General features: G+C 53.2%; 8 protein-coding genes, 2 long non-coding RNA genes and 2 other non-coding genes across 30 annotated transcripts; 7 read left to right on the top strand and 5 right to left on the bottom strand.

The window, feature by feature from the left end:
* The first annotated feature begins 21,205 nt into the window (after positions 1–21,205).
* PADI2 (peptidyl arginine deiminase 2) lies at positions 21,206–64,729 on the top strand. Its single transcript, XM_027060294.2, has 16 exons — positions 21,206–21,413; positions 34,283–34,466; positions 35,400–35,472; positions 40,983–41,044; positions 43,167–43,284; positions 43,743–43,868; positions 49,403–49,581; positions 51,326–51,429; positions 52,145–52,256; positions 52,773–52,880; positions 55,618–55,769; positions 57,567–57,711; positions 58,402–58,495; positions 60,170–60,255; positions 60,933–61,061; positions 61,700–64,729. Exons 1-16 carry the CDS (start codon positions 21,322–21,324, stop codon positions 61,931–61,933), a joined length of 1,998 nt encoding a protein of 665 aa, XP_026916095.1. The 5' UTR covers positions 21,206–21,321; the 3' UTR covers positions 61,934–64,729.
* LOC113599669 (small nucleolar RNA SNORA72) lies at positions 29,213–29,345 on the top strand. The gene has a single exon (XR_003420583.1). It is a non-coding gene; the product is annotated as a small nucleolar RNA SNORA72 (small nucleolar RNA).
* Positions 64,730–75,304: 10,575 nt separating the features above from the next.
* Positions 75,305–106,484, top strand: SDHB (succinate dehydrogenase complex iron sulfur subunit B). Of its 2 annotated transcripts, none has more exons than XM_053207820.1 (8): positions 75,305–75,457; positions 85,348–85,475; positions 95,905–95,990; positions 98,478–98,614; positions 99,243–99,359; positions 100,475–100,576; positions 101,794–101,916; positions 105,956–106,484. In XM_053207820.1, the coding sequence occupies exons 1-8, from the start codon at positions 75,383–75,385 to the stop codon at positions 105,983–105,985; spliced, it is 798 nt and encodes a 265-aa protein (XP_053063795.1). In that variant the 5' UTR covers positions 75,305–75,382; the 3' UTR covers positions 105,986–106,484. The 2 variants fall into 2 exon arrangements, with proteins under 2 accessions (XP_053063795.1, XP_026916096.1); XM_027060295.2 differs by lacking the exon at positions 105,956–106,484 and adding an exon at positions 105,404–105,625.
* A 5,011-nt stretch (positions 106,485–111,495) lies between these two features.
* Positions 111,496–130,753, top strand: ATP13A2 (ATPase cation transporting 13A2). Of its 5 annotated transcripts, none has more exons than XM_027060289.2 (29): positions 111,496–111,717; positions 118,218–118,312; positions 118,414–118,596; positions 118,948–119,006; positions 119,175–119,289; positions 119,551–119,630; positions 120,825–120,902; positions 121,083–121,152; positions 121,946–122,053; positions 122,143–122,209; positions 122,284–122,415; positions 123,237–123,392; positions 123,868–123,978; positions 124,065–124,111; positions 124,196–124,384; positions 125,276–125,482; positions 125,915–126,010; positions 126,097–126,256; positions 126,366–126,486; positions 126,631–126,755; positions 127,465–127,625; positions 127,750–127,866; positions 127,992–128,071; positions 128,384–128,536; positions 128,625–128,721; positions 129,537–129,760; positions 129,843–129,994; positions 130,082–130,251; positions 130,345–130,753. In XM_027060289.2, exons 1-29 carry the CDS (start codon positions 111,708–111,710, stop codon positions 130,477–130,479), a joined length of 3,498 nt encoding a protein of 1,165 aa, XP_026916090.1. In that variant the 5' UTR covers positions 111,496–111,707; the 3' UTR covers positions 130,480–130,753. The 5 variants fall into 5 exon arrangements, with proteins under 5 accessions (XP_026916090.1, XP_026916089.1, XP_053063767.1 ...); XM_027060288.2 differs by having other exon boundaries at positions 121,919–122,053; positions 128,384–128,515; XM_027060287.2 differs by having other exon boundaries at positions 111,497–111,717; positions 121,919–122,053.
* LOC128312716 (uncharacterized) lies at positions 117,148–118,522 on the bottom strand. Its single transcript, XR_008292391.1, has 2 exons — positions 118,385–118,522; positions 117,148–118,114 (listed from the first exon to the last, which is right to left on the bottom strand). It is a non-coding gene; the product is annotated as an uncharacterized LOC128312716 (long non-coding RNA).
* Positions 117,995–118,128, bottom strand: LOC113599679 (small nucleolar RNA SNORA16B/SNORA16A family). The gene has a single exon (XR_003420593.1). It is a non-coding gene; the product is annotated as a small nucleolar RNA SNORA16B/SNORA16A family (small nucleolar RNA).
* A 2,734-nt stretch (positions 130,754–133,487) lies between the features above and the next one.
* On the top strand, positions 133,488–140,383 carry MFAP2 (microfibril associated protein 2). Of its 7 annotated transcripts, none has more exons than XM_053207761.1 (9): positions 133,488–133,621; positions 136,755–136,830; positions 137,786–137,905; positions 138,119–138,145; positions 138,244–138,324; positions 138,438–138,482; positions 139,278–139,365; positions 139,555–139,628; positions 139,867–140,383. In XM_053207761.1, exons 2-9 carry the CDS (start codon positions 136,794–136,796, stop codon positions 139,968–139,970), a joined length of 576 nt encoding a protein of 191 aa, XP_053063736.1. In that variant the 5' UTR covers positions 133,488–133,621; positions 136,755–136,793; the 3' UTR covers positions 139,971–140,383. The 7 variants fall into 7 exon arrangements, with proteins under 7 accessions (XP_053063736.1, XP_053063745.1, XP_053063749.1 ...); XM_053207770.1 differs by having other exon boundaries at positions 133,494–133,621; positions 137,816–137,905; XM_053207774.1 differs by lacking the exon at positions 133,488–133,621 and adding an exon at positions 133,642–133,665 and having other exon boundaries at positions 137,816–137,905.
* A 1,170-nt stretch (positions 140,384–141,553) lies between these two features.
* On the bottom strand, positions 141,554–191,474 carry CROCC (ciliary rootlet coiled-coil, rootletin). 5 transcript variants are annotated; one of them, XM_027060283.2, is made up of 37 exons: positions 186,382–189,194; positions 185,644–185,785; positions 184,288–184,442; positions 179,648–179,833; positions 179,468–179,551; positions 179,315–179,376; positions 179,064–179,229; positions 178,345–178,451; positions 173,893–174,129; positions 173,091–173,187; positions 172,340–172,423; positions 171,672–171,905; positions 170,729–170,928; positions 168,831–169,013; positions 167,358–167,502; positions 166,569–166,715; positions 165,884–166,114; positions 164,510–164,703; positions 164,100–164,227; positions 162,792–162,961; positions 160,826–161,005; positions 159,952–160,086; positions 159,489–159,632; positions 158,830–159,068; positions 157,946–158,105; positions 156,271–156,438; positions 154,472–154,844; positions 148,503–148,672; positions 148,265–148,385; positions 147,798–147,961; positions 145,947–146,162; positions 145,064–145,288; positions 144,535–144,684; positions 144,021–144,221; positions 143,715–143,846; positions 142,783–142,962; positions 141,554–142,070 (listed from the first exon to the last, which is right to left on the bottom strand). In XM_027060283.2, the coding sequence occupies exons 1-37, from the start codon at positions 186,439–186,441 to the stop codon at positions 141,984–141,986; spliced, it is 6,057 nt and encodes a 2,018-aa protein (XP_026916084.2). In that variant the 5' UTR covers positions 186,442–189,194; the 3' UTR covers positions 141,554–141,983. The 5 variants fall into 5 exon arrangements, with proteins under 5 accessions (XP_026916084.2, XP_026916085.2, XP_053063701.1 ...); XM_027060284.2 differs by having other exon boundaries at positions 142,891–142,962; XM_053207726.1 differs by lacking the exon at positions 186,382–189,194 and adding an exon at positions 191,405–191,474 and having other exon boundaries at positions 141,554–142,962.
* A 4,891-nt stretch (positions 191,475–196,365) lies between these two features.
* NECAP2 (NECAP endocytosis associated 2) lies at positions 196,366–209,540 on the bottom strand. Of its 2 annotated transcripts, none has more exons than XM_027060304.2 (8): positions 209,381–209,540; positions 206,691–206,791; positions 204,397–204,501; positions 204,229–204,310; positions 203,221–203,329; positions 201,055–201,232; positions 198,328–198,415; positions 196,366–197,577 (listed from the first exon to the last, which is right to left on the bottom strand). In XM_027060304.2, the coding sequence occupies exons 1-8, from the start codon at positions 209,470–209,472 to the stop codon at positions 197,529–197,531; spliced, it is 804 nt and encodes a 267-aa protein (XP_026916105.1). In that variant the 5' UTR covers positions 209,473–209,540; the 3' UTR covers positions 196,366–197,528. The 2 variants fall into 2 exon arrangements, with proteins under 2 accessions (XP_026916105.1, XP_026916106.1); XM_027060305.2 differs by having other exon boundaries at positions 198,328–198,412.
* A 136-nt stretch (positions 209,541–209,676) lies between these two features.
* LOC128312711 (uncharacterized) lies at positions 209,677–213,725 on the top strand. Its single transcript, XR_008292380.1, has 3 exons — positions 209,677–210,143; positions 212,003–212,096; positions 213,250–213,725. It is a non-coding gene; the product is annotated as an uncharacterized LOC128312711 (long non-coding RNA).
* Positions 213,726–216,337: 2,612 nt separating this feature from the next.
* On the top strand, positions 216,338–245,903 carry SPATA21 (spermatogenesis associated 21). Of its 2 annotated transcripts, XM_027060303.2 has the most exons (15): positions 216,339–216,815; positions 216,914–217,093; positions 218,754–219,004; positions 220,624–220,775; positions 222,784–223,003; positions 224,946–225,241; positions 225,623–225,671; positions 226,294–226,745; positions 227,164–227,252; positions 229,101–229,238; positions 231,356–231,427; positions 231,543–231,660; positions 244,007–244,182; positions 245,000–245,177; positions 245,723–245,903. In XM_027060303.2, exons 3-15 carry the CDS (start codon positions 218,876–218,878, stop codon positions 245,778–245,780), a joined length of 2,127 nt encoding a protein of 708 aa, XP_026916104.2. In that variant the 5' UTR covers positions 216,339–216,815; positions 216,914–217,093; positions 218,754–218,875; the 3' UTR covers positions 245,781–245,903. The 2 variants fall into 2 exon arrangements, with proteins under 2 accessions (XP_026916098.2, XP_026916104.2); XM_027060297.2 differs by having other exon boundaries at positions 216,338–216,815; positions 245,000–245,903.
* A 598-nt stretch (positions 245,904–246,501) lies between these two features.
* SZRD1 (SUZ RNA binding domain containing 1) lies at positions 246,502–272,986 on the bottom strand. 2 transcript variants are annotated; one of them, XM_027060306.2, is made up of 4 exons: positions 272,879–272,986; positions 253,439–253,488; positions 251,401–251,655; positions 246,502–249,702 (listed from the first exon to the last, which is right to left on the bottom strand). In XM_027060306.2, exons 1-4 carry the CDS (start codon positions 272,927–272,929, stop codon positions 249,600–249,602), a joined length of 459 nt encoding a protein of 152 aa, XP_026916107.1. In that variant the 5' UTR covers positions 272,930–272,986; the 3' UTR covers positions 246,502–249,599. The 2 variants fall into 2 exon arrangements, with proteins under 2 accessions (XP_026916107.1, XP_026916108.1); XM_027060307.2 differs by having other exon boundaries at positions 251,401–251,652; positions 272,879–272,984.
* Positions 272,987–279,174: the final 6,188 nt, after the last annotated feature.

The raw sequence follows: 279,174 nt of genomic DNA, 5'->3' as shown, positions 1-279,174 counted from the left end.
CTTCACAGGGTCCACGCTATGGCCAGCACAGTCCCCAGCACATAGTAGGTGCACCTCCAGGGTCAGGACAGTGCCCAACAGATAGTAGGTACTCCGTAAGTATCATCCATGGAAGGAGCAAGTGTGTTTTGGTTAAGGATGATTAGCACATCCTGAAAGGGATGGGGAGTGAAAGTCACCCTGGAAAGCAGGCTTGAAATTCTCCTATTTCCAGAGCAAGGTGAAGTCCCCTTGTGGAAGAAGCTTCTCCCCCCTCTCATTCCCAGGGAGATCTGTATCCACCCATGTCCCTCTTGGGAGACAGTTTCCCAGGGGTCCTAAGAGCCTCTGCACCTTCCTCCTGGTTCTGCCAGTAAGGCAACGTTCTGACTGCTCCTTCTCAAGGCCAAGTCTCAGGCTCGTGTCTGCAGCAAGCAGCTGAGGATGAGGGGCTATCAGCCCCTGGGACGAAGCAGGCTTCTGCAGATTCTTCAAACTCAGTGTGCCTCTACTGATGCCTGTGCTACCCCCCTCCCCGCTTCCTTTGGGCTCTTTCTCCAGCCCTCCTTCCCGGTGACTCCCCCCCACACCCCAACCTGCTCTTTCTACCACCCGTCTCCTCCTCCCTTCGTCCAACCAGCAACTAACGGGAAAGGAACCAACAAAATCATTCACCCTTAGGTATCCAGTTCCGATAACGTTCTCAGAGTAACCTCGTCCTGGAGTAATTAACACATTAAAGGCAGGCCAGGGGGTCACGCCACTGTCTCCCAATGTGTCAAAAGTGCCACAAGTGGTCCCCCAGGTGCTTTTTGGGGGGCGCAGGGAAATGAACACAGCATCAAGTAGCACCGAAGTTACTCCTTCCAGAATTCTCTTCGTGTCTTCTGGTCCGCTCAAGGACAGAGTATCAAAGTCGGTGCTAGTCTTCTCTCTAACACTGGCCAATCTCCCTCTCAGGCAAGAAGAGATCAGGTCTCAGGCTCTCTGAACCCATGCCAAGCTCATGTCTCCGGCCTGACCTTAATAAAAATGATTTCACTTTCCTTATATGTATTTTATAGGAATCTGCTGAGGGCAGGTCCTACTGGTTTTCCACTAACGGCAGTGACACAATCGCCCTTCTTAAATAACTTTGTGTTGAAAAAGTGAGTGAAAGACCAAAAGGTAAGCAAATAACAATTCAAGTAAACAATAATTCAAGTAGTAACCGTGTCATAAGTCACGGACGTGGCAGAAACTGCCAGGTTAGGAAACATGCCACAATTTGGGGGATGGTGTCCCTGGGATTGGAGGGCACGCTCCGGGCCTCCCCGCTCTGTCCCACCCTAGCCCTCAGCCACATTCAGACCCACCTGGTACCTCCTGGTCGCCGAGCGCACATCTTGGCCTGCACAGAAGAGGCTCTGTGCTTGAACAATGAAGATAGAACCACCCACAGTGGATATTCCCTCTTAACCCATTTCACAGAGGGGGTAACTGGGATTGGAACCAAGAGACCCAAAGCTACCTCACTCGTGGAGGGCACCGATGAGCCTCTGCCCCCAACATCCAAGAGTGTAATGGCTCCTCTTTGGGACATAGTCTTTTTTTTTTTAATGTTTACTTACTTTTGAGAGAGAGAAACAGAGCACAAGTGGGGGAGGCATAGAGAGAGAGGGACACACAGAATCCCAAGCAGGCTCCAGGCTCTGAGCTGTCAGCACAGAGCCCGAAATGGGGTTCAGACCCACAAACTGAGATCATGACCTGAGTTGAAGTCAGACGCTTAACTGATTGAGCCACCCGGGCGCCCCTGGGACACGGTCATGAAACCCTATCCTGCCCCTGATCCCCTGAGTTTCTCCCCCAGGGAGCTGACCTGGACCACAGTGTCCCAGCCTGGTGTTTAGAGCACCAGGAGTCTCTCTTCCCCGAGAGAGAGCTATCAGGCAAAGCGGCACCCAAGCAGCCTGAATTCCTCCCTCCCCATGGAGGCAGAACAGAACTCCCTCAGAGCAAACAGGCCAAAAGTCAATCCACCATATGATCAATTCTCCAAGGAACCCATTGGCCAAATTATCAAGAAATCTGATGTCTTAGAGCAGAGGCTGACCAACAACAACTCACAAATCAAATCCGACCCATGGCCGATTTTCCTACAGCCCACGAGCTAAGAATGGTTTTAACATTTTTTTAATGTTTGTTTATTTACTTGGGGTGGGGGTGGGGGTGGGGCAGGGGCAGAGAGAGAAGGAGAGAGAGAATCCCAAGCAGGCCATCAGTGGCAGAGCCCCCCGTGGGGCTCGATCCCGCGAACCACGAGATAATGACCCGAGCAGAAATCAAGAGTCAGATGCTTAACCGACTGAGCCACCCAGGCACCCCCATTTTAACGTCTTTTCATATTGACTGGGGAGGGGGGTGGGAATCAAAAGGAGAATGTTTCATGACAACACACACAAATTAAATGCAATTCTATTGCCACGTCCGTAAAGAAAGTTTCAACGGGACAAAACCACGCCTCTTCGCTACACGCTGTCCAGGATGCTTTTCGCCAAAGAGAGTAGCTTCCTTAGTGCCCCTTCCCCATTTAGCCCATCCCCCCTCCTACAAGCCCTCCAGTAACCCTGTTTGTTCCCCATATTTATGAGTCTCTTCTGTTTTGTCCCCCTCCCTGTTTTTATATTATTTTTGCTTCCCTTCCCTTATGTTCATCTGTTCTGTGTCGTAAAGTCCTCATATGAGTGAATCATATGATATTTGGCTTTCTCTGACTAATTTCACTTAGCATAATGCCCTCCAGTTCCATCCACGTAATTGCAAATGGCAAGATTTCATTCTTTTTGATGGCCGAGTAATACTCCATTGTGTATCTATACCACATCTTCTTTATCCATTCATCCATCGATGGACATTTGGGCTCCTTCCACACTTTGGCTATTGTCGATAGTGCTGCTATAAACATTGAGGTACGTGTGTCCCTTCAAAACAGCACACCTGGATCCCTTGGACAAATGCCCAAGAGTGCGATCTGCTGGGTCGTAGGGTATTAACCATTTTCAAAGTGTAGGGTTCAGTGGCACTATTCACACTGTTGTGCAACCGGCACCTCCACCCATCTCCAGAACTTTCCATCCTGCAAAACTGAAACTCTGCACCCATTAAACGCTAACCCCCGCACCCCGTTGCCTCCTCCCCTCCCCCAGCCCCCGGCCGTCACCACTCTACTTCTGACTCTATGGATCGGACTACTCAAGGGACCTTGTACAACTGGAATCATACGGTATTTGTCCTTCTGTGACTGGCTTATGTCACCTAGACGAATGTCCTCCAGGTCCATCCATGCTGTAGCAGATGTCGGAATTTCCTTCCTTTTTAAAAGGCTGAATAATGTTCCGTCATATGCATTTACTACAGTATGTTCTGATGGTCAAATATCACACTTTTAAGGCACAGGGGAGTGTGTATCATTTTGTTATCGAATTCGATGGCAAAGCGTTATACTTAGTACACGACGACACTATACCCGTGCTAAAAGAAAACAATACATATCTTGGTCTGAAAAGCCTAAAATATTTACTAGCTGGCGGTCTATGGAAAAGGTTGGCCCACCCCCATTTTGGGTTTATCCTGGTTTCACAGCAGCCATGGGGCTGGACTGCAAATCTGACTTCACTGCACGCCGATGTCGGTATGGTTCCCATCTCAAATACAAGCTCAAATGCTCAACCTTCCTCTGTAACTTTGTGTGGACTTCCCCCACCCTTTCCCCCTAATTGTGCCAACGCACACCATCCCTAACCCCTGCACCTGGCCCAGAACCACCCCAGCTCTTGTCCTTTCTCGCCCAAACATTCAGTCATTCTGTAAACATTTCCTGATTCCGCTTCTGTACCCAGCCCTTAGGGGGTCGGTGTGTATATAACAGACTTGTGCCTGCCTCCCCCGCCCACATGCTCGGCGTCTTCCTGGGGTTAATCGTAGAATCTGCAAATCATGGGATCTAAGATGCAAAGGGATCCCCAGCAGGTGCGAATTATAGAATCTCTGAGTTACTAAGTTCTTGCTTTAGTAGAAGCTTGGATGGAAGAAACGCGTGACCTTAGACCATTAAAACGTCAGGATCAGGGACTCGTAGGACGCTACTTGTTCAAAATAACAAACACGAAAATGTTAAAATGGTGGACTCATTTAACCTAGGTGCATGAGAGCCACAGAGTTTTGGGACAGTGGAAGAATAGCACAGTGTTCTAGGTGGAAGGGACCTTCCAGATGGTCCTAGATGGTTCTAGATGGTCAGGACCCACTTCTTCCCTGGGACATGACTCCCTTCCTGACCCCAGCAGCCTTCCTCCCTCTGCCTGATCTCAGTCCCAGGGTCTCACTGGTCATGCTGTGAGCCCCCGCAACCCACCCTGCTTACCACCCACCCCTCCACGCCCTCTCCAAAGACACCCACAGAGGTTCGTGTCTTCAAGCCTGGCTCGCACGGTGTCCTCTGCCCGGCTCATCCTCCCCCCTCTCCTCACCTCCCTATCCCTACCTGTTGACAGGCCAGCCACTTGTCAAGGGCCCCCCCAAATGTCCCTTCCACCAGGATACGCCCCTTCGTTCCCCTGCGCACAGGTCACAGCCTCTCCAACCTCAAGTTTACCTCAAGCCTGAAAGTCACTGTCATTCTGAGAGCCTCAGTCTCAACAACTGCAAAATGGAAAGAATAAAAGTACCCGCTCCCGGCAGGGTTGCAGTGGGAACAAAATTGGAGAAAGCAGAAACGTTAGCATAACATTAGCTGGGACACTCTGGCTCCAGAGCCCCCGCTGAGCCCTGCAGCCTCTCAGCCCACAGCCTCCCGAGGCAAATGCAGAACCAGTTGAACGCGGTGTTGAACCTGAGCCCAGGAAGAAGGGGAGTGTGCACCTGGCAGGGAGGTGCCCATCCAGGAAGACTCCCTGAAAGGAGATGGATTGCCCTTGCCAGAAAGCATTTAGGGGATGATTGATGAGGGTCAAGCATGGGTGAGGCCAGCACATGATTTCACCCAGCACTGGAGTGAATGACAGGTCAGAGGGAGGGGCTGGAGTAGGCATGGGGGGGCCAATCGCCTAGCCTGATGAGGGGTGAAGATTTTAGCTGAGAAGTCACCCCAGGAACAAGGAAAGAAAGAGTGCATTTATTGAGCACTTACTGTGTGCCCGGTGTCATGCTAAGTACTTGACCTGGGCTGGTTTGGTCCTCACCAAGGCGCCCAGCATTGACATTTAATAGAAGAACCAGACGGACCTGCATTTAAATCCCAGCTACTCCGCGGTGATGTGATCTTGGGCGGGTCCTGTCCTCTCTCTGAGCCTTGGTTTCCTCATCTGCAACACAGGGATGATAATATTAGACTATCCTAAGTAACTTTGTCAACACTTGACTCTTTCTGATCTGTAAAATTGCCAATTTCAGATGGTTTGACCTAACATCTAATCTGGAAGGTTACCGAGAGGATCAAATAAATTAACCCGTCTAATTTTCCTCGGCCCGGTGACTGGCACACAGTAAACGCTAGCCCATTAACTGTCCTCCTTGTCCTTGCTTGTGTAACAGATGAACATATTGAAGCTCAGAGAGGTTAAGTAACTTGTCCAAGGTCATCCAGCTGGCAGGCAGCAGACGGAAGATTCACACCCAGAGGGAAACACAGAGCCCTGGGCTCTTCCCCTCTGGAGCACAGGGCCCTCTCTGGCAGGTGAGACAGGGAGCAAGGCCTGAATGTGTGCAGGTCAGGCCTTCTTTCCACAGCTGCAGGCCAGATCCCGAGTGCTGGGGCCCGAGTTACCCCAGTACCCTTAACCATCTACTGGATCCTCCACCCCCTGCCCGCTCCCTCCCTGCGGGAGGGTGGGGGGTGGGGAGTGGAGAATAATGTGCCATCAGCTTGGCGGGTGCCCTGGGACAGCAGGGGAGTAGGGGCTGGGATCAAGAGATCCCAGCAGGCAGCGCAGGGATGTAGGGTGAGTTAGGGTCACAGCCAAAGCCTGTTACAAGCTTTTACACAGACTCACCTTCCTTTCCTCGCACAAAGAACGTGACTGCTGGGCCGAGGGGAGACGCCGAGAGGGAGGGCGGGGGCGTGTGCAGGTGGCGAGGCGGGGTTACACCTGTGTGAGGACCAGCGCATGCGCGAGCCTCTGTGCCTGGGAAAGGTGGTGGAGGGGCGTGTTTCACGTGTGGATCTACGGGTAGTCGCAGAGGTATGGAGGGCGCAGAGGCCACAACAGGCCTATTAGTAGAGTGTCTGGAGCCCGGCTTCCGCAGAAGAAAGCTCGAGTCTGAACCCTGCCCCTGCCCCTTGCTAGCCACATGACCTTGGGCAAGTTACTGCCAATAAAACCAACAAACGCAGACTTAGCGGGAAGCGGCTCTGTTCATACAGATCATTTCTGGGGAGGAAGGGACGATTTCAGTGGGGGTGGGGAGGCTCTGGCAGTAGGGAGAGCTCTGACCCTACATTGTGTAAGCATGTCAAGAGGCAGGCAAAGGAGGCGTTTCTTTCATAGAGAGAAGTAACAGAGGCGAGATGAACCAGGTATGGGGAAGTGGGAGGAAAGGTGGGTGATGGGAAGGTAGACCAGTTGCGCCCCGAGGCTAGACTGTTTCCAGGGGCAGGGGCTGTAGCTCCCCCGTGCTGACCGTGGGCCGGAGTGTAGGGAGAAGGAAAGTAGATGGGTTAACAAGCACCTTGTTCTGATCTATCAGCGCAGACAAACAGTCCCGCTCATCATTTGTCCCGTAAAGAATGGGAGTTTGGCTCAACACCCAAAAACCAAATAACCCAGTTAAGAAATGGGCAGAAAACATGAACAGACACTTTTCCGAAGAAGACATCCAGAGGGCCAACCAGCACATGAAAAGATGCTCAACATCGCTCACCATCAGGGAAATACAAATCAAAACCACGATGAGATACCACCTCCCACCTGCCAGAATGGCTAAAACTAACAACCCAGGAAACAACAGGTGTTGGTGAGGCTGTGGAGAAAGGAGAACGCTTTTTCCCTGTTGGTGGGAACGCGAACTGGTGCAGCCGCTTTGGAGAACGGTATGGAAGTTCATCAAAAAACTAAAAACAGAACTGCCCTATGGCCCAGAAATTGCACTATTAGGCAGTTACCCAGAGGATACAAAAACACAGATGTGAAGCAGCACATGCACCCCAATGTTTAATAGGGGCGCTTTCAACAATAGCCAAATTACGGGAAGAGCCCAAATGTCCATCAACTGACACATGGATAAAGAAGATGTGGCGTATACACCACGGAATACTACCTGGCGATCAAAAAGAACGAAATCTTGCCATGTGCCACGACGTGGATGGAGCCAGAGTGTATTCTGCTAAGCGAAGTAAGTCAGAGAAAGACAAATAGCCATATGATTTCACTCGTGTGTGGAATCGAAGAAACAAAACAGATGAACATATGGAGGGGGGAAGAGGAGAGAGGGAAACAAACCACAAGAGACCCTTAAGGGTAGAGAACAAAGGGTAGAGGGTTGATGGAGGGAGGTTGGGGGGGAGGGGCTAGATGGGCGATGGGTACTAAGGAGGGCACCTGTTGTGGTGGGCACCGGGTGTCGTATGTAAGTGACGAATCACTGAATTCTCCTAGAACCAATGTTGCGCTGTATGTTAACTAACTAAAATCTAAATTAAAAAAAAAAAAAATGAGAGTTTGGAAGATGTGTTCTGGCCTTACCCTAGGGAAGCCAGGGGACATCCGTGAGTCTTAGCTGAGTCATGTGGGTAAGGGGAGTTCTCTGTAGTAAGCCATTTTCTGGAGCACAAGGGCGGCGGGTTTCTTAACGTTTCACTGCTGTCAGGCCCACAGGGCTCAGATGGATTCACCAGTGTATCGCTGAGTCCTTGTGCCTCAGTTGCCTTTTCAGTAGAGCGAGATGATAGGGGCACCCACGTGGTAAGCTCGTGGAGAGCACTCAGTGGGTTCATACCTATAAAGAGCTTAGAGAGGGGCTCGGTGCTTAATTCTGTTGGTCTGTGCGGACAAGGTCTCCGCCCTCCCCTTTCAGGAAATGGTTACTAAGCCTTCTACTCCCCATGCCAGGCGCCGGGCACAGAGACGAAGGAGAGGGCCCTGAAGGCCAGGAGCTCACTGCCAGGGACGGGGGCAGACTTCCCAGCCCCTCGCAGCCATGCCCTCCGACAGGGGGCTGGAGCCCAGGGAGGCTTCTGGGAAGCTGACACTTACAGGGCCCATGGGATTGAAGCAGGATAAGCTTATGCGTGCATTTGAGCGCCTATGTGCGGGTCTGGGCCGGCATGTGAGGTCAGCACATCTGTGCACACGGAACCTGGCTCATGGGGGCAGAGGTGAAGCTTCGACCCCTCCCTGGCCAGAGTGAGGGTGGCACCATGCAGCCCAGCCCCGCGTGGGGGCCCCAGGGCCCCTCCTTGGAGCCCTCAAGGACTCGTGAGGGCAGGAAGGTCACCACCAGGCCCAGGAGGGCACATTCCTGCAGGACACATGTGGGACTCCTGTTTTCTTCTCAGGCACACGTAGTGGGCAGTGGGAAGGTAACAAGTGGGACTGGGGAGTGGCTCACCCCTCCGCGGGGCTCAGGATGCACTCGGCTTTGCTGTGGGTGGCCATCTCCTGCCCTCAGGTCAATGGAGCAGGTGCGACGCCAGGGTTCAGAGGCGCCTCCGAGGCTCATGGCCCAGGCTCCCCCACTGGTCCTAACCATGAGGAACAGCAGGAAACACTGACAGACCGAGCTTCAAATTCCATCACAAGACGCAGAACCAACACACCCAAAAAATTTGTCTAGAATGAACCCAGCCAGGCCCAGGTGGCCCCAAGAAGAAAACCTGGTGTTGAACTCAGCCTGGGGGCTCATTCTGATTTCTCAAGAAATCTCCAAGGGTGACCTCCCAGAAAAGGGATCCCAGGAACACAGCAGGAAGGAAACAGAGAGACTGGACCCTCATGGGCGTACAGGGTAGGTGAGGAGAGGCTGTAGAACAGACAATTATCAACGCAAACCAGTGAGGTGGGCTTGCCAGATGACTACGGGGTGCCCAGTTAAATTTCAATTTTAGATAAACAACGGATAATTTTCTTTGTGCTGTGCAATATTTGGAACCTGGGATCATTTTTCATTGTTCATCTGAAATTCAAATTTCACTGGGTGTCTTGTGTTTTTATTTGCTTGCATAAGATATTTTTCAGCTGGTGACAAATAATCTGAGGAAAATAAGCGAGAGTGATTGGTGTCATAGACCGTGGGGGGGGGGGGTGGTGAGGGGCGCCTTCTTTAGCCAGAAGGTTCAGAGAAGCTAAGACAGGAATGAAGAGAAAGCCCCATCTCAGGCTCCGCCCCCACACAGGTTCCTCCCCCCACAACCCCCCAGGCCCATTTCTCCAACTGCATTCAGGTTTCTTTCTTTCTTTCTCTTTTTTAATGTGTATTAAAAGAGAAAGAGAGAGAGAGAGAGTGGGAGGAGGGGAAGAGAGAGAGGGAGTCAGAGGATCCGAAGCGAGCTCCACGCTAAGAGCTAAGAGCCCGATGCAGGGCTCAAACTCACGAACCTAACCGTGATATCATGCCCGGAGCCGAAGTTGGATGCTTAACCTGATGGAGCCACCCAGGCGCCCTGCATCCTGGTGTTGTTTTAAGCTTCAATTCACTGTCACCGTGAACACCTTAGAATTACCCCCAGGAGCCAGACAAAGGCAGAAAGATTCAGTTGGGTGTTATTTAAATATCTGTAACAGGGTGGCCCCAACAGGAAGTGCTTGAACAGGATTCAGAATAGAATCAAGCGGTTAATCCAGTTGAACCAAAACCCAAACCCAAACACTTAACCTCAAATTTGACTTGAGAAATAGGGAATATACAGGTTGAACCCACAGGAACCAGGCTATGGAACCACTCCCTTTTCAGGTGATGGGAAATCCTGTTTAAGCGACAATGCATAGGACTCCTGTCCCATCAAGGTCATGGGCAAAAAGCTACATCTACCCCTGAGGTTTCTATGGAGAGGAAGAAATCTTAGACGAGATAACCCCAAAACGGTTTGGGAAGTTAACCCCAGAATTTGCTTGGAGTAGCGAAATCATAGCTTTCGTGAGCCCACTTTTCTTAAGCTTGGTAAGAATCGAGTGAAAAAAATATTTAAGAGAACCAAACATATGAGCAGGTACATAGTGGTGTTAAGAAAGAATGGGTGCATGTTTAGAATTTTAAGTATTTATAATATTTAAGAGAACATGCTTGATGGGTATAACAGATCAGCCTTAAGTTTCTAATTGAAAATGCACAAACGAATCATTGATTGATTTAGACTTCGGATTTTTAAATTGAAATCTAATCAAGTTTGTCAACAGTATTAGAGTAGTTCTGAGAATCTCAATTCACCATATTTATTAACATAAATTAGCAGATTTCTAAGAACCGTGTAAGTGCCTGCGAACGTTTTGTTTGTCATTAAGGCAAGTGAATGAAGTATTTTAAACAGAAATTGAATACGTTCGATTTACATCTTCCATTTAAAATGTTTAAGCGTGTTTAATTTAACCAAGACTGCAAACAAACATTCATCATTTTTAAGTGATCATTTCAAAACATTATTTTGAAAGTTGCTCGACTCATGAAAGATTTTTATTCTGAACTCAAACGCTGAGGTGGGATTGTTGAATTTATAACTATAATCAATCGCATGTTAATTTTGGAAAACCAAAGGAGGCTGAATAATCTTCTCCAGGTGGAAAAGCCACCGAAGGGCACCAAAAACTCGTCTTGACATTCAGGTAGCAATAGCTTTGGAAATGAACATCAGGTCACCCGCTCCCGCTTTCCCAGGGACCTGAGGGTCCCCCCACCGCCCAGATGGACTGGCATCCTCGGGCAAGGTCCCAGTCTCTGGACTGCTCCTATCACCTGGCTTCAGCCCTCACGGCTAGTGGCTGTTTCCAGAACTTTCTCACCAGTAACAACAGCGGCTACCATTTTCTGAGCACCTACTATGCGCCAGGGGCTTTAATGTGCTTTATCTCATTTCATCCTTGTAACAATCACGTGCAGAGGATACACCTACACTATCGAAAGGTAAAGGACACACAGAGAGATAAAGGTGACTCTCAGATTTAAATCCAGGCCCGCCCAACTCCAGGCTGCTGGCTGTGTCTTGCTAGGTCTCGAGTCCTCCCCTAAGAATGGAATCCAGCTAATTCACTCACTCAGAGCCCGGAGGAGGGGGCCCGTCTATCTTCCCTCCAGGAGCGCTAAGAAGCAGAGGGTTTCTGTGCCAGTGGCGCCCCCTGCTGGACGGTGGGCATATGGCAGAGCTGAGCTTGGCTACACGGAGAGGAGCTCACCTAAGATTTCTGCCCTGCCCCACCCCCACTCCACCCCAGAGGGACAGAAAGGACTCCAGGCTCCAAGATTTCTAGGACCTGCCCCCAGAAGGTTCTTCAACCTCCACGTTGCCTCTAAGTTCAGTCCCACTGTCCCATCAGAGACCTCATCGCCTGCCACCTCTAGCAAGCCTCCGACCTGCTCTCAGGAGTCCCTCCTGCCCACCCTCAGGGGCAGCCAGAGAGATCCTACCTCCCATGGCTCCCCACTGCCCAAAGAATCCATCCCGAAGGTTCTCTGGCTTGGCATTCCAAGGCCCCAGACTGTATTCTTGGCCCTGCCCCTCAAACATCTCCTCACCATTTACCCCCGCTCCCAGAGCTTCCACATTCGCTTTTTTTTTTTTTTTTAAGTTTTTATTTGAGAGAGAGAGAGCATCAGCATGGGAAGGGCAGAGAGAGAGGGAGAGAGAGAGAGAATCCCAAGCAGGCTCCACGCTCAGTGCAGAGCCCGATCTGGGGCAAACTCCCACGAACCGTGAGATCATGACCTGAGCCGAAACCAAGAGTTGGGGGGCTAACCGACTGAGCCGGCCAGGCGTCCCCACATTCGCCGTTCTTGGCTGTGCTCTGCCTCCTGCCAGGAATGCCCTCCCACAGCCCTGCTCGTCAAACTCTTACCCGTCCTTCAAAGGTGAATTCAAAAGCCACCTCTTCCATAAAGCCTTCCCTTCTTTCCTCAGCTAGAATTAACTTTTCCCTGCGCTGTGAAGCAGGGGCTGTGCATACCAGCCAGACTTCCAACAGCGCCTGTATCTCTTTGCCTGGCAGAAGGCTTTCTCTGCCGCAGGCCCCAGACCAGGAGTACTGAGGAATTACCCCCACCACCACCACCACCTAGGCACAGCCCTTCACGCGTGATTCAGCTGGAGGCTGAACACCCCAGCTCCCTCACCCCTCTCTAGGATAACTCTTTTTTTTTTTTTAAGTTTATTTATTTATTCTGAGAGAGAGAGAGAGACTGAGAGTGAGCAGGGGAGGGGCAGAGAGAGAGAATCCCAAGCAGGCTCTGCACTGTCAGCACAGAGCCCGATGCGGGGCTCAAACTCACAAACCGTGGGGACACGACCTGAGCTGAAATCAAGAGTCAGACACTTAACCGACTGAGCCACCCAGATGCCCCCCCTGGGATAACTCTTGAGTTCATGTTCCACACCGCCTCCAAGAGACCCCAGTGGAATCAAGCCGCGGTTGCCTACAGTGGTAAATTCGGCAATGCTCTCTTTCTTGACTCCCTAACCTTTACTGCCTCAATTCCTCCCTCTCCTCCTGCCTCTCAAATAAACAACTTGCACTGAATTTCCGTGGCAGGATCTGCTTCGAGCGAACCCCCCGCCCCCAGGCCCCTGCATTCCCCCCATGGGATTTAGCTGATGCCTTTGCTATAGCACTGGTCAGCAGAGGCCTTGAGCGATGACCGCGAAAACACAGGCAAGACGACTCGAGCAAACGCCTGGCCCTTGCTGTGTATTATCTCATTTAAACCTCATGAAAACCTGGGAAGTAGGTGCCATCGTTACCCTCATTTCCCAGATGAGAAAACCAAGACTCATGTAAAAACGATTTGTCCAAGTTCTCATACGCCAGCAGGTGGCAGGGCTGGGATTTAAATCCAGGTGGACTGATGGTGCCTGTAACCACGTGTGGGATATAGCAGGAGTCACGACAACGCCTGCCTCCAGGTGGTTGTGAGTGCCCAAGGCGAGTTCTTTTTTTTTTTTTAATTTTTTTTAAGTGTTTGTTTATTTTTTGAGACAGAGAGAGACAGAGCATGAACGGGGGAGGGTCAGAGAGAGGGAGACACAGAATCCGAAGTACGTTCCAGGGTCTGAGTCGTCAGCACGGAGCCCGACGCGGGGCTTGAACTCATGGACTGTGAGATCATGACCTGAGCCGAAGTCAGACGCTCAACCGACCGAGCCACCCAGGTGCCCCGTGAGTTCTTATAAAAGGGGTTGTGTGTGTGTGCATGCGTGTGCCACCCCTGCTAGGTTGCTCCTAAAGATGGACTGTGTCTTACGGACCTACGCCCCTCCTCCTGACCAGCCCAGTGATGATGCATGCTCGGTGATTACTTATTAAGTGCTTATTAGAATGAATCAACACCCAGGCTCACGGGACCAAGGCATTAAGACAACAGGACAGGCGTAAAGGATGAGGCTCAGAGGACCTGGCTCCTGCTACCAGTACCAACAGGCTGTGTCCCTCTCTGGGCCTCATTTCCTCCTTCTCCAGGCTCCTCTGTCCAAGGAGAGGGTCCCACTCCAAAGGACCCACCACTGACCTCACACAAATGGAGTGCCTACTGACTCCAACCACCCAATAGGGAGAGGGTCCCAAAAGCTAAGGGAAGGCGCTAAGACAGAGAGAGGCGGCTTCCTGGATCTGGCAGTGACACCAGCGGGTACCCACCGTCCCTCCGGGGAGAAAACCTCCCTCCCCCCGGCTTCTACGATGGGGATTTGGCGCCACCTCGTGGTCATCGCTTCTTCCTCGTCCGAACGGTTTCCTTTCCGTGTATCTTCTTGCCCCGACGCCCTCTGGGAACTCCCGGGACATCCCACCCCGTTCACCAAATATTCAGTATGTGCCGGCACGAAGGCTCAACCCAGAAGAGACAATCATGCGCAAGAGGGCCACGGCCCCTGCGTGACAGAAGAATCTAGGCCAGCACCTCCAGGAGAAACACCCAAGCCACAAATGCACATCCCTTGTGTTCATTTAAAACTTTCCAGTCGTGGGGCGCCTGGGTGGCTCAGTCGGTTAAGCGTCCGACTTCAGCTCAGGTTACCATCTCACGGTCTGTGAGTTCGAGCCCCGTGTCGGGCTCTGGGCTGATGGCTCGGAGCCTGGACCCTGCTTCGGATTCTGTGTCTCCCTCTCTCTCTGCCCCTCCCCCGTTCATGCTCTGTCTCTCTCTGTCTCAAAAATAAATAAACGTTTAAAAAAATAATAAAATAAAAAATAAAACTTTCCAGTCGCTACGTTTCTAAAATCAAAATAAATAGGTGAAGATAATTTTAATCATACGTTTTATTTCATCCAATAGGTACAAAATATCATCGCTTCCACGTGGAGTCGATGTTTCAGATTACCTTTTGCTGCACACTAAGTCTCCGAACATCTGTGTCTTTTCTTTGACCCTTACCGCACATCTCAATTCAGAGGAGCCACATTTCAAACGCTCAGTAGCTCTGTGGGCCAGTGGCCGCCTGCCACATTGAACAGCTCGGCAAAGAGACCGGGGCGGCTTACTCTGGCGCCTTGGCAGCTTTTCAGAGATTTGGCCCATTACACACATCTTCTGGAGGATTTACCTTCGCACCTCTGTTTTAGAGGTGTCGAGGGGTTTATCCAAGTTTCATCCTCCCATTGAGCTGGGCTTGAATCTTAACGATTAGGGACAGGATGCTGTGCAAGTCATTTTACCCTTTGCAAGGTAAAACGAAGGCAATAAAGAAACTGACCTCTGAGGTTGTAGCGGGGATCGCTGGCAGGCAGTCGATGCTCCAGAGATGGTGACCTCATGAATCGAAGGCTTAGCCCCTTTGTGGCGCCGTGATGGTTAATTTTATGGGTCAGGGTGGCTGGGCTGTGGCACCCAGTTGTTTAGGCAAACACCAGAATAGATGTCGCTGTCAAGGTATATTTTTTTAGATGTGATTAACATTTAAATCAGTAGACTGAGGGGGGCTCAGTCGGTTGAGTGTCCGACCCTTGATTTTGGCTCAGGTCATGATCTTGCAGTTCATGGGCTCTGTGCATAGAGCCTACTTGGGATTCTCTCTCTCTCTCTCTCTCTCTCTCTCTCTCTGCCCCTCCCCTGCTCACATGCACTTTCTCTCTCTCAAAATAAATAAACTTAAGAATAATAACAACAATAATAATAAACCAGTAGACTTTGAGAAAAGCAGAGCACCTCCACACTGTGGGTGGGCCTCATTCAATCAGTTGAACACCTTCAGAACAAAGACTGAGGTTTCTCCAGGCAGCAAATCTGCTTGAAGACTGCAACATAGAAACTCTGCCTGGGTTTCCATCCTGCCGATTTCCCACTCAAGACAGCAATAGAAATTCTTCCTGAATTTTCAGCCAGCCTGTGGTCCTGCTCTACAAATTTCAGAATAGCCAGCCCCAGCAATAGCACAATAGCACGAAGCATTCCTTAAAATAAATCTCTCTCTCTGTACACACACACACACACACACACACACACACACACACACACTTCCATAGGTGACAGTAGCCCTGGAAAGCGTTCAAGTGTGAGTCTCGCTCTGAATACCTATGATATTAAAGGTAGAATGACTACATTGTTATTGTTCAAGCCACTGTATAAATGTAACAACGTATAAATGTAACATCTCAGCCCTTCCCTTCCTCTGAGTGAAATGGCTTACAGGACCCAAGGCTGAGGCAGAAGTGGAATTCATGTGCCGTCCCAGAGCCCCTCCTTCACTGGCTGGCCAGAGACCCCCTTCCAAGAAAGTGGGATCGCAGAGTGGGCTTTGCTGGGGGAAAAGGGATATGAGGAAGCAAGGAAAGACCCAGAGTGTGGGGAGCTGCTCTTGGGGCAGAGGTGGGGTGAAGGGCAATCCCTGGGCATAAAAGCTGCTTTGAGGATGGATGGCCCATCACCTCCCCGCTCTGGCCTCCTATCAAAATTCCTGCCAAATTTGGCTCCGCAGTGATTTTCCTAAAGCTTCCGTCATATCATCTATCAGTCCTTGTGAGGCTTTCCTGTGACCTTAAGGTAAAGCCAAAAGTCCTTCCTGTGATTTACAGGGCACTGTGTGACCAAGTCCTGGCCAGGCCAGCCCCTGCCCTACCCAAACCTTGGCCAGATGGAACTCACTAGACCCTCACACGTGCACTTGCCTCTGTCTGAAACACTTTTCTCATCTCCAGACCATCCTCCAACTTTCACTTCATTCTACAAGGCGGTCCTGTTCCCCTCCTCTGGGTCCCCAAGGCCCTGGCTCAGTGGCCTCTCCAGAATTTCTGTATAGAGGCGCCTGGGTGGCTCAGTTGGTTAAGCATCTGACTCTTTTTTTTTTTTTTTTTAACGTTTATTTATTTTTGGGACAGAGAGAGACAGAGCATGTTGAACAGGGGAAGGGCAGAGAGAGGGAGACACAGAATCTGAAACAGGCACCAGGCTCTGAGCCATCAGCCCAGAGCCCGACGCGGGGCTCGAACTCACGGACCGTGAGATCGTGACCTGGCTGAAGTCGGACGCTTAACCGACTGCGCCACCCAGGCGCCCCAAGCATCTGACTCTTGATTCGGCTCAGGTCATGATCTCATGGTTCGTGAGATCAAGCCCTGCATCGGGGTCCGTGCTGACGGCTCAGAGCCTGCTCGGGATTCTCTCTCTCTCTCCCTCTCGCTTTCTCTCAAAATTAATAAACTTTGAAAGAAGAAGAAGAAGAAAATGTATTTTAAAGAAAAGAACTTCTGTGTAGAAGAGCTTTAGATTCAGACATCTGCTCGCGAGGCTTTAGGGGGCCACCCCAAAATATGCCTCTTTGGCATATTGGTTACCTTAAACTGGTTACTTTTTAAGAAACCACAGGCACAAAAGAGGCTCCGAAAACCAGTAGAAGTTACCATTTCATAAGAGACATTTAATATGTATACGGGAAATCTTTATGCGTAAGGGTGTCTCCCTCACTGGGCCAGGAGGACTCTAAATCTCTAGACACTCTATCCACGCAGAAGGCACGACTTAAATCTGCATAACAACCTGCCCCTTATTGACTGTGCTTTTCCCGGTCACCTCCCACAACTGACTCCCATTTTCTTTCTTTAATTTTTTTTAAGTCTTCTCTACCCTCAATGCTGGGCTTGAACGCATGATCCCAGGATCGAGTTGCATGCCCCACTGACTGAGCCAGCCAGGCGTCCCTCTTCTTTTGTCTTTAGCCTTAGATGGTATTTAAGGTGACGGCTTCAGCCATTTCAGGAGTTACTCCGTTTTCCTGAGTCTCCCCCATGTAAACAGAAGGTATACGTACTATTAGACTTTGTTTGATTCTCTCTCGTTAATCTGTCTCATGCAGTTTGATTCGTAGACCAGCTACAAGAACCTTGAAAGGTAGAGAAAAGTCTCTCCTCCCCAGCAGTGATCAAGAACACTCCCCTGCTCCTGCCCTCTCCTTCCTAAGAATGGCCACAGCTGTCTGTTTTTACAACTCCGACCACCTGGTGCCTGGTACAGCCAGGCACACAGTGACGCTAAATATCATCCGCTCCCCACCCCACGTTCTTCCATTTGCTGGCTGGCTGGGCGACCTCGCTCCAATCCCTTCCCCTCTCCAAGCCTCCTTGGGGAATCAGAACCTTGCTTTAATCTGCAAACTCTGAAGTTCTGGACAATAGGAAGGGGGAGCGATGATCGCACCCTAGGAACGCATGCTCTTGACAAACCGCAGAGATTTTTCAAGTGTGTTACAGAACAGCATGTACACTCAGAAGCCTGTTTTCACAAAAACTTAAAATCTATTCATATATTTTAAATGACGAGCCCTGAGCCAGGAGCAGGAGCCCCGAGTGTGTGGGTCCACTGGATCCAGGTTGGAGTTAATATATAACTCCATCTATCGGACTTAGTCTGGGCTCTGATATGCTAAACATTTTCCCGTGTGTATCACCTCACTATTCCTTACAACCTTGTGGGCAGGGGACCCCCAGTTTCCCCTATAAGGAACAAGAAGCTACGGTTCAGAGAGGTCTCCTAGCTAGCGAGGGGCAGAACTGGACTTGACCCCAGGTTTGCCAAGTCCGAAGGCCATGCGTGCTTTTCACCGCCAGACCAGTTGGTGCCTCTGTGCAAATTGGGAATAATAATAGCTCCCGCCTCACAGGGTTGTTGGAGGATTAAATGAGCTAAGAGGTGCAAAGCCCTCAGAGCGGCTCCTGGCAGAGCCTGAGGGCTCAGCCAGTGCGGTCACCCACAACAGCACCGGACCGCCTCTGGGCGGGCCCTGCAAGACCTTCCTCAAAAAAAGTTCACGGTGATGTCTCCGGGCCTGAGGTCATGGGTAATCATACTTGTTTTCTTTTTCTATGCTCATCAGGTATTGCTTATATATTTCTTTCTTTTTAAACTCTAGCGTGAATGATGCCCTCAGTGAGCTCAAAGCAGGCCCATGAGATGTCTGCGTCACCTCCCCAAGGCCTGGCACAGGGGGGCACAGAGACCCCCAGGAAAGGATCATAGCACAGAGCAGCGCAGAGGAGCCCTTCCAGCCCAGACTCTCCAGCCAAATGCTTGGCAGGAGCCGGAGTCAGGGGTGTGGGGTGCGGGTCAGTGCCAGGAACTGGCCCACGCTAAGCCTGTCCTTTGTTGGCATTCCCCAAGAGGCACAATGAGATGCCTTGAGGCTCTTCCGGCCCCCAGGGGAGCAGTGGGAGCAGCAGGGATGGGTGAGACCTCCGGCCCTGAATCCACCAACAGCTGTGACCACTTCAGCTATTTTAAACCCTTGGGCACCGGGAGCCCCCCCCCCATCTTAACACCAACCAGGCCCTGAGCCAAGGACAGGAACCCTGAGTGTGGGTCCACCGGGTCCCGGTTGGAATTTTTCAAGGAGAGGGAGTCTCATCTCTTGCTTTGCCTCGCGCCAGGGACCTCGTGCTAGTGTTTTCCACACATTGTCTCATGTGATGCCACCCTCCCCTCGATGCGGAGAGAGCAGCCGTTCCCAGATGACAAAACCGAGGGCTCCAAATGGCAGGGCGCATTGCCCCAGGCTCCACAAGGGGACTAGAACTTGGGTTTCCTCATCTACCAATTAAGAGCCACGTTCCTTCTCTGCTCCCGCCTGCTCTTCCCCTGTCCCCCACCCCACCCCACCCCCACCCCCCGGGGCCACACAAGTCCTCCCCTGGCTCCGCCACTCTTGGGAGCTAGGGGACTGAGGGCAAATTCTTTAACCTTTGTGCCGCTGGCTTTCTTCATCTGTAAAGTGGCAGGGTTAATTGGGACGGTACGATGATCTAATTCTAATACATGAAAAGTGCCGCTGGAGCTGAGCCTGGCACACTCCAGAAAGAACGCATTAAGGGCCCGCTGTTATTTTCTGACTGCTGGCAATCACCACCTCTTGCCTGACGTTATCACTACGCGGCTGCTCTCACGACCTGCCGGGGCCTAGGTGGGGGTGCAATGTCCCTCCACCCCCCCCCCCACACACACACTCTGCGCCCTAGTTCCCTGGTGGGTGAGATAAGGGCCCCATGCTCTACGATCCCCAGGAAGGCGGGGTCCCCAGCATATGCCCCGTATCTGCCACAGGGTAGGGGCTGCAAAAGTGACTCCAGTAGAGGGATGCCCAGACAAGGTCCCACCTGGGGGGACCCTCAAAGGCAGCGCCAAGGTGCACAAGGTAGCTCCCCTCGAGCTGTCTCCTGACTGGGTGGTGCACTCCCTCAGCATTGCCAGGAGCCTATTAAAAGTTACCAGCGTCTCCCTGGGTCTGTGAGCCCTTTGGGGCACATGCCCCCCTAGCCCAACTCAGGCCTTCCCCTTTCGCCGCCCACATTCCTCCCAGATCCTGCTCTACCCACGAGCAGCTGGGCTCTACTATCTCCTAGTTTGGGCCACCTCGAGAAAGTTGATGGGGCCAGGGGCTGGGTGTGCCTCAGCTCTGGACACTTCTAAGCCTCAACCCTCTCACTCAAGTGCACCCCCTCCCAGGGCTCCCCTGCCCCAGCAGTCCTGCCCCCTCCTCAAACACACACCCCCTCCAGCCTGCCCCCTCTTTCTTGTAACCTCTATTCACTCCCCCCCGCCCCCCTCCCCCCCCCAGCTCCTGTCCACTCTACCAAGGAACACTTACTCATAGCTGGCTGAATTATCTGAATAGGCATAGGCCCTGGCTCAGATTCGGAGCGGGGAGGGTCTGAGACAGGGGTGGGGACCGGTTTGGGCTCCCACTGGATGTTGTCCCACACCTCAGCCTCCACAAGACACGAACTGACCCCTGCGGTGCCACCCTCCTTGGCCCCGCAGCCCAGACCAGCACGGGACCCCTCACTGCCCTTCCCCCCAGAACATCAATACCCCACAACCGCTGCTCACATCAATCCCCTCCTCTCCGGCCCCGCTCACACAGCCCCAGCTGGGGTCTTCATCACCACCACCCCCCCACCCCCGTTGGTTGCCCCAGGGCACCTCCATCTTCCACAGCCAGAATGGCCCTTTTCACTTCCACACCCCACCACTCCTCGCTGAAGACGCCACGCCAAGGCTCCCACCGCCCACCCACTCACCCATGCCTTGACTTGGCATCCTGACCCTGTAGGCTGCCGGGTTCCCCTGCCACCCCCTCCCCATTTTCCCTGATTGTTCGGTGGGCGGAGGGATGTCAGCTTGTATCTGGCTTCCTGGCGACTCCCCCGACTCCCTTCCCCCGAGTTTGCAAATGCCTCATTTAAGAAGGCTCGGTCCGGCCCCCAGGCTGGGTTTGGGCGCCCACTCCCTCTGGGCTCCCGCCGCTTCCTGTCCTCTCCCCTCTGACCTCTGACAGCTGCACAGTTGCACTATCTGCCCTGAAAAACTGGGGGCGCCCGGAGGGCAGACTGGCCCCGGCGTCCTGGCGCCGGTAGCTGGGAGCCCACTGCAAGTGTATCGAGCCAGCAAAGCAAGCGTGGAAAGGAGGAAATTGGCAACCGCTGACCTCACCCGGATTACAGGCTCCGGGGGCGAGGGGGCGGGGCCGCGCGCGCGGGAAGGGTGGGGCGTGGCCACGCTTGACGGACGGGCCCGCGGCCCACTGCGAGAGGAGGCCGGCCGGCCGCCCCGCCCACCGGCCGTAGATAAAGCCGCCCGGGGGCGCAGCGGCTCAGGCGGTTCGAGGGGACTCACCTGCTGCAGGTGCTCGGGGCGGACCTGACCTGGACGAGCGAGGACGGGCGCAGGGCCGGCCACTGGGGGACGATGCAGCAGGAGCGGACCGTGCGGCTGCAGTACGGGAGCCGCGTGGAGGCGGTGTACGTGCTGGGCACGCACCTCTGGACCGATGTCTACAGGTGAGCAGGGCCAACGCGACGGCCCGAGACCCCCCGCCTCTCGCGCCCCCAAATCCCGAGACCCTCACACAGACCCAGCAACCTCACCACCCCTTTCCCAGGGCCCCTCCCCTGTACTCCAATCTTCCCGAGGTCTGACCCCCTCCAGCCCCTTTCAGGACAACCCCAGAGACACCCTAGTCCTCCCGCCATCCTCTCCCCTCAGCACCTCCCTTCTCCCCCCAGGCCCTCCCCTTCCTCTCAGACCCTCCCGACTCCCCACTCACCTTGAATCAGCTGAGCTTTCTCCAGGATTTGCTGGGGGAGGGGAAGGGGGGGGCTGGGGTCAGGCCAGAGGGGAGCTGCCCTGGGGCGGAATCTGGCCCTGGGGGGTTGCTCAGGCTCCAATTTCGCCCTGTGGGGGCTGCCCGTGGTTGCCTGTCCCCAGGCACTGGCTGTGAGCTCCTGTCCCCAAATGCCTTCCCCTGACTTCACCCTGGGGTTGAGAAGGACTTTATTCTGCCAGGCTGGAGGGTGCAGAGGTGGGGGTCTTTGTCCGAAGAGCGTCCCTGATTCTAGACCCTGTCCCCTCCCCGTCTTCACTTGCCCACAAATGTTGGCAGGGTGCAGGATTTCTGAGACAGCAGGACATCGGGTGGGGGGATTGAGGCCATGCCCCCCAAAGCCCCCAGCCCCCAGGAAGCAGTCAAGGCCAGTGGTCCATCTCCTGTAATTCTGTGGGGCATCCTTGCGAAGGTGTGGCTGGTGTGAGTGAAAAGGTGGACGGGGTCCAGGTAGGATCATTCTATGACCATTCTGCCATAGCAGCCCTCTATTCCAAGCATGTGAAATGTTCCTCGTTGCTAGAGTTTGGAGGGGTCAGTGCCAACAGGAGAGAGCATGCCGGACTCTAAGGCGGGACCCCATGCTGATAAACTTAGGCATGTCCCCTAACCTCCCTGTGCCTTGAGCTGAGCTGGAGGTGCCAGTGTGACGTGTTGCTCCCAAATTGCCCTGTCATCTGGACCACCCGCCTCCCCAGACCCTTACGAATCCCATCCCTGTGTCTTCCCACACACCCTCCCCAGCCCATCCTCTGTCGTCTCCGGTGGCCCCAGCAGCCCTGCCCACCCAGTCGCCTGCCACCTCTTGGGCAGGCACTGGCCACCCTGATACCGTTAAGCCCCAGCCTCCTTCCATGAAGGCGAAGGTCCTGGTCACCACGCAGATGAGGGACCCTCCCCAGGCATCTGCCCCTGGCCTCGGTTGTCCACATGGAAACTCCAGGGGTGGTCTCTGAGGGTCATAATCCAGCAGTGAAGTGTGGTCCAGGCCTCAGTGCTTGGGAGAGCTCCCCTCTCTTCCCCACCCCCAGTCCTAAACTGAGCACTGCCAGGGGGTGGGCAGGTAGCCAGGGCACTTAGGTCTCTAAGCCTCAGCTGTCCCCATACCCGCCTGTTTGTGCACTGGGGCCCTTTTGCCGCAGCCTGAAAGACTGGCATGGTGCCCCCGGAGGGGGGATGGGGAGAAAAGAGAGGGGCCATGCTCAGGCCTCCTGCCCTACCTTGTCCTGGCCGAGAGAGGCCCAGCCCCGGGGCAGGGTGGGGGTGGGGCGGGCATTGAGTCGGGGAGGTGTGGACTCACCCTCCCTCTGCCAGGGGGCAGAGCTGTGATGATCCGCTTTGTCCTTTCTCAAGAAAGCGGCCACTGCCACCACAACCCACACCCTGCAACTGCACTTCCCTTAAGACTCCCCCACCCCCAAGAGAAGAGGTGCAGTCTAGACCAGCACCGTCCAGCAGAGACAGAATGCCAGCTACAAACTGAGCCACAAGTGTAAATTTTTAATTTTCTTGTGGCCCCATTTTTTAGGATTAAAAGAAAGAGATGTGGGGCACCTGGGTGGCTCCGCGGGTTAAGCATCCGACTTCAGCTCAGGTCACGATCTTGTGGTTCCTGAGTTCAAGCCCCGCGTCGGGCCCTGTGCTGACAGCTCAGAGCCTGGAGCCGGCTTCAGATTCTGTGTCTCCCTCTCTCTCTGCCCCTCCCCCGCTCATTCCCTCTCCCTCTCTTTCTCTCTCTCAAAAATAAATAAGACACTAAATAAAGAGGTGAAACTAATTTTCATAAAATATATTTTTAAATGTTTATTTTGAGAGAGAGAGAGTGTGCGCATGCACGAGTTGGGGAGGGGCAAAGAGAGAGGGAGAGAGAGAATCCCAAGCAGGGCCGTCAGCACAGAGCCCTGCCGGGTTTGATCAGCAAACCCTGGGGCAGCAAATGACAGATTACTCCAGGCTCCTGAATCAGAGAAAGGAGAGAGCGAGGGGGCCAAGAACTCGAGTGGTGATGGCCCGGAGCAAAGCTCTTGCCTAGTTTTTATTGAGAATCTTATCAGTGCATCTCAAAGGCTGCAGGGGAAAGAAATATGTAGTTTCAAAAGCAGGATCAAAGCTTAGTCCTAAGTTTTTGGCTGATGAGTACAATCAGGGTAGTGACGTGCAGGCAGGCGAGCGGAACGTGATGGGGGCAGTGTATACATCACAGGAAGGGGGTTGTTTTTCTACCTTAGATTAAGCATTTACACAGTGGGAATGTTGATCCACGGGCAAGGTCTGGCTGTTTCCAGGCTTGACATTTCAAAGGACACCTGGTTACCCTGGTCTGCTTTGCCGCTTTTCAACCAGCTGTTTCCCAGGCTGCAAACATTTCTTCCTTAAATCTTAGCCAGCTAGGCTCTATGAGTCTCTACAGAGCCCAACTCGGGGCTCTATTTCACAAATCTGTGAGATCGTGAACTGAGCTGAGACCAAGAGTTGGACACTCGACCAACTGAGCCACCCAGGCATCCCCATTTTCATAATATATTTTATTTAACCCAATATATCCTAAATACTAGCATTCCAGTATGTAATCAGTATGAAACTTGTTAGTGAGATAGTTTACATTGTCTTTTTCATACTAAGTCTTTGAAATCCAGTGTGTAAATTTTATACTTACGGCACATCTCAGTTCAGTTTTCACCGAGCATCGGGTGCCCAGAGCCCCAGGTAGGCGGTTGTCATTGTGCTGAACAGCACAAGCCTGGAGCAGAGGTCCTGAACCCCAACGCCGTTGCACTTGGGGCCAGATAACTCTTTGCTGGGTGGGGAGGGGGCTGTTCTGTGCCTCGTAGAATGTTTAGCTGCATCCCTGGCTTCTAACCCCAGTAGCAATGCCCCTGCAAAAGTGACAAGCAAAAATGTCTTCAGGTGACGCCAGGAGTCCCCTGGTGGGAGGACAGAGTCACCCCCAGGTTTGAGAACCACCGGTCTAGTGGAAGGAAGCCCTTTCTAGAACAAAGGAGCTGGAGCTATTACTGCCGTTGTCACGCCTAATATCGGTAGCGTTACGAGCTACTGTCAGTATTAATAATGGCAGAGATATTAGGGAGCACTGAGAAACCAAATGCATTATCTTGTATCTTCCTCATTGCAGACCTTGGGGGTCATGCTGAGATCATCCCATTTTGTAGATGAAGAAAGTGAGGCCCAGAGAGGTGTCACATAGGACTCCAGGCCAGGTCTGTCTGACTTAACTCCCACTCTCTCCTGTGTGACCTTCAAACTAGCAGGTTGAACTGGGCGACCCTCTCAGCCTGTGTCCCTTCTACCCTCCGCTGCCCCCAGACACTTCACTCGCCCTCTTTCAACCCTGCACTGCCCCATGAGTCCTTCTGGATCCAGACACAGGTACTGACGCCAGACCCCACATGAGCCCCCCTCCCCCACGCCCCCGCCAGGGTCTCTGTGGAGGCATCAAGGGACAAGGCCTGGTGGACCCTGGGCCCAGTTAGTAAGGGAGTATTTTTGACTTCTCGCTCCTGAGTGACAAAAGAGAATGAACAAGTCTCCACACCCACACCCCCTTTCCTAAGACGCACACGCGGCTCCCCTCCCGGACACACGGTGGGGGCCTACCTGCCCCGTTACTCAGCAGACCCTATGGTTGACCCCCCCCCCCCAGCCACACTGACCCTTTGGGGGTGGACGCCCTGACCCAGGCACATTCTGGGTGCTGGTTCTAGCGAGCTGTGACTAAACACACAGAAAAGTGGAAGTGGGGATTTTTATCTAGAGATTTGCTTTGCCATAGTTATTGAAGGCACTTTCTGTTTCCTTCTCTCACGCCCAAGCATCTTATCTTAGGTCTGGCACAGGTACGCCTTGCCCGCACCATCTCCCCCGATGTTCCCGTTAGCTGGCAGCTGCTTCCTCACTGGGGCTGCCGGGGCCCCCGCCTGATCCTGGCTTGAAGCTAGTGAGGGCACAGAGCAGTGACATTCCCATGTTGGTTTCACCCTCCTCCCCACTCACCTTTGGTTTCCCAGCGGGGACACCCCCAGAGCTGGGAGGTGTTGGAGAAAGAGCAGCCGCGGGGTCAAGTAATGGGGTGCTCACACTCTGCCTGACTCTCCCGCTGACCCACAGACCAAGTTGTGAAGGCAGATTCTCCTACGCCTCCCTTTGTTTACACAGTCCTGGGGGGTGAGAGGTGGCCCCCTCACTCTGTTGGAGAAAGTTCAGGATCCGTATCCTGAAGTCCACAGGAACTTCAGGGCACAGGTGATGTGAACAATTGTCTCTTGCCTCTGCAGGGTGGCCTCCTAAATTACACTTGACCTCAGGATGAGAAGGGAGGTGGGAATGATCCCCGCACCCTCCCCTGGCATACCCCAGGGCAGAGGCTGACCAGCCATGTTTCTTGGCAGGATCTTGACCATCACTTTCGGGCAGAAGATAGGAAGGAGGGTACCAGAGCGGGAGAAGCAGGCACAGTAAAATGTTGGGAAAATAGGGAGGGGTACAGATTTGTACCCCACTTTGGGGAAGAGCCCAGAGCCTCAAAATTCACCACCTCACTCCCTCGACTCTTCTCAGACTCCCTCCCTCCCTGTTCCTCGGTTGGTATGAGTGTTTTAGAAAGTATCTTTAGGACAAAGGCCAGGGAGGGTCTGCGATCCAGTTAGAAGCAATGGAGACTTGGTGTGCCATGATCTCCCCTTCCCTTAGAGTGCCAAGCCCTGCCTCACCGATCCCATCTCTGGCCAACGACCCTGCACACACTCCACTCTGGCCGCACTGGTCTTGTGGATCCTACTAGCTCTCGACCACACCAAGCTCATTCATACCACAGGGCCTTTGCACATGCTGTTCCCTCTGCCTGGAGGACTATCCCCCAGACCTCTGCAAGCCTGACATTTCACCCACCAAGGCTTAGCTCAGATATCACCTCCTCTGAGCAGCATTCTCCACACCGGCTGCCTTCCTCACTCCCGTACACCTCCAGCCCTCGAGTCAATGAAGGGCTCCTTCATTGAGTAAATGAATGGATGGATGTGGCCAGTGATGCATGTAGACTGGCCTGTCACTGGGTTGAGCTCCCCACCCCCAGCCTCAAGGGATGAGCACCGTTGGACTGGCCAGTGGAAGGTCAAGGGCACGTAGCCGAGCTTGGCCAGAGCAGCGCTTGCTCCTAAGAGAATGATGGTAGGAGGAATCAGGCCAAGTCAGGAGGCCTCATAAATTAGAACAGCACCCAGCGCTCTCAACCCTAAAGAGGAGGCCTTGCCAGGAGCGGTTCGGGGGCTCTGGTTTCAGGCTAGCTCCTGGGAGGGGTTGGGGGGAGGGGGGCCGCGTTCTAAGGAGGACCTTGTACCCTGTGTGTCCGGCCCAGCTTGCATAGCTGGGGTCCCCGAGAGCCTTCCCTCCTTGCCCTCAGGGCCCTGCATCAGGTGGGGAGCATGGTGACAGGGGCTCACCACCATTGTCCTCTCCTTTCCCCCCTCCCCCGGCTGGACAGACACCTGTTAGATGGGGCGGGGGGGGGGGGCAGTTTTCAGAGGCAGCTCTGCCTGTCCAGCCATGCCAGACTCCATGGCCAGGGGCTTTGACTATCTAGGCCACTCACCCAAGCCTTCGGTGTCCCTTCTCTGGGCCTCTGACCCCACCTACAAAATCAGCAGGGAGCTCTAGGGGTCCCTAAGGGCCTCTCATTTGCTCTTGTCCTGAGCCAGGCCTGACATTCTCCCCTCGCCTTCCACCAGAGGACCTTTAGGGAAGACTGTAACCTGTGGATCCTCCCCCAGGAAGGGAGCCGCCAGACCCAGAGCTCAGAGAGCTTGAATTTACCCCCACGCTCTGCCAACACCGTCCCTGAGACTCGGAGCAAGTGTTCACCCTCTTCCGGTCTCAACATGCCCCCCTGTAAAATGGGACGATATTGAGACAGACCTCATGGGGTGTCGGAAGGATGGACCGAGATCCCGTGAGTCAAGGGCTTCCCACAGTGCCTGGCACATAGTGAATACTCACTAAGTCATTATCGTGAGGCACCGTTGGGCTTATTGTAATATTAGTAAAACGATAACGAGCTATGGCCTCAAAACATCCATGAGACTCATGGGAAAGAAATGTTGAGCATTTGTTTTAAGTGCCGTTTGAGGCACCAACAAAGTGGGGGGAGGGAGGAATCCTGGCGGATGGCATCAGGGAAGACTTGCTGGAGGAGGAGGCAGCCAAGCTGAAGGATGGACAGGGTGCACAGTGTGACCAGGACATGCCATGCAGGAGCAAAGGTACCTGGCAAGACAGTAGGGACCCACAGGGGCAGAAAGGGCATCGACTCCGTAGCCTAGAGCGTAAGGCTAGAGAGTCAGTGAGCTCAAGCCAGGGCTTTGACTGCCAGGCTCAGACGTTAGACTTTGTGACGTAGGCAGTGGGGAGCCACTGAAGGTGTCTGGGGAGGGAGTGACCACAGAGGAGACTGTTTCTGCCCTAAGGAGAGGGGCGGCTGGAAGCACCAGTGCCTACTGAGAGAGGCTGCTGAGGTCACCAGGCAGAGAAGGGGGTGGCTGAAGAGAGACCCATCCCCGTCCCCAGCCCCCGTCACGCCAGCTAGAGGCTTTGCCTTCCTCCCGTCTGGAGGGTGCTCGCCGTGGCGTTGCCTGCCAAGCTGGCACCCACAAACCCCCTCACATCCTGCAGAGACCCGAGGGCAGGATGTTGCACTCAGACCGCCAGGAGCTGGGCTCCCTGTGGGGGTGATCCCCGCCTGGTGTTAACGAGGCCCGGGACAGGTCGATAAGCCGAGAGTTCCAGATGCCAGCTAGGAGCGGGCACGCCGTGCCCTCACGCCTGGGGCCGAGTGGGCACCCCAGCCCCACGAGGCCAAGCTGGTGACCCTTTCCTCTGACTGAGCGAAGATCGGAGAAACCGACTGGTTCCTCGGAGGCCCTAAAACCTTCGCGGGGCCGGGCACGTTAGGTCTCCACAGTCCATTCCCTTGGGCCGGGCTCAGCCAACCTCCCTCTTGCACATCTGACACCGCATTCCAGTCTTGCTCAAAGCTCCTTTGTGTGACACCAGCCATGACTCTCCATTCCCACGGCCATCACCTTGTCCCACACCGCCATCCTGACTCACCCGGACAGCGGCAGTCACTTCACTGAACCCCCCCCCCACCTTGCGCTGTTGCTCTCCTGAAACGCATTCCCCACCCCGCACCCTGGGCCATCTGTCTGCAGCGCAAAAACGATCATGTCACCGAAGCCTAGAAGCCATCAGTGCCCTCGGGGGGGACGCAGGGGGAAGGCCAGCTCCTCGCCATGACCTAGGTCCTCTCCTCCCGCCACCCCCCTCCCCTTTGCTCACAAACCGCGGCCACGCTGCCCACCCTCGTTTCTCCAACGCGCTCGGCTAACGTCCGCTTCAACCGCCACCCAGGCCGCCCGTGCTGCCGGGAATCCTCTGCTCGTCTTCCTCCTCTCCGTGTCCAATTCGTTGCTTCTCAAACTGTGGGAGCTTGTTAGAAAGGCAGTCTCCAGGCTACACGTTCGCCGTATTAAGACCACGCGTGTGTCCCCAGACCCCTGTCCCTTCCCTAGTCCTGGTTTTGCAAATGCTGGTGACATACCCCAGGGATGCCTCTTAGGCGGGAAGGGTCTGTGATCCTAGGTCTCCCATTCACCTCGAGAAATGATAGCACCTTTGCTGTAATAACTTTTGAAGATAACCGTTGTTAGTTTGCCACTAAATGAATAACGAAACGAAGAAAAGACATGGGGCACCCGAGCGGCTCAGTAGGTTGAGCGTTGGACTTCGGCTCAGGTCATGGTCTCACAGTCTATGAGTTCAAGCCCCACATCCAGCTCTCTGCTGGCAGCTTAGAGCCTGGAGCCTGTTTCAGATTCTGTGTCTCTCTCTCTCTGCCCCTCCCCTTCTCACGTTCTCCCTCTCTCTCAAAAATGAATAAACATTAAACAAATTTTTTTAAAAAGAGAAGAAAGACATGCAGTTTCATTCCACAACGTGTATGTGTAGCACATCATCATGTTGGACACTTTAAATATGCACAATTATATTTGTCAGTTGTTCCTCCATAAATTTGCGGGGGGAGGGGGGGGAAGAAATGCAGTGTTTTTTAAATTTTATTTATTTATTTTGAGAGCGTGAGAGAGAGCACAAGCAGGGCAGAGGGTGGGCAGAGAGAGAGAGAAGATTCCAAGCAGGTTGCATGCTGTCAGTGCAGAGCCCAACGTGGGGCTCGAGCTCATGAACCGTGAGATCGTGACCTGATCGTGGCCGCCACCAATTTCCCCACTCGGTCCCTCGATACTATCCTGGGCCCCTCCCTGCCTTCTCCAGGGACAATCAAGGTGCCCACAGCCCCTGGTTCTCAGGTTTCTGGGGGATGAGCTCTGAGAGGTTGGTTCTTTCTGGGGAGGGAGGCAGCCAACAGGATCTCCAGGGGACCATGGGTGCCTTTGTTGCTTCTGCCAGAGCCGCTCCAAGAATAGCTGTTTGCTCAGCTCAGAGCAGGGCTGGTGCTGGGGTAGGAGGGAATGGGGACCTGGAGCTCCAATGCCAGCCAGGGCCAGGCGTTAACCCCCTGAGCCTCTGGGGCCTCCTCCAGTTTCTCACTGGCCCCGAGGAACGAAGGTGACAGGAAGCATCACTTAGAGCAGCAGTTGTCAAAGTCGGGTCCTAAAACTCATCCTGCCCTGTGAGTTTGTAAAGCATTTTTTTCTAAACTGTATGCAGAAACCCAACGTATAAAACCAGATGAAATCATAGTGGCTGTGCGTAAAGGGAAGTGGGGACCCAGCCGAGAGATCCCCAGCTTTTCAGTGCCTCCCTCCTCACCCCTGGGTGCAGGGCCTGCGCTCCCCCGGTGCCAGCCGCCTCCCGCTGGTGTCATGCTCCCATTTTCCATTTGGTGAAACAGAGGAAAAGTGTGTTGCCCAAAGCCATCCGGCAAGTTGATGGTCAAAGCTGGGACTTGGGCTAGAGGAATATTTTCCTGACCTGAGACCACAATTGCCCAGGCTTGTGATTTTTCCCCCACACTGTATTCTACCTGTAGTACTGTTCACATTTTTCTTTACATCAACTCACATTTTATAACTTTATCTTATTTTAATTTTTTTAAGTTTATTTCTTTATTTTGAGAGAGAGAGAGCTTGAGCAGGGAAGGGGCAGAGAGAGAGAGGCGATGAACCTGATGCGGGGCTCGAACTCACAAATTATGAGATCATGACCTGAGCTGAGATCAAAAGTCAGATGTTCAACTGACTGAGCCACCCAGGCGCCCCTAACTTTAAGTGGCGATCTGGCAGGGCATCTGGCTGGCTCAGTGGGTAGGGCATGTGACTCTCCATCACGAGGTCTTGGAGCCTATTTTAAAAAATAAGTAAATAGGGGCTCCTGGGTGGCTCAGTCAGTTACGTGTCTGACTCTTGGTTTTGGCTCAGGTCATGATCTCACGGGAGTCCGAACCCCAATTTGAGCTCTGTGCTGACAGCTCAGGGTCTGCTTGAGATTCTCTCTCTCCCTCTCTCTCTCCCTGCCCCTCCCCCACTTGCGCTGTCTCTCTCTCTCTCTCTCTCTCAAAATAAATAAACTTAAAAAATTTTAATAAAAATAAATAAATGGAGGACTTCTGTTATTACCATAAATGGCAATCCTTTATCAATTGCCATGAAAACGTAACGCTTTTTTTAAATTTTTTTTCTTAACATTTATTTATTATTGAGAGACAGAGAGAGACAGAGCATGAGCAAGGGAGGGGCAGAGAGGGGAGGAGACACAGAATCGGAAGCAGGCTCCAGGCTCTGAGCCGTCAGCACAGAGCCCGACGCGGGGCTCGAACTCACGGACCGCGAGATCGTGCCCTGAGCCGAAGTCGGCCGCTCAACGGACGGAGCCACCCGGGCGCCCCGAAAAGATAACACTTTTAATAAATACATAAATCTTTTCAATTGTGCATCCACGTGCCACCTCACAGCGTCTTACGCGCATGCCCTTTGGGCGATGCCGCCTGGCACTTCTAGAAGGCTCACCTCTGTCCTGCTCAGCTCCACCCTCTTTGCTGGGGCGTGTGTGATGTGCCCAGCCCCACGCTGGTCTCTGCAGGAGGCGGGGCGGGGAGCCCCTGAAGCCCTCGGGGGCTTGCCATCCAGAGAACAGGTACCCCGTGGCAACACCCTGAGACAAAACTCAGTCCCTGCCCTGTGACGGATGACGGACAAAGCCCGTGGGACAGGAGGGGTGGGTGGGTGTCTTCTGGGTGGGCAGATGGACATGCAGAAGGTGCAAGGAACACGCCCAAGCCTGCCTCGGCAACTCAGTGGCAAAATTGGGCTCAAGCCCACGTGTTAAGCAAGTGGACCCCCAATCCGGGTTTTTGCTGCGACTCTGCTTCTCCCAACCATGAGTGTGGACAGAGGACAGCAGCCCACCGCCAACAAGCGTCCAGCCTCAGATCAGCTCAGTGACCCCGAGATGGGCTCAGGAGTTCAGAAGGGGGCAGTTGGACAAGAAACAGGGTGGCCCTGGAGCTTTTTCAGGCTCCTTTCCCAGCCCCGGGCATGGACGGCCAGACCCTGACCCACACTCTCCTGCAGTGCCCCGGACCAGTGGTCTTGGCCGGCAGCCCCTGCAGTCCGTGGCCTGGCTCAGAGACACCCTGCCTGGTGGCCTCTACAGACTCACTCACAACCTTGGTCACCCCAGGGCTCTAACCACCAGACTGCACTGCCGGGCGTCTAAACCAGTGGTTCCCTAGACCCGTGTAGCTCTGGAGCAGCATCACCAACAGGTCCCCGAAACAGTAGACACACAGGTGGCTCAGTCGTGAAGCATCTGACTTGGGCTCAGGTCGTGATCTCACGGTTCGTGAGTTCGAGCCCCACTTCGGGTAAGCCCTGCTTCTCTCTCTCTCCCTCTCTCTCTGCACCTTCTGGGATTCTCTCTCTGCCCCTTGCTCACTTGTGCCCTCCCTCTCTCAGAAAGAAAGAAAAGGAAGGAAATGGTAGAAATGCAAAGTCTCAGGCTCCACTCCAGAGCGTCTGAATCTGAAACTCTCAGGAGGGCCCGGCGATCGTCATTTAGACAAGTGTTCCGGGTGATGCTGCTGAGCTTTGAGAACCTCTGCCCTAAACCTCTCACCCAGCCTCTGGCCGCTGCTCACCTCTGCAGCTGCCCCGGCCGGACCTCCGCTCTGCCAGCCAGATGCTCCGGGGAGAGGATCCGCAAATCTCCAGCCTTAAAAAGAAAAACCCTGAGGATTTAGACCGCACCCTCTGGTGATTCTGATGCCCGACTGTAGTGGAGAACAGCTCAGGAACCGGGAGTGCCGGGCCCTCGGGACGGCAGATGTGCCTTCAAAGCTGACTCTTACCTCCATGTCTTAGTCCCAAAGCCCAGGGGAATCCCACCTAAATCCCTCTGAGCCCTCTTCGGACTGGGCGCTGGCGTTAGCAAAACTGTCCTCCCCGGACACCTTCCTCCCCCAGTCTCCCTGTCCTTCCTGTGGCCTCCCCTTAAACCAGTGTCTCAGGCAGTAACAAAATACCGCGGGTTGGCGGGCTTGAAAGGAGCCAATTCTCTCTCCCAGCCCTGGAGGCCGGAAGTCTGAGATCAGGGGCCAGCGTGGTCGGGTTGGGGTGGCAAGGCTTCCTGGCGGGCGGGTAGCCGCTCTCTGGCTGTGGCCTTCCTCGGTGCGTGGGAGAAAGATCTCTCTTCCCCTTCTCGTAAGGCGGCCAGCCCTATCAGACAGGACCTCGTGCGCATGACCTCATGGCACTTTAATTATCTTCTAAAAGCCCTGTCTTCAGATGCAGTCATGTTGGGGAGCAGGGCTCCAACATGTGTATCTGTGGGGGGACACAAATGTGCCTAGATCAAACCAGATCAAACCAGTTCGCTTCCTGCCCTGAAATCTTAATGGCTTTTCAAGAATTCTATATGTACCACCGTTTCATAGAAGGCCGCCGCAGAACCCCTAGGAATGACTGTGAGAGGGGAAGTTCCAAGGTGGGAAAGAAAGTCACGGCGGGAGGGGCCTTTGTGACAGAGCCAACCCACCCCTGCCCTTTGAGGACCCAAGTTCCAGGCTCCTTCCCTGGGCAGACCCCGCACTTGGGTGCCTGCCGCTTTGAGGCCTTTCACCCAAGTTCCGCCTGCAGCTCAGACACGGGAAGGGGGGCGGGCCCTGCCTTTGGAGCAAGTTCATTCCTTGGTCCAGGCCTCTGGGCCTGGACCCATAAGGTACCACACGGGTGCCCGTCGGAAGCCATGAGGAAGCCATTAAGAATTCAGAGCCGCAGGCCCCACCCTCGAACGTTCTGACTCAGTGGGTACGAGACGGGCCCAAGGAATCTGTATTTTAACCGAGGGCCCTCCTCACAACCAGGTGATTGTAGTGCAAGCGGGGTCCTTTGCGGGGGCCCCCAGACCCGATCCCCCAGAAGGGCCCTTGCCACCTGGCCCCCCAGGAGTTTTTTCTTGGAGCCCCTTGTCCCACCTGTCCGGGGATCGCCTCCTCCGACCCGCTCTCCTCTCTCCCTCCAGTGCGGCCCCCGCCGAGGCCCAGACCTTCAGCCTGAAGCACTCAGAGCGCGTGCGGGTAGAGGTGGTGCGTGACGGGCAGGCCGAGGAGGTGGCCGCCAACGGCAAACAGCGCTGGCTTCTGTCGCCCAGCACCACGCTGCGGGTCACTATGAGCCAGGCCAGCACCGAGGCCAGCAGCGACAAGGTACCGCGGCCGGGGAGGTGCTCCGAGGGCGGCAGGAACCAGGGGCCCAGCTAGACCGCGCCGTCCCAGCGCACAGCGAGTGGGAACCACACCCCCCCGTTTTGCCCGTTGTCTAGTTGCCACAGTGAAAGGGCGAAAAGAAAGAGGTGGGCCTAATTTTTGCAGTGCGTGGCCCTTAACACCATAGAGGACAGTCTTAGGAGTTTGACGTGATACCAGCATAAAAGAAAGACTGAGGAGCTGGCTCACGTTCTTTGTCGTACCAAGTCCGTATCGCACGGCGCGTGTCAGATCAGATTTGCCACGTTTATGTGCTCGGTACCCACGTGTGGCTGGTGGCTACTGTTTTGGAAGCTCCGTGCCAGACGGCCGAGTGATGATTTCGTGGAAGGTTAAGGCTGTCGGCTGCCGAGTGATCTATTAGAATCGCCGGAAGGTACACCCCGCAACGTCCTCGGTCTCAGCGGGGTCTAAATGGGGCGCTGAGTGCCCCTGGGTGATTTGCCCGGAGCTGAGACCAGATGTCTCGTCGCTGGGTCCTTTGATTACGAGCTTTGCCATGTGCCCCACGGCAGTGATGGCTCTGGGCGTTACTCAAAGCAAACCACCTCAGTCCCGTGCCCTGGTTGCTTAGCAGAAGCTAGTCATACATCACGGTAGACCCGGCAGAATGCACCGGGGCACACAGGTAAGCAGTCAGCACCCCAGATGCCCTCTGAGAGGAGGGGAGGCCCCTGTCCGGTTGGATAATTGGACAGAAGCAGCCCCGCCACCCAGGAATGCTTCCTGGAGGAGACGGTTGGCATGTTTGGGGAGAACTGGCCTGACAGGCCGTGAGGTATGAGTCAGGGAAGGGGGTCCCTGCAGACCTTGCTGCCTGTGATCTGTGATCTCTGCTCTTCTCTCCCTCCCGGTGCGCCCCTCCCTGCCAAGGTCACCGTCAACTACTACGAGGAGGAGGGGAGCATGCCCATTGACCAGGCTGGGCTCTTCCTCACGGCCATCGGTAAGTTGGTGGGGCTGTGGCCCGCGTGCCTTTGCTCCCCAGGGGCACCTGGCCTGTTTTCAGTGCCGCGGACCTGGCACTCGGAGCTTCCTCTGAATAATGCGGGCCCGAGAAGGGATGCACAGGTACCCAGTCCCTTCCGTACTGGGTTGGGGGGTGTCCTGCAGGAGGAGGCAGGCCCTGGCCCGCCAGCAACTCACCCTGGACCCAGCCGTGGAAACAGAGGTGCCTGGGCCCTTAACTCGCCTAGTCCAAGCCCTTCATTTGGCATTTGGCACAGCAAGGCCCAGAGAGGTTAGGGTACTTGTTCAAAGTCACACAGCAACTCCACAGCAGGTTGAGTCCGGAGCTCAGGATTATTCCTCTCCCAGGGCCTTCCCATCTGCACAGCACTCCCCTGCCCGGGTGCCAGGGCACATGGGGTAGGGTCTTCTCCAGTCCTTCAGGTCGGCTTCTTCTGCAGTCGAGGTGTTCCATGTACATGTGTATATGCTTTTTCCGGGAGGATATTTCAGGGGGTCATTCTGTCTGTCCAGCCTTAATGTAGCATTGCTAGAGTTGCCACATGGCAGGGGGAGAGAACCACCAGTTACTGAGAGTCAACTCTGTGCTGAGCACTTTAAAAACAGTAATAATGTCTTCCATTTCTTCAACACCCACTCTGTGTCCCGGCCTGTGCTGGGTGCTTTGAGGAGGAGAAGGAGAAACTCCTGAGCTTTATTGAGCACCTACAGTGTGCCAGGCTCCAATCCTAGACGTTGTACTGTCACGATTGCCATCTACTCTCGTAGCTGTCCCAAGGATCGACGGGGGGGGGTCTCAGAACTGCCCCCAGAAAACAATTCATTCCCACGTCAGGGCCGCCTCCTCCAGCCGTGTGCCGTTAGCCATCAAAATGGGCTCAACAGCAACGCTCCCCTGCTTCTCACCTTTTCCCCAGTGGGTTCTTTTGCTGGTTACCCTGACCCTCTTTCTGCACCTCATGAGGGAGAGCCCAGCCTTGGGGTGGGGTCCTCAGGACGCCCTCCGCGGGGCCTTGGGAGACAGGCGCCAATGCCTCCCCCGTTGCAGGAGGGAGCCAGCAGGCGTATGCACGTGAGGATGTCTCAGATGACCGGCCCTGAGGAAACCTAATCCCACAAAGACAGGGACACTGGTGACAAAGCAGGAAGGGCAGCGGCCAGAGGCCTGTCCAACGGGGGTGGTCCCAGAGGGCTGACCATGCCATTAGCGAGACTTCTGCCAAAGCGAGGCACACAGAACAGATGGCAATGCCCCATGAGGAGGCAGGACTGGACCCCCCTCTCCACTAAAAGACCCTGAAGCTTGTTTGCAGAGGGAGCAGCAGGGCCGAGACCCCAGAACATACTAACTACGCTTCCAGATAGTTTAGATTCCACGGGCCAGTAAAATTGTGGTTTACTCCAGTAATAAGCCTGACCATTAAAATTGTTGTTTAATGTTTCTTTATTTGAGAGAGAGTGACAGAGCATGAGCCGGGAAGGGTCAGAGACAGAGGGAGACACAGAATCCGAAGCGGGCTCCAGGCTCTGAGCTGTCAGCACAGGGCCCGAGGCGGGGCTCGAACTCATGAACCATGAGATCATGACCTGAGTCAAAGTCAGATGCTTAGCCGACCGAGCCACCCGGGCGCCCCCATCGAACCCTAGTTCTGTCCTGAGCCCACGCTGAGCAGAGAGAGCCCTGGCTGCGGAGTAGACAGAGATAAGTCTAAGTTCTGGCCCTGCCCCGTCACCCCTCTGAGCCTCAGGGCCCTCCTCTTCACGGCGCATGCTTGCGCTGTGCTCATGGGGACCCGATGGCATGCTGTGTGCAAAGAAGATGCTTAGTCAGGACTTTTTCTTTTCTCCATTCTGCTTGGGGGTAGCCACATTTCCCCTCTGCCTGAGCAAAGTTGGAAGATCCTTATTGCCCCTCAGTCTTCCTCCTGGGATTTGGAAGTAAACCCATGGTGCCCTCGGCCAAACCGGGTCTCGGTTCCCCGTCCCGCCAAGGACTCGCCGTGTGACCTTACCAAGGAGCCCACCCCTCTAGACCTCACTTTTTCCCAGCTGTGAAATGAAGCCTTTGGGCCCCGCGGTCCCCGAGGGCCTTCGAGACTCCAGGTACAGCTGATTTGCAAAGCCTCCCCCACCCCCCCAACCCCGTTGAGGGGAATGGGGGTGGGGGATGGGCTCCTCTTTGTTGCTATCCTGGCAACAGGAGCACGACGCGAGCCCTGAGAATTTTTAGCATCAACCTAAGGATCTCATTCCTTGTACCCCTTCCCCAGAGTCTAGGATGATTGCCCTAGTTGGCTGTGGGGGAGAAAGTCCTTCTTCCCCACCACACCCCAAGCTGCCCAGTTACGTAAGAAGGCCAGGCACCCTGCCACTGTCCATGGGGGCCGGCGGCCTCTGCCAAGATGCTCAGGCCTCTGTGTCAAGCCTCCGTGTCTTGATTCTCGGGGCAGACTACCTTGAACCCAATCCCAGTGACATTTCCCATAAATCTGCCCCACACCCCAGAGGCCACCTGACACCTTAGGGCTATTCTGGGGAGCTGAGGTAGAATTCAGAGCCTCTGGGAAATGTCGTCTGGAGCCTAGATGCCCCGAAACAGATGTCCTCTCCTCTCCTCCCCTCCCCCCCCTCCCCCCCCCGGGGAAGACAGAGCTATCCCAAGAGGGCAGAGCTCTGGGAGGGCCATGAGAGCCCTATTCTCTGTCCCTACAAGGATCATCCCGTCAGCATCTAGTTAAATTGAACTTTGGAGGAAGCTTTGACGGGGGAGAAGTCCTCGGTTGGGCCGCGGGTGATAAGAGGGCCCAATTAGGTAATGCCTGAATATCCTAACAGGAAGTCAATGAAACGTGTCTGAGGTTAACAAATTAAGGAAAAGCAACAGAGATTGCCTCGGGCAGGTGAGGGGATGGGATGGACAGGAAACTTATTTTTCTTTAGAAGCTGTTTGGTGCTATTTGATTTTTTTTTTTTTTTTTGCATTATGTGCAAATATTATATCGATAAAATGTTTTAACTTAAGGAACTCATCATGAGGTAGAACACAATTAAGTGCTTCGTAATTTCTGTCCTGTGATCTCGTGGACCCGCCACTGCCATGGCGGGGCCCCACCTTGACCCAGAGACAAAAGCCACAGGGGTGCGCCAGGGTGGGGATGTGGCCAGCCCCTCTGGGAATGGCCTTAAGGGGAGCAAATCTCCCCTTGAAGGCGGACTTGGGTTTCAGAAACAGCCCAAGGTGGAGATCAGCCTGAGACAGTGCAGGAAACAGGCCAAGGCCAGGGGTCTGGAGTCAGAGGCCCACCTGGGATGCCTGGCTGTGCACTCTCTGGGGACATCATGATCACTTCCCTGCTGGGTGCCTCGGTTTCCTCGTCTGTGTGGTGAGGGTGGCAGGGCGAGTGATAACTCCTCCCTGCATGGCAAGTTCTCTGCCTCTGGCAAGGGGAACTGCGCACACAGGAGAGATTGTTACCTTGAAAAGCAAAGAAAGGGATTCCTTAAGGAGCCCTGGTCTGTGGCTGGTTCTCGGGGGCGGAGCTTCGGGAAGCCAACCTCGCTGAGAGGCCGCATTGACTGGGGAATGTCCAGCTGGAACGTTCATGAAGGTCTGGGAGCCAAAATCAATACTGCTTTTCCATCTGAGACTTCGGTCGCTTAACAGCAGCTGGGGGCACCCCCCTTCACCACTTTGTCCCCAGCATCCTTACCCTGCACCAGCCTCCAGGTTATCAGCCCCGTCTGCTAACAGGTGACATCTCTGAGGTTGGGTGTGCTCACCTGTACAACGGCAACAATAATATTTATCCCATAGGACCGGGGATTCCAGGGCAGGCACTATGCCCTGAATGCCCACTGCTGGGTCCCCATGCCTGGTATAGTGCCTGGAAATAGTAGATGACCAACAGTGATTGGCTGAGCAGATGGTCGATGGGAGAAGCTTACCTAATTATGCCCTGTGGCACCTGGCATCCCTAGGGAGGCAGAGGTTAGGACCCTGGGGTGCTGCCTCTCCCAACGAAAGAGTACCCTAAAAGCTTCCCCTGCCCTGCCTCCTCCTAGACCCAGAAAAGCCACATTCAGGGAATCGGGCTATGGGCAAAGGGAAGACTTGAGTGTAATCCCCAGGGTGAGCCATCTCCGGAATGGTGACATCAGTGCCCTTCCTGTGCCAGGACCCTCCTTCCCACCCGAGCCAGGGAGAGAGCCTGCCTGCCAAGGGGACAGACCAGGAATGCATTCATTCCCACCCAACTCCTGCCCTCTGTCCAAGTCATGCTCAGCGTGAGGCCAAGCCCACGGGGCAGTTCTGGGACCTGGACTAGCTTGTTCCATTGTGTGACATCCCCATCACCTTGGGACAAGCTCCCCTGCCCCTCCCTGTTAGTCTCTAACTCAGGGGCCATTTGGCAATATCTGGGGACACTTTCATTGCTGAAATTGGGGGGTGTTACTGGCATCCAGCAGGTAGAGGCCAGAGATGCTGCTAAACATCCTCCAGTGCACAGGACAGTCCCCACAACAAAGCATCCAGCTCGAAATGTCAGCAGTGCCTACTGTTCCAATTAGTACACCTCCTCCGACTAGGAAGGGCCCCATTTTGCAGGTAAAGAACCTAAGGCTCAGAGAGGCTGTCTAAACTGCCCAAAGTCACACAGCTTGTAAGCAGAAAAGCAGGGTTCAAACCTAGTACTCTCTTGACACTAAATCTTGAGCTCATTTCACTGCCCCACACAGTTTCTGTGACACCTGTCCCCGGGACAGGCCTAAGGTCACCAAACGCCCCTTCCCCAAAAGAAAGAATAAACAGGGACCTCACCCTGGATCTTCTATCTGAGCCTGGCTTCTCGGGCACCCTGAGATCCAGAGGGGTTGGAGACCTAGTTTCCCACCCACAGTAAAACCCTGGTGGGAGGTGGGCGTTCTAGAAGAGATCACATACAAATGCACCACCTGTGTGTGCACCATCAGGACAGAAGACTGGGAAAGGCAGTCAGGAACCCCTATGAAAGTTTTTCAACTTTTTTTTAATGTTTATTTATTTTTGAGACAGAGAGAGACAGAGCATGGGCAGGGGAGGGGCAGAGAGAGAGAGAGGGAGACACAGAATCCGAAGCAGGCTCCAGGCTCTGAGCTGTCAGCACAGAGCCCGATGCGGGGCTCGAACTCACAGACGTGAGATCATGACCTGAGCCAAAGTCCGACACTCAACCGACTGAGCCACTCAGGCGCCCTGCCTGTGAAAGTTTTTAAAATGTGAGCTTCAGATCTGACCAAACACAGTGTGTGTCCCAGTTCTGCTAATGCTACCTATTCACACAGGGCACACAATTTGGCCCCTCTGAGCCAAGGCTCCTAGACCTGTAGAGCGAGGTTCATCCCGCCTACCCCCAGAACTGCCTGCGGAACAGTGAAGTATTGGGAGATCCCTGGCCTACCTCACCCTGTCCGGCAGGCTCAACAACTCACCCATGTGTCTGTCCCCAGAGATCTCCCTGGATGTGGACGCAGACCGGGATGGCGTGGTGGAGAAGAACAACCCAAGGAAGGTACCTAGTTACCAGGGCAGACGGGGCTGGCATGGGGGGGGTGGGGGGGAGTGCCTGGGGGCAGAGCCCCAGGATGGATCCCATAGTTCTCCCAGCAGACACAGACAGCTCCCCTTTTACAGAGGAGGAGACTGAGGCCCAGCGCAGGCTCCCACACATGGCACACCCGTGGCAGAGCTCACAGGGGAGCCGGGCTCCTTAAAGCAATAGCTACAGGGCCCTTTCCTGAGTCTCAGTTTCCCGCCCCCCCCCCCCCACAGGATGGGACACTAGTTTGTGGAAATAATGACCGTCCTGCCAGAGAGAAAGTGCTGCCAAAGCATTTGCTCTCATTATTTTCCCTTTTTTTTTTTTTTTTAATTTTAAAACTGAACGAGGGGGACTGTCAGGAGGAAAGATTGCATTAATCGTTCTCAGTTCAAGTCATATATTTTTTCTCACTTTAGAGGAGAGAGCAAGTGGCGGGAGGGAGGCAGAGGGAAAGAGAGAGAGAGAGAGAGAGAGAGAGAGAGAGAATCCCAAGCAGGCTCCACTCTTAGCCCAGAGCCCAACGCAAGGGCTTGATCCCAAGACCCTGGGATCATGACCTAAGCTGAAATCAAGAGTGGGATGCTCGACCAACTGAGCCATCCAGGCGCCCGTGCATGTTATTTTCCATGGTGCACACACAACGCCTCTCTTGTTCTACTCATTCATTCATTCATTCATTCATTTATTCTCTTTTATCCTGCATTCCACACTCCCATTCTGCTTCCCCACAAAGAGCCATTTTAACGGGCTCAAGGTGTTTCTTTCTGTTCTCATGATTCTTTTTTTCCTTTTTAAATTGTCTTTATTTATTTTGAGAGAGACAGAGACAGCACGAGTGGGGGAGGCGCAGACCGAGGGAGAGAGAGGCTCCACACTGTCAGTGCAGAGCCAGATGTGGGGCCTCGAACCCACAAACCACGAGATCATGACCCGAGCTGAGACCAAGAGTTAGACGCTTAACCGACGGAGCCACCCAGGCGCCCGTGTGTTCTCATGATTCTCGTAGAACGCACAGTGTGGTTCGTGCGCGTGTGTATTTTAACTCGTGTCGAGAGCCTTGTGCTGTCCATTTCATGCTGCTTTCTCCTTTGCCCTCAAGCCAGTTGTTCAGCTCCACGGGTCTCGCCCTGCGTATATCCAGGCGGTTTGCTTCTACCTATTTTCCATTTCCTGGCCTTCTACGTCACCGATATTTTTGCCAGGGGCATATGTTACTTTCATATGCCAGTTCATCCCCAGAGAGGACGTGTCTGATGCCCTCAGTGTAGACCCAGGGCGGATGCTCAGGGCTGGAGAATCAGAAGGGCCTCCAGGAAGAACGGATGGCCGTGCCACAACCAGAAGGAGGAGTGGGGTTGGCCAGGTTAGGGGGACACAGGACCACGCAGTGAGCACAGCGACGTGTAAGGGCACAGGCCTGAGAGCTGGGGGAGCAGAGCGAGCGAGGGGGAAGGTGGGGGGGGGCTGAAGGAGAGCCGGCAGGTCTCGCCGGGCCTTGCAGCCTGCAGTGAGGGATCAGGACTTTATCCTAAGTCAACAGGGAGCCCCCGGCAGGGCTTAAAGCAGGAAAGCAACATGATCTGGTTGGAGCTCGTTCCAGTTCGGCCCTGGCTGCAGCGTAGAGAATGGATCGCCTTGCAGGTCCCATTTGGACCACTCAGCATGTCTGCAAACAGCTGGGTGTCTGTCCGTCCAGGCATCTCCCCGTGATCCCCTGTGGACTTCAGAGCCTGTCATAGAATGTCGGCGGGCTCATTTCTCTGGCCTCCCTCCGTCTCCCTGCCTCCACCTCCTCCAGGCACAGGCACACCAGACACAAGGCTCATAAAAGCCCCGGTCAGTTTTCCTGTCTCTGGGTCTCCCTCTGCCACCGTCCCCCTCCTGAGCTTACCTCCAGTGCTTACACTGCCCCTCTCCGGGCATCAGATGGGGGATTCAGGTTTGCCAAGTGCCCCCTGCCCCTGATGAGCGGTGACTGCTCTTTCTGTCATCCTGGGGCTGTCTCTTTGGTGTCCCGTGGGATCTGCAGTGGCGCCGGGAATCAGCCAGAGGCTAGACAAGAAGGCACTGACCTGTCTCCCTGCTGACGCAGGCATCCTGGACGTGGGGCCCTGAGGGCCAGGGGGCCATCCTGCTGGTGAACTGTGATCGAGACACACCCTGGTTGCCCAAGGAGGATTTGAACGACGAGAAGGTCTACAGCAAGGAAGGTACCAGCGGGACCCACGCTCGGGGTTAGGGGCAGGGAGAAGCAATGGAAACACTCCTGCTCAGTCCCAGGCCAAGGCAGAGGCAGGAGCGACCTTCAGTCCCCTGGGGATGGTCGACTGAAGTATCCACTCTTGCTAAAAAAAAAAAAAAAAAAAAGACAAATCTACGAATGTGGTTCAATTGGAACCACATTTTTTAGGAGTTACACGTACCCGTACACCTAGGGAACGGACTGGAAGGAAATTCTCAAGAGGTCACAGGAGATCATGGTATTGGAGATGATAACCGGGTTTTATGCTTTTCTGCAGTTTCCACGATACACATGTGGGGGGGGGGGTGCGGGTTCTGTCTTGATGGGAAAAGTGAGGGTTATTTGCGAGCCAACAGTCCAGCCGCATGTCTCTTAATTCTAACCTCCTCGTGCATCCCCCTGCCCCGCCCCCCGCACTCGCCACAGACCTCAAGGACATGTCCCAGATGATCCTGCGGACCAAAGGCCCAGACCGCCTCCCCGTGGGATATGAGATCATTCTCTACATTTCCATGACAGACTCGGACAAAGTGGGCGTGTTCTACGTGGAGAGTGAGTGACCCCTGCCCTTCTGAACGTTTCTGTCCCTTCAGCGCTCACTGAGCTAACCTCCCCGGGGCCCAGCTCTGCCCTCCACCTTCCCCAAAGTTATCCCCAGCTCTGCCCCAGGCCTTCCCCAGACACCTCTGTGGAGGCTCCTGTCCTCCCACCCCTTAGCAGTTATGGCCCCTGCAGGTGCAGGTGACTGGAGAGGGCCAGGATTGGCCTCTTAGAAATAGCCACTGGGAGCACTCTTGTCCTGTGAAGTCACGAGGCCCCAGGGATGGGCCTCTCCCGCCTCAAAGGAGTTGGTAGTGATGCAGGTTTATGTACAACCTAGAGTCCCCCCTTCTCCATGAACCAAAGGAGGAAGGGCTTTTGAGGTCCATTTTTTCTAGAGCCACATCACCTTCCTAATATGCACCCATCACTTCCCTGGGTGTTTTCTGCCCATCTCGGACTTTCTGGAGCCGAGAACGACCTCTCTTTTTTTTTTTTAATGTTTATTTATTTTCAAGAGAGAGACCATGCGCATACACAAGCAGGGCAGGGGCAGAGAGAGAGAGAGAGAGCGGGGACAGAGGATCCGAAGCGGGCTCTGTGCTGACAGCACAGAGCCCCCCATGGGGCTCAAACTCACAAACCGTGAGGTCGCGACCTGAGCCAAAGTGAGACGCTCAACCGACTGAGCCACCTGGGTGCCCCGACTGCCTTCTAACTTTTAAAGTGTCTCCGATGAGGTTCTGGGCACCTTTGCAGAGCTGATCCCTTGCTCCTCTTGATGGTGACAGGGCACCCTGGGTCCCCGCTGTGCAGGGAGCTTGCTTCCACCACAGAACTAGCCCTCACAGCTGCCCATTCTGTCTCATTCTTTCTAGAAATACACGTTGAGCCCCCTCAGTGCCAAGTGCCATTCTCAGTGCCGGGGTCCTGGCAGTGAACTCTGCAGTCCCGGCCTGCCATGGGGGAGGCGATGGCCTAGTGAGGGAGACCTGATAAGGAGCACAACTGGAGGGAACGATACCCACCAAGTAATAGGGAACATCAGAGACAGAGGGGAGGCCTCGCTAGCCTGGGAAGGTCTGGGAAGGCTTCTCTGAGCAGGTGACATTTGAGCTGAGACCCAAATCAACAATGGGGAGGAAATAGCCATTCATGAGCTGAGGGAAGAGTGTTCCAAGCAGAGGGAACAGCACATACAAAGCCCAGAGGAGCCTCCAGCTTGGGGCGTTGGAGGAGCAAAAGGGAGACCAAAAGTGGTGGCTGTGTTGGAGTCAAGGTCAGCGATCTGGGCAGAGGCCAGGGCATGCAGAGAGAGGCCTTGGATTTTATTCTGAGTGCAGTGGAAAGTCATTAGAGGGTTTTAAGCAAGGGGCTGTCAAGATCTGATTTATGTATTAAAAGCCTCTCTCAGCAAAATAGTTTGCTTTGCAATTTGCCGTGATGTGGGGCGGGGCTTCCCCTGTGTGCCCAGCTGTCTGGGGGGCCCCGGATCTCCGGCCAACCTCTAGGGCCCACCTCTGGACAGGCTTGCTAGAACCACGAGGAGCTGGTCACGGGGGCCCTGGACCCTCACCGCGGGGGGGTGATTTAACCAGGACAGCAGTGGACAGCGGCCACCCAAAGCCAGTCCTCCCTCTGATCCACCCTGGGCCCGGACAGTGACCTCACACAGGTTGGAACGTCCCCAGAGACAGGCCGGCTCTGCTGCCCCCAGGGGGCCGGAGAGGTTGATGTTTACCCCGTCCAGTCCAGGGTTGCCACAGCGACAGGGGCTGCCGGCGGGACTGGGCCTCCACCTGTGCCTCTCGACCGTGACGTTGAATTGTAACTCGGGATGATTTGCTGGCAGTGACACCTGCACGTTATCCAGAGGGCCCTGTTTGGTAGTGGGAGGGGGTCGCCGTCTGGCCCCGCGATCACATCGCGGCCCCTCACTTGCCATCCGAGATGGGCCCTGAGTAGACAAGCACCTTGAGGCTCCATCGCCCTGTCTGTCTTATCTGGGCTGCTGTCCCGAGGGGTGAGGGGGGGCCCGTTCCTGACACGGCGACGATTCCAGAATAGTTCCCCACAAAATGTGGAATCTTGGAAAGAACAGGTGGGGGAAAGGAATAATCCATCTGTGATGGTTTTCTTTCCTTCTGGGCAAAGGTTTTCGGGCTTGGTGAAAATCTGAGTACGGCGATGGGTGAGAGCGTGTTGTGTTACATGAATGCGGTGTGTCACCTGTGTCCCCCAAGGGCTGGGGGCCGGGCTGGAGGCCAAGGGACCCCAGGAGGGAACTCCGGAGCCTGGGAGGTTCAAACCCTGCATCTGGGCAAGTCTGCTCACAAGCCCACGCCTTGTGAGTTCATCTGGGACGTAGGGATGATGAGAGGCCTGACCGTGTCCCTGCTCACGGTGGGGATTAAACAAGTAACAGGTGTCAGGTGCCCAGCGCAGCAGCCGGCCCGTGGAATGCTTCTAAAGGTGGCACTTGTTGCTTCTGTTGGGATTATTCTGACGATTATTCATTACAATCATTGCCATAGACAGAGGTCCCCAGTGCTGTCAGGCAGACACAGGTATCTGTGTTCCAGCCTCAGATTCTGCCCCAGGACCCCAACGTTGGGGCCTGACCTCGTCCTCTAAGGATACAGTGACCAGCGTGCCCCAGTCTGCCCAGGACTTTCCTGGCTTTAACACAGAAAATCCCTCCTCCTGGAAACCGCTCAGTCCCCGGCAAACCAGGACAGTTGGTCGCACTATCAAGGAGCCTCCTTGGGAGGTGGAGTGGCTCCAAAGTGACCAGAGGGTTATGCCAACCCATACCACGCGCCGGCCGGTAGGGCCAATGCCTGGGGCCAAGGAGAGGTCAGGGTGGCTGGCAGGCCCAGCCCGAGGCATGTGGGCTGCTCAACAGAAGGGCATTGTGGCGTCCCACAGGGAGAGCCGGCCATGCCCAGGCGGCCCGCACCAAGCTGGGGACGGGGGGGAAGGAGGCTCCTTGGGACACTGGCTGGATTGTTCCCACCAAGGAATCGATCCGCCCGGCGCTGACCCAAGTCACCAGAAAGAGAGAAACATAAATTGCAGGCCTCGAGGGGGAGAATACCACCTGCAGATGGGCAAGAAGGTGTCCTGGCACCTGACCCAGCTACCTGACCAGACCCCTTCCCGGCCCAGGCCCAGGCCGCATGCCCAAGTGCCCAGAGTCCTGGGGAAGTTTTGGAGCTTCCTGCGAAGACAGGTCTGCTTCTAGGCCTGAGCCCTCTCCCCTGAGCATCAGTGCAAGTGCAACCTGGGACATACGGGTGGGCCTGAGTGCCTGGAAGAGAACTTTCTCAATTACGCGCACCCATCTGGATCTACTTGGTGATCGGGAGGTACTCAGGGCGCATGCTGTCGTTTCCGGGTCGGGCCGTGACGAGCTCCTTGGCGCATCCGGTGTCTTGAGTCTATCTGCCTCATTTCTTGGGCCCACCCAAGGCAAGGTGAGGTGAGGTATTATTTCTTCGCCTTCTGCGTCAATGAGAAGGCCCTGAGGTTCTCAGGAAGGTCGGTGCCAACTCACTGACGGGCTCTTGTAATACGAATGCCAACAGGCCCCAGCTGGGTTACTGAGGGTTACCCGGGGTTACTGGGTTTCCCTGAGTTACTGATGCTGCGTCCTTTTATCTTGCAACAACTTTGTGGCGTCAGTGTTATTATCCCCATTTAACAAATGGGTGAACTGAGGCTCAGGGAGGTTAAGGTTTTGCTTGTGAAGCTAGAGCAGTATTTGAACCCAGGTCTCTCTGACTCTGGAGGTCATAACCACTAGGGTGACCTGCCCTCAGCGAGATGAATAGGTTAACCAGACCTATACCAGGGTCTAAATGAGCATATTGTCCTAATGTGAGGAACTGTCCTGAACCCGGGCTTCAGAGATTCCTCCATTTAATTTACAAGGGTTTTTTTTTTTAATGTTTATTGATTTGTGAGAGAGAGACAGAGTGTGAGCAGGGGAGAGTCAGGGGGGGGGGGGGGGGGGGCGGACACAGAATCCGAAGCAGGCTCCAGGCTCTGAGCTGTCAGCACAGAGCCCGACGCGGGGCTCGAACTCACGAACCCTGAGATCATGACCTGAGCCGAAGTCAGATGTTCAACCAACTGAGCCACCCAGGTGCCCCTTAATTTACACGTTTTAATCAAGCACCCTATTTGTACCAGGACTGTCCCGGTGACATGTTCTAACCCATGGGTGACTGGTCATTAATCATGACCATTGTTATTGACGATGAGTATTAAGCTGAGCCTGATTCTGCCCTTCCAGCTCTGCAGGGCATAAAGAAACTCCTTCTGGAAGCTCTGCATAGGGTCCTACCTCCATGCCTTTGGCATTGCAAGTATCTCCTCTCCTCGCCACACCCCACCTCTGCCACCCTAAAGGGCCTCTCAAAGTCTCCCTTCCTCTGCTCGCATGCTTCCCGCCCTGCCTCCCTTCCCCTACCCTCCCTACCCCAGTAACTGCCGGGATCTCTCTCCTGTGGCTCACTTATGACGCTTCCCACACCCGCGTTACCTTCTCGTTGGCTGAGCACCGTGCGTAGACCGAGAGAGATGCTACATCCCGACCATTTCTATCCTTCCCCAGAGGTCCTTGCCCATGCTGCAACACAGTTGTAATTCAGTACGTGTGCTCTGGCCTGAAAAACCTATAGGGCATGGCACAGAAGCCATTGGTTCATTCGGTAGATATTTATTCAACATGAACATGTGCCACGTTGGCTTTGCGCCCAGCCAGGCCTGTCTCTGCCCCCAGGTGGCAGTCTCTCAGGGCCGACAACTAGCCCCCAAGATCATACTCCCTCAGAGAGTCTGTGATGGGCAAGGAGGGGGGGCTGCAGATGCTCCACACAGAGCCCCTGCCTTGGTCTCTGGGGGATCTGGGCATAATTCCCAGAAGGGACACACATCCGGGCCTGGAAGGAAAGGAACAACCATTCCCAGCGGAGGGAAGAGCCACGAGAAGGTACAGCCAGAGACCACGTGTGGTTCTTCATGCCAACGTGACTTCTGTTCCGCAGACAGGAATTTGGGGTGCAAATGGGCACAGCGACGTTTTGTTTATTCAGGGGGAAGGGAGATTGGGGTTCAGAATTACACATGAATTTGTGTCCCAGCTTGGCCACTTGCTGGCTGTGTGGCCTCGGAGAAGCCATTTCCCTATCCTGAGACTCGGGTTCCTTATCTGTAACTCAGGGACGTAATGTCCTTCCCCCACGCCGCTAGCTGCTCAGCCATCATCTGCTGCCATTTTGTGTATACCATGGCGGGGAGGGCTAGCTCATTTCATAGGCGAGGAAGCCGGAAGCCAGAGAGGTCGTCTGGTTCCATGCCACACGGCGAGCGGGCCACAGTGCTGGGACATCGAGCGGGCCATGGCCCTTGTGGTGGCGTTTTCTGCTTGTGCTTTTCTCCCTAAGTCTAGAGGACTAGTTACTCTGCCATCTCGCCCCCTGCCCCACTGACACTGCCCCCTGGTGGGGGCGGGGACCTGACGTCGGCCCTTCTCCCTCCAGACCCTTTCTTCGGCCAGCGTTACATCCACATCCTGGGACGACGGAAGCTCTACCACGTGGTCAAGTACACGGGCGGCTCCGCAGAGCTGCTGTTCTTTGTGGAAGGCCTGCGTTTTCCCGACGAGGGCTTCCCGGGCCTGGTGTCCATCCACGTCAGCCTGCTGGAGTACATGGCCGAGGTGAGGGCTCCAGGCCTCCAGCATGAAGGGCTGCCTCCGGGGCCCAGGTGGAGTCCTTCCAGAGGGTCCGTCTCGGGGCCCCCACTCGTTCCACTGCCCTCCAAGCCTGGACCACCCCAAGCTTGGAGACCTAGATGTCCCCCCCGCCCCCCGCCAGCCACACGTGTCTGCGAGGGTCCTCAGAGCCGTGCGCTGGGGACCCTCCGGCTTGCCGCACCGACTCCCCAGGATTCCCTGTGCGTGACATTTCCGACATCCCCCACGTCTGTCCCCTGGTCTGCCCGCCCCCCTGCAGTAGCATGGGCCTGGTTCCGAGGCACAGATCCCTCCTGGTTAGCGCAGGGAGCAAACTGGGCCACATACGTGAGGTTTATCGACTACTCGTATGCCCCGCTTTTCTCTCCCCTCACCTGACTGTGGGTTACACCAACTCTGACCCACAGGCTGAACCCCAAATCCCAGCCCCAGGTCACACCCCCACCCTATGGCCACATATGTCACCCATCTTTGTTCTTGGTTTTGGGAAACCGGACGAGAAGGAGGGCACCTGCCCCTCTGGAGGAGAAGCAACCCTCACTTAGATGTATCCTGCTGACAAGGGTCTTAGGCCCAGACTCCCACCTCTCGGGCCCAGCCCGCTTTACTCAGATACAGGGAGGGACCTGGCTCTCGCGCCCACTGTCAGGTCCAGACCACTTCGGGCCAGGACACAATGGGCTCTGTAGAAGGTGAGGCTGGGGTCTAGCTCAGACTTCTGAGAACAGGCTCCAGAGTCAGACTGCCCGGCTTCGAGCCCTTGAGACACGGGGCGGGTGAATTTGCCCCCGGGCCTTCGTTTCCCTGTCTATGAAACAAACAGCAAAAGTTTCTCCTTCTGGAGCCGTTGCGAGCATCCAAACTTGTAGGAATTCATTCCTCAGAATCCCTCAGGTCCCTCAGAAGAAGAAAGGCAGGAAAGGTGACGCTAACCGGACGGGGTAAGGAGAAGGCTTCTGTTCCCACCTGTGCCTGGAGTAGCCTGACCATCGGGGTCTCAGACAGGCCCCCCTAGTGGAAACCAGCAGAGATTGAAAAAGCAGACCCAGGCAGGAAAGGCCAGGGAGGCCCATAGTCCTGTCCGCTCCCGCCTTCTCTGCCAAGGGCAGGCGCCGTTTCCTGTAGGTGTTCAAAGCCAAGTACACAAAGGAACCCTGGAGTTCGCTTGTTTTCCCTCAGGTTCCAGGCAAGCCTTCTGAACATTTCCTGAAAGAACAACCTGGCCATTGCAAAATTCCCCCCAAACATTTGAAACGTTCACCTGTAGAAAAGGGCACGGTGCCCAGAGCAGAAGCAGAAGGCGGGGGGCTGGCTCGGCCGTCCCGTGGGCCAATTTCAGGAAGTGGACTTCGATGGGGCAAGATCTGATAGTGGTTGTGTATGGCTGCAGCAGCCTGACCGCCTGGGTTCAAATCCAGGCTTTACCCCTTGCTGATCATGTGCCCGTGGGCAGCTGCATGACAAGCCTGTGACTAGAGGTCTGTGACTCAGTTTCCCCACCTGCAAAGCAAGGGGTTATGATAGTATCTACCCCCTGGGGTTGCTGTGGGGCAGAAAGGAGATGGCACATGTGACGCTACCCCAGGGCCCGGCACGCGGCGCGTGTTCAACAAGTGTAGGCTGGTTGTCGATTCCACCCGCTCTACGAGGCAGGCCTGAAACGCACCCTGACCAGACTCTGTGATCCCCTCCTTTGTCCCGTGCCCAGGAGATTCCCCTGACACCTATCTTCACGGACACCGTGGTGTTCCGGATTGCTCCGTGGATCATGACCCCCAACATCCTGCCTCCCTTGTCAGTGTTCGTGTGCTGGTAAGCAAGCAAGCGGCTAACGCCGGGGCTTTGGGGGCAGACAGATCTGAGTTCAGATCCTGGCTCTGTGATTTACCGCCCGTGTGACCTTGGGCGACCCGCGGGGCCTCTCTGTGCCTCCGTTTCTCTGAAATGCTGACATCACACAGTCACCGTGGGCATAAAAGAAGCAGGCAAAGTATTAATCCAAGGTCTTGGTACAGTTTGTGCTTCAAATACGATAGCCATCATTTCTTTTCTCACTCTCGCCCATGTCATCTGGTTGGGAACCTCCCATGGGTGTTCAGCTCATCTTAGGCAGAATTTTTTTTTTTTTTTTTTTGAGCATCTATTATGTGCTAGGCACCTGCAGCGAAAGGAGAGGCAAGGAAAAGCAGGACCTGCATGGGTGCCGGTCAAGCCCAATGGGACCCTGAGGCCCCGGGCCCATCCCCTGCCTCTAAGCTAGACACAGCTTTTCTTTGGAAATCTGGGAAGGTGGGGGCAAGAGTCCCCTTTCTCGTTTTATTGGTTTGGGACCTTGGCAAACGCCGCGACTAGAGCAATTCGCTTGGCCTTGGCTCCACCTTTGCAAAGGTCACTATGAACGCATTTGTGGCCTCATCTGCCCAGCACAGACCGGAGGTGCCAGCTGCTTGTTGCCACCTCGGTTGGACTGGCCCTTGTCCCTCCTCACCCTTCCTCCTGGCCTCCCTCTCTTCCCCAAACTTCTCAGCATGAAGGACAATTACTTGTTCCTGAAAGAGGTGAAGAACCTGGTTGAGAAAACCAACTGTGAACTAAAGGTCTGCTTCCAGTATGTGAATCGAGGCGACCGCTGGATCCAGGTGAGGAACCCCGGGCTGGGAGGGACGTGGGCCATGGCTACGCAGGGAGAGTTGGCTTCATGTCAGGGCCCTGGCACCCAGCAGCTCCATGTATGAGAATTCTGCTGTCAACTCATACGTGCACATGTGCACAGAGATATAAATGTATAAGGCAATTCACTGCAGCATTGCTCCTTATAGCAGCAAAAGATTATAAAACAACCTAAATGTTTATCCACAGGCGACTGGGATATGGCATGATGGGCTAGCCTTACTGTGGAGTACTATACAGCAGCTAAAAAGAAGCCAACCTATATATACAGAATGCACTTCAAACAAAGATGTTACTTGCAAGAAAATGTACATAGGATGTTATTGATTATGTTTTAAGAAGTGGGGTTGATATGAGTACAAACGTGCTTGGAGCATGCAGAGACTATTTGAAGAAGGATATGTAAGAAACCACTGCCGTCGTTTGCTAGTGAAAAGAACTGGGGAGGCTGGCTTGTCTGACAGCTCTCCTTGGTGTCCCCACAGGATGAAGTTGAGTTTGGCTACATAGAGGCCCCCCATAAAGGCTTCCCCGTGGTACTGGACTCCCCCCGAGATGGATACCTGAAGGACTTCCCAATGAAGCAGCTTCTGGTGAGATGCTGAGGGCCACCTTGGGGTGAGGGGCAGGGGAAACAATCCTGAGGACTCTTACAGCACAGAAAGGTCAGGAGACCTTGGGCATCCTTGACAAATTAGACTGTGGCCCAGCACCTCCATCTTCTCCCCTGCAGAATGGGTCAGTTGGGATAGTGACCTCCAAGGTCCTTTCCTTGGAGAATTTTCTCATAGGAAAGTGCGACACTACCCCAGGGCCTGACACACCCCAAGTGCTCGATAAATGTTCTATTGTTATCACTTGCACCCACTTGGGAAGGCAGGAGTGAAAAGCACCCTGATGTGACTTTTTTGATCCCCTGGCTAAAAAGTTTTCCCGTAGGAGAGTTATCTCACAGGAAATGGGAGCTATGGGAAAGAGGCGGGGCAAGAACCCTAACTCCTGCCCCTGCCCCACCCCCCACTTGCAGAAAAATAAGTTCCAAAGAGGAAAATCATAGTGAAGCCATTGTCGAAAATCGTGGTTCCAACTTCAAAGCTCATTGAAGCTGTGGTTTTTTAGCTTATGTGTGGTTTTGTTGTTGTTGTTTTGTTTTTGTTTAGAGAGAGAGAGCAGGGGAGGGGCAGAGAGAGAGAGAGAGGGAGAGAGAGAGACAGAGAGAATCTCAAGCAGGCTCCACACCCAATGCAGACCCCAACACAGGGCTCAATCCTACAATCCTGAGATCATGACCTGAGCTGAAATCAACCAACTGAGCCATCCAGGTGCCCCAGTGTATGTGTTTCTTTAAAGCAATCCGACCCCCTGATTCTAGAGGCCATTACCACCCCACTTATGCCCTGAACCACTGGCAGAATAAGGGCAGAACCAAAACCTGTCTCCTTTGTCCTCACCTTCCACCCTGGACAGTCAGGGGATGCTTGGATGGAGCAAGAGGCAGAGATGGGGATAGGTCAGGGGGCTTTCCCAAGGTCACATGCGTGGCAACCTCTCCTGGAGTCCCGAGAGGGACACAGGGTCACACCTACTTCTTGAGAACCTTCCCTAACCTGGGGCCCTCGCCACGGTGAGATGGTAGAGACTGGCCTCGCGTCTTACCCTCCTCAAGCCTCAGTTTGCGCATCTGCAAATGGGGATAGAAACTGTATTGTTGTGAGGACTGAAGCCACATCTGGGGCATCCTGCCGCACCTAATACGATGGTCATTATTAGCCATCATTATGGCTATCAGTCCACAGTCCTAGACATCGTCCTCGGTGAGGACTGTCCATTTCTTCCCACACTGTGAGGGGTAGAATCAAACTGGCCACCAGCAACGGTGGCCGCAGGCATGAGAACCGAGGCCTCCCAGCTCCTGCTCCCACACTCTTCCCGGGTCACCACCTGCCTTCTTTGTTCCAGGCTGGCCTGGTTCCAAGGCCCCGGGCTGCATTGTTCCCGGAGGCCTGGGCCAAGCCCAGCTTTGTGCTGCCATAAAACCCAGCTGCTCCAGCTCCCGGCAAGTCACACCTTGCCATCTGGGGCTCCCAGGCGAGAAAGTGCTAAGCTGCAGCCATCCACCCCACTGGGCACGGCTGTCCCTTGAGCCCTCGGCTGGGCCAGGGTAAGCCACATCTTCCCACCCCACGGTATTGTTTTCTTTTCAAACAAGAATTTTTGTCAGGCAAGCTTCATCCCAGCCCCAAGGCAAGTCTCCAAGCAAGGCCCCTACTTTTTCACCAAAAAGGCAGGGCAGGAACCTTAAAATTCAAGAGTCACTAGAGGGCTATATTATGTGTCAACTCCAGTTTGTTGGAGCTCTGTGCTAAGAAGGATTCAGAGGCTGCCTCTGGGCTCAGTGAACAAATACGGTGGGCTGGGAATGGGTGGTATGGTCTATATGTTGCGTGTCCGTCATTCCCGCATGTATCAGTCAGCTTTTCTCAGTAAGGCTGCAGTAACAAACAACTCCCAAATCTCAATGGCTAACGACTAACGGTCCATGTATTGCTTGAACTCGGCAGTGACTGTTGGCTGGTCACCTGCAGTCCGGCTTCCTCACACCTTCTGCCTTCTAGAGCCCCAGCTGCAGGAGCAGCCCCCAGCCTGGGAAATGCCATTCTCCTAACACAAGGAGAAGAGAAAGAGTTGGCCGGCACACGCGGTGGATCTCACGGCTTCTGCTCTGCCCTGGCACGCATACTTCTGCTCACATGCCAGTGGCCAAAGCAAGTCACATGACCAAGTCCAACACTAGGGGGGGAATTCTATTCCTTCCACGGGGAGATACCCACATCCCCACATATCAGGATGCAAAGTCTTCTCACTGGGAAAAGGGTAGCAAGTTGCTGGGAACGACGATACAATCTACCACCCTCTCTCTCCGGTATCTAATCGGATGCCTCTTTTTTGTAGCTTGGGAAACCGAGGGTCAGATAAATGAAGCAATGAGCGGGGATTTCAACAGCACAAAATGAGAACTAACTCGGAAGTCACCGATATGTCTCTGTGTCTGAGAAGAAGAGGCACATGCAGAGACCCAGGGCACACACACACTAATACACACTTGTATACCGTCAGGCATGCCCACCCTTACACCAGCGCGCTCACGAACTCAGCCTCCCCGTGCCCAGCCCCCGCTCTTTGGCGGGAATAAGAAGACCGTGGGCAAGGCTCTAGACGCTAAGTGTCAGATTAAAGGTGGTGAAAGAGTAGTCATCAGATGGTGGCTGAGAGGGGGCTGAGGACCTCGGGCTCCAGGAGACTAATGATGGGTGTGTGCCCCGTGCCCAGGGCCCAGATTTCGGCTACGTGACCCGGGAGCCCCTCTATGAGCCTGTTACCAGCCTCGATTCCTTTGGGAACCTGGAGGTCAGTCCACCAGTGACTGTCAACGGCAAGACATACCCCCTGGGCCGGATCCTCATCGGAAGCAGCTTTCCTCTGTAAGAGAAGCCAGGGCGGGGCTGGGGGGAGCAGGGGTGGAGGAGTTATTCTTTCTCTTTAGGAGTGGCCTGGGCTGCTCACGCGTGGAGTGATGGGCTGGGAGAACGAACCCCTTCCACAACTCTGAAAAGATGCAGACACGCTTGGAAATGAAACCAAGTTGGCCTTTGTATCTTAGCATGACTTAGGATCTAATAGAAAACTAAATACAGAGCTCGTCCCCAAATGGGAGGGTGTGTAGTGAGACTATAAACCAGGTAGGGAAGGGACAAAGGAGTCCGTAAAAGGTAATTGACGGAGAATGAGCGGGAGAGTACCAATAAGTCCTTGGGGGTGCCCACGCATAAAAGAGGGCTGCGAAGACATGGCCCTACCCCAAAGCACCAGTCCCTGGCTCCCTGGCCTGTCCGTAACACCATCACTCCCTCCCCGGATGACCCACTTCCCAGTGAAAAGGCAGATTCTTTCTTGATCAGGACAGTCAGTGGGAAGAGCGATTGGTCTTCATTTCACAATGAAGAGCTATTGGTCCTCATTTCACAAAAGGGCTGCCAGGAACCTGCCTATATGGGACCAGCCAGGATTTGGCCACCAAGTCCCTCTGAGCCACACAGGATGCTCTACCTTCTGGGAGGAGGCCACTGGCCAGGAAGTGACCATTGGTCTAGCTTCTTGCCACCCTCCACTCCATAGTCACTCATCCATTCAGCAGGTATTTTCCAAGTAGCAGCCAAGTGCCAAGCCCTGTGCCAGTCATGGCGTTCTAAACATGAAGCCCAGCCCCACCTTCAGGGAGACAGTGGAGATCACAGACACGAAACAGCAGGGGCAGAGGAGGGACATATACAGTGATAGACAGAAGCACAGGGAGCCAGGGGAACCCAAAGATAGGTCCCCCTCGGGGAGTTCAGGGAGGGCTCCTTAGAGACAAATACTTCTTGAGGGCCTCCTCTTCCGGGCACTGTTCTAGGCTGTAGGGATACAACAGTGAGCCAAATAGACAAAGCCCAGCCCTTGGGAAATTTTCAGCTAGGGTAGGAGGAGTACAGAAAATAAATAGCTTCTGTGGGTTTAAGGAAATGACTTGGGAATTGAGGCTTGAAGGAGAAGCGAACAGCCATGGGAAGATAGGAGAGAAAGAGCATTTCAAATAGAAGGAACAGCAAAAGCAAAGCCTTGGGGGATAGCGAGTAGAGCAAGGAGAAAGGGAGGGAACGGACGTAGCAGACCCGGGCAGCGGCCAGATCAGAGAGGAATTTTGGCCACTGCAAAGGCCTGGAGTCATAGTCTCAGGGTACTGGGGACATCGAAGCCCTCAGAGAGTCTAACAGGAAGCGCTTCCTGGAGGAGGTGTTGCTTAAACTGATTAAAGATCGAAGATCAGTAGAAGTTAATGTAACAAAGAGGCACATGGGCTAGGGCAGGTTTTCGAACTGTGCCTGTGCCCTAGCCCCCTCCAGCAGTCCAGGCAGGACCCCTGAGCACAGAAGCTGGCCTCTTTCTACCCCGTGACACCCTCAGGAACTGAAGGGGCTGAAGGCTGGGCTCCGTTCCATCCATTCGTACAGGCCACGGCTGCAGCCACGGCCTCCTTCTTTGCCTCTGGGCACAAACGCCTTCCTGGGCCTGCACCAGGATCTCTCAGCCCTGAGCCTCAGGCTCCTTCCTGTGACTTTGGCTGATGCCGCCCTCGATACAGGCTAGGTCCCAGAGGCTGAACGCCTGCAGGCCCTCTGGTGAGGCAGGCACAGCGGGAAATCCCCTGAAGAGCTGCCTCGTCCCCACCCCTACCCCAGGTCCGGTGGTCGGAGGATGACCAAGGTGGTGCGGGACTTCCTACAAGCCCAACAGGTGCAGGCACCCGTGGAGCTCTACTCAGACTGGCTGACCGTGGGCCACGTCGATGAGTTCATGACCTTCGTCCCCATCCCAGGCACAAAGGTGAGCTGGCCGCTGAGGCCTGAGTGACTAGGATAGAGGAGAACTCATGTGCTACCAGCTCTCATCAGCAGAGGGCAGGATCTAGAGGTAGTGGACCACAGAGAGGAAGAAGGAAGTAGGCTCAAGCTGGTTTGCACGTTGTCGCTGTGGCAGGGTCAATTTTTAACCCGATATACCAAAATATTAGCATTTCAACGTGCCATCAATCTAAAAATTATTAATGAGAGATTTTACATTTTTTTTATTCATACCAAGTCTTCAGAATCTGGTGTGTACTTTACCCGGAACAGCACGTCTCAATTCAGACTAGCCACACAGTTCAAGTGTCCAATAATCACAGGGCTAGGGGCTACTGTAATGCTCTAGAGAGCTGTGGGGTGTGGGCCTGGGGCTGTTTTGTTTTCTGAAGGGAAAGGAATGGCTGCAGCGGCATACCCTGGGAATGTTATACAAATGGCCCGGCCTCTTGGCCACATGGAGAAGCTCTTCCATTCTGCCCGAAGCCACTTTGGACTCTGAGCTTGGACTCCATGGCATTGCGGAGAAAACCCTGCCAGGCCGTCTGTGCCACTTGGCACGGGGAGGCTTGAGACAGGCAGACAGGGCTCTGCGGTCCCTGGGGGGGGCTCCCTCGTGCTCCTCGGCCACTTCCCTTCTGTGGACACCGTCCCTCTGGATGTTCTCTCACAGCAATTCCGGCTGCTCATGGCCAGTACCTCGGCCTGCTACAAGCTCTTCCGAGAGAAGCAGAGGGAGGGCCACGGGGAGGCCATCATGTTCAAAGGTGAGTGCCCACGGGCCCTTGGCGGGGAGTGGGGAGCTGAGCCCCCCTGAGAGACGCCCAGGAGGAGGGGGCAGAGCACTTTGCCCCTGAGCATCCGGCTCCAGTTTCTGGGGGTCCGGACGGCTCCGGGCTGTGAGGTCACCATGGTGGGAAGCAGCCCCGGCCTCGTGACCTTCGCCGTGGTCAGCTGGACCATCGAGCTGCCCGCTGCTCCCTATTATCAGCATACACATTTAAAGTGGACACTTTAAGTGGCACCAGACCCCAAAAAGAGCTAACTGACCTGTGATCTGGATTTGAGGAGCTTGAAAGGGAGATAGAGAAAAATATACGTAATGCAGTTGGGGGACAGGAAGAAAAGTGGGAACAGCCTGACATGATCTATAGCCAGACGTCGTTACTATCAGTCCCGGAGTGAGAAATTATCTGCTTAATTTAGGCAGGCACTTAACTGGGACAGATGCAGATGGAGACTAGGTGTGCTCTTGAATTAATTATGGAAAGAGGGAAAGCTGATCGGCTGGAGACGGCGAGCCAGGTTACAGAGGGCGTAACAATTTCTTACACGTTTTTCTTAAATTACTTCTTGTCACTTTTCAGGTTGGTATCTCCAGTCTGCCTACTCCCAAAAGTCTGCGTTCCTAAGGCTCATTGATACTTATGTACATCACTGCCCTCCGTATCCAAAGGCAGTGCTCTTGATAGTGACTAGGGGCCAGAATAGACAAAGCCAATTTAAGACCACTGTCCTGTTTTTATTCCCAACCGATGGGGAATTGTTTTTCTTGGATTGGCCAGCATGAGTCTGGATTTCCTGGAGGCTTCTTTATATAGTAAAAACACCCCCAAAGCTACCCATAGGATATAGGAGCCAAGGTCCAAGCAGCACTGTGGAGGTAGCACAGGTGCAGGGTGTGACAGCCCCAATCTCTTTGCCACTGACAGGCTTCAAGATTGGGAAGTGCGACGGACCAGCCAACTCTTCCCAGATCAGGCACAAAAAAAAAAAAAAAGAAGAATTAATAGCTTAGGTTCTAGAATCAGACTGCCTGGTCTGCATACAGGGTCTGCCAAAGCTAAAAGACCTTGGACAAGTCATTTAGCTTCTCTCTGCCTCAGTTTCTTCATCTTTCATGAGAACAGCTACCTCCTAGGAATATAGGAAAGATTCCTGAGTTGATCCATGTAAAACAGCTAGAAGAGTGCTCAGCGAGCATTAGGCAGGACTAATCAGACCAAAAGCCGTGCGTGGAATAGGAGGCAGGTGCAGGCACACACCAGGGCAGGGGCCAAGCATGAGGCAGCTCTAGAAAACAGCAAGGGCGACCTCTGGGCCTCCTGCTTTCGCCACACTCACCCTGGGCAGCTGCTGGTCCTTAGAAGCAGACTCCGGCGGGGGGAGACCCGGGTACCAACCTGTACCACTCCACCCTCTGGCCAGAGAGAAAGCCTTCCTTGGCCCAAGCAACATGGCCTGTCCTGGAGAAGAAAGTGTGTGTGCTGCCCTCCCCTGCCCTAGGGTTACCTTCCTGGGTCCCTGCCTGTCCCTGGCCCCATCTCTTCCCTCCCAGTAGTTAGCCCAATAGCTGGGAGCGGGGGGGGGGCTGACAGAGGGGAGCACCCAGGCTGGGAACCTGAGGCTTGACTGTCCCCTGGGACCTCTGACCTCCACAGGCTTGGGCGGGATGAGCAGCAAGCGAATCACCATCAACAAGATTCTGTCCAGCGAGAGTCTCGTGCAAGAGAACCAGTACTTCCAGGTGAGGCCGGAGCAGGGGGCCCTGGGAGGGATGGGGTTGTGCCCAATGACGCCTCTCACATCCTCAGGGCTTCCATAGGGAGCGACCGAGGGTTCAGGGTCCAAGACGGAGGGAAGGGCCTCGAAGAGCCTCCGGTCCAGTCTCCCTGCTTTGCTGCTGTGCTAAAGCTGGGAGCTAAATGGAGGGACAAAGGCGGGCTGTGGCGGCCCGCGGAGGCCAGGAGCAGGCAAGAGACCTGGGAAGGAAGGTGCATCAGGCAGTGCTAAAGAGCCAAGGGTTCTATAAGGCCCATGACATTGGGGGAGGCGCACGCCTTTAAAATATGATGCAAGCCTCAGACGTGCTTTCTAGGAAATGCGTGTGTAAATATATGCCCTGGATTTTAATTTTTTTTAGGGGGTCAGTGCTCCCTGAAGTTTGCTATGGATGCGTCCCCCCTTCTGAGTCCCTGTCTCATTTCTACCAAGCGTCATCCTGTGACCTTCTTCTGTCTTGTTCTCTTTATTCCCACTGTTACTGAGCCCTGGTGGGAGGGGCACTGGAGAGGTGGCGGGGTGCTAGGTAGGTGCTGGGAGTCTCCCTGGAGTGCTGGGGCCCTAGGTGTGATGCTGCAGACAGGAGCAGGGTCGACGAGTGTCCCCGGACTTGCCTACCCTCCCTTTCCCCCCCTCACCCAGCGCTGCCTGGACTGGAACCGCGACATCCTCAAGAAGGAGCTGGGGCTGACAGAGCAGGACATCATCGATCTGCCCGCTCTGTTCAAGATGGATGAGAAACGCCAGGCCAGAGCCTTCTTCCCAAATATGGTGAGGCACGCGGGGCCCCAAACCTCGTCGGGGCCAACCAGGGGCAGCCAAAGCCAGAAGGTCCCCTCGGCTAAGTCTGTGGGTCGGGAAGTCCAGGTCCCCGCCCTGGATGAGCTGCTGCGTGGCCTCGCCCATCCACCCCAGGCACCTGTCCTCTCGGGGCCACGTTCCCTCGTAGGGGTGAGAATGCCCATCCTATAGCTGCCTCACGGGGGTCCCGGGAAATCCTTCAACAGATCGGAAAGTGCTTTCTGAGTTAAAAAGACCTTTATGGACAGGAGGGATCCTTGTCGTCGTGCAGGAGAGTCTTCTATGAGGAGGGAGGTTAGAACACACACACAGATACCTATCGATGCACACGCAAATACTCACGCGCCCATATGTACACATTTGACCACGTGCGTGTGCGTATTCCCACGCGTGCGTGCAGAGGCAGGTTGCCTGGTTTTTCCACTTCAGCTCTGCCACATAGGAGGTTGCTTCGCCCCATCGGTGCCTCGGTTTCCTCATCCGTAAAGTGGGGATAATCACCACACTCGCATCGTAGGGTAGCTGGGAAGGTTCAGTGAGCTTCGCACGGGGCCCAGGCGAGTAGTAGGCGCTCACTAATCGGAGCTGGTGCCTCACCCCCGTGGCAGGTGAACATGATTGTGCTGGACAAGGACCTGGGCATCCCTAAGCCGTTCGGGCCCCAGGTGGAGGAGGTATGCTGCCTGGAGACACACGTGCGCTCCCTGCTGGAGCCCCTGGGCCTCTGCTGCACCTTCGTGGATGACATTTCGGCCTACCACAAGTTTCTGGGCGAAGTCCACTGCGGCACCAACGTCCGCAGGAAGCCCTTCGCCTTCAAGTGGTGGCACATGGTACCCTGATCTCAGGGGACTGCCGTGTGCGGGTCTCAGCTCACCCATAACCTGTATCGTGGCTGGGCCCGCCCTCATGGTTCTTTACGATCGCAAGATACCCTTCGGCAGTAACTGTCAGGAAACTTTAGGATTATTACCTGCGGGACGGCACACTTGGGGCCACACAGCGAGGTCACAGGGAGAGAGAGACCACACAGGCCTGGGGTTCTGCTTTTCTTGGGAGGGGGGGGCCGAAGGGGGGGGGCTAGGGTTTTGCGGGCTCACTCCTATTGGTGAGCTTAAAACATAAGAGCTGGAATTTAAAGCACAGGAAGAGGGAAATCCAGGGGCCCAGATGGTCAGCTATAGAAACCAACCAAATCTAAAACAAAGGAGCCTGGGGGGAGGAAGAAGCCTGGCTTTTTATCTAGTCCTGTGGCTGGTAATATGCCTATTGGAGATCGCCTTCTCTAAAGTGGCTACCTCAGCAATCAAAGCTTAAGTCAGGCACTTGAGCCACCGAAGAGAAAACCCAACTGTCAGGGCTTACACTACAGGTGCCTTGACAATTCCCTCCTCCCTTCCTTCTCCAGACTCCTTGAACCCCCCCAGAGCTTCCCCTTGCCCGGCAGGGACTTGACAAGGATTCTGTGCCACTGGCAGCAAGAGGTGAGGAATCTGGGATATCTGTACCTTGTCATCTCTCAGAAGGGCCCTAGCATCCACCCAAACCACCCTGGTGAGCCTCAACTCTGTCCTTCCTGAAAACAGCCGTGCACTTGGCCAGTGTCTGTATAACCCTGATACGAAAAACAAAAAAGAAAACCAAAACCCTGTACCCAAATCATTCCCCCAAAGAGTCCTTAGTCTCTTGTCCAAAATTGAAAGAGGGGAGAAGGGAAGGAGGTTCTGGAGGCTCTGGGATCACCAGTTCTGGTAGCCATGCCCTGAAGGTCAAGTTAGATCCCATGGAAAGGGACCCTGGGCCCCTCCCCCCAGACATACCTTGAACTGCTGACATCATTTCAAATTCAGCTCTCTTGGGGTGTCCAGGTGGCTGCCTCCAATTAGTCATTCCTTCCCTGCCTCGCTCCGATCCCCTTGGCTTTCTCTCTGCAGTGTAGACGCCATTGACTAGCTTCCCTATTCCCTGAGGGTCCAATCGTTTACCTTAGAACCTTCCCTGGAAGCGGATTTTATCAGAACAGCCTTCTCCATTTTCAAGATGCTCCTTATACCTCGTCTTTCTGATGGACACAGGCTCCCCCCAAGTGCTTGATCCCCCCACACCATCATCCTTGTGCCCAAGAGTGCAGTGCGTGAAGACACCTGGGCTCCACCATAGCCTTCTGCTGCCTGGTTCTCCAGTCTCTGGGCAATCCCTGACCTCCCTCCTCTCCTGCCTCTACTTCCTATTCCTGACGCCATCCCTCCAGGCAGCTAGACAAGGACTTTTTCACCACCAGCCAAGCTCAGCCCTGCCCCCCAGGGTACAGTGAAAGACCCACCTGTCCTCCCCAGATCTTAGACTCAACGGGTAAGGACCTGGCCCGGCCTCCAGCCGAACAGCCAGTTCTGGGCCAGCAGCTGGCCTCAGACGGACCGTCTGTCCCATGGAAGTTCACCAGTGCATTTGCTGAGCAACCACTAATTTGGACATAACTAGATTAATTCCCTGGCTCCAACCAAAAAGACTCAGTTTCAACTAAAAAAAAAAAAAAAAGTGTATGGCCAGCTGATGTCAGGAGAATAAGTAAAGTATAATTCCACTTTGAGAGTTTAAAAAGAGCCAATTTATAACCAATGAAAAGGTTATACATCCGTCTTCTTGAGAGAATAGGATTTTTCTTCTTGGCTTATGTCTATTCATTCTATCAGCAGGCATTTGTTGCAGGCCTACTAAGTGCCCGGCACAGTGCTGGGCTCTGAGGATACGGTGGTTAGCAGCAGATTGCACCTTGTCCTTGCTTCGTGGAGCCAGTCAGGTCTCCAGATGCAATGCCCACATCTAAATGGCCAGCTTTTGCCATCTCAGTGATACGCTCTTTAGCAATGCCAACCTGCTACATTCAGGAAATGCACAGGGCACAGAACTTCCTGTAAGTCGCTATTTTAGATGAAGGTAGAAGGTTCTTTTTCAAACCAGCTTCCTTTCCTATCCAGCTGGGCCGGTACCACCCGACAGATCAGACCTCAGAGCTTTCAGAAGCTATCGTGCCCCCCTGCCTTTTGGGGCCAAAGCCCCAGATATCTGCAACCCCAGAGTGCCTATTTGAAGGAGTTTATCTGGAGACTTAGAGTTTGTCGTGTGTGTGTTTGCGTGTGTGTGTTCGGTTAATGTGGGGTTTGGGGTTTCTTTCATTTTTCTCTAGTCTACCTTAAGGGGAAGTGAACGCCTCCCGTGTGGAGACAGTGTGTGTTATAGATTTTTCTAAAACTTCCCATAGGGAAGTCGGTAATTTCTGATGATTCTGGAGCCCCCAGGACTCAGATACCTGTTATCTTGTTTGCCTCCCACCCCGTGTGACTGCCTTCCGCGTGCACGCCTCCCCCACCCCATGGACTCACTGCTCTTCCCCGCCCCCCACTTTCTCTAAATGTAGGCCTAGGATACACTTCTGTGTTGCAAAATTCAGCTAAGTTCCTGTTTCGATCTTTATTTTGAAATATTCTGTGTAAGAGGGAAGGGGGGGTGTTGTGAAGAGGGCAAGAAGCAGGGCACGGTTTCAACATTCTGGACAAGAGGCCATGATGGAGATTGAAAGATGTTTGGGGAAGAGCCTGAATAAATAGCAATAAAATAAACCATCAGAGGGCAAGTCATGTGTTGGTGTGATGTTCATTGTTGGTTCACGGACACAGCCTGGAGTGAAGCAGTCCACACATGGGCCCTGTCCTGGTGGGCTCAGCCTCTGCTCTTCTGGGCTCAAGGTCAGGGTTCAGCAAGGAAATCTCAAGAGTTTAGAACCCCCTACACATTCAATGCATATGTATTACATGGCCACCACCCAAGGTCAAGACCAATACCCATAGTAAAGTCTGGCTATGTTTTTCTGGTGGTGTTCCCCAGAAGCAGACCCTGAAATGAGCATTTGGGAACAAATGATTTATTATTTATTAAGTCCGTCCAAGAGAAACCAGGAAGGGGGTGGAGGAAGCAGGATGAGGAAAGGGAAGAAGCCAAACAGGAATGTGACCTGAGGTGTAGCCTCAGCCTGCTCACTGAAGGAAGAGCTCTGGAACATACGTGGCAGCTCAGAGTCATCCCAAGGGGGGGGCAGAGTTTTGTACACCTGCACCAGGCAGTCACTGGCGATGGGGACTTTGGCTCTCCGAATGGGCAAGGGAACACCAGTAGCCCATGAGCAATCATCTAAAGGGGATCACAGCTGCAGTGAGCAGCAAAGTCACAGGATCTGGGGAATGGGCTCATAACCAGAAGATGATCTGGCAGGGCACCAACAGTATCCACTGCTGTAGATAATATCATATTCTTATATGGAATTGTTACATGTAGATATTTGTGATTTGACCCATGGTAGAAAAATCCATACTACATAGCCATGGTCTAACACGGTCTTCGTGAAACTTCGTGAAACTCTCTGAAGCCCTAAAATAAAGCCACCTAGTTGCTTGCTGGGCCTAGAAGCCACTCCCAATTCTTTGGGGGTATACCTCAGGAGGTCTTACCCCTCAGCCCCACCTTGGAAGTCTGGACTGATATTTTGGTGATGCCATTTTAAGGAGCCACTGCAAAATGAAAGTCACTAGTTATACTCCCAGACTTAACCCATGGGTCCAGCCCCCTGAGGTCAGTCCTCCGTTTTATACCCAACTAATGTGGCCCAAGCCATAGCAAAGGCAATCTTCACTGTGGTTTCCTGACCCACCCATTTCTGAGACTCCCCAGAGGATGCTGGTGAGTTAAATCCAGTCTAGTGACACTTTCATATCTTGGCTACTCACCTACCTCAGGATTGCTGGAAGTCACCCTGAGACTTCTAGAACAGCACTTTCCAATAGAAATATGCAAGCTACACATGCAATTTTAAAAGTTTCTAGTAGCCATGTTTTAAAAAGTAAAAAAAAAAAAAAAAAAGGTGAAGTTAATATGTTCCCTTTAACCCAATATATCCAAATTATCACCATTTCAACGTGTAATCAGTATTTTAAAATATCGGGGTGCCTGGGTGGCTCAGTTGGTTAAGTGTCCAACTCCTAACCCTAACTCTAACAGCTCGTGAGTTTAAGCCCCACGTCGGGCTCTGTGCTGACAGCTCAGAGCCTGGAACCTGCTTCAGATTCTTTGTCTCCCTCTCTCTCTGCCCCTTCCCCACTCACGTTCTGTCTCTCTCTCTCTCTCCCTCAAAAATAAACAAACATTTAAAAAAAATTTTAAATATCAGCGAAATATTTCATGCTGAGGGAGCATAAGGCAAGCTGACCCCGGCAAACCCCCTGTCCTCCCCAGGTGGGACTTGTGTGACATTCCTCAGGCACTCCCGGCTGCCCAAGAACAAAGGAAAGGGAAAAACCAATGGTTAATTGATAGAGGTCACAGTCATGTGGGACCTGAGTCTCCATCACTTTACAGATGTCTTAGTAAATTACAAGAAAAAGGCAATCTTATCAATAGCCTCATCTCCAGAATCCTGTAGACTCAGTTTCTTGGAGCCCCAACATCACCCTCCCCTCCATAGTGATGTGGGGAACAAAGGCAAGAAGGAAAAGGTAGAGGAATTTAAATTTCCTTATAGTCTGCAGCACATGGACAAATATTTGAGGCAGGCAGAGTAGGCCATTCCTCCAGGGAAAAACAACCTTAGCTTGACAACAGCTCGGCCTCCAGGACCCTGTGAGTCCTCTGTAGCCTATGAAAGTCCTTTTAGAGACCTCCCCTTGCCTTTACCTCCCACAACTCCCAAGGAGTATACAGTCCGTCACTTCTCACAATCCCCGGACAGCTCTTTCTGCCCACGGGTCCTGTCCCCCCGTGCTTTAATAAAACCACCTTTTTGGGGGCGCCTGGGTGGCTCAGTCGGTTGAGCGGCCGACTTCGGCTCAGGTCACGATCTCGTGGTCCGTGAGTTCAAGCCCCGCGTCGGGCTCTGTGCTGACAGCTCGGAGCCTGGAGCCTGCTTCGGATTCTGTGTCTCCCTCTCTCTCTCTGACCCTCCCCCATTCATGCTCTGTCTCTCTCTGTCTCAAAAATAAATAAACATTAAAAAAAATTTTTTTAATTAAAAAAAAAACACCTTTTTGCACCAAAGACATCTCAAGAATTCTTTCTTGGCTGTCAACTCCAGACCACCTCCAAAACCACATCATTTCACATTCTTCTATAGTAAGTCCTTGAACACTGATGTATATTTTGTACTTATATCTTCATTCACGCTAGCCATACTTTTAAAATATTTATTTATTTTGGGGACAGCACAAGCGGGGGAGGGGCAGAAAGAGGGTGACAGAGGATCCAAAGCGGGCTGTGTGCTGACAGGCTGAGAGCAGCGACCCCAGTGTAGAGCTCAAACTCACGAACCACAAGATCATAACCTGAGCTGAAGTCAGATGCTCAACTGACTGAGCCACCCAGGTGCCCCCAGACTAGCCGTATTTTAGGTGTTCGATAGCCACAAGTGGCTACCAGGTTTGAAAGCATAGTTCTAGAATCTTCTCTGCCAGGCTGAGCCCCACTTATAAGAGTAGGCACATTCCTTAAATCCCCAGAGTCCGGTAGTCTGACTGCAATGGCTAACAAAAATTTATTATTATAACACCGAAAAGAGAAGTATACAATAGACGTCAGCCCTCCATAGCCCTGGTGTGCAGGGCCTTGTCCCTCCAGAAGGTCCTCTTGCCCGTGGCTGCTGCTGTGTTGCCCGAACTGGCCTCTCTCTCAGCCAGGGGAGTGCATTTGGCCAGGTCGCCTCTGCCCCCTGTCAAGATGAGAACCCCCACTGGCCCCATGCCCGTGGAAAGGGAAAATATAACTCCCTCACTTCTAGCCTCCTTCCCCTCACCATTGCCTGGGGTACAACTTGCTTCTGTATGTTACTCTAGGATGTGGGCAGCAGGTCCTGGGTGAGCCGAGTTGAGGTCCTCATTAGCTCAAACCCTTCATTCCAGACGGGATCCAATCCACACCTCGGCATGGCCAAAAGGTGTAGAAGCAGGATCCCTCCTCCACCCCACCCCACCCCCAAAAAAAGAGCAGCCAGGGATGAATTCTGCCTGAAAGTGGAACTTATCCAGGATCGTGACCCAAGTGGCATCAGGTCCAGGGGGCCTAACGGCGATATTATTGGTAACTAAATATAGCGAATGACATCAAGTGACAGTGTGTGGAATCTCGTCTCCAGCCGGACAACCACAAAAAGGACATGCCCAGGCAGAAAGCTCAGCTCAACAGCCTTGTCTCGAGCCTGGCTGATGTGAGAAATCAGCCTCTTCCCCTGTGCTTCACCTCTGGGCAGCCCAGGCTCCTTTTGAGCCGTGATCTTTGAGAAAGCGAAGGTCTGGGCTCCTCTTGCCAGTCTCGAAGCAAAGTGCCAGGTTCAGGTCAAGCCTGTTTCTGCCTCAGCCCTTCATGCTCTGTCAGCCAAGGCCCGTTTTGTCAGTCATGGGACATACCGCCAGATGACTTTAATATTTATTTTTGAGAGAGCGCAGACGGGGTAGGAGCAGAGAGAGGGGGAGAGAGGATCCGAAGCGGGCTCTGCGCTGACAGGCCGACAGCAGCGAGCCCGATGTGGGACTCGAACTCACGAACCTCGAGATCATGACCTGAGCCGAGGTCGGACGCTCAACCGACTGAGCCACCCAGGCGCCCCCGGCCAGGCAGTCTTACAGAGCAGTCTCTGACCTGCATTCTGGAGCCCCCCTTCCCTGCTACCCCGTTGCTGAAAATGTTGAAAGACTATTCTACTTCCCTCCTGCGGTTCCTGGCACCTAGTGCTCAGCAAATACGTTTGCGGTTTCTTTTTTTTTTTAAGATTTTTATTTTTTTGAGTAATCTCTATGCCCAGCGTGAGGCTCGAACTTACGACCCCAAGATTGACAGTCAACCGCTCTATTGACTGAGCCAGCCGGGCGCCCCGGCAAATATGTTCTGAATGAAACACAATGAAGCAACTGTTCAGCTAGGCAATGAAAGCAGAAAGATCAGCCCAGCCAGACGTGAGGTGCAAACAGCTACCCTTTCTTATGCAGCAACTACATGCCAGCTGCCAGCTGGTACTATATGACAGTTTTGAAGGCCAAAATGATCAAATAGGGGTAATTTCGTATAGTTCAGCCTGATATTTTACCATCCCCACTTTAGAGATGAAGAAACTGAGGCTCCGAGAGGAAGTGACTTGGCTCGAGTTTCCGCAGCTGCAAGTAGCAAAACCGGGACTCACACCCCGGTGATCTAACCCCAGAGCTCACCTGCTGAACCTCTGCTCTGCACTACCTCGTCTTAGAAACAGCTTCCTAACCCCACTTCAGTGGGTCATCGTCTTTCATTCATAAATGCTGCCTTTGTGCCAGTTACTTCTTAGCATGTCCCGTTAGAATCTTACAACAAGAATGCCCCACCACCTATAAGCAAGCTGTCTAGGGATTATAGGATTCCGTAAACCAAACCCCTCAAAGGCAACAGAGCCCAGGTTGAAATGACCTCTCCATGATGGAGCGCGTTCTCTCCAGTCTTCAGCCCAGAGTAAGGCGGCATCTCAAATCGCGAGCGGCAAATTACATTCATTCATCCACCATCCGTTCTTGTTTCCAATGAACAGTTACGGTAAGCGTCTATCGTGCGTAAAACTCAAGTGATCGCGTGATCTTTTCATCTAAGCCAGAGTGAAAAGGGGGCACTACCAGTAATTCCACCCAGATAACTGATGAAAACTGGAGCCATGCTGGGTAAACCAGGATACTTGTTCTCCCTGGAAACCCCTATGCGTGAGACATGAGCTTACCCCCTTCCCCAGGAACTGACTGCCAAGTCAGGGAGACAGGAGAGCAAGGAGGCAGATTGATAGAGTAGGCACCTGACAAATATTTGCTGGATGGAGGAATGAATAAGGTACAAAAAGCTGTGGGGGCACCTGGGTGGCTCGGTCGGTTAAGCGTCCGGCTTCGGCTCAGGTCATGATCTCACAGTCCGTGAGTTCGAGCCCCACGTCGGGCTCTGTGCTGACAGCTCAGAGCCTGGAGCCTGTTTCAGATTCTGTGTCTCCCTCTCTCTCTGCCCCTCCCTGGTTCATGCTCTGTCTCTCTCTGTCTCAAAAATAAATAAAAAAATGTTAAAAAAAAATTTTTTTAAAGGTACACAAAGCTGTGGAATCACACACACACACACACACACACACACACACACACACACACACACTTATTTCCAGCTGGGGAAAGACCAAGGGTGGCCCTGGTGTTCATTTAGGCTAAGATGAGTCTTGAATGAATGTAGGAATGGAAGACTGGTCAGAGAAGGGAGGGCTGGCAAACTGAGCAGAGACACAACCGGATGTAAATGTATGACACGTTTAAGAAATGGCGATGATGGGGCGCCTGGCTGACTCAGCTGGTTAAGCATCTGACTCTTGATTTCAGTTCAGGTCATGATCTCATGGTCATGAGACGGAGCCCCACCATGGGCTCCTTGCTGAGTATGGGGCCTAAGATTCTCTCCCTCTGCCCCTTGGCTGCTCAAGCATGCAACCACACACACGTGCACTTGCTTGCTCTCTCTCTCTCTCTCAAAAAATAAAAATTAAAAATTAAAAGCTAATAGGAAAATCATTTTTTAAGAAACCACCTGAGGAATGATCAAACTGTGGCACATCCCTACATTTAAACAGTTGGCAGCGTGGAGATGAAATAGATTTTGGACGCTGATGCGCGAAGAGCTCCGAGGCAGAGCATGTGATGTTGGCATTTAAAAGAAAAAAAAAAAAAAAAAAAAGAACGCCAAGCAAAGCCATGGATTTCTATAGAAACATACATATGTATATACATGCAAAGAAAAAGATAGGGAAGCAATCCCTGAAATTGACAATACTAATCACCTCTGGGAAAGGTAGCGAGATGAGGGGATTTACACGTTACCGATGTTGCTTGAAACTTTTACATAGTGAGAATTTAATTACCTATGTATTTTTAAATAATTTTTTAAAGCCGCCCGAAACCCTTGGCATCTTATTTATGCTGCAGTCTTCCCATCCTGATTAGCATAATCTCTTCTCTCTAATAATTCACAGCTCTCTTCGGCCTCTTTCATTCCCCCAGCTGGGCTTCCTACTGCCAGTTTAAGACTTACACTTCCTTCCAGATACTAATTCATTTACTCCTGCCCATGAGGCGACCATGATTCTTTCCCCCCATTTTACACCATAGGAAAGTAATGCACCGAGACACTAAGTAACTTGCTCGATGTCACACAGCAAATGACTGATAAAACAGGATTTGAACCCCCAAAGGCCGGCAGACTTAAACACTCCCCCTCCTTGCTCTCTAGAAGGTCAAAATTGCTTTTGGGGCGCCTGGGTGGTGCAGTCGGTTAAGCGTCCGACTTCAGCCAGGTCACGATCTCGCGGTCCGGGAGTTCGAGCCCCGCGTCAGGCTCTGGGCTGATGGCTCAGAGCCTGGAGCCTGTTTCTGACTCTGTGTCTCCCTCTCTCTCTGCCCCTCCCCCGTTCATGCTCTGTCTCTCTCTGTCCCAAAAATAAATAAACGTTGAAAAAAAAAATTCAAAATTGCTTTTAAGTTTCTTCACCCCTCTGACTTGAGCTGTTTGCAGTAAGCCAATAAATAGTCACTACCAATGAATATTTACCACTGATTCCTTTTTTTGCATTTCATTTCCACGGCTCGGTCTCTGATAGAAAGAAGTGCTCAAACTTCAGATTCGGCTGGAAAGGGAGTTGCATCATATACTGCGTTTACAAAGCACACACCCACACACGCCCCGAGGACCAAATTAACTGCTAATTGGAGACTATGCTGGTGATAGGGCAGGCAGACAGGAGGGGGACAGAGGTTAAGCAGGGTGGGTGAGCTCTTCGTGTGTGTGCATGTGTGGCGTGTGCTGTGGTGTGATGCTATAGGGCCCAGCAACGTGACAGTCCCCAGAAGGCCCTGGGCCACTCGCTAAGTCCCAGCAGCTGAGCTGACTTCAGCTGTGCGAAACGCAGCCCCATCTGGACTGGGAGTGGCTCGTGACTTTTGCTCCGGGAGTTCCACAGAGGCTGCTCATGAAATTGGAGAAGTCTGTGGCATATGATTGTCCCCATCCCACTCGGAGAGAATATTTTGAGAAGTCTAATTATATGGTGGGGTTTGGAGGGAAGAGGGGCTAGATAAGCCCTTTCTAAGGGCAGGTTGAAAAGGGCTATTAGGGAGCCTTGGGCAGTTCCGTGAGGCAGGGGCCCCCTCTGCAGGTGGACCAGACACAGTAGCTGCCACTACGTTCCCAAGAGCCCGCGAACCGCTGTGTTCCTTGGGTGGCAGGCCCAGAGCCCAGCCGTCTCTCTAACAGAGGATACTGACCTGACCTCCCGGCTGTGTGACTTAGGTGAGGCGTTGACCCTCTCTGAGGCTCAGCTGCCTCAACTTGAAATGAAGGACACAAATCCCTACCTCGTGGGGTTGCTGTAATGATTAGACACAGAAAACGTCCCCAGAGTGCCCTGCAGAGGGCCTGGTACACAGGAGCAGCTGTGCACCTCTCGAGGTGGCAGCTGACCTGGAGACCTTGGAGGCCATGCTGGGGGTTGGTGGTTGACTGGATGTGGCAGGGGGAAGAGTCAGGTGCACACTAGGTTTCTGGCTTAGAGACTGGGTAGATGGTGCTGAAAAGAGAGATGTGAGTGCCTCAGGTGGTATGTATGATTGGGGACAGGTTGAGTTTCAGAGGCCATTGGGACACCCAGACAGATGCTCAGGAGACAGCTGGACAAAGGGAGGGAGGGGGTCAGCCAGAGAGATGGAAGAGAGTGACAGCCCATTGGTCGAAGGAGCATGAAATCCCAAATTTTGGATGGCACGGATCCTAAGTCCCACCACAGAGATGAATTGGGGTGAGGTGGGTTTTTCTTGGAGACAAATAACTCTCCCAGGCAATAAAATTATCTGATATTTCTCCCCTAAATCTTACCTGATAAATCTCTTTTGGGGGGTGGGAGGGCGGGGAGGGTGGGTGATGGGTATTGAGGAGGGCACCTGTTGGGATGAGCACTGGGTGTTGTATGAAACCGATTTGACAATAAATTTCATATTAAATATATATATATATATATATATATATATATATATATATATAATAAAATAAATCTCTCTTAAATCCTTGGCCCTCTGGTTGGGGGTGGGGGAGGGGAATCAGTGCAGGTTACCCTAAATCACAAGACGCTAGAAATAGAGTTGATCGTACAAATGACAGTGGATACAACACAATGCTCTTGGGGTTTAATTTTTAACTCTCGAGTGGATTTCCAGCCCTTGGGAAAGAAAGCACTCCTGAAGCAAGATTCTCACCCCAGATTGCTCACCTTTCTCATTACCCAAAGACTAAGAAAGTCTGTAAAATGGGGGCGGGGGAGGGGGAGGAGTTATTCCAACTGGAAGGGTTGTTATGAGGACGAAGCAGACTGTTTATGTAAACACATTTATAAGCGATGAGGTTCCGCATAAACTTAAAGTGACTAGCCAACTGTTGAAAAGCCATACTTCACTCGCTAGACAAATGGAAACTGACAGAAAAAAATCTTGGTTCTCACCATGAGGACACCTTGGGAAGATCTGTCAGGAGCTGGCCATGAAAACCTCTAAGCCGTGCAGCTGTGCCTTTCTGGAATCCCAAAGTTCAGGGCGGAGGTGCAGCCGCCCAGGAATTTGTTCCTCCATAACTCTGAGCTCCCCAAATCCCCATGAAGCCCAGGAACGATGTGACTGCAGGGCACGTGGGCCCATTGGCACCAGGAGCCCCTCCATAAATCAAGGTCTCACTTCTGCTGGCCTCAGATGGCTCTTTCCAAGGTGACCTGGGTACACTAAAAGAGTTATCACTTATCTAGGAGTAGCATCGGCCTTGGAGACGAAAGAGTCGTGAAAATGCCAACGGGCCCCATTCTTTAGGAACACGTTCCTTGGAGGGAGAGGATGCTCTCCCTTCATCTCAGAAGACGATTCAGCCAGGAGGAGTTAGAGAGAGGGTGATAATCTTCCCATGATTCCATCCAGGTTGGGTGGCCCAAGAGGCCCTGGGGCAGACTTGGAGAAGCCCTATTCCAGTGCTGGGTCAGCCCCAGTGGAAAGCCAAGGTGACCTCAGCCTTGTCCATAGTCACCGCCAAGACAGCGCCCCAAGACAGTCACATGAATCCCAGAACCCTAAATCAGCTGGTCCAACACCCTGATGCTACAGGCAAGGAAACTACAGGCCAGAGATGGGGAGGGACTTGTTCAAGGTCACACTGCCTAGAGAAGATTCAAGGTTAGACGCAGGGGTCCAGGCTGTTTCTTGTGACCTCACTACACACCTCCTTTAATGAGATCAGACAGCAGTGTGGCTGGCTGGTTCCAGCCCAGGGCTCCAGAAACTTAGCCCCAACAAACCAATTTGCCTGGCCATCTTAATTTCCCCAGCCGCATGTACATGAGCTGTGAGGAAACCAAAGACTGTGAAAAGATGCCCTTCGTATGTCACAAACAAGCAGGCAGAGAAGGGAAACATCATTCCTGACAAACACAAGTACCTGGAAAGCTAACTACCTGCATAAACGCCCCAGGTGACCCAGGAGACCATGTGACTCGGAAGACTGAGGTCATCAAGCCCCCAGAGGGACGCTGGTCCTGGGATGAGCCACGGAGAGGTTGGGGAAAGCAGCTGAGATGCCCAAAGTGGAGACTTCATGCACAGACCTCTCCCGTAAGACTGTTTTGGGTCTTAAGTGAGATGATGGATCCTAACGCTAGGCGTATAGCAGGTGTTCAAGCAATGGATTCTACTGCTAAATGGCTAAGTAAGCCGTGCTGAAACCAGGACAGTCTCGGGCAAACAACACCGTGTCTGACAAATGTCTGACCAAAGCCACTAAGCTCATCACTAAGAGATGAGTGATACTACTGACAAATTTTCAGGAAGAAAAGGGGGCTAAATACGGACTGAACTCCCGATCGGATGGCTCCTCCCCGCCGTCCTCTCAGCCCCAGCCGTCCCAACACTCCCCCTCTCCGACTCCGCTCCCTCCTGGGAAGGTCACCTTAGGAAGGCGGGAGGTCCATTAGCATGCGCCGCGCACACCGCAACTGCGCACGCTCGCGTTGGCTTTCTCCGCCTTCCCTCCTCCCACCGGGGAAACTGGAACCGCCTCCCACTCGGCGGCTCCTGCCCGGCTAGCGGGGCCTCGGTGGATGCCGGCTGGGCGCCGCGGTGCTCGGCGGGACGACGGCGGAGAGCGACCTCAGGGTTAAGGGGTGGGGCTTGACGTCAGGAGCCAAGATGGCGGCGGCGGCGGTCGGAGTCTCCTTGAGGCGCCGGTTCCCGGCCACGGCCCTTGGCGGAGCCTGCCTGCAGGTGAGCTGCGGGGCCGGAGGAAGAGGGCAGGCATGAGAGTCATGGAGGCAGCCTGGCGCTGAGGGGGCCGTGGAGGAGGACGAGGGAGCACAGGACAAGGCCACAGGGAGTGGAAGGACCCGCTCCCGCTGTGTCGCGCGCGGGTTTGGTCCTGGAGCATCCCAGTCCGTTATCCTTCTGCGCCTCGCCGCAGCCTGGGAGTTTATCAGGGCGGAGACGATTTTTTTTTTAAGGGGAAAGTATTCGGGGGGGGGGGGGTCTTGAGGTGCCCAAGGTCATGTGGCAAGCGAGTGACTGTTGTAGCTGAATTCGAATCCAAACGTTTGGGCTCTAAGCCCGTTCTCTGTCCTCAAACTAGCCTCTGTGGAAGACACAGGCCTGCGGGAGTGGGAGGAATGGGAGCTGGGAATCGAGGTCTCTCCTCCAGGGTGCAGGGTTGGGGGCTCAGTAAACAGACTGGACCGGAATTGATAAAGGGCAGAGGAAAGGGAAAATGGAGGCAAATCAGATCCCTGAAGGATCTGGGCCCTTCCCGGTGGGGGTGGGGGGCTGCGGGAAAGGTGCCTTAAAGCAGTGTCGGATGACACTGACTCAGTGTCCCTGTCTGTAAAGGGCTTACGACGGTACCAAGCGCAGAGTTTTGGCATGGATCCCATAGGAACTGAGCCTGGTGCTGCCCTTATTTACTACTCAGTTTGCGGTGATAAGTTTCCCCACACCCCTTGTATTAGGACTCTACACACTTATCTCCATTCCAAATGGAAGATTTATTTGGAAGGGGAAGGGAAATTGGCATTGCACACATAAGGAACTAAGAATTTACAAATCCCCCCCCCTTTTTTTTTCACGTTTATTTATTTTTCGAGAGACAGAGAAAGATGGAGCATGAGCGGGGCAGGGGCAGAGAGAGGGAGCCACAGATTCTGAAGCAGGCTCCAGGCTCCGAGCTGTCAGCACAGAGCCTGACGCGGGGCTCGAACTCACAGAGCGTGAGATCATGACCTGAGCCGAAGTTGAACACTTAACCCACCAAGCCCCCCGGGTGCCCCTACAAATCCCTTTGAAGTCTGTCTCCTCCTCTCAGGTCCTCAACAACCCCTGCAACGTGGGCGAATAGTAGTTCTTACCTCCTTTTTAGAAGTTTCAACACTGAGGCCCCAGAGAGAAAATTTTTTACTTGCTCAAAATATCACAGCTGAAAAGTGGTGATCTAAGACCAAAATCCAGCTTGTTTGTCTGTTTGTTACATAATATGGGAAAAACTCTTAGCCCAGATCTGGGCACAGGTGAACCAGAAATACTCTTGCACTGACACGAGAATCTCTCTCATTTTAAATACAGCCCTGGCTGCATAACACAGTGCATATGGCCTGCCTTCAAATGCTAGTTCTTTCCATTGTGCTGTATATGAACTTGAATGAGTCATTTTATAGTCTTTCTAAAAAGGGGAGATAGGGAAGGAGGACTGCCTATCAGAGCTTGAAGTTTGTATCCGCTGAGCATTAATGAGTAGTAATGACCTTGTTTACCAGTTCCTTTCATAGTTGCTGAGCAAGCAGTCAAGTTGTGAGAGCCCCACCAGTGAGAGCGCGTTCCAAAGCTCAGGTCCCTCTTCCATGAATGAGTTGAGCAGAAGGTTGGTTTCAAGGTCAGTTTCATAATTCCAGGTGAGGCCGTTGCAGGGCCTCCTAAGGCTAGAGAAATAGAGAGCTGCCTCCTGTCCACTCCCCCTCATAGGAATGTGCATTCATACCCACGAAAGTCATCTCAAAAGAATCCCGAAATGAGCTTGGCGTATTATCTGAGTGATGTTCAGGTGCCTCGGACTCTAAGACACAGTAGAATGGCTCTTCTGAATTCCTTTCATGCATTAGTCTGAACTGAACCATAGTTCTGCCTAGAAGTGTTTAGCTGTAATGTATTACCTGCAATTGTATTGCCTTATTTCTTCATCTAGATCGTGAATTCCGTTAGGGCAAGTACTGCCTGCTTTCGTTTGTGTATCTCATTGTTCTTAGCACTGGCAGGTCTTAGGATGCCCATCTGCCAATCAGAAACTGATGATATCGCCAACATTGAAAAGCAGAAATTATTTTCTGGGCTATGCTAGAAGGTTGACCCTCCAGTTTATAAGGTAGATATTAACACTCCCTACCCCTATACAAAAGACGGCTCTGTGGGGCGCCTGGGTGGCTCAGTCGGTTAAGCGGCCGACTTCGGCTCAGGTCACGATCTCGCGGTCCGTGAGTTCGAGCCCCGCGTCGGGCTCTGTGCTGACAGCTCAGAGCCTGGAGCCTGTTTCGGATTCTGTGTCTCCCTCTCTCTCTGACCCTCCCCCATTCATGCTGTGTCTCTCTGTCTCAAAAATAAATAAACGTTAAAAAAAAACAAAAGACAGCTCTGTGCTGCCAGCATGGACCCTGCTTGGGATTCTCTCTCTTGCTCTCTCTCTCTGCCCCACCCCTATTGCTCTCTCTCTGTCTCAAATTAAATAAACATTTAAAAAACTTTTTTTTTTTTTTAATATCCACCTGGATATCTGATGATACATCACAAACTTTGTTGGCCCAAAACCCAGCTCCTAGTACCTATCCCTCACCACACACAGCCCCGCTTTGTCCTTCCTTCTCAGGTGATGGCACCTCCATCTTCCATGGGGCTTGGGCCAAAAACTGCAGTCATCCTTGCTCTTTGCCCCACTGTCACATCCAGTCTGCATGGAAATCCTGTCAGTTCCTTCTTAAAATGTATTCAGAAACTTACCACTTCTAAAAAAAGGCAAAAACAAAACAAAACTTACCGCTTCTTACCATCCACAGCCACCAGCCTGGTTCAAGCTGCCAACATCCCTTAGCTAATTACCATATACTGTAATTCTTGTGTGGTTTTCTCACTTTCATCTTTGATTCTCAACACAAACCAAAATAATCCTTTCAAAGCTTAAATCTGACTCTGTCACTCCTCTGCCCAAAACCAGTATTTTCTCATCTTACGGTAAAAGCAAAAACCATTACAAGGTTGGGGCACCTGGCTGGCTCATTCAGTACTGCACGCGACTCTTGATCTTGAGGTCATGAGTTCAAGGCCCATGTTGGGCATAGAGTGTACTTAATTTAAAAAGAGAAAGATAGAATATTCTCCAAAGTTGGAATCTCAAATATACAACTCATTGAGTGCATTTAAAGAAATTTGCTAGGGGGTACCTGGGTGGTTCAGTCGGTAGAGCATGAGACTGTTGATCTCCGGGTCATGAGTTCCAGCACGGAGATTACTTTAAAAAAAAAAAGAGGGGTGGGGAGGGCGCGCCTGGGTGGTTTGGCCCATTAAGCTTCCAACTTCAGCTCAGGTTATGATCTCATGATTCATAGGTTCGAGCCCTGCATCGGACTCGGTGCTGACAGCTCGGAGCCTGGAACCTGCTTCCAGATTCTGTGTTTCCTTCTCTCTCTGCCCCTCCCCTGCTCATGCTCTGCCTCTGTCTGTCTCTCAAAAATAAATAAATGTTTAAAAAAGAAAAAAAAAAAGAACCTTACAGGATCCTATGTGATCTGGCTGTCCCATTAACTTCCCGATCTCCTCTCCCGTTCCTGCCCCTGTAGCTCACTCCATTCTCAACTACACTGACTGCCTGGTTGCTCCTCAAACACATTTTCACCTCAAGATTTGGGCTCAGTGTCCCCTCTGCCCAATTTGCTCTTCCCCTGAGTTGGGTATGGCGTACTTACTCACCTCTTTCAGGCCTTTGCTTAGCTGTCTGTCACCTTTTCAGTGAAGAGTTCCCTGGCCACCCTCTCCATTGTACTTATCACCCCCTGACATTACTATAGATGTTATTTGTGTGTGTCTCCAGTCACCATAAGCTCCATAAGGATCAGAGTGTGTGTGTGTTTTGCCCTGATCCCCAGGGCCTAGAACAGCCCCTGGAACATATTAGCCACTCTGTAATTATTTATTGAACAAATAAATGAGTGTGTCTGGGCCAGCTACTGCGCAAGATCTTACTAATTGTATGAATTCAGTGTCCCTTGGATTTGTTTGAGAAAAGGAATTATCTTTGTGCTCTTCAGCATTGGATTTGCATTTTTGCCACATGTATAATGGGTAAAAGGTCGAGCTTTGGAGATTAAAAACAAAAACAAAGAAACCTGTATTTGAATCCTGGCTTTTTTGGTCTATGATTTTTATTTTATTTTTTTTTTTTATTTTTATTTTTTACGTTTATTTATTTTTGAGAGATAGAGACAGAGCATGAGTGGGGAGGGAGCAGAGAGAGAGAGGGAGACACAGAATCCGAAACAGGCTCCAGGCTCTGAGCTGTCGGCACAGAGCCCAACACAGGGCTCAAACTCCAAGACCTTGAGATCATGACCTGAGCCAAAATCAAGAGTTGGACATTTAACCAACTGAGCCACCCAGGCGCCCCATTTTAATTTTTTAATGAGAATAATAAAACTTCCCTTTGTAGAGATGTTATAAAGATTAGAGACAATTTAGTACATTTCTTACACGGTAGGGGCTCAGTCAATGAGAGCCTTTTTTTTTTTTTTTTTTTTTTTTTTTACTTCTACTAGAACACCGACATAACAAATTTTCACGTTTCTCTATTGCATAAATGTATTTGTTCTTATCACAGCTGCCATAATCCTGTGGATTAACTCTTAGTGCAGCTCAAGACAAGCAAACTCCTTCAGTTTAGAACCACAACCACCTCTGGTAATTTTTATTTTTTGCATCTTCTCTCCTCATTCCTGTTAGCCGCCCCCCCCCCCCCATTATCCCTCCAAGTGTTGTGTAAAAAATGTTTTTAACTCAAAATAAACTTAAATTCGGTGTTTTTTAAAGAATTAGTTATGTTTTGGGGCACTCCGAAACTTACGTTTGGGGTTCCTCATGGTGCTCTGTTGTGATGCACCCTTGTGGTTTCTTGCTCACATCGTTCACAAGATAAGACTTTGTAAATGATGTCTAAAAAAACCTAGTCACTTTTGGGAAGATCTGCATGATTAAGTCTAGACCTTTGTAGTTTTGTAGAGTGGATATGAAGCAGACATAAGTATTAGAAAGAGTTGTTAAGGTGAGGACCCGTTGCAGGACTCCACGGTCACCTTTGGCAGGCTTTGTGGGAATGAGACCAAGCTTGATACAGCTGGATGCCTGTTGCCCTCAGACAGTACTTTTAAATCAGGCTTCACGGCCAAGAAGCTGTAATTGACAACCTCAAAGTCCCGAGTTTTTTTGAAAGTCCAAGCTTTACCAATATTTTAGTGTAAAAAAAAAAAAAGTTTCTTTTTTAAGGAGTTAGATATTTTTTTTAAATGCATTTTATTTTTCTCCCTCTCTCTACCACCTACCACAGGCAAGGCAGCCACCCACTCTGGGAAATAATTTGGTTATTTTGTAAAAAAAAAAGGAGATATGCAACTGTCCTAGAATCCAGGAGTTACCTTCCTGGGCATTTATTTTTCCCAGAGAAGTGGAGATATGTTCACACATACTCGTTATAAAATCATTCATAATAGCCAAAAACTGGAAACAGCCCCGAGGTCCTCTAGTGGGAGAATGGCTGAACAAACTAGGGTCCATCATATCATGCAGCATTACTCGGTAGTAAAAAGAAACTACTGTTGAGGTGCACACGACTTGGATGAATCTCCAGAGAATTCTGCTGAATGGAGAAAAACCAATCAAAAGGTTCCATACTAGATGATTCCATTTATATAACATTGTTGAAATAACAAAATTACAGGAGTGAAGGACTAAGGGGGGAGGTATGAGGGGAGTGGCTTTGATAAAGCAATCCCGGGGGTCTTTTCGGGGGTGGGAATGCTCTGTGTCTTGACCGTTATCAGTGCTGATGTTTTGAGACTGTGCTATAGATCGGGACTGTTTTCACTGGGGGAAATTGAGTAAAGGGTATGAGGGGTCTCATTATTAATTCTTAAAAATGCATGTGATTCTACAGTTATCTCAGAATGGAAAGTTTAATTTTTTAACAAAGCAACAGACTGGATATATGCAACAGCATGAGGGAAATCCAGAAGCATTATATTAGGTGGTAAAAGCTAGACCCAGGATGCACTGTCTGATTGCATTTATATGAAATTCTGTAAAAGGGGGCAGGGGTGCCTGGGTGGCTCAGTGGGTTAATTGTATGACTTCAGCTCAGGTTAGGATCTCGCGGATCATGAGTTTGAGCCCCACATCAGACTCTCTGCTGTTAGCGCAGGGCCCACTTTGGATCTTCTGTCCCCTGTCTTTGCCCCTCCCCTACTCGTTCTTCTCTCTCAAAAATTAATAAATATTTTAAAAAATGAAATTCTGTAAAAAAAATCTGTAATGATAGAAAGCAGATCAGTTGCAAGGGGGAGGGAGTGGGCACTGATTGTAAAGGAACACTAGAGAACTTTCTAGGTGGAAGTGTGCCGTCATAATTATGGTAGCAGTTATACCACTTTATTAAAACTCTTCAAACTGTACACTTAAAATTGGTGAGTTTTATCGTAATGAAGTAGACTTTGTCATCTAACCAAAACAAGGTGAAGCACTAAGCAAGCAGAAGCCTGCTGGAGTATCTTCAGTGATCTTTTTTCACTTCCTTCACTTTGTCTTAAATGCCACAAGGTGGCGTTAGCCAAATGTTCCTGTTTTACAAAATGGAGTCCCTGGGGACGCCTGGCTGGCTCAGTTGGTGAAGGGAGCGACTCTTAATCTTGGAGTCATGAGTTCAGGCCCTGCAGAGAGCTTTTTAAGAATAAGTAAAATACAATAGCATGGAATAGAATCTGCTAAAGGAAAAAAAAAAAAAAATGGAAGTCCCTAATGGAAGATGTTCTTTTGTAGAAATGACTTGTTTTTTTAATTTTTATTTATTTTTTTTTCAACGTTTATTTATTTTGGGGACAGAGAGAGACAGAGCATGAACGGGGGAGGGTCAGAGAGAGAGGGAGACACAGAATCGGAAACAGGCTCCAGGCTCTGAGCCATCAGCCCAGAGCCTGACGCGGGGCTCGAACTCCCGGACCGCGAAATCGTGACCTGACTGAAGTCGGACGCCCAACCGACTGCGCCACCCAGGCGCCCCAAAAATGACTTTCCTTTTATTGCTGATGTTAGCCAGCCTGGTGATAAAGGAAAAATCTGCTTTTCTCTTCACCTTCACTTTCATCTTCCCATCTTTCCTTTTTTCCTCCTGGTAGCTGAGGTTTATATTTTCAGCCTCACTTAATTTGGGACGTTTTTTGCCGGCAAGTAAGAAACTCCATCGCACCTGTTGTAATTACACCGTTAACCTCCCCAGTTTTGTCTGTTTTTACCAGTTTGTAAGAGACTTAGCTGGCCTGGGATATAGTCTGTGTGTTTCTGCATACAGACCAGGGGCTCAGCTTCTAACTGCCGTTGGACTGACAGGATCCGTGCTCTGCTCCCAGGGTAGAGCCAGCGGTGGCCGCCTTGTGTGTTCACCTCGAGGGAAGGGTCTTCAAGGACTGTGGAATGGGGACAGCATGTTTGCATTTGCCTAATGCTCAATTTTTGCTTTGTACTTTTTTCTTTTTTTTTAATTTAATTTTATTTTAAATTCCAGTATAATTTCTTGCGTTTGTCTTCAGTTTTTCCTAACCACGAATTGAAATGCTATACACAAAGGCCTGGACCAGGTATGCTAGAAGATGCAAAATAGAACCTGTTCCATGCTGTGAATGATTAGTTTTAGGTGTCAGCTGGGCCACAGGGTGCCAGAAAACTGGTCAAACATTTTGGGTGTTTCTGTGAGGGTGTTTTTAGAGGAGGTTAACATTTAAATCAATAGGCCCAGTAATGCGGATTGACCTTCCTGATGTAGGTGGGCCTTATCCAATCAGTTGAAGGAATGAATAGACCAAAAGGCTCCCCTTCCTCCAAATAAGAAGGAATTCTTCCTGCCTGACTGCTTTCGAACTGAAACATCGACTCTTCTCGGGTCTTAAGCCTGCTGGCCTTTGGCCTAGAACCACATCATCGGCTCTCCTGGTTCATGGACCTTCAGGCTTTGACTAGATTTACATCATTGGCTCTCCTCGCTCTCCACTTGCTAACTGCAGCTCTTGGGACTTTCTATCCTCTATAATCATGTGAGCCAATTTCTCATTAAAAAAAAAATCTCTTTTTATGTATATGTATATGTGTATATATACCTTTCATATGTATCACGTATTTATATGGATAGACACATTATTGGTTCTGTTTCTCTGGAGAACTCTAATACACATGCCCTCAAGGCATTGAGACATAAAAAGGAGACAGAGCCAAGAAGAAACCTCCAAATATTCACAAATAAATGGACTAGTACAGTGTTCAGGAGCATCGGCTCTGGGGTCAGACAGACTTGGGTTCCAGTCATAACTCCTCTTGTCAGCTGTGTTATCATGGGCCCATCGCTCGGTCGCTGAGCCTCATTTTTCTCATACAAAGACTCTGGAGTAATTAGTATAAAGCATTTACTACAGTTCCTGGCAATAATAAATTGTGGCCTTAAAAATGAGTGTGAATTTAAATATAAAACTTTTGAGCAACAGCACCCTTTTTGTAAATATGTTATGGGGAAGCTGTTCTGGTGAAGGACGGAATTAACCAGAGACCAGCCCTCTTAACCTGACCCTCTCATAGCAGCCTCTAAGGTGGTAGCACTCTGGAGTTGCTGAGCTCACTGTGTGAGACCCGCTGGCAGAGATGTAAGTGTCCAGGAGATGGGATAGAATCATCATGGAGAACAGGACTTGGGTGTTGGTTAGTTCCCTACATGGGTTCTGTTCTACAGTATTCTTCACCGTCTTTCCTGCTGCAGTGCTGTGAGCTGAACGTTCGTGTTCCCCCAAGTTCAAACGTCGAAACTCTAATCCCTATTATGATGGTATTTAAAGATGGAACGTATGAGAGGGAATCAGGTTTAGATGAGGTCATGAGGGTAGAGCTCTTATAATGGGATTAGTGCCCTTACACAAAGGGGAAAAGACGTGAGATCTCTCTCTCCGCCACATGAGACAGCAAGGAGGTGGCCATCTGTCAACCAAGAAGAGGGTCTTCATCAGACACCAAGTCTGCCTGAGACCTTGATCTTGGACTTCCCAGCCTCCAGAACCATGAGAAATTTGTCGTGTTTAAGCCACCCGGTCTTTGATGTCTTGTTACAACAGCCCAGACTGATGGAGACATCTAATCTAGAAACACCGGCATCTCGTTTTGACAACCACAGTAGCTTTCTACTGGTTTCTCCCCATGTTGCCTGACAATTCTTCCTTTGTAGCCAGTGATACCGTTCTCAAAAATAAAAATGATTATGTCATCCACCTGATAATTCGTTCTGGCTTCTCATTGCTCTTAGGGTAACATCAGAATCTTGACTTCCTCACATTTCCCACTCCTCCGACGTTACTCAAGCCCCCCTGACTCATATTGGACTTTTCTCCCAGATGTGCTGTGCTCTCCCCCATCCAGGCCTCTACACGTGTTGTTCCCTCAGTTTATAACACTCTCTAATCCCTACTCACCAAGTCTCAGCTTCATTATCATTTATGGGGCCTTCCCTGATCTCTTGTACTAGTGTAAGTCTTTTCTGTATTCTTTCCTCTTTATACTTTATCATAAATATTTAATATCTCTCTTGCTTAAAGTAGATTCCGTGAGGGCAAAGACTGTTTCATTAAGTGCTATTTCACTAGCCCCCAGCACCATGTCTGGTACGTGGCGTGCTAGGTGCTTAATATTTGATGGATATTGAATGCCTTCTGCAAGAAGACAGTAATGTGTGGGTTTATAGCCAGTGCTGTAGTTTATAGCACCAGCTAAACAGTAGGATTTGTCTTGCATTTTTAATAGTTTTTTCCCCCCCTTCTTGTGAACCTTTTCGATTCCAGGCCTGCCGGGGGGCACAGACAGCGGCAGCCACAGCTCCCCGAATCAAGAAGTTTGCCATCTACCGATGGGACCCAGACAAGACGGGAGATAAGCCTCGTATGCAAACTTATGAAATTGATTTGAATAAGTGAGTATCTCTGTGAGAGCTAGATGTTTGCTAAGTGAAGGTGAGCTGTTGATCCGAGTCAGGGACCTGCTTTTCACATCCACGGAAGGTTTAAAAACAGATCATCCAGTGGCCCTGGAATTTACTGTCTCTTTTTCAAATGAATTGAGGTAGGCACCTGATTCGAAAAGATAATTAATACCAGGAAGAATAACTTTTGTAAAATTCCTTTCCTTTCCCCAAATCGGAGGATGACAAATTTCTTTTTTTTTTTTTAAATAAAGTTTATTTCTTTCTGAGAGAGAGAGAGCACGTGCACATGAGTGGGGGAGGGGCAGAGAGAGATGGAAAGAGAATCATAAGCAGGCCCCCCACAGTCATCGCAGAGCCCGACGTGGGGCTCGAACTCCCGAACCATGAGATTGTGGCCTGAGCTGAAATCGAGAGGTGGACACTTAACCGACTGAGCCACCCGGGCCTCCCCAGAGGATGACAAGTCTCTAGGAGTACTGGTAGAGCTGGAAGGACACCGTAAATGTCTCTGGAATGGTAATATGACAAGATAGTGATGCAGTTAAAATAGTAGCAGAGATCCATACCTCTGTATTATTTGTCTTTCTGTCATCTCAAAGTGCCACAGACCTAGCGACTTAAAACGCCTGGATTTATTACTTTTCAGTTCTGCAGGTTAGAAGTCTGGTGAAGGTGTCATCAGACCATGGGTCGACGTGTCAGCAGGCCCTGTTTCTTTCTGGAGACCGGGGAAATCCGCTTTCTGTTCCCTTGGGCTGTTGGCAGAATTCAGTTCCTTATGGTTGCAACACTGAGGTCCCTGGTTTCTTGTTGGCTGTAAGCTAAGGGCCGCCCCCAGGTTTTAGAGGCCATGCACCCCCCAGCTCATACTCCCCGTCTTCAAAGCCAGCGACAGCAGGGTGAGTCCTCACCTCTTTCTGAACCACTCTTTCATCATCTTCCACCCCGGAGGACCTCCACAGGCAGCCAAACGGAAGAAAATCTGGTGAGCTGGGCTCCCCAGCTCCCCACTGCACTGCCTCTCCCCTCTCCAGTGTAATCAGAACTGTCCTATTTCATGATCTGTTTTATTTGTAAATGAATAAGGACTTTATGTGTTTGAACAAAAGCTTCCGTGGCACAAAAAAAAAAGATTTGAAAACTACTATTCTAAATGCTTTCTTTGACTTTACCAACATGTAAGTTCTGTTAAGCACTAGAGTTAGTTGATATATAACCTTGTCAGACAGACACTTACCAAATACCCAACAACCAAAAGTGATTAGTAAAATACGTGTTAAAAACAAAAAACTCTAACTACTTGGAAGTTAAAAAGCACTCTTTTAAACAACTACTTTTATTAAGGAATCATTTCAAATATTGTTGGATACTTGGAGAATAAAAACAATGCAAATCAAAACCTACAGAATGTGGCTGAAACTTCAGAAGAGTTAAATTCATAACTAACTTTTTAATGTTTATTTATTTTGAGAGAGAGAGAGCACAAGCAGGGGAGGGGCAGAGAGAGAGAGACTCCCAAGCAGGCTCCGTGTTATCAGCACAGAGCCTGATGCAGGGCTCAATCCCGTGAACCCTGAGATCGTGACCTGAGCCGAAATCAAGAGTCGGACACTTAACCGACTGAGCCACCCAGGTGCCCCCATAACTATTTTTTGACGCTAAGAAACGTAAAGAGTAATTGCATTCTTCTCCGGTTACAGCAGAGTAGCTTTCATTGTACTAACCCTCAAGTAACAGCTATAAACTCTGGACAGATGACAAGCAGTAATGACCTACAGGCACAGCAGAGTGACCAGAGACACTGGGAATGAGTTGACACTTGGAAGAACAGAATGTTACTGGGTTTTACACTCTGTGACCTGAGGGCAAGCCCCAGTGGAAGCAGAGGTACAAGGCCAAAAACACGATAAAACCACAGTCTTACTAGCTTGATGTTGTATAGCTACCACAGTAACCAGTAAACGAGGGGGCAGTCCTGGAAAGAAACATAGAGGGGGAGCCCCAAAGTCTGTTTGTGAACTGCCCAAGTCTGAAGTTCAGCGCATATTAATTATTGCTTTAAAAAAAAAATTAAAAAACTCAGGGGCCCTTGGCAGGCTCAGTCGGTAGAGCATGCAACTCTTGATCCCAGGGTCGTGAGTTTAAGCCCCACATTGGGCATGGAGTGTCCTTAAAATAAAAAACTATTTTAAAAGGATTTTTTTTTAAATCAATACTCTATAGAGAAACACAATAAAATCCAGAGTTGCCACGTCATTTATTCACAAAGTCCAGCACATAGTCCAGAATTACTAATCATATGAAGAAACAGTGAAACCTGACCCATACTCAAATGGAAAGACCAGCAATGGAGGCCACCCAGCCCTGAAGCAGTCCAGGTGTTGGAACTAGATGTGCATTTTAAGGAGTTATCCCTATGCTCGTAGATAAAGGAAAAGATGCTCACGAGCTAGAACATCTCAGCAGGGAAATAGAAACTTTTAAAAAGAACCAAACGGAAAATCTGGAACTGAAAACAGCAATATCTGAAATAGAAAATTTACTGGATAGCAGATTGAAGACAGCAGGAAGATTCAGTGACCCTGAAAATACATTAACAAGAATCACGTGTTCTTGAGACTAAAAAGATTGGAATGATATCAGAAGGTTTAACATATGTCATTGGAGTCCCAGAAGGAGTGGAGAAAGAGAAAGGGCAAAAAAAAAAAATACTTGAAGAACTAATGACCAAGAATTCCCCAGGCTGGTGAAAGACATAATTGACACATTCAGGAAGCATGAACTTCAGACAAGGTAAATACAAGGAAAACTACACCCACGAACATCATACTCCAGTTGCTGAAGATCAGAATGAAAGAGGAAATCTTGAAAGCAGGAACGATAAAACACATTACAGCCTGGGAAACGATACAAATGATTGTTTACTCAATAATTGTAGATGCCAAAGGACCATGAAATGCCATCGCTTAATTACTAAAAGAAAAACACCGTCAGCCAGAATCCTGTACTCCGCAAAATGGTGAGGATGGAATGAAGACATTTTCAGGTAATAAAAAATCCAAGAATTCACAGCCAGGAGACCTGTACTAAGTGCAGTGTGAGAAGTTATCTTGCCTGTTGAGAAGGAAGAAAGGAGAAGGAATGAAAAGCACTAGCTATGGTAAACAGGAAACCATTTTTCCTCTTAATTCCATTAAAGTATACATATGACTGTTAAAAATCTAATACTGTGTTGTGTAACAGACCGCTTACACAGATGTAATGTGTGTGATGACCAGCATAAGGGCTGGGAGTGGGTTGACCTATAAGGTTGGAGGGTTCTTACAGTACATGAAATGGTACAGTATTAACTCAAAATAGGTTGAAAAGTTAAGGACACATTATAATTCTAGAATAACTATTTATTAAAATGCAGAGTGAGATAGCTAAAAGCCAATATATAAATTAAATGGAATTCCAAAACTGCTTACTCCATCTAAAAATACTACTTAAAGCAGGAAAGAAAGAACAGGGGCAAAAATGTTGGGACAAATAGTAAAATGAGAGAGCCAAATCCAACCTCATCAATAATTATATCATTAAAGGCATTAAACACTCCAATTAAAAGGCAAAGACTGTCAGAATAGATAAAAAGCAAAACCCAATTTCATGCTACTTCTAAGAAATACACTTTAAATATTGTTAAAAACAAAACTCAACTAAGTAAAATTTAAAGATCTTACTGGCATGGGGCGCCTGGGTGGCTCATTCGGTTAAGCGTCCAACCCTTGGTTTTTGGCTCAGGTCATGATCCCAGGGTCCTGAGATCGAGCCCTGAGTCAGGCTCCACGCTGAGCATGGAGCCTGCTTAAGATTCTCCCTCTCAGTCTGCCCCTCCCCTGCTCACACGCTCATGCTGTCTCTTTAAAACAAAAAAAAAAAGGAAAGGGATGTCTGGGTGGCTCAGTCGATTAAGTGCCCAACTCTTGATTTCTTGGTTTCGGCTCAGGTTAAGATCTCACAGTTTGTGAGTTCGAGCCCACATCAGGCTCCGTGCTGATGGTGCACAGGCTGCTTGGGATTCTCTCTCCCTGTCTCTTTGCCTCTCCCCTGCTCCCACACGTGTTCTCTCTTGAGCACACACACGCGCGCGCTCTCTCTCTCTCTCTCTCTCTCTCTCTCAAAATAAATAAATAAACCTTAAGAATCTTTACATAATTTAAAAATAAAATTTTTTTAACTAAAGACAGATCATCTGAACATTATCAGTCATCTTGATCTAATTAATATTTTTGAGACACCACACCAAACAGTTGTAAAATACATGTTCTTATCAAGTGTGCAGGGAACATTCACTGTGATGCTGGGCCATAAAACAAATCTCAGTAAATTCCAAAAAATTAGGATCTTCTAGAGTGTATTCTCTGACCACAATGGAATTCAAATAGAACACAGTAATAGGGGGCACCTGGATAGCTCGGTTGAGCATCTGACTCTTGATTTTGACTCAGGTCATGATCCCAGTGTCCTGGGATCAAGCCCCATGTTGGGCTCCATGCTGAGTGTGGAGTGTGCTTAAGATTCTCTCTCCTTCTGTCCCTCTCCCCTTCTCATGCGCACGCTCTCTCCCTGTCTCTCTCTCAAATAAAAAGAAAATATGAATAGTTCTGTATTCACTATAGATATGAGATGCGTTGTTAAAAACCTTTCATGAAGAAAACTCCAGGCCCAGGTGGCTTCACTGATGAATCATGAAACATTTAAGAAAACTCCTAATGCCTGTTACATCCTTTCAGAAAATAAACAAGGAATAATCACTTCCCAGTTCATTTTAGGAGGCCATCAAAACCTGATTCCAAAATCTAATGGAGACGTCTCATTACAAAAAGGAAGGATATAGATTGGTATCTTTCATGAACATAGACACAAAAATTCTCAAGATTTCAGCAGATCAAATCTAACCATCTATAAGAAAAGGATAATGCCTTAATAACCAAATTTGGGCTTGTCCCAGGGGTGCAGAGTAGTTTTAACATTGGAAAATCATGGGTGCCTGGGTGGCTCAGTTGGTTAAGTATCCAACTCTTGATTTCAGCTCAGGTCATGATCTCACTGTTTGTGAAATGGAGTCCACACCAGCCTTCAGGGTCCGAGCTGGGTGTGGAGCCTGTTTGAGATTCTCTCCTCTCTGCCCCTCCCTGCTCACAGTTCCCACTCCCACCCCCACCTCTCCATCAAAATAAGTAAACATTTAAGAAAATTGGAAAATCAGTCCGTGTCATTCATCCTAGTAACAAGATAAAGGAGAAAAACCAGAAGTCTGCACACTTGAAAAAAGAGGGGGAGATTCCTCGACTAGATAAAGAGCATCTATGGAAAATCGACAGCTCGCTATGAAATAGTTAGTGCTCTGCCCATAAGGAACATAGCAAGGGTGTCCACTCCGCTTCTGTTGAGTGTTCTACATGACATTTGAACAAGTGCATTAAGGGCAAGTTAAAAATAAAGGGCATGAAATTTGGAAGGGAGGAAATAAAACTGTCACCAGTCACAAATAACATCATTGCTTACATAGAAAATTTGAGGGAATCTACCAAAAAAAAAAAAGAAAATTCCAGGGAATCTACAAAACTACAAGGACATAAGTAAATTTAGCAAGGTTGCATGGTACAAGGTCATGCAAAAAGGGTTTTTTTGTTTGTTTGTTTTACTAGCATCAGCCATTATAGAATTTTATTGGAGGGTCTAACCAGGGAAATTAGGCAAGAGAAAATAGAGCAAATTGACAAGGAAGAAGGAAACTCTTCATAGATGACATGACCTTGTATATAGAAAATCTTAACAAATCCACACCAAGAAACTATTAGATCTAAAAAACTAGTTCAGCGAGGATATAAGATCAGTATATAAAAATCAGTTGTATTTCTATAAACTAGTCGTGAACAGTCCTTAAATAAGAAAATGGTTCCATTTACAATAACATGAAAAAGAATAAAATACTGAGGATCCAGCTTAGCAAAAGAAATGCAAGACTTGTACGCTGAGAACTATAAAACATCGGTGACAAGAAATTAAAAACCTAGGGGCAACTGGCTGGTGCAGTCTGTTGAGCATCCGACCCTTTTTTTTTTAACCCTTATTAGAGAAAGAGAATGCAAGTGGGGGAGGGGCAGAAAGAGCAAGAATCCCAAGCAGGCTCCTCACTGTCAGTGCAGAGCCCATTGCAGGGCTCCAACTCAGGCTGTGAGATCATGACCTGAACTGAAAATCAAGGGTCAGATGCTTAACCGACTGAGCCACCCTGGGTGCCCCAAGTGTCCCAGTTCTTGATTATGGCTCCAGTCATGATCCCCAGGTCAAGGAATCAAGCCCCACATTGGGCAACACACTGAGTGTGGAGCCTGCTTAAGATTCACTCTCTCCCTGGGGCGCCTGGGTGGCTCAGTCGGTTAAGCGGCCGACTTTGGCTCAGGTCATGATCTCGCAGTCTGTGGGTTCAAGCCCCGCGTCGGGCTCTGTGCTGACAGCTCAGAGCCCGGAGCCTGCTTCACATTCTGTGTCTCCCTCTTTCTCTGACCCTCCCCTGTTCATGCTCTCTCTCTCTCTGTCTCAAAAATAAATGAATGTTAAAAAAAATTAAAAAAAAAAAACAAAAGATTCACTCTCTCTCTTTGCCCTGTTCACTCTCAAATGGGGGGGAAGAAAACAAGGAAAGAAATTAAAGACTTAGATAAATGGAAAGACATCGCATGTTTAAGGGCTGGAAAACAATTTTTTTAAGTAGTCTACGCCCAACGTGGGGCTCAAACTCACAAGACTGAGTCACACACTCCTCCAACTGAGCCAACCAGGCGCCCCTGGAAAACAATATTTTTAAGGTGGCGCTGCGCCCCTAAATTGATTTACAGATTCAACACAATTACTGCCAAAAGCCCACCAGTCATTTTTGTAGAAATTGACAAGCAGATCCTAAAATGTATATGGAAATGTAAGGGACACAGAATAGCCAAAAAAATCTTGATTTCTATGTAAAAATGTTATTTGCATCATTGTATATAATAGAGAAGGATTTAAGCAAGCTAAGGGTCCTTCCGTAGGAAAACAGGTGATTACTGTCCTTTATTGGAGATGTTGAATGAAAAAAGCAAGGTGTTATATATATTGCGTTTTTTAGGTGTGAGAAAAATATACTAAACTCTTGAACAGTCCCTAGCTATTATGAAATTTAGCAGGAGAGATCACTTGAAGGGAGGGCTTTGGCTTTTTAACTTGATATTTGAAATTTTTGTAAAAATAAAGAGGATTGCTGCCATTGAAAACATGCCAGGACAAGAATAGACAGATCATCTGAATTTTTTTAAGTTGCAAAATAAATTCTACTTCAGTGAAATTCTGTTACAGAATACCAGAAGGAGGTACCACAAATCAGAAGCAAAAGAAGGTTTAGTCAGTCAGTGATTTGGGGCAATTGACTAGCAGTTTTTGTAATTTGGGGGGGAATAATTTTAAAATGCATGGGGTGCCTGGGTGGCTCGGTTAAGCTTCCAACCTCAGCTCAGGTCATGATCTCACAGTTCATAAACTCGAGCCCCTCCCCTGCTCACGCGCACGCGCGCGCGCGCTCTCTCTCTCTCTCTCTCAAAAATAAATACACATTTTTTTTTAATGTAAAATCTAGAGGAAAATTCTAGTCTTGAAACGTCAGGAAGGGGTTTAATCTTTTTAGATTTAAAATTGATAGTACTGGGGCGCTGGCTGGCTCAGGCAGAGGAGCGTGTGACTCTTGATCTTGGGATTATGAGTTCAAGCCCCATATTGGGTATAGAGATTATTAAAAAATAAAATTTTATAAATACATACATTAAAAATAGTGATAGTATCATAAGGGGAAAGGGTGGTCAACTGTAACATGTAAGCATTTAAATCTGTGTGGTTTAAAAGTTCCATTACCAAAATTAGAAGTCAAATAGCCAATTGCTGGTTATGGGCTGGAGGTGAGGGAGGGGCAGGATTCGCCACTGATAGAATAGATTGGTGGTATAAATTTGGTCTTTTCCAGGGTTTCTGGCTCCTAAAACCCTTGTGATCCAAAGTGATAAGAGCTATAGGGTCATCTTTTGTTATAATAGTTTTGGGTTTGTTCCCGGTTTCTGAAATAGCTCCGGATAAATACTGAAGGTGAAATGGGCTTGTATTTTTTATTCATGACAAGCCCCTTTCAGCCGCCTGAGTTTACTCTAATGAGGTGGTTTCTAGAAGTCTAGATAACCACAGGTTGGGGTGGGGGCTGATTACTAGGGAACCAACCCTGTGTTTAGACTGTTGGAACCCTCTGCCCTACCCCTTGACCTGAGAGGGAAGAGAGGTTTGAGGTCAAACCACCGACCGGCAGCACCATGTAATCAATCATGCCTGTGCACTGAATGAAGCCTCCATGAAAGGACCCGAATTGTGGGGTTCAGAGAGTCTGGGTGCGTGAACTCGTGCAGGTGCAGGGAGAGGGCACGGAAGCTCTGCTCCCCTTCCTGGGCACCTTGCCCTGTGCACCTCTTCCACTTGGCCATTCTACTAAATCAGAACCTAGTGAATTACCTGTTTATCTAAGTTCTGTAAGCTGCTCTAGCAACTGTCAAACCCAAGGGAGGGGATCATGAGAATCTCTGATCCACAGCCAGTCTTCCAGGGGACAGCCCGAGCTTGCAGCGGGCAGCGGGTGTCCAAGGACGGTGGGGGTGGGGGCTGGGACCAAGCCCTTCAACTGTGGGATCTGATGCTGTCACCGGCCAGTGGCGGTGGGGCCAGATTGAGTTACACTGTGGGGACACCCAGCTGGGGTTGCAGGATTGCTCGGTTCCGGAAACCACACGCCTGGTGACCAGGAGTGTCAGAAGTGAAGTACTGGGAATGATGAGTTTTGGAGCTTTAAAAAAGATTTTTCCTTTAAAAACAATTCCTAAGATCTCCTAAACAAAGAGGCAAAGAACAAGGGTGGACCGAGTCTGTAGCATAGTCGACTAGAATGAAGGTGCCGCACGGGCAGGAGTTTTCATCTGTTCCCTGGTGTATGTCCAGCAGCCAGCATGGAACCTGGCACAGCACACTTCCAGTAAGCAGCTGGAGCGTGAAGAAAAATCAATGGCTTTATGACAGATACTCAACCACTGAAATACTCAAAGATCTCAGATTAAAACAATAATACTTCTCCATTCTCAAAATAGCAGAGGTTTTTAAAGGGTAGTTCCCAGTGTTAGCAAAGATAGGGTGGAAAGGGTACTTGCATATTGCTGACAGAAATACAGATAATGCAGCCCTGTTAACTAATCTTGTTGTGGTGATCATTTCACCATATGTACATAGGGGCGCTTTTTTTTTTAAGTTTATTTATTTTGAGGGGGGGCAGGTAGAGAGAGAGAATCTCGAGCAGGCTCTGTGCTGTCAGCACAGAGCCCGACGCAGGGCTCAAACTCACAAACCATGAGATCATGACCTGAGCTGAAATCAAGAGTCCAACACTTAACTGCCTGAGCCACCCGCACGCCCCAGTATATACGTATATTAAATTACGTGCTACGCTATCATGCTGTGCACCTTAAATTTGCATGTCATATGGCAATTATATCTCAATAAAGTAGAAAAAAAAGAAATCTGGATAATGCTAAAGGATATTGGGGCGGGGGCATATTTTTTCAAATCCCATGCATAGAGCAGGACTGGGAGGCATGGGCGTGACAACCAGGAAATAGGTTTGTTGAGCACGTGACTGTGCCAGATACTATGAAAGTCACATGCTTTTATTTCATCTTTGTAATAATCCTGCGATTTTAAGTTTTGGTTCCATTTGACAAATAGGGAAAACAGGCTCAGGGAGAGTGAACCGTTCATACAACTGCAGCCTCTGCACGATGATGGTCACAGTTACACGGAGCGAATGTGGCAGGCGCTCTGTTTGACGTCCTGTGTGTTAATTCACCTGCAGCGGTCCTGTGAGATGAGGGGCTGCCTCTGCTTCGTAGGTGGGAAGCTGATGAAGCGGTTTGCCAAGAACCTAGCGAGTGGCCAAGCCAGGGTTCTGACCAGGTTCTCAGACGCCAGGCCTGCGCCCCAAGTTCCAAGCCCTGTGCTACTGCCCTTCCTCTCACCCCACTGCCCCCTCACGCATGGGCACTCGCAGTGCTTTGGAGTAAGGGGGCTCTCTCTCTGCTCCTTCAGCTTTCCTTTCCCTAGAAATGTATACGCAGCGTGACTCTGCAGGACTTAACAATGTGTAAGAATACACAAAAATAGAACGATGGAAAAATTCCTGAGTGTGACCTCAGAAAGCCAAAAGGGTAAGAGCAGCTAACATACACAGACGTGTCAGATCATACTATAATAACGAAGTATAGGTACACTGGACTTCGCATCAGTACGACTGGGGTGTCTTGTTGTTTTTGGTCAGATGTGGTCCTATGGTGTTGGATGCTTTAATCAAGATTAAGAATGAAATTGATTCGACTTTGACTTTCCGACGATCATGCAGAGAAGGTAAGCATCTCCTTCCTTATTAGGCTTTAGACCCTTATGCTTGGTGCCCGGGCCGGCCACGACTGAGACAGCTACCCGAACAGCTGGCCATCTGCCGGGTGACCTTGCTCTGCGTCGCACTTCCTTTTCTTGGGTAAATGTGTCAAAAATTCGAACTGTGGTACAAGCTCTGGTTTCTGAATTTTCTTCCCGTCAGGAGCTTTATGTCACGTGGTCACTGCATCCGGCGGTCCCTGTGAGCTGTCACACCCTCAGGGACCAGCTTGGGTCTGCTAGCCGGCCACTTCTGCACCCGTGCCAAGCTGCTTGGCTGGGGGGCAGGGGGGCAGGGGGGTACGGGTGTGCCCCCACCCCCAGCTCCCAGCATTACACGTGCTCAGAGCAGCTGCTCAGTAGGAACATTCTGGGTGGGAACAGAGTTTCCCACAGTGTGCAGCCGGTGTCGCAGGAGCTGATTTCCAGCAGTATTCAGACCCGCGTGTTTTACTTTAACAGCCGTGTGTTTATATGATACGTTAGAAAAATATAATTACTGATGACAGTGTAACAGTGGTAAAGTGTTTTAATATAAATCTAAGTAAACATGAGTTGATTTTAAGAAAACCCCTAAATAATCTTCTAGTGGTACATTTTGAGTACCAATCACAAAAGTCACAGAGGGATGCTACGAGGGCTGACTGGTCCCGATGGCCGTGGAGCACGGTCTGTGTGCCCGGCTCTGTTCTGTTCACTTTACGCGGAATAGACCAGCCCTATTAGTGTGTACGCTGAGGTCCGGGGAGGTTAAGGGACTTCCAGAAAAACACACAGATAGTTGGGGAGCCAGGAGTCCGCCAGATTTCTCAGATTCCAGAACTGCACTCAGGCGGTACACTCTGCTGGCCAGGCTTGGAAAACCTGACAAAACGAAACAGAGGGTAGTGTGGGCCAAAACAAGTGATTGAATCTTCTTCCTAAAATAACCTTTCCTAAAAGGAAAAGTCACTATAGATATTGGCCCATCGCTTTTTAATCTTCGTTCTGCTGTACATTTCAGGTCATTCAGTCCTGCTTCTAAGACATCTGCTTTGATTCATCTAATCTTACAGGATGGGATTTAGTGTACCAAATGCTGACAGATATTACCATAGTTTGGCTGAGTCCTGCTGTTCAGGGAACATTCTGCTGTAATTAAACACCAACCTTCCCCATGTAAGTCCTGGCAACACAGGAAATATAGATGCTTTTCAGTAACCTTTCCCCGTAAGACTTTTTCAGAGCCAAGAATATAAGCTGTGGCCCATCTGGACTAAAAACTACGAAGCAGAATGATATTAATTACCACTCCTTTCTCTTCCCTTGTTGGTAAGAGAATTTCTAGGGGAGCCTTTTTCAGAGAAGAAGAAAATTTGTTTATTTTTGAGAGAGAGCATAAGTGGCTCCAGGCTCTGAGCTGTCAGCACAGAACCCAACGCGGGGCTTGAACTCACAAGCTGTGAGATCATGACCTGAGCCGACAGTTGGATACCTAACCGTCTGAGCCACCTAGGCACCCCAGATTTATTTTTTAAATTGTATGCCATCGCTTACAAAAGCATATTTCTCTGCTGGGATGCCAAGCTTACATAAATATATTGACGACATTCAGTCCCCTGGGGAACTATAGGAGTATTTGCTTAAGACACGCTTATTAAGATTCACAGAAGGGAGTGGTCTCACTAAAGTGATAACCCAGTGCACGTCTCACAAGTAATCACATTTCTCTGGCCTGATCTTCAAAAGACAGCTTCAGAGAAGTGGATTCATATTGCATAGTCATCTTTAAACTCTGAAATACCTAGGAAATTTCCATACACGGGACGTGAGTCCAGGCAAAGAGAAGTCTCATTTTCAGGGTCCTGCGTCAGCACCTTATTTTTGCTGTGCTTTGGTTTCAGTTAGTTCATTCTTCTCCTTGGAAGGTCAGTGCTCAGCCAGTTTACGTGGGTTTCATATCCCCAGAGCCGCTATGCTGCTAGTTTTGGTGAAAACAGAGTAAGAGTTCTATGTGGGTGATCCACACCCAGGCCTAAACCAGAAGATGATATTTTGCTTTTGGTTTCTGTCTGTTAGAGTTTGAGTTCAAATAACAGGGACTTTAAAAAAAAACAAAACTCCCCCCCCCCCGCCCCGAAAATACATGAATCATGGAGCTAGGACTGATGTGGGCACTCTGTGATGCCACCAGTGCCCCAGGCCCCTTCTGTCTTCCAGCGCCATCTGTGGCGTGTCGATTCCAGCCTCAAGCTTGCCTCGTGGTCCCAAAATGGCTTTTGGAACTGCGGCCGTTAGATCTGCATTCCAGGCAGAAAGATGGAGGAGAGGGAAAACAGCATCACCTTCTGCCCCGGGTAGATTCTGTGTCAGTGCTGCCCCTGATGGTAGAGGAACAACATTCCAGGAAAGAGAGTTTGAAGCTGGACTGCCTGAGCCTGGGGGAGGAGGTGTTAAATGCATTCTCTCTATCAGGCATCTGTGGCTCTTGCGCGATGAACATCAACGGAGGCAACACTCTGGCTTGCACCCGCAGGATTGACACCAACCTCAGCAAAGTCTCCAAAATCTACCCTCTTCCACATATGTATGTGATAAAGGATCTTGTTCCCGTGAGTTTCTGCCTCCCTCCCTCCCTCCCATCCCCCCTTCTGTCTCCTATTCCCCCCCCATCCCTCCCCCTTTTTTAATCTTCAGGGGAGAGGGGAAGAGGTGTGTGTGAGAGAGAGAGAAAGATACGTTATCAGTTCTTTAGGGCAGGCTTTTTCCCTGAGTTAAGGAATTTGAATGGTGGAAGATAAACCCACCTAGAAGATTCTCCAGCAGCTCATTTGGTGAGGATTGTTTGGGAATAACTGGGCACAAGATTGTAGAGTTGGAACAGTCCCAGAATCAAGAATTTGGCCATAACTACAAAGAATTCATGTGGAAAATCCCAGTGGGGAAGACAACACTGGTTACGCGTTGGACTTTAATTTCTGCCTCCCCGTGTTTGACCACCTTCACTGGAGGGGCTATGGGATTGGAAGGCTTCCTGAGCGGGTGAAGGAGAGATTTCCGAGCCACGATTAATGCTGACCATTTCTCCTTCTGTAGTCTTTGCACAGATCCACGCCGAAGTGAGTCAGACTTCTGTAGGATCGGGGGGAAGTAGGGATTGTCCACGAAATGGGGTGAATAAGAAAGCTAAGGAGTGGTGGTGAAATCTGACCCTTTTTTCCTTCTGCCTCTTAACCTCAGGACTTGAGCAACTTCTATGCTCAGTACAAATCCATTGAGCCTTATTTGAAGAAGAAGGATGAATCCCAGGAAGGCAAGCAGCAGTACCTGCAGTCCATAGAAGATCGTGAGAAACTGGTCATTAGTCCCCACTTATTGTCTTGCTTTGAGGAATCTTGTTGCCAAGATGCTTGCCAGGAAGTGTGGCTTGGGGGGATGGGGTGGGGAGTGGCAGCATGGGATCGTGCAGACCGTTTATTTAGTGTGTTCTGGAAGGAAACTGCAAGAGCATCTGTCCAAGGGCTGGACTGCCATCCTCTCGGGACCACGTGGGCAGTGTGAACCCGCAAGGGCCCACAGTGGACCAGGGGTCTGGAGCAGGCCCACACTGCCTAGAAGGGCACGTCATTACCGTGTTGCAGGATGTTTGTCTTTTTCAAAAGAAACCTGTGTGCAGATTACCAGGTTTTTCCAAGCTGACACCCCCATCAGAGGCTCTTTGACACTCGGGGGCAAATGAGACACGTCCTGGCCGTTGGTGGTCCTGCTTCCACCACCCGTTTTGCAGACAGGACCAAAGGGGTTCATGGCAAAACTGGGACTAGAACCTTGCTGTTCTTTGCTGACACCGAGAGTCCAGGGATTGCTGGGTAGGGTGGGGGACAGCCCTGTCACTCTGAGTTCCAGTATCCAAGCTGTGAAGTGTTTTTGTTTTGTTTTGTTTTTTAATGTTTATTTATTTATTTATTTTTGAGAGAGAAAGCACGAGCTGGGGAGGGACATGGAGGGAGAGCGGGAGGGAGGGAGACAGAATCCCAAGCAGGCTCAGAGCTGGTCAGCACAGAGCCCGATGCGGGGCTCGAACTCATGAACCTTGAGATCATGACCTGAGCCGAAGTCGGACATTTAACCAACTGAGCCCCCCAGGTTTCCCTGGTTGCTTTTCTTTGTTTTGCTTTTTTGGGGGGTTTGTTTGCTTTTAGGTAACAGAGGTGGTGTATTAAAGGATAAGTACATTGTACTTGGCCTTCAGAACTCTGGGTTCTAATCCAGCAAATGTTTACATTTTGGTTCCAAGATCTCTTTTTACAAATCTGATACATCCATACAAGCCACCCCTAGGATTTTGCCAAGAAAACTCACATGCAAATAGTCGCTTTGTTCACGTGCCGACCGCCGGCATCACATTCAGTCGGCTAGAAACCCGAGTCTCTTCGGCCTTGGGCCCCTGACCGCCCTTTCCCTCTGCACAGGACGGGCTGTATGAGTGTATTCTCTGTGCCTGCTGCAGCACCAGCTGCCCCAGCTACTGGTGGAACGGAGACAAATACCTGGGACCCGCAGTCCTTATGCAGGTAAGGTGCTCCTTCGTTGCTGTAAGAGAAGTTAAAACTGAGGCATCCAGAAGTCCAAGAGGACGGTGGCTTGTTGGCAACCAGGATGCCAACGGGCATCCGTCACAGGCAGGGCAATGGGGTGCCTGCACTTCGCGTGGTTTCAGTACATCTTCTGCAAGATACCTCGTTTCTGTGTGGTGAGGGTCACCCCGAGGCAACGCATGCCTGCAGATGTTAAAACGCATTCCCTGTGCAGCTGTCTCTTGCTTCCCCACGTGCCCGCTTTCCCCAGACCACATCTGTCAGGCAGCCCCCCATCTCCCTCCCCGGGGAGTTTGGACGTGCAGGCCGGAGAGAGAAATTTGACTGAGGGGCAGCCTCCCAGCTGTAAGTTTGGAACTTGTTTCCAGGCTGATGAAAACCTGGAGTCCTGGGTTTAGGGGTTGCTTGGAGAGGAGGCAGCACGGCCTTGCTGGGCACATCGCTGCATGTGTACTCACTGCAGGGAAACTGCCTTTGTTCCTTCCCATAAAGCTGTGCTTTTTAAGTTTCTGGCCAGTGCTTTTCTCAGATTCTCGAGCAGCTCAAAAACACCAGTTCTCATTTCTGATCTTCCCACGAAAAGGGAAGCTCCGTGCGGTGTGACCACTTAGCAGCATTGATTCCCATCCACATAAAAGATCGAACGATGAGGCCCGTTCGTTCACCGTTGGCACCCGCACCATCACTGTGAGGTGCTGGGGAACGGAGCCCCCTCCGCCTCCCTGCGCCAGCAGCCCGTGCTCGGGCGGTTGACCACCTTCAGCCGGCCCATGCCAGGCTCCCGGATGGGCTGACCAATCACGGGAGTCTGTCGGTGGAACAAATATTAAATATCCTCTCTGGACAGAGATCTTAAGTCATCAGTCTACGGGAGATGGTGGGTAGGTACCGTGAAGGTGGTTCCCTGACTCAGAAGCTGGGCATCCAGGAAGCCAATGAGGGGGTGGTGCCTGCTCGCATGTAATTAAGCACCAGGGTACCAGGTGCAGTGTGGCTCAGAAGTTGGGGGGTTGTTAATCCAAGGGGGTTACCGAGGAGTGGGGGGGGGCCTTGCCTTGAAAGATGGCAGGACTTAAGGAGCAGAGACGAGGCCCCTAAACTGGGAGACTCCCTCCCTTCTGCACCCCTGCCTGGGGCTTTGAGCTGTGACGGGTTAAGCTGCCAGCTCAGCGCCTCGGCCCCCGGTTCCCCAGGCCTATCGCTGGATGATCGACTCCAGAGACGACTTCACGGAGGAGCGCCTGGCCAAGCTGCAGGACCCGTTCTCCCTGTATCGCTGCCACACCATCATGAACTGCACGAGGACCTGCCCCAAGGTACGAGGCGCCGGCGGCCCTCCGCCTCGCCTCCGGGCCGACGTGTCCGAAGCGGCGTGTGCGGTTCCTTCTGTGTCCCTGTGCCTCCGCCTCGCAGCGTCGCACAGTCTGCTATGCTCTCGCAGCCAGCCCGTTCGTTCTCGGGGTCTTTTCTCGGTCTCAGCTCGAGCTCACCTAGCTTTCCCTCCCCTTCCTGCTCGTCGTCCTGCTTCCTGGACTCGCCCTGATTTCAGCTTTGGCCATCCGCCTGTCTTCTCTGTGTTTCCGTGCCACATCCGAGGCGCATGGCCCGCTGTGGGCTGGCTGCCCTTCGGTCCAGGCGGTGGGCAGGGAGCAGCCCGGGCCACGCGGCTCAGAGCGTGGCTGCCCCTCGAGCAGAGACTGTAGACAGTGGGGTGAGTGGGTGAGCAGGCAGCAAGATGGAAACTGGGATAACCAGCCAGCAGCTTTAAAGAAAGGGTGGGGGGAGGCAGCCAAGTTTAAACAGGACATCCAGGTGGGTAATTCCCTTCTTTTTTGCCTGACACCCGTGTTTCCAGGTGCCCATCTCTGCCACGGCGCTTCTCGTGGTCCATCAGCAGTGGGGCCTGGTAGGGGCCCCCAGGCGGGGGTGAGGCTCTGCCCCCGGGACCTCTAATTTGTGGGGCAAGTTAGACCACTGACGTGCTCAGAACAGCTCCTGGCACAGTGAGCGCTCAGGAAATGGGCCCGCAGACGGGTGCCCAGCCTGTTCCAGACTCAGAGACAGCAGCTCCGGGGGGCACTTGGCTTCTGGGTGCATTCCCTGGCGGGCGTCTTTGCATGACACCTGGGAGCAGACAAGAACGGAGGCTGTCTGGGACCCATGGGAGGACACACAGGCCCAGATTGTTTGAACTGGAAGGGACCCTTTTACAGACGGGGAAGCCGAGCCCGGGCAGGAGTAGGGAGGGCAGCGACTTGCCAACGTCACTGTCGGGGCAGGCCAGAAAAGCAGGCCCCCTGCCTCCCAGACTAGTCTCTTCCTGCTGCCCCAGATCAGGTGGGCTCGTGTGTGCTGACCCACTAGTCCTGTGGTAAGCGGAGGCGGGCAGGGGCGCCGTGGACGCTCATCCCTCACCCCATCACCCCCTCCACCTCCCCAACGCAGCCTATGTTCCCCGCCTCTCGTGTGCCTTTCCAGAGATTGCACGCTGTACCAAATGCATACAGGGCCTGTTCAGTCCCGGTCACTGCCTTTATCCCTTAATTTATTTTCGAGATCATTCCATAGCAGCCTTGGAAGAGTGTTCTCTCTCCTTTTCTTTCCTTCTGAAGATCTCTTTTTTTCTTTCTCTTTTTCTCTTTTCTTTCTTTCCACACATTTCCCCCCCCCCCCACCGCCACCCCCCACACTATGGAAGTGCTTTATTGGCAGTAGGGTCGAACATACAAAAGGTTCTCAGCGGATGGGACCAGGCAGTCACGAGGATAGATGACACCATGAGTGAGGAGAGGGAGATGGCTTAAAAGAAATCCCATCATCTGGAGCGTCCGGATCACAGCACTCCGCAGCAGCCCGTGGGTCTCCTCCGACCATCCTGTTCCAGGGCTTCCCCGGACAGCCTCCTTGGCCTCGGGAGGCGTCATAGTTACTCGGCCCCACCAGGGTGGGGACTGCAGGGCGGACAGCACCGGCTCCATAGCCCAAGATCGGGGGCATCAGGCCCCGCGGAGTCCAGTATGGAGAGGGGAGTGCCAGGGTCAGGCCAGGGCGGAGCATCTGGGCAGGGCCAGCTGGCCGGACGGGCTTGATCTCAGGCAGAGCTGGGTGCTTGGCATCAGTGAGAAAGTTGTTAAAAGGTGCCACCTCCTGGAAAGAGGATCTCTTTTGCATCGCTGGTGGGAATGCAAGCTGGTGCAGCCGCTCTGGAAAACAGCATGGAGGTGCCTCAAAAAACTGAAAATAGAACTACCCTACGACCCAGCAATGGCACTACTGGGCATTGATCCTCGGGATGCGGGTGGGCTGTTTCGAAGGGACACATGCACCCCCACGTTTATAGCAGCACTATCAACAATATCGAAAGTATGGAAGGAGCCCAAATGTCCACCGATGGATGAATGGATGAAGAAGATGGGGTATAGATACACAATGGAGTATTACTCGGCCATCAAAAAGAATGGAATCTTGCCATTTGCAGCTACGTGGATGGAACTGGAGGGCATTATGCTAAGTGAAATTAGTCAGAGAAAGACAGACATCCTATGACTTCACTCATTTGAGGACTTTAAGAGACAAAACAGATGAACATAAGGAAAGGGAAACAAAAATAGTATAAAAACAGGAAGGGGGACAAAACAGAAGAGACTCTTAAATATGGAGAACAAACAGGGTTACTGGAGGGCTTGTAGGAGGGGGGATGGGCTAAATGGGGAAGGGGCACTAAGGAAGCTACTCCTGAAATCATTGTTGCACTATATGCTAACTAACTTGGATGTAAATTTTAAAAAGTAAAAAATAAAATTAAAAAAATAAAATAAATTAAAAAAAAAAAAGTGACACCTCCTGGGAGCCTGGGTTAAGCGTCCACCAGACTCAGGTCACAATCTCATGGCTCGTGAGTTCGAGCCCCGTGTCACAGAGTCTGCTTGGGATTCTCTCTCCCTCTCTACTCCTCTCTCTCTCCCTCACCCTCCCTCTCCTTCCCCCTTCCTCCCTCTCTCCCTTTCTCTCTGCTTCTCTCCCCCCTCAAAATACATAAGTAAACTTTTTAAAAAGTGCCACCTCCTTCTTCACTCCCTCAGTTTCCTCTGCACGCTTGTTGGAGCTGCGTGTGCGTACAGATTCAGGCCCCTGAGAGGGCAGCGCCACTCTCCCCCCCCCCCCCCCCCCGCCTCGTCCAGGCCATGGGTGTTAGAGGTGGCAAACTTCCACTTCCTGCTCAGGGCCCATGCGACCCACACTGTCATTTCAAGGGTAGAGTTGTGCTTCTAGAAAGACGGGGCTCTCTTCTCACCTCGGCTGCATCCTTGTGTCCCTGCTGAGGCGGCCGGCGCTCACTGGGCTCGTCATGGTGCCTCCTGCGGGATCAGGGTTACTGGCCAGTCAGGCTGCCACGGGAGCTTGGGAAGGGTCCCCAGGGAGGGCCCTTCCTTCCCGGCACCCGTGAGGGCTCTTGTGTGTCCACGGGAACGTGTAAGAGACTGAGCGCTGCCGGCTGGTTGGGACGCCGGCCGTGGCCGTGGAAGAGCTGCCCTCTCCTGGACGTGCGTGCGTCTCGAGCACACGGCCCCCGTGGGTCTGCGCAGGGGGGCGGGAGGGGTCACCGGAGCCATTCGGCCGCTGTGAGGTGTCTGCAGGTGGACACCGGAGAGCCCTGAGCCCCAGCCCCTGGCTTTGAAAGGATGAGATTCGCATCGCCTTGCTTTGACCCCAGCCCCGCTTGAGGGGGGTTCGCCCCAGGCCCTGGGTTCTTCATTCAGTCTCAAGTACCCTTTGGTACTGATTCTCTTTTCTTCTCTCAAGGGGCTGAATCCAGGCAAAGCTATTGCTGAAATCAAGAAAATGATGGCCACCTATAAGGGGAAGAAAGCGTCAGTGTAACTGTTCCCGCGCTAACCGCGACTTAACCGGCCCAGCTGGACATACTTTATATCCAATTTGAGGTCTTGATTTTCCATGAATACAGCATGTATAATAAAGATTCTAAGAAATAAATAAATGTTATTCTACTTTATTAACAAAAAAGCACGCCTGTTCCTTTTACTTGCTGAAGAGGGATGCACGGGTGCCAGAAGGAAGGGCCCTTATCCTGGAAGAGGGCCCGACCCTGGAACTGAGCCCCTGGGGGTAGGGCAGGGTCCCGGTGGACAGGCCTGCTGGGCCTGGGACTTGTTCCCTTTGCCCTTCCCCCATGGGACGCCCTCGGGTAGCTTCCTCCTCCTCCTCCTCCTCCTCCTCCTCCTCCTCCTGGCCTGTCCATGTGGGGGGGGGGGGGGTTGTGACCCTGCCCACCTCACCCCTGCTGCCTGCAGGAGGGAATGTGCCCGTTCACTGATGGGAGCTCTTGTCCTACAGCCTCCCGGGTCCTGCAGCTTTCAGTATTAGAATTACTTAGAGCCGCGTCTTGCTAAGTCAGTTAGACGCCTCCAGCACAGAGCAATGACCGGGATCAGCTGTGACCTTGAGTTCCACGGCTGACCTCAGGAGACCTCTCCAGGCAAGCACGAATTCCCAACACTGCCACCTTGGCTGTAACGCTCTACCACGAAGGCAGCAACACTCACTGAAAAGACAGACGGTGCCAAAAGTGCGGCAGGCCGGAAACGGAAAGCCCCGCAAACACCCCGAGTCCCACACCGCCTCCCCCACTGACAGCTGAGGCACTTCCTTCCAGACCTTTCTGCCATGACAAATGGGCATACAGAAAGCTTTCCCTTCAAGAATAGAGTGCAGGGGCCCCTGGGTGGCTCAGTCAGTTAAGCGTCGGACTTCAGCTCAGGTCATGATCTCACAGTTCGTGGGTTCGAGCCCCGCGTCGGGCTCTGTGCTGACAGCTCAGAGCCTGGAACCTGCTTCGGATTTGTGTCTCTCTCTCTGTTCCTCCCCCACTCGCACTCTGTCTCTCTCAAAAATAAAGATTAAAAGAAATTTTTAAAAGTACATATATATATATACACACACACACACACACACATACAGTACAATATGGGTCGCCCAGGTGGCTCAGTCATTGAGTGTCCAACTTCAGCTCAGGTCATGATCTCCCGGTTCGTGGGTTCAGGCTCCACGTCCGTGCTGTCAGCACAGAGCCTGCTTGGGATTCTCTCTGGCCCTCTCTGCCCCTCCCCCACATGTGTGCCCATGCTCTCTGTCAAAAATCCCCAAGATCCACAGACTGAGCCAGCCAGGCGCCCCGAGAATTACTTTTCTTTCTAAGGCTGAATAATACTCCATTGTGTGTAGATGCCACAGTTTGCTGGATCCATCCATCCCTCGGCGGATACTTGGTTGCTTCCACGTTTTGGCTATCATCAATAATATAGCAGCTTTCTATTCTCACCCCACAATATATAAGGGCCTCTTTGGTGCTAATAATGATCTGCCTCAGTGTGTGTGTGTGTGTGTGTGTGTGTGTGTGTGTGTGTGTGTGTGTGATTTATTGTCCACCTTAGCCTTTGGAACCACTGGTTAAGTGTTTGGTGGGGCAGGTGCACAGTGATTCTCTACTGCTGCCCATTCGGGCAAGCCCTCCTTACATTCAGCAACACTCCAAGGCTGCTTTTTAACTCCCAGCAGTGAGATCATCCAGGAAACAAAGGCCTCTTGCATCGTGAGGCAGGCAGCCAAGAAAAATGTCTGACTCACCCAGGATGAACCTTTAATGAGCATTGGTGGCTTTGAAAAGGGACAGTTCAAAAGCACTAGTCTTGTCTCCAGCATTACTCATTACAAGAGGCGAGGTGCTGGGGGGTAAAGATGAGCGAGATACGTTCCCTGCCATCCCTGCCAAGATCGCCAAATTAAAACACACACACACACACACACACACACACACACACCCAAAAAAAAAAAACAACACAAACATTGTATTATTAGAAATTCAGAACAGGGTCCTCGCCCTAAAGTATAGCATCTCAGATGCTCGACCACCCCAGTGAGACCACACAGGTAACCCATCCTCTGGTGTTGAAGCCTAAACCCGGAAGTGAGAATTGAAAAACCCCCGGGGCAGCCCCCATACCTTGCATACCGTTGACACCCGATTCAGCCTCGGGGAGGTCACATTCCTTGGATTCATGGATAATTTGACTTTGCTTCTAATATCTAGGTCTGCAGAGAAACACAAGTTTTTCCCACGAATAACATGATGGCTCAGAAAGACGAGCTCTGCCCCCCCAGCTGCTGGTACGAGGCAGTGTCCTGGGAGTTGTCACTGCAAATCTGCCTCAGGGCACGTCAGATTTGTGGCTTCAGGGCACCCCGTCTCCACCGGGGCCAAATGGGAACACGGTACCAACCGAGAGTTGTATTGACTGCTTATTTCATCTTTCCCTGGATTGCATGCAGGCAACTGCTCTATTTTTAACAGTCACAAAGGCTCGTTCTAATAAAAACTGCAGATCTGAGCGGAGAGACGGTAACCTGTCCTTTGTGCTACTTCTGTGCCCCGATTGTGTCCGGACGATGTGCCTTCATCTGCAAAAGTAATACTGTGGAATTCGTCCAGTTTCTCTAAGACTGAACCCAGCCACGTCTTCTTACCTGGTCGTTGGGCAACTTTAACTTCTGTGCCTCTCTTTTCCCATCTATAAAACGGGCATTAACAGCATTCGCCTACTAGAATTGTGGTTCAAGTCTCAATGAGAATAGATGTTAAGTTCTTACTCAAAAAATAAGTATGTGAGGTGATAGATGTGTTAACTCAATGAAGGGAATCCTTTATACCTCAAAAAAGCTGAAAAATTTTTAAATAAATACTTAACATTAGTTTTCAAAAAGATGGGGCACCTGGGTGGCTCAGTCGGTTGAGTATCTGACTTCAGCTCAGGTCATGATCTCGCGGTCCGTGAGTTCGAGCCCCGCGTCGGGCTCTGTGCTGACCGCTCGGAGCCTGGAACCTGTTTCGGATTCTGTGTCTCCCCTTCTCTCTGACCCTCCCCCGTTCATGCTCTGTCTCTCTCTGTCTCAAAAATAAATAAACGTTAAAAAAAAAAAAAAGATAAATGAGAAAGCATCTAGCCTGCGGTAGAGCAAATGCTCCAGAAACACAATTCAACTGATTGGTTTCAACTACCCACGGCATGCAAGGCCCACTCAGTGCCACAGGGACCACACAGGCCTTCTATTCCTGGCCCCTTGGACTTGACGACCCGGGACGTTTCTGACACGCCTGACCAGAGTGAGGGACCTCCCTCCCACTCAGAGGATGGTTTTTCTGGGCGGAACCAACAGTGCTCATTTCTCATGTCCCACTGACCACTCGGTGCAGGGACAGAATGCCACCAACAGACCCCAACACCCAAATTCTCTCTGGCCCTTCTCCTTTTTGCCCAGGAGACTATAAACCAAATTGCTGGAACCCCACTTCATGTGTCTGCACAGCCATCATCTTGTCATGGGTTCTGTCACTAGGTGAGAAAATCCACTTTCATGGCAAAAACCTAGTGAAGCTGGAGAAATTGAGAAGTAAGGCAACGCTCTAGAATCAACTGGCCCAAACTAGTGACTTCTCAATCCTTTGGCCACGCGGACCACACATATTTTATGTCTTTCTCGTCAGTCCCCAAGGGAGCAGCAGCCCTGCAAGGAAAGTTCCTTGATGGGTCCTGACCCACAGGTGCCTGGAGCCCAACCCACAAACCACTCAGAGGACCACACAGGGAGAGCCACTTCCCCAGAGGTAACCCCAGCAGATGGCAGAGACTTCCACATCCTCTGTGGTTTGGGAAGAAGCTTCCTCTGGCTTCCTGCCCCATGAAGGCGATGGGCAGAGCGGCAGGTGTGGCTCCTCCCTAGATGGCCGTAGAGGGTGGAGCCTCTTCAAAGCCAAGAGTAGGAACGGGGCGGGGGTGGGCGAGGGAACCAACTGAGCAGTGCGGTACCCGAGCCCCCTGCTCTTACGAAGCTTCTAGCCCAGCGCCAGGAGCTAAAGAAAGCAACTGGCTTCTACCAAGCACCTGCTATCTCACTTCACCCTCTGAGCCACGAAAGAGGCTCAGAGAGGGAAAGTGACTTTTGTAAGCTCATACAGCTAGAAAGTGCCTGATGTACATCCCAACCCAGGAGAGGTGTCACAGCCCAGCCCCAGCCCCAGGACCACACTGCCTCTTGGCAAGGTCATCCTGGCAGGCTGGTTCTCCACACCCAGCCACTGTGCCTGCTGTCGGGGTCTGGGCTCCCCGGGGAGGATGTCCGTCAGGCATATTGAGCTAAGCCCTGGGGGAGGAACTGGGGACTGTGAGAAGTTAGCCTGCCCGCACTGGAAATGTCATCGGCAGATGACACAGGACTTATCTGAACTGAGTGAAGCCAGCCTCGTCCCCCAGGCGGTCAAGCTGCTAGGCCAGCAGCCTCCCAGCTCGGTAAGTGGCTCCACTGTCCCTCATCTGCTCAGAACTGAACCCTGGAGCCTAGCTGATTCCATACTCCTGCACGTTCTCGTCCCACCCATGAGAGGGTCCTGCCAACATCTGTCCCTTTAGCAAATGGACATATCGAGCTCTTGCTGTTTCAGACACTGTCAAGGCCTTCCCTTCTTTCCCTTCTGGAGTCCATCCTACACCATAAACCCCCATCGGAGCTCTGGCTTCTTCCAGCCCTTTCCATGACAGGCAATTGTTGGAAGTTTTCCTCTGCCTGCCTTTGGCTGTTTCCCGTGTCTGCTTCATTCACCATCGTGTTCCCAGCTTCTAGAACTGCTTGGCACGCCATAGATCATATTGGGTAGATGACAATGGATCGGGCCAGTCCCATCCTTGGCCCCGATATGGTCGTTCCCTGATTTACTCCAGACCCTGGGGGTCTCTGGCTCACCCTCTGCCTTTGGAGGTCCTTGGTCCAGAAGCCACCGACCCCAGGGTCAGGGGACGCCATGTTGGCAGTGTCACAAGCTGCATACAGGTATGAGGCCTCCGTGCGTCCCACTTGTGCAGGTGTATCCGCAGTCATGAGGTGAGGCTTCTGAGGCCTGGGTTGGTTATACCTCCGCTATTTCTCCGGCATTTAAGAGGCCTCTCGTGCATCACTGCAGTCTCCCCGTGCCCACGCCTATCTCTGAGGGGCGTATCTGACCGTGTGAGTCTCTGGGCGGGTGTGTCTTCCTTCTTTGACATTTAGTGAGCCGTGCCAGCTACTGTCCCAAGTGTTTGATGTCTTTCCTCATGTGAGCCTCACAACGCTGTGAAAGCAGGCATCGCTAATGTCATTGCCATCCCGTAGGTTAAAAAGGGAGGCCCAGAGAGTCAAGTGACTTGCCCAAGGTCACCCAGCCTGGAAAAGATGGAGGCCAGCTTGACCCAGGCTGCATAGCCCTTGACCAGTATCTGGGGCCCACTCTGTGCGTGCCGTGCGTTGGTAGGGGATTGTCATAGCTGTGTTTCTGAGCATCACATCACCGTTGCGTATGTGTGTGTTGTCTCTACGTGTCACCTCTGTGTGTGACTCTGTATGCGTGTATCTGAGGTTGTTGTGCACCTGTGTGTTGTTGGGCCTGAGCTGTCCTGTTTCCCTGAAACAGGGCCCTGCCTCTGTATGTGCGTCTGTGTGGGTGCGCCTGAGGGCTGCTGTCCTCTCTCTAAATGTCACACCTCTGTGTGTGAATCTGGGTGGCGTGGGAGGGGTGTTGTGCACTGGTGTTTGTGTGTCTGAAGGTTACCGTCTCTGAGTGTGTGTCCGTGTGTTCACGTGTCTGAGGACTGGCCGTCCGTCGGAGTTCCTGACGGTCCCTGTCGGAACCCACGCCCCCCCCCCCGGCGCCCGCCTCCGGGTCTGTGTATCTCGGGCGGTGGATCCGCCTCTACGCGGGCGGCGGAGGCGGCTCGGACTACAAGTCCCGGCAGCCCGCGCGCGGGGCGGACGTGGGGCCGCAGTGGGCCGGGCGGGGCTTGGCTGCGCGCACACCCCGACTGCGGCACCGTCCCAGCCGCGCCGGCAGCCGGCTCCCGTGCAGGTGCCTCGGACCACCTCGCGCCACCGGACTTCTGTCCCGCACCCCACCCCCCGCCGCCTCCCGCCTCCTGCCTCGCGCCCCCGCCGCGGGGCATCGCGACGCCCGGGCCCGGGCCACGGGCCGCAGCGCCGGGGCCGGCGATGAGCGCGAGGAGCCGGCATGAGCGCAGGTGAGTCCGCGGCTGGGGCCTCCCCGAACAGGGCGCGGTCCCCGGGCCTCCTGGGCCTCCTGTCGTCGCGCCTGCCGTGGCGCGACACCCCCACCGCAGGCTCGCAGGCCAGGGGAACGACCTCCGGAGGCATGCCCGCGCCCATCCCGGCCCCCTCCTGGGGGAGTCGGCGCGGGGACCCTTCCCAGAGAGGCCAGGAGCCCGGGGATGGCGCCGCGCGGAACCGTCGCCTCCCTGCTTTCCAGCAGCCCTGGGCGCTGTGCACGAGGGTGATTGGCGGCCCGCGGGGAAGGGGCGCGGGGAGATGCCCCACTCCCACTGGACTCCCTCCCGCAGTGACGGATGTCCAGGGCGGGGGAAAAGGCCGCATGTATGGGGAAGATGCGTGGACGCCACCGCATCCGGGGCCTCTGGGTGCTTACTCCTCTTGGATGAATGAAGAATGAATGAACGAATGGGGTTGGAGACGCCAGGCTCCCGAGTCCCTGGGTCAGAGTGCCCTGGACACAAAATGCCACTGCTGCCTCAGGCCTCCAGAGGAAGCCTGTCAACACCCCGGGTCCGAGGACCACACCCTGCCTGTGACCCTTCCCAGACCGCGTGTCCCAAGCCCACCCTTTTCTGAGTATAAATTAAATCCCACCTGCTGAGAAGGGGCCCGCTCTTCTCCGGGAGGGGGGAGGTCTCATCTCCATGTCAGTCACTCAGGCCTCAGCAGAGGGCCCACCAAAGGTCGAGCATCCTGTACAGTCGCAGAAGGCTCAGTTCTGGGCTCTCCCTCCCCACCTCCCACCTCTCTCCCCAACCACCGCCCCACCCCACCGGAAGCTGGGAGTGCACGGGGGGGGGGGGGGGGGGGGGCGGTGAGGAAGTGGGAAAGCTGAGGAAAGATACCCTCCGAACACCGGACCCGAAGATCGGATTACTACCAGCAGGCTGTTCCTCTCCCCCCTAGCCTGGCAGAGGAGAGGAGCTTCTGGCCACGGGGGAAGCACAGCGCAGGAGAAGGCAGTGCTGCCGCCCTGGGCCACTGCCAGGTCACCAGCAGGAAGCTGGGGCTTCCGCAGGAAACGAGAGGTTCTCAGATGGCTTTGCAGCCCCTTCACTCTGGAGTGCTGGTGGCATTGCCCCAGGGCTGCAGAGTCAGGCTGGGTTCAAGTCTAGTCTTGACCACCCATATCTGTGTGACTGTGGACATATTCATCAACCTCTGTGTGCCTCATTTTAAATGGGATCCAAATCCATCGCTTTCACGGTGCGGCTGCGAGGATGAGCTAAGAGGAGTGTGTTCCTGCAGACCCACTCGTTTCCAGCTTCTGCCCTTTCGAGCTGTGGGTCTCTGGGCGAGGCATCTTGAAGCTTTGTTCCGCAGTTTCCCCTACTGTAAAATGAGATGATAATTGCCCCTCAGTCACTGTTATTCAGAAGAGCAACCGAATCATCCTGAAAAGTATTCTCATCCCGCGCCGCACAGACCGCTCTGGGCCGGCCTGAGCTGGTGATACTGAAGGAGATCAGGTACTGCCCTGATCCTCCTGTGCCATTCCTGGGGAGCTGAGATGTGACAGGAGATCAACAGGCACTTGCCAGTGTCTTGACAAGTGTCCTGCTGGAGGGAGAGAGTGCCCTAGGCTTGATCTTGCTGGAAGACCAGAGTTTTCTAGGCTAGACTTTTCCATAGATCTGACTTCCTCCTTCAAGCCCCTCTTTCTTTCCTTCCTTCCTTCCTCCCGAGGTTGACTGGGAGAGCATCCCGTCCTGAAAGGAGGGGTGTGTGATGGCACCAGGAAGAACTGCCCAGAGGGAACGGTGTTTGGGGCCTGGGGGAAGCGAGCAAACGAGGGTGGCACAGGGTGATCTTTGGCAGGGCCCTTCAAGACGAGGCCCGTACTTCTGCACCTGGCAGCTGACTGGCCCGGAGGCGGGGGCCGGTGCTGTCATGTCAGCGAGACGTGCAGGCGTGCCTCGGCCGTTCGTTCATTCAGTAAACGGTTCCAGAGTCCCAGCCTCGTGCCAGGCACTATGAGCCGGAGGGGGACGCCCGTGCAGGCCTGATGCTGTGATGGCTGCCAGTGGGTGTGGCTGAGGCGGACAGACAGGACCGGGGAGCGAGACAGATCCTTTCCAGCTGCGACAAGTCGGTGGGCAAACTGCCTCCCCAGGACTCAGCCTTCGCACCTGTTAAGTGGGGTAAATGGCAGGATCGTTGCAGGATGAAACCAGATCAGCGAAGTGACCCGTTCTGGGTGGCCTGGCGTACCGCAGGCTTCTTCCCCATCCCCAGCCGAGCAGTTAGCCCGGAGACGCTGTTGAGTGTGCACCGGGGAGCAGGGGACACTGTGGGTTTCAGACGGGGTGATGGGAAAGTAGAGGGGAGCCTGAGAAAGAGGGCAGAGCCCTTCCGTGGCAGGGAAGCCAGCCTCTGCCACGTGTACTGGCCACGCTTCAGGAACTTTAGACACCCCTGGGTGGCGGCTACTCTCGCTTCCTCATGTGCCAGCTGCTCAGGGTTATGCTCCCAGAGAGGGGCAATGGAAGCCCAGAGAGGTTAAGGTACTTGCCTCACAAAACACAGCTTGCCTGTAAGGGAGCCAGGGGCTCGGACGAAGACAGCTGTGAGGACGGTAGGGCAGTGGTTAAGGGCACGGACCCTAGGGGCGCCTGGGTGGCTCAGGCGGATGAGCATCCGACTCTTCGGTTTCGGCTCGGGTCATGATCGGTTCAAATGCGTCGTTTCCATGCGTTTGAGCCCCACATCAGGCTCTGTGGTGACAGTGCGGAGCCTGCTTGGGATTTTCTCTCTCTCTCTGCCCTTCCCCTACTCACACTGTCTCTGTCTCTCTCAAAATAAATGAATAAGCTTAAAAATTAAAAAAAAAAAAAAAAAAAAGGCACGGACCCCTGCGCGAGACCGCCTGGATCCGAATCCCGCCACTCACCGGCTCTGTGGCGTCTGGGCAACTTACTTCACCCCTCCCGGCCTCAGTTTCCTAATCTGTAAAATAGGGATAAAAGGAGTCCCCTCTTCATAGAGTTGTGGTGAGGAATTGAGTGAGTTAATGTGTATAAAGCCCACGGAACAATGCCCGGCCTGTGTCAACCCCTTATCACCCCAAGATGCTCTCTCTTTCCCTTACAACTCGGACCAGCCGAGATCAACCTTAAAGGAGAAACTCCCCACCCTGCCCCACTCGGGGAGCAGTTGTCTGGCAGAAGAGATGGCTGGGGTTCTGGTAGCAACTGGGACTGTCCCCTTTTGAAGTGGGGTGAGAGAAGACTGTGGTTTTTTGGGTGGCCAAGGACCTGCAAACCCAGCTTGCCAGGCTGTCACTTGCCCCAAATGCCTGCTTCTCTGCCCCCCCCCTCCAGGCCCAGAACCCTAGTGATCACCACCCCCAGGCCACACCAGATAGCAGAGGGCCCTCCACTGTGTGTCGTCTGCAGGCTGCTGTCGGGATGGGAAGGAAGTGATGCTCTGCTAAGCCTCACTCACAAGCTGGACTGGGCTGGGAGCAGAGAGTGAAAGGCACCATCTCAGGAGACCCGGTCTGGGACCTGTGTGAACCCCAGGGAAGAAGGCTGACCTGGCCTCCTGCCCTTCCGGCTTTGAGACTCTGTTGCTGGCCAGACACCCAGACTGTGTGTGTGTGTGTGTGTGTGTGTGTGTGTGTGTGTGTGTGTGTCCCTGTCCCTGAGCTGAGGCTCCATTTGTGTTCTGAGTCAGCCAAGTGGACAGGGCAGGGGAGGGACTGGCTGGAGGTGGGGCTTCTGGGGCTTAATTGGTTGTTGACTCATCAGGTTCAGAGAGGCCTAGGGAGGTGCAGGCCATGAGCCCTGGTCTCTGAAAGTGCCCACATGTGCCCCCAAAACACAGGATCTGGCTCCAGCTTCCTGGCTCCATCATTTACCTAGGGCTCTCTGTCCCTCCGAGCCTCAGTTCCCTCATTTGTAAAATGAGAAAAATGAGTCGGCCTCCTCGCGTTGCTGGAGGGTAAAGGAGCTAATTCATAGGGATGCTCCCAGTGGGTCTTGTCACCCGGGAAGTGCTTATTGGCTGTTGGCTGCTCTTTTTATAGTCATTACCATAGTAATTATTATCGCCGCCGTTACGTGGCGATATGGGGGCTGGGGTAGGAGATCTGCGTGGCATGATGGGGACCCGTGGCCCCAATCCTCAGGGTGTCCTCGGGTGGGCCAGCAGAGGGAGAAAACCCTGGAGTCAGCCTGCCTGGACTTGCATCCCGACGCTACTGTGTACTTGCTGTGTGATTTGGCCAAGTGACTTAACCTCTCTGAGCCTCCTTTTCTTCCATAGAAGGGGGCTAATAATTGAGCTCCCATGGCAGGGTTATTGTGTCAACCATGTAAAAAGGGCCAGGAGCAGAGGGTATGTGTGTACAAGGGGCCTTCGGAGGCGTTGGCTGTTTGGAAAGCTTCAGAAGCCCAAGTGTTTGGGGAGAGAGCAGCTGAGGGGCTGGGGATGTTTATGACAGTGGCAGCGGCCTGGGACACTCTGGGCTCGTTGGTGGAAACTTCTAGGACAGGGCTGTGCAGGGCTCCTCTGGGGAGGGGAAAGGACGGGAGCTGGGGAAACCTGCAGCCCGCCCCACCTGCCCGGCCCTCCCTTCCCTCTAAGCGAGCTTTTCCAGAAGCTCCTGCCATTGCTCCGGCAGGTCTGGGGAGGGGCCCAGGCACCTGCATGTCTGAACCCCACAAAGGCTGCCTGACAGCGGGAGCCGTGAGCCCACCCCGTCTGCAGCCCTGGAACATTCACTGCCTGCCCGCCCTGCCAGGACCACAGCTCTACAGCTGGGGATACAGAAGTAGACAGAATTTCTGCAATAGAGCCGCCTAGTGCTGTTCTCTGAGCCTCAGTTCTCCCATCTGTAAAATGGGGGTGATAGCCCTCCCTTTGCAGAGGTTAAGTAAGGAACCCTGGTAATTGCTCAGCTGGGACACAGCATCCTCTCTTTGCAGCTGAACCCTCCTCTCTGCCCACCCCACCCCCCCACTGGCTGGGCTCCTCCCTCCCCTCACCCCTCCCCAGTTCCCCTTTGCAGTGGAGGCCCCTTTCCTGGCTGCCATCAGAGGCGGGCCTGACGTCTTGGCTTCTCAGCATCTCCTCGCTGCCAGGACTCTCCCGGGCACGGGAGTTGACCAAGGAGGAGCAGCCCTGATCCCTGCCCTCAGCGTGGGGACCAGACGGAAAAGAGGGGCACGTAGCTCCCAGGAAGCTACCAGCTAGATGTGTGAGGGCGGTGTGAGCTCAGGGTGCCTCCCCCCAGGACCTGTCCCCCACCCCATTCTGAGCCGACACCCAGCCAGAGAGAGCCAGACGCACAAAGGAGCTCGACATGGTGAGTGAGAACCAGTAGAACAGCCAGATCACTGCTATGAGATCCGTCAGACCAGTTTATAAAACAGCCATGCTTTTTACCTCAGTCTTTTATTGGTCAGGCCAGGTGCTTATGGGTTCACAGTTGGGAGAGAAACACTAGGGGAATGAGGGGAGCTTAATCACAGACACGGCTTTGTGAGCAGCAGACCTCGCTTTATTATTATTATTTTTTTAATGTTTATTTTTGAGAGTAAGCGGGAGAGGGGCAGAGAGAGAGGGAGACACAGAATCGGAAGCAGGCTCCAGGCTCCAAGCTGTCAGCACCGAGCCCGACGCGGGGCTCGAACCCACGAACCGTGACGTCATAAGCTGAGCCGAAGTCGGAGGCTTAACCGACCGAGCCGCCCAGGCGCCCCAGCAGACCTCACTCTGAACACAGCATCAGCAACAAGCTGGCGTCTTCAGCGTCTTCAGAATCAGACGCTGCCAGGAAACCTGGGGGCAGCCAGGTCCTGAGGGGGTTGTGCTCCGTCGCGGTCCTGACCCCAGGATCCCCACGCACGGAAAGCGCCACTTCACTCACGCCAGAACCTTCGTCTCGCACAGCTGTGACTACAGTTGTCTTGAATAAGCTTATGGTCCGCTTCTTATGCTCCTCAGCATCGAAGGTTTGACTGCCTTTGGTGCTGGTACTGACACCTTAAGCCTTTCAGGGCAAGGGCCCAAAGCACCACACAGGTCCTTTCCAGTACACGTGTCCAGCCTGCTCCCATCTGCCCCTCCAGACGGGTCCTTGGTCTCAGCAGGCGAGTTCTCGAAAGCCTCCTTCTGGTAACAACTATATGTGAGACCCCACCCACAGAACGTTTCTCCTGACCTCTGGAAACATGCCAGTTTTAGCAAAGGACTCTGTACCCAAGAGTTGGCAGGGACAGCGGGGACTGTCTTTTCCCAAAATGTTGCAGGTCAGTTACGGCAAACAGAGCCGTGACCGTCAGGCAGAACAGCCACCTCGGCTCCTTTTTGACCACAGCGGCTGCATGGAAACAGCCGCGGCTTCTGTAGGGGCCACAAAATGACAATGCTTGTTATGTTTAAAGAAACAGGAGCAGGAGGAGCCCCCCGCCCCCCCGGCCATGACCTCTCTCCTTTGTGCCCACAGACAGCAGCCCTCTCGTGGGCAGCACGCCCGCCGGTTATGGGACCCTGACGATAGAGACATCTGTAGATCCCCTCAGCTCCTCAGTTTCATCCGTGGTACGTGGGCGGGTGTGGGCAGGTGGGCCCCCCAGACCCCCTGGCTCCTCCTCTAGCCCGCCCCGCCCCCACCTCGGCCTTCTCTGTCGGCGTCTCCGCAGAGGCTCAGCGGTTACTGTGGCAGTCCATGGAGGGTCATAGGCTATCACATCGTGGTCTGGATGATGGCAGGGGTCCCTTTGCTGCTGTTCCGCTGGAAGCCGGTGTGGCGGGTGCGGCTGCGGCTCCGGCCCTGCAACCTGGCCCGCGCCGAAACACTCGTCATCGAAATAAGAGACAAAGAGGTGAGTCCCGGCCGGCAGGGGCAGAGGAGAGGGTGGGGTGGGTCTGGCACTGGAGAGGCTGGCGGTGGGTCAGGGTCCGATGCAGGGGGAGGAAGGCGATGGATCCTGCTCGGGTCCTCAGCCCGATCCGGCCCCGGAATCTCTGTGGGACCTTACACAGGTTGTCCTTTCTGGACCTCAGCTTTCCCGTCTGAGCAGTGGGTAGAAGGGACAGGTTAGGTGGCTCCTGAGAGGAGGATCATCTACGTCCTTGATCCCTGCCTTCTCCAGCAGGGGCCGCAGGGTGGGCAGGGTGGGGCCTGGGAAGGGAGGAGTCTCCTCTGGGACCAAGTCCACACCTCTGCGTTCCAGGATAATTCGTGGCAGCTGTATACTGTGCAGGTGCAGACTGAGGCCATCAGTGAGAGCAGGTGAGGCAGCCCATCACCCTTCCCAGAAGCCCCTGCTCCCCACCGGCCTCCTCCCACGAAGGCTCTGACCCTGGTGCCGTGCACCCCAGGGAGGGACCATGGCTCCGTGGGGATGGGGCGGTGCTGGAACGTTCCAGAGTGCCGCGGTAACCCCCACACCCCTCCCAGCCTGGAGCTGCCTGCCCAGGTCCAGGCGGAGGACGGCCGGAGCCAGGCGGCTGTGGGGGCAGTGCCAGAGGGTGCATGGAAGGACACCACCCAGTTCTGCAGGAACGAAGAGGCAGTGAGTGGACAGCTGGGTCCGGACAAGTCCTTACCCGTCCCTGGGCCTCACTTTCACGCTCTATACAGCGATGGATTGGACTCCACGCTCCCCAGGCACCTCCGGTTCCATTGTCCCAAATGCCCCGGATGCCGGCTGAGCACCTTAACACATCCAGGCCTCCCTCCCTCTTTCCTGTGACTCTGGCCTCTCTACCCCTGCCCTCCCCACCCCCCAGCTCCTCTTGGGGCTGCTTTCCAGCCTCTGCTCTCTCCCACGCAGCAGCGGAAGCTGCGATATTACCTCTTCCGGGGCCAGCGCTACGTCTGGATCGAGAGCCAACAGGCCTTCTGCCAAGTCAGGTAGGGGTCAGGGCCGGCGCGCACACACCGATGCTGGGCTGGGCGGGAGGGGTGGCGTGAGGTGGCCCGGCGGGCTCCCCGCAGCTCTGTGCCTTGGTCCCCTGCGGCGTGAGCGAGTCCCCGAGCCTCTCCAGGCCTCAGAGTCCCTGTAACCGGGACATGAAGAGAATCCATGCCTCCTAGGGTTATCTTGAGGGGGAAATCTGTAAGCTTCACGTAAAGTCTGGCTCAGCCTCGGGCCAAGGGGGTGACACCAAATCAGACCTGAGGCTCTGGACTGGGACCCTCCATTTGGGGTCTCGTCCCTGCTCTGCCACCTACTTGAGAAATGGGAGCTCACAACACATCTTCAAGAGCAGGGAGCTTGTGTGGAAGGTGATCCCGGGGAACACTGGGGGGTGTGGGGGGAGCAGGAGGTATCATAGGGAGCTTGGTCCCCTTGGGGATCTTCTCGAGCCAGTGTGGAGCCCGGGGTGCCCTCACCCGAGGAGTGAGGAGGCTGGGGGTACTTCCCATCATCCCCCCACCCCCGCCCCACCCGTGTTGGCGGCTGGCTCCTGGCCACGGACGTGAATTCCTTGGTGCTTCCCGGCTCGCGGTGGAGCACCCTCCTGCAGCCAGGAGCAACCCGCCAGCGAAGACAGGTGTTTGCAGTGCCAGCTGCGTCTGCAGAGGTGGGCACCCCGCGGACGGGGGGACGGGGCCAGCCTCTGCCACAGGACGAGAATAGCACAAATGGCTGACGTGTTCGTCACGACGTAGGTGCCAGGGACTAGCCACGCGCTTTGTGTGGCTTCTATTTTATTCCACCTGTAGCCCTGTGAGGCGGGTGCTGTCACCATCCCCATTCCGCAGGGGAGGAAACTGAGTCACAGAGAGGTTGAGTCGCTTGAGGAAGGCGTCATCATTGTAAATGATACTCCTGTCACTAAATAAGAGTGGTTCTTGTCGCTATTAAATATTATCAATCATCTCTCTTTGTTCTTCCTCGGCGAGGTAGTTTGGGGCCAGTCAGAGGGATGGAAGGAGAAAGTTAAGCCCAGAGTTTGTGAGGGACCTGCCTCCTCCTAGGAGCTCAGTGGGCCAGAAGGGACCTGGAGCCCCAAGTCCCTGGCCTGCACGGCGCCCGGGTCCCATCACCCATCCGAGTCACACACCGCCCCCCCACCCCCCCCCCCCCCCCCCCCCCCGCAGCCTGCTGGACCACGGCCGCACCTGTGACGACGTCCGCCGCTCCTGCTCCGGCCTCAGCCTCCAGGAGCAAGCCGTGAGGTGGGTGCTGCCCTGGACCAGAGGTTCCCTGCGCTCTGGGGACCCCTGTCTTGCTCCCCTGAGTGTGGCCTTCTCTGGGCCTCAGTTTCCCTGGCTGTGAGATGAGGACCTCTGTCGCCCTTGGAGGATCCGGCCGCCACTCCCCCCCTCCATCTTTTGTCCTCGGCACTTCTCTCGCAGGAAGACCATCTATGGCCCCAACGTGATCAGCGTGCCGGTCAAGTCCTATCCCCAGCTGCTGGTGGACGAGGTAGGACTGTCCCTGGGCCTCGCCCCAGCTCTGGCCTGGATGGGCTATGTGACCCTGGCCGGGCGCTTGGCCTCTCTGGGCCACTTTCCAGTGGCAGACCAGAGCAGCCGTCCCCTTCTCCACAGGGGAGAGTCATCTCAGACCCAGCCCCATCAGCTCAGGGCCAGGAATTGGAGGCTCTGATCCAGGCTGAGGCTGGGAAGAGAGGCCCGGAGGCAAAGCCACAGGGGCTGGGCTTCTCCTGTGGGTGAGAGCCGTGACTCTCTGTGCTTAAGCCGCTTTAACCGTCTGGCAGCCGTGGAGTAGGGACACTCGGTTCATATGCAAAGAACCCAGGCTTCAGAGGGGTGACATGGCATAGGGGACAAAGGGATCCCTCTGAGGGATCTGAGCCCTCTGAGCCAGAGGCAGACGCCCCTGAAGGGGGACAGACTTAAGGAGTCTGGCCCGGTGTAAACCCCAGGCAGCCACTCGGGAGCTGTGTGGTTTGGGGCAAGTGACTTGACCCTACTGTGCCTCAGTTTCCTTGTCTGCAAAATGGAGTGAGGGTAGCATCCACCCTGTGGAATTGTCATCACCACCGGATGGTACTCAGACGAGGCACTTAGCAGGGGCCTGGCATGGAAATGCCCGCGTCCTCCCTAGAGCAGAGAAGCCGGGGGCTCGAGAGCTGTCCGGATGGGGCTGAGCAGGGAAACGGCCCCGCCCAGGGCTGCGCTGGCCCGGGGTCACGGGCCCTGATGCTGCCTCCCCACCCCTCCCCCAGGCACTGAACCCCTACTATGGGTTCCAGGCCTTCAGCATCGGGCTGTGGCTGGCGGACCGCTACTACTCATATGCCCTTTGCATACTGCTCATCTCCACCGCCTCCATCTGTCTGTCGCTCTACAAGACCAGAAAGGTGAGTGGTGTGAGGGGGCCGGGGCGGGGCAGGCAGGTCCCCAAGGGGGCCACCGCCCACCCACTCCCCACGTGTCCCCCTGCCCGCAGCAAAGCCAGACTCTGAGGGACATGGTGCAGCTGTCCACACGGGTGTGCGTGTGCCGGCCCGGGGGAGGTGAGCGCTGGGGAAGGGAGGGGGGGCGGGGGGGCGCCCTGGGCCGTGCTGAGACCCCCTCTGCTTGCCCACAGAGGAGGAGTGGGTGGACTCCAGCGAGCTGGTGCCTGGAGACTGCCTGGTGCTACCCCAGGAAGGCGGCCTGGTGCCCTGCGACGCTGCCCTGGTGGCTGGGGAGTGCATGGTCAACGAGAGCTCTCTGACAGGTCAGCCCTCCGGGTCTTCCTCCCGTGCCAGCAGGCCCCTCTGCCCGCATCGGGGACATTGAGGTTTTTCTTTTGTGCTCAAGTCACAACCCCGGGGGTCGGGTCGGCATTTGCTAATCCTACACGCTCAGGCACTCAGTAAGAGATTGACCCTTGGGGCACGCCTGGGTGGCTCAGTCGGTTGAGCCTCCGACTTCGGCTCAGGTCATGATCTCACATGTGGGTGGGTTTCAGTCCCGCGTGGGGCTCTGTGCTGACGGCTCAGATCCTGGAGCCTGCTTCGGATTCTGTGTCTCCCTCTCTCTCTCTGCCCCTCCCCTGCTTGTGCTCTCTCTCTCAAAAATAAATGGACGTTAAAAAAAAAAAATAAAAAGATTACTACTCTGCCGGACAGCATGCTCGGGGCTTTGTAGAGGTTTAGTCCCCACGCCCCACCCTGTGGTTTATTGGCTTGAGTTATAAAAGGAGTACAGCTTGTTATAAAATAATTCCAGCAGAATGAGAACATCCTCCCCACCCCCTGCCCCCCCACTATGTGGACACGAGTGCACACCCGCTTTCCCGTGTTCCCCGCGGGAGGGGTCCCGGTACCTGGCTGGCACACAGCCTTCCAGGGTTGCCTGGCTGTGTCTTTTAGGTCTTTTGCCCTCTCTCAGCCTCAGTCTCCCTCTGTGTAAAATGGGGGCAGTGGTTTCTGCACACATGGTTCCCAGAGTTAAATGAGACCTAGGGCTTTAGGAAACAATTCTGTGCTTCACTCTGGTCGGCGGGAAGGAGTGGCATGGGACCCCCTCACCAGCTTCGTACCGCGTCCCTTCCAGGGGAGAGCGTTCCAGTGCTGAAGACGGCCCTGCCGGAAGGACCGGTGCCCTACTGCCCCGAGACCCACCGGCGGCACACGCTCTTCTGTGGGACCCTCGTCCTGCAGGCCCGGGCCTTTGTTGGACCCCACGTCCTGGCGGTGGTGACTCGAACAGGTGGGAGTCCGGGACGCAGGGAGGGATGCTGGGCTCGTGACACCGGGCAGGGCGGGGGCCATCTCCGCTGCTGTCCTACCATGGGACCTGAGACAAGTCCCGCTGCCAACTTGGGGTTGGCTGATGTGGGCAGGGATGTGGCCAGCGAGGAGGAGCCCACCCCTCCAGGAGGGAGCAGCCCCGTACGACGCCGGCAGGTTCTTGTCGTGTGGGAATGGGACCCGGTGTCACCAGGTCTGAGTGTTTCAGCACAAGCCACATATCTGAATTTTAAGTGAAACCACCCACTTTATAGATAACTGTCCATTCATTCCGGTTTTACTGAGCCCTGTGAGCGCCGGGCCATCGCGAGGAACCCCAAACTGGATGATTCCTAATCCTGGGAGCACCACATCTCACAGCCCCCAGGCGCGGTGGTGGAGGGGAGGGGCCGAGAGGACCCGTCCTGACCCTCGGCCTCCCCGGCTCCCCCCAGGGTTCTGCACAGCCAAAGGGGGCCTGGTGAGCTCCATCTTGCATCCCCGGCCCATCAGCTTCAAGTTCTACAGGCACAGCATGAAGTTTGTGGCCGCCCTCTCCGTCCTGGGTGAGCGTCCCCCTGCATTCCCCTCTGCTGGTGGGACGTCCCAAATCCCGTCCCAAATCCCGCTGAGTCCCTTGCTGTCTCCCCAGCTCTCCTCGGCACTATCTACAGCATCTTCGTCCTTCACCGCAACCGGGTGAGTCTCGGGGCGCCGGGTGGGGCCCGGCAGCGGGGACCCGGGGCCGGCCTGGCCCTTGGCGTTCACGGTGCCTCCCGCCAGGTGCCTCTGAATGAGATCGTGATCCGCGCTCTGGACCTGGTGACGGTCGTGGTGCCCCCCGCCCTGCCAGCCGCCATGACCGTGTGCACGCTTTACGCCCAGAGCCGGCTCCGGAGTCAGGGTATCTTCTGTATCCACCCGCTGCGCATCAACCTGGGGGGCAAGCTCCAGCTGGTGTGTTTCGACAAGGTGGGGGCCGCAGGGCAGGGGGCCCGGGCGCCACGGCCAGGCCTCCGCACCCGTGTTTCATTCGGCAGCGCTGACCAAGGGCCTGCTTGGTGCCAGATCCTGTCCTGGGGAGGAGACCCTTAGAGATACCACCCCCCACCCCCCACCCAGGTCCCAGCCGCGTCAAGCTCACGGCCTGGCGGATGAGCTGTCCGGGATCATTCAGGCTTTTCCCCCGTATTGCTCTCAGCGCTGAGCCCCAGCAGAGACCCCACGGCGATGTCCCCCCACCAGAAAGCACAGAAAGCTGCAGATGAAGTGATGGGCTTGGGGAGGGAAGTGAACGGGGTAATGGGACGGGTGCTACTTGAGGTCACTCCCTCAGGGAGATGGCAGTGAGGAAGTCTTCTCTGGGAGGCTGTGCCACTGGGGCAGGGCCGGAGGAGCTGAGCAGACCACGTGCCTGAGGCAAGAGGAGCAGGGGGGAAGGGGGCAGGGCGAGATGGGGGGGCGCCCTGGTCGTCAGAGGCTGGTGAGCCCCGTGGAGGAGTTTGGACATTAATTATTCTGAGGGCACCGGGGGCCGCAGAGGTTTTAAGCTGATCGTGTTCACAGAGCTCCCCGGCTGTCCCTGGGCCGCGGGAACACAGCCTGGGGCGTGCAGGCTGGCGCCTGCCTCGCTCATCCATTCAGCAGGTACACCGAGCGCTGCGTGTGGCAGGGCCCCTTCCTGGCACTGCATCGGATGGGTGATAGGGTCGCAAAGGGGCCTCGGGTGGGGACCCGGAGGCAGTGGTGCCAGACAGAGGAAGTGGGGGCTGGGGAGGGCGACTCTGGGGCGTGGACGCCCAGCACAGCCGCACGCGGCTCAACCCGAGGACTCACCGCTGGCCTGCCCCTTGCCCCCTGCAGACGGGCACCCTCACGGAGGACGGCTTGGATGTGATGGGCGTGGTGCCCCTAAAAGGGCAGGCGTTCCTGCCTCTGGTCCCGGAGCCCCGCCGCCTACCCGTGGGGCCCCTGCTCCGAGCGCTGGCCACCTGCCACGCCCTCACCCGGCTCCAGGACACCCCGGTGGGCGACCCCATGGACCTCAAGATGGTGGAATCTACTGGCTGGGTGAGGACTTCAGGTGGCATCCAGTGCGCCACCGTCATTAATGACGATGTGGCCAAGGCCACACACGAGCACCCACTGTGTGCCAGCGCTCCGCTGCACAGGCCTTGTCTCGGGCTCCTCCTGTAGCCCAGGAAGGAAGCTTCAAACCTGCCTCACAGGGAGGAAGGACCGGGCTGAGGGAGATTTGGAATAACTTGTCCAAGGTCACCCTGCAGCTTGTAAGTGGCAAAGCCAGAGTTTGAACTTGGGTCCATCCGACTCCAAAGCCCGTGCTCTTGACTTCCCGTTCCGTCCAGTCTCCCGTGGAGGAAGTCTTCCTCGAATCCGATCTGAATCCCGCGCCGCCTCCCTCCGTGGGCCAAGGATTGGCCACCCCGGGGCCAAGCCGGTGCCCAGCCTGTCAGATGCCAACCTTCTCTGCCCGCCTCGCAGGTCCTGGAGGAGGGGCCGGCCGCAGACTCGGCATTCGGGGCCCAGGTCCTGGCGGTGATGAAACCCCCGCTTCAGGAGCCCCAGCTGCAGGGCGTGGTGAGTCTCGGGTGTGCCTGCGGGGCGTGGGGCAGCCGGGGTGGGCCCCACAGGCCAGCCCTTCAGCCGCCCCTCCGACTCTGCAGGAGGAGCCCCCGGCACCCGTCAGCGTCCTCAGCCGCTTCCCGTTCTCGTCAGCCCTGCAGCGCATGGACGTGGTGGTGGCGTGGCCGGGGGCCGCACAGCCGGAGGCCTATGTCAAGGGCGCCCCTGAGCTGGTGGCAGGCCTCTGCGACCCCGAGACAGGTGCAGGGGGCGGGCCACCGACCGGAATGGGGTGGGCACCCGGCCTCTGCCCCTGGCCCCGTCCACCCCCTCCCCCGCCAGCCCGGTGACACCTGCCTGTCCCTGGCAGTGCCCACGGACTTCGCCCAGATGCTGCAGAGCTACACGGCTGCCGGCTACCGCGTCGTGGCCCTCGCCAGCAAGCCGCTGCCCATCGCGCCCAGCCTGGAGGCCGCTCAGCGACTGACCAGGTGGACCGTCCCCTGTCCCGCCCCTTGGGGACTGCGCACCAGGCCCAGGCGTAGGCAGCGCCCTGGGAAGGTGTCCTTGCCCGGTGGCTGGCAGAGGGGCCTTGGCCACCGCCTGACCTCTGACCCAGCTCTGGCACCCTCCAGGGACACCGTGGAGCAGGACCTGAGCCTCCTGGGGCTGCTCGTCATGAGGAACCTGCTGAAGCCACAGACCACGCCGGTCATCCGGGCTCTGCGGAGGACCCGCATCCGCACCGTCATGGTGACAGGTACCCCGGGCAGCAGGGCCTGGGTCAGGAGGGCAGAATCTACCCCGTCACGGGCAGAGGGAAGGGCGCGCCGCGTCCCTTCTTTTCGGACCCCCGCTTCAGGCCGGGGCTTTTTCAGACGTTTCGTGGATCTTCACAACGTCCCTCCCAGGGGGTAACTGTCCCTCCATTCGATGGATGAGGCAGGCGAAACTCGGGGGAGTAGAATGACCTCCAGAGAGTCCCGGGGTGGTGCTGATCAGCCTGGGTTCCAGCCCGGCTCCAAGTCCCGAGTTCCAGCTCCACCTGTAGGAAATGGGGGAAGTTATGTCAGCCTCGAAAGTGGTGACGATATCATGGAGCAAGGAAGGAAAGACTCTAGCCAGGGCAACACGGAGGAGCCCAACAGGTCTGCGTCCTCGTCCTGGTCCTCCCCACCCTCGCATGCACACACTCGCACGCACGGACACCTGCCAGCAAGGTCCGGCAGCACCAAGTAGTGTATGTGGAACTTGAAACCCGGGTGCCCAGTTTCCCCTAAGCCCTTCGATACCTGGTTTTCTAGAAGAGGAAAGTGGGGTTCAGAGATGTTGATGTACCTGCCCGAGCTCACCCAGCCAGCCGTGATAGACACACTGTGTCTGGCCTCAGTTTTCCCATCTGTAAGTGTCAGGGTGAGGACGGCCCCCCAGATAGCACCTGGACCCTGACCTTGTCCCCACGCTCCTAGGGGACAACCTGCAGACGGCCGTCACCGTGGCCCAGGGTTGCGGCATGGTGGGCCCCCAGGAGCGTCTGGTCCTCATCCACGCCACCCCCCCCGAGCGAGGCCAGCCTGCCTCCCTCGAGCTCCTGCCACTAGAATCCTCCACGGCTACGAACGGGGCTAAGGTGAGGCTGAGCCGGGGTTCCGGCCGCACACCCCACCGATGACCCTGCCCCTGCATCACCTGACCCAGGCCCCGGCTCTCCGGGGTGGGCAGGGGAAGCTGAGCGGAGCTTCCTGGGCCCCCAGGATCTTGGCCAGGCCGCAAGCTGCACCATGGAGCCAGACCCCCGACCCAGCCACCTGGCCCTCAGCGGGTCCACCTTTGGTGTCCTTATGAAGCACTTCCCCAAGCTGCTGCCCAAGGTAGGGCTGCCCCCAAGCCTCACCCCTGGTCGCTCTACGCCTCCCCATGTTCTCCTCCCTCCTCGTGGCTCTCCCGCCCCCACCCTACAGCTGCCCCAGCCTCCCCTGTCTCCCTGTGCTCTCAGGTCCTGGTCCAGGGCACTGTCTTTGCCCGCATGGCTCCTGAGCAGAAGACAGAGCTGGTTTGTGAGCTCCAGAAGCTTCAGTGAGTACATGTGGGACCTGCAGGGGGCAGCTGGTCCGTGGTGGTCGTGGTGGTGCATGAACACCTCAGGCATTAAGAATGATCCTCACCCTCCGGGAAAACCCAAGCAGGCTCTCCTGGGTCCATGATGCCGGAAGCAGTAACTGCCCCTATTTGCTGAGCCCCTGCTGTGTGCCGGGTGCCATGCAGGCAGCAGGGACCCGGCCAACCCCGCCTTCTGCCAGCAAGCCCATGGGAGGGGACAGGGGTCACTTCACAGACACGGAGGCGCCTCACCGGCTCCGGCCATTCCTGCACACCTCTCTGCGTCAGGTACTGCGTGGGCATGTGTGGGGATGGCGCCAATGACTGTGGGGCCCTGAAGGCGGCCGACGTGGGCATCTCGCTCTCCCAGGCCGAGGCCTCTGTGGTCTCGCCCTTCACCTCGAGCATGGCCAGCATCGAGTGTGTGCCCATGGTCATCAGGTGAGGCGGGCAGGGGCCAGTGGGCCAGGGCTCATCAGGGCCCGTCGGCCCAGCCCGGGCCCCCTAATGCCCATACCCTGCTACCTAGGGAAGGCCGGTGTTCCCTCGACACGTCGTTCAGCGTCTTCAAGTACATGGCTCTGTACAGCCTGACCCAGTTCATCTCCGTCCTGATCCTCTACACGGTGAGTAGTGATCTTGCCGCCCAGAGCAGGCCCACGGCCAGGACGCTTGGCAGCGTGGCTGGGAGCCCAGCGGGTTCTGGAATGGACGGTGCGGCCTCCCATCCTGCCCTGCCGCGTTCTGGCTGTGTGGCTTGGACGACTCCTGAGCCCTGGGTCGCACAACGCCGAGCTCAGCGCCCGGCACACAGTAGGTCCACAGAATGAGGGCGGCTGTCCCGTGCTGGCGTTTCACGCCTGCCCTCCGGGAGCTGCCATGCCCGAGGGAGACTGAGGCAGAGTCCAGGCAGGGACCGAGGCAGGCGTGGGACGGAGAGCCAGGGTCGCTGTGCCACGGATCCACCTGTTTCCCTGCTTGCCCTGGCCGAGACCTTGGCTGTACCCGTCACACCCTGCCCGGAGGGGTATCTCCCCGCTCTGCTCTGAGCACACGCAGCTCACCCCCATGGAAAGGAGGTGACCCCACCAGGCAATGCAGATCTCGTACGAGCCTCTGTCCCTGTGTCCACCAGGACCTGCGTCCTCTACGGGCAGAGCCGCAGCACCCCCTTCAGCCTGGGAGGGAGCTCCCCGTGGGTAGGAGGAACCTGCCCTCTCAGATTTAGGCCCCCCCAGCCTTCTCCCTCAGACCGGGAGAGGGGCTCCCCGAAGGCGGTGCAGTGTCTTCTCCATCAGACTAGGCGCTTCCCGGAGGCAGGAAGGCGCTGCCTCCCCATCAGGTTTTGGGTGGAACGATTCCCTTCCCATCGGACTCGTTGGACGCAGGTCTGGTGCCCCCGCTGCTACCTGCCCCTCTGCCCTCCCTCCCCTGCTGGCAGATCAACACCAACCTGGGCGACCTGCAGTTCCTGGCCATCGACCTGGTCATCACCACCACGGTGGCAGTGCTCATGAGCCGCACGGGGCCGGCGCTGGCGCTGGGGCGGGCGCGGCCGCCGGGGGCCCTGCTCAGTGCGCCCGTGCTGAGCAGCCTCCTGCTGCAGGTGGCCCTGGTGGCCGGCGTGCAGCTGGGGGGCTACTTCCTGACCGTGGCCCAACCCTGGTGAGTAGCGAGTCCGCCCCCCAATCCCAGCCCTGCCCCCTCCTCCACGCTCGTTCCCTGACCCCGGGCTTCGCGCCCCCAGGTTCGTGCCCCTGAACAAGACCGTGCCCGCGCCAGACAACCTGCCCAACTACGAGAACACGGTGGTCTTCTCGCTGTCCAGCTTCCAGTACCTCATCCTGGCCGCCGCTGTGTCCAAGGGGGCGCCCTTCCGCCGGCCGCTCTACACCAACGGTGCGGCCGCGGGGCGGGGCGGGGCGGGGCTGGCGTGGGTGGAGTGGGGAGGGGCCCACCGGCCTGATGGACTCCCTCCCCCTCTAGTGCCCTTCCTGATGGCCCTGGCGCTCCTGGGCTCCGTCCTGGTGGGCCTCCTCCTGGTCCCTGGCCTCCTGCAAGGCCCGCTGGGGCTGAGGAACATCGCTGACACCTGCTTCAAGCTGCTGCTGCTGGGCCTGGTGGCCTGCAACTTCGTGGGGGCCTTCATGCTGGAGGTGGGGCGCGCCCTGGGTTGGGGCTGGAGGGGGGCGCTTTCAGGGTGGGCTCGGCCGCGGCTGTCCCTCCCACCCTCTCCCTGTCCTCCGCAGAGCGTGCTGGACCAGTGCCTCCCGGCCTGCCTGCGGCGGCTCCGACCCAAAAAGGTCTCGAAGAAGCGTTTCAAGCAGCTGGAGCGGGAGCTGGCCGAGCAGCCCTGGCCGCCGCCCGCCGGGCCCGCGAGGTAGCGCGGGCCCGTCCGCACACCGGACGCCGATCTCCCTGCCTCTGAGCCACCGACTGGGACCCGTCTCCGGAGACGCCACCGCCGCCGCTCGTGCAGCCCGGAGGCTGGCATGTGTCCTGCTCCTGCCCCGGGTCTGCCCGGCCCGGCCTTCCCTGCCCTCGGCCGGGGAAATGCTGTCGTCCCCAACGTCAGACCTCCCGTGTACACATGATAGCTACCGATGCCCCCAGAGCCTCTGTCAGTGGAGCAAATAAAGTCATGATATTTTCCTGGCACGGCCGTGGCTGTCTCCTACGTGGTACTGCTGACCGGGTCCCCGGCTGGGAGCCCCTGGCACGTGTCCGCTCTGAGCACCTCAGGTCACGTTGGGCGACTCCCCTCTCCGGGCCTCCGTCTCCTCGTGGGACAGTAATGTTTTCAGGTTGAGCAGCGCCTGGTCCTCCGTTAAGCATCTGGGGTTTTGTTTTTCTCTTTTTTTAAAATGTATTTATTTATAATAACGAGTGGGGAGGGGGCAGAGAGGGGGAGAGACAGAATCCCAAGCGGTCTCCGCACCATCAACGCAGAGCCCGATGCAGGAATTCGGGAACCGTGAGACCGTGACCCGAGCCGAGATCCAGAATCGGAAGCTCCGAGGCTTAACCGACTGTGCCACCCAGGCGCCCCTCTGACGAGCATTTTGTACGCATCGTCTTTTAATCCTTACGACTGCGGCGTCTGATTCCCCTTTTGCAGATACGGAGACTAAGTTTCAGAGGTCACACAAGTTGCCGGAGGTGGGGCCAGATCGCCTTGACTCCAGTACCCGCTTGCCACGCTCCTGTGCCAGCGCCGAGGGGGCATTTGACTGAGGCAGTTCCCTCCTATCCGCCCCCCTCCCCCCGCATCCTGGGCCGTGTTTGTGGTCCAGGCTCTGAGCCCACGTCTCCCAGCCCGAACCACGTGCACTGTCCCCCGGGGAAGGGTGGGTGCTTCTGACCTCATCCCATCAGTGGGACCCTGGCCAAGCCCCACTCTGGAGATGTAACTCGGTCATCCGAGTGCTGGGCAGAAGAGAGCGGGAAAGAAAGACTGCTTCCTGCCCTCCAGAAGCCCCCCGCCGACCTCATTCCTGGGAGTCCTGGGACCATCCCTGGCCTGCCTTTTCAACCGAGTAAATGTTGAATCAAACTGAGCAGAAAGGATGTGGGGTGTGAAAAACCAATTTTCTTTTTTTTTGGAGTAGAAATTTGTTTGGTTTTTTTTTTATTATTCTTTATTTTTGAGAGAGTGAGAGAGAGACAGAGTGAGAGCAGGGAAGGAACAGAGAGAGAGGGAGACACAGAATCCAAAGCAGGCTCCAGGCTCCCAGCTGTCAGCACAGAGCCCGATGCGGGGCTGGAACCCACAAACCATGAGATCATGACCTGAGCCGAAGTCGGACGCTTAACCTAAGACTGAGCCACCCAGGAGCCCCTATTTATTTTTTTTTAACTTACATCCGAGTTAGCATGAAAAAGCAATTTTTTTTAAATTTTTGTTTAACGTTTATTTATTTTTGAGACCGAGAGAGACACAGCATGAACGGGGGAGGGTCAGAGAGAGGGAGACACAGAATCGGAAACAGGCTCCAGGCTCTGAGCTGTCGGCACAGAGCCCGACGTGGGGCTCGAACCCACAAACCGTGAGATCATGACCTGAGCCGAAGTCGGACGTTTAACCGACTGAGCCACCCAGGCACCCCTTGAGGACTATCTTTAATCAGTCATTTTTTATAAAAAGTGAACATTTTTTAAATGGTCGTGTGTTTTTAGGTCTAATAATTTTGAAAATTAATAAAGTCTGGGGCGCCTGGGTGGCTGCGTCACTTAAGTGTCCGACTTCGGCTCAGGTCATGATCTCGCGGTTCGTGGGTTCTAGCCCCGTGTCGGGCTCTGTGCCGACAGCTCAGAGCCTGGAGCCTGCTTTCGATTCTGTGTGTGTCTCTCTCTCTCTGCCCCTCCTGTGCTTTCTCTCTCTCTCTCTCTCAAAAAAAAAAAAAATAATAATAATAAATAATTAATTAAAAAAAAAAAAGAACTTGGCCTCTGCACATGTACCTTGTAACCTGGTGTGAGAGGTGAACAGACGGAGCGAATCTCCAAGGTCATGAGAGAAGAGCACCCACACCCACTCCCCACTCCCCAAGTATCTGCCGCCTCTGCTTGGGTCCTTAGGGCCAGGGGAGTGGGTAGAAGCAGCACAGAGAATCTGGGGACCAGGACACGAGAGTGGCAAGCTCTGGGGCCTCTGTTTCCCCTTTTTGTCAAGTGTAGGGAACAGCATTTCTGCCAGGTGTTTCTGCCTCTCCTACCCTAGTGGGACTGTGCCTGGAGCAGGCAAGGGCTAAGGGAGGACAGGGAGGGCTGTGCTGGCCCCCAGGGCCCACAGGGCTCCAGGTAGCAGAAGCCCCTGCTATTCGGTGATAGACCCTGGAGAGGGGGTGGCAGATACTCATTCATTTGCCAAACCAGCACCGGGGAGCAAATGATACACGAGACATATCGAGGTCCTGCCTAACAGGATTCAGAGTCCAAGGGCTAGGCGGTTGTGGGGTGCCTGACTGGGGGCAAGGAGACCCCCATGTCCTCCCAGCCTGAGCCCCTGCCCCAGGTTCAGGCAGGGCTGAGGACTGCCCCAGAGGCAGGAACCCACCCCACCCCCACGCAGGCTCTCCCGGGAGAATTGAGCGCACGTTCATTCATTCCGTTAATGTTTACCGAACAGCTGCTCTGAGCCTGGCGCTGTGCCTAATGAGCATCAACAGGGATGAGCGAAAACAGACTTTGTCGCCGTCTTGCTGTCTTCGTGTGGCGCACAAGCTCATGAGCTCATCCGGGAGAGGAGCAGGATTCACATGGTCACAGACATAGGGCAGCACGACAGCTGTGAGCAGTAGAGCAGAAAGTGCTCAGGGGCGGAACGGGGAGAAAGGGAAGGCTCCCCTGAAGAAGGGAGGGTTTGCTCTATAACCGGGAGGAGGCAGACCTCACCAGGGTTCCAAGAGGAAGAAACGGCTTGAGCAAAGGTCCTGGAGCAGACAGAGGAAGGGGTTTAGTGAGAGATTACCAAAAGGCCATTGTGGCTGCACGAAACCGGGAGGCAGTGCCAGACGGAGGGGAAGGGTAGGGTCCTTGGGGGCCACAGGGGAATTCAGCCTTGATCCCAGGTACCATGGAAACCAGCAGAAGCTTCAAGTACAAGGGGGCCAGTGTCAGAGGTGGGTCTGGAAGGGCAGGCCCCACTTGGGAAAGCCTAGATTAGAGCTGAGTACAGAGCCCAGGCAAGAGCTAATGGTGGCTTACAGCACAGCGGAGAGAGCGGCCCCATGTGAAAAATACTTGTGAAGCAGGATTAGAGGCCGGGTGCTGGATTGGACGCAGGGGCTGAGAGCAAGAGAGGAAGCCTGAGTAATGGAAGGGTGCTGGGACTGCTCCCTAGACGGGAACCTCTAGGACAGCCAGGTCTGGGGGAGGGTCAAGGGTCATGAATTTGGACTTGGATCCTCGGAGACATGCATGGGGCCAGGCCTGGTAGCCTGTGGCCCGCGGTCTGCAATGCAGGTTATGGAAGCCAGCCCCCGGCCTGGAACTGGCTAAGAATACCCAGAAGGCAGAGCCAGAGAGGCAGGAGGGAAAGCAGGCCCGGAAGGCTGTCCTGGACGGTAGGAGAAGCCAGAGGGGAGAGCTGAGTCGCGGCGGGTGTATCGCCTTTAGGAGCCTCAGTTTCCTCCTCTGTGAAACGGGGTAACACGTCCTCCAAAACCCACCTCACACTAGACTCCAGCCCAGACGTGCCGAGGAGGCCGGAGAGGCGTCCGGCCCGCCAGAGGTCGGCGCAGACGTGAGGACGGCTCCCGGGGCGCCTCCCCCAGGGCCGCCCCCGAAGCGGGCTGGAGACCCGCACGCACGGCGGGCGGGCGGGGCTCGCGTTAGGACCCAGCGGCTCCGGGGCTGGAGGGCGGGCGCCGGCCCGTCGGGGGCCCGGAGGGGGGCTCAGAGCGGGCGCAGGGGCGGCTCCGCGGGCGGACTCGGAGCGGGCGGCGGAGTGACCCGGCCAGGTAGGCGCGGGCCTGGCGGCGGGAGCGGCAGGGCGGCGCTCGGGAGTGGGGGGAGGGGGTCCCGGGGGGGAGGCAGGGGTGTAGGGGTCTGCGGGCCCCCAGGCCTGGGGGCGGCTGCCCGAGTTCCCGAACCCGGGGCCGTCTGAGCAGATGCTACGAGGACACTTGGGGGGTTTGGGGTCGCTGGGAGGGGGGCCCGTTTGGGGGCGTCGGGGCCGGGGGGGGGGGGCTTCCGTTCGCCCCGGGAGGCTGGACTTTGGCGAGTGGGGTGGGGGCGTCGGCCGGAGCCGCCGGGCTAGAGCGGCGGAGAGAGAGACAAAGGGAGACCCGAGACCGGGAGGGCGTGGGGAGCCGCCGAGCAAGTTCCGTGGCTGATTGTTCCCAGCTGTGCGGCGGCGGCCACATCTGGTCCCCTCCGGCCGCACCGCACGGCGGCTGGCCTCCCCGCGGGGCAGTGTGGGGGCCGGGCTCTGAGTAGGCCCCGCTCATTCCCTCCTGCCCACGAACGCCTCGGGGTGGGGTCCCCAGCTGCGGAAGGGGCCGGAGGGGGGCCGCCTTCTAGGCAGGTCCTGGCCTCCCCCACACCCCAAAATCCGTAGTCTAGACAGCAGTGCTTGGAGATGTGGCCCTGGGGGAGGATCCAGGACTCCCGCGCCCCTTGCCCTGGGGGCCCCTTGCCCCCAGTAAGCCTGGGCCTGGGTGCCAGACCTTCCAGGGGAGGAAAAGACCCCATGCAGGAGGCTGTGAGGCCTAGGAGGGGCTCTGGGGACAGACAGCCCCCACGCCACCTCTTAAGGCCTCTTAGGCCCCAACTCAGGGCCTCCTTCTGAGTGGTGACAGCTCCAACTGGCCTGGCTGCCACTAACCCCGTGGGGACAAGGAGGGGATGATGAGGCCTTGCGGGGAGGTACAGGGAAAGAGCTCCAGGTCTTTGGGTCCCTCCTACTGAGAGAGGGCCAAGGGATTTCGGGATAGGAACCCCGGGAGCCCGGGGTCCCCTGCCTCTGGGGCAGCCTGAGTGGTGGGTCTTTTCTCCTCCACCCCACCCCACCCCCAGCTCAGTAAGGAAGGGAGATGGTAAATGTATGAGCCGGGCAGGGGGTCCCGGAAGGTTCTGGATTGGGAGCGAAGAGGGACAGATGCCCGTGCGTCCTTCCTCTCTCCTTAGACGCCCTGTGGCAGTTAGGTCTCCAGTTAGCCGTCTGGAAGAAGTCCCTTTGTGTGGTGGGAGGGGCCTTCCTGGATGGGTGAGCCCATGGACTCTCTCCCAGTGCTTCAGGCGCTCCAGGCGGAAGGCTGATGCCTGCCCCCCCACTGAGCTGGGACCTGTAGACCCTGCCAAGCCCACTGTGTGGCCAAAGGCTGGAGTTCTTGAACCTCCAGAGCCTGGTGAAGGCTGTGGGCCACTGCCCTCTCCCCCCAGAATTGCACACACAACACTTGTCGTACAGTGTTCAGGGGTTCAGAGCCTCTGGGCTGGGTGACATCACTGTCCCCTCCAGCTCTGCCCTTCTAGGATCCAGAGAATCTCTCCCCAGACTCCACCCTGAGCGTTTCCTGCTGCTGCAAATAGACCTTGGTCTCGTGAGTCTGTGGTGAAGACAGCCAGGTCTTAGGAGGCCTGGCAGGAGAGGAATCTTCTGGGGGTGGGAGCCCTGCCCGGGCCTGGCTGCCCTTCGGCCCCTGGGGCCCATGCATGCATGTGGTTCCCCGCAGAGCAAGACACTCGGGGCCCAGGGGCTAATTGGGAACAGGTGGTGGGGTTGGCAGACGCTGCAGAGTCGGGGCTATGATGGTGGCCGAGAGGGGCTGGGGTCCTGAGGATGGGCCTGGGGTCAAGGGTTTCCATGATCAGTGCACCAGGCACCGGGAGGTGCTGAATCGGAAGCGGGCACGGCTGCGGGCCAGGAGAGCAGAGTCAGAGCTAGCGGGGGGGCTAGAAACGTGCCCTCGGTGAGAAGGGCAGGGTGGGTTCTGTCCGCTTGTAAGATCAACTCTGGAGCGAGGTTGGGGGCCTTGTGACTTGGGACCTGAACACCCAGTGGGCCCTCGGGGACAGCCCCGGCACTCCCTATGCCTGGCTTCTGTTCCCAGCACCCCGTTCTTCACCGGGCTAGATGCAGGGGAGCAGAGGTGGGCTCCACAGTCCTGGGTGAGTGGGTCCAAGCTACAGCCCGCCCCCCCCCCACCCCCTCCAGCTGTCCTGACACCAGCCCAGACTGCCTCACCGCGTAGCCATGAGAGCTGCCTACCTCTTCCTGCTGTTCCTGCCTGGTAAGTGGCTCCTGGGGTTGGGGGCTCCCCTTGTGTGGCTGGGGGTTGGGAGCTGGCAGTGAGCCTTTATTGTGCCCTGTGGCCTGCACTCAACTCCCCGGTCCCGGGACCTCCTGGACCACAGGCTGTACTGGCCAACCCCTCCCAAAGCATGAGCCTCCCCAGCCCTCACCCCAACCCTCCACAGCAGCAGCCAGGCAGGGAGGCCTTCCAGGAGGAAGCCGATGTGTAGGAGGGGGAGGCACCCAAGGCAGGGAGTCTGCAGGTCTGGGTTCTAGACCCATTTGGGACCCAACCCCAACCCCCTCCCCACCCCCACCCCCACTCCCCCGCCATGCAATCTTGACTTTGGAGTGATCCCTATTGGTGAAATGAGGAGTTATCCATAGGGATCAAAGGCCCTGCCATAGCTAACATTCATTCATTTAACAGATACTGAGTTCCTACCATGTGCCACGCACTGGGCTAGACCCTGGGGTACAATGATGACCTGGGCAGACATACCCCTGCCTTCTTGGTGCTGCCCGTCTAGAGAAGGGAGGCTGCTATATCAAGTAGGCGTGATAAATGCCAGCGTGTTGAGCATGAGGATGGAAATAAACAGAGGAACTGGATGGAGAGGGTGGGTAGGCCGGGGACGACCTTTTGGCAGAACTGAATTTTTAGCTGAGATCTGAAGGAGGAGAAGTTAACCAGGATCACAGGCCTAGGGAAAGTCGAGTGCAAAGGCCCTGGGGCAGGCAGGAGTGTGCTGAGTTCCAGGAACAGCCAGGAGGCTAGCAGGGGAAGAGAGGCCAGAAAAGGTCTGTGAGGTGCCCGGGAGCCGGCTCTGTAAGGGCCTCTGTAAGGGTCGAGGAAGGAGTTTGGATCCCTTGGGTTGTAGGATCTTAGGGTCTTACCGGCCCGCCCTTGGGACCTCTACCTGTCCTCCCAGAAGTGCTGTCCTTCCCTGCAGGGCACCCCCTCATGCTCTGCTTCCTCACAGCGGGCCTGCTGGCTCAGGGCCAATATGACCTAGACTCTCTGTCTCCGTTCCCGGAACACGTCCAGTACACCCACTACAGTGACCAGATAGGTAAGGGACTTGCCCCCCGGCCCAGCCCTCCCCACACCCGGCCACATCATCAAGGCCTGGCTCCCAGGTGTGCACGATGCAGCTGGGGACCAGGTGGGGAAGGGTGGTGGGAGTCATAGGGGGTGGTCCTGGGTGTAGCCGTGACCCCCTGTGCCCCCCGAGACTGGGAGCTCGCCTGACCCCCGGCAACCTCGCATTCATCTTTGTTCTTAGACCAACCGGACTACTATGATTATCAAGGTAAAGGGCTGGGGTGGGGCGGGCAGCGGGGGCGGGCAGCTGAGCGCTTGGGTGGAGAGATGGAGTGGACCCCCTTGTCGCCCGTCCCCCCGACTCAGAGGTGACTCCTCGGCCCCCTGCGGAGCAGTTCCAGTCCCAGCAGCAAGTCCAGCAGGAAGTCGTCCTGGCCCCCACCCCAGGTAGGCTGCCGGCTCCTGTCAACCCTGGGAGCGGCGGGGCCGGGCCGGGGCGGGGCTGGTGCCCTGAATGGACCCCTCTCAGTGACGTCTGCCTGCTCCTCTCCTGACACCAGCACCAGGAAATGCGGAGACAGAGCCCACGGAGCCTGGGCCTCTGGGTAAGAGCTTCCTGACAGCTGGAGAAACAGAGGCACGGCCTCCGAAGCGGGGGTAGCGCTGATTGCAGCGCCGATGGGACAGAGACAGACAAGCCTTTTGCTTTTGCCGGGCCGATGGCAGGGTCGGGGGCTTGCAGACAGGCCAGTGCTTTAGGCAACCGCAGGGCCCCCCGGGAAGCTCTGGGAGACGCCCCCCTTGCCCCACCCCAGTTGGTCGCAGCCTCAGAAAGGGCCCTCCACCCCCAGACGCTGGGAAGAGGGAGGGAGCGGGCTGGGGGCTTCCTGCCTGCCTGCCAGCCAGCAGGAGTGGGTGGTGCTCGTGGCCAGCGAGGCAGAGAGGGGACCAGAAGCCCAGGCCAGCTGAGCCAGCCCCCGTGCCGCCCCCACCGAGAGCCGGAGACGGCCAGACCGTGCAGGCTGCTCTCGCTCCCGTGAGCCCAGTGTCCGCGTGTGCTCCTCTGAGCCCGGCCCAGTTGGTTGGTGTGGACTTGGGTGACCGTTGTGTGTGGGTGGGGTTGTGTTTGAGCTTATGCCCGTTCAGGTACATGCTTCCAAGCGTGGTGGCAAACTTGCGCGTGTATGCATATGTTGTATAAAATCGGGCAGCCCTGGGAGCCCCAGCAATGCTGTCTGTGCTGTGTGTGTGTGCGTGCGTGCGTGCGTGTATGCCTGCGCTGTGCCAGAGGGTGCAGGGCGGACCTAGACCCTGCGATGAGAGCCAGTCTCGGTGGGCATCGTTGGGGGCTACGCTACGCCCAAGCTGCGGCCCCTAGTCTGATCCTGCCCATCACCCAGACTGCCGCGAGGAACAGTACCCGTGCACCCGCCTCTACTCCATCCACAAGCCCTGCAAACAGTGTCTCAATGAGGTCTGCTTCTACAGGTGAGCACAGGCGGGGTTTGGGGGGCAGGGCAGGCAGCCACAGTGCCCCCCGCCCCAAGGTGGGACTGTAGGGGAGCACGAGCCCTGAATTGAACTCCACTCGGGTGAGCCCAGGCCTAGGGGCGGGGATGCGTGGAGCCCCCCTGGTGGGGTCGGGGGTGACCCCACCGTCCCGGCTCCACCCCCCAGCCTCCGCCGCGTGTACGTGGTCAACAAGGAGATCTGTGTCCGCACAGTGTGTGCCCACGAGGAGCTCCTCCGAGGTAGGGAGGCTTGCACCCCCACACCTTCCCCCTCCCCACACCCACTCGCCGCCCTGCCTGTCCGTCCACCTGGTGTTTATTAAACCCGTGTTCCGCACCACGGCCACTTCCAGGGGGCTCCTGAACTCCCTCCCGGCTGCTTCTCCTCAGAACATTCCCTGTCCCGGGATCGGGAAGGGGCCGATGGTTTCCCATGACCAGCCTCTCCCTGACCCCGACTCCTTGCCCCCCGCAACAGCTGACCTGTGTCGGGACAAGTTCTCCAAATGTGGCGTGATGGCCAGCAGTGGCCTGTGCCAGTCCGTGGCGGCCTCCTGTGCGAGGAGCTGCGGGGGCTGCTAGGGCGGAGCCAGCACCCCAAGCCCTGGGCCTTTCTCAGATCCGGGGCCCTTGGGCCCTGCCTCACCTGGTGCTTTTCTCCCCAGCCTGACATTCCTTTTATCCTGTAAAAAGTTAGTGGACTGTGGCCCTGGGGGTTTGTCTCAGGCCCCTCCCCCAGCCTGTGGCCACCCCTGGGGCACAATGGGGGCTCCCCACGGCCCAGTTTTCGCCCCCAGAGGAGGGGCATCCCAGGCCTCTCGGTGCGACCTGGGCCTCTGATGTGCCTTCTCAGTCCCTCGAGGACAGTCCCCCTGCCCACCAGCCCCTTTGAGGTAGGCTGTGCCCCTCACCCCAGCCGGTCTGCTTGGACTTCCTACAGCTCCCGGGCATAGACCACCTTTGTTTTATACAAAATTAAAATTGTTTTTACAAAAGCTTTAGTCATTTCTCAGTTGGGAGCACAGAGCGGGTGGCCAGGTGTCTCTGACACTGCCCGTCCTCATTGAGAGGCTGCCTGGCCCCTTGGGGAGAAGGGACCGTTCAGGTGACCTGTGGCCTTGCCTCTGCGGTCCCAGTCCTGCCTCCTCACCCACCAGCTTCAGCTGACCCCCCCCCCCCCGCCCCAGAAAGGTGGATCATGACCACTGCCCCCTCCAGGTCCTGCGTCGGGGGCGGGGGGGGGGGGCACTGCAGAGGGCTGCGTTGGAAATAGAAGGTTCAGGTTCAGGGATACAGCTTTCTCATTGGGCTGCTCAGTGAGGGCGTGAGTGTCCTGTCATCAGAGGCATGCAGGCCAAGACGGGAGGCCACCCATGTGGAGGCGCAGAGGTGTTTATAGGGTATAAAGCAGGTCATGGGAGGTGGGCTCTGAGATCCGCCTTTGGGGGGAGGGCTGCGAGTTCGGGCGGGGGCAGAAATAGAGGCCCAGGCTCCACGTGAGCGATCAGCACGCAGTCCTGTTTGCCTTCCAGACAGGCCCACGTGGCGGGCACAGGTAATTTCACCACCTTACGGACAGGAAGCCCAGAGGCATTAAGTGACCCACCAAGGAGCCACAGCTAGAAGTGGCAGGGCGGGGGGGGGCACCACCCGACCCCATCAGACTCCACGGAGACGAGTACTTTCTCCTCGGAGACCCTGAGCACCTGCCACGTGTGCCTCCTCATAACCACCCTGTGAGGCACGTTCCCAGTTTACAGATGAGCAAACCAAGGCTCTGAGAGGTCACGCGGCTTTGCTAGGCTCACTCAGCGGAGCCAGGGCAAGATCCACGTTCACTCCCAGGCCCGCACACTGCCTGAGAGGCCTGCCACGGTGCAGAGGGTGGGCCCAGTCCTAACGAGGGGCCAGAGAAAGGGGCCAGAACGCTGTGGCTGGAAAGAGCCGGGCTGTGCAGTTTGGGCCTCAGCAGCCCCGTCTGTTACATGGGATGGGTGGTGCGGGACCCTGGAGACCTCCCCACGCCAGCATCCTGTAAGGCCGGAAAGTTCCACGGGCCTTTCCAAAGACCCCATCTCCCCCTGCACCCCTGCCCCAGGCCCCCTGTGTCTCCCCACCCATCTCTCGAGTGGAGGAAGGCACACTGAAGTAAGGGGACACATCTGTACAAACCATTTTTAGAAAACGGGGTCTTTTGTTACAAAAAAACAACAGTTCTGAACAGTTAACATTGTAAAAAGGTATAAAAATACAGGGACTCTGAGGAATTTCCCGACAAACACTCTGAACTAAGGCGGAGAGATCTCCGGGAAGCCAGGGGAGGGTCTGGGTCTCTGACTCCCAGGCACCGCTCCTCTTTCCCATGAGCCCATGCTCTAGGGCCAGCCAGGGGCAAAGGGGTCTCCCTGACCCCCTGGCTTTGGCTCAGACACTCAGGTGACCTGGATGCTCATCCCAGGGGTGGGGACTGGACTGAGGTGGGGCCCCAGATGCCGCTAAGAAGCTGCCACCAGAGTCCCTGGCATCCAGCACGGCCACCTGGCTCCTCCCTACCCTGAGCCGAGCTCTGGGCCAGGGGGCCACCCAGGAAGGGGCTCATTCCCCTGGGGGGCCGGAGGTTTGGGGGAAGGATGCTGAGCTCCTCCGGAGCTCCTGCTGCAACTGTCCCTTCAGTGTGGACACCTGGGAAGAAAGAGAAAGTAGGGCCAGCCTGGTCCCCAGCCTGATGCCAGAGAAAGGGGCATGTGGCTGCAGCTGGGACCCCAGAACGGACCCAATCCTGCCCGCTTCAGGAAAAAATGGGTCTCATTAAACACCAGGGTGCTTCCTACCCCTTCCGTCCCGACCCACGTGGCAGCTGCTGACTGCTCCTTGGCATCTTGTCAGGAGCCACCCGTCCCCACTCTCATCACTTAGGCAGGCCTGGCACCAGCCCCACCAGGGGTGCCTGTGACCCAGGCCTGGCCCTACCCAAGCAGCCTTGTCCTGCACACGTCAGATCAGGGATGGCTGGGAAGGAGTCAGGGACTAAGCAGGCCAGGAAGGGTCATCCCTGGGACTTGTGCTGTTGCCCTAAGGAAAAAGGCCCCCTCTTTCCTCCGGGATGGTAGCTTGTCGGGATAACCTAGGCTGGGGCTGCTGAGGCCACGTGTGCCACCCAGGAGACAACAATGAGGACAGTAGAGCCACAGCACGGGGACGGAGTTCCAGTGACATCACTTGAGCCCGTGTCCAGCCATGATGGAGACCAGCACAGATCCCCTGGACCACTTCGGTCCTAGGTGCCGCCGACTGCTCACACCCGAGGTCACAGCCAGCCCTCTCCCGCTCCTCCCCCCGAGGGCGCTTCTGCAATATCCTGGGGCAGGGCCAGAACCCGGCCAGGCCTGAGCACCTGCTCTTCCAAACCGCGCACGCGCTGCCGGTGGGCCCGCTCCCGAGCCTCCAGGGTGCGCGCTGTCTGCACCTGGGCACTGCGCAGGCGCTCCACCTCCCGCTCTACCTCCCGCTGCTGCTGCTCCGCGGCCTCCAGCCGGGCCGGGCTCTGGTCCTGCTCCAGTGCCACCACCTGGGCCTGCGGGAAGAGCAGCAAGTCAGGGGTGTGGCCCTGTGGGGGGAGGGGGGGGAGGGGGGAGCGAGGCGGGCACTCCCAGGAATGGGAGCCTAGAAGGCCCCTCAGGACAGTGCAGGCGGGGGGAGCAAAAGAGATCCTGGTTTGTCCCCCATGTTCCTGGCCCCCCGGGTCTGCGAATCCGGGGTCAGGGTACCTAGTGACCCCGCTGACAGGCGTGCACATGCGCACACCGTGCACACACGCGCAGACGTAGTCAAACGTGGACACGCCCACATTCGTACCGGCCCCAAAGCAAGCACGGAAGTACTTAGCCCTTGGTCACAGGGACGCGTGCCTACGAGCAAAGCTCCAATACTCCTACCTCTACAGACAGGAAGACTTCGGTACAGGAAGATACACACACACCTGGAACACGTTCCTGACACGCAGACTTGTCACATCTGTGCGCGAGTCACGTTACATGCTGAACACTCCCATGCACACTCACGCCTCCATGTTCCACAACACGCAAACACACAGGCTCACACGCTAACCGGCATCTCTCTCCTCTCCACTCTGGGGAGGACCCCTCCCTCTAGGACCTTGCTCTGGGCTGTGCCCTGCAAGAGTCTGGGCTCGTGGGTTATGGAGGTTGAGGACCCTGGGCTGGCTGAGCCATCAGCAGCTCCTGGGAGGGTCTGGCACTCAGGCCTGGGGCAGGGGTGGGGCCCGGGTCCAGGGCTAGGGAGAGAGGGGGTGGCCAGGGGCTGGACCTCCAGCAGCTGGATCTGCCTCTGGGCCTCAGCCAGCTCCAGCTCGGCCCCCGTGAGCGTGCGGTCCAGGCGGCCCTTCTCGGCGCTCAGCCGCACCGTGTCCTCATGGCTGCGAAGCTTCTCGCGCTCCACCTAGGCCGGGAGAGGAGGAGGGCGTTAAGGCACCCGGGGGAAGGGGCGCAGAGAGGGGTGTTAGGTTAGAGGCAGCAGGAGCAGGAGCCGGAGGGCACCTGAGGCCCCCGGCCCTGGGGACGTAAGGCCAAGACCCCGAGGAAGTGGGGGGACGGCGCCGGCGGCTCAGCCCACCTTGTCCAGCATCCTCTTGAGGGCCACCCGGTCCTTCTCCAGCCGCAGCGCTGACCGCTCCACCTCCCGCTTCTCGGCCTCCAGCTGAGCGAGGGCTCGCTGCAGGCCGTCCAGGCGCTCCTGGAGCAGCCGCCGCTCCTCCTGCAGCTTCTGGACCGCGTTCAGGGCCGCTGCCTCCCCCTCCTGTCGCTGCCGCAGCACCTGCAGAAGCCGGCAGGCCCCTAATGCCTCCGGGCCTCGGTGCGTGTGCCTCTGAAGCTTGGGGATGGTGAGGCCAGCCTTGGCCCCGCAGGGGGGGTGGTGAGGCCCCCATCAGAGAACTATCACCCAAGGCCACGCTGTTCTCTGAGCCTCAGCTTCTCCATCTGCGTAATGGGGGCGCGGGTTGAATGAACCACGCTTCCTCACGGGAGGCTGGGCCCGGGTTCGGGACGAGGTGGGGATACGGAAGGTCCCGCTGCATCCTGAGGGCCTCGGCGTCCTGGGGACAGAAGGGGCCCATCGTGGCCCTCACCTCCTGAAGCTGTTGCAGCTGGCCCTCTGCCTCTGCCCGCTGCACTTCCAGGTCCGCCAGCTCGCCTCGCATCGTCTGCACCTGCTCACTCAGGGAGCCGCTCTGCTTCCGGGCCTCCGATAACGTCTGCCGAGCGGCCTCCAGCCGTTCCTGGGGGGCAGGGGCGTTTGATGCCAGGATGGAGCAAAGGCTCCCCTCTACTCTGTACCTCTGGGTCAGGGTTACAACCCACAAAACAGCCCCAAAATCTTATCTGGAGGGCGAGGCAGACAGCAGGCCTGGCCCACTGACCTGCATGACCCCGTATCTGGGTCCCTCAAGCCTATACCAGTAGGCGAATTCTTATTGCCCCCGCCCACCCCAAGCCCCCTCCTATTGGCCAATGCTCCTACTGGGCCCACCCGCCTCAAAGCGCTCATGGACTGGCTCCCTAGGGTTCCCAACTGACTGTCCTCCAAGGGCCCCTCCAAGCCTGCCCTTGTTGGCTCTCACTGGGGCCACCCCCGGCCAGGCCCTGGAACCCCCGTACTTGGAGAACTTGGCGGTCATGTTCACAAGCGGTCAGGGCCTTCTGCAGGTGCAGATTCTTGTCCTGGGTGCTGGTAAGGTTGGCGCTACTCTGGGCCAGTGCTTCTGACAGGCCCTGCGCCTTGTCCCGCAAGGCCCCCTCGCTCTCTTCCATCTTGGCCAGGGCCCCGTTCAGCCGCTCCACTGTCAGCTGCAGAGTCCCCGCCTTCACCTCACTGTCTGCCACCTGGCAGGAGGGCAGACAGGACAGTGAAGTGGCTCTGCTCTCACCCTGGCCTCCAGCAGAACGGTGAACCCAAGCCAAGCTCCTCCCACCCCTGCCTAGGCCTTCATCATCGACCCTCATTGTTCCCATGCGCTCCCACTGGCTCAGCCCACTGCAGCCTAGGCTCCGTCCCACTGCTGGTTTTAACTACCCTCACCCGGAGTGCCACAAACCCGGATGTCCCAGACCCCAGGGTCTCCTCCCCTGCCAGGGAGGAGAAAAGGTAACCACCACAATCCAGAAACGTTCTGTGTTCTTGACTTTGGCGGGTGCCCTTGTAGGACTAGCAGAGTAACTGAACGTTCTAGTTAGAGCTGAGCTTCCTGGCAGCCAAGGCAAAAAAGGGACATGAGTGAAACCTGTATCTCTAACTTGTCCCACATGTTTCCTAGGAATGAAGATGCTGGTGTCAAAGAGTCCTAAGTTCTAATTCCGGCTGTGTCTCTTATTAGCTATGTGATCTTGGGTGATGGTAGCCCCTCTCCGTCTGTCTGTCTGTCTGTCCACGAAATGAGGATGACGCTTGCCTCGGGGTTGTTGGGAGTATTACGTAGTCCCCGTAAAGCACCCGGCACGGAGCGTGCGGATGAGAAACCCGCAAAGGGTAATGGGGACCCACCTGTCTCTGCAGGGAGTCCACCCGATCCTGGAGGGCCTGGGCCTGGGCCTCACGGTCACTGAGGCCCAGGCGGCTGCGCTGCAGTTCCCCCTCGAGCGAGCGCCGCTGCAGCTCAAGCTTGATGGTGCGGCTCTCAGAGGCATCCAACACCTCCTTCAGACGCCGCTTGTCACTCTCCAGCTTCACCTCATTGGCCTTCATCTTGCTGAGCTTCTCCTGCGGGTGGGGGAGGGGTCAGGCCCCAGCCGCCCAGCCACCCCCGACCCCGCACCCCCCACACCCCGTCAGGACCCTCAGGAGAAAGTGGGGAGCAGCCTTGAAGTGGCTGGCCCAACCCCTCACTGTGCGACCTGGGGCCAGCCTGTGACCCTTGCGAGGCCCTCCACCTCCCCACATGTTCACAGGATGGGTTGACCTGAGGATCCCAGAGCGCTTTCTGGATTTGGCTGATCTGGCCTTTCTAACAGGCTCCGTGATCCAGGATTCTCCCTTCCTGCTCTGTGGCCCGACCGCACATCTGTGCAGTGGGGAGACTGCACGGGCCCAGGGGTACCACGAGGTGTTCGCAGAGCCCCGGGGTGGGAAGGGAGGGTGAAAAGGCAGATTCCAGGGCTTCCCTGTCCTGCTGCATCACTCCCCGGAGCCAGGCCCAGAAGCTGCATTGTGTGATCTGAGCTGAGTCAGGTAGGAGCCTTGGGCCCCCCCTGGTTTTAGGGCATGATGTTCCTCCCTCCCCCACATGGGGTCAGACAGTAAAAAGAGGCTTGAGGAGGGAGAGGACAGGAAGACAGACTGAACCCCCCCCAAGCCCGGCCCCCTGCCGCCGTGCTCAGAGCCCCAACTCTGCCATGTCTGGGCCCGGCAGCCCCACTCTGGCCCCTGCCCAGCTTTGTTCCTGGCCTCCTCCCGCGGCCCCTGCGGCTGGGCCGGAGGCCAGAGCTGGAACCACAGACATAACAATCCAGCTCGAACTTGACCTGGAGCCAGAGACAGGGGGTGGGCTGTGGGGGCAACGATGGAGGGCCGGGGAGGAAGGGGGAAGGAGTGAGGGGACTTTGGCATGAGAAGGGCTCAAGGCTTCGGTGGCCTGGACTGTCGCCCCCAGGGCCAGGGTGTCCTGCCCCGGGCGCACGCACCCGCGCGTACACACACACACACACACACACACACACACACACACACGACACGTGTACACAGATGTCCCCCAAACACATATAAAAACCCCAGAGCACCACTCATGTGGCTATACAGAGACAAAGGAAACCGACGTCCCCTGAACACCATATGTTAAGAGCATTCACAGGGCGCCTGGGTGGCTCAGCCAGTTCGGCATCCAACTCTTGATTCCGGCTCAGGCCATGATCTCACAGTTTGAGGGATCAGGCCCCGCATCGGGCTCTGCGCTGACAGTGAGGACCCCACTTGTGATTCTCTTTCTCCCTCTCTCTTTGCCCCTCCCCTGCTTGTGCTTGCTCTCAAAAACAAATAAACTTAAAAAAAAAAAAAAGAGCACTTGTGTATTGTCTCTGGGAGACGATTGCTGGCCTCCCTCTTGTACGCAGGAGGAAAATGAGACCAGGCAGGCAATAAACAGCACGGCCGGGACTTGACAGACTCTCTTCTGTCAGGCTCAAAAGCCCAGGCCTTTTCTTCTGCAGCCTGGTGACCTCAAGGAGGAGCGAGCGGGTGCAATCTGAACGTGCTTCCGGACAGAGTCACAGGCGGCTCCCTTCAGTGGGTGCTGCAACCCAGGCAGACAGCAACGGAGACGCACACAGTAGGACTCCCAGACAGCCATTCAAGCTCAGGCGGACGCCCCCCTGCCCCCGCCGGCCCTCAGCTCCCGTCTACCTGGCTGGCCCGGAGCTCACTCTCGGTGGCCTGCAGGCTCCTCTCCAGGGCGGCCACCTGGTCCAGGGCGGCCCGGCGCTCCCGCTCGCTGCGCCGCACATTCTCCTCCTGCAGCACCAGCTCTGCCTGGGCCCCGCTCAGCCGCCCGTCCACACGGCGTCGGGCTGCAGCACCCCAGCCCCATCAGGCCTGGCCGGGCGCACCCCAAGACCCGAACCTGGCCACCAGATGCCCGGCCTGCCCTCCGCCCGCCACAGGGCCTGCCTCTCCGAGTCCTTGAGGGTCTGCCGGTCTGCACACGTGGAGTGGAGCTGACCAGGGAGGGCCTCCCAGAGGAGACGGCCCCCATTCAGATCACGGTGGGCAGGGCAGGGACGGAGGAGCCGCTCAGGCCAATCCCACACGTCCCACCTCAGCGGCTAAGAGCACAGAGAGCAGGGAGCCGGGGGTGGGGGGGTCAAACTCACCTTCTGCACCGTCGGCCACAGCCTTCTGCAGCTGCCTCGCCCGTGAGGTGGCACTGTCCCTCTCAGCCTCCATCTCAGCCAGCTGTCGACTCAGGACACCGGTCTGGGCCTGAAGCTCATCCTGCAGCCCCGATGTGGGGCGGGGGAGGAAGGGAAGACCCCTGTTCTGACACCTGCAGCCCCTCACAGGGCCCTCAGCCACCCGGTTCCCTACCCAGCGGCTCACACCCAGCCTCACCCGCTGCCTCTGGGCACTCCGCAGCTCCTGCAGGAACTCCCGGAGGGCCCCCCGTACCGCCTCCGGGTCCAGGTCTGGGGATGCCGGGGAGGTGGCAGGTCCTGGGGATGGTGGCTCGGACCCAGGGCTGCGTTCCAAGGGGCTGGGGCTGCTGAGCCCTTCGCCGCTTCCTGGGGGAGGCGGCATGCTTAGGGCTTCGGGAACCGAGCCTCTCGGGCCTGGGTGGTGCCTGCGGGCTGCTTGCACACCTCACCCCCCTCACCCCCTCCCCCTCCGAGCCGCACCCAGCAGCTTGCAGGAGCTTCCCACCACACGCTGGCCCTCACCTTCTTGCTTAACCCTTCCCTGGTCCCAGGCCCCTCAGAGTAAGCCCAACTTCCTTGCCGTCGTGCAGAGGCTCCGTTGCTCACCCTAGCACAGCCCTCTCACCTTTTACAAGCCGTCCATTCCACATGACCCTCGGCTCCCAAGTTCTAGAACATTCCCTCTTCCGGGACCAGGGCCTTCGTGCATGCTGTTCCCTTCTCTCCCCACGGCCTCTCTTTGCCTGGCCCATTCCATTAGATCTGCTCCCCAGACGTGTCCCTGATCCCAGGCTGGGTCATGAGGCTCCAAGGTCTGCCTCCCCGCCAAGACCAGGAGCACTGTGAGGGCTGCACACCCAGGGCCCAGTCCAAGGGTGGACGTTCCACCACCTCAACATCTCCCTGCTTCCTATCTGCCAGGCACTGACGGCCTATCCCACCTTCACGATAATTCTCTGAGGAGTAAGAACCTTCACAGGCTGGACGCGCTCAAAGCAGTTAAGCGATCTGCTTGGTCTCCAAGCTGGGAAGATCCCGCAATGGGATTTAGAACCAGGTAGCCCTACTTCCAGAAAGAGAAATGAACTCTGTCTCCTTGAAGAGGCCAGAGGGGCGCACAGAGACAGGGCGCCACCTGGAGGTCAGCATCGGAACCACAGGGCAGAGCGTCAACCTGCCCATAGCTTCCTCCTGCCTTCGCAAGTGACACCTAAGCTGCCCAACGGCTCCGTCAACAGCCACAGGACCTGGAGCAGGATGTCTACCCACTGCCCCCAAGGGCCCCTACCACAGAGTGGCCTGCAAGGATTACTCAGGCGTGTCCTTTGTCCTCACGTCCTCACCTCCCACTCGTCTGTACCTGTTCACTGCCCTGTGCCTGCTGTCCCCTCGGTGTTCACAGGGGAACTGCCAGTCAGGCACTCGTCCCTTGTCCTCGCCCCTTACTTCCACTTGTCCCTTGTCCTCAGAGTCTCCTCTCCCACCCATCCTTCCCCCACCTACCACCTCCTCACCGGGGCTCTCCATTTCCCACACAAACACCCCTACCCCTGCCCTTGCTGTATCTTTAAAAATTTCTGGGGCGCCTGGGTGGCTCAGTAGGTTGAGCATCTGACTTCGGCTCAGGTCATGATCTCATGGTTTGTGAGTTCGAGCCCCGCGTCGGGCTCGGTGCTGACAGCTCAGAACCTGGAGCCTGCTTCGGATTCTGTGTCTCCCTCTTTCTCTGCCCCTCCCCTGCTTGCACTCTGTCTCTCTCTCTTAAAATTCTTTTTTAAATTTCTTTGCTGTGATAATATATATAACATACAATATGCTTTCCTAGCCATCTTTTTCTCAGGTTCTTAATTTTAATTCAATAACATTTAGTAACGTTATGGTTAGCAGGGTGTGTGCGTGTGTGTGTGTGTGTGTGTGTGTGTGTTTTAAGAAATCCCTTCCTGTCCTAAAGCCGTAAGGATATTTTCCTTTGTTGTCTTTTAAAAGCTACAGTTTTGTCTTTTGTATTTAATCTTTAAATCTATTTAGGAGTGCCTGGCTGGCTCAGTCAGAAGAGCATGGGACTCTTGACCTTGGGGTTGTGAGTTCAAGCCCCACAAGGGGTGTACAGATTACCTAAATAAATAAAAAACTTAAAAAAAAATGCAGTGCATCTAACTGAAATTGATGTTTATCTAAAGGGTGATGGAAGGGTCTCTTTCTTTTTTATTTTTCTGTATGGATTCTCAATTATCCAAATACTTTTGGGACTTTTGGGAAAGTCCATCACAGATCAAGCTTCCAACACAGATCAGGTTTCTTTGGACATGCAGGTCTGGTCCTTGACCACTCAACCAGTGTTGGTCTCAGTGGCACAGCACCTGAATTACTAAAACTTTATATTAACTTTTATCTTTGGCAAGGCAAGCCCCTACCCCTAGCCATGTAGTTCTTTTTCTTCAAGAGTGTGTTGGCTTTCTTGGTCTTTGTTTTTCCATAGATGTTTTAGAATTGGCTTGTCAAGTTTGACACACCCAGAAAGAATTTTGCCGAAATACCATTCAATCCATAGATGAATCTGGAAGAACTGACATCTTTATAATAGTGAATTTGTTGATACATACAATCATTTCTCCTATTTAGGTTTCTTTTAACGTCTCTCAACATTTATGGCTGTCTCCATAAAAGTCACATTAGATTAGAATTGTTTTTTCCTTGGATAGTAGACCTTATCTGTAAAGTCATCTAGATCTGGTGTTTTCTTTGGGGGAGAGATTTCTTATTGCCAGTATAAATGACATTTATATATATATATATATATATATATATATATATATATATATATATTTACTGCTATTGGCAGTAAACAACAAACGTGTTCTGCTTCTGTTGATATAATAAAATATAATTAACTTTTGTATGTTGATCTTGTTTCCAACAACCTTACTAAAGCTTCTTACTTGTTCTAACAATTTGTGGTAGCTTCTCCTGTATTTTTTACAAATTTTTTAACGTTTATTTATTTTTGAGAGAGAGAGATAGAGCATGAGCAGGGGAGGGGCAGAGAGAGAGGATGACACAGAATCCAAAGGAGGCTCCAGGCTCTGAGCTGTCAGCACAGAGCCTGACACAGGGCTCGAACTCACAAACCATGAGGTCATAACCGGAGCCGAAGTCAGATGCTTACCTGCCTGAGCCACCCAGGTGCCCCCTCCTGTATTTTCTACATAGAAAAATCACGTGATCTGTAAATAGTGGCAGTTTTGTTTCTCCCTTCCTGAACCTTAAAACATTAATTCTATGTTTCTTACCATAGTGTACTGGCTAGGACCTTTGAGACTTCCAGTACAATATTAAATACAGGAGTCAAATGTAATATTTGCTGTAGGGTTTTGGAGAACTAGTTTATCAGTTAAGGAAACCTTTTTCTACTTTTCCAAGAGTTTGGATCATAACTGTATGTTGAATTTTATCAAATGCTTTTTCTACATCCATTTTGGTGGCCTTTTTTTTTTTTTTTTTAATTTTTTAACGTTTATTTATTATTGAGAGACAGAGCGTGAGCAGGGGAGGGACAGAGAGAGAGGGAGACACAGAATCGGAAGCAGGCTCCAGGCCCCGAGCTATCAGCACAGAGCCCGATGCGGGGCTCGAACGCACAAACCGCAAGATCATGACCTGAGCGGAAGTCAGACACTTAACCGACTGAGCCACCCAGGCGCCCCAATGTGGCCTTTCTAACCAATTATATTCACATTGTTATGTGACCATCACCACTATCTGTTCCCAAATCTTCCATCATACCTATTTTGGGTTGAACTATGTCCCCCCAAAATTCATTAGTTGAAGCTCCAACCCCTGGCACGTCAGAATGTGAGTTTATTTGGGAGTAAGCTTCTGGGAGATGTAATTAGTTAAGAGGAGGTCATAGTGGGGATGCCTGGGTGGCTCAGTCAGTTAAGCACTTGGTTTCAGCTCAGGTCATGATCTCAGTTTGTGGCTTCTAGCCCCGTATTGGACTTTGCACTGACAGTGTGGAGCCTGCCTGGAATTCTCTCCTTCCCTCTCTCTCTACCCCTCCCCTGCTCTCTCTCCCTCTAAAAAAAAAAAAAAAGACGAGGTCATAGTTGAGTATGGTGAGCCCCTAATCCAGTATTATTGGTATCCTAACACAAAGGGGGAATTTGGATACACACACAAGAAGGCCAAGTGAAGCTTGGGTCCTGCTGCCACCAGCCTAGGAACTATAGGCAGCCAGGAGAGAGGCCTGGAACAGATCCTTCCCTAGAGACTTCAGAAGGAGCATGGTCCCGCTGACACCTTAATCTGGGACTCTGGCCTTCAGAACAATGAGACACAAACTGAAGTTTAAGGTACTCGGTTTTGCAGCCCCAGCAAACTGACAGGTACGGCCTCAAACAGAAACTCTGTGCCCACTAAGCAGTTAACTCCCGAGCCTCCCCTCCCCCCAGTCCCTAGTGACCTCTAATCTACTTTCTACCTCTATACATGTGTCTCTTCTAGGTATTTCCCGCAAGCGTCCCTTTGCGACTGGCTTTTCACTTAGCATAATATTGTCGAGGCTCATCCATGTTGTAACACGGATCAGAATAGCATTGCTTTTTAAGGCTGAATAATATCCCTTTGTGTGGCTATGCCACATTTTGTTTATCTACTCATCTGTCGATGGACACTGGTTGACTCCACCTTTTATGATGCTCTGAACGGTTGGTGCACATGGTAATTCTAAGTGTTTTTCTAAGTTTTTTTTTTTTTTAAACCGTTTATTTTTCAGAGAGAGACTGAGCCTGAGCAGGGGAGGGGCAGGGAGAGAGGGAGACACGAAATCCGCAGCAGGCTCCAGACTCTGAGCCGTCAGCACAGAGCCCGATGTAGGGCTCGAACTCATGAACCGTGAGATCGTGACCTGAGCCGAAGTTGGATGCTTAACCGACGGAGCCACTCAGGCAGCCAGTAATTCTAAGTTTTTTGACGAACTGCCAAACTGTTTTCCACAGCAGCTGTGCTGTTTTACATTCTCACCAGCAATGTCCTTGAATGCATTCGTCCTTACCTATTCTCCAGCCCTTACTACCACCCAGAACATTCTCGATTTCATCTCTATATCCCATTTATTGTCTGCTCCTCTCCTTAGACTAGAAACTCCCTAAACGCAGAAACGCTAGTTTGTTTACTGCTCCATCCCATAGTGAAGCTGTCTTGAGCACCCAGCCAGCGCTTAATAAGTATTGCATAACTGATCGAATGTGATCCAGGGGTTCAATCTGTGGATTTGAAGAGGCAACAACTCAGTATCCCATAGTGAATTGCCCACGGTGCTAAGATTCCAGAGGTTCTATTCTAGGCCCTAGGAGTCAAGACAGAATTATGTCAGGCTGAGACAAGGATGCTCTCCAAAGGTGTGCTCACCCCTGCTATAGCACAGCGCTGACTTTCCCGGAGTCATCCACGGGGCCCTGGGAACAAATGGGACTGGAACGATTTCTGAAGGAGTTGCTGGAAGAGGTTTTAGGCCGGGTAGGTAACGGTCTGGCTGTGATGCTGGGGTCACAAGTCTAGTGTGGAGGGGTATCAAGCTAGGGGTGGGAGACTGATGGAGAGAGGGAGTGAGGATCAATTATAGAGGGAGTGAGGATCAATTATAGAGGACGGAGCCTCAAAGTCTCAGAGGAGTCAGGGGCATTAAGAACAAGCACCATCAGGGGCGCCTGGATGGCTCAGTCGGTTGAGTGTTGGACTTCAGCTCAGGTCATGATCTCACGGTTCCTGGCTTCAAGGCCGGCGTCCAGCTCTGTGCTGACAGCTCAAAGCCTGGAGCCTGCTTCGGATTCTGTCTCCCTCTCTCTCTGCCCCTCCCCCACTCGCGCGCGCGCGCGCGCGCGCGCGCGCTCTCTCCCTCTGAAAAACACTTAAAAAAAAAAAAAAAGCACCAGCACCTCCTTTAAAATGAAGCAACCAGAGGAACACAAATCAGCGAAGGGGAAGAGCCTGGGCAGACTCCCCAAAGGGAAGGAAAGTGATATGGGGCGGGATTGAGACTGGTCCGTTAAAGGAGAGGCATGGCCCACACAGCAGCCCGCTCTCAGGCGGAGCCGACCTAATCGGGGGCGTGGCCACCGTGAAGCCCGCCCACCGCCCCGCCCTTTCCCTCGTGGCTCCACTCACCTCCAGCGGGCGCGCCCCGGGCCGGCGAGCCCGGCGAGGGCAGCGGGGCCGGGCTGGGAGTGCGCCCGAGGCCCAGGCCCCGACGCAGAGCTGAGCGCAGGCCGCCCAGCTGGGTCTCGGCTGCGCGCCGCTGCGCCTCCACGCGGGCCAGCTCGGCCTCCAGCCCTTGCGCCCGGCCCTCGGCCGCGCTCAGCCGCAGCCCCAACTCCGCGGCTTCGGCCCGCACCGCCTCCAGCCTCAGCTCCAAGCTGCGGGCGTGGTCCAGCTGCAGCTTCTCGGCGCCTCGTGCCTCCTCCAGGGAGGCCAGCAGGCCTCGCTCGCGGGCCCTGAACTCGCCCTCTTGTTCCTGCAGCTTCCTCTGGGCTCCCTGGAGCTGGGTCGGGCAACGCCGGGAGGTGGGGGTCAGCAAGGCCACCCCCAACCCGACGCCCCGCCTCCCAGGCCCGCCTGGAGCCCACCCACCCAAAAGTGGCTGGCACAACACCTGCTTCTTTAGTGGTCTCCACCCAGGCAGTTTGTGCAGGAATATCCACCGGAAAGTGGGAATTAACTACTAGAATCTTTTTTTCTCTTCTTTCTGTGTACATGCCTTGTAATATATACAATTTATTAGTAATAAACTAACAGCCCACACTTCCCTGGACAGGACTTATCAGTGCCAGGGACTAAGAACTTTCCCAAAAAAACTTTACCACCATGAATCATCTCCATTTTACAAGGGGGGAAACTGAGGCACAGAGCAGCTGTGCCAAGGCCAAACTGCTAGTAAGCTTGGAGCCAGGATTCAAAGCCAAGCACAGTAGCTCCATGGCTGTTTTCTTTCTTTTTCCTTCTTCCTTCCTTCCTTCCTTCCTTCTTATGTTTTTAATGTTTATTTATTTTTTGAGAGAGAGATTGACAGAGTGTGTGCGAGTGTGAGCAGGGGAGGGGCAGAGAGAGAGGGAGACACAGAATCCGAAGCTGGCTCCGGCCCTGAGCCGTCAGCACAGAGCCTGACGTGGGGCTTGAACCCACAAACCGTGAGATCATGACCTGAGCTGAAGTCGGACGCTCAGCCGACTGGGCCACCCAGGCGCCCCTCCAGTGGCTGTTCTTCCAACCATTAGGCTGTACTGTCTCTCAGTGCACATAACTTATCAATAAATCACACAATGGGGCATGTACTAAAAAATTATTTCTGATGGAGTGCATGATCCCACACACCCCCCTCTGGTTTAGAGGATAAATCAACCACTCACAGCCATCAGTTTCACTAGAAACCACCATTCACAGAGACCCTGGATGCCAGGACTTATGCTAGGGCCCCCATCCCATCAGTGCTCTGAACCACAGAGAGGTTAAGTGATTTAGTCAAGGTCACACAGTAGATGCACTAAAGTGACAACAGCCAGAAAAGCAGAATGGAAAGAGTATAGGCTTGGGAGTCAGACAGACCTGGGTGGCTGTGTGATCTTGAGTAGACCCCTTGACCTCTCTGAGCCTAAGTGTCTGGTTCTCTGTGAAAAATGGGGTAAGAGAGCCTGCCTCATTAGGCTGCTGAGAGAATCAAACAAGGTTATGTCTACAGAGCTCCTCCTACCCCCCTCACCCCTGCTACACAGTTCCCGCAGCTGTTATTACTATTATACCTGGAGAAGAATCTCAAGGAGCGGAGGACAGGAACGAGTCCTCCGGAGTGATGTCTCAGAATGACTCCAGCACTGGAGTCCCCACCCGCTTCTTGACGGGGGGGGGGGGGGAGGAAACCCAGGGCACCCCCAACTGCCTCCTAAGACCCTCCCCATCCACACCCGAGTTACCTCCTGCCGAATGGCCTCCAGGCTGGCCTCGCCCTTCAGCAGCTTCTGTCGGAGGCCCAGGGCCTCCCGCCGGCCCTCCTTTTCTGCCCGCTCGCCCAGGGCCAGGCGGCCCTGCAGCTCCACCAGCTCCCGGCCCAGCCTGGTGTTCTCACCGTCCAGCACCTTCATCTGTGAGAGAGAGCAGACAGGTAGGACCCAGCATCCACTCTCGGCATCCACAGCCCCTTCTAGCCCAGGGTGGCGAGGGCCCGTTCAACTCTGCCCCTATACCTTGTCCTGTCCAGGCACAGGGAGCACTCAGGACCCACTGCTCCAGGGACACAGACATTGAACACCACCTCGAATCCACTGGGGACCTGCTCCAGATAACTTCACCGAGCTCCAGCCATGCCAGGCACCTGGACACCAATCACCTCCATTTATTGCCTAATCGCAGCTACTTATCTTGGGGCGTGGTGGACCCGCATCAGAAAAGGAATTCTGCAGGGCAGGAACCACAGGCCTCCTGGTCACCTTCCTCTACGGTGATGCCCGACCTACGGAGTGCTTACCACGTGTCCACGTCTGTTCTAAGCGTTTCGATTGTACGAACTCATTTGGTCTCACACCACTGTCTATAGGGCAGGTGCTGACATTATCCTTATTCAATAGATAATGGAGCCTAGAGAGAAGTGACTTGCTCAAAGCCACACAGCCCACAAGCAGCAGACTGGGATTTAATCTCAGATGAGCGGAATACAAAGGTATGCTCTAAGCCCCCATTTCCCCACAGGAGCAGGTGGGGGGTAAGGCCCATCTACCCCATGCCACTAGAGTGAGGGGGCTGCACGCACAACACCCAGCAAGAGCCTGGCCCATAAATGTGACTTCCTTTCAGACACTCCTGTGGCTTCCCGGGACTTCAACCCAACAGGAAGGAGCCCGAAGCGGTAACGGGGGGGCCCCGGTGGGAGATGAAGAGAGTTTGGTAGTCACGCTGTGATATCTCTGGACAAGGTAGAGCCTAGCAGCCAAATGGGGCTCTTGCCTGTTCTGTAAGTCTTCTGGGAAAGCCTGAGCCCAGGACGGTTTTTACATGTTTGTAAATAGTTGGACACGGTTCATTTTGAAATGGTGGAAACAAAATCCAAGAACAGGGGCGCCCGAGTGGCTCAGTCGGTGAAGCGTCCGACTTCGGCTCAGGTCATGATCTCACGGTTCGTGAGTTCGAGCCCCGCGTCAGGCTCTGGGCTGACAGCTCAGGGCCTGGAGCCCCCCCTCGGGTTCTGTGTCTCCCTCTGTCTGCCCCTCCGCTGCTTGCACTCTGTCTCTCGCGTTGTCTCAAAAGTAAATAAACATTAAAAAACAATTTTTTTAAAAAAATCCAGGAATATCATGTCTTACACGCGAAGAATGATATAAAATCGAATTTCGGTGCCCATCAACAAAGTGTTCATGGAACACGCGCCCACACGTGTACGTACTGTGTCGGGCTGCTTTCTCGCTCTGCTGGCAGAGTTGAGTAATCGCGACAGAGACCGTATGTCCCCTAGAGCTGGAAATAGTTACTGCCGGGCTCTTTACAAGTGTCCGCCAGCTCCCCATCCATCTCACAGGGTCTACACCTTTTGCTGTTCATGGATTCCTCTGAGATTTGGACAAGAGGCAGCACGCGGCAAGGGCCTGGGGCGGGTACCTGCCGCCGGAGCTCCTGAAGTTCCCGGCGGGCCTCCAGCCGCGAGCGCTCCACGTCCTGCAGTCCGGCCCGCAGCTCCTCGGCCTCCCTGCCCGCGGCCACCCGTGCCTCCGTGAGGAGCACCAGCTTCTGCTCCCTGTCCTCATTGGCAAGCTTCAAGCTGGAGTGGGGGGGGGGGGGGGGGAGGCAGAGGGCAGAGGGCAGAGGTCAGCGGCAGCCATGGGTCCCGGGAAGAGTGCAGGGTGGGGATCTACACAGAAGCCTGTTTTCCTTGGGGGCCTGGGTGGCTCAGTGGGTGAAGTGTAGACTCTTATTGATTTCAGCTCAGGTCACGATCTCGTGGCTCGTGAGTTCAAGCCCCGTGTCAGGCTCTGCGCTGACAGTGAGGCGCCTGCTTGGATTCTCTGTCTCCCCCTCTCTCTGCCCCTCCTCCGCTTGCTCTGTCTCTCAAAATAAATAAATAAACTTAAAAAAAAAAAAAAAAAAAAAAGTCTGTTTCCCTAATCCCTGGAGTTGGTCGGACTGGCTCTTGGCCTAGAGGTGCCCCAAGTGTTACTTGCCCACGTGGCCCCTCCTGAGCTAAGCCCTGTAGGGCCGGGGGCCAGGCCCGAGGCTGCCAGAGGCCAACAGGTGACTCCAGGGTTGGGGCTAGTCTCCAGGGTGACACCAGCAGGTGGGGTCAGCTGCTTCCTTTCCCCTTCTTTCAGATGGGAAAGTTGCCTAAAACCACCCACGTGGCCAGCTGTGGTTCAAGGGCACAGACTCCCCATCTGTGTGATTTCCCCAGAACCCTGGGGGTGAAGTTAGCTTCCAGGGACGTGATCCAGGGTGAAGGATGGGCCCGGTGAAGGACCGAGCCGGCCCCTGCCCCCGCGTTGCCCCACCTGATCCGTTCGCTCTCAGCCTTCTTCACGGCCGCCCGCAGCTCCTCGTTGGAACGCCGCAGGGCCTCGCGCTCCTTGACGCCCTCACCCAGGCTGCGCCGCAGCTCGCTGGCCTCCTGGCGCTGGGCCTCACGGCCATCCTGACTGTCGCGCACCTTGCGCTGGGCCTCCAGCAGCTCCCGCCGCAACCCGTCACGGGCGTCCTCCAGCAGGCGCAGCTGCGTCCGAAGCTCTTCTGCCTGCGAGGGTGGCAGGTTGTCACGGGACAGGGTACGGGCCCTGCCGGAGCCGGCACTTGGCAGAAGCCAGCCCGCACCTGTATCCCCGGCCACAGGCACCTGCCCCGCGGCTCTGCAGCGACTCAGACCACAGGTGTGAGGTCTGATTCGGGGGCAAAGCGTGCTGGAGTTAGTGGTGTTTGGGCCTGAAATAATCATCTACCAGGATCTTTCTATGGAGGGACACCAAGAGGGCAGGGACCCCACCAGTGCCAAGTCCCAGACAGATACAACGAGCGCTTAACAAAGGCTTACCGCCTCTTTTCTACATTGGCTGTTCGCTCGTTCTCAAATGCAGGGACAAACCTTACACACTCTTCTGGGCCTCTAGTGGGCCAGGCCCCCCGCGGCATTTAGGGTGTGCTGCCCAGAACGGCTCACCTCGCGCATGGAGGACTCCCGCTGCCTGTCCAGGTTTCGGGCCTGTTCTTGCAGCCTCTTGGCCTCCTGGGCGTGGGCTGCAGCAGCCTCCTCAAGCTGGGCCCGTAGGTCCCGCAGCTCGGACGTCAGTGCGTTCACAGTGCTCTAGGACAGACAGGACTCCTCAGACTTGGTGCTCCCGTCCCCCTCCCCCGGCTGTTTCCAGGAGGGTCGGCTCCAAACGCGGCCCTTCCCGTGGGCCTGCCACACCGTCTACTGATCCCTTGATGCCCAGTGAGTGCTGTGCCCACAGCCGCTCTCTCCCTCAGACTAGGATTCACAGGGCAGAGCTGTGCCGCCTCCCTCTCATGGGGGACCCCACGGAAGGGCTGAAGCTCCCCCCACAGCCTGGGAGAGGGGGCCCCTCCAAGCAGGGTCGTGCCTCCTGGCTCGGATGGAGGCCCACCTGCCTGGCCTGCCCTACCCGGTCCTGCTCCTGCCGGCTCTGGGCGTCTCTCTTGTGCCGCTCCAAATCCAGGGAGACGGCGGCCAGGCTGTGCTGTGTACCCATCAGCTTCTCCGACAGCGCCGTCTTCTCGGATTCCTTCAGGGACAGGGCCTGGGCAGAGGTGGGGAGCAAAGGGCTTGGGGGCTCGGCTGGTCATGGGGGCACGCTTGGGCCCTTCCCCCACCCTGCCCTGGGAAATGTGCCCTCGCTCAGCTCGGTGCCTTGTCTGGGTCACCACAGGTGGACCCGGGGCAGCGGTGCCTCCGTAGCCCCCGAAAAGGGCACAACCACCAGAACAGCAAGTCTGGACGTGGACACAACTTAGAAATCCTGCCAACTTCCCACGGTAATCCTGGCCCTTCATTATTCCCCTTTTACAGATGAGGAAACGGACTCAAAGAGGCAGAGTGGCTTGCTCAGAGTGACACAGCCAGTAAGGACAGGCCTGTCTCCTTTACGGTATGGGAAAGTCAGGAGTTAGCTCTTTTGAGGAGGGTTCAGCTGCTACACGTGGGCAACGCAGGGACTTCTCAGAAGGCAGCCCCGGGGACACCATGGCCAGCCTGGAGGGGCAGAAGGGATGGCAGGCTGTGGGTCAGCTTTCTGGGACCCAGTGCTCACAGTGCCACGAATGTGACAGCCGCTCCAGGAGTTCCCAGGCACGGCTCACTGAACGTGGTCTCAGCAATGCTTCACACACACCCCTGAAGTCCCCCCATCCTGCAGGTGAGGAAACTAAGACCCAGAGAGGGACTCCTAGCTCCCAGCTACTGAGCGGCTGAACAGGGACCAGCCCCGGGAGAACAGGGCCCCTGGGGCAGCAGCAGAGGCCACCCCGGGGCTCACGAACCTGCTGCTTCTCGCTCTCGGCCAGGAGGAGGCCCTCATCACGCTCCTGCTGCAGGGCGGCGATCTCCTCGCTCAGCTCTTCCTTCTCTGCCTCCAGCCGTGCCAACAGCTCCTCTCGCTCCCGGTGCATCTGACCCTGCAGCTGGGCCCGCTCGGCCTCCAGCTCCCGCCACGCTGCCTCCTGCGGGCCAGGCCCCGGGCACGTGTGACCCGCAAGGCTGGACTCAGGCGGCCCCTCACCGACCTCAGGCCAGCGAGAGCCACTTGTAGCCCAGAACCTGAGCGGCAGGGCAGGCCACCAGGCAACTACAAGGTGGGGTGAATGGTAAGGGCTGTGTGCGCCCCAGGGAGCGGCAAGAGCCTGGCCCGGGGGCCAGAGAACACTTCCCAAAGAACAGATGAGCCGCAGTCCGTCAGGTCAAGAGAGAAACAGAATCCCAAACCCAGAGGCCAGCCCCGGGCCCAGAGGAAAGAGAAAACCCGACACACTGTATCTAAGGTCACTGGAGCTTGAACTACGAGGGGGACATGCATCAGAGCCATGGGCAGCGGCCAGGCCAGACCAGGCCCTGTGGGCTGTAGAGAGGGGTAGGCTGATTCTGAGAAGAGTCGGGGCAAGCTAGGGATGAGCTGGATCGAGGGGCGGTTTGGAAGCTGTGGAAGAGGGACGGGGATCAGGGCAGAGGTAGTGAGGGGCGGGGTGGGCTGTGGGGAGCAAAGGGGGTCTGGGGATGGCAGAGCAGCCCGACAGAAGAGAACAGATTCGGTGATGTTAAGAGGCCAAGCCAGAAGGCACAGGAGGAGTCGGAGAGGACACAGGAGTCTGGCGCCCTGGGGACCGGGTGGATGGGTGAGTAGGTAGAACCCACAGGCAAAGAAAAGAACGGCCCCCTGGTGGTCCCAGGCGGGTACTTGGCCCCAGCAGTAGGCCCTAGCGACCTTGCGAAAAGTAGGCCCAGGTGCCCCTTCTTCAAATCTTTGCTGCCCCCTGCTGGAGAAGGGAAATACTATCCACCCAAATCTAAGACGACCGACTCGAGGCACGATGTGGTGGCCCCTGGAGTCATAAAGCAACAGCCTGAACTGCTGAGAGACGCAGCCCTGTCCAACACGGGGCTCTGGACAGTATCTTAGGGCCATAGTAATAACAATCAGCGTTTATGGAGCACTTATGAAGTGCCAGTCGTTATTCCAAACCCTTTTTATGGATTATCTCACCTCACCTTCACAATACTCTATACTATCATTATCCCCATCGTTACAGGCACTGAGGCCGTAGGCAATCTAACCAATATATGACCAAGATCAGGTCCAAACCCAGGCAAAGAAACTCTAGAACCAGTGCTCTTAGATAGCTCTGTTTGGTCTTCTGGTGACCTGGCTCTTTGCCTAAGTGCTCAGGTCCCAGAGTGGTCTTTCGTATGCAAACAGCACTTCTTAGCAAATGAAAGTGTTTTCCAGGGGTGCTTAGGTGGCTCAGTCCTTAACGCGTTAAGCGTCTGATATCAGCTCAGGTCATGATCTCAAGGTTGGTTTGTGAGTGAGTTCGAGCTCCGCATCAAGTTCTGCACTGATGGTGCAGAGCCTGCTTGAGATCTTCTCTCTTCTCTCTCTCTGCCCCTCCCCCACTTGCACACGCGCTCTCACTCTCTCTCTCAAAATAAATAAATAAACTTAAAAAAAAAAGTGCTTTCCTACTATACATTAGATCAGCGTTTCCCAAATGTGGCTGTGGACCCCCTGCATCAGGATCACCAGGGCTGAACCAGATTTGGGGCCTGGGAATCTGCATGTTTGATAAGGCATCCCCAGTGGATCCTCACAGGTGCCCTCAGGGCCCCTGGGACAGGGATGAGGTTCCGTTTCACAGATTTGGAGACTGATGCAGAGTGAGAAGGGTGAGTTGCCTGAGGTCACAGAGGAGACACCGGTTCAGAGCCCCGCCTGCCCCAACCAGCTGCCCGAACCTTCTCTCGCTGGAGTCGTTGCAAGTCCTCCTCATGGGCGGCCCGCTGCTCCCGCAGAGAGGCCTGGGCCTCCCGCTCAGCCTGCACCAGCTTCTGGGCCATCAGCTCCTTGTCCAGAGCCACCTTCTCCTCTGTAGTTGTCATCTGTTGCCGTAGGCCCACCAGCTCCCCTGCACAGGAAGGGACAGCCTTGGGTCAGAACCTCCCCATGGGCCAGCAGACTCAAAACTGATGAGCCACGTGGGCAAGTTCCCAGATGATTGAGGGTCCCCCTGGGATCTAGGCTGAGTTCCCTTGGAGAAGCTCCCTGCTCTCTCTGGGCCTCAGTTTCCCCATCTGCCACATGAGTCTATTGGCCCTGTCTCCCTCCCTGTCGACTGCGAAGGGCATCAAAGAAATGAAACGACATGAGGAAGACCTCCCTCCCCCAAATGGGGAGGTTAGCAAAAATATAACAGCCCCCATTATTGACTGAATGCTTACAAGGGGTCAAACTCCTGGCTGAGCACATGAGAGATATATTCTCACCACACCTTCGTAACACACCTACGTGGCTTGTCTCATGCCCAATCTACAGATGAGGAAATGGAGGCTCAGGGAAGTCAGGTAATTTTCCAAAGCTGCACGGCTTTCCATAAGGCGTCTCCTTTAATGACTGATTGCTATAAACATACTTGCTGGGCTGTCAGCACTAATGGAGGTGACCATGGGGAAGTCATACCCCACTGGGAACAATCTAAAAACCATCTCCTGGGTTGGAAGCCCACCAGAGACTCTGTCAGCATGCCCCTTCCTGGTTCTGTCTGGCTCAGGTAGATGTGGACAGCAAAATTAATTTTTACGGCCCAAGTAGATGCCTGGTAAATGCTCGTTGAGTAAGAGGAACCCCTGAGTTGAGACACTGGGTGGGGAACGCAGAGGGAAGAGGGGCTGCGGGTGGGGGGCCGAGAGAGTCCGTGGCTCTGCATAGAACTCAGACCTAAGTGCCCTGATGAGGACAAACAGCCACCGCTGGCTGAACCAGGCCCTGGGCCAAGGCCTTCACACGCTTTTCTCGCCTCATCCTGGCAACAGCTGTAGAGGAGGAGCATTATCACCTCTAACTGCCCAATGAGGAACCTTCGGCCCAGAGAGGGAAGAGGCTTGCTCGAGAGAGCTCAGATCTAAGTAGCAAAAGCAGAATCGGAACTCAGGTCAGCCAGACTCCAGGGCCAGTGCTCCCAACCTCCAGAGCCCCCAGAACCCAATGGGTTATATAGACCGGGCTGGAGCCTGGAGTTCCCTACCCCCGATTCGGGCCCCGCATACCAGTCAGGGTCTCCTTGGCCAGCAGCAGGGCCTGCCCGTCGGCTTCCAGCTGCTCCCGGCGGGCCTCGAGCTGCGCCAACTGCCGCTGCACCTCAAACAGGCTACTCTCCAGGGCTTCCTTCTCCAGGCTGCGGCGCATACAATCCCTGAGGCCTTGGGACTCAGCCTCCTGGGGCCCAGGAAACTGTGGCTCCCAGGGCGTGGTCGGCCGTGGGCCAGGTGCCAGCCTACCTGCTCAGCCAGGCCCACGCTCCCTGGGGGAAGGCTGGGCCCTAGCTAGAACGTGTTGGCAAGCCTGGCTCCTAAGTAACTGCCTCCATGGGCCCATGCCAGGGCGGGCCCAGGCAGGCCCCCCTCCCCCCCGTCCCACCGCCTGCCCAGGGTGGGCTGGGCAGAGCCTAAGGCCTTACCGCAAGCGTGTGGCCTCCTCCGACAGGGTCCGGCTTTCTCGCTCAGCTGCGGCCAGCTGCACCGCCAGGCCGGCCCGCTCTTTGGCCAGAGCCTCCTTCTCCCGGGCTGCCCGCTCCAGCGCCTCCACCTGCCGCTGCGTCTCCCTCCGTGCCTGTTCCAGCTCCTGCTCGCGCCCGCTCAGCTGCCGGGAGAGCTGGCCCCGACCCAGGCACCATGAGTACCACTCCCCAAACTCCCCGGCTTCTCGTCAGGCAGCACCCCGACCCTGAGCCCGACCCAGGCCTGGCCTGGCAGGCGGGAGACCTGGATTCAACCTCAGGCTGTGTGTGCTGTGTGTACTTGGACAAGTCACAGCGTTCTCTGGACCTACGATGTACACGCATACAAAATAAGCGTCAGGGGGCGCCTGGGTGGCTCAGTGCGTCGTTAAGCGTCCGACTCTTAATTTTGGGTCAGGTCGTGATCTCACAGTTTGTGAGATCGAGCCCTGCCCTGGGCTCTGAGCTCACAGCACAGAGCCTGCTTGGGATTCTGTCTCTCCCTTTCTCCCTGCCCCTCCCCATTCATTTTCTCTCGTTCTCTCTCTCTCTCTCTCTGTCTCTCAGAACAAATAAATACAGAGGCGCCTGGGGGGCTCAGTCGGTTAAGCGTCCTGACTTCAGCTCAGATCATGATCTCATGTTCATAGGATTGAGCCCCACGTCAGGTTCCACACTGAGCATGAGGCCTGCCTGAGATTGTCCCTCTCTCCCTCTGCCCCTCTCCCCCATTCTCCTCCTCAAATAAAAAAATAATAAGTGTCCTCACTCAGTTTGGGGAGTGCCAGAATGCTTTCTGTGCCCGAAAATTTCCAGAGGAGCTGAATACACAAAACAGAGCGGAGCCCTGGAGCCCTGTGTCCTATGCCCCGTAGCCCATCGCCTAGAGGTCCCTCCCAGGAACCTGGGCTCTCCAGGACAGGCACTATATCAAGGCCCCTGGATCCCTGAAATCCTAAGGTGCCTTCCTGCTGGGTCCCCAAAGGTCTAAGGTGCCAATTCAAAACTTCTCTATCTGGTATCGTATCATGAATTTTTACTGGGTGGTGATCCGTCTACCAAGTGCCTCCGCGACTGTGCCGTTCAGAACAACCCTTTGTGATAAGAACTATTAGCCCCACATGACAGAGGGGTCAACCGAGGCATCGGGCGGTTGCGGAGCTTGCCCACGGCTCCCAGCTAGCAAAGGGAGGGCTGGACTTAAACCCAGAATCACGCTCCTAGGCCCGGGAGCTATCCCCTGGATGGGGATCCCCTGGATCCCAGGAGGCAGGAGGCTGGGAGGCAGAAACCCCTTCCCCCTCCTTGCTCCCATCCCCACCCCCCTACACCCACCTGGGCCAGCTGCTCCTGCAGCCGGCAGCGCTCCTGGTGCAACGTGGGGAGCTGGTGCTCCAGGGCCTCCCGGGCCTGCTCGGCCACCCGCAGGGAGCCCTCCAGGCCCTGCTGTTCCACCTCCTGCTCCAACCGTAGGTGCTCCAGCCGTTCCTGCGCCTCCCGTGCCAAGCAGGCCTCCTGCTCCACCTGCCGTTGCCGGCCCAGCAGGGCCGCCTTTTCCTCTTCCAGCTGCGGCAGCCAGGTGCAAGCGAACCAGCCAGAGGGTCAGCTCAGCCCCTCCACCAGCGGAAGGACCGCGGACGCCCCCTCCTCTCCACCCACCCACCCACCCACCCATCACAGCCAGCCCAGGGGAGGCTCCCCGGGGGAAAGGGTGTGGGGACACTGAGGAGGAGGCAGCAGGGAGGAGGGTCCACGGAGCTTCTTTTCTCTCAGACCGCGAGGGAGAAGACAGACGGAGTCAGAACAGACACAGAAAGAGAGGCAGTGACCAGCACAGGCACAGATGGACCAGGCACAGGACAGGACCAGGACCTGTCCCGACAGGTACAGGGCCAGAGGTGTACAGGGAGATATGCAGCGAGGGTGAGGGGCGGGGGACGAGGCTGGGCCTGGGGCACCTCAGCGAGTAGGGCTTCTGAGTGGGGCACACGGGTGGGCGGCCTGCGGGCACACGGCATACCTGGGCGACGAGGCGGTTCAGACCCAGCTTGTCCTGGGCGAGGCTCTCGTTGAGGGCGCTCAGCTTGGACAAGGAGTCCCGCAGAGAGGCCTCCTCGACCCTCAGCTTGGTCATTGAGAGTTCGAGCTCCACGCGGCCGGCCTCAGCCTGCGGGGTGGGGGCCAGGGTGGCCAGAGACAGCCGGATGGGAGAGATGGAGAGAGGGGAGAGGCGGGGAGAGGCAGGAAACGACGTGCAGAGGCACAGAGATGGGAGAGGGTGGAGGCATGGAGGCGGGAGGGTGGGGAGAAACACCCTCAGAGACGGGGTGGGGGGCGAGGGAAAACACAACATGAGACAGAAAACAATCGCTACAGGCCGGCTGCCTATGAAGTTACTCAAAAGAAACCACACACAGCAGAGCTGTGCGGGAGCCAAGGGAACCCCAGCTCTTGTAGGGCAGGGCGGGGGTCAGAGGGTCCCACAGAGCGGGGTCTAAGGGGACACTGCTCAAGACCCAGAGTACAGGGGTGGGGCAGGCACCCGCCAAGGACTGTGTCCCCAGCTCTCACAGACCCCAGGACCTGTGTCCAGAGGTGGGATGGGATGGCCTGAACAGCACTGCCCCAGACGCATCTGGAAAAGCAAGGACACGACCACTAATAGAGGTCCGTTCACTTATGACTGGGGTCCGAGGACAGCCTGTGGTCTGGGGGGCCGGGATCAGCCTGTGCACAGGGTCAGAGGCCAGCCTGAAACGGGGGGCAGTGTGTGGCCAGAGGGAGAAGGCCTGGGGCCTCGGGGACCCACCTTGGTCAGCGCCTCAGCCACCTCGGCCTTCTCAGCCTGTAGCATGTCCCTCTGCAGCGTGGCACAGCTCAGCGCCTCCCTCACCTCCACCAGCTCCTTCGCCAGCCCTGAGCGCTTCATTTCCAGCTGCTCTAGCTGTCTGTGGCTGTGGGACACAGGGTGGGCGGGTGCCCCACGTCACCTCCCTGCTCAGAGTCTCCCGCAGCCAGACGGCGCTGGCGCAGGCCAGGGACCAGGCCTGAGACGGGAGCCCTGGAGGCCAGAGCCTCACTCACAAGGACAGCCAAGCCCACCACTTTTGGCTCTGGGACCCTGGGACTCTGGGCCTCAGTTTTCACATCTGCAAAATGGGCTAACAGCTGCCTCATGAAGTTGTTGTAAGGATATGTGATCTACTGAACATGAAATGCTTAAAACAGTGCCTGACATATCTCCCCAACAGTCTGCAGAAGCAAGTACAATATTCTCTACCACAATGTACTAAACACCACTGGTACTGATGCCTCAGAGGAGGAGGCAGTGCAGTGGTCAAGAGGTTAACTCTGAAGGCAGAACGCTTGGGTTCAAAGCCCGGCTCTTTACTAACTAGCCGTGTGATGACCTAGGTCAAATTACATGGCCCTTCTATGCCTCAGTTTCACCATCCACAAAATGGGGATGAGAGCTCCTACAGCAGAGTTGCCATGAGGGCTGAACACGAGAACCTCAGTGTAGGGGTGCCGGGGAGGCTCAGTCGGGTGAGCGGCTGACTTTGATTCAGGTCGTGGTCCCACGGGTCGTGAGTTCGAGCCCTGCGTGGGGTCCTGCGCTAAAAGCACGGAGCCTGCTTGGGATCCTCTCTCTCTGTCCCTCCCCTGCTCTCTTTCTCTGAAAAATAAATACACGTTAAAAAAAAAGGGGGGGAGAGAGAGAGAACCTTAGTGCTTAAAATGGTGTCTAATACTTGGTAATATTAGATTACTCTCAATTTAAACAATGATATTAATTTTTTTATGTTTATTCATTATTGAGAGAGAGAGAGAGAGACAGAGCGGGAGCAGGGAAGGGGCAGACAGAGAGGGAGACGCAGAATCCGAAGCAGGCTCCAGGCTCTGAGCTGTCAGCCCAGAGCCCGACGCGGGGCTTGAACTCACAAACCTCGAGATCATGACCTGAGCTGAAGTCGGACTGAGCCACTCAGGCGCCCCTAAACGATGATATTAGTGTTACTACCGCTATTTTAGTTATCGTTGTTGTCACCGTCCACACTCCTGCCTCATAGCAGTCCTCTGATCCCAGGTAAGTGACTGTATCTCCCTGAGCCTCAGTTTCCCGAAACGGGGCTGCTGAGAAGACCCTTCCTCAGAGAGGTGCCACAGAGAGATGCCCAGACAGTAGGATGTCTGGGACACCGTCGGTCCTCCCCGGCCCCCAGGGAGGACCGTAGGGACTCCCAAGGTCCGTTCTGGGCAGGGGAGGCCGGAAGCCGCTCACCTGCGCTCGAGCTCCCTGCGAGTCCGCTCGCTGTCCCGCGCCGTGTCCTCCCGCTCTTCCTCCAGCCGGTCCCGCTGGCGCCGCAGCTCCTCCTGAGCCGCCTGCAGCTTCTCTCGCTCCTGCCGTAGCTCCTCGGCCTGCTGCTGGGCCGCCTGCAGGCTGCGGGCCAGGCTGTCCTTCTCCCTGGAGGAGGAGGGACTGCTGAAGGCGCTGCCGGGGCGGCTCTCCCCGGCCAAGGGGGCCGTGCTGCTGTCCTCCCGTGAGCCCCGTCCTCTGACCTCTAAGGCGCCTGCCTCCAGGAAGCCTTCCCCGACCCCGCCGCAGCACGACTCACTTCATCCGCATCTCCCTGGAGCGGACTCTTCCCGTCAGAGGACACCCAGCTTTCCTTCTCCCCCCCAAACTCTGGAGGTTCACAGAGTGTTGCCTCTTGCCCCAGTGCCAGTGGTCACAGCAATGGAGCAGGGGATGTCACCCCTCCTTCCGAGCCAGCCGGGGTTCTTAGCTTGGGCATCAGCTTAGGGCTGATCGCTGGCATAGCCTCCACTGCCCGCCTCTTCACTCGAAGGGGCAACCGGTAAGTATACCAGACATGAAGGCCGCAGTGGGTGGGAAAAACCATATAACGTGATATATGAAATAAAAATAGCAGAATGCAAGATGAGGAGTTCACCGTGAACACAGCCACGTATAAGGCCCTCCTTCCAAGGCATGGGGAGCCCGGGTTTTGCTCTCAGATGGACCTGAGTTCCAATTCCTACCCCCAGCCACACTGCTGCGTCAGCTGGGACAAGTCTTTCAAACCTCGGGATAGCCCCAGTTCCAACCTGCGGGAGTTTGATAGGAAGACTAATTTAAATAATCTGCCCAAAGCACTTGGCAATGAGCCTGGCACATGGCAGGTGTACTAGAAGCCTTATCTACGTCGCTGCCAGGAAACACAATGGGGAGCAGAGTCAATGCTCCCTAACAGAGGTTAGGACAGGCAGGTGAGGCTGTGAGAAGGTCCTGCCTTCTTATTTCCCCTTCTTTTTTCTTTTTCTTTTTCTTTTCTTTTTTTTTTTTTTTTTTTTAATTTTTAATGTTTGTTTATTTTTTGGGAGAGAGAATGAGAGACAGAGCATGAGCTGAGGAGGGCAGAGAGAGAGGGAGACACAGAATCCCAAGCAGGCCCCAGGCTCTGAGCTGTCAGCACAGAGTCCATCGCGGGGCTTGAACTCACGGACCGGACCGTGAGATCATGACCTGAGCTGAAGTCGGACGCTCAACAGACTGAGCCACCCAGGCACCCCTCCCCTTCCTTTTTCAAACTTTTAATTCTGCAATTACATTGAGGAGAAACAGCAAACAACAACAACAACAACAAAAATAACCAGATAGCTAAGAGTGGGTAATTTCTTGTCTCAAAGATCTCCAATGACAGAGTCTAAATGGCACTGTCATCAGAACTCTCTGGGATGATAGAAACGTTCTGTAGCCATTTGTGGCTACTGAGCTTTTAAAATGTGTCAAGGACAACTGAGGGACTGAACTTTTACTTTTTAAAATGTTTAACTAATTTAATTTTTTTTAATATTTATTTATTTATTTTTGAGAGAGAGAAAGAGATAAGAGAGGGAGTAGGGGAGGGGCAGAAAGAGAGGGAGACAGAGAATCTCAAGCAGGTTCTGTGCTGTCAGCGCAGAACCTGACACAGGGCTCGAACCCACAAACTGTGAGATTATGACCTGAGCCGAAATCAGGGTCAGACATTTAATGGACTGAGCCACCCAGATGCCCTCAATTAATTTGGATTTTAACAGACATATGGCCAGTTATGACCATGTAAGTGCAACCCACATGCTTACAGGCTCGGGCTGGCATTAGATCCAGGCCCCCACCTCTGACCTCTCAGGCACCTGTTCAGAAGGTCAATGGTGCCCCGCAGACGCTGGGCCTCACGCTGGGCATCCTCATGAGCCTGGGTGGCCCCGTTGGTCTTGTCCCGAAGACGCTGCAGCTGTTCCTCTAGGCTGCGGCGCTCACCCTCGCTGTCACTAAGCTGCTTCCGCAGGGTGCCCAGGAGGTCCTGGCTGGCCTCATAGCGCCCACGCATGTCCTGTGGCATGAGAACCATTGAGTCTGGGGGAGCCCTAGGAAGCTCCCGGAGCGCCCCCTACTCTCTGCTCATTCCAGGAACACACCCAGCCTACTCTGTGGCCTAAGCCTGAGGCAGGAGAGTGGGGCTAAGCCCTCCAGACTAGGTTTCCGCTCCCGTTCACTGTGCCCCCACCCCCCTTCCGAGTGCTCTGCCGGGGCTCTGACCGCCATTTCCTCAGACACACTGACCTAAGTAAGCTCCAGGCAAACCACCAAGCACATTCCGACCTCTTCCCGGTTCTGACTATCCCAGGGCTCCCAGGCTCCTCCCCTTTGCATTCTGGTTCTGACTCTCCCCCAGACTCCTCCTTGCCCCTAGCTCCCCCGGTTCCTCTCATCCTAGACTGGCTCCTCCCCCCAGGCCTTTTCCCAGGGTCCTGGCTCTGCCTGTCCCGGAACCTCTTCTCTAATTTCGGTACCAGGACTCTAGCTCTGCCCCAGGCTCCGCCCCCAGCTGCCCAAGCACCTCCCACTCTGGGCTCAGATCTGCCCCAGAGCTCTCACCCACCTCCATGGGACCTGACTCAGTAGCTCTAACTCTGGGTTTTGGCTCCACCCAAAATGCTCAGGCCCAGCCCAGGCTCCTCCCTCCCCCCCGCCCCCTCCTTAGCTCCACCCCCACAATACTGGCTCCGCCCCAGATGCCCCAAGCCTTGCCCCCGGGACTCTGGCTCCGCCCCGGGGCGCTGGTGCCCCGCCTACCTGGACCTGCAGCTGGCGCTTGTGCAGGGCCGAGTGGATCAGGGCGAGCGTGGAGGAGTCGGAGCAGGCCGGGGATGGGCCTCGGCGCGGGGATCGGCCGCGGCCGGGCGAGGAGCGTCGCGGCGGGGAGGGGGTCCGGGGGCCCGAGAGCCCCCGCAGGCTGCCGTCCGACGCGTCCCCCGTGCGCTCAGAGCCGCTTAGCTGGACACCGCTCTCCATGTCCGACAGGACGGCCTGAGGTGGGGGGGCCAGGCCAGTGAGGAGGGGGCCGCGGGTTAGTTGGACCAAGAAGCCCGGGCGACGCAGTGGGGTGGCGGGCGCCCCGTGTCCGGCTTCCGCGCTCCGCCGCACATTCTAAGCTCCCTTCCTACAGGTCCTCCCGATTCCACCGGGGCTCACAGGCCTCGGCACGCCGGCTATTCTCCCGTGTATTGCCGAGACGACATTGGGCGATTCTCCCAGATGGGCCTGGAATTTGCAGCGCCTCCCCATCTCGGACTGGGGCTCCCCTCGGGGTAGAGGCCAGGCTCAGCTGGCAGGGGTGTCCAACAGCAGCATGGGTCCCCAGGGCCCCCAGCCGCTTGCGATTCAGCGCAAGGCCACCAGAGGACGTGGCGGCCCCGGACTGCCCGGCCCCTCCCTGCCCAGGGCTCCTTCCCACCTCCCACCTGTGCCAGGTCTCTCAGGGTCTGCTGCAGCCCCTCTCCGTCCTCTGTCTCCAGGGCCGCCTGCTCCTGGAGCCGCAGGGATTCCTGGAGTGGTGTGGGGGAGACAAGGGATGGTCAGGGTCTCTGCCCTAGTCTGAATCTCCACCTTATTCTCCCTCCCTGGCTCCCCACCCATCAGGTGGCCTCTAAGGCCATGCTCAGAGGCCAGACGCTTGGTAGACCCCATGGCATCCCCCGTGCCCTCAATGCACAGACCAGGCCCAGAGAAGTGCAGTGTCACTATATAGGTCACACAGCCTATTGGAGGAGAGCCGGACATAGGACCCAGGCCAGGCCCCACACAGAAGGATGACCAACCCAGGCAATACCCTTGAAGGGCGTCCCTCTGGTGGGGAGGCAGCTCAGTTCCTAGAGAAGGAGCCCTGTGCTAGCAGGGCACAAGCATCTTTTCAAGCCCCAGCTTATTGGCTCTGAGACTCTAGATAGTATCTCTCCTTAGGCCTCAGTTTCCTCATCTGTGTAATGGGGATCATGCCACAAGGCTGCTGAAAGAATGAAATGGGATAAAGGAGGTGAATGTACTTACCACTAAGCCTGGCACACACTAGGTGCTCAATTAATGGGGGGGGGGGGGTGAAACCAAATCGGAATGGAATGCTAGGGATGGCCCAAGCAAACATGGCCCTCATCTGTGGGTCTGGTCGGCCTCCCGATCCCACCCTGCCACATCTCAGGGTCAGGTGCATCTCACCAGGGCCTCAAGCTTCTCAGTAAGGGCCTTGTTGACCCGATCCTTCTCCAGATTCTGGTTCTGAAGGCGCTCCACTGTCAGGGCCAGCTCTGTCACTCTGGAAGAAGAGCAGTGACAGAGGTGAATGCGAGACCCACCCCAGCCTCTCCTCACACCCACCAAGCAATGTGTCCTTCATGCTTTCCCAAACCTTCAGGGGGGACCCTCGGTTCCACCTCCCTAACTGTGTGACCTTGAGCAAGTCACTTCTCTCTGGACTTCAGATTGCTCATCTATGAAAGGAGAATGAGGGCACCTGGGTGGCTCAGTCTTTAAGCGTCTGACTTTGGCTCAGGTCATGATCCCACAGTTCATGAGTTCGAGTCCCACATCGGGTGAGCTCGTGCCCTGCTTTGGGTAAGCTCGAGCCCAGCTTCAGGTAAGCATGAACCCTGCTTTGGGTGAATATGAGCCCCGCTTCTCTCTCTCCCTCTCTCTCAAAAATATAAATAAATAATAAATAAATAAACAAACAAATGGAGAATGAAGTTGCCACTCACTTTATCTCTGGGACTCGTCTAGATCTCAAGAGCTAGGAGCGTAAATTCTAGCCTCAGTGGTTAAACTGCTCATAATGTGCCCTGGACAAGAGCCCCCTGAACCTCAGTCTCCCCCTCTGCCAAATGGGGTGCCTGGGAAGACTGGCTGAGCTCACACAGGGGAAAGGCCCAGCCCCGGTGAACAAACACTCGCTCTTCCCTGCGCCCCCAGACGCACACTCCGCAGGGAAGCCTGCCTCACGTGGTGCCTCCCAGGCACGCACCTGGCACTGAGGTTGGCCTTGTCCAGGTTGCTCTGCACCTGCAGCTGGGCCAGGTCCTTCTCCTGGAGCACCTTGTCCCGCAGCTGCTCCTCCAGCTGGGCCTGTAGCAGTGTCTGCTTCTCCAGGGCCGCCTCTGCCCGGCTCTCGGCCAGCTGCAGGCCTGCGCTCAGCCCCAGGTCCGCCTCCTGGATGGCCCTTGAGGTCCGGGCCAGCTCCCCTCCCAGCTGCAGCAGGTCCCTGGTGGAGAGAGCACAGAAGGGGGATGGGATGGCGGGGTATAAATTAAAACCATCCCAGGATAGTTTAATAGTTTAATTTAACTATAGTATAAACTAAAACTATCCCAGGATGTTAACAGTGGGATGCCACTATCGGATGGTCAAAAAAAAAAAAAAAAGTCCCATAACACACAGTGTAGGTGAGGCTATGGAGAAACAGGCTGTGCCTACACTGCTGGCAGGAGGGTAAGTGGGTGTAACCACAGCGCAGGGCAATTAGGAAACACTCTGAAAAGTATCAATGGGCAGGTTCTTTGACCCACCGACTACACTCCTAAGAATTTATCCTACAGATATGGCCCAATGCAAGGGAAGTGACCTGTGTATAAAGTGATCCACTGCAGTCCTGCTCATGTAAGAAATACTGGTGACAATCTACATGTGCATCAAAAGAGGGCCACTATTGGGTGGCTCAGTCAGTTAAGCATCTGACCAGGTCAGGTCATGATCTCGTGGTTTGTGGGTTCAAGCCCCGCATCGGGCTCTGCACTGACAGTGCTTGGGATTCTCACTCCCTCTCTCTCTCTCTGTCCCTCCCCGACTTGTGATCTCTCCCTCCCAAAATAAATAACTTAAAAAAATATTGTGGGGCACCTGGGTGGCTCAGTCAGTTAAGCATCTGACTTTCGCTCAGGTCATGATCTCACAGCTCATGGGTTCGAGCCCTGCGTCGGGCTCTGTGCTGACAGCTCAGAGCCTGGAGCCTGCTTTGGATTCTGTCTCCCTCTCTCTCTGCCCCTCCCCATGCTTTCTCTCTCTCAAAAATAAATTTTAAAAAATATATATTGCTTTGTGTAAAGTAAAAACATAACTTAAAAATAGAACTACCCTACGACCCAGCAATTGTACTACTAGGTATTTATCCAAAGGATAAGGTGTGCTGTTCCAAAGGGGCACACACACCCCCATGTTTATAGCAGCACTATCGACAACAGCCAAAGGATGGAAAGAGCCCAAATGTCCATCGATGGATGAATGGATAAAGAAGATATGGTATATATATACAATGGAGTATTACTCGGCAATCAAAAAGAATGAAATCCTGCCATTTGCAGCTACATGGATGGAACTGGAGGGCATTATGCTAAGTGAAATTAGTCAGAGAAAGACAAATATCATATGACATCACTCATATGAGGACTTTAAGGTATAAAGCAGATGAACATAAGGGAAGAGAAGAATAATATAAAAGGGAGGACATAATATATAATAATTATATAATTATATAATTATTATATGATAATTATATAATAATTATATAATATATAATATAATATTATTATATAATAATATAATATAATTATATAATAATTATATAATATATATAATAATATAAAAGGGAGGGGGACAAAACATGAGATTCTTAAATACAGGGAACAAATTGAGGGTTGCTGAAGGGGTTGTGGGTTGGGGGATGGGCTAAACGGACAAGGAGGACACTTGTTGGGATGAGCACCGAGTATTATACGTAGGGGATGAATCGCTGGAATCTACTCCTGAAATCATTATTGTACTATTTGCTAACTAACGTGGCTGCAAATTAAAATTAATTAATTAATTAAAGAGGCCCACAACAAAATCGATCACTTCTAGGTAAGCAATGTTAGATAGAAAACCATTGAAAATAAGTACACTAAAAATCTTAGCCATAAAAAAAAGAAAGAGGGCTACTATTAAATAAATCTGGCATATCCATTCAATGGAATACTCTGTAACCAAGAAAAATGCATCAGCTATTCAGAGCTTAAGAGGGAGCGACCTTGAAGTTATAACTATTAGGTGAAGAAAGTATCTTCAAGAACTCAAAGACAAAATTCTACCAAAAGTATAGAACAAGGAGGGGGGCAGAAAAGAGAGAGAGAGAGAGAGAGAGAGAGACAGAGAGAGAATGAGATCTGCTGTATTTCTTGTATAAAATGAGGCTGGCAGGTCATGTAGGAAACTGGGAGGGAAGCATCTGGGCCAGAAAGGCGAGGGAGACTTTTCATTGTACACCCTTTTGAAATTTGAATTTTGTGAATAGGTAAGTTATTCAAAAGTAAAATAATTAAATTTTTAAATGCTAAATAAAAATAATACATATTTGGGGCAACTGGCTGGCCTAGTCTGTAGAACATGCAACTCTTGATCTTGGTGTCCTGAGTTCAAATCCCACGTTGGGCAAAGAGCTTACTTAAAAAATATATATATTACATTATACATATATATGTTATATATATTATATCTATATATGTTATATATATTATATAGATATAGTATATAGAGATATATATAGATAAAATATAGATATAATATATATAGATATATATAGATGTATAGATATATATAGATATATATAGATGTATAGATATATATAGATATATATAAATATATATAGATATAATATATATAACATATATATATAATATATATATTATATACACATATATATATTGTTTAATATATCAAACAGGCTAAATCCTTTCCTTTCCTGAATCAACTATACCACTAGGTGCCTAATACTAAGGAGAGGAAATGCCTCATAGAAGAATTCCAGTTAATACACGAAGAAGTGACAGAATGGGACATTCATGATTTGGTGACCCCTGATGAGTGTCTGAGTCTTGGCACTGAGCATCAAGGGCCTCCAATGTACACAAAGAGAGGCACCCAGGCATTGGGGTTTCCTAATAGAAGAGAATACAGCACTTAGGAAGAAGTCTTGTTTAAAAAAAAACAAAAAACAAAAATCTGAACCTGAATCTGATCAACGCTTAGATCCAACATCCAATTTACAAGGAATACAGGGGACAAAGGTGTTAAACACCACCTCAGAATCCAGATTATGGGAATCACTCAGGACAACTGCCCCAGTTTCCTAAACAAATAAATGAAAAGACTTAAGAGGCAAGTCAGTCAATCACATTTGGTGAGCATCTATGATGGATCCTGATTCAAACAAATTATAAACACAAAAAGTGAAGCAAAACCATCTGTGACACTGATGAGCCAATTAGAAATTTGGACACTGAATACCTGATGACTTAAAGAAAAGATCATCTGGGGTGCCTGGGTGGCTCAGCTGGTTAAGCGTCCGACTTTGGCTCAGATCATGATCTTGCAGTTTGTGGGTTCGAGCCCCACGTCGGGCTCTGTGCTGACAACTCAGAGCCTGGAGCCTGCTTCAGATTCTGTGTCTCCCTCTCTCTCTGCCCCTCCCCTGCTCATGCTCTGTCTGTCTCTCTCTCAAAAATAAATAAACATTAAAAACATTTTTTAAATAAAAAAACAAATTTAAAAAAAAGAAGCTTTAACAAAAGATCATCAAATAAATAATTAAATAAAATTGTAACGCGAAAAAAGAAAGGAACTACTCTGCCTGTCTCAGCTCTCCCTGCCACCTCACTTGCTCAAAGATCAAGCAGGACCGAGTTCCCCTGCTGACATGGGCCTTTGAGGCTCTCCCAACCTGACCTCCCTTCCCCTGCCTTTTGTTCGAGACCCACTGGCTGCCATTTCCTCCTACCTCCGAGCCTTTGCTCACACTCTTTCTTCTGCTTGGAGTGCCCCTGTCTCTGGTGGTTAAAATCCTACCCAGCCCTTGAGGTCAGTGCCAATTCCACCTCGTCTATGAAGTGTTTCTCTGACCTCCCCAACCCTCCCATCAGTCTGAGCATCTGGGATAGTCTCTCTGTTCTGTTCACTCACCACTCACTTCCTCGGTCTAGAATTTGGGGGGTCCATGTCTTTTCATCACTAGAGCTTGCGAGGTCCTGTGGCAGAAGCTGCACATTCTAGCAGATTAAAAGCAGGAGCTGTAAATCCTGACTAGGCCACTTACTTACTGCTGTGTGACCTTGGGGAGGTCACTCTACCTCCCTGAGCCTCAGTGCCCTCATCTGTGAAGTGGGGAGTATCACAGCTCCTACCTCCTGGGACCCTGTCCATATCAGAAGACACGAAACAGCCAAAGAGCCTAGCTCAGAGTAAACACCTAGTACCTGCTGACTGCCATGACGGTGGTAGGAATTAACTATTACTAGTTGTCTCTGCACCTCTACAGGGCCTGGCACACAGTAGGTGTGTTAGGTTGGACTAAAGTTCAACTGCGGAGTTGAATTCAATTTAAAAAGCGGGGCTGTCTCCAGCGGCTGCAGCGTCTCCCCAGGCCGCCCCTCCGCCAGCCGGGCCTCACCTCTCGGTGGACATCTTCACCTCGCTGACCAGCCGACGGAGCCCCACAACCTGCCTCCAGAGGAGGAGCAGGCGGCTGTGCTCGTTGCTGATGTAGGTGTTGAAGGACTGGAGGGAAGGCGGGCTGAGTGAGGGCCGGCCCCGCCTCCTCCCGGCCCCGCCCAGGCCCCGCCCCCTCCCCAGCTCCGCCTCCTCCCCCAACTCCAACCATCGCGGGAGACCGGTCGTCGGTCCGGGAAGTGGGTCTTCCCCTGGGCCCGCGCCCGGCCTGCGCGCACCGCTCAGGCTCTCAAGCCTCCCTCTCGCACAGGGAACGGGTTGCAACGCCTCCACGGGCTGCGGCTGCACGAGGCAGCGCAAAAGGCAGAAAGTGCTGGAGCTAGACCTAGGTTTGCATCCCAGCTGCCAGCTGCATGACCGTGGGCGGATGACTCAACTTCTCTTTAAAATGAGGATGACAGCACCTACCACACACAGTTATTAGGAGGAACAGAAGAGAAAATGCATGCCAGGCATGTCGTGTAGGCTAAGCAAGGCCAGCTATTACGACGACAAACTCTTTACCTCTCCTAAAAGGCTCATGGGCCAGCAGGCTGTCCCTCTCTCTCTCTCTCCCTCTCCCCTCGGCTCCTTAGTCCTCACCACTCTACGGTGGCCCTTCCCCGCCGGCCAGCCTGGGACCCCGAGGCCCCAGTGGCCTCCCAGGAGCCCCGTGCCCACCTCCTCCTCACGCCTCCACGCCGCCTCCCGCTGCTCCAGCTCCTTACGGCTGCGTGTCCAGTCAGAAGTCACCTTGCGGATGTCCTCACTCAGAGCCTGGTTGGCCGAGTTCGCCTGGTCCAGCTGCTCTCGGAGCATGGAGTTCACCTGGGCCAGGCTGGAACTCCTGGGGAGGACATGAAGGGGACCGGTGGGCACATGGCAGGAGAGGCCAGCCCCACCAGCTAGCCTCCCTCCCTACCACACCCCACCTCTGCTGCTCCTCCTCTAGGCGGATGAGGGCGCTCTCCAGGTCATGGCTGTGCTCTGTGTCCTGGGTGGGAGAAGTGGGGCATCAGCCTGGGCAAGTAGAGGGAAGGGACAGCCTGGCGCCCCGCCCCCCGCCCCCCGCCGCCAGCACCCACCCTCAGCCGCTGCCGCTCCAGCTCTGTAGATCTCTCTAGAAGCTGTTGCTCCAGCTCCGAGCACTTCTTCTTGTACTGCAGGGTCTGCGGGTGGGTGAGGAGTGGAAGGTTAGCCCCAGGGGCTGGGGACAGGGCAAAGCGAGCACACGGGGGACAGGAGCAGGAGTGGGTAGCCCTGACCTTGGCCTGCAGCCGCTGCACAAGCTGGGCCTGCCGCTGCTGGCCTTCCTGGTAGGCCTGCAGCTTGCGCCGGTAGGAGGCCTGCTCCTCCTGCAGCTGCCTCCGCAGCTCCACGCTCTGCCGGACCAGCCCCGTGGGCTCCTGCGTTTCTGGCTCCCCAGACTCCAGCCGCACAGCCTGCTCCAGCTGCAGGGAAGGTGCCTGGGTGAGAGGCGCAGGCCTCTCGGGAAAGCAGGCCCAGAGCTCTGCAGAGGGTGCCAGGCTGGGCCCAGACCCACAATGCCTTGCAGGCATAGATGGGCAAGCCCGGGATGTGATGCGCGCGTGCACAGGGTAATGCTGCTGTGCACGGACACAGGCTGAACATGCATCGACACACAGGCAAGGCGTGGATGGACACATGCACGTGGGCCCAGGAACATTTGCATGCAAAACACAAAGTTGCACCCGGAGATAAACATTACAGCCTCCACGCACCGTGCACAGTGATCCTCTCCGCCAAACACCTAACCCGCGGCGGTTGATTATTAGCTCCATGCCTATGTCTCCCCACCACCACCCAAAGCGTGCTCAGGAAAACCTGGATTTCTGTTCCCCGTTGTATCTTAGACCCAGAGGAGTGGCAGTGGCATGTTTGTGGAGATCATGAATTAATCGCATGAGCAAATGTGAATGCATTCAAGCAGAAGCAAAAATATACACGTGCGTATCTGAGCTTAGAGACATGCACACACATAAGGACAGGGGCGGTCTCAAACATCCCCAGGGTGACAGAGGTGAAGTCCCCACCCCACCCCTACCCCCACCCCGGCACGCACACAGTGCTCTCTCTGTAAGAGGCACAAACTCTCTAACATAAGGCACGCTTATTAATACCGTCTCATCTCAGCCCCAAGTTACCCCCACCTCCCACCTTGCGGGAAGCTGCCGTCAGCACCCTGCTCCACCCCCAGGCAGCTGGCAGTCCCTTCTTTGTCAGAGCCCGTGAGCACAGGCGGTGCCCCACTCTGGCTGAGCCTCCTAACCCCTTAGGCACCTGCTGGCCCCGGGAGGCCCAGCAGCCTCCTCAAGCTTTTGGGGAAGGGAAGAGGGAATGGGCAGTTGAGGGTGAGCAGGACTGAGAGTAGAGGGACACTCGTCAGGGAGAATCAAGGGGAAGACAGCCCAGCCCAGCTGACTCCAGCCCAGGCCCACACTCACCATCCACCTCCCCACTGCCTGGGCTGCTAGCCCAGGCCCGGCATTCGCGTGGGTTCCAAAGCTTCCAGGGTTATTTGCCCTGGCTAAATAACAGGCCAGACCAGGCTAGCCCTCCGGGCCTGTATTCACACCCAGGGCACCCAGGGGCCACTCAGCCACGGACCACTGTGCTGGAGCAGGGCGACAGTGGCCACTGGGGTGCCACCCATAAAGAGGAGCCGGTGGGGACTTCTTGGGGGCTTCTGCCTGGAAGGCAGGCTGCAGGCCCGTGACCAGGGTCTGCCTGGAGCCTACCTAAGGCAGGTGACAGGCAGACTTCACATCTCAGCACAGTGAGATGCTATGTGTATCTGGCGGCGGCTGGGTGTGTATTGGCATTTGTCTCCATAAGGGACCCCGTGTATCTCGGTGTCCAGGCCTTCATGGAGACCTCCGCGAGGAGGCCTCTGTGGTCACAGGTCTCTGTGGCGGTGCAAGACGGGGGTGCCCGTGTGTTCGTATGTTTTTATGTCTGCATGCAGGCCTGTACGTGGGGGGGTCTGGGGCACGTGGATCAGCGACTCTAGGCCACGTGCAGGTACGCACGCCTTTGTCTGGCCGTGTGTGTCCGTGAGATGTGAGACCACGTGTCGTGTCGTCCGCAGGATGGTGCGTCTTGTCCGTGTGGCTGTGCGTCTGGGTGGTACGTGCTGTGAACGGGGGGGGGGGGGGGGGGACTGTGCGGTGACCGGCTGTCGGTGTGACTTATGCTGTGTCCGGTGACGAATCCGACGAATCTGAGCGCGTATCACCACGGGGGACTCGTGTTTCCGTGTGACGTGTCTTGTGTGGGGTCCGATCGCGGCCTGTGCTCTGTGTGTTTTGCACACGGGGGCTGTTTGCTGCTGTGACGTGGAGGGGTTCAGGCCGTCGCTGGGTGCTCCGCCCGCTTCCCCAGTGCTCACAGCCAGACCAGGGCCACTCCCGGCCACACCTCACCCCTTTCCACAAACTTTACCCCTCACAAAACAGCCTTTCAGTTTTACTTGTAATTCAAAAGGGAAAGAGGCGGTCACCACGCTGAGGATGAAAGAAGTTTACTGTCTCCCCTAGCAACCCCTGCCCAACTGCCCGCTGTTCATTCACTCTGTCCAGGTTGCCATGGACACTGGGGGAGCCCAGGGGGTCTGTCCTGTGGAGCCCAGGGGATGTGGCCATGGCTTCCTTCCCATTCACAGCTGCCTCGCCCAACACCTGCTCCACAGGGACAGGAAGATGGGGGGGCCTCCATAGGGACCGTGAGGTCCTCCTTGGAACCTGGGAAGTGGCCACTGGGAGCCTCTGCCTCAGTTTCTCTCCATGCGTCAACAGGACACAGACCTTGACCTTGCCTCCACTTCTTTTTCCCAGGGATGCTGCGGGGTTTAAAAGAGTGAACAACCTCACCGACCGGCTTCCAAAGCAGCCGGCATGTAACACTTATGGCCACCGGGGCAGGACCCACCACCGGTACCCTGGGCACAAGTGGGCAGCAGGGACAGAGTGCCACAGGACTACAGAGCCCTGGACCAGGGGTCTCAACCCAACTCCACCACTGACCTTGGGCCTATCATGCCCCTGCTCTGGGCCTATTTCCCCATCTGTAATAAAGTGATCTTCAGGCTCTCATGTTCTCTGTGAGCCCACCCCCCAGGACAGGCTTTGAGGTCATTCGCACCCAAACCCTGCCTGCAGGTGGGGGCCTCGCTCACACCATCTCAGACAGACAAAAGTGAAACACCAGGCCCCCTCTACATGCTATTCAGGGGCCTCCCCAGCCACGAGGGAATCTTCTAGACGAATACAGCCCCCCCTGCCACACACACACCCCAGCCTCTGACCTGCTGCAGCCCAGCCTCAGCAACATGTGTTAGCAGAAAAGAAGCCTGCCATCACCCCCCCCCCCACCTCTCCTTTTCTGCCCCTGCCCGCTTAGGGCGCCGTGCTAGCCACACTATGAGTCAGAAGTTGGCATTTAAGAGACAGCCCCCGGGGACCTGGCATCGTGCCAGTGGCCAAAAGATGAGAGGGCTAAATTGGAAGAGGGCTGGCTCAAGGCCCCGTCACCACCAACAATGTGGGATTCGGGCCAGCTCACCCACCACACCTCCCGAAAACTCTGGGAAAAGTAGCTCTACACTGTCCCCGGAGATGGGGCCACTACGGGCCCCCCACCCTGTTCCTCTGCATGTCCCAACACGTCGGGAGCCTGTCCAGGCAAGCAAATACCAGGACACTGGCCGGACCTCACAACCACAGGCACGAACACATATCCCTCTTCCCAAAAGGAGTATGCATGCCCCCGCGTGGACAGGCCCAGCCCACGGGTCCTCGGCTAACCTGGCTCTGCCTCCCGCACAGGGCGTTCTGGGCCAGCCTCAGTCTCTGGGCTCCAGTCTCTTTGTTACATCCAGAGGGTCATGTCCGAGGTCCTTCCAGCTTTCCAACTGCCCCCTGGAACTCCCAGCCCAGTCGTCTCTTCCTATACCCAGAAAACAAACCTGCAATGCACATCTGGGGCTGGGGGTAGAGAGACCTAGCCTTCACCGGCTGTGGGACCCCAAGCACGGTGCTCTCCCTCTTGGAGCCTGTTAGTTCCTCTGCTACACGAGCATCATCATGGTCCCAAGCTTGGTGCATCAAACGTAAAGCACCCAGTAAGTGCCTGGCACACAGTAAGCACTCAATAACCAGTAGCTACGATTATGACTGTGATTACAACCCACACATCTCCCATCTAGACACTCCTTCCCCCGTGCAACTCTCTCCCGAACTTGCAGCCATCAACTCCCTAGCGTCACCTCTCACAAGACTGGGGGCCCAAAGGAGACAGTGCCCCCGGCCCTGGCCCACAGCGACCCCCTGCCCTGGGAGCCCCACAAGCCTGCAGCACAAGCCTGGGGAATGCGAATCCTGTCTGGACTTGGAGGCAAGCCTGGATTCTCTTTCCTTCCTTTGCTGGTCCTCAGTCCCACAGGGGGTGGCAGCAAGTCTGTGGTGGCCCCAGAAGCCCTGCAGAATGCTGCCTGGGCCCCCTCCACCTGCCGGCCTCCGTGTTCAGCCGCCGCTGGGTGGGCCCCAAGAGCCCCACCCATGGGAGCACAGAGAGACGTCCAGACACTCGAGGGGTGGCAGGGGTCTCTAGGGGTCTTACTCTCTGTGCTCCCACCCCCGGTGTCACCCCTGGTGATAGGTACTCTCAAGCCCACATCATACTAGCCTCCCCAAGACAGAAAACAAACTGGGAGAGCACAGTGATTTTTCTCGAGGCCACTCGCGTCGGCAGGGCCACAATCCACACCCGGCCCAGCCGGACCCCAGGCCCACCTTCGGCCCGGGGCACAGGCCTGGCCTGGCTGTCTCCCTGCCCTCGCATCAGGGGAGCACGGCGGCCCAGCTCTCGGCCCCCAGGCAGCACCCACCCTCTCGCTGACCGCGTTGTACTTGATGGCCAGCTCGTCACGCTCCGCCCGGCTCTGGGCCAGCAGGTCCTCCACGCGGGACAGTTCCTGCTGCAGCAGCTGGTTTTCCTCCTGCAGCGACAGCACTGATGCCATCTCCGCGGCCGGCAGCGGGGCTGGAGAGGGACAGCAGGCACATGGTTGGCTTCCCCCCCACCCCGGGTCCAGGAGGACACCCTCCCACGATAGGTGCTCTACAAACATCACTGGAGGCAGGAAGAGGGACTGGGCCCCTGAAAGAGGACGTCAGCACCAGAGCACGCAAACAGAGATAAGAACAGGAAGGTGGGCAAAGAGACAGGCCTAGGGCTAGACTCAGAGCGGACCCAGACACCGCCGAAGGGTGGCCCCAGCGGGCCCAGAACGTGCTGGAGGGAGGCTCCGTCCAGCAATTCTAGCTCCTTCTTTCTCCAAGTATTACTCTTCTCTGGGCCTCAGTTTTGCTGATCTGTAACCTGGGTGGAATTGATAAACAGGAGACCAGGAAGACCTCACTTAAGGGAAGGGCTTCATGTAACCTCTGAAGCCAGGGCTTCAGATAGTATAGGTCATGTTGGGAGGAGGAGGAGGAAGAGGAAGAGGGGGAAAAAGGGAGAAGTTGAAGTGTCCCCCCGCCCTGTGGGCTCCCCTTCCATCCCAGGAAAACTGGACACACGCCACAGGTCTCCAGGCTCTTTCAGCCTGAGGTGAGGGTTCTCTAAGTCTCTCCTTGCCTGGGGCTCCCAGGGACCCCAACACCCCTGGTCGTCCCAAAGAGGTTGGACAAGGACTGTGGCGGAGCCCCAGAATCACCACCAAGGAGAGCTGCCCACACGCCAGCTGTAACTGAGTGTGCCCTTCCCAGACTCTCAAACCACACAGGAGGTTGTGGACGGCACCCAGCAGGAGGAACAGGGGCCCATCAGCCTCTCCGCCCTGCTGGGGAATGGACAGGACCATCCCTGGGACTTCTGCAGAGCCCTGAGCTAAACTAAGCTGCCCTCCCCCTGTAATCTGGGGTTCAGCCAAGCTCACACCTTCCCTGGGAGAGAACGTGGTGTTTGGGTCTAAGTCTCTGCTGTGGGCTGCGGGTGGGGGTGCTCATCCCCACTGTCTCGCAGCGTCACATGGAGAACGACTCTGGGCAAACTATACCTCTGAGCCTCCATTTCCCCATCTGTAAAATGGGTCCCTCCATTACAGGGTTGCGCCCGCCTCACAGTGAGTATTTGAGAAATGGAAGCTGCGGTCATTCCTGTCATTACGGCCGTGGAAGAGGGGGATGTGAGAAGGGGTGAGGTGCAGTCAGTGTCTGTGGGGGCGAATGAAGAGGGGCACCTTGGTTCTCAGGCTGGGAGAGGTTGCGGGTGATGATCTCCCTGATGCGGGCAGGTAGGCAGGCGAGCTGAGAGTCCTGGGCAGGGTCCTGCTCGCTCAGGCCCTTCTCCCGGCCTGCCCTCAGGACGCTGCTCTCCAGGGTCTGTGGGGGGGGGGGGGGGGGGAGAGAGAGAGTGTGAAGGGGACTGGGGGCCCTGGTCTCCCTGGCCTGGATGGGAGAGGAACAAAGTCCTGCTGCCCAAGATGTGGGGGCCCGTGAGACCCTCAGGAAGCCCCCATGCGGAGGGAAGCCTGGGAGCTACAACGGAAAAACGCCCCATGGGAGGGCACGCTTCAGTGCCTCCTGCCCCGGGAAGGAGGCCCCATGGAGCGCCAGAGAAGCAAACCAAACCACATGGCTCGCTCACAAAACCCATCGGGGCAGCACAGGACTGGGGGCTCCAGTCCAGCTCCAACCCTCCAATCCCAGAGGATTCCACTGTGCTAGCAGAGGTCACCTCAACCCTTAAATCTGGGAGCAGGGATCCCCTTTTCCCTGGGATAAGGGAGCCAAAGCAGTTTTGCTCTGAGCACCTCTGTACCCCCAATCCGGCTGGGAGTTGCAAGCTGGGGCCCCCGTGCACCCTCCCACCCACCCCTCCCACCCCATGACCCCAAGATGTACCTACCACTCATCCGTTCCTGCTAGACCCATGCTCCCCTGCCCCGGACAGGGTGGGCACAGTCCTCAGGACCCACCTGGATAACCGTCTCCAGTGCCAGCTGGGCCTCCACCGATTCCTCCAGCCCCAAGCTCATGGAGGGGGCAGCTGTGGGCACCCCCCTCCAGGCCCTTCTCCAGGGCCCCAGAGACTAGCTCAGCTCTCCCACCCCACAGCCAGACCGCTGTGCTGAGCACAGGGCAGATTAGGCTTAAATCCGGCGGTGCCCCCCATGTGACCACCGAGGTGGGAGGGGTGAGGGAGGGGGAGGGGCTGGGGAAGGAGAAGAGGGGAGGGAAGAAAGGGGAGGGATGAAGAAGGGGAGGGGAGGAAAGGGGGAAGAGGTGGGGGAGAAAGGGAAAGGCTGGAGAGAGGGAGGAGGAGGGACCTGAAGATGAGGGGGTCCCCTCAACACACACACACACACACACACACACACACACACACACACACACACACACAGTCCACCCTCCCCAGCTGCTGGGTCCTAGAGCCCTCCAAGGCTAGGGGGCGGGGTCAGCATCAGGAGGCGGGAAAGGCTAGTCTTTTGAGACCTCCTTTGCTGACCCAGATGGGGATCACGTGACTTGCTAAGAATGTATTCAAAGGGTGCTGGGATGACGTTTTCCCACATCGGGTTCGGGGCAAAGATCGCAGGCTGTGGAATCGCCCACACCCCTTTGCCTCCACTCCCCTCTCCTCCCCCCGCCCCCCCACCCCCCACACAGGCTGTGTGCCTCTGGGAAAGGAACTTTGCCTCTCTGAGCCTCACTGTCCTCTTGTAAGATGCAGATAATCTCGGCATCGATCTCATGGAGTTGTCTGGGAATTTAAACAAAAAACTGGGGTGTGCACAAAGAGTGTGTGACTCCGGCTCATACTAAGTATTTGATAAATGTCGATTTCATTCCTTTGAAAATCCCAAATGTACAGTCCCTGTGCCCCACGGCCAGAGGTCCACCCACCACCTCCCACGGTTCCTGCCCTGTGGCAAGGAAGCCGCCTGCTGCAGTTAGGCCCAAAACTCCGGACTGAGCAGCAGATCTGGGGTCACATGGGAGTCCCAGCTCTGCCCCTCGTTGGCAGTATGACCTTGGACAAGGTACCTCTCTGAACCTCAGTTTCCTCATCTCTAAAACGGGACTGAAAGACCTACCACGCAGAGTCACTGAGGATCGGGTGGGTTGAAAAGTAGAAGGAGGTTAGAACCACATCGGGCACGTAGCCAGCAAGGAGATGGCAGTGGTGGGTCCTGTTTGCATGAGCATCACTCCTGCTACCTATGGGCCCCTCCACCTCAGGGTGCCCTCTGCTCTACATGCCATGTCCCACAGGAGTCATATTCGCATTATCTCATTAAATCCTCAACTCAACCCATTTCCCGATGAGAAAACCAAGGCTTAGAGAACTTAGGGCTCTTACCTGTTCAAAGTGACCCGCCACAGGGAAGTGGGAAGCCCAAAGCTCATGCCACTTGGCCCAGGCAGCCTCCCAAGAAGTGCCCAAAGGCCAGGCATTTTCCCTGGAAGACTCTACCCCTGTGTCTAGGTCAGACCCAGGAATGCAGCAGGTACTGCAGAAATGCACATCAGTCAGGCTGGACCCCTCGCCCTCAACTAGGAGATCCGTTCTGCAAATGGAAAACCAGGAAACAGGGCACGCCAGGCCAAAAGATAAGTGCCACCGAGTTGCTGTGGCAACGAAGGCCAAATTTAGGCAAAAGTGAACTTGGCCAGGGGCAGAGAGCTGTCGCTACCAAACTCTGGGACTCCCGTTTTCCTACCTCCAGACACCCTCCAGAAATCCCCTCCAGAGGCTGCACACCCAGAACCAGAGCAGGGGGCAGGCCACAGACACCCCTAGGCCAGGATCTCTGACCCTGCTTGCCCGGCTTGGCAGAGAGGGGGCCCCAGATGTGCTTGATGAACTGAACCGAATTATTCTGTGCCTTCTCCCTAGCCAGTGCCCTAAGGGATAAGGAGAAGGGAGCAGGATGCCAGAACCCTGGGCACTGGAGGTTGCCTCTGCCCAGAGTTCTCCCCCTAGAGTCTGACTGGGTTCTCTAGATCCCAAGAAATCACATCTAAATCCTGTGTGTACGTGTCATTCTCCAATGTCCACAGCTTCCAATTCTCAAAACAATGAATTCCTCATAGGAAAAGTCTGGATGTTATAGCTTCGGCATCCAACTCCAATCTGGGCTATGCCTCCCCGCCAGCTGTGCGAGCTGAGCAGGGACTTTGCCTCTCTGAGCCTCAGTTTCCTTATCTGTAAAATGGGGTGATAATGGCACCTGCTTCTATCATGACGCTTCAATGAGGTGATCCACGCTTAGCTGTGCGCTTGGATACGGTGTGGCAGACGCTTCCGTGTGTTGAGCAAAACGCATTTCCGATTCTTCTCCGGAAATGGGACTCCCTTGCCGTCAGCTACGGCCATGTGATCACATTCCGGCCAGGAGAATTAAGATAAAAAGAACGCAGACCTGGCCCATGAAGTATCTCTCATGAGGAAATGCTTGTCTCCTTCCTCGTCCACCAAAGGGAAGGCAATCGTGCTGAGGCCCTAGGGGATGCCAGAGCCACGTGCTGGAAGGGTCTGGGTCTGTGGGTCACCACGGAGAAAGCCAAACACCACGGGGAAAGCCAAACACCCAACAGGACTTTTCATGAATGAGAAACAAACTCCTGTTAAGCCTCTGAGATTTCAGAGTTTTGCTGTCGCGTCAGCTAGTATTACCCTAATGATGACACACGCTGTTAAATAGTGGATAGCGTTGGGTCTTACTAGCGTTATCATTAGCACCACTGATATTATTGGCTCGTCCCAGGACCCAGTCTAGAACCTTGTTGCCTGACAAGACTAAGGCTCAGCGAAGTTAAATAACCTGCTCAGAGTTACCCAGTAGGAACAGCTGAAGCCACATGTGAGACCCAGGCAGGCCTGGTTCCAAAGTTTTGAACGATAACAGCAATGGCTACCATTATGTAGCACGTACTATTGCCAGCCACCAGCCTAGGTCTCTGACGTGTGTCACATAAGCCACTGCCACCTTTTTGCCTGCCATCGTTTGCCTGCACTGGGTCTCCCAGCCTCTCCTCTCGTCCCTCCATTCCAGTCTATTCTTTTCCTTTAAGTTTATTTATTTATTTTTGAGAGAGCGAGCACAAGAGAGCAGGGGAGAGAGAGAGGAAGAGAAAGAGAATCTCAAGCAGGCTCCCAACCGTCAGCATAGAGCCCAACGCAGGGCTGGAACTCGCAAACCGAGAGATCATGACCTGAGCCGAAATCAAGGGTCGGATGCTCAGCAGATCGAGCCACCCAGCGCCCCAATTCCAGCCTATTCTCACACAGTAGAGACCACATCCCTCTTCTGTTCAATCCCACCCCTCCCCCAACACACACACGGCTTCCTACCACACTCAAAATTAAATAACAAAATTCAAGGTCCTGCCACAGCATACGAGGCTTACCGGATCTGGGCCCTGGTCCACTTCTCCCCCCTCATCATCCCCTTCTCTCTTGCCCCTGCTCATTCCACCCCAGCCACGCTGGCTTTCTTGAGTCTCAGCCATATGTATCAGGCATGCTCCCACCTCAGGACCATTGCACCTGCCGTTTTACCTGACTGCAATCCCTCTTTTACAGGACTGACTACTGCTTGTCAGCCAGATCTTGCCTCAAAAATATCACCTTCTGGAAGGGCTAATCCTGACACGAAGCTAAAGTGGTCCCTGCCGGTAGTCATTCACCATTTTCTCCAACATGTGTGTGGTCTACCTCCTCCAAGGACAGGGATCAAGCCGGCCTTGTTCCCTGCTACCTCCGCAGTGCCTAAGGCCCTGAGCTCCGTGAACAGCTGTTGAATGAATGCATGCATGCATGCATGCATGCACACAAAGAAACCATAATACAGGAAACTAAATGAAAAAAATTTGAAAAAGAAACAGTTCCCCTGAACTTTGGTGGGGGGGTCACATAGGGCAAGTCCTGGCCATATGATGTCACCCACAGACTGGAATTCCAGGCGGACCCCAGGGAACACATACCCAGCACCTGCTGTGTCCCTGGAGCTGAGGGTAAAAACCCGACAGTGTCCGCAACATGGGACTGAGCGGGAAGGGTGCCTAGTGTCCAAGGGCTTGAGAGAAAGCCTGGGAGAGTCCTCTCCCTGAGCGAAGTCAGGCAAACCCTCAAGATCCAGGGGTTCCGACTCCTGAGGTCTTTCCTGAACCCTGCTTCTGACTAAGGAGCCCACCGGCCTGGCTATACAGCCTCGGGTCTGCTGCTAACACAGGACTTGTTTATTTATTAAGCACCTGCTGTGAGCTCAGCTAAGGAAAATAGCAAATCTCGGATGAGAACAGAAAGGTACCCTCATGGGCCCTCCCCCACGGTGTCCCAAGCTCCCAGACACGTCCCAGCCCCAGGGGGAGCTGGCCTCTCGGGTTTGCATTAAAATCCGGAGCGAACCCGTTGGGAATACGCCAACCCCAGGCCCCATGTGGAGAAACCCAAGGAGGGCCCAAATCCCTGCACAGGCTGTGCCATCGTGGGCAACCCTATTGACCGCTCCGGGCCTCGGTTTCCCTATCGGTAAAATGGGGCTACTTTGCGTTTTGCCGATCGCAGCGAGGGTGCAACGCCCTCCCGCGCGAGGAGGGCAGGGACGCTGCTGGGCCCACAGGAAGTCGCAGCCCGGGAGCTGCTGTTAGTGGCGACGGTCGGGAAGGGCCTCCCGCGGCGGCCCGGCCGGCGGAACGACGGGACCCGGGACGGGGGCGCCCCTCGGGGCCTCAGAACGCCGAGCCCCGCAGGCCGCCGCCGCCGCGCCCGGCCCCTGGCCCCCAGGGTCCCGGCAAGGCTTGGAGCCGGGGACAGACAGGGCGCGTGCACTGCCGGGGGGTGCGGGAAAGCGGCGAGGGCGCGGGGTTTCTCCAGGGCCCGGGGACGCCGGCTCCGGCCCGCCCCCTGGCGCGCGCCCGCCTTCCCGCCCGCGCGCGCCGCCACCTCAGCCTCGCGGCCTCCGCCCGCCGCAGCGCGCGCCCGCGGCCTCCTACCTTCGCGCGCCGCCACCGCCACCGCCGCCGCTGAACGGGCCGGGCGGGGCGGGGCCAGGGCAGGCCCGGGGGCGGTTCCGGGGGCGGGAACGGCGTCAGCGCCCGCCCCGCCCGCGTTCCCGCCGGGGCCGCGGAGGAAGGCGCGTCCCTGGGCCCGGGCGCGGCGGCGGCACAAAGGGTGCCGCGCGCTCGGTCTGTTGAGCGCTTGCCGGTGGCGGGTGCTGGCTTGAGGGCTTTTCCAACACAGTCGCATTGACTGTTCCCGACGACCCGGCCAGCGGGGATTATTGGCTCCTTTTGCGTAACGGGAAGCTGTAGACGAAGCAAGTCAAGGTCGCGAAGCTGCAAGGTGGCAGAGCGGAATCGGAGCCCACTCCCAGCTGCGGAGTCCGCCGCGGTCTCGCTTGTGTTCACTGGCCACGACTTAAAGGTCTAAAACTCTTAAGCTCTGGCCTCCGCCCACCGCCCCACCAGACTGAGGGAGCATTCCCTGCCCTGCCCGCCCGCACCTTGGAGCCCCCGGTAATTGTACTGAGGCTTCGCTGACTCCACAGGCAGGAGAACATTTTCTGATTGTCTTGCTAATCGTGCCTGAGGCATTCTGGCCTCAGTTTGTTCATCTGTGAAATGGTGGAAACCCATCTGCCGCCCACTTCTCACAAAATCATATGCCTTTCCCAAATGGGATAGGGATCAGCCCATAGAGGAAACTATGTTTTTTATAGATAATAGATAGATAGATGCCCTTTTTCTTTAAAACATTAAAAAAAAATTGTGTGTGTGTTTATTTTTGAGAGAGAGAGAGAGACAGAGTGTGAGCAGGGGAGGGGCAGAGAGGGAGACAGAATCCGAAGCAGGTTCCAGGCTCCGAGCTGTCAGCACAGAGCCCGACGCGGGGCTCGAACCCACGGACTTGGAGATCATGACCTGAGCTGAAGTCAGACGCTTAACCCACTGAGCCACGCAGGCGCCCCTAAAAAATTTTTTTTAATGTTTATTTTTGAGAGAGAGCATGAGTGGGGGAGAGGCAGGGAGAGCAGGAGACCCAGGCCGTGAAGCAGGCTCCAGGCTCCTCACTGTCAGCACAGAGCACGAGGCAGGGTCACACACACAAACCATGAGATCCTGGCCTGAGCCGAAGTCAGATGCTCAAAGGACCGAGCCACCCAGGCGCTCCCCACCCCCTTTTTAAAAAAGTAATGTCTATACCCAACGTGGGGCCGAGCAGACAAACCCAGGATCAACAGTCGCATGCTCCCTCCATGGACTGAGCCAGCCAGGTGCTGAGGAAATCATGCTTTGGAAAGTAAACAGTGATAGGTCATTTCTATTGTAACAAGAAGTTAGATTCTGTCCGCCCACTGGGCCTCAATCTCCCTCTGTTCTCCAAAGCACTGAATCAAATCATCCATTTTCAAAGGAGGAAGCAGGTCTGAATCTCTAGGGCTGCAAGGGGGGCGTGCTTTGTCTGAAAAAGCATGTTTAATTTTATATTTGGAAAATAGAAAATACCCAGAAAGAAAAGAAGGCCTATGGCTGGGTATAGATGGGTAGGAAGGGGTGAATGGGAGTTTCATCTTTGTCGAAGAAGAGCCTGGGTTTTACATCTGAGAACCCACACTTGAGGCTGCGAACGTGGCCTTCAGGCTCTGCCAACCTGGGATGGCACAGGCAAGGCTGCAGCCTGAGGCGCCTGGGCGTTTCAGTCAGTTAAGCATCTGATTCTTGATTAAGGCTCAGGTCATGATCTCATGGTTCATGAGTTCACACCCCACGACAGGCTCTATGCGGATAGTGTGGAGCCTGCTTGGGATTCTCGCTCTCTGCCTCTCCCCCATCTCCAAAATAAATGAAAACTGGGGGGGGGGGGGGGGGAGGCCATAACCTGGGCCAAGGCTGAGAGCTATTGGTCAAGAAAGGTTTGGGTCAATCCCTAGAGTCTGGGGAAGGGGAGGAGGAGCTGCAAAATTGGGAGAAGGGCACAATTTCCCAAGGGGTGGCTGACCTCCGCCAGTAAGCACAGCTGGCCCCAGGTGCCCCAGGATGGTACAGATCTCTGTCACCCTGTCTGGACTCCCCAGACTTGCTGGGTTCCTACCAGGCCCTGACAGGCTCATGGACTCCCCAGTCCACTCCCGATCCCATCCCTGCAGAGCCCTCCGTCCAGAGTGCTCCTCAAGCACCAGGGTCTGGGTTCAGGCCCCGATCGCTGCCCCTCCCTCCAGCCGACCTGCCCGTTGCCTCCACCAGGCCTGCCTTGGTTACCAGTACCTGCACCCCGGAGGCAGCCTACACTGGCTGCATACCACACTGTGCTGCCTACTTCCTCTTAGATTCTCTCACTTCATCTTCGGTCCCCTCTGAACAGTCTGTGAAACAGGATCTAGGCTGCAAAGCAGGTCCTAGGGTTGTTTCTATTTTACAGATAAAGAAACAGGACACTCAGAGAGGTACAGTCACTTGCCCAAGGATACGCACCAGGGGAGTTCAGTGCCTTTCAATCTCATGTTCTTTCCCCTATACCACGCTACCTCATGTGAGACTTTGGGAGGGACAGCAAACACAGCAACTCTCTCCTGACCCTCTTACCCCCAGAGCCCATAGGAGCCTGCTGCGGGCAATCACTTACTTACCCCAGCCTCCGCAGGAGGCCTCTGACTCCCCTGTGAAGAGGCCGGGTCCCCTTCTGTGCTGAACCAGGGACTCTGCTCAGTTCAGCCTGGCCCGTGGTCATTTGAATCCCCAGAGCTGCTGCCCACTCTCCCGGCCCTATACCTAGATGGTGCTCAGCCCAGTGACCCCAAGACCAGCCACCAGAAGGGAATTGTGCCAGGGCCTCACCTGCTCACTGCAGAGGGCTCTAAATCTGCAATTCAGGTAACTGAAAAACAAGTGACTGACTGGAATTACCACCCCAGGGTTGCTAGGGCCAAATGCCTGCCAAATCCCGGTGCTAGGCTGGGTTGGACTCTGACCACCGTCAGCAAAACCACATTAACCAGGAGGCGTAGAGGACAGGCATTCTGATTAATTGGATCCACTGGGTATCTTTTTAAGGTGTGTTATTTATTTTAATGTTTATTTTTGAGAGAGAGAGAGAGCGCGCGCGCGAGCACAAGCAGGGGAGGGGCAGAGAGAGAGGGAGACACAGTATCTGAAGCAGACTCCAGGCTCTGAGCTGTCAGCACAAAGCCTGATGCAGGGCTTGAACTCAGGACCCGTGAGATCATGACCTGAGCCAAAGTTGGAGCCACCCAGGCGCCCCCGAGACTCCCACTTCAAACCCACTTTGCTCACTTCTTATATTAGTTCTCTATTGCTGCATTGATAGGATTACCACAAATTTAACAGCTTAAAACATTTACTGGCTCAGTTGCTCTAGGTCCAGAGTCTGAGCCCAGCTTCACCGGGTCCTCTGCAGTCAAGGTTTGGCCGGGGCTGGGGCTCATCTAAATGACCAACTGGGGAAGGACCAGATTCCTAGCTCACGTAGTTTGGGCAAGAGCTCTGTTTCTTGCAGACTTGTCAGACCAGGAGGTCTGGTCTCCTGTTAGCTGCCAGCCAGGGGCTGCCCTCAGTTCCTTGCCTCTTCAACCCTCTGATGAGGGCAGCACACACGTGGCTACTTGTTTCTCTAAAGCCAGTGAGAAGGGATCTCAGCCAAGTCAGATGTTGTCATGTTCTGTGACTTAAGCACGGAAGCAACATCTCGTCACCTTTGCCTTATTGTATTGCTTGGAAAAAACGGGTCTGGATTACGTCAAAGGAGGGGATTACGCGAGGTGTGCACGCCTGGTGGGGGTAATCATGGGGGCCACCTTTGTGGGTCCGGGCATTCGGATCCCCCAGCTCCGCAGAGTAGAGCCCAGGCCTGACGTTCCCCACCCCCAACCAATTTGGAAGCCCTGGTCAGGCGTCTAATTGAAGAGATGCCCGGTTTGCTACTGGGGGTTTTCCTGGGGACCCTGGCCCCACAGCAGGTTTTCTCCAGCCAGGATTCCAGTAGGTGATGGGAGAACACCAAACTGTTTCTCGCCCCACCCCTACCCGCCACAGACCCGTCAAGGTGTTTTTCAGGTTAGATCCTTGATGGCTGCTTCGCCAGCGGCATTGCCACCCCTGTTATGAGTAATGGTTCTGGGCAAGTTATCAGATTCTCGGCAAAGGTCGTTAAGGCCAAACTATGAGATGGGCGCCTCCTAATGCTTCTATGTCTCCTCTGAGTGACACCTGGGGTAAGGAAGGAGCCCGTGGTCACACACCTAACCAGGAGAGAGACCAGCTCCAAAGCCAAGGTCCACCTCCAGAACCCAAGCGCCCACCTCCAAGGGGAGGTACTTCCAACTCAAGGGTTCTTTCAAGTGTAAGCTTCCTCCCTTCCAGCCACCAGATGCTTCGGAAGAAAACAGATGGGACGTAAGAGAGACCCAAAGTTCTGAGATTCCTTTGACGCGAATTCCTTACTCTTACTCAAAGGGCACAGGACCCTCAATTCTAATTTTCTATGTCCCCCCCTTACCTGGTTTATTAGCCAGAGCAGCTGTTTCTTTCCATCAACAACAACAAAACCTGCAGCTTTCCTACCAAACCCTCAGGCACGGGAAGTGCCGTGGCCTTTTCTTCTTGGCCTCTCCGTGCCCGTACACCCTTACCATCTCGGGAGATGCTTCCACAGTGAGGTCTCGGTGGGAGGCAGGGGGCCCCCTCCCACCTTACAAGGCAAGGAGCCCAAACATCCCAGAATGGCAAAAAGACTGTGCCTTTCTAGGCGCACGGGAGAGGAGTTACTGGTTTCCTTAGGGCAAGAGGATGGAATTCTCTCATTGTGGCTAATCTGACACCTTGACATCAGACTTTGATCTGGACACGTGACCAATGGTGAGAGGTGGCTGAGTCTAGCTGTGGCATCCCGGACGGTTTGGTGGCCGTGCTGCCGAAAACCTGTTCATCTTTGACATACGTTGACAGACGCAAAAATATTTATTTCTTTATCTTAGGGAATCTGGTCCCACAAAAAGGCCAACACCTTTTTCATCTCATCGTCTTGACCCTCCAAAAAACAGATCTTTCGATTAAGAGGTAAAGTATGTCGATAAAAGCAAATTTAGAGGTGTGCTCAGATAAAATCATTTCTTAGACCAGTACTACAGGCAACCCTAGACTTCCAGTTCACGCAGAACTCCCTTCTATCTGTCATGTACAGTCTCTGAAGGAGAAAAGAAAGTTAAGAGGTTGTCTGCAGACAAGGCACTTCAGAAACCACCTGGCGGCGGACAGGAAGGCCGAACCCCCACCTCCGTGAGAACAGCTCTGACGTTCCTGCTCAAACACTCTTCCGCCTGGCTTCCAGCGAAGCCTGCCTCAGCCCCGCATTGCCTACCGGGCCCGGAGGACCCGGCAACCAGGCCACTTGGCCAGGACGAACACCGTTTTCTGAAGCTCAGCGCGGTTCCTGCAGCCGACGCCGTGGAATGCTTTCAGAGGCCCCTGCCGGGGCCTTTTGCAGAAGGAGTCCCTTTTGCAAGGGCGCGTTAGTGCAGATCAACACGTTAGCAAAGCAAATCTTAAAAAAAGTTTTAAAAGCTGGTTAATACTCCTGATTCCCCTCCTGATTATCTGTTCAAGCTGCAGCCTATAAACCTGCCAGTAATCAGGAAGGAATCCCCCCTCTGAAGGCACCTTGAATGAAGTGGCTCCAGCCAATGGCAGTGCACAAAGCCCTCCTTCTGGACGCTGGTCATGTGACACTTGTAACCACTGAGAAGGGCCGATCTGAGTCCAGGCAACACACTCAACCCCTTCTTTTGCTTTGGGGGCTTGTGTTTAATACGGGTCACTGTGGTGGAAGCAGCAGTCTCAGAGTCTCTCACGTCAAAAGAACAGAGAAGGGGATGCCGGGGTTTTTCTCCTCCTGCGTTCTGGTGGCACACCTGAGTCCCAGGGAAGTGTGACATGTGCCAATTCACTGCGAACATGCCAGTCTGTTAAGAACGTCAAGACGAGGAGGAGAGGGTCATGCTCCAGACAGAGGCTGGCCGCGGAGAGCTCCGTCCTCCTTCCTTTGGCCCAGGTGAGGCGGCTCCTTTCCAGAAGTTGTACGAGGAAGAAGAGGGGTGCGCTCAGATCAGAACTGGACCCAGCCTGTGCCTGGTTGAGTCTGGCTGGAAGTCGACCTGTAAAAGGAAAAAAAGGGAGGGGTGGGAGAGTTCAGATGTTTGAAAATATAAAGTCGATAAAATGTGGCTTCTCTCTGGGCAGAAAGAGCTCCAGGAAGCAGGTCCCCGAATGTTCTAGAGCAGGGGTCAGCAAACTACAGCCCAGGGACCAAATCTAGTCCTCTGCCTGTTTCTGTAAATAAAAGGTCACTGCTGCACAGCCACGCACATTCACGGACACATCATCTACGGCTGCTCTTGAGCTACAAAAGCAAAACTGAGACCATAAGGTCTGCAGAGTCTACACTAATTGCCATCTGGTCCTTTACAGAAAGCACGTGCCGAGTCCTGTCCTGCAGCCCGTATAACGTCCGCAGAATACAATGAAGTTTGGAGCATCTCTTCACCTCGACTCCAAGGCAAGGCTTGAAATTTTATCGAGGCGAAGAAGGCAAGAGACCTCGCCTCGGAGGTCCCATGAGGACGGGAGCCGAGGAGGAAGGGGGAGCTCCTAGTGAGGACGAGACCGGAGAGAGTCGCAAAGGGTAGCCCCAGGTCGCCCAGCAGTAGAAGGCAGCGAAAAGCCTTCACGGAGAGAAGTGTGCCACCCAAAGGAGGCACCTGGGGCTCTGCCCTCCGGCCGGCCTGACAATCTCCGAGCGAGAGCTGCTGCTCTGAACACCACAGCAAAAGCACCTGGGCCGATCCCAGGTTTCTCGAGAAGCAGCCCCGGCCCCAGTCCCACCACAAAAATGTGACCCTCCTCACCCTGTGGATTTGGTAAAGTCTCCCCAGATGTCGGCGGTGGCGGCGGTGGCAGGCTTGGGTTGTGGCCAGGACATGGTGGCACCTCCTACTGACGTCCCCACATCCGATGGGCAGGGAGGAAAGAAAAGGAGACACACGTCAGGGATCGCTCTTTTGGGTGGCCTCAGTGACCCTGAGAAATCAGCCTCATGACTCCAGGTGCCTGAGAAAGACACACGGAGACCTGCTCTGGGGCAACCAGACCCAGCGAGCTGCCACATTTCCGCCATCAGCTCACGAGGCCTTGAGGCCTCCTGGGGAAGAGTGGAAAGCCACGTACGAGGTGGAGGGGAGGGTGCCAGCGAGGAGGAATCACACCTCACTTATCATCCCTACCTGAAGCTGACCTTGTTTCCAACGGCTGACGTTGGCCATCTGTTTAAAATTTACCATCTCCTGCCCTGGCTTCTTGAGTGGAGAATGCCCACCAAAGCTGCAAGCCCGTCTTCACGTAAAGCCCTCTGTCCAGTGTCTGGATCAACCGAATGAAAAAGTCATGCTCCGGACAAGTGGCAAGTGCTGGGACCCAAACAGGTTAGGGTTTGGGGAGAGCCTTCTAGAAGAAGCCACAGAAGCTGCTATCCGTGTGTACCTTTTCATCCAGGGAGGGGGCACAATGGGGCCACAGGGGCTGTTTCTGTGCGTTTCTGGCACCTCTCCCAGGGCTAACCGCCCCTTCCAAAGGCCCTGAGCCTGCTACCCTCTGCCTTCCCACCAATTTGCTACGTCTCATCTGCTCTGGGCTGGGAGATCAGATAAAACCAGGGCCTTCAAGTGTTTAGTTTTACAGCTCGCCAAGTGCTTAAGCAGTGCTTTAAAGTGCACTATCTTTCAAACCCCATCACAGTCCCTGGGGGAAGATAGGCCGGGACCAACCGTGTGACTTCATGCACATTCCTCAGGTCTCAGTTCCCTTATCTCTCAAAGGGAGACAACAACAGTGCTGACTTCACAGAACTGGTCTGTGTTTTGTTTGGTTTTGTTAAGTGGGCTCCACCACACCCAGCACGGAGCCCAACTCAGGGCTTGAACTCATGACCCCGGGATCAAGACCTGAGCTGAGCTCAAGACACTTAACCAACTAAGCCACCCGGGGTGGGGGTGGGGTGCTGACACCATTTCATCTGGAGACATGCTAATTGCCAATCTGGCACATTAGAGCACAGCCCTTGAGAGCAGCAGCTGTACTTGGAGTATCCCCAGGACCTGAAACACCGCCTGGCACATATACATATTCTGTATCAGCTGTTAAAAACGCACCAGCAACTGAGGAAAGGCCTAAGACTGGCTCTCAGACCTCAGCGAGCACACAACACTAAGAACATAGACGTTCCTGCCCCTGTCCCTGATGCCAAGGTAGGTGGTCCTATACAGTGCTAAAAGGATAGTCCCAGGTGTCGGGGCCGGGGCTCACTGACTGCTACTCCTGCCCACTCCTGGGCTGGGAATCCCCCACAGGGCTGAGGTTGGAAGCCCAACCTTCAGACAGGGAAGCCAACGTCCACACCCCTAAGAGAGAACGAAAGCAGGACTCCTGCCTAGATCCTGCCCCCTGCCAGAACCTGGTGAGATCTGCGTGGAGAAAGTGGGCTGGTGCCAATCACCCAGCCTGGGGAAGGACAGGAGCATCCAGGGCAGGTAGGGTGGGGAGGCCAAGGAAATGGGCTAGCTCCCCGGCATTATCAGCGGCTGGTAATAGGCACAAACCTCTGGAATCCCAGGGTCTCCAAAAGCCGTTCCTTACACCTTAGAACAAGCACCAGTATAGCGTGCTGGGGGAGTTACCTCTCAGTTTCCCAGCACCCCGAGGGCCTTACAAGGAGCGTGCTCCAAACTAAATCCCCAATTTTATTTCCCACCACTCACCTTGGCAGACTTATGCTACATCCATAACCTTAAATACACCAGATGTTTAAAAATCTGAGCCTTGGCACACCTGGGTGGCTCAGTCCGTTGAGTGTCTGACTCTTGATTTCAGCTCAGGTCATGATCTCACGGTTCGTGGGATGGAGCCCTGTGTTGGGCTCTGTGTTGACATGTGGAGCCTGCTTAGGATTCTCTCTCCCCCTCTCCCTGCCCCTTCCCTATTCTCTCACGTGTACTCTCTCTCAAAATTAATTAATTGAAAAAAAAAAAAAAAAAAAAACCTGAGCCCCATTCACACTCTTGTCTCTCTCTGCGACGCCAAGCATCATCCCCTGCCCCAATCTCTTTCCTTCAAGGCCCAGTTCAATTCCACCTTTTGCGTGAAGCCTCCCCACACCATGCTGGCTGGTAGTATGTGGACCCATACATTTGGTCTTTGCATCCATGACTCCTCTCTCCTACTAGATATGAGTAGTCGACATGAGCAGACCATGTTTCCATCACCCACCCACTAGACAAACACTGAGCAGCCTCTGAGAGCCAAGAACGCACATGTGGGTGATTTCACAGCCATGAACAAGTTTCAGTCCCTGCCCCATCAGGGGTAGACAGAGGCACCGAGGGGATTAGTGGTGGGCATCAGAGAACAGAGGAAGCCCTTACCCAGTCTGGGCAGCATCACCTTCTAGTTTGTCACATACAGGTACCGGATGATGGACCAGTGTGAGTGCAGGAGGGAACACGCCACGGGGCCCCAGCCACCGGGGGTAGGGAGAGGAACCCACAGGGCAGGTTCAGCAACAAGCACTCCGGAGCACTGACCTGAACTGGGAGCAACTGCTGTCTGGCCGAGGGACCCCCCCGCAGACGGCTGCTCCCCAGGAGGGGGGATCAGGGTGGAGGTTTTCCCCCCTGGAGGCGGGGGAAGCAGGCTCAAGCCCCCTGTGCTGGCGAGCCGGGCTCGGGGAGTCCCAGCTCCTCCTTCCTTCTTCTTCATGTTCTAAAGAGAGGAGAGGAATGCAAGCCAGTCAGCTCTGCTGGGGTCCCACTCCCACTGGAAAACCCCACAGGGAGGGCCACGGCGGCCCCCAAGCCCCAAATGTCTGTATAACCACAAGACGGTCAAGAGCTGTCCAGCACTCTCACTGTTACGAGCAGTACTCAATGCGGCACAATTCTGGAGCTATTCCCAATACATTTCATTTTAAGACTCGGCACTGGCTTCATTAATCATCAGAGAAATACAAATCAACACCACAAATGAAAACTAGTGCTGTGACAGTACACGCCCACCAGAACGGCTAAAATGTAGGCTGTCAAGTACCAGCAAGGATAGGGAACAACCAGAACATTCCCACACTGCTGGTGGAAGCACAAACTGGGAAAACTCCTTGGAAAGACAGCTTCAAAGAATCTATAAAGCTGAGCACGCCAACGGATGACCCAGCAATGCCCCTCCTGGAAACAGACCTCCCAGGAATGCGTTCTCACATGCACTTGGACGTTCACAGCCACACCATTTGTGAAAGCTCCAAACTGGCAAGCGCTCCGGTTGAACGGTAACACCGGGGCACATTCTCATCACGAAATACGCCACCACAGTGACAACAGACAAGTTACGTGCACCGAACGGAGGCTCTCACAAATGCTACACTGGATCAAGGGGTTACACACACAAGAGCACAAAGCGGAGGATCCATTCATAAAAGGCACAAACAAAATCTAGGGCGTCCAACGTCAGGACAGTAGCTACTCTAGCCTGTGGACGGGAGCAGGGGAGGGGCTTCCGAGTGCTGATAATCTCTGCTTCTTGATCTGGGGCTCGTTTGGGTGGGCACGTTTGGTTTTCAAAAATTCACCGCCTTCTACATTTATAACGTGTGTGCTTTTCTGTGCGTGTATCATACTTCAGTAAGACCTTAAAAAATCCCCAAAACCTGAGTCCCAACGTGAGCCAGAAACCAGTGCTAGTTACAAGGATGAAGACACAGTCCCCACCTTATAAGGGGAGCAGCAGCTTAATCCAATGCTAAAACCATAGCCCTGAAGTCAGAAGCCTCACAGCGCTCGCTGGGAGTCCAGCTGTGCTGGTTATTTGCAGCTCTATGACCTGGGCAAGTTCCTTAATCTCGCTAAGCCTCAACTTCCTCGTCTGTAAAATGGGAGAACGTTTGAGTCATGTAAGTGCCTAAGAACACTACCTGGCACACAGCTGATGCTCATTAAATGCTAGTCCCCTCCCAGCAAGAGAGGAATCACATCCCAACCAGTCCACTGGACATGACCGGTATTTTCTCTTAAGGGCCAGCTGGCCAACTTCAAGGGTCCCAAATCATCACCATCATGAAGCAGAAAAGAGGAGAAAGAGACAGTGTAAGTAAAAAGGAAGAGCATTATTTTAGGGTTACAAAGTTTCTTCAAAAAACATATCCATCTGGTCCTTGGTTCCCCCAAATCACTCCAACCCCCCTCCCTGTAGCCGGGCGAGGACCAAGCCTTGGCCACCCAGCCCAGCACTACCTTTTCCCATTCTCAACAGGAGCTAACAAGGGGACACCCCCAGATGCCGGGCAGCTTAGGACGAAGACACGGGGTGTCAGGACACCCCCACTAGCAGGAGCTGCCCATGACTCCCGGCATCCACCTCAGCGCCCTTCTGCCCAGAGCAGAAGGCTCTGGCTTCTTCCAAAAAGCCTTCCTGGCTTCCCCAAGCTCTAGGCTGCGTGCCCCTCCTCTAGGAGCTCATGGCACTGAGCACGTCCCCTCCCCTGCCAGGTTGTGATCGCTGTTCGTCTCGTCCATCTCCGTTGAACTTTGAGCTCCACGACAGCTGAGCCCTCTCGCCCACCCACGGCCCAGTACCTGGCACAAGGCAGCTGCTCAACAAGTATCGGCTCAACTGATGGAACTGAATTATGGGAAAAGAGGGGTGGGCTCTGGGCCGGGCTTGGGTGCCTGCCAACAAAGCCAAGTGAGGGTGGGACTCACCGCGATGTTGAGCTTGATGGTCTGGCCCTCTTTGAAGCCTAGGTCCAACTTGGGGCCCAGGTCGGGGTTCTGGGCTTGTTTTGCAAATTCACACTGCTGTTTCACCCACCTGGGGAGAGAACAGGAAGAAAAGCGTGACAATGAGACCAGGTGCCCTGCTTAGAAAGAGCACACGTGGGCTTGCTAGTTGGACCTGAATTCAAATCCTGACTCTTGTCACATAAGCAGCCGCGCGCACATCCGTTACCTCATCAGCAAAATGGGATGACGATCCTGTGTATCTTAATGACTGCTATGAAAACTCGGTGAGCTCATTTATGTACAAGGCGGACCTGACACCTGTCTTTCGGAAATCTGAGAACCTGGCCCTTTCCTCCCCAGCACTTGGCGTGAGAACTAAGACTATGTATCCACACGCCGTGCCCAACGACTCTTAAGGTAGGTGGTGAGACAAGACAGATGCCCAGGCGGTAGAGAGCAACACCAAGGTCCCCCACCCGCCATCTGATACCAATCCAGCAGCCACCCAGGGACACGTCAGGGAAGTGCCGGGGGTGCCCACGTGAGTGGTGGCACTCTTTCCAACGTGCCAGCAGCCGGGGGGGGGGGGGGGGCCTGCAGGTGGCAGGGGCACAGTCCTTCCTGTCCCGTCTTCTAGCTGTAGAAAGGACTCCCAGGACATCTGGTAGGTGACCGAGGATCGCGCCACTTATCGTACCTGGGGGAACTGGCTCAGCAAGGCCACGTGAGCCTTGCACGGACTCTGGCACCTCTGGTGCCTGGTATGGGAAGAGGAATGGCATCCCAGAGCCTGGGCCGGCTGACCCTGGGAAAAGGAGACGACTCGAAAGCAGAGAAGGCAGCCTGCCCCACAGGAGCAGCGAGTTCCCCCGAGGCGCCGCCAGGAGACGAATCCCACACAACCACCTGGGTATCCTAAACTGGGGCACCATTCTGTCCAGGAAAGAAGGGAGGAGGCATGAGCACGTGTGTCCTGCAACCACTCACTTGAAATGGTCCTGCAACGCGACATTGAAGTCAAAGGCGTCGCCGCGGTCCCCGAAGCCAATTCCAATAAACGCCCGGCGCCCTGGGGGACAACGCAGGATTAATCCCACTTGCCAGAGGCAGAGGAAACCTTTCTCAGTGGGAGGAACTACCAAGCCCCGCACGCACCGTTTCCGTCTTCGATGCGGATAACGAAGTACCTGCTGGAATCCGTCACGCTCTCCACGGCCGTGCCAGGAAACTGATCCACCGGGGCCTGAGCAAAGAGCTCCCCTGGAAACACAAGGGAGGGTGAGCCTCGAGCCCCCTTCCAGCCTGACATTTCTATCCCACCACTGGGCCCTTTTCCCTAAAAGGCAGTAGGCAAACCTTACTCTCGAGTTCAAATCCAGTCTATCCTAACGGGACCGGCAGACACAAGAAACATAAGTAAGGAAAGGTTTAAGTCAGAGGGGGCTTAGAGGTCAGACACGGCCCAGTTTTAACATTTTTAACTTAACTGCCAAACTTTTCAAAATCAAATTACATGTAAAATAAGCCAGGTTTCTGGCTTCTCTTAAAACCTAAAGCCCATTCTCGCGGGAGCGGGCTAGAGTCTACCCGCCTCACCTGTTAACATTACTTGTCTGCACTCGAGGGCCCGGGAGCAGGCAAGCCCCCAGGTAGAGCACAGGACTGCAGACAGGCTGGCGGACCCAGGGGAAAGAGGGTTTGGGCACTCACGGAAGGATCTGAAGCAGCCAGGACAAAAGGGCCACTGGTCTTAAAAGGAGCCCTGGTGAAATGCGTCCCCTGTCCCTCTGGCACAGCACACACCTTTGGGGACATTCTGGACCTGCGTCATCTCCACAGGTGCCGACCTCTGTTCACAGGTTCAGTACTCGACCCAGGATTTACAACTGACTGCTGGTTCAGAGGTGACTGCCATCAAGGCTGAAGTGAACCGAAATCAGTGTCCCTGAAGTCTGCAGCTTCTTGATAATTTCTCTGACCCCCTAGTTGGGTCCCTGGCATCTGGAACTCAGCTGGGTGCCTTCAGCCGAGAACAGTGATTCTCAACCAGGGGTGATTTTGCTCACCTTTCCCCCAGGGGAGACGTGGCAATGTGTGCAGTCATTTGTGGTGTTCACAACTTGGGGGGGGGGGGAGGGCGGGCGGTGCCATTGGCATCTAGTAGACAGGCCAGGGATGTTGCTAAATACCTTAAATTTGACTTAACAGCCCACAACACTCACGTGGCCTAAATGTCACTGGCAAGGAGGCTGAGAAACCCTGGCCCAAAATGACTGCAGAATGAGACAACCAGGACCCAGTGGGCGCGACCCCAAGCCAAGAGCATACTGGGGTGGCTCCTACAGGTGAGGCTCAGCTCTAGGCAGTCGCTGTTACACTCAGCGGTCACCCGGAAGTCAGCTCCCAAGGCTCCCAGGAAACAGGTGTTGCCATCCCTTGGGAGGTCACCCAGGACACCCCAGCACGCTGCACAGCCAGAGTTCTCTGGCCTAGTCATGGCAGCTGTCTTCTCAACCTCCTCTGCAGCCAATACCCATCAACTCCTCGTTCCAGAACAAATCGACGCTTTGGATCACCTTGCAGTTCACAAAGCAATTGGCTAAGTACGTGCTCGCTTCACATTTCCAACAGCCTTGTGAAAACAGAAGCTAAGGTGACCCCCATTTCAAAAAGGAGGCCGAGGCACTAGAGGCCACATGGCTCGCGCAACGTCTCAGAGCTCAGACACAAGTGACACAGTTCTGAAAGAGGCAGCCCATTTGCCTGTGACTCTTTACACTTTGTCCTGCTCCACAAAGAACAATCTCTATATGTTAGAAAAATAAATGACCGAATGTTCTGGCACCCGACCAAGCAGGCGCTGTGCCCGATCCCTGCCCTGGGGGCTGGGACTATTTCAGGCCACAATGCCCCCCACAGCTCACCCAGAGACACTAGGGGCACAGGACTTCCAGATTTCCCCTAAGGCAACATCTGCCAGCTGACCCCGACACAGCCCAGCTTGGCTCGTCCTTTCACCAGAAAAGAGCGGAGCAGGACACTTTCCAGCTCTTTCGGTTAATAGGCGTGGTCAGTCTGGGGAGCTACCATTTAGTCGATAAACAGAATTCCTGAGTAAGCAGCAGAGAGCTCAGCCGCCAAGGGCTGTGTGTCTTCCCCCGGCTCGTCTTCAAGGCAAACTCTGGGGCTTCCTCCTTGGGACCAACGTATTTTCTTAAGGAAAAACAGGTGCTTGACAGGTACTCCCTTTTACACCTGGAGACAGTGGTTTCTGCAATTAAAGGCTGGGGCAGGGGGGATGGAGGCAGTTTAAAGGTACAGTCGGTCCTTCCGTTTCCAGGATCGGTTCCCATGACCCGTGAGTGGACCGGCCTGGGCCGAGCTGCCCCTCCCTTGACAGAGTAGGAGGTGCGGCATCTCAGCCCCAGGAGGGCCTCCCTTGCCTTTACCTGAGGTCCTGTCCTCCAGCTTGATGTAGGCCACCTGCCCTTTTGCAGTGATCCGCAGCCGGCCACTCCATGATGGCTGGTCCAGCTGCCACTCCGCGGCCCTAAGGGGACAAAAACCATTGAGCCTCTGCTAGAGGCTCCTGCTCCCTCACTCCAGTGCTGGGGACAGGAATGGAAAGGGCACCCAGGCTGCTTGCTCTAGACCAGAGGTTGAAAAGGGCCATTCAGTCTTTGTCACAACTACTCACGCTGCCGTGGTAGCGTGAAAGCAGTCATAGATGATACGTGAGCATATTGGTGCTTTTAGTATTTTAACTGAGTGTTTTCTACTGCGACTGTATTTCAGTGCAGCTTTATGGACACTAAAGATTTGAATCTCGTATAATTTTTTTTTAACTTTTTTTAATGTTTATTTTTGAGAGAGAGAGAAACAGAGCATGTGCAGGGGAGGGGCAGAGAGCAAGGGAGGCACAGAGTCTGACGCAGGCTCCAGGCTGTCAGCGCAGAGCCCGACACAGGGATCGAACTCACAAACCGCGCGATCAGGACCTGAGCTGAAGTCGGACGCTTAACCGACTGAGCCACCCAGGCGCCCCTCAAATAATTTTCAATTAAGAAATATTTTTTTCTTTCAATGTTCTCCAACTATTTAAAAATGTAAAAACCATGCTCAGCTTGTGAGACATTTGGAAACACAGTGAGTCGCACTTTGCCTACCCCAATTCTAGACTACAGAGAACTTCTCTGAAGTAGGACTTTGCAATTTTCTTTCTTTCTTTTTTAAGTGTTTATTTATTTTGGGGGGAGAGAGAGAGAGAGAGAGAGAGAGAGAGAGAGAGAGAGAGAGAGAGAGAGAGAGAGAAAGCCAGCAGGGGAGGGGCAGAGAGAGAAGGGGACAGGGGGTCTGAAGTGGGTTCCGCGCAGACAGCAGAGATCTGGATGCGGGACTCGAACTGAACTGTGAGATCATGACCTGAGCTGAAGGCAGGCACTTAACCGACTGAGCCACCCAAGCGTCCCTCCAGTTTTCTTGCTGTAAAGGAAGTAGCTACTGGGTCTGCCGTTTAAGACGCTGCCAGGTTGCACGGGCCAGAGTGACCATTTGGGACCACTGAGACGATCTTCAAAGAAAGGCAAAGAGGGAGCGATCATTAGGAGAAAGAGAAAAGGAGAGCAACCATCCGTGTGAGAAAAGGGGATGGGTGTTCAAGAAATACAATCTCAAAGGTGTGCTAGGCAGAAAGAACCACAGGACCTCATGGACCTTCTTGGGGGACTTTTAAGGCAGTAACTGCACATTTTATTTCTAAGAAGCAGTTCAGTAAAACCCCCAAATACCAAGAACCTTGGGTGTTTCCAAGAGGCTTTTCTTGGAAGTCCCTGAGCAGAAGAAGTCAGGCCTTTGAGCGACACCATAACGTGCACACACACAGGTTGTTTTCTGGCCACACAAATGCAGACTCTCAATTCACAAGTCAGCGGACTCAGTTTCGGTTCCTCTTAATGGGGCAACACAGGCCTTAGATTCAAGCCCAGCAGAGCTCTGAGGATGAAATGCAGGGACTGCCAGTTTCCTCTACGCCACACCAGCCAGCCCCGACACTTGGGAGACTCACTCTCTGGGGGACCAGGAGGGACAAAGCCCATCCTACTTAAGGGGATCGCAGTCGATGACCATCCCCGGTTTGGTGTCCCACCTCCAGTCCGACGACAGAAAGTGAATGTTTTTGTCATCGTTCCTATTGTTGCTTTCATACTCTTTTTAAGTTACATCACGGATGTAATAGGTGTTCAAGAAAAGAATCTGTTCTCTAGAAAATCAGCTACGAGTCCGCATTAACACAACTGGAGAGTAACAAGAGGCCAGAGATGCGGACGCGCCACCGTTCTCGCGGTGCAGGCCAATCCTGTATCTCCAAACAACTTAGACAAACACGGCCTTCAAGAGCGACCCCACCCCCAACCCAGTGGCACAAAATAGCCACAGATCAGGCGGTCTGTAACAGGTACATCTTTTCTTCTGCTTCTTTCCACAGGCAACGCACCCAACATGGTAACAAAATGCGAACAGTACAAAAAAAGGATGCCTTGAAAGGAAGTCTCCTTGCAACCCCCACTGTCCTGCGTTCCCTTCCTGACGCTACAAGCACCTGTTTATCACCGGAGACGCGCGGATGGGCTCCTCCCAACCGCCACAGGCTGTGACAGGGTCTGAGGTTCGTGGGAAGGGGGCTGGGCAGGGAGGGGTCCCCGGGCTTTGGCCCCCCGCTTCCGGCTCGGACGGGTCATTTTGGCCGGTTCTCGGCTCCCTTCCTTCCCCTGGGGATTTCCGCCTGCGATAGGACCCCTCCCCCTTCAGGCTTTTCAAGGTTCCCTCCAAGGCCAGTTGGCGCTGAAAGAAAAGGTCTTGTGAAACCCCCACTCCCAGCCGCTTTCAGGGTACCCGGCAGCCCACAGGCTAGACACGGCTTTAACGCCTTCCGCGCGCCGGGAGCCCCGTGCTTGGGACTGAGACGGCCCAAAGTCTGGGTCCCTCTTGCTGCTCTGGCCTCGAGCTGGGAGAAGCCGAGGCATTACCTCCCGCCTCTCCCCTACACCCGCCGGGGCCGTCCTCGGCTTCCCAGTGGGCGTGTCGGCCGGCGGGGAAGGGGTTAAGTCGGGGTTAGCCCGGGCCGGCGGCGAGCGGTCACCTGTAACCACGGTTGGTGGCTCGCGGCGGGATGCGGTAGACGTGCACCTCCGGCTTGACACAGAGCACCGACTCGTACTCGCCCTCCTCCATCGCGACGCCCGGAACCCGCCGGACTTCCGGCTCCTTCCCAGCAGCGGGGCCGGAAGCGGCGCGACTCTATGGCCCGGGTCAGGCTAGAGCGGCGGCTCGCGGTCCTCCGCCCGTTTGTCTCCCGCGCGCCCTCTGCTGGCCGCTCTGGCTCCAGACGTGCGGCCGAAGGATTCTAGAGCCGAAGCGATGAGGTCCAAGAGCCTTGCGGGGGGGCTTCCCGCTCCCGCAAGGCCGAATGGGCAGCCGAGACAACTTGGGTACAGACCCAGCTGCAATCTGCTCTCCGGTTGTGGGGCATCCCCATCTGACACCTGGGCCCAGCTGGCTGAGATTCCAGGCTGGATCTACCTACACGGTTCACCCTGAAGCCTCTCTGTTCCCTCTGCTCTTCCTGCGTGTCCTTCCTTCTCCTGACTCCAGATGATTCCCTGAGGCTGCTTCTCCTTGAGAGATGCTTGGGATGCCCTGACCCCTCCACCCGTATTCTAACCCACCACATGCCCGAGGCCCAGTGTGGCCTAGACTCAACAAAGAGCGAAGTTTACTAACAAAACTAATTAAAAAACAATCCCCCCTTAAAAAGGGGTGTCTGGGTAGCTTGGCGGGTTAAGGCTCCGACTCTTGATTTCGGCTCAAGGCGTGATCTCACGGTTCCTGGGATCTAGCCCCAGGTAGGGCTCTGCACTGACAGCATGGAGCCGGCTTAGGATTCTCTCTCTCCCTCTCTCTCTCTGCCCCTCCCCCACTTGCTCCCTCTCTCTGTCTTTCTCAAAATAAATAAATAAACATTAAAAAAAAAAAAAAGGGGGCTCCTGGGTGGCTCAGTCGGTTGGGCGTCCGACTTCGGCTCAGGTCATGATCTCGCGGTCTGTGAATTCGAGCCCCGCGTCGGGCCCTGTGCTGACGGCTCAGAGCCTGGAGCCTGTTTCAGATTCTGTGTCTCCCTCTCTCTCTGACCCTCCCCTGTTCATGCTGGGTCTCTCTCTGTCTCAAAAATAAATAAAAACGTTAAAAAAAAAAAAGAACCCCAGTCCTAGTTCGAATTTCTCATAGAATGTTACGGGATACATATTGTCCCACCATAGTCAAATTCTCCAAACGCCTTCTCCTGTACCATTCTCTTATTTCTTCCACAATTATTTAGTAAGTGCTTACAACCTGCCAGGTCCTATGCGGAGAGCTTTGCTCCACCAAAGCTTTGCTCCACCCCCAAGTCCCCTCTCCTCCCTCTCTCTCCTTTTACTCACTCTGTACAAGTACTTTATCATAGAATTAATCTAACCTCTTAAAAGATCTTTTTTAGGGACGCCTGGGTGGCTCACTCGGTGAGCGTCCGACTCTTGATTTCAGCTCAGGTCATGGTCTCACGGTTCCTGGGTTCGAGCCCCGCATGGGACTCTGTGCCGACGACACCCAGCCTACTTGGGATTCTCTGTCTCCCTTTCTCACTGTCCCTCCCCCACGCTCTCGCACTCTCTCTCTCTCTCTCCAACAATAAATTAAAAAAACAACAACAAAAACCTTTCGTATTGTGGCAAAATATACATAACATGAACTTTACCATGTTGACTGTCTTTAAGTGTGCAATTCAGTGGAATTAAGTACATTCACGGCATTGCATAGAGCTATCACCACTATTTCCAGAACCTTTTTCATCATCCCAAACAGAAACTCTGTACCCATTAAACAACAACACCCCATTTCTCTGCTCCCCCCAACCCCTGGTGGCCTTTATTCTACTTTCTGTCTCTGTGAATTTGCCTATTCTAGATACCTCATATAAGTGGAATCATACAGTTATCAGCCCGCCCTTTGTGCTTGGTTTATTTCTCAGCATAATGTTTTCAAGGTTCCTTCCTGTCCTAACATCTATGAGAATTTCATTCCTGTTGATGCCTGAATGATACTCCATGGTGTGCATATTTCACAGTTTGTGTATCCATTTATTTGTTGATGGACATTTGGGTTGTTTCCACCATTTGGCTACTGTGAATGATGCTGATTTGTTTGAGTCCTTGTTTTCAATTCTCTTGAGTATATATATATCTGGAGGTGGATTTGCTGGGCCATATGGTAATTTTATGTTGAGCTTTCTCTGGAACCACTGAACTGTTTTCCATAGTGGCTACACCATTTTATGTTCCTCCCAGCAATGAACAAGGGTTCCGATTTTCCCCCATCCTTACCAATACTTACTTTCCACTTTCTTTGATCACAGCCATCCTGGGGGGTGTGAAGTTATTTTCTCTTTATGTGAATTGATTTACCCTCTAATTTCAACTTTGCTCATTACCCTGATTCTCCACAACAAAGAAGAAATTGAGAAATGACCCAGAAAATGAGATTCCTTCCTCCTGCTTCTTTGATCCCGTCTCTCATTTCCCTTAAGTCCTGGAGTGGCAAAGACAGAACTCCCTTCAAAGGTGGAGGGGAGAGATATGAAGAGGGGCAGGGAGGGTGCACTCCCACACTGACGATCTTACCCCTTCACATTCTCACCATTCGGTTTATATGACTGCTCTCCCACCAGACTGTGAGCCTCTTGAAGGATCCTGTCCCTGTCACCTGTGGACCCTGTATTCAGCAGCACAAGTTCTGGCACAGAGTAGGTGCTCAGCGAATGGGTGAGTAAATGTGTGTATGTTCAGTTGGCTACATCCCAAAACCAAGTGGCAATTTAGGGATGGGCCACTGTGTTTTCTCTTTCACACTCTGACTCCTTGCATCAATATGTACTGAACAACACAGGGGAGAATTGGGTATCCAAGGAGTAAAGCACCCAGACTCATTGGGTTAGAGGACTTCCAGCTGGGAGAGCATCTAGGACCAGGTCTCAAGAGCTGAACTTCAGGGTAGTGTCTGTAATCAGCACTGAGCTCCATCACTTCCCCTCTGGAAGCCAAGCAGCTTGAAGGCAGCCCACGGTGGCTGTGTGGCCTCACCATGTGGCCGCGACAGGTAGGAAGCTTTCCTCTCATGAGCCCCGAAGGGAAGCATCACCCATGCCGGGGAAAGCCAGGCCCTACCATGTGTTCAGAGCACGTTCAGTTCAGTTTGGTCTAACAAAGACGGGAATTGAGCACCTACCCTATGGTGGGTGCTGGCTGCTGGGGCCACAGAGATGAAGCCAACCCAGCTCCTGTCTTCGTGGAGCTCACAGACCAGAGGAGACAGAGAGAAAAGGAGTTATTTACAGTGCACAGTGGGAAGGGCTATGATGGAGGAATTCACAGGGGCTATGGGCGCCAAGAGAAGAGAGACCCAACTCAGCCTTGGGAAGTCAGGGAAGGCTCTCCGGAAGATGTTACATGGACATAACAATCTCTGTGAGGTGGGCAGGGTGAGGATTGTTCTCTCCATTGTGTGATGGAGGCCACTGAACCAGTGACAAGCCCAGGGCAACTACATTGTCCTCGGGTTGGAGGAAGTCCAACTGTCCCTTTTGCCTTATTCTCAGATCCCAGCCTCATAGCTGGACGTTCCTGAAATGCCTCCCAACACCTCTGCTGCAGAGGGTAATTGGACCTATCATCAACTCCCGGGTTAATTACATTATTTACCAGACATTCAATTCAACCCAACAAGCAGAGTATATATAAGCCCAGATAGAGCCCATCTCAAGCATGAGGAAGTGAACAGGGAAGCAAAATCTTGCTCATTCACCCCGCTGCTTTCTGGTAGGTCCCGGGCCAGGGTGAGGGTTTAATGTGGATAGCTGTCCTCAGTGGCCTCCTGTCACTTACCATCTTTCTCTGCTGTATCTTTCTCCCATCACAGACATTTCTCAGAGGAATTTCCCCCATTTCTCAGATGGGGAAACCACTTATAAAAGGGCACTCAGTAACAATGCAATCTTGAAAAAGAACAAAGTTGGAGAACTCACACTTCCCGGTTCCAAGACTTACTACAAAGCTACAGTCATCAAGACAGCATAGTACCAAAACAAGGATCGATGCACGGATCAGTGGAGTAGAACTGAGAATCCAGAAATAACCCCTCACACGTATAGTCAGTTGACTTTCTAGAAGTGTGCCAAAACAATTCAATAGGGAAACAGTCGTCTTTCCCACAAATGGTGCTGAGATACCCACATGCAGACGTTCGATCCCTACCTCACACGATATACAAAAGGAATTAAAAATAGGTCTCAGGCCTAAATGTAAGAGCTAAAACTACACGGCTTTTAAGAGAAAACATAGACCTAAACCTTCATGACCTTGCGTTTATGTCCTAATCAAAAAAGAACCTACTGGATTCTTAGAAAGGACACTAAAAGCACCTTTAAAAAATGACACAGCTTGGTCGATTAAGCATCCGACTTCGGCTCAGGTCATGATCTCGCAGTCTGTGAATTCGAGCCCTGCGTCGGGCTCTGTGCTGACAGCTCAGAGCCTGGAGCCTGTTTCCGATTCTGTGTCTCCCTCTCTCTGTGACCCTCCCCCATTCATGCTCTGTCTCTCTCTGTCTCAAAAATAAATAAACGTTAAAAAAATTTTTTAAAAATGACACTAAAAGCACAAGCAACAAAATAAAAAATCGACAGGGACGCCTAGATGGCTCAGTTGGTTAAGCGTCTGACTCTTGACTTCAGCTCATGTGGTTCGATCCCATGGTCCTGCAATCAAGCCCTTCATTGGGCCCTGCTCTGAGCATAGAGCCTGCTTGGGATTCTCTCCCTCTCTCCCTCTGCCCTTCTACCCTGCTCTCTCTCTCTCTCTCTCTCAAAATAAATACATAAAAGTTTTAAAAAAGAAAAAATAGATAAATAAGACTTAAATAAAATTTAAAACTTTTGTGCTACAAAGGACAAGTGAAAATACAATGCACATCGTGGGAGAATAATCTTGCAAATTATATATCTGACAAGGGACTTACATCTAGAATATATAAAGAACCCTTACCATTCAATAGTAAAAAGACAAATAATCCAATTTATGCATGAATAATGGACTCTAGCGGACATTTTCCCCAAGAAGATACATGAATAGACAATAAGCACATAGAAAGATGCTCCACTATGTGGCACCTGGCTGGCTCAGTCGGAAAAGCATGCGACTCTTGATCTCAGGCTGTGAGTTTGAGCCCCTCATTGAGCCTAGAGATTACTTAAAAATAAAATCTTTTAGGGGCACCCGGGTGGCTCATTTAGTTAAGTGTCCAACTTCAGCTCGGGTCATGATCTCACAGTTTGTTGAGTTCAAGACCCCATTGGGCTCTGTGCTGACAGCTCAGAGCCTGGAGCCTGCTTTAGATTCTGTGTCTCCCTCTCTTTCTGCCCCTTTCCTGCCCGCGCTCTGCCTCTCTCTCTCTCTCTCTCTCTCTCTCTCTTTCTCTCTCTCTCTCTCTGTCTCCAACAAAAAATCCTTTAAAAAAGTAAATAGGTAAATGGAAAGAAAGAAAGGTGCTCCACCTTATCAGCCATCTGGGAAACACAAACCAAAACCACAGTAAGATTCCGCCTCATACCCACACCCACTAGGATGGCTAGAACTCAAAAAGACAGATAATAACAAGGGTTCGTCAGGATACAGAAGAGTTGGAACCCTCCTACACTGCAGTTGGGAATGTAAAATGATGCCTTCCCCTTGGAAGCCATCTGGCAATTACCCAAGAAACTAAACATAGAGTTAGCCTCTAACCCAGCGATTACTTTCCTAGCTGTATACTCAAGAGAAATGAAAACATGTATTTGCACAAAAATGTGTACACGAATGTTTACAGCAGCATTCCTCATAATATCCCAGAAGTAGAAACACACAAATGTCCATTAATTGATAAGTGGTTGTACAAAATATATTATGTTGGCCACAAAAGGCAATGAACCTTGACAACATTTTGCCAAGTGAAAAGAAGCCAGTCACCAGGGACTAGGTATCGTAGGAGTCCATTTATATGAAATGTCCAGAACAGGCATATGTGCAAGGCAGACAGTAGATTAGTGGTTGCCTAGGGCTGGGGTGGGGTGTGAGAATTGAGGTGATGGTGAAGGGGTGTGGAGTTCCTTTTTAGGGTGATAAAGTTGTTCTAATATTGGGGTGATCGTCAAACAATTCTGTGAATATATTACAAGCCACTGAGTTGTACACTTTATTTTTTTTTAAGTTCACTTATTTATTTTGAGACAGAGAGGGAGAGAGAGAATCCCAGGCAGGCTCTGCCCTGTCAGCAGAGAGCCCGATGTGGGGCTCGAACTCATGAACTGGGAGATCATGACCTGCGCCGAAATCAAGAGTCGGACGCTGAACCGACTGAGCCCCCCCAGGCACCCTTGAATGGCACACTTTAAATGCGAGAACTGTGGGGCGCCTGGGGGGGCTCAGTCAGCTGAGCATGTGACTCAATACTGGCTCAGGTCATGATCTCACAGTTGTGGGATCAAGCCCCGTGTCAGGGTGTGTGGTGAGAGTGGAGCCTGCTTGGGATTCTCTCTCTCTCTCTCTCTCTCTCTCTCTCTCTCTCTGCCCCTTCCCAGCTTTCCCTCTCTCTCTTTCTCAAAAATAAAATAAATAAATAAATAAATTTAAAACTAATTAATTAATTAATTGATTAATAAGTGGGAGAATTGTATGGGATGTGAATGAAATCGCCACAAAGCCGTGGACAAAACCAGAAGGTACAAGTGCTCGGAAAGGACATCGTTGTCTGTATGTGCCACCCACCTGCCTCAATTCTGTCCTCAGATTCCATGCCCTTCTACTAGGGTTGGGGGCGTCCCCTCGTTCAGACTCTCACAGGGTTTGTAAGTCCCAAATGGGGACGGAGAGGGGGCTGGATCCCCTCTGGAGCCTCTGCCCCCTCAAAATTCCAGCTTGTGGAATGCCGGGGCCTGAGGATTCTGAGGTGGAGACAGGGGACAATGGGGGGCGTGTTCGAGGGGTCTGGAAGGGCGGTCCTCCGGATGGGTCATCCACCCCTGGGGTGGGAATGCCCGGAGGAAAGGGGGATGTGCAGGGGGCCCTCATGGGAGAGAGACTGGGAGGAGCAAGGAACTTCCAGGGCACAGGGAGGGATTTGGTCACAGCGCTGACCTCCCTGTGCCAAGCGAGAGACTAGACCCTTGGGGAGACGGGCGCTGCGCCTGGGGCGGGCGCCCCATGGGATGGAGGTCTCGTCTCCATTGTAGGGGCGCAGGCCTAGCTGCAGGAAGGATCGGGGTGTAGGTAGGGGTGGGAGGAAAGGAGGAGGGAGTGGGGATTGGGGGTCGTGGCTGTTGGGAGCACCTGCTTTGTGCTCCCGGTACGCTGCGAGAGCCTTCAGAACAGCCAGCGCATCCTCAGGACCTGGTGCCGTGCCCAGCTTGGGCAGGTGTCTGTTAAACAGCTGTTGGTTACGTAGGTAGACGAGTTAAGTGGCTTGAGCTTCTTTGGATGCGAGATAAGACGGTGAGACACGCGGTCCCGGGAGCCACACAGGCCTGGGGCTGAATCCAGATCTTCTGCAGACTAGCTGAGTTGCGCTGGACGAGACACGGGGCTCCTCTGAGCTTCAGGGCTGAACCCAGTGATCCCACAGAGCCCTTACGAGAGCACCACCTGCAAACGCCCCCAGCAAATAGAAGATTCCTGTGTCTGTTGGCTGGCCTGCCCTGGCTTAAAGTGAAAGCACCATCAAGATCTTCAAGGTTCTAGGGTCGCACTGCGGGGGGGGGGGGGGGGGTGGGATTTACCCCTAGAAATCGTCAACAGTATAAAGGGGTCTGTGATGCAGCCATAGAAATAGTGTTAATGTTACCTCAGAGGAATCCAGACGCTGGAGGTGGCTGAGGTGGCTAGAAGCTTGGAGAAGAGGTGGGAGGTTGAAGAATGGTGGTGGGGGGGTGGTGGGGGTTGTTGGGGAGACAGAGAAGTGGGATGTGGGCACAGGGGCTGGGGGTCTGTGGGATTAGGATTGTGGGAGGGCTGCTCAGGTTGAAACATGTTTGAGTAGGGGGTGGTGAAACAGCCTAATAAGAGGTTGTGTGGGAGACGCAGGAGAGACACCAAGAAAGGCTTTAGAAAGGGATGTGTCCGGGGCAGGGTGGAGGGTGCTTTGGTGAACTAAATGTTGCTATTGGAGACCTTGGGGTTCCCGAGACAGATGTTCTCAGCTCTTGTTCCTTAACCCCAAGAAGAACTTGGAGTTTTCATCTATAGCAGCAACAGCCGTGACATTCTGGGACACTCTTTAAAATGTATATTTAACATGCACATTGAAGGCTCTGAGAAGTTCTGCAGCACAGAGCCTATTCTATTTTTTAAAAAATTTTTAACGTTTATTTATTTTTTTTAATTTTTTTTCAACATTTTTATTTATTTTTGGGACAGAGAGAGAGAGAGAGCATGAACGGGGGAGGGGCAGAGAGAGAGGGAGACACAGAATCGGAAACAGGCTCCAGGCTCCGAGCCATCAGCCCAGAGCCTGACGCGGGGCTCGAACTCCCAGACCGCGAGATCGTGACCTGGCTGAAGTCCGACGCTTAACCGACTGCGCCACCCAGGCGCCCCAACGTTTATTTATTATTGAGAGACAGAGAGAGAGACAGAGCGTGAGCAGGGGAGCGGCAGAGAGAGAGGGAGACAGAATCCTAAGCAGGCTCCAGGCTCTGAGCCGTCAGCACAGAGCCTGACGCGGGGCTCGAACTCACGAACCGCGAGATTGTGACCTGAGCCGAAGTCGGACCCTTAACCGACTGAGCCACCCAGGGGCCCCAGAGGCTATTCTATTTTTTTTTTTAATTTTTTTTTCAACGTTTATTTATTTTTGGGACAGAGAGAGAGAGAGAGAGAGAGCATGAACGGGGGAGGGGCAGAGAGAGAGGGAGACACAGAATCGGAAACAGGCTCCAGGCTCCGAGCCATCAGCTCAGAGCCTGACGCGGGGCTCGAACTCCCGGACCGCGAGATCGTGACCTGGCCGAAGTCGGATGCTTAACCGACTGCGCCACCCAGGCGCCCCAAGCCTATTCTATTTTAACTCAGCACTTTCCAAATGCATTTGGCCTCAGAACTCTTTTGTGTGTGTGTGTGTGCTGTACCTCATGGGACCAATATTAGGACCGAAGAGCACCCATTAGGAAATGCTGGGGTAGGAGAAAGTGCGTGTGTTTGGGGATCCGACAGGCCACGGTTTAATTCCTGCTCTGTGGCCTAGTTGGCATTGGACCCTGGGCCAGTGACTTTGCTCCTCGGAGTTACTGTGAGAATCAGGATGAATGTGTGGCTAGCTCTCTGTTTCCGCTGCATCCCTCTCCGGTGTGGGCCGGGCCCTGACTATTCCCTTGAGCCAGGCTCTCTGTATCACAGGTTCCAGGTGGGCTGCTGAAGAGTGCTTAGGTAATGACCTTGGTGGAACTTTGATTGGATTTCTCCTGTGGGACCACAGCAACTGATGCCCCTCACTTGGCACCCTCACTGGCTGTGGCACAATGGACAACGGAAACGCCCAGATGCACATGGAGGGAAGGATCAAGGCTCCAGGAGGCCAGCCAAGTCCTGGCATGAGCACCACCAGCAAGAGGCCTGGTGTTGAGCCTACCATGTCAGAAATCAGCCAGGTAGGGCCCTGCACCTCATGTTCTGACCCTGCTATTCCCAGCCGGCACCTTTCCCTACGTCAGCTTGGGTAGATGACAGATCTACAGGTGTGCTTCAGGTATGGCTGGATCAAGGTGCTACTTGAGTGTCTGTTGGCTCTGCCTTCCAGTGTGACACTCCCAGGCAGGCCCTTCCTGAAAGGTGGCAAGGATTGCCCTGGCCACTTCGGGTTAAAATCTTCTCATCTTACGTCCTCTGGCATAGCGTCCCCAACAGGAAGAGAGCCTCTCTGCAATAGTTGAAGGAAGTCTCTGGTATCACTGCGACTGGCCCAGATCATGGTCACGTGCTCACACCTGAATTAGTCACCATGGCAGAGCAGAGTGGCCTGGATCTCTCGGTATAACGGAGCCAGAGGTGGTATTCACTTGACTCCACTGGCTTCTCTTACCAGGATAGATGCTGGGTGAGCAAAACCAGAATTCCTATTTACTCTGCTGTGTGCCCCCAGCCCCCTTTAGACCCTCCAGTCCCCTGACAGTTGCTCAGGGCTTCCAGCACGACCCTTCCCAGCCCTCAGCCTGCATCCTAAGCCTCCATCATACCCCTCAGCCTCTTTCCAGCCATTCTTTTAGGTGCCAAGGGGCATGAACTGAAGAGCACAGAGAAAGCAAAGCCCTCCTTCCCATCTGGTTTCCCCAGAGCCAAAAATGTCACCATAAAAAAAAAAAAAAAAAAGTCAACATTCCCTTGGGTAAAGTGTTACCCTCTCCCTGTAGCTTCTGTTATAAATCACGGCTTCCCTTGGGGGCAGGGAGAGCGCCTGAAGGTAGGGGGGCTGGTCTTAGAAGGAGACTGGGGCAAGCGTTCAGGGCTCCCTCCACCTCTACCCCTCATTTTTTTTTTCAACAAACAAAGTCATGGGTTTCAGTCCGGTTATGTAACCAGCCATATGACCTTGGGCGGGCCATGGCACCCCTTTGAGCCCCACTGCCTGGGGCACAGACCCTGCCTCCCCGAGCGTAGGTGTCCTCAGTGTTGGCTCGACCTTGCATTAGAACAACTGTCCTCAAGTGATTGAGGCAGGTCGTCTGGAGTCTGCTGCCTCAGGTGAGGGTCGGAGCTGGCTCCAGTCACTGGCTCAGCCAGGGACTGATAGACCAAGATGGGCATCGAGATCTGGTTCCAGAGCCTGACCTGTGAAGTAGCAGAAATTGTGGAAGCCTCTCTTGGATCTTCTGAGGGTCGTGATGTCCCCCAGGGGGCTCCGTCAGGCTGTCCTCCGGGGGTTCCCTTGGCTCAGGTGCTACCCTGGACTGTAGGTTTCTGCTAGAGCCCTTAGCGCTGCTGGCTTGGGCCAGGTCTTACGCCTAGCCACTCTCCAGCTCCCTGTCTCCTCCCCCTCCCCTTCCCCCTCCCCCTCTCCTGCACCTCTCCCTTCTCCTCCTTCTCCTCCTCCTCCTCCTCCTCCTCCTCCTCCTCCTCCTCCTCCTCCTTGCCTCTCTGCAGCGCCTTCCGCAGTCAGCACAGGATGTCCCTGTCCCTGAGGCCTGGACGATGTCCAAGGAGAGGGAGGAGCCTTCCAGAATGGGTACTTGTGGCCAACCCTTGGGCTAGCGCATGGGCATCTCTGTTCCAGGTTGCGTTTCCAGATGCTGCAGGGATGGGCAGTGGGAAGCAGCCCTCATCAGCCCCAGGGGGGCCAGAGAAGGGACCAGAACACAGCGCAGCCTCAGAGGAAGGGCCTCGGGAGCTCAGGACCCAGGAGCAGAGGCAGCCGACAGAACCGGGGTGAGCTGGGGACTTCTTAAAGAAGGTCCGGGAGAGAACTCTGTGAACCACCTAGGGGACAGGGATGAGGCAGGACTCCCAGCCTAAGGCAAATACGCCCTTAATCTTCTCTCTCACGGGGGGGGGGGGGGGGGAGGGCACAAATCCCGCTACATCATTGCTCCCGAACCTTCCATCTGCACTGGCTTCTAGACCCACTGGACCACAAGCTTCTTTGATGTGTCCTGCTCTGCTTCAACCCCCTCATGCCTGGGACTGTGCCTGGCACTTAGTAAATGTTCAATAAACATGTGTTCACCGAATTAATGGAAGACTGAACAAAAGAGAGGCTGAAACTCAGAAACACACATTTACATGGCATTCTTGTTACTATTTTCTAAATATTGTATTTTTACCTTGTCTACAGTAAGACTCATATTTAAAAAAATTTTTTTAATGTTTATTTTTGAGACAGAGAGAGACAGAGCATGAACGGGGGGGGGGGGGCGGTCAGAGAGAGAGGGAGACACAGAATCTGAAGTAGGCTCCAGGCTCTGAGCTGTCAGCACAGAGCCTGGAGCCGGGCTCGAACTCACAGACCGTGAGATCATGACCTGAGCCGAAGTCCGTCGCTCAACCGACTGAGCCACCCGGGTGCCCCAAGACTCCTATTTTAAAAGGCAAAAGATTTATAAGATCTGAAAAGAAACCAGAGTATGAGACTCTTATATTTTAAAGATTTTATTTTTAAGTCATCTCTACACCCAACGTGGGGCTCAAACTCAGAACCCTGAGATCAGGAGTCCCATGCTCCACCGACTGAGCCAGTCAGGAGCCCCAGAGTGTAATCTTTTTCAAAAGAGGAAAGTGAAAGAGAAACAGACAGAAGCAAAAAGGGAAAGATTTGAGAAATAGGAATAGTTCAGACTAGTCAGCATATCGTTTTAATTTGCTTATGACCAAAAGCCTCTGAATAATCTCTTCTACATGGAAAGTTAGGGAAATGAAGCAAAGCTAGGTCGGAGCCCCCCTCCGCCCAGATGGGAACCGGTAGAAATAGAAACCATTTCAACACATCTGTTCAACAACTTGGCCATTTGTTTCAACGGCCTTAAAAATACCTTTACCTTCATCCATGTCTAGAAATACACCCTGAGGAAATAATTGGCGACGCGGGCAAAGTTTTATGCAAGTTTTTTCCCTCTGCCACGTCATTTTAAATGCTAAAAATGCTGGAAATGCCAGTATGCCCTAAATACCCACTACAGAGGAATGGTAAAGTCGAATATGCTTATTTATCGAATATGGAATTTTCTACTTCCACTTAAAAGGCATGTGTATGAGAGATGTTTTGGCACGGAAAAAAATTAGGTTAAAACGATCATTGAAAAAAGATGGCAAAACTGTACACAAAACATAATCGTAACTGTGTAAAATTAGGCAATTGTTTGAAGATGGTAATGAACTAAATCCCCATGAGAAATACACATGTTACATCCATAGGAAGAAGCCTGGGGAAATACTCCAGAACATGAAAGTGACATCAGACCGGCACAGACTGAAACCCTGAGCTGTCTCCTTCAGCTTTATGAGCCTAGGTTCAAGCCTTCAAGTTTCTCAATCTCTCTTCTCTCTGATTTTTCTTTTTTTCTTTTCTTTCTTTCTTTTTTTTTTTTTTAAGATTCTTTTATTTTTTAAGTAACCGCTACACCCAAGGTGGGGCTCGAAATCACAACCCTGAGATCAAGAGTCACATGCTCCACCGGCTGAGCCAGCCAGGCACCCCTGATGTTTCTTTTTATTCTGAACAACAACAATAATAAAATCCTAACGCCCCGAAACATTGACATCATAGTATCTGGGATTTGGGGAATTCATGTCAGTCCTCCATTCATTCTCTCCAGCATTAAGTATGCACCTATGGTGTGCCTAGTCCTGCCCGGGCGCTCTGGGAAATACAAAGGAGTCTAAGAATATAAAACGATGGCCCAATCCAGGAGCTGAGGTGTCGCTTTGTCGTTCTCCCCAGGAAGAAGCAGTCAACCCCGGCACCCCAGGAAGGGCCCGGATTGCGGCAAGGAGGCCGTGATCAGGCCAAGCCAGGAAGTGAGCTGGGGGTGCTGCCTTCCAGGGTCCCCGCGGCACAGGAAGGGCAGCAGCAACAGGGCTCAGGGAAGGAGACCGAGGACCAAGCGGGGAGACATCAGAACCCAGGGATGCTGGAGGGTCAGGCCCCCGAGAGCCACCAGGTAATGTCCACGGAGATGTGACAGGAGGGCACAGAATGGCTGCTCTCTGGGGGAGACCAAGGAGCCTCCCGGCCCCCCCCCCCCCATTTCGTGTCTGCTCCTCTCTGTGCCCTGGCGATGTGGAGTGCCCAGTCTGTGTGGGTCACTGGGATATTCTGGATATTCTTGATCGCCCACGGCAAGCCTTTACAACCTGTTTCCGGAGTGGCCCCACAGTATGTCAAGGGGTGATGGAGGCAGGGAGGACTTGGGGGTTACGTGTACGATAAGAACGGGCACATGTCGGATTTAAAAAGCTCAGACAAAGTTTTCTTCACGCTAGGATATCCTAGAAGCTGCTTCTTAGCGGCCGAGCTTTTGTGGGACCTCGCAGGAGATGGCTAGAGTGCGGTGCCTTTTTCGAACTCATTTGACTACAAAATACCTTTTCACTTATCTTCATTTTAAGATAATTTCCTTAAAGCTTCAGTGAGGTATAATGGACACACGCTCGCACATACTCCAACTGTACAACTTGATGTTTTGGTGCACGTGAAGCCAGCACCACAATCAAGAAAGCAAACCTTATCTGTCACCTCCCCCCACCCCCCCACTAAAATTTCCCCAGGCCCCTTAAACAGGCTCCAGGCTCTGAGCCATCAGCCCAGAGCCCGACGCGGGGCTCGAACTCCCGGACTGCAAGATCGTGACCTGGCTGAAGTCGGACGCTTAACCGACTGTGCCACCCAGGGGCCCCGGGCTGGTCTTTAATTTTAAGTGTTCTGATAGGTGCCTCGTGGACTCTCATGGTGGCCTGGGTTTGCATGTTCTTAATGACTAACGGTGCTGACCATTTGTAAATGTGCTTCTAGGCCATCCGTAGATGATCTTTGGAGAAATGTCTATTCAAATGCTTTGCCCGTTGTTTTCATTGGACTAGTCATCTTATTGTTGAGTTGTAGGAGTTCTTTATATATGGTGGATACTAAACTCTTATGACACAAACGATTTACACACTTTTTTCCTTCCATTTTGTGCCTTGTCCTTTCACTGACTGCCTTTAAAAAAAAATCAGATTCTTTTCTTCCGATTGAGTTTGGAGAGTTCTTATATATTCTGAACACAAGTCCTTTATCAGATGTGTGATTGGCGAATGTCTTTCCCCCAGTCTGTGTCTTGTCTTTTCCATTCTCTTACCAGTGACTTTCAAAGAACAGAAGTTCTGAATTCTGATAAGGCCGAATGTATCAATATTTTCGTTAGGGCTTGATTTTTTGGTGTTGTTTCTTAGACATCTTTGCTTAACCCAAGGTCACATCAGAAGTTCGCCTATGTTTTCTTCAAGAATTTTTTCATGTTAGGCTTAACATTTACATTTTAGGATCCGTTTTGAGTTAATCCTTGCGCGTGCGTGCGTGTTAGATAATGGTTCAGTTTTTTGCGTGTGGCCATCCATCCATTCCAGCGCCGTTTACTGAAGACTCCTTTCCACACTGGGTTTGTACCTTCGTGGCAAACCAGTTGAACATGCATGTGGAAGCCTATTTCTGGACTCTCTTTGTTCCATTTATCTCTCTGTCCTCATTCTGGTATCACACTGTGTTGATCATAAGTCACTTTACAATAAGTCCTGTATCAGTTGACGTAAAACTCCTTTTTTAGGGATTCTTGTACTCTGAACCCTCCTTGGGAAACCCTATTTAAAGGGAGCTGCCTCACTTCCTCCAAGTTCCCCTTCTACGCCTATGACTTTGGGTGGGCCATGACTCCTACGGGCCCCAGCGTTTCATCCCTGAACACGAGAATCTGTGCTGCTTTCTAGGGGTGCTGGGAGCACGCAGTAAGAGGACGCTTGCAGTGCCTGGATGAGACTAAGCCTGTGATAACTGGTCTCCAGGTGACTGTGGCATTCACCTGGGAGCCAGGATGGGACTCCTCATTTTGGTATCCTTGTCCTTGGCAGGACCCAGAGTGGCGGCCTCCCCCAGGTCACCAGGCAGCTAATGGGGAAGACATAGTACAGCCGGTGAAGGCTTTTTGCACCTCGGACAGCCGTGGGCAGCAACCGGGAGACAAGCCCGCCGAGGAGGTGGACACCCCATGTATCAGGCCACAGGGGGCTCTGCCAGAGCCTGGCCCAGGGGGACATGAGGACAGTTCTCAGGGGGCAGGGCCCCGAATGCCCCTGGCAACTCTGGAGGAAAAGACGGCCAACTCCTTCCCACCATCCACGCCAGGACCTGGCCCCCCAAAAGGAGGGTAAGCCATCCCCTGATGCCATCCCCTACCCCACTCCCTGGCCCAACGAGGACATGCTTCTGGTAAGTTACCAGTGAGGTGAATTCTAGTCCTGACTCCTCCTGACCTGATGTAGGACCTCGGGCAAGTCACGCCCCTCTGGGCTTCAGTTTCCCCATCTGTATGATAGCTCTGACACCAGAATTCTTTGTGCTGCAAACCTGTGCTTTAAGGGCCTTGTCCTCACGTGGAGATGTGAGGGAATGAGGAGCCCCTCTGAGATTAGAAGGCCGGAGGGATGCAGGGATCATCTGAGTGTCCTGGGGGCGGAGGGACGGTCGGCGCAAAGGACGAGTCTTGAGCTGAGCCCCTCTGCCATCCCGGGGTCTCTCCCTTGTTTAGGGTCGAGGGGGTGGAGACCCAGCCAACACCAGGCCCTGTTCCTCCACCAGTAAGTAGACCCAGAGTGGGGGGTGGGGAGGGCACAGGTGGGCAGGAAGAGGAAGGAGGGGCTGTGGTATTTGGAGTCCAGCTGGGGAAGGCGTAAGTGTGAGTGTGTACGTGGAGGCACACGCATGCGTGTGTGTTTGCACGTAGGCGTGTGTGTGCGTCTTGTGGGGGGGGGGGTGGTCAGAGGATGCCCTTGTACTCTGGAGCTTGGAAAGAGGAGCAGAGCCCTGGGCTGATAGCTGGAGGGGTTGGTCAGGGGGGAGATTTTTTTTGGGAAGATAATAACGGACGAAGCAGAGCCGATACCCTCAGGGACAGGGTGTGAGGCAAGCCCTGTGTCTCATCTGGGAGAAAGGGCCCAGGAGTCTGTGCGGCATGGCCTGGGGGCTGGAGGTGGACTGGGGACGGCCCATCCCTGTGTTGGGAGGGACAGACGCAGGAGGCGGCTGGATTTGCCGGACGAATGAGTGGGCATTTATTAGGCGCCTCGCATGCGTCGCCCCGGGCAGTTATGGAGGAAAGAGGCAGACCAGGGCCCGGAGCTCCAGTGGCAGGAGAAGCTCGGGTGGGACAGTCTGGCTGGCGGGAGGCCTCCCGGGTCCCTTCCCGTGTCCTGTCCCCAGGAGATGAGGGACACTGGAGAGAGGAGGGACCTGGATCCCGTGCAGCAGCAGCCTCAGGCGCCCACGGTGGCCGCAGGGGCCCAGAACCTCGGGAACCTTCGGCAAGGCTTCATGAAGTGCTTGCTGGAGGTGGAGGAGGTGGAGGCCACACATCGGAGGGCGACGGCCAGGGCCCGGGCCCTGCCAAACCGGAAGTCCCCCAGGACCCTGACCCCTGTGCCCAGCTCAGCCCCCAGCCCGCTTCTGACCCTGCCTCAGACCCCCGCGCCGGCCCCTGTGATGGCCCCATCCTGGGCCCGGTTGCCAGCCCCCGGGTCAATCCCCGCCCCTGGGGGCACCCCGGTCCCAGGGCCCGTGGTGGCCCTGCCGCCCCCCACCCTGGACGCGGCCTGGAGAAGGACAGAACTCCTGCACCCGAGCGGGGACAGGAGCCTGAGCAGCTCCAAGGCACGGCAGGAGCCACCCCGCAAAGGGCGCCCAAGGTCACAGCCCGTGTCCCAGAGTCCCCGGCACCTCCCTTCCAGACTCTCGTCCCTGTCACTGCACCTGTTCCTGCTCGGGTGTCCTCTCTCCGTTTCTCCTCGCTTCCGGTCCCCTCCCTCCCCCACACCTAGGTCTTTTTTCCCCCACCTCTGACAGCTTTTCCCTTCCTAACCCTCCCACAGTGTGTCCCTTCCCCTCATGGCCCCTCACCCCTGCCGCCTCCTCACCGGGGGTCACTCTGAGAGACTCTCTTGACTTCCCAAGCGTCTTCCCGGTGCCCTCCCCTGTCCCCCCCTTCCCCCTCGCCCTCCCCTAGCTTCCTGGGGGAGGCTCCGGGCCAGGGTGGGTGGCTGCACATGTGCCCCTGCCCCGGTCCGTCCTCTGCAGGCAGGAGCTGGAGGAGCGCGGCCTCCTCAAGCTGTCTCAGACCCGGGAGGAGAGGTCGGAGGAGCACCTCACCCTGAAGCAGGAGGAAGGTGAGGGCAGCCCCGCCGCACCCCACCCCAGCCCCAGGAGGGCACACGGCTGTCCTCCTTCCGCCCTTCTCTCCTCTCCCAAGTCTGTGACCTCTCCGTCAGCCGTGGCCGGCCGTGGCCCCTTCTAGCTTCCCCGAAAGTGCTCTCTGGCTCCCCGTGACCCCTTCCTGGGGTCTGTTCTATGCGCCAGACTTCAGAGTCTATCATGTGCCAGGCACTGAGTTAACACAACTGCTCTCAGAAGAGGCACTGTTCTGTCCATCTCACAGATAGGAACATCGAGGCTCAGAGAAGTACAGCGACTCACCCACGGCAATTGTAGAGTTTGCTTGGGCCGCCACAACAGAGGATCCCAAACTGTGTGGCTGAGCATTTATTTTCTCACAGTTCTCAAGGTTAGAAGTCCAAGATCAAGGTGTTGGCAGATTTGGTGTCTTCTGAGGCCTCTCTCCTTGGCTTGCAGGCGGCCGCCTCTCCTTGTGTCCTCGTGTGGTCCTCCCTCTGTGCACACGCATCCCTGGTGTCTCTTCCCACATTTCCTTTCCTTGTAAGGACACTCGTCACATTGGATCAGGACCCATGCTACTGTCACATTTTAACTTAACCGCCTCCAGGGGCACCTGAGTGGCTCAGTCGGTTAAGCGTCTGGCTTTGACTCAGGTCATGTGAACTCACTCTTGGGAATTCGAGCCCCACGTCGGGCTCTGTGCTGACAACTTCAGAGTCTGCTTAAGATATTCTCTCTCTCTCTCCTTCTACCCCTCTCCCCTGCTTGCGCGCTCTCTATCTAAAACAAAACGAACAAACAAAAAATTTAAAGGGGCACCTCGGTGGCTCAGCCGTTGGGCGCCTGACTTCAGCTCAGGTCATGATCTCACAGTTCGTGGGTTCGAGCCCCGCGTCGGGCTCCGTGCTGACAGCTCAGAATCTGGAGCCTGCTCTTAATCCTGTGTCTCCCTCTCTCTCTGCCCCTCCCCTGTTCACACTCTGTCTCTCTCTCCCTCAAAAATAAACAAACATTAAAGTAAAAAAAAATTTTTTTTAATTTAACTTAACCACCTCTTTAAAGGCCCTGTCTCTAATGCAGTCACATGCTAAGGTAGTGGGGACTAGGGCTGCAACAGAGGAATCTGGGTGGGATGCAATTCAGCCCATGAGGGCAACGCGGCTTATTGTCAACTGGTGGAACCAGCTGTCTCTCTAGGTCTGTTGACTCTCCCTGCATTTTGCTGTAACGAGAGGGCTGAGAAGCCAGGCACCCTCACGGTATGACCAGGCCGTGGCTTTGGTATCAGTTGGTGCTTTTCTGGAATTTTCTCAGTGTGCTTCCAGCCCTCTGCTCTGGTCCAGACAAGCTATCCTAGAAGCCACGTCCGTGCAGATAATTGACCACACAGCACCAAAGCCAAAGAGTCAGAAAGACCTGCCCGGCTAGTCTCTAAGCCTCAGTTTCCCTATCTTTACAAAAGGAACACGCATTCGACTCTTAGAGGTTGTCGTAAGAATTTAATATGAGAACACGGCCGTAAAGAGCCCAGCACAGTGCCTGGCACATAGCAGGGGTGCCCTCGATAGGGCGTGTGCCCTCCTGGTACAAAATGAAGATCGCTAAGGAGGTTAGCATTTGGTGCACCAGCTGAACCCTTGGCCTGACCTTGTAATAGAGAGTAGAGTGAGTAGAGTGCGTGAGTGGTACTGCGCCTTCCACTGTCGTCCTTTTAGTGACCTTTGCCCCTCCTCCCAGCCATGGTGTTAAAGGATGCCGGGGCAGGAGGGTGATTGGAAGGGGTGGGATGAATGGTAGCAACAAGCAATGTCCCTGCCTCACGTGACCCCCCCCCCCCCCAGCCTTCCGCAGCTACTTTGAGGTCTTCAATGGCCACGGCGAGGTGGACGCCCAGAGCCTGGAGAACATCCTGTTGCTCGTGGGCATCTCCCTGACACCGGCCCAGGTAGAGGACGCCCTGATGAGTGCTGATGTTGATGGTGAGTGGGGGGAGGCGTCATTCTCAGTCCCAGGCAGGACCAGCCACGTGGGACCTTCATGGTCACACAGGGCCCCGCGCTCAAAGGGCCCTGCGCGCAGTTTAATGGTCTGCTGTCACGGTCTGGAAACTCTTCGTAATTTTTGAGTGAGGGGCCCCACCCTGCGTTTTCATTTTGCACTGGGGCCCACAAGTTATGTAGCTGGTCCCGGCCCCCACGGTTACTGCTCTCTGAGCACCCACTCAGTGCCAGGTCCTGGGGACCCAGAGATGACCGCGACCTACCTTCTGACCCCAGGACGTAGGTGATTCCTCAGACTCCTCCCTTTTAGGCCCTCACGTGTGCTTCACAGGACATTCTCCCGACTTGGTCGCTCCTTTGACCAGCTGTGTGACCTTGAACAAGCTCACCACGCCTGTTTCTGTAAAATGGGTCTGATAGTAGTACCCATCTCACCAGGCTACTGAAAAGCAAATGAGACGATCCAGGCAAAGCATTGAGCACAAGGCCTGGTGCACAGGACGCGTCCAGGAGACGTTAGCCTGCTGGTACTATTCATCCACCAAATATTTATTAAATGCTCACTGTGTGCCCATTCCCGTGCTGGGCAGTGAGAATAAAGGGATGTGTAAGACCCATGAGACCTGCCCTTGAGGTGCTCACCTAGACAGGGACACAGAAGTAGGAGTCATCAAAGGAAGAAGTACTTAAGGTGGCTTGGAGAAAGGGATCAGGGAGGAAGGCTTCCTGGAGGAGGTGATGCCTGAGGCAAATTGTGAAAGATTAGACAGGGGTTAGGTGGGGAGAAAAGGAAGAAGGGCATTCCTGGTGGTGGAAATAACGTAGAAAAAGGGAGGAGGAATGGGGGGGGGGTGGTCAGGGGAATCACACGTGGTTTGATTGGCTAGATGCACGACACGGGGAGCTGTGAAGCTGTAAGGGTCCTGGGGTCCTGGCCACTACCTGGCCTCCTGTGTTTCCTCCATCACTGTACAAGGGCGAATCCACACACACAAGCCAGGAATTGACCCCAGCTCTGCCCCTATGTGACCCTCTGGCAACTGTTTTCTACTCTCCGTGCCTCGGGCTTTATCTGTGACATGGGGATAAGAGTATTAAGCACCTTCAGAGGGTGTTTTTCAGGATTAGAGACCATTCATTCATTTGTCTAGTAGTTCAGAGAACATCTGCTAAGACCTACCTGTCTTGTTTTGGTTTTTTTTTTTGTTTTATTCATTTAAGTAATCTCTACACCCAACGTGGGGCTTGAACTCACAACCTTAAGACTAAGCCTCACGTTCCTCCAACTGAGCCAGCCAGGCACCCCCAAGAACTACCTGTCTTAAGTCCTGGGCATACAGCGCAGAACAACACAGACCCAGTCCCTGCCTTCCAGAACCTCCATTAAATTTATGAGAGTGGTTAATGGGGCAGCTGACTCGGTCAGGTGTTAGTCAGGCAGAAGCACACATAGGATGCTTACTAAGTGAGAGAGTGGAGGACGGTAGAGAGGATTCGGGAAGAGGAAGCAGCATGTGCAAAGGCCCAGAACAGGGAACGTGGCCCCCCGTGGAAGAACAGGCTCGTGCCGGAGGCGCTTGGCACCAGGTGAGGCCGGAGACAGGTAACTGGGCCTTGAAGGCCGAGGTGGGACTCTTGTGGGTGCATGATTTTCGTGCAGTGACTGGCACGTGGTGATAATAACAGTCGCTGACATTTAGTGAGCTCGTAAGAGATGCATGGCCCTGTTCTAAACACTTTGCCTCGCGTGATCATCCATGATACAGGGATGACTATAGATGAGAAAACTAAGGCTTGGGGGCAGTTCAGAGACTTTGCGAAGGCTGCACAGATAGCAAGTGGTGGACTGGGGATGTGAATCCAGGCTGCTATCTCTAGGACCCAAGTTCTGGGAGCTTCCCACGCAGGAGATTTTAATTTTCGCCTTCCACTTTCCCGTCTGCTCCACAGATATATGCATTGAATACATGTGATATATGTGTTCAGTGTGTGCCGTATACGTGTTTTATCATCAGACCCATTGAGTAGATGCCAGTAAGCACGGCTGGGCTGCAATGCCTGGGACCTGCCCACTGTTGTACCTCTGGCCTCCACAGGAGATGGTCGTGTAGGCTTCAAGGACTTCTTGGCTGTGATGACAGACAGCGGACGTTTCTTCTCCTCCGTGGGTGAGCAGGGATGAGCCCAGAGCAGCGAGAGTTCGGGGAGGGGCCTGGAGGCCGGTGGAGGGTGGGTCTCCGGAGCTGCCAGATGGTAACGGCAGACATCATCCCATGTCCCCAGAACAGAGCGCCCTGACGGACACGGCTCCCCCCAACCCCCACACTCTGCTCTTTGAGATCCTGTCCCTGCTGGTGGAGATGCTGGCCCTACCCGAGGCAGCCTTAGAGGAGATCACCGAGTGAGTGGGGCTGGTGGCTGGGGGTGGAGGGTCACAGACCCAGAAATGGCACCTCGTATTTTGACAGCTGATAGTTAGGGTTCCTGGTCGCAAGTGAAAGACACCCAAATAAGACTGGTTGAAGCAAAAGGGGAATATATTGGCTCACATAACTGATCGTGTCTCAGGAATGGCTGGATCCAGGAGACCGGATGATACCATTAAGGCTCGGTCCCTCCTACTCATCTCTGTACACTGGCTCCAAGCTCAGCTAGGCTCTTCTCACCGTGGGAAGGATGGCAACTGGCAGCCCCATATTCACACCCTCCTAGTTTAACAACCTCAGCAGCAAGCAGCAAAATTCTTTCTTGCTCTATCAGTGTTGCGATCTCAGGAAAGGAATGTAATGGAGGCTGCCTGGGGCCAGAGAACACTAGAGATGGAGGCCTCCCCACGTTTCCAGAGTGGGCTGGTGGGTGGTTAGTGGTTCGTCTAAGGAAGGTATGGCTACATACAAACGGAACATCGACACTCAAGGGCTAAAAGCTACACATGACAGGAGAATGCCCCAGCTGGTCTCTCTGTGTCCCCCACAGGGGCTTGTCCCTGTCGCTGAGACCAGGCCTTGTCCACATGGGGCGAGAGGAGGGGGAATGATAGCAGGCTGTTCCAGCTTAGCAACCCCAAAGACAAAAAAGGTCTTTATCCCCCCAGCCCCTGTAAAGCACTCTAAATATATATAACTCTGAAGAACATACATGCATAATTTTAAAACCAATGAAACAAATTCCCATGTGTCCATGTCCCCAGTTTAAAAATAGATCCTGTCCAATAACCTCAGAGCCCTGTGGGCCCTGCCCTAATCACAAAGCACTCTCTCCCCAAACCAGAACGAATCCTTACTCCCTTGCTTTCTGTTCTTAAGTTCTCACTGCTTGGTTTTTTTCCCCCTTTGTTTATTGAAAATTTCAAATATGCAGCAACTGGAGAGAATTTCACACGAGTGTTTACATACCCACCACCTAGATCCCATCACTGCCCGTCCTCCATACTCGTTTTATCTGCTGTCTACTCAGCCCTCTAGTCACCCATCCACATTGGGTTTTTTTATTCATTTCAAAATAAATTAGGGTCATTTTCCTCTAAATACTTAGGCAAACATATCAATAACTGAAGATCAAGGGGCGCCTGGGTGGCTCAGTCGGTTAAACAGCCGACTTCAGCTCAGGTCACGATCTCGCGGTCCGTGAGTTCGAGCCCCGCATCGGGCTCTGTGCTGACAGCTCAGAGCCTGGAGCCTGCTTCTGATTCTGTGTCTCCCTCTCTCTCTGACCCTCCCCCGTTCATGCTCTGTCTCTCTCTGTCTCAAAAACAAATATACGTTAAAAAAAATAATAACTAAAGATCAATATTTCTCTGGAGGTTTGTTGTTGTTTTTTTTTTAAATCCCTTCTTGCGATATAATTTACATTCAGTGAAGCACACAGATCGTCAGGGTCTGGGTCGCGGCAAACGCCCACGTCCGGGCAACCTGAACCCCTCTCAAGGTATACAGAACTTTACCATCACTCCGGAAAGGGCCCTCCTGACCCCTCCCAGTCGCCCTCTGAACCCACCCCTGCGCAGGCCATCGCTCTCTTCTGGTTTGTTTTCCATCACAGATTGGTTTTGCCTGTAGGCAACTTCGCATCAGTGGAGACATACGGTTTGCAGTCGTAGTGTGGCTTCTTGAATTCAGCACAGCGCTTTTGCGATTTGTCCATATCGTTGTGGGTGTCAGTGTTCACCCCTTTTTATTGCTGAGTGTGTCCCATTTATGAGTCTACCATAGTTGGTTCATCCATTCTTTTACGGATGGATTTCTTTATTTTATTTTATTTTATTTTATTTTATTTTATTTTATTGATTGACTTATCTTTAAATGTTTATTTTTGAGAGAGAGAGAGAGAGGCAGAGCGTGAGCAGGGGAGGGGCAGAGAGAGACGGAGACACAGAATCCAAAGTAGGCTCCAGGCTGTCAGCACAGAGCCCAACCCGAGGCTCAAACTCACAAGATGTGAGATCAGGATGCTGAGCCACCCAGGCGCCCCCCCACCCTTTTCTTTTTTTAATTTTTAAAATGTTTTTATTTGTTTTCGAGAGAGAGAGAGAGAGAGAGAGAGAGAGACAAAGAACGAGTGGGGAGGGGCAGCGAGAGAGAGGGAGACACAGAATTCGAAGCAGGCTCCAGGCTCTGAGCCGTCAGTCAGCCCAGAGCCTGATGTGGGGCTCGAACCCACAAACTTCCAGATCATGACCTGAGCTGAAGCTGGACGCTTAAGCGACTGAGCCACCCAGGCGCCCCGTATGGATGGATTTCTGAGCTGTTTCCAGCATGGGGTTATAATGAATAAAGTTGCCATTAACATTTTTGTACAAGTCTTTTTGTGGACACGTATTTTGGTTCTCTTGGGGGAACATGCAGAAGGGAATTGTAGGGGTTTGTACGTTACCTCTGAGAAATCACCACACTTTTTTCCAAGTGACGGTACCATTTTACAATCCAACCAACAATATGAGGGTTCCAGTTGCCCCACACCTTGTATAAATTTGGTAGTCAGTCTTCTTTCTGGTAGGTATGCAGTGGTGCTTTCTGATCTTTACTCACACTTGTTTGTGTTCCTGAATACTTTATTGTTTGGCTTTGCATATTTTTGAACTTTATATGAGTAGACTCATACTGTAGTAAGTTGTTACTTGTTTTTTCTCCTCTAGGTTATCTTCTTGTGACGCATCCATGTTCTTGTGTATAACTATTGATCATTGATCATTTTCTTTCTTTCTTTTTTTAATGTTTATATTTATATTTGAGGGAGCTTGAGCGAGAGAGGGGCAAGGAGGGGGGACAGAGGATCTGAAGACGGCTTTATGCTGATAGCGGCCAGCTCAACGCAGGACTTGAACTCACGAACCATGAGATCATGACCTGAGCTGAAGTCAGACGCTCAACCAAATGAGCCACCCAGGCGCCTGATTGTTTATTATTTTCGCTGCTACGTACTATTATGTATGACTATATCACAATATATTTATTCGTCCTGCTGATAGGCATTAGGACTATGTTCGGTTTCCAGCTATGATAGAAACAGTGTGAATATTCTTGTATGTGTCTCCTGGGACAGATGGGCAAGAGTTTTTCCCGAGCAGAGGTTTTCAAACTTTTTAGTCAACCTCCCTTTACACTCTTAAAAATTACTGGGGACCCCAAGGAACCCCTCTATCAATATTTTCTACATTTGAACTTAAAACTGAGGGAAAAAAATTCAATACTTATTAACTTATTTAACACTAATAACCCCATTACATGTTAACATCAGAAAACATTTTAGGGGCACCAGATTGCTCAGTCGGTAGAGTATTTGACTCTTTATCTCAGGGTTGGGAGTTCAAGCCCCATGTTGGGTGTGGAACCTACCTAAAATTAAAAATAAAATTAATAAAAAATAACTATATTTTCCAAAACAAAAAAAATTAATGAGAAGAATAGCATTGTTATACAATGTTGCAAATCTCTTCAGAGTCTGGCATAGAAGAAGACAGCTGGATTCTCCTATCTGCTCTGCATTCAAGCTTTTTAAAAAATGTTTATTTGCTTTTAAGAAAGAAAGAGCAAGCAGGACAGGGGCAGAAAGGCGAGGCGGGGTGGGGGGGGGGGACCAAGGATCCAAAGTGGGCCCAATGCGCAGCTCGAACTCATGAACATCAGATCATGACCTGAGCCAAAGTCTGACGCTTCATCGACTGAACCACCCAGGTGCCCCTGCAATTTGCTTTCGTTGAAGTATATGAAGAACTCAGATAGGTAACTGTAAGAGGGAGGATGTTAATAGCCTTTTCATTTCATATCTACATATCATGTGGATATTTTTTTTGATATGGCACCAGACTTGACAAGTGGTAGACGCTTCTGCGATTGCGATGTGAAATCTGAAACCCTATCAATGAACTTTACTATTTTATTTGATATTATTTGAGTTTAATTATTTAAGCAATCTCTACATGCAACATGGGGCTGGAACTCATGATCCTGAGATCAAGAGCCACTCACTCTACCAACTGAGCCAGCCAGGCACCCCTGTACTCTTTAAATAAAAGTCTACTGGTCTGTCTTATAGTTCGAATGGCTCTTCTCCCATGAATGTTTTCCTGACATGCACTGGTTATTTGGAAATACTATGTATCTTCCAAATGTTGATATTATATTCAGTACATATATAATATACGCTAAGATATATAGTACAAATATATTATAATCAGTACATATATAATATACACTATTATCACTAACATCAGAAAAGTCTTTAAGTATTAGAAGTGTTGTGTGTGGCTATAGTTGATTTCATTTTCACTGCTATAAATAAATTATTTTGTATAAGAACATGCATATGCCCATATTAATGGATTTAAGTTTCCCCAAATTCTAACTTTTTTCTTGAAAGCTTTAATTCTATCACAGGCAACAAATGCTGTCCGTTTTCCTTGAAGCGATGGGCTAACTTCATCCACTTTTAGAGAAATGTCTGCCCAATACCAAAGGCTCAATAACCATAGTTTGTCTTTCTTTCAAGTAAAAATGGCATTTAATGCCTATGGGAGGAAAAGGTTTTCATTACTGTCTTTTTTTTTTGAGAGAGACAGAGGGAGCATGAGCGGGGAAGGGTCAGGAGAGAGAGAGAGAGAGAGGACACCCCCAAGCAGGCCCTGCATCAACAGTGCAAAGCCTGATGCAGAACCGTGAGGAATTCAAGTTAGAAGTTGTGAAGTAAGATATCTGTAAAAGGGGGAGAAAACCAGATTGTAACAAACAGGAAAGAACAAATCTAAGCACGCCGTCCCCATATTTCACTGGCTCATTCTATCAGTCCTGAGACTATAGGTCAGTTGTCGGTATTCATCCTACTTTGGGTTCGCTGAGCTTCCTGGATTTATAGTTTCTAGTTTTTATCAAATTTATTTGTTAAATGTAATTTGTTAGATGTAAAATGTACATTTTTCTTTAAATATTATTTTTATATGCCCCCCTCTCTACTCCTTCTGGGATTCCAATTCCATAGCACTTAAAATTGTTTCCTGGGTGCCTGGGTGGCTCAGTTGGTTGAGTGTCCAACTCTTGATTTCAGTCCAGGTCACGGTCTCAGGGTTGTGGGATTGAGCCCAACATTGGGATCTACACTGAGCATAGAGCCTGCTTACGATCCTCTCTCTCTCTCTCTCTCTCTCAAGTAAATAAAAAAGCATTAAGAAAAATTGTTTCCTAGGTCACTGAGGCTCTGATCATTTTGATAATTTTCTCTGTGCGCTTCACTTTGAATAGTTTCTATTGTTAAATGCTCATTTGCTGATATTTTCTTTTGCTGAGTCTCATCTGCTCTTAAGCACATCCGGTTAATTTTTCATTTCAGCTTTTACAGTTTTCCTGTTTACATATTTCATTTAGTTCTATTCCATGGTTTTATTTCTCTCATGTTCATATTTCCTTTAAATCCTTGACCATATTTATGATAGCTCATTTAAGGTCCTCTTCTGCTAATTCCATCATCTTTCTCATTTCTGGGTCTGTTTATATAAACTTCTTTTTCCTTTTTTACTGGTCATTTTCCTGCTTCTTCTCATGTCTGCTATTTTTATTTATTTATTTATTTATTTTTATTAAAAAAATTTTTTTTAATGTTGATTTTTGAGACGGAGAAAGACCGAGCATGAATGGGGGAGGGTCAGAGAGAGGGAGACACAGAATCGGAAGCAGGCTCCAGGCTCTGAGCCATCAGCCCAGAGCCCAACGCGGGGCTCGAACTCACGGAGCGGACCGCGAGATCGTGACCTGAGCTGAAGTTGGACGCTTAACCAATTGAGCCACCCAGGCGCCCCTCATGTCTGCTATTTTTAATTAGATGCTGGATATTGGGGCATTTCCTTTATTGAATGTCTGGATTTTCATCTTTTTGTTTTAAAGTTTATTTATTTTGAGAGAGAGCGAGAGAAAGCACAGGGGAAGGACAGAAAGAGAGTGAGAGGGAGGATCCCAAGTAGGCTTCTCACTGTCAACGCAGAGCCACCCAGGTACCCCTGGATTTTGTACTTTAAAGTGTTGAACTGGGGGGCAGGTGGTTAAGTTACTGAGGATAGTCTTCTTTCTTTCAAGGTATTGTTTTATTTTATATTTTATTTTATTTTTATTTTATTTTATTAATTTAATTTAATTTTATCTTATTTTTATTTTATCTTATCTTATCTTATTTATTTTATTTTATCTTATCTTATCTTATCTTAATTTAATTTAATTTAATTTAATTTAATTTTATATTTTATTTTATCTTATTTTATTTATTTTATCTTATTTTTTTATTTTATTTTATTTTTATTTTATTTATTTTATTTTATCTTATCTTATTTTATTTTGTCTTATTTTATTTATTTTATTTTATTTTATTTTATCTTATTTTATTTTATTTTAGTAAACTCTACCCCCAGTGTAGACTCACAACCTGAGATCAAGCGTCACAGGCTGTACTGACTGAGCCAGCCAGGTGCACCTCTTTTAAGGCTTTAAAGCTTTGTAAGGGAAGATCCAGAATAGTCTCTACTCTAGGGTTGATTTAGTCCCAACTACTTAAAAGGAGCCATCTAAGATGTCCACTAATTCCACAGGTGTTCACCAAAGTCTTTCTGCTCTGGCCGTTTGAAACTCGTGTGTCTTTCAGTCCTAGGTAAACTCTCCTCCCTGTTTTTTGTTCTTTGTCTGGCTTCGTAAAAGTTCACGCTACGTGTGTACTGCTCAGGACGCAACCAAAGACTTAAGAGTACCCCATGCATATTTCAGCAACTCTTTCTTTGCCTGGCTCCCCTCTATGATGTTCTGATACACTAATCCCAGGGGCCTCCCATCTTCCCCAGCTACGATGTCTGTCCTCGTACCTCAGTGAATCTACTGTTCTGCTTGGGATACTACTTCCCGCACTGCAGTCCAGGAAGTACCTCCAGGCAAAGTTCTAGAGAGATCACCTCATCGGTTTCTCTTCTCTCAGGGATTATAGTCTTGTGCTGCCTGTTGGTCAGTATCTGACAAGAATTTCACATAGTTGGTTCATGTATCTAGTAATTTATGGCAGAAGGACAAGTTCAGTACGAGTTGTTTCATTATGGCCAGAAACATAATTCTGTTCATTTGTTTTCAATTTTTTTTCCTGTTTTTCAGATTGGATGATTTCCATTGATCTGTCTTCAAGCTTACTAATTCTTCTTTCTGCTATCTCCAATCTTCTGTGAAGCCCATTCAGTGACTTTTTCACTTCAGTTATTATACCTTTCAGTTCTAGAATTTCCGTTTGTTTCAGGTCTGTAGTTTCTGTTTCTCTATTCATTAAGATCACATTTTCCTTCAATTATTTCAATATATTTTTAATAGCTCCTTTTTTTATTTTGTTATTTTTTTAATATAATGTTTTTAAAATTTACATCCAAATTAGTTAGCATATAGTGCAACAATGATTTCCGGAGTAGATTCCTTAATGCCCCTTACCCATTCAGCCTATCCCCCCTCCCACACCCCCTCCAGTAACCCTCTATTTGTTCTCCATATTTATGAGTCTCCCATGCCTTGTCCCCCTCCCTGTTGTTTTTTTTTTTTTAATTTTTAAAAATGTTTGTATTTACTTTTGAGACAGAGAGAGACAGAGCATGAGCAGGGGAGGGGCAGAGAGAGAGGGAGACACAGAATCTGAAGCAGGCTCCAGGCTCTGAGCTGTCAGCACAGAGCCCGATGTGGGGCTTGAACTCATGGACTGTGAGATCATGACCTGAGCTGAAGTCAGACACTTAACCGACGGAGCCACCCAGGCGCCCACCCGCCCTGTTTTTATATTATTTTTGTTTCCCTTCCCTATGTTAATCTGTTTTGTCTCTTAAAGTCCTCATCTGAGTGGTCATAGGATATCTGTCTTTCTCTGACTAATGTCACTTAGCATAATACCCTCCAGTTCCATCCACGTAGTTGTAAATGGCAAGATTTCATTCTTTCTGATTGCCAAGTAATACTCATTGTGTGTGTGTGTGTGTGTGTATATATATATATATACCACACCTTCTTTACCCATTCATCCATCGATAGACATTTGGGCTCCTTCCATACTTTGGATATTGTTGATAGTGCTGCTATAAACGTGGGGGTGCATGTGTCCCTTCAAAACAGCACACCTGTATCCCATGGATAAATGCCTACTAGTGCCATTGCTGGGTCGTAGGGCAGTTCTATTTTTAGCTTTTTGAGGCACCTCCATACTGTTTTCCAGAGTGGCTGCACCAGCTTGCATTCCCATTTAATAGCTCCTTTAAAGCCACCGTCTACTAAATCCAACATCTGGGCTACCTCAAGGTTGCTTTCCATCAGTTTATTTTTATGGCCCTTACTATGGACCACATTTTCCTGTTTCTTTGCATGTCTGATAATTTTGTTTTGTGTCCTGGACATTTTAGATGATATGATTTAGAGACTGGATTCTGTTGTGTTTAGAGACCAACCTCTTCCCTTGAGGAGTGTTAATTTTTTGTTTTTGTAGGCAGTTCAATTACTGGCTGATCACTCTGAATTTATGTAGCCTTGGGTTTTTTTTTTTTTTTTCTTTGTTATGGCATATTTGTGAAAAGCCTAGGTGTTACCTAAACCTTCTAACTTGGTAGACTCAACTTCCAAACTCTTCTTCCTGTGGATTTTAGTTTTAGGGAAAGTCTACAGCTGACAGAGATCGTCAGACTATTGTCCGCAGGTCACATACAGCTCGCTGTTTTTATAGTTAAACTTTTATCAGCACACAGCCACATCCATTCATCTACAGATAGTCTATGGATTCCTTGATGTGACACACTGGCAGCGCTGAGTATCTATCATCACTTCTGTGATACGAGATTGTCTACTTCTTGTAGTTCTATCCGGTTTTACTTTATATTTCATGTTTGGAATTTTGTATTTCCTGATGAACTGAACATTTTATCATATTCTCTGGTAATCGTTTGTGTCTCTAGTGATTTTTTTTTTTTATCTTAAGGCTTAGCTTTTTAAATATTAATATGGCTATAGCAACTTCCTTTGATCAGTATTCAACTGACAGAACTTTCTTTATCCTTTGAGTTAATTCTTAAAAACTAACGTGTACATTGTTTAAAAAGCCAAACAGTCCAAAAAGCTTCATAATAAACACTTGTAGTTCCCCACACCACTCTGCACCATGCTTCCCACTCCCTGAAGTCTCCCTTATCAAGGCAAATACTTTTTGACTCTCTCCTTACTTCTAAATAATATGCTTGTACTACAATATTTTAGTGATTTTTAGACTTGTATCTATTGATTTCCTATTAATGTATGGATTTAGCTGTCTGATATGACTATCCCCTAAAGTCTCCTCTACCCATTCTAATATAATTTTTGAGTCAGTAATTTGGGGGGAGGGTTCTATTATTATGGTTATGCAATTTTTTAATAGCTGAATTTTTTTTTTTATTATACTATGATTTCACTTCCTTATCTTTTTAGCTCCTGAAGTTGACAATTGCCTTGATGTTTGTTTTGTACTCATTAATAATTTCTGTGCCTTCTTAGGGTTTCATTTTCTTGGAGGCATGTTCTAAATAATTCCATTCTTCTTATTTTTGGATTCTTTTCAGGCCTGTTGCAGAGTTGTCATCCCGGGAGTCTGTTGTCATCCTAGGTATTCTTCCTTTCCTCTGATTAGGATTCTGTTTGTTAGATTACATTGTCTTACTTTTTCTCGGTTTGCTTAATCTTTCTTGGTTTGTTTGGTTTGATTACAAAATAATAGGAGGGGCATCTGGGTGGCTCCATCGGTTAAGTGTCTGATTTTGGCTCAGATCATGATCTCATAGTCCATGGGTTCGAGCACTGTGTTGGGATTCTGTCTGTCTCTCTCTCCCTCTTTCTCTGCCCCTCTCCCACGCGCACTCTCTTGCACTATTTCTCAAAATAAATGAACTTAAAAAAATAATAATAATGGGAGATGTTTCCCTAGTAACTTTTTTGGGTTAGAAAGGCAGTGATTCAATAACTGGTGCAGTAATGCCAGCCCTCGAAATGGCCCTATTCTTTTAAGCTATAGTGATCTAATCTACACTTGTCCTTTGTGGCAGTTGCAGTACGAATGTGGGATCTCCCTTCACCATCTTCCTTTACCTTTGCTTCTCTTCTGTGTTGGATTGCCTGTTTTCTGTGTGCATATATTCTTTTTCTGTTTTTGGTTTATGCCCTCATTTTGGAAGGGTATGTCCTCCAGTAGCTTCTTGAAAAAGAATGCATGGGATGCAGAATTTTTGAGATTTTATGTGTCTGCAGAAGGGTTTATAATCACACACTGAGCAGTTTAGCTGGGTATAGGATTGTAGATCGGCACATTAGTTCAGGAATAGACCCCAATGCACTATAGTTCAAACAAGATAGTTTATTTCTCTCTTATATTGACAGTCCAGGAGAAGCAGGCAGGAAGACAAGGCTGCCCAGCGCACAACATATAGCTTCTTTCTAACTTATCGTTCCACCATTCCCCAGGTCAAGCCTAAGCCAATTTACCAGCAACACATCTTAATTCAAGTCCTTGGAAAAGGGAGACAGGAAGTGGAGAGCAAGCAATTTCCTTTAAAATTGTGACCGAGAAAGTTGCACACACTTTGCTCATGTCCTTTTGGCCTCTGTGGGGTGAGGTTATTTTCTGGTTCGTCTTTTCACTCAACACGTTGCCTTTTCAGATCCTCGTTTTACAGAGGGGTCCAGATCCAACTTTCACGTGAGGGCTCTGGTATTCAATTTCTATGTTCTGTGTGTGAAGCTCATTAAAACCCCAAATTCCAGGCTCCAGAGATCAGCAGAGGCCCTAGCAGCACCAGCAGCTTAAGCCTTAGGGTTTCCCAACACCAAGTAGCATGCCCACCCCTCACCACTGCCTCAAAGCCCTGGGTGGACTGGCCCTGCCATCTTGCTGCACACGTCGCCCCCTCTTTTTCACACAGCGGCCTCTAGCCCCTCTGGCTTCCCTGCCATTCCTAGAGCCCACTGTGCTCTTTCTCACCTCATGGCCTTCCCACATGCCATTCTGTCTGCCTGAAAGGCTGTTTCTCCAGAGATATCCATCTGACTTTCTCCCTCCCCTCATTCTGCTCAAACACCACTGCCTCTGAGACTCGCACCGAGCACTGCAAGCGAAAATGGACCCTCGTCACTACCCTACTACCCAGCTTTACTCGCTCTCAGAACACCCACCACTGCTGACGGGGTATCGTACTGATTTGTTCACGGTCCGACTCTCCCACTAGGTGTGTGCCTAGGTGGTTGATTTTAGAAAGTGAATCCAGGGAGGAATGTGAACAGGACGATGCAAGCGTGTGTTAGTGAGTCAACCACCCCCAGGATCTTCTGAGGAGACTGAATGGTGGCTCAGAATTCCGTCAGGAGCACACAAAGAAACCCGTATCCCTCAGCTGCTAGCTCCTGTGGTCAAGGGTAGACCCCACAGTGGTTTAATTCCCCTGGACTTCTGGGTTGCTTATGTGTCAGAGAAGCTCCAGGTAAGAGGCTTCTGAGGTGAGGCCATGTCAGACTGTCCCTGGGCAAAGCCGCTGAAAATCCACATGGGAATGGTCACTGCAGCAGTGGCTGGAGGGAGAGAGGGGCTGAGAGAGACGAGGAGGCAGGGGCCTGTATGGAGATCTCTTGCTGCTTTCCCCAAGCACTTAGATGAGCAGCCGGCATGCGGTAAACACGCACTGAGTATTTACTGAATGGATGAAAGGTGCTGCGGTCTAGAGGGTAGGCAAGTAGCAACGAGTCAAGAAAATAAAACTCAAATAAAACTCAGATCCGGAAGATGAGCAGGTTAACTGCACAGCTGCCTTGCAGAGCACGTGTACATCTAAGCAAAAATACCAACGACAGACATCATAGTAACATTTACCAAAGCTCTTTCCATGGGCCGATTTTCTTGAATACTGGATGGGTCTGGTTATTTAATCCTATAACATGAAAACTGACCCGTTTTACCCAGGGGAAACCTGAAGCCCAGAGAAGTCAAGTGACTTGCAGTGACAGGGTAGAGGTAACCACTTCCCTTGAGGGGTGACCGGAGCCCACAGCAAGGCAGTGACTTGCCCACAGTCATGAGAAGTCAATGGCAGAGCTGGGACTAAAACCCAGGTCTCCCAACTCCTGGGCTTGTGTCCCTGTCCCAGAGCTGGCCAGACAGACCAGGGGCTCAGAAAGAATGAGTGGGGAGTGGGGAGGAGGGTGAACTAAACGCAGCCAGGCTGAGCGGGGCGGACACTGCCTCCCCAGCTATTACCAGAAGAAGCTGAAGGAAGGCACCTGTAAGGCCCGAGAGATGGAGTCGGCCATAGGCCGGCTGCGGTCCCGGAAGAAGCTTCCCTGCAACCCCCAGCAAGCAGACACCTTGGAAGTCCCGGAACGAAGGGTCCTCAGGATCCTGAGCCGGCTGAAGCAGCAGAACTACGGTGAGGGCCTTGGGCATGGTGAGTTCTCCGCATTCCTGCCCGCCTGGCCTCTCCCTGGGCCCCCGCGGCCACACCTCGTTGCTGCGTGACATGGTTGCCCACGTTGGGCCTACCTGTGGGCGGCAGTCAACGGGCTGCAAATCGCTCCTCCACCTCTAGCTCTCTGACAGGGGCCCCCTGCGCTCTTCCCCCAGGCCTTAACCCTGAGCACATGTTGGTCCCAAGAGCCTCAACTCCCCATGCTGGGACTTCGTACAGGGGCTAGAATTTAGCCCTCGCCATCACGTTCACCCCGTTTTACAGAAGAGAACAGTGAGACAGAAGTTTAAGCAACTTGCCCAAGGCCCCACAACTAGCGTGTGTCAGAAAGGGCAGTGTGGACCCAGGTCTGATTCCAAAACCTGTGCCCTTTTCACTGGGCAAGGCTGCCTCCCCATAATCGCAGGTGCCACCAATTAGATCCCTACTGTGTGCCAAGTGATGGGCTAGGAGCTTTCCAGAGTCTCTCCGGTGTACTGACTGGACCGCCAGGACCCATCACAAAGACGTGTCCTCCTGTGCAAGCCATTATTAGCCCTTACAGCGTGCTCAGGATTTAGCCGAGTGCTCTGCGCGTGTTGCCCCTTTAATCAGCTCTGAGAGGTGGGCACCACTGTCACCTCCAGCTTACACAGAGGCTCAGAGAGGTTAAGCGATTTGCCCAAACCCACCCAGCTCATTATGTGGCAAAGGTGGGATTTCAGCTGGGTGGGCCAGCCTCCCGAGGTCGGGTGCGCTCTGGAGCCTTCCCCTCTTCTGACTCCTCCTCCCTTGCCAGCTGCCAATCTGCAGAGCCCCTACGCCCAGGTGCCCTGCATCCCGCTCTATCCGCGGCTGGACAAGAAGATGGCCCGACGGAAGCAGGGCAGCCACTACGTGCTAGATCAGTGTACCCCCACCAGCCTGGGCCCCGACATCCGTAGCCTTTTCTTCCAGTCAGGATCTCAAGGAAGCAGGTGGGTGTCCAGAAGGCAGGGGCTCCAGCCCAGGCCCATCCACCTCCTTCTTTATGAGGCGCTGGCCTAACCGGAGGGGAATCCAGCCTTCCAAGAGAGGATACCTGGGACACTGCTGCTCTAGGGAGGAAAAGGGGGAAAGGACGGAAGCAGTAAGAAACGAACCTTTGTTTGAACACTGTGTGCCACGGCGATCGTGCCCGTCACAGCACTTACGCCTTCCTGTGCCCAGACTCAGCGGCACATGCTGTCCTTCTCTTAGGCTGGCACCGCCTGCCTTCCCCACACAGGGGGTTTAGCTCTCAAGTCCTTTGCCTGCGTCTGACTCCCGTGTTAGGAGCAGTAGGCAACAGGGACTGCTGGGTGGAGGGAAGCTTCCCCCGCCAGTCCCCTTCCAGGCACTTTGGGGGTAAAAGAAGTCTGGACTTGCCATCAGGCCCCCGAGCCTGACTGCTTGGCTCCATCACTTCCCAGGGAAGGCCTCCTCTCCCCGGGACACGTGGGGATGGCTCGTTTCCTCCCACCCTTCTCGCCTCTCTCCCTAGGGAACACAACTCAGAGAGCCGAAAGTGGCTCAGCTCTGTGCCAGCTCGAACCCACTGACCTACGGAGTCTACTCGGGGCAGCTGCTGTCCAAGGCCTGCAGATGGACAGGTCGTCAGGCAGGTACTGCTGCCGAGTTTTGCTTTTGTGGCCTGGTAAGCCAATAAACACCGAGAACCTCGGCCTCTGCGTCTGGCGCCAGGGAAGGCCCCCAGGCTTTCACCCCTCCGCTCGGCTCTTGGCCTGCAGGGCCCTGGCTTCCCCCGGGCTTGGGACACCCTGAAACGAGACACACCTCACGACCCTGCCCAGGGTTAGGGTGCCTGCTAGAGGGGCCCAGGGTGCAAAGTCTTGACCTCCTACGCACTCTCGAAGCACAGAGCTGGGACTCTCCGCAGAGGAGTGTCTCCCCTTTTGGACTAGGATCCCCACGAGGACAGGAAGCATCTCTCCCCTCTTGCTCGAGGGGAGCGGTAAATCTAAGGGAAGTACCTGGGAAAGATTCTGGACCCTGAAAGGGGCAGCCAGACCCTGCGGAAGGGCAGGAGGGGGTCTCAGCCATGCTCTCACCAACGGAGCCCCAGGACCCATGGGGGCCCTTCTCTTGAAACCTAAGGGTGTGTGGGTCTTTGCCCCCCAACCCACATGCCACCCCAGGCCTACTTCTCTAACCAAGAGTGAGTTCCTCCCTGGGACTGAGCAGGGGCAGCTCCCCCAGCAGTTAAACAGGCAGGCACAGCAAGAGGTTAGGAGGCCAGGGACTGAAATGAGGACAAGGCTCTGACAAGTTTAAAACATGTATTTAAAATACAATTTATAAAATGCTTAATCTGCCGACTCAGGAGCCCGCGGTGCGGGGTGGGGTGGGGTAGGCAGCTGCCCGCTAGACCAGCAGAGCAGGACTGCAGGGGTGCGGCCCTTCCTCCCATGCCCTTCTGTTCAGACACCCAAGGGGCCCATGTGCACCCCTGGGATCACACGGCCAGAAAACAGGACCCCAGAGGTTTCCAGAGTCTCTGCTTACCAGGGAGGCTGGGGCAGCCCTGCCGGCCCATCCCTGAGCAGAGCATCCCCACATGGGGCAGAGCAGGGTATGGCTGGGCTGGACAGGGCAGGGCGGGGCAGTGGGCTCTGGAAGGGGCTGATGGTAGCAGATAGGGTGTTGCCTCCTGCCTGCAGGTGGGGAGCACCCTGATTGAGTGGGCTGAGAAGGGTTGGTCACCAGGCCCGGACCCCCAGCTCCTTTGGTTATAGGCTGACATCAGAATAGTGGCTCATGGGAAGCGGTTAGCTGGAAGGTCTGAGGCCTGGCTCACGGGGTCAGGGAGGAGCTGGGGGAAGGGGACAGTACCATGAAGGCAGATAAAGGGGCAGCAGCCTCAGGTTCCTGCCCCCCATCCCCCTGGGGTTTTCCAAGCCAAAGCCTGCAGCTTACTTTAAAAAAAAAAAAAAAAAAAAAAAATTAAAAAAAAAAAAAAGCACTTAAGGAAAGTTACAGACAACTACCAAAAAAACAAAAACAAAAAAACAAAACAAAAAAAACAGAAACAACCCACACACAAAATCCAAACCATTCTCCCATCTCCCCTCCCGCCTCCCCCCAACACAATACAGTTCATTTTCACTTTTTTCTTTCTTTTTAAAATCTTGCCTGCCACCTCTCCATCTGGGAAGCCAAGGGTACGACTGCTGGTGGCTGGTGGCAGGCACACAGCGGGCAGAGCCGCATCTTTGGCCAGAGGGAGGTGGGAACACCCGTCCCTACTCCATCGTCAATCCACAGACGCCCATCAGCCAGCCTTCCCATTGGCTCCCACTAGGGGAGGGGTGGGCAAGAACAGGTGGTCCCGACGGCTGCGCATCAGCACTCCTGGCCGTGCCACCTGGCCTACCTCTGTGCCCGTCTCCAACTGAAAGGACGGTCTCATCTTGGGCCAGAAACCACTATTACATGAGGGACGGACACTATACATCTAGAATGAGGAAACTCGGTCAGGGCAGGGGAACTACAAAGACAGCAGCCAGCTTTCTCCCTTGCCCACTCCCGGAGGGAATCCCTCCTCAGAACGGCCCGTGGGCACAACCCAACGCCCTGTGGGTTCTCCATGACTGAAGTTCTGTTCCAGCTCTGCTCGCGGACAATTTCCTGGCTTCTCACGGTTATAAGGCTGTGCTATGGACTAGCTGCTGCTTCGACTGGCAGCCGGCCCTTCCTAAGCGGGAGGTGCAGCGGGCTTGCTGGGCCCGGCCTACATTCCCACAGGGCAGGGCTGAGAGCCAGGTGAACCAAAGGCGGAGTGAGCCTGCAAAACCGTGCTTGCCACCTTGGCCACCACAAGCTGCCCTAATCACAAAACGTCATGCCGCCCACTCCAAAACTCATCCACTGAGCGGGGAGGCCATCCGGCTGGCTGAGGGATAAGGCGCAGTGCAACGAAGAGGCCAGAAAGCCTGAGAGGACCCAGATTGTACACACACACAGCTGCTCCGGGCAGTGCCCTCTTAGCCTCTTCCACCTTAAAGGGCCAAAGCAAATCTCTAGGCTCCAGGGACAGAGGGGGAAAACTGACTTCATTCCAAGCCCCCGCTCCGGAAAAATGGGTGAAGGGTCGCCTGGGTTTATGGGAAACCAGTCTGTCATCACCAATCTTTGCAATGCACAGCTTGCCTTTTCCCAAATGTATTCAGAATGGTCTGCTCCCAAGGTAGTGATTTCACAAAGGAAATGTACCAGGAACGGTTACTGAGCTGGTGCCATCCGCAGAGACGGTGCTCACAGACCCTCCGGAGTGGGAAGATCTCTCCACCTTCCGAGCACACTAGGCAGGAGGCGCAAAGTCCTGGAGCCACTCTCTCCTGGCTCTCCTTGTGCTAACAGCCAAACACGGAGCAAGTCTCACACCCCTTACTTCTGAGCTCGGAGTGCATCTCAGTCCCTGCTCCCTTCTAGAAGGAGCAAGCCTGGCTGGCAGGAAACCGCCCTGAGGGGTATGGGAAGGGGAAGTCTGTTCACTTTCCCTAACTCCCAGAATACTAGAGGTGGGGTTAGCACCCTCCCCCAGGCTCTCTGAGCCTGTAGAGCTAGCCCAGTCTCAGATAGGGCCAAGATGCCCCTGGGACTCAGCTGGGGGAGGGAGGTATAGGCATGGGGTGCTCATCTGTCCTGGGGGCTGCAGAGCCCTGCCCCTTTTCTGGGCGGCAGTAGGAATACAGAAGCTAAGCTCACCAAAAACCTATTGGTTAATGTTTCTAGTGAATTTCCCAGAAACATTTTTAAGTAGACTACCAAACTACCCTTTCTCAATTAAAAATTCATTAAACTGCTAAAACCCCTCCCATGCACTTTTTCTTGCAAATCAGAGATTTGTATAAACAAACAAAAAATAGGAAGGAGAAAAAAAAAAAAAAAAGAAAGGATATTTTCAAATGGAACTTGCTTTTAAGTGATGAAAGACATGCACTTGGGGGTGGGTGGCGGGAGTTCTCATCTGTGTTTTGAAATCCCAAAATTAATGAGCATGATAAACTGTTATTGCTGGCACTGGCTTTACCCCAAGTGGCCAAGTGGCACTGTCTGACTCTCTACTGAGTCCTTTGCGGGTCCCCCCAACCCTCCCCTAACCCCCACCCTTTCCCTTTCCATTGACTTGGGACAGCCCTTATAGACGTGCCAATCACAGTGGGAAGGGGGGGGAAGGAGGGAGGTCACAGTGCATGGGGTTCAAGGTCACAGTGGGCGGAGCAAAGGGGATCACAGTGCAAGTAAGTCAGGTCGTTCCCTCTGCTCAAGTCCAGCTGTCTGCCACGGCAGTGCGACCCGTGGCGGACGACCCAAGAGGCGGTGACGGCGGCAGCGGCAGCATCCTTTCCTGCACGCATTTATCTGCGTTGTTTGAAGCCTTGTGACCCATCTGGACCCAAAGGCTGTCTGATCACATTATTGGGCTGCCTGCTGTCCTCGGGTTGGGAGATCCTGGTTGGCCTGGAGGGAAGAAGATCAGAGGGAGGCCTGAAAAAGGACATCAAAGAGGTCCCCAAATCTTTTTTCTTTTTTTTTAACTTTTTTAACGTTTATTTATTATTGAGACAGAGCGTGAATGGGGAGGGGCAGAGAGAGAGGGAGACACAGAACCCAAAGCAGACCCCAGGCTCTGAGCAGTCAGCACAGAGCCCGACGCGGGGCTCGAACCCACGAACTGCGAGATCATGACTTGAGCTGACGTCGGACGCTTAACCGACTGAGCCACCCAGGCGCCCCAAAGATGTCCCCAAATCTTAAAACCAAATCTTAAAACTGCAGCTGGGGCAGAGGCCAAAGTGGCTATCAGCCAACTCTGGCTCCCTGACCTCGCGTCTCTGACATGTGGACTCAGGCGGCCTTGTTCCAAGCTGGGAAGCCCCCATGGGTAGGTGGGGCAGGTGGTCTACATTCACCTTGAGTGCTAACAGCGCTTCTTCCCCGAATCTAGAGGGCAAGGGGAGCGCTCAAGGGCCCATCTTGTCCAGAGGCAGTGACCTCAGGCAGCTCAGCCCCCACAGAATCGTGTGGCACAGACTTGTCAGAGTATCAAGCAAAGGTGAAGCCCCCAAAGCAAGAGCTCAGCAGAGGGATCCAGCATCAGCCACTGCTGCCCTCTTGCTTCTCTCCAAATTATGAGGTTAATGGTTGACTCCTATTGACACAGAAGACTAAAAGGGAACAGACTTTTTCTACTCTGCCAAGCGAAGGCTTAGAGAAGAAAAGTCTATCAAACTAATGGAGGGATGGGAAGAAGGTGCAAGCCCCAGAACAGCTAGCCCAAGGAGGCCTCCCAAAGTCAGAAAGAGGCTATTCAAAAAAAAACTTTTTTTAACGTTTATTTATTTTCGAGACAGAGAGAGACAGAGCATGAACGGGGGAGGGTCAGAGAGAGAGGGAGACACGGAATCCGAAACAGGTTCGGGCTCCGAGCTCTCAGCACAGAGCCCGACGCGGGGCTCGAACTCACGGACCGCGAGATCGTGACCTGAGCCGAAGTTGGACGCCCAACCGACTGAGCCACCCAGGCGCCCCAAGAAAGAGGCTATTTTAACAAATACTGCTTTAGCTTTAGCAAGAGGTGACACGTTTACATAATGCAACCTCTAGGACTGCAAAGAAAAAAGTGCCAGGGACGAAAAAGGATTCAGAAAATCCATAAAACATTACAAAGAGCTATTCTGAGACCCAGAAGATAACATCTAAGCACTTCACGGGGCGCCATCCACTGTGCGAGGTGAGGTTCTCAGAATGCCACGCTCATTTACTTGTACAACGAGTTGACGGGGCAGGTACTGTGTCATCCCATTCCCCCCATACGTTAGGCTATGAGGGGACAGAGAGGTCAGGCAGCCCTAAGTGGAAGGAAATGGCAGATTCTGACCCAAAGTCCATGCCTTTAACCTCCATGCCACACCGCCCCCCGGTGCCTGCAGAGGCAGCCCGCCAGCAAACCACAGCCTCAAAGCTTGTGGTCCTGAGCCAACGCAGCAGACACTGAACTTGCCCACCAGGCCAGGGCCGGCAGCTGGAGCCACCCTGGTTCCAGCCCCGATTCTGCCCGCTTCTCATTCCTCCACGTGCAGCCAGGCCGCCCCCCCTTCTCCCCTGTAAGGTGGTCGGGCAGAGTGGTCGATGGTCAGCCCTGCCAGCTACACTCACCTGTCGAGGATGGGTTTTTCCTGTTCCTCCTCGGGGCTGGCACTGCCCAGGATCCGCTTCCGGGCCTCGGCGTACTCTGCCTCCCGCTGTGCTAGGGACTTGACAGGAAGGGCTGGCCTGCTGGTGGAGTTGGGGCTGCTGACCACACCGTTGCTGGTGGGCCTCTTGAGGATGCGGATCTGTGGAGGGGGCCCCGTGGGAAGGCTATCGTCCTGAATCACAATGGGCACTTTGGGAGGAGATTTGGATTTCCTGCTGACAAAGAGCAAACAGAGCTTCACAAGTCCTACCCCTGACTTCGGAGGCCCCATCCACGTCCCTCAACCACCCCCATCACCTTCCCCTCCCTCCCTCCTAATTCTACCCGTTGTTCTCTGGCCTCAGACCAGACAGCAGAACTCTCGCTCCTGGGCGTCTCAAAAGAGCAACCTTGCCACAAGCTCACGTCGTCCTCAGGCCTGCTCCTCAGACCTCACCCCAGGCAAATGGGGCGGGAGCATCATCTCATTCTGGGACTTCTACACCCGGGTTCACAGTCGCACCAACCACTGTTTGCCCCTGTGGCAAAACATTTCGTGCCCAGAATCCAATGATGTCAGTTAAAATCCCGACTTCCCTACACACAGAGCAGAGTGTAACAGGCTGGCGTAGCAGGAGCCCTTAGCTTAGGGGTCAGCAAAGTGTTCGCTCCAGCCACAGCCTTCCACATGTGCCCACACCAGTCAAACACTACAAAGGAGCCCACTCCACCGTCCCTGCCTGGCATCAGGATAGGATTTACCAAACTGCCTCAGCCTTCTGGTAAGTGACCTGTGCCTCCCAGAGACCAGCTACACCAGACAACTGGGTCATCTCTCCAGAAGAGGTTCTGAGCAGAGACACCTCCCTCACCCGGGCTCTCTGGTATCCTGGATGCGGCGGGGCTGGGGTGAAGGACGATCCCAGAGACAGTGCTTGACATTGCTCAGAGGAGAAGCACTGTCCAAGGCTGTTGGGTGTGCACATCAGGCAACGAGTCCACAAGGAGAGGTGGAAAACAACACAGGAGAGGGAAAGAAACGAAAGCCACAAGAGAAAAAAGGGATCCGGGCAGGAGTGACTACCTCTCAGTAGCCACAAAGACCCTCCCCAGAGCAGCCAACTAACTTCTCTTCAGAAACAAACAGCCTGCAGGGGGCCTGTTTTCAGAGCCACGGTTGTCAGGAGGGGAAGGGGCTGGTGAACTCAGCTGCCGCCAGGGGAGGTCCCGGGGGGGGGGGGGGGGGGGGGGGGACAGGAACAGTGTGGCAAGGGGACTGTAACCAGACTTCAGTGCAGCTGCTGAGACGAGCAGACAGACAAGGAGCCAGCAATCTGATCAAAGAGGCAGGAAGCCAGGAAACTAGCAGGCAGGCAGGGCACCCCGGCGTCCCCTGGGGAATGATAAGTCCAGAGAGGTCCTCTCCTCCTCCTCCCTGTCGCTAGTCCCTGTGGGAAGCCAACAGGTTACCTAAGCCCAAAGTCAGACTGCTGAGGTCAATTTCACCTGCTCTGAAACCCACCTTCTCCCCTGTCGGGGGGTGGGGGTGGGGGTGGGGGTGGGGTATCCTTAAAAAGTCTTCGAGAATTTCTGAGCATCTTTTCTTCCAGAATACCCCCACAATGCCCTTAGCCACCATGTCACAGAGGGCCCAGAGAAATCATCTGCCCAATCTCGTTATGTCACAGAGAAAGAAACTGGTGTCCAGAGGGCAAAACAACTTGTCCCAAACCTCAGAGCAACTGGAACACAGCCAGGCCTAAAACCTAAGTTTTCTGACTCACCACCTCCCCACTTTCTACCAGACCACCTCACACAGGGTACACACGAAGCCAGAAGGCAGATGCGACACTCCAGCCTTACTCTCAAAGCCTCAAACCACCATGTCCTTGAGGGACACGCTCAGAAGCCTGCCCGGGAGCCTGCCCTGCTAAACCTAATGGCCACCTGGACAATAGCACTGACTGCCCAGCTCTCACACGGCAGAGCATGAGCCCTCAGACCAGACAGCAGCCTTACCTCTCCTTTTGTGTGATCTTCAGTTTTTTTTCCAACCGTCTGTCTATTTCCTAGAGGAAAAAAATGTATATAAAAAGTGGAAAAAAATCTCTCTTAGATAAAAACTTATGTCTTTATTTTCAGAGCTAAGGATGGTGTCCTCTGACCAGGGACATTACTGTTTCCTTTGAGGTAACGGATGCAGACCTCCCTTTACTAGACTCTGGGGCTCGGGAACTGACTTCCTGAGGGTTCATCTCCCTCCATCCCCATGGCCACGGTGATACTTCTAGACCTCATCATGCAGCTGGGTTCTTTGTATAGCTTCCAACTAGTCTCCTAGCCTCCAATCTGTCCTTCACAGAGCCACTCAAATCAACTCTGTAAACACAAATCTGGTTGTTTCCCCATTAAAACCCCCTAGACCGCTTGTCAGATCAAGTCCAAGTTCCTAAGCACGCCTCACCCACACCTTCCTTTATCTTCTGTTCCTGTTTTACATCACTGTGAAACTGAGCTGTTACTAACCCCCAGAACCCCGCACGCTGATCCACCTTCCCTTTGCCAACTTCCATTTCTCCTGCGACACCCAGCCTGATGTCTGCCTCTCCTTGGTAAAGTCTTCTCTGGTCCCGTACAGTTAATCACCTGCTTCTCAGACATAAGCTCTCCCTCTTTTACATTCCTTCATAATCACATGTATCACAAATGTATAGCCTTCCCCCCCCCAACCCCCCGTATGGACTTGAACTCTGTGACTAGCACCTAGCCAAAGGCCCAGAACAAAACAGAAGTCTCACATCTGGGACACTGGACAGCAGTGAGCCCTCAGGGCCAGGAACTCTGATGCCTCCATGCCCTCATGCACAAGGGTCTGTACACTGGACATGGGAGCTGTGCACAGAGCAAGCACCAAACCTTCAGGCCCCTTGGCTGTCCCACTGCTTTTTCTTACAAACATCCCACTCAGCTGTCCTCAGTGAGGACAGCACCATTCAGCTACTGAAGAAGGAAAAAACCGTATGAAACAATTAGGTTCTCTCTCTGAAAAAAAGACTTATTATCAGAGTGGTTCTCAACCAGGGGTGGTTCTGCCCACCACAAGACAATTTAGCAATGTCTGGAGACGCATCCCCCCCACCCCCAATACTAGAGGGGACGCGCTACTGGCAGTGGGTAGAGTCCAGGATGCCATGCTGCTAAAATGGTACGATGCACAGAACAGCTCCCACAGCAAAAACCTGCCTAGCCCCAAATGTCAGTAGTGCTGAGGTTAAGAATCTTGACTTATAGGGTATGCAGGATTGTCAAAGCTGTTAACTTGCAAAATGTTAAGAATCACTGCCTGAACTGCCAGTCAAGTCTCTGAAATGCACTGAGATCCACCCCAGGGCCCAGTGCGTAGCCAGTTTTCAGGAATGTTCCCCATGTCCTGAAAAGGGCTATATTCTACAGTTGATGGGTACGGTTCAAGCTAGTTAACTGTAATGTTCAGAACTTGTAAATTCTTGCTGATTTGCTACATGTATTGACTCCGGAAAAAAAATCAAAGATTATCTTCTAGTAACTTGTCCCATTTGTTATTATGAAATGATCTTCTTTGCTTTAAAATCTATTATTTAAACTCATAAACACGGAGAACAAACTGAGGGTTACGGGAGGGGGGATGGGCTAAATGGGTAAGGGGCACTAAAGAATCAATCTACTCCTGAAATCATAGTTGCACTATATGCTAACTAATTTGGATGTAAATTTTAAAAAATTAAAAGTAAAATTAAAAATAAAAATAAAAGATAAATTTTTTAAAAATCCATTATTTAATATTAATAAAGCCATGCCAAGTTTTCTTTTGGTTAGTATTCCCTGGAACGTTTCCCTATTTTCCTTCTCATCTTTCCATGCTGTTACTTTTGTCTCCTTCTTATAAACACTGTGAAGCTGGACTAACCATAAAAGGCCAGGTTTCAATCCAGTTTGACACTGACGTTCATTCTGATAGGTGCTGAGCTGTGTTTATATGTTTTTGTTTTTATGACATACCCCAAGTGTATTAAGGCAAGCACAACGGACTGCATTCTGAGGATCCCCTCAACTCCCTGGAGGGGCTAGGAAGCCACTAGATGGAAAACTCACTCAAGCTTAGAACCCAGGCTGGCACTCAACAACTCTAATGACTGAATGGAAAAGGGACGCGGAGACTGGGAGAACGGCCTGGATGTTTCCTGTGAACTAACAGACACGCAAAGAGAATCCACGCCCACAGCATAGTCTGTGTCAGAATTAACTGTTCTAATTTTTTTTTTTTTTAATGAATACCAGTGTTATAACCTGAGTAGATACTATGTCTCACATTAGTCTGATGTCTATTACCATTTAAGGACTTTTCAAGGCCTTCTTCAAGTAACTCACAGTTTTAAAACTCCAAAGTGTTATCATTTTGCTCCAATCTGAAAATAACACTTCCTACTCAAGTGTCTCCATCATAAATGCAAGGTTTAACATCTGTGGGATTTAGAGGCCTTCAGACAAGGTCAGAACCAAATGCCTCCACAGTCCAGGCAGCAGAGCCTTGGCTTACAGGGCCAGAGCAAGACCAAACTCAAGATTTTCATGGGAAAGCTCTACATTTTTAAACTTTATTACATGAACTCTCACTTTCATATTATGATGAGAGCCAAGTAAGGCATATAGGCAAAGGAGCCTAACACAGGAGTCTTTTTTTTTTTTTTTTTTTTTTTTTTTTTTTTTTTTTAACTGTGGTAAAATGAATACACATTACTTTAGTTGAATCTGAGAGGTCCCATCCAGGAGACTCTCAGGAAAACAAACTGCCTCCTTTTTTTCCGTACGGCCTCCGGGAAGACAGAATCTGCCCATGCCCAGCAAATGGAGCCTGGGTAGAGAAAAACCCTTCAAGAGGGCATTATGTATGGACCATGTATGAGTAAATGGGCCTCTGTCCCCAAATTAGAATGTAACTAGCATCCCTGGCATATAATATAAGCTACTGGCTTTAGAAATAATGACCTACGTCTGGGGCGCCTGGTTGGCTCAATCGGTTGGGCATCCGACTTCGGCTCAGATCACGATCTCACTATTTCTGAGTTCGAGCCCCGCCTGGGGCTCTGTGCGGACAGCTCGGAGCCTGGAGCCTGCTTCGGAGTCTGTGTCTCCCTCTCTCTCTGCCCCTCCCCTGCTCGTGCTCTGTCTCTGTCTCAAAAATAAATAAAAACATTAAAAAAAATTTAGAAATAATGACCTATGTCAATATAATACTTTAGGATTGTCAAGACACTTCCCCCAAACACTCATTTCCGGTCACACATCCCTGGTTTGATGGACAAAAGAGCTTTTATCCTGTTCTGTCAGATGAAGGTGATGTGGCTCAGGGAGGTTAAGTTAACATACTCAACGTCACAAAGTAGTAAATCATAGAGGCAGCCCAACACCTAAGGCCTTTTGGGGCCCTGCCTGATGCTGCTACAACCCCACAAGCGCTTGAATCCCTGGAGATGGTGAAGCCATTGGATGCTGGTCTTCTCTTCCTCATCTCCCCCGAATTCCACACTGCTCTCCGGCGCTCCAATAACTAACACTCCCTTCAAGCTCCATCACATCAGGCAGGATGGCTTATCAGAGCTGAGGACGAATTCTTCCATCGGATTAGAGAATGGGATATAAATCCCAACAGCTTCGGTAGAAAGCTGATCCTGACTACGTCCAGATGGCCAGCTGGACGCCAGTGTGCCCAGAGCTGGCCCCGCTAAGAGGGAGTGCCCTGCCCGCAAACGGAGAGGGCACTGCAACTCCCTCTGGAGTCTATCCAGGAATCATGAGTCAGTCCATTCTCTTTTTGGACAAGGCCTTGCAAGGGATCTGCTCTCAGTCTCGTGCTCTGAAGAGCCGCACCAAGCCAAAACTTTCCTACCGGGTGCGCTGCAAGGACAATGCTTGTCTTCTCCAAAGATGCAACAGCCCAGTGGAATTCAAAGGCCCCAGGATGCTGTGTGAGGAAGCATCTGGATGTGGACCCAACAAGAAACCTTATCACCTAAGCGCACCTTCTCTTTTCATGAGGATGCACAGAACTCTGGCCCAAAGTCAAGGCTTCTGTGTTAGAGGCTCAACCTCCACAGGTAGTGAAAGAAACCCATACATAAGCTTATCACTCTATGACTTCTCGGAGCCATGAGGGGTCACCAGGACACAAGGCAAGTGTTAGAGCATAAGCATATCAGAGGTAAGGTGCTAAGAAAAGCTTGATTTCCCATGACTTTTCCTGGTTATTTTTTGCCAAGTAGCACTGAGTAGACTCCAGAAGACAATGTGCTGTGTTCTGATGGTGGGGCGGGGGGTGGAGGGGGGGGTGGTAAGGGGTCTCCTCTTTGGGTCAAAATCCTAAGCAAATGTCTGCTGTTGCAGGGGCACCTGGATGGCTCAGTCGGTTAAGTGCCTGACTCTTGATCTCGGCTCATGACCATGAGGTCACGATCTCACGGTTTGTGGGATTGAGCCCTGCGTCGGACTCTGTGCCGGCAGCATGGAACTTGCTTGGGATTCTCTCTCCCTCCCTCAAAATAAATAAATGTAAAAAAACAAACAAAAACCAAAAATGGTTTGCTATTACTAAACACAGGTATCACTTGCCCTGTGGGGCTACATCTCTACAAAAATGAGGTAAACCCTTCTTGGTCCGAGAGAACAAGCAAAACCAGAAGGAGAGGAGTGGAGGCAGGAGGTCGTGAAGAACCACAGTGGGGAGCAAGGTGGTTGTGGACAGCACTGGTCCTTTGTGGGAGGCAAAGGAGAGGCCACGGCCACAGGTGAATGAATCAGACACAACACCTGCAAATTCGACTCACCTGAGGGAAAAAGCACAGCCTCAATGGCTGCTGATGCCCTTAACCTTGGAATGCTTACACTTGTGAGCCCCCTCACCCCCAGAAAGCTGGGGAACAGAGGCATATGAAGGGAAGAGCAGAGAAGTGACACCTCAGCCTAATCTGTTACGCAGCCACCTCTTTCAAAAGGAACAAAGGAGACACCAGGATAGGGATGAGTGTGCAAGGGGAGGCAGGTTACAATGACAGATTCACTGCTGTGGCACTAAGAGGGGAATGAGAAAGGAAAAAAAAGAAAGGTGAGAAAGGGAGCGAAGTGGAAGAAAGGCAAAGGAGAGAAATAAACAGGCTACTCTGGGCCTTGGGGCAAATTATAGCAAGTTCAAGTTCATCATCATCACAGCCATACTCTCAGACCTGAATATTCAAGAAACAGACTTTATCAGTTTACCTAGGGGTGATGGATGAAGCCCTGGGGGACTGATTCAAACTAGCCAAACTTGGGGTGCTTGGGTGGCTCAGTGGGTTGAGCGTCTGACTGTTGATTTTTGCTCAGGTCATGATCCCAGGGTCATGAGAGCCAGCTCCACAACGGGCTCTGTGCTTAAGATTCTCTCTCTCTCCGGGCACCTGGGTGGCTCAGTCAGCTAAGTATCCAACTTGGGTCAGGCCATGATCTCATGGTTTTGGGGTCTGAACCCCACATCAGGCTCACTGCTTTCAGTGCAGAGTCCGCTTTGGATCCTCTGCACCCCTCTGCCCCTCCCCCGCTTGAGCGCACACTCTCCCCAAAATAAATGAAAACAAACTAGCCAAACTCACAATAGACAGCAAACAAACCCAAATCCTCTGCTACACTGTGCCCCGCCCTTTCTGGTGCCTGACCTGCTGCTGTCCACTCCCAGCCTCCCCCCAACTCAGTACCAAAGACGCTGATTATCCTGCTCCTCTACCGCACCCCCTCCTCTGATAACCAGAATCCTTGCTCACCAGTGCGACGAACACAACTTCTAAGAATTCAAGAAACCTTGTATTAAATGGAGGTTCCTGGCCCTGAGTTAGGAAATAACCTCTTTTTATCACCCAAAGTTACTATTTAAGTGACTTTTCTCAGATGATTTGCTTCTCTTTGTCAGTTTCCATTTCAGAAGATGACATTTTCTGATTTCCTCCTCAGGCTCTCTGTGAACCACTGTGTCCCACAGGCTTGTCTGGTCGTGTCCCGCTATCCCACGTTGGGGAGCACACGTCCACAGACACTGGGGGAAATCTAAGAAGAGACTGAGCCCTGGGTACAGGGTTTCCCTCAGAACTGGAGCCTGACAGATCCTGACGAACATAATGATACCGTTTCAGCAAAACGCAGAGAAGATGCTGGGAAGAAGGCAGGCCTCGTTCCAACATGTGTGGCCCTGAACTCCCAGCACGGACGACAGTGCCAGGCTGGGCCTGGTCTCCGGAAGTCTTGGGCAGGACCTCAGCACCCACTCCCCTGGCTACAGGGCCTTCTGTGTCCCCAGCAAGGCACCTGTGTCTCCCAGATCACGCATCTCGATGGGACTCTGCCTATTCCTGGGAGAGCCTCAATTTCACTTAGGAGGGAAGCACAAGAATTCATAGTTACAAACAGCAAAATCTGGTTTAACACTATCAGATAAAACGGGGTGTACTTTTGGAGCACACCGCTGGCCATTTCAAGTCCAGGTGTGCGATCCACACACTTTTCCAAACCACCTTCACACCAACTCTGTTAACTCTCTGTTTCAGCCCCTGCCTTGTTTCTCTACGTCAGTGCTGTGGCAGTGGACAGTGCTTCATCTACTGACCCTGGCTAACCCAGGGAGAGAAGCCCCCAATGTCTTACCACTCCGGGTTTGATTCTACAGCGATGTTTCATTCAGGAACATAGGTTCAAAACACTAACTCAACTCCTGGGCAAACATGATTGATTAAGTCAAAAAAAAAAAAAAGCTTTTTGTTGGTTGGCTCAGCCAGTGGGGCATGTGACTCTTATCTTGGGGTTGTGGGTTTGAGCCTCAAGTTGGGTGCAGAGATTACTTAAAAGTAAAATCTTGAGAAAAAAAAGTAAAATCTTGAAAAAGGCAGAGTTCCGAAGTTGAGAGACAAGACACCCGGGCCATGACTTCATCAGTTGCCCCTTTTTAATACAGACAGGTTAGTCTGTTTGAAGGAACACAGAACACTCCTCCCTTCTCTGCTACTCCCACAGCAAGGAAAACATTCCACATTAAATGGGTCACTGTGGGGGCACAGGATAGTTTTAAAATTCCCTCCCTAAGGAAGTCTACACTTTGTTAATGTATCTCAAAAGCCATTGTCCTTTTGCTTCACTGTGACAAAAAAAAGAAAAAGAAAAGAAAAAGAAAAAAGTTGGAGGCAAGCATTTTGTGGCAAATTGACTGTAAGGTAGGAGACGTGCCAGATGCTGGATGCCCAGAGATAAGGCACCCTCTGCTGAAGAGGAGAGCCCAGCCAGGAGGGAGAAGACTGGTAGGGAACCACAGTCACTGTGGTAGCAGTACGGACAGCATTGTGGAGAGAGAAATGGGGAGGTGGTGAACCTGTTAGGAGTCAGAAAATGGCAGAGACCTAAAGGACAGACTTTCAAGAAAAAGAGAGAGGCATAGAAACACTGGGGAGAAGGAGGATGAAAACATGAATAGAGGGAAAGGAAAATGGGGGAAAAAAGGGACCCCAAATAAGAGATAACTTCAACTGAAATCCATTGGATATTACTTGAGCTGCATTCAGCAAAGGTCTTTATTAGCTGGTATCCATGCAACTTCAAAAGCTGCTGCAGAAAGCCAGCTACACTTTCCAGGACCAGCAAGGTACAAATTTGAAGAAACCAGGGGCTCCAGAAAACCATGAAGGGCTTGGGGGGGTGGGGAGGATATGCTGCAGAGACAAAACAATTCTCACTTGCTTGGAAGGGAAGCCACTTCCCACTTTCCTTCCCAAGTTCTCAAGGCTTTCAGGAGCTCTCTGCACCTGCCCAGGAAGAGGAAATCCTTTGGGCACATTTTCCAGCCACACCACCCGGTCCAGTGGCCACTGCCACACGTGGCTGGTGAGCACTTCACACGTGGTCAGTCTCAACTGAGATGTCCTGTAAATGCCGAATGCACAGACTTCCCAGACTTATGACAAAAAAAAAAAAGTGTAAAACAGCTCATTAACATATTTTCAATATTGATTATGTGCTGACCGTGATACTATTTGGGGTATGCTGCATTCCATTTAAAATATTCAGGGGCGCCTGGGTGGCTCAGTTGGTTGAGCATCCGACTTCAGGTCATGAACTTGCAGTTTCTGGGTTCGAGCACCAGGTTGGGCTCTGTGTCTCCCTCTCTCTCTGCCCCTCCCCTGCTCGTGGCTCTGTCTGTCTGTCTCTCTCTCTCTCAGAAATAAAATAAACATTAAAATTTTTTTAATTTAAATATTCAAATTACTGAATTTGAGCCAGAGTGCCTGGCTGATTTAGTTGGTAGAGCATGCGACTCTTGATCTCAGGGTTGTGAGTTCAAGACCTATGCTGGGTGTATAGAGATTACTTAAATAAATAAAACTTAAAAAAATATTAAAGTCCATTCCACCTGTTTCCTTATACTTTTTAAATGTGGCTTTGGGGAAGTTTTAAATCACACGCGTGGCTAACATGGTATTTTGCTTAGACAACACTGCTTGAGATACAATCTTAGAATAAGATGTATCTGTTATACATTTAATATTTCAGCAACTAGCTGGGGCGCCTGGGTGGCTCAGTCCATTGAGCGTCTGACTTCGGCTCAGGTCAGGATCTCGCAGTTTGTGAGTTCGAGTCCCGGGTCGGGCTCTGTGCTGACAGCTCAGAGCCTGCAGCCTGCTTCGGATTCTGTGTCTCCCTCTCTGCCCCTTCCCTGCTCATGCTCTGTCTCTCTGTCTCTCAAAAATGAATAAACGTTTAAAAAAAAAATTCAGCAACTAGCAACTGAGCACCTTAGGGACCCAAGAGGCAAGGGGCATGCCGTTTACTGATGTGCATATCCTACTGTGGCGGGTCCTGTCATTTTGGTGTGCCAGCAACCAGCACTCGCCCAGTGCCCAACGTTCAGCCCAGGCCCTGCTCTAAGTGACACAACTTCATCCATCTTGCTCTCTACAACTCCCCCCCCACCCCCCCCACCCCCGTCCTGCTGAAAGTTGCCGCCGGAGTCACCAATGACCTCAATGGTCAATTCCACACCTTCACTTCACTCAGCCTCTCAGCAGCGTCCAACACTGCTCGCTGCTCCCTCCTCAGAGTACTGTCCATCCCAGCCTGCCGGGCCCCTGCCAGCTCCCTGGTAGCTCCTCTCATGCCCACAGTTAACGTCCCCTGTACAGGACAGGCTCCTCTTCCTCTCCAGGGCCCCGAGATTGGAGAGTCTGAGTCTGCACCTCCCCTCCTCTGTGACTCTGCTCGCTGATTTGGCGATGTCATCTGGTTCCACGGCCTTCCACACATCAGTGGGTGTGCGGCTGCCGACTCACCACCCCCACTCTGATTTCACAAGGGACCCAAACTCCCCAGGCCCCAAACCAAACTCTTGACTTCATTCACTCACCCAAGCCTGCTCCTCCCACACTCCCTCTCCTCACCCCGCTTCAGAAATCCCAGCCTTCCGGCAGCTCTGATGTCTTTCATCCCCCACGTCGGTTCTGCCTGCAGAACAGATCCCGAATTTCCTCAACGCTTCTGCTACTGTGACCTCCCTGGTCCAAATTGCCACAGCCCTCGAAAGGACAGCTGAAATGGCATCTTCAGTCTGTGTTCCCACTCTTGCCCTTACAGTTTATTTTACACGTAACAACCAGAATGAATAATCCTTTTGAAAACCAAGTCAGCCTCTGCTCAAAACCCTCACATGGCTTCCTATTTCAAGGTAATACCCACCACAGCCTACTAGCCTCTACGGGATCCGGCTCCCTGCTACCTCTAGGCCACGCTGTTCCTCAAATAAGACAAGCATGCTCCAGCCTCAGGACCTTTGCACTTGCCGTTCCCTCTACCTGGAATGCATTTCCACCAGCTTCTTCTGCACACTTGCTTTCTCACTCCCTTCAGGTCTCTCTGCCTATCTTTACTGAGGCCTTCTCTGACCTTCCTCCCCTCGCACTCCCCACACACAATGGCACCTCTGCCAGTCACTTTCTACATTCTTTATCTCTCTTATTTTTCTTCATTGGGTGTGTATATGAAACATCATTGTTTATTGTCCATTTTTCTCCACTAGAAAGCAAGTTTTAGGAGAAGAAAGTTCTTTCACTACAGTTGTCCATAGCTCCTAAAACAGCACCCAACACATGAATTATGAACCATCCTGTGAAACAGGGATTTTAGAGATATAGCCCCATTTTGGGGTGCCTGGGTGGCTCAGTAGTCAGTTAAGCGTCTGGTTTCAGCTCAGGTCATGATCTTGCGGTTAGTGAGTACGAGCCCCGCATCATGCTCTGTGGTCTCAGCTTGGAGCCTGCTTTGGATCCTCTGTCCCCCTCTCTCTTCCCCTCCCTTGCTTGCACCCCCTCTTTCAAAAGTAAACATTAAAAGAGGGGCGCCTGGGTGGCTCAGTCGGTTAAGTGTCCGACTTCAGGTCATGTTCTCACGGTGAGTTCGAGCCCCACGTCAGGCTCTGTGCTGACAGCTCAGAGACTGGAGCCTGCTTCAAATCCTGTGTCTCCCTCTCTCTCTGCCCCTCCCCCACTTGTTCTCTGTCTCAAAAATAAATAAAATGTTAAAAAAAATTGTTTAAAAACATTAAAAGAGAGAGAAAGATAGCCGCATTTTACAAATGATTTAGAAACCAATTCTGAGAGGTTATGTACTTTGACCATGGTTCCACAACAGTAAGGAGGGGAGCCAGAATCTGAACTGGGTCTATCTGGGTCTGAACACAGCAACACTACCTGTGTTCCCGGTAAGAGCTGAGGCTGTCACACGCATTTGTCAGCAGTAGTGGTGGTGGCAGCACACTCCAAGCACCTGCCGCAGGTGTGTGTAAGGAAGTCTCTGGCCCTCCCTTCACCACCTCACCCTCACCATAATCCATGGGACATACAACAGCCGTGCTGCATGCTCAGTGGTTAAATGACTTGCCTAAGGCCACTCGACTTGGAAGTGACAAAAAATCCTAAACCTCAAGAGGAGGAAGCAAAAACGTTCAGGAGTGGCTAGCGGGTGGCCACAGGAACTACGAAGGTAGGAGAAAGGCAGACAGGGAATACCAACCTGCCTGCTCTGCACCCCAGGCCAGGCCAGTGCAAGCTGAGAGGTTCTAAGGAAGGGCTACAGCAGTGGCAGACCACAACCAAGTCCAGACCTTAAGTCTGCGAAGAAGTCCCCTAAAGGAAACAATTCTTCAGTACAGAACGAGGCTGGTGATACAGACGTATCCCAGGATGGAGGGCCTCAGAAACTGAGAACTGCAATCTTGGGACACTGTTTCCTTCTGCTTCCAGTGCCTCTTCAAAGAGTCTCCGTGGGGGAGGGAATCCATACAACCCTTTAGCTTAAAAGCGCAGAACGGGCAGGAGGGGGAGTAGGGTGGCGAGCCCTGTCCCTGGAATAAAATAATGGGTAGAATCTAACGGGGCTCCCCTTTCTCTACGCTTGTTATTGCCTTTCCCTTACAATTCAAAGAAAACTGTGTATTAGTTCTCAGGGGGAGCAAGAAAGAGACCTCTCAGCCAGTCTTAGGAACCTGCCACTCTAACCAGGCAGAGACTCTACTGGAGTGGCTGGGGAATGCCCTCACGCTCACGACCACCGTACTCGCTACTCCAACATCCGCCTGTGTGCTCCATTTAACCCTCACTGCCAGGCAAGGGGGATTTTATTAGCCCCAGGTGACAAAAGAGGAAAAGGAAGTTGAGAGAAAGGTAGGCAGTGATCTGCCTGCCCAAAACCAGACCTGGCACCTCAAGAGTCAGCCTAGCCTTCGGACTTCTGTTACTGCCATGGACGGAGGAAATGGGTCACTAACTGGCAGAAGTGACCTGCTCTTTCCTCCTTTTATAAAGACAGCAAGGCTCCTCTCCCAGGAGGAAATACAATGCATTTGGACACTGGGGGATGGAACAAAGTCATTCTTACCTCCTCCCTACACCACCAGGAAGTTTCATCCAAAGGCCCAAGGGCCCTGTCATCAAAGGCTACTTAGAATCATGGCACTAAGCAGGGGCAGCAAACACAATGCCTCCAGGTCGAGCCAATGAAGTAAGCAGGAAGGATCACAACAGGTCGCACAATACATAAAGTGGGGACTACAGAGGACAGGAGAACAACCAAGGCCCAGGGAAAAGCATTCAAATTCAATATATAAAAGAAGCGTGCACCCCGCGAAAGTACATAGGCTGAATACCCAAGAGCCGCCAGTCTGCAACTACAGATACAGGGATCCTTAAGATAGCAAGCAGAGTAGTTAAATCTTCTCAAGAGATCTGAGCAAAAGATATTTATATTATCTCTTTTCACTTGGCCAGATGTTATTTCCCAATTATGATCAAGATTTCAACGAGCATGTCATTTGCAGTCACTGTTTTTAGTGTTACATCGACAGCAGGGGTGCCTGCCTGGCTCAGTCAGTGAAGCATGAGCCTCTTAATCTTGGGGTCAGGAGTTTGAGACCCACATTGGGTGTGGAGGCTACTCAGAATTTTAGGGGCACCTGGGTGGCTCAGTCGGCTGAGCGTCTGACTTCAGCTCAGGTCATGATGTCGTGGCTTGTGGGTTCAAGCCCCGCATTGGGCTCGATGCTGTCGACACACAGCCTGCTTTGGATCTCCTGTCCCACCCCTTCTTTCTGCCCCTTGCCCGCTTGCACTCTCTCAAAAATAAATAAATCTTTAAAAATAAAATTAAAGTTAAAAAAGTTTTGTTTTGTTTTGCTTTAAATTTAAAACAACAACTGACAGCAACTGTGTCCTTTTGGCTCTTGGGAACCAAATTCAAGTTTCTCAGAGACAGGAAATTTATCAACTCATCATCAGACTACAGAGGCAGAAGGTCAATCCCAGGTGAAACAAATAACAATACTTCAAAGGAACGAGCAACCAAACATCCTAAAGCAGTTAACTGGTTAATTATCTGCTGAAACGCAAAGGTAAACAAACAGTCCAAAAAGGTCCCTAAGAGTGTGGGCTCAGGATGCCAGTAGCTGAGCTGAGACTGACCAAGTGACTTCCTCTCCCGGACACTAGGAATAAGAACACCTACGCATCACCAGGTCACGGAGACTGACTGGGACAATGAATGTGAAAATGCGCTCCGCAAAGCCTGTGGTGAGCCCTTTAAGACGCTATCTAAGAAGTCCTTCCAAAAGGGGCCAGCGGGATTGGGGAGTCTGTGTGGGCTTACGGGCAGAGAGCCCACTCACCAGTGAGATGTGCAACTGGGTGGCAAAAACAGCACTGAGAGCTGGAGGGTCACAAATGCTCGTATTGGGCCAAGAATATGCCAAATGCCAGAGCATAAGGGCTGGGAATTTGGCTCTCAAGGTCCAGGGAGAGTGAGGACAACCTTGACCTCTCCAGACTCGAGTTCGAACAGTCTAAGGATCACAACCCTGAAGAATGCAATTTCAACCGTACATATTATTCCTTTTAGGAAGGAATGACTGTAATTTCCTGTGTTCATTTTATAAGGGAAAGAGTTTTGGGTGCAGGGAGGGGATGACTTACTGGGAGGGACATCTTGAAATGTTTTAACCTCAGGGATAAGATTTTTTATCTACATAAAGACTGAGGTCAGGATTTGTTGCTAATTTCTGCGGTGGTGGGTTTTCACCTCTGTCTTCCCATCAAACATCCTGCATGGAGCTCAACGTTACAGAGAAGGATGCTTGGTAGAGGCTACCAGTTAAAAACCCTTCAGCAAGAGAAATCTCTATGGCTACTACTACTACTACTACTACTACACACACACACACACACACTTCATTCTGTATTTTGGCCACAAACGCAAGTAGCTAAACTCAGTCTTCTCCTAGGAAACCAAGTCAGTAAGTGTCCTGACAGAAAATAATTTCTATTCCTGTGGGGCAAGTGTGCAGGAAAGAACACCCCACTCCTTGGTGAAGGCTTCTACCTGATACAGCCAGAAATGGACATTACCTGTGGGGAAGCCACTGCAGTATAAAGGTGGAAACTGGAAAGAAAGATGTAGCCCCAAGAACACATCTGAGTCATCAGATCTAGACAACAGTGCCTTTTCTCTTGCAGGGATTTACCAAAAGCTTTACAGACATACACTAAGTTCTCTCCTGTTGTAGAAGTTAAAGCAAGTAGGCCTGTGACTGCATCTCCAGCCCACAGCAACCATGGCAGCTGTCTCAAACACCTAGAGCATGCTGGGAACAGGCCCCCCAAGCAGCCTCAATGAAAGGAGCAGAGGGGTTACTAGTGAAAAGCGCATGACGGTTTCTTTGAAACCATAACGAAACAGACCTGTTTCCAGAATCACAAGGACAGACTGCTCAGCATGATCATGTCTCAACCAGCCAAATGCTTTATAGAAGGCTGCTCTGAGCATATCACAATCCTTAAGACCCAATCTTCCCAGAAAGAACTGGAATAGCTTAGAAATGGCTCCTTCTGGAGCGCCTGGGTGGCTCAATCGGTTGGGCGGCCGACTTCGGCTCAGGTCATGATCTTGCAGTCTATGAGTTCGAGCCCCGTGTCAGGCTCTGTGCTGACCGCTCAGAGCCGGTAGCCTGTTTCGGATTCTGTGTCTCCCTCTCTCTCTGACCCTCCCCCATTCATGCTCTGTCTGTCTCTGTCTCAAAAATAAATAAACGTTAAAAAAAAAAAATTAAAAAAGAAAAAAAGAAAGAAATGGCTCCTTCACAGGCACGGGACACCTGGATTTGTACTTTGTAATACCACAAATCTTAAATGCCTTCTTTAAGGACAAAGAAATCAGCACCAGGTAGCCCTGAAATAACTGTTATCTGCCCACTACCCACAGCTATGGTAAATATTCCATAATGACAGCAGTTACAGGAAGCGCTAAGGACCCCAAAGTAAGGTGCAAGCCATGCTCCAGGAGGGAGAATGGCCTCTTCTACAAAGAATACAAAGTAAATCAGGCAGCTCTTTCTGCCCATGGGTCCTGTCCCCATGCTTTAATAAAATCACCTTTTTGCGTGCACACACACACGCACACACACACAAGAAGTAAATCAAAGTTCTTATCTCTTCAATTAAAATCTATGCCAGGGATGCCTGGATGGCTCAGTTGGTTAAACATCCAACTGTTGACTTGGGCTCAAGTCATGATCTTCTGGTTCGTGGGATCAAGCCCCATGTTAGGCTCTGTGCTGACTGCATGGGGCCTGATTGGGATTCTCTCTCCCCCTCTGTCTTTACCCCTCCCCCATGCGAGCGCTCACACGCACGCTCTGTCTCAAAATAAGTAAATAAACAAATATGCCACTACTCTGCTTTAAAAAAAAAATTAAGCCTTCAAAGCTCTCTTGTGCTGTAAGGACAAAGTCCAAGCTCCCCAGAACCAAATACAACGAGGCCCTTCCCCATCTGGCCCCTGCATACCTCTCTGGCCTCGTCTCTTTCCATTCAGCCCTGCCAAACCCTTACCCCACAGCCAGAAGGAAGTATTTGTAGCTCTCCCAATGCGGCACATTCTTCTCTTGCTGCCTATACACATCCACATTGGCCCTACACTCTACCCACCCCTCCCAGACTTTCTACGGCTTAATTCAAGTAGTCTGAAACATCACCTTCTTTCTACAAGACTGTCTCTGATCCCAGCTATCGTACCCCATCTATGCCTCTTCTAAAGAAAAGCACTGCTTTACCCATCTGACTCCTCCACTGGCCTGTGCCCAGTGCCTGATACACAGTAGGTATTTGGAGTTTACTGACACTTTCTTATAGACTTATAAGGCAACCAGCATTGCTGATGGGGTAATGTTTAGAGGTTCAGTGAGGGTAGAAAGTAAACATAAATTTGAATTCTTAGTCCAGAAGACGGACTAGTCGTCCTTTAACTTAAGATACATTTTCTTCCAATTAGTTACATGACTTGCCTTTGGCAAAGGACAAAAGGCAACTTTAGATGCAAAGAAATCAGAGAGGCTGCCAAAGCATTATAGCTACCAGTCCAATTCCATTTATGTACCATCTGTCTTCCCCTAGGATCAGGTTAGCCCATTACCAACAAGATGGACAAGGTTATGCCTTTTTTTGTTTGTTTGTTTTTTCCCCTAAACATGTGAATATATAAAGCTTCAAACTGTCAGAAACTGAGCAAACTGTTGATCTGGTTTTTTTTTTTGGCGCACAAAGATGTCTTCCAATTACAAAATGCTCTATTTGTCCCTTGAAATGTGCTTAAAACAAAGGACAGAATTTAGAGTTTGAATCAAAATTAACTCAATTTACATTTTCATTTCTCCCAAAGGCAGTATATTTTTAAAGAAGCATTTCCTTAGTGGGATGTAAGTTATATTCCTTGAATTGTCCTTTGATTGGCAATGTGACTCTTTGGGAGGAAACAGGAAAGGAATAGTTCTATATCAGGTCAGTGTTCACCACATTAACTAACAGCAAAAGGCAGCCAATTTACAGAAAATCTGGAGTATTTCTCAATTTGGAGTCTTCCCCAGAATGACAGAATAGGACTCAATATTGAGTATTTTGAAAATATGCAAGAAAAAAACGATCTCAGATGTACTGACACGTAAGAAATTCCAGGGGCACCTAGGTGGTTCAGTCGGTTAAGCATCTGACTCTTGATTTTGGCTCAGGTCATGACCTCACGATGAGATTGAGCCCTGCAGTGGGCTCTGTGATGATAGCAGGAGCCTGCCTGGGATTCTCTCTCTCTCTCTGCCTGTCCTCCACCCCCAACACAGGCAGGTGCGGTCTCTCTCAAAATAAATAAACATTAAAAAACAAAACAAAACCTCCAGTATGACATCAAAATTTTTTCGTGGTGCCGAGGGCAGGTATCACCCAAAAGCCTCTATTTTGAAGGATCAGAACTACCTCCAGATTATATAAAGATTGCGTGTTCACTTAAAAAATTTGTCAACCCCCATTTACTAGTCTTCTCACCATCCAGATTGTTTTTTTGGAAGGGTGAGTGAGTAACACTCATTAACAAGTTTCAGTTGTTAGAAAGGATCACTTGAATGTTAGAAAGGATAACTTTTACATATGCAACTGGCTACATCTGAAAGACATGTACAATCAGTTGGTTTCCCAGTGACGTGGACACAGCACGTCATCCCATCTCTGGCACCCTTCCTTCAAAGGTGCACATTTACAAAACCGTTTGTGAAATTCAAAGAGGGAATCAAATTCAAGAAAGCCTTCAAATATAAGCCGAAAGTAAACATATGAAAAAATAAAGGTAATGCCCAACTCCCAAGTCTTCCACAGGTCCCAGGAAGGGAGACAGCAAAATGCTACAGAATGGACTCTGCCTTGGAGTCAGATAGGCTTTGGTGTCAAAACCCAGCTCCCTACTTACTATCCAATCCGTGTGACCTTGCGCAAGACAGGTTATTCTCTAAACTTCAGTTTCCTTGGTTATAAAAGGGCAATAACTACAGATTATTTCAGTGGTTCAGTTACATAAAAGATACAGAAAGAACCTGCATTTTGCTCCTATGTCAACAAGGCAAGGTTTGGGTTCCATCTCTGTACCAGGCACTTCTAAAGGGCTTTACTAACATATAGTCAAGAGTAGTGGACAAACGTCAGAAAGATCTAAGGTAAATCCTACATCCCTGGGGTTCATTCAGCTGTAAAATGTGGGACTGGGCTAGCTGATCCTTATCTGTTCTGAAAAACACAAGTAATCCACAGATTTCTGAATTGATTTTCTGAATTTCTGCATTGATTTTTGTTTTTATTTTCCTAACATGAAAAACTCATGTCTCTTGTAAACAGGTCAGAAAAAACAAAGAAATGTCAAGATGCTCAAGAAACTTATCATTTGAGCCACATTCAAATTACAGGCCAGGCTTTTTTTTCTTTTTCTTTTTTCTTTTTTGCAGAAGGGTGTACATGAAGCATGTCTGAATGCTGCACTCATATTAGTGGTAGGTAATAAATGCCTGTACCCGGAAATTTTGCATTCTATAGCACAAAGTCACTGCTACACACACTGTCCAGCACATAGAGACACTCAAAAAATGTTTGCTGAATAAACACTCAGACACCTGTTGCTCTCTATAAAATCTTTCAATCGCTCTCCTTACTCAAGTCAAAATCCAAGAAAGATGGTCAGCACATAAGAACTGTATCAAATACCTTCTGAACGAACTAATCCATCAAATTCTTAATTATGCTAAGCGGAAAAACAGAAACACCATGAAAGAAATGCTGAACCACGGGAAAAGGCTACGAGCGAAGCCAAGTTTCAACATTCCCGCAGAGATATCCTCTGCAGCCGGGTCAATTTCTCCGCCTCTTCCAGCTCTGATGAGCACCCTCAAAGGCGCTTGGGGGAAAATAAATAAATAAATAAAAACAAAACTCCTGTTCTACCCTAGTACACTCAGCTTTCCGCGCCCCACTCCCAACACATAAACCTTAAAGGTGGAGGTCACTTGAGCCAACACTGAACAGACACGAACGCCGGGAGGCCAAAAGGCTATCTCCGCATCTTCACAAGGGTCACCACTGAACCACAAACTCTGAAAAGACCCAAATTAATCACAAACCTAACAGGATTGGCTCCGGCTGTTTCCGCTTGGGATAAACTATTTCCCTACAGCTTCTAGAGTCAAACAAAAACTCCAAAAGCAAAGTCGAAGGGTCCATTTCCCCCCTCCTCTCCCAGGAATGCGGCTACTTTACAAATCGCACCCCTCCCCCCTCCACCCCCCCCCCCCCGGACCCGGGCAAGTACTCTCCAAGACCTTCGCCCCGGGCTCAGATCGCTGGGTGGGTCCCCGGGGAGAGGGGCTGCCCACCGGGCTTTCGGTTCTGGCGGGGTCCCCGGGAGACCCGCCTGCAACGGGCTCTCAGAGTAAAACTGAAAGAGAAAAAAAAACCCAGACTCGCCCACCGTGGCGGAAGGCGCAAAGCAATGGGGGATTTTAGCACAGAGTGGAGGGGGACCAGAGACGACTCAATTTCCCCTCCTGCTCTCCGCTGCTCTTCTCCGGAGCCGGGCACGCCACCCCGGTCAGCGCAGCCCCCCCCCCCCCCCACCGGGTGTCGCTCCTCATCAGAGCACATGAACTTTAAAATGGTGACTCGGGAGGGGGGGTGGGCGGCGACAGGAGAGGAAGGGCCAGAGAGTCCCGGGAAGAGCGAGCGGGCGCGGGGGCCACGCAAAGAGGCCCTGGATGGCGGGTGGGGCGCCCCGGGTGACGCACACGTCGGGGGGGATGTAGGGAAGCGCACCGGGCGAAAGTGGAGGGAGAAATGGAACGCGGCCCCTTTAAGAGGCCTTCACGGCGCTCAAGGACCGGGGGCCTCTCCTCCACGCCCGGCACGGCGTGTGGGGCCCTTCCTTGGGGAGAACCATCCCCAGGCCCGCTCCCCGGAGGCTTCCCTCACGCCAGGTCCCGCCCGGCCCTGCCCCGCGGCAGCGGCTCCTCCTTACCCCGCTGTCTGCCGCCTCCTCCCAGCTCTCAGCGACCTCCTCATCTTCCATCTTACTCGCCGCTCTCCCTCCTCCCCCACCCCCTCCCCGCGCCTGCGCCCTGAAGCGCGCCTCCGTCGCGGGCGCCGGCACGCAAGGCTTTACTCAATGGACCCCGCCCCTTGCCAAGCCCGGAAGAAGCGCCTGGCCAGCGCCCCTGAGCATCGAGAAAGCCATCTTGGCAAAGGGCAGAGGAACCAGAAGGTTGCCATTTTTCTTAAGGGCAACGTGTTAAGCTCTTGTACTCAATGAGTGAGTCCATGTGAAGTCATCGTCCTGAGTAGGGAAAGTGTGTTCTTTGGAACCATCTTTTCTAAGGGCAGGCAATTACTGAGAACCTTTTTTTTTTTTTTAAAGTGACTGGTAATCTTCATGAACTGCAGATGGCGTATTTTTTTTAAAGTTCTTAAAATATTTTTATGCCTCAATAGAGGATGAAAAACATCTGATGCATAACACATTTTATTATTTCTATGTGATAAGGTGAAAGTCGTTACAGTTTTTCCTTCACATAAAGCATATTCCAAGCATCTGTTAACTAAAACGGTAGTTTTAGTTGATAATACTGCACCTGAGCTGGCCAACCAGAACCACAAAAGTTCTCCTGAGTCTTCAATGACAGATACAAACATTAGCATTTCCTTAAACATTTATTTATGCATCTTCCTAAACGGTATTCCTGCTTTCTTTCTCTACAGTACAGAAGTAGAGACCTTGAACTTTAAAGTTCAACTTTGGACACTTCCAACTTGAACAAGTTTGTGTGATCTTATGCAAGTTACTTGTGGGTTCTGTGCTTCAGTTTCCTCAAGTGTAAAAAAAAAAGATAATAATAGTAGCTGCTTCAAAGGTAGATTGTAAGAATTAAACTAGTTACTATGCTGAGAAGCATTGGACGGTGCTTGACCCATAGTAAGAGTTCCAAGGGTTAGCTATTATCATTGTGAGGGTGTCTTGCCTCCCTAAAAAAACCCTGCAATTCTCTAATCATCCTTTCTTTCCCAAAACACAAAAAAGGGGAAAAGCAAACACCAGGTATTTTTATTCTCACTGTCATATTCCCGTGGGCTCCCCAGTTTTAAAAACCTGTCATTTGGTAGTGGTGCATTTAGCTATTTGTAATCAAATTACCTAACTTGGAATGTGTTTCTTCTCATGTTTTTAGCATGTCATTAATCTTTCTAAAGTAACAGCTTCCTGTTGAGAATTTTTTATTCTTTTTTTTTTTAAGTCTATTTACTTATTTTGAGAAAGACAGAGACAGTGTGGATGGAGGAGGGGCGGGGGGGGGGGGGCTTGAACCCACGAAACCAAGATCATGACCCGAGCTGAAACCAAGAGTTGGACACCCAACTGACTGAGCCACCCAGGTACCCCAAGAATTTTTGCAATTTGCATTCCTAATAATTATTATATAAACTGCAATCATGTGTTAAATGTTACTAGTTTTTATTTAGAAGTTAAAGTGACATGCTTACTAATTCTGGTTTCATGACTTCCTGTCTCTGAAATATGGATAATCTCTGGGTATGTCCTCAGTCCATGGTTTTTACATAGATGCTCATGATGTAAGCTCCCTACTGAATGCTAAAGACTCCCAAAGTTGACTTCCAGCCCTGACCTGACCTGGTGTTACCAATTCTTAATCTAGGCTTCTTACTGGCATCTCCACATTGGATATTCCATTAGCAATTCAAATTCTCTATGTATAAAATATAATAAAATATTATGAACAGCCTGACCAATGTCAGAGAAAAAGCATTTTGTTTTGTTCACTCTCTGGAGTTATGTTTACTTTGTTGGGTTTTTTAAAAAAGATTTTATTTTTTTTTAAGTTTATTTATTTATTTTGAGAGGTGGTGGGGGGGGTGGGGGGAGGCACACTTCAGGGCAAGGCTGCAAGATCATGACCTGGGCCGATATCAAGAGTCGTATTCTTAACCAACAGAGTCACCCAGGCACGCCTAAAGATTTTTATGTTTAAGTAAGCTCTCCACCCAACGTGGGGCTTGAACCTACAACCTGGAGATCAAGTGTTATATGCTCTATGGACTGAGCCAGCAGACACCCCTGGAGCTATATTTACTTTGAATACATTCTTCTGTGAACTGTTCTCTTAAGTGAATTATCCTGACTGGGCCTTGGGGACAGCAAGGAGGATGAGATTGTCTATCAGGCCTCACCAAAGTCTCACTCTTGAGGTTTGATTAATTTTTCATCATTGCAGCTGATGTGCTTTTTTTTTTTTTAAGGCTTTGTAGTTGTAGAATGTTACCAGCAGAGGGAGATAGTTTCTTACAATTTTGTTATATTTGCCATTGCACCTTCACCAAGGAATTAGTTGGACATTCCTGAGACTGAATTTTCCAGGCGAGAAGAAAGATAGAGACCTTGGAAACCATTTGAGCATGTTGCAAAGGAAATAGCTTTTGTTCCATTAAGGCTGGACACCAGCCCTAGGTATAGACCCCTTGTGACCTTGGACAAGTCCCTTCCTCATCTGTAAAATGAGGGGATGGGACCAAATAAGTTCTGAAATCGAGGAAGTGGTGGTGATTTTCTTCGATCAGGGGGAAAGTCCAAGAAGTTGCAGTAGTGGTACATGTAGATATTAGCAGATATCCTAAAACATGAGTTTCTCTTTCCTGTGAAATACATTTGATACACTATTCACATTTGGGACTTGTACTCAGAACTGCAGGCACCTTTGATACATCAGATAAAACACTCTGATATGTGATAGGAATTAAGAGCAAAGCCCATAGTGAGGAAACTTTCCATCTAATGCACAAACTGATGCTAGGTAGACAGTTGTGTTAAGAAATAAATGGGAAAGCAAGCGAAAGAAAGAAAGAAAGAAAGAAAGAAAGAAAGAAAGAAAGATCTTACCAATATTTAAAGTGTACATTACATGCCTTTTGACCCAGCAGTTGCATTTCTAGAAAATTTCCCTGTGGATACATTTGCTCATATGCAAATACCAAAAGTACAAGGATATGCTTTGCTACTTTGTTTATACTCACAAAACAGTAGAGACAAATGTCCACCTCTAGAGAATTTATTTAAAAAATATATGAGGGGCACCTGGGTGGCTCAGTCAGTTAAGCGTCCGACTTCAGCTCAGGTCATGATCTCGCAGTTCATGAGTTCGAGCCCCGCATTGGGCTCTGTGCTGACAGCTCAGAGCCTGGAGCCTGTTTCGGATTCTGTGTCTCCCTCTCTCTGCCCCTCCCCTGTTCACACTCTGTCTCAAGAATAAATAAACATTAAAAAAATTTAAAAAAATAAAATTAAATTAAAAAAATAAAAAATATATGGTACAGGGCATCTGGGATGTCTGGGTGGCTCAGTCGGTTAAGCGTCCGACTTCGGCTCAGGTCATGATTTCATGGGCCGTGGGTTCCAGCCCCATGTCAGGCTCTGTGCTGACAGCTCAGAGCCTGAAGCCTGCTTCGGATTCTGTGCCTCCTTCTCTCTCTGCCCCTCCCCCGCTTGCACTCTGTCTCTCTGTCTCAAAAATAAACATTAAAAAAAATTGGGGGGCACCTGGGTGACTCAGTCGGTTGGGTGTCTGACTTTGGCTCAGGTCATGATCTCATGGTTCGTGGGTTCAAGCCCTGCGTGGGGCTCTGTGCTGACAGCTCAGAGCCTGGAGCTTGCTTCGGATTCTGTGTCTCCCTCTTTCTCTGCCCCTCTCCCGCTCATGCTCTGTCTCTCTCTCTCAAAAATAAATAAACATTCTTTTAAAATTATTATTTAAAAAAGGCAGCAAGGTAAAGAACAGCATGTATAGCTTGCTGCTATTTTTATTTATTTATTTGTTTGTTTGTTTATTTATATGTTGTATGTGTGTACTTGTTTTGCTTTTTAAAGTAATCTCTACCCCAAACGTGGGACTCACAGCCTGGAGATCCAGAGACATATGCTTTTCCCACTGAGCCAACCAGGAGCCCCTATATGTGTATGTGTTTGTTGGTGTGTACATCTCTGGAAAGATACAAGGAATTTGTAACGGTAGTTGCTTTGGTGGAGGAAAGAGGTAGCTAGGGGACTGGTACGATGGATTTAATTTTTGTATGTCCTTTTGCACCCTTTGAATGTTGCTCTATGTTTACAGCTTACTTACTCTACACGGGTATATACATGAGAAATTAATTTCAGTAGTTGATTACTGGAATCAACTCTGGAGGAAAACTTTTCTTTTACGCTTATTAGAGAGGCGACAGCCAGCCCTCTCGTCTCTTGTCTCATTGTATTCAATCATATCCCAATTGGCCTTCACCCTGCAGAGAGATTATTCTAAAATACTATTTTCATCACATAGCCTCCCTACCCCCAAATCTCCATGACATAGAAGTTAATATCCAGTTTTCCTGCTGATATTTCAGACCATATATAAACTGGCCTCAATCTTCTGTCCTCCTGTTTGTCAGAAGCAACATTGTCTAGGGTTCAATAACCAAGGTTTTGAGGCTCAACACCACTCATCATCAGGGAAACGCAAATCAAAACCACAAAGAGACGCCACCTCACATTTGTCGAAATGGCTGCTATGAAAAAGAAAAGAAATACCAAGTATTGGTGAGGAAGTGGAGAAAAAGGGAGCCCTTGTGCACTATGGGAGGGAATGTAAATGGGTGCAGCCACTGTGGAAAACAGTATGGGTGTTTCTCAAAAAATCAAAACTAGAGCTACCATAACATCTAGCAATTCCACTTCTGGGGATCTATCCAAAGAAAACGAAAACATTACTTCAAAAACATACATGCATCCTTATGTTCATTGAAGCATTATTTATAATAGCGAAGTGTCCATTGATAGATGGACTGATAAAGGTGTGATATATTTGTACAATTGGATATTACTCAGCCATAAGAAAAAAAAAGAATTCAATTTTGCCATCTGTGACAACATGGATGGACCTAGAGGCTATTATGCTAAATGAACTAAGTCAGAGAAAGACAAATGTGTGTGTGATTTCAGTTTTTTATTTTGAGAGAGCGCACACATGCGTGTGCACGTGGGGGAGGGGAGGAGAGAGAGACACACACACACAGGGACCAAGAGAGAAAGAGAGAGAGAGAGAGAGAGAGAGAAATACCAAGCAGGACCTGCGCTGTCAGCACGGAGCCCGACTTGGGGCTCAATCACAAATTGGGAGATCATGACCCGAGCCGAAATCAACAGTTGGATGTTTCACCAACTGAGCCAACCAGGCACCCTTGTATGATTTCACTTACATGTGGGATCTAAAAAACAAACCAGGGACATCTAGCTGGCTCAGTCAGTGGAGCACGGGACACTTGATCTTGGGTTGTGGGTTCAAGCCCACATTAGGTGTAGAGATGACTTAAAAATAATTAAATAAACTTGAAAAATTAAAAAACAAAACAAATGAACAAACAAAACAGAACAGAAAGAAATTGATAGATACAGAGAAAAATCTGGTGGTTGCCGGAGGGAGGGGTCAGAAAGTGGGCAAAATAGGAGAAGGGGACCACAAGGTACAGACTTCTAGTTATAAAACAAGACACAGGGATACAATGTAAAACCGGGAATATAGTTAAAAATATGTAACAACTCTGCGGTAACAGTAACACATAGTAGATATATTGTGGTGATCACTTTGCAATGTATACACATTTTGAATCATTATATCATATACCTGAAACCAACATAATGTTGTGTGTCAAACTGCGCTTTGGAAAAAAGTGCTGGAGGCACCCCTGTTGGCTCAGCCAGTTGAGCGTCCGACTTCAGCTCAGGTCATGATCTCTCGGTTTGTGGGTTTATGCCCTGCATCAAGCTCTATGCTGACAGCTTAGAGCCTGGAGCTTGTTTCAGATTCTGTGTCTCCCTCTCTCTCTGCCCATCCCCCGCTCATGCTCTGTCTCTCTCAAAAATAAATAAACATTAAAAATTTTTTTAAAAATTAAAAATAGGGACGCCTGGGTGACTGAGTCGGTTGAGCGTCCGCCTTCGGCTCAGGTCATGATCTCGCGGTCTGTGAGTTCGAGCCCTGCATGGGGCTCTGTGCTGACAGCTGGGAGCCTGGAGCCTGCTTCGGATTCTGTGTCTCCCTCTCTCTCTGCCCCTTCCCCACTCATGCTCTGTCTGTGTCTCATAAATAAATAAACATTAAAAAAAATTTTTTTAATTAAAAATAAACAAAGTTCTGGAGATGGATGGTGGTGATGGTTCCACAATATGAATGTACTTAATACCAACAAATGCTACACTTAAAAAGGGTAGGATAG

The sequence above is a fragment of the Acinonyx jubatus genome, chromosome C1, assembly GCF_027475565.1.
Source record: "Acinonyx jubatus isolate Ajub_Pintada_27869175 chromosome C1, VMU_Ajub_asm_v1.0, whole genome shotgun sequence".
Classification (NCBI taxonomy): Eukaryota; Metazoa; Chordata; class Mammalia; order Carnivora; family Felidae; genus Acinonyx; species Acinonyx jubatus.
This window is presented reverse-complemented; position numbering and strand designations above follow the sequence as displayed.

Bases quoted from the DNA above. Each gene is read 5' to 3' on its own strand.
- PADI2 (XM_027060294.2), top strand. From the start codon at position 21,322: ATGCAGCAGGAGCGGACCGTGCGGCTGCAGTACGGGAGCCGCGTGGAG. The intron at 43,285-43,742 runs GTACCAGCGGGA...CACTCGCCACAG, and splicing joins GAAGGTCTACAGCAAGGAAG to ACCTCAAGGACATGTCCCAG. The intron at 57,712-58,401 runs GTGAGCTGGCCG...GTTCTCTCACAG, and splicing joins TCCCCATCCCAGGCACAAAG to CAATTCCGGCTGCTCATGGC.
- SDHB (XM_027060295.2), top strand. From the start codon at position 75,383: ATGGCGGCGGCGGCGGTCGGAGTCTCCTTGAGGCGCCGGTTCCCGGCC. The intron at 85,476-95,904 runs GTGAGTATCTCT...GTTTTTGGTCAG, and splicing joins TATGAAATTGATTTGAATAA to ATGTGGTCCTATGGTGTTGG. The intron at 95,991-98,477 runs GTAAGCATCTCC...TCTCTCTATCAG, and splicing joins CCGACGATCATGCAGAGAAG to GCATCTGTGGCTCTTGCGCG.
- ATP13A2 (XM_027060287.2), top strand. The intron at 122,416-123,236 runs GTCAGCCCTCCG...CGTCCCTTCCAG, and splicing joins CAACGAGAGCTCTCTGACAG to GGGAGAGCGTTCCAGTGCTG. The intron at 125,483-125,914 runs GTGAGGACTTCA...CCCGCCTCGCAG, and splicing joins TGGTGGAATCTACTGGCTGG to GTCCTGGAGGAGGGGCCGGC.
- MFAP2 (XM_053207761.1), top strand. From the start codon at position 136,794: ATGAGAGCTGCCTACCTCTTCCTGCTGTTCCTGCCTG. The intron at 138,483-139,277 runs GTAAGAGCTTCC...CCCATCACCCAG, and splicing joins CACGGAGCCTGGGCCTCTGG to ACTGCCGCGAGGAACAGTAC. The intron at 139,629-139,866 runs GTAGGGAGGCTT...CCCCCGCAACAG, and splicing joins CCACGAGGAGCTCCTCCGAG to CTGACCTGTGTCGGGACAAG.
- CROCC (XM_027060283.2), bottom strand. From the start codon at position 186,441: ATGAGCTTGGGGCTGGAGGAATCGGTGGAGGCCCAGCTGGCACTGGAG. The intron at 179,377-179,467 runs GTGGGTGCTGGC...TCTCCCACCCAG, and splicing joins TGGAGCGGCAGCGGCTGAGG to GACACAGAGCACAGCCATGA. The intron at 145,289-145,946 runs GTGGGTCCCCAT...CCCTCCTGCCAG, and splicing joins TGGACTCCCTGCAGAGACAG to GTGGCAGACAGTGAGGTGAA.
- NECAP2 (XM_027060304.2), bottom strand. From the start codon at position 209,472: ATGGAGGAGGGCGAGTACGAGTCGGTGCTCTGTGTCAAGCCGGAGGTG. The intron at 201,233-203,220 runs GTGAGTCCCACC...TCCTCTCTTTAG, and splicing joins CCATCAAGCTCAACATCGCG to AACATGAAGAAGAAGGAAGG. The intron at 197,578-198,327 runs GTGAGGAGGGTC...TTCCTTTTACAG, and splicing joins GACTTTACCAAATCCACAGG to GTCGACTTCCAGCCAGACTC.
- SPATA21 (XM_027060297.2), top strand. From the start codon at position 218,876: ATGGACAACGGAAACGCCCAGATGCACATGGAGGGAAGGATCAAGGCT. The intron at 225,672-226,293 runs GTAAGTAGACCC...TCCTGTCCCCAG, and splicing joins CAGGCCCTGTTCCTCCACCA to GAGATGAGGGACACTGGAGA. The intron at 229,239-231,355 runs GTGAGTGGGGGG...TGGCCTCCACAG, and splicing joins GATGAGTGCTGATGTTGATG to GAGATGGTCGTGTAGGCTTC.
- SZRD1 (XM_027060306.2), bottom strand. From the start codon at position 272,929: ATGGAAGATGAGGAGGTCGCTGAGAGCTGGGAGGAGGCGGCAGACAGC. The intron at 253,489-272,878 runs GTAAGGAGGAGC...TTTTTCCTCTAG, and splicing joins AGGAGGCGGCAGACAGCGGG to GAAATAGACAGACGGTTGGA. The intron at 251,656-253,438 runs GTAAGGCTGCTG...GCTCTTTGTCAG, and splicing joins AAGATCACACAAAAGGAGAG to CAGGAAATCCAAATCTCCTC.